The following is a 288358-nucleotide window of genomic DNA, read 5'->3' on the forward strand; positions in this document are numbered from 1 at the left end:
TATTTACAAAACACCAATACTACATGGTTGGTATGATTGTTAATACATCGCATGTCTCCCAGACGATGCAATACAGTCCGTACAACGCCTAGGCATACTGAGTATCAAATTATCGATCTCATCTTGGGAAATATTACACCACTCAAAAAGCAATGCTCTCCGAAGTTCCGGTAGACATGTAGGAGGAGGTTGAAGGGCTGCAACTCGTCGGCCAAGCATGTCCCACACATACTCTACTGCATTCAAGTCCGGTGAGAATGCTGGCCAGTCCATACGGGTGATATCCTCCGATTGAAGGCATTCACTTACGATGTTTGCACGGTGAGGACGGGTGTTGTCAGCCATAAACACAAATTGTGCGCCCATGGCGCCCCGAAACAAATGTACATGTTGTTCCAGAATGACTCCCCGATAGATTTGGCTTGTCATGGTTCCAATTTGAACATGCAGGTCAGTTCTGGAACCCAGAATAATTCCACCCCAAACGAGCACTCCTGCACCACCGTAACGGTGTCGTTCAATGATGTTTTCTTGGTGGTAACGGGTACCTGTAGCTCTCCATATGAAAGTCCGGCGAGAATCAGACTGCAAGCTAAACCTGGACTCGTCGGAAAACATCACACAAGCCCACTGTTGCGGTGTCCACAATGCATGCTCTCTACTCCAGGCTAACCGCAGGCGACAGTGAGTTGCAGTAAGTGGAACGCATCTGTCAGGTCTACGAGCATATAGACCACTCTGCCCTAAGCGTCTGTACACGGTCTGCTTTGAAATTGTCGTACCAGTGGCTGAAGAGAGCTGACGAGACAGGTCTGAGGCTGTGCTCCACCTGTTTCTTTTGGCAGTAACTGCCAAATACCGGTCCTCATTCGGCGTTGTAACTCTGGGGCGACCTGTGCTGTAACGTCTACTCACATTACCATCATCTTGGAATCGTTGCCAAAGCCTGGAGATGAGACTCTGGGCAAGTCCAAGTTCGTCTGAGACTTCCAGTTGAGTACTCCCACATTCCAAACGGCCTATAATTCTACCACGTAAAAAATCATCCAAATGCGTCCTTTGTGTCATAACTATTCGATTATTGCACTGAAATGCTTATAAAGCGCCTGCGAACAATTTTACTTCTTTGCCTGTATTCCTTATATATCACTCTCTTACACTCTCGTCATTGTGACGTACCATCGGTGTCATCTGGTTACTTCCTCAAATTTGCATATGATTCTTGAAGATGTGTGTAATGATTTTACAGGTCATATATATTTATTTTAGAGTTCGATTTCCGCGTGACTCCGAATTATCCTTAATTTATGGACATGAGTGTATTTTAAATATGAGGATCAGTTTTTGATACCAGTTGAAAAATTTTTCTGTGATGAAATAAAGAAGTTTGAGCTCCGTAAACGCTAGTACCAAAAATACGTGATGGAATACATACAGGAGTACCTACATTATAACTACAGTTGTTTTTACTCCTGATATCCTTAGTTCCATTTTTTTCATAGGTTTATGAAGCTTATTAATTATGCTTTACGATATTTTATGACATCAAAATAATGTAAATAATAACGCAAAAATGTTTATGAATATAATATAAATGATATTATATAAAAGATAATAGTACAGTATAGTACATACTAGTTAAAAAGGTATTAAAATAATTTAAATAAATGTTTATTGTACGTAATTGTTTTACGTTTTCGCCAATACATGTAAGCAATAAGCATTAATCGGAAAAACCTTACGTACCCTACAGTGGGCATATAAACGTCCCTACGCAGCCTTTGTTTTCGCAGCTATTGGTCGTGGACATATACTTTTAAATACTTTCAAATGACGCAAACATTTAATAGCATTACTAAAGATTTAATTTTGTTAAATCTATGAATTTTTACGTGGTCCCTCAATCCACGGACTTATATTTAGCAAACCTTTATACTAATTCTAAAAGTCTGTAGACATTAGGACTTTTTTAATGCTGGTGTATAGGAAAAATGGGCAATACCTTCGTCGAGACTCGAACCTGGACCTCTCGAATACGCTTCTGGTTACATTATGAATACAGGCTGCTAGGAGGGAGAAAATACCTTGTAAATTAAAACACAAAATGTTTCACATTTGTACAACGAAGATGTGATCCAGATATCTAACTTTAAAGTAATCAATTATCAGGTTTTTCACCTCAGTTTTGACATTCCTTGAGAAATCGGTCGAAAATTTAATTACAGTTCCAAAGAAATATCATTCAGTGATATTCTTTTGAGATTTATTGATGTGCAAGATTTGTTAATTTATAATTTTTTTACACTTGCCACGCAGAACGCATTTTTAAGTTTTCCATATGCTGAAATTATGTTAATAATATTCATATTGTGTAATATTTCTCGCAAAAAAATCCTATAAATGTAAAACTAAAATCCTATAAATGTAAAACTAAAATTCCGTTCTTTTCGTTGCAATAATTATGCAACTGACATGCATCAAAAGGGATTACTTATTAGTGTGAATTTTTGGAATATCTGTATGAGCTATAGTCTGGATGTTTGAAGTTCTGCTAAATTTACTCATGTTTTAACTTCGTATGAAAAGAAAAAGTAAACATCACGTTCTTGCCTTATAAGTGATGTTTTATAAGTACTCAGAATTTCCATTATAAATTTTATGTGATTATATTTTACCGTGGTTCATTATTCACAGGAGAATATAGAATATTTACAGACGCATATTATACATTCGTATAAAATGCGATAGATATATGCGTGAAGCGGAAGTAAAAATCTACGATTCTGTCAACTCTACGCAACTAAAAATGTTTCCACAAGTATTCGAATGATAAAATAATTAATCCTAATGTTAAAGCTATGGAAGCGTGAAAACGCCGGAGTCTGTTAATTGGATGCAATGGCTCCCCCTTTTCCGTCTACAAAGACAAAAGGAAATTTATTCTGTAAACATCGCCCGAGCAACGACGAAGGGGTTTCTTTTTGTTCTTTTTATCTGCTTTATTGTTTTGTCAGACCATGAACTGAGGAAATTTATCGATATTATAACAAAGAGATATATGAAACAGAGCAAAAGAATGAGGTTATCTCTATTATAAGAAATTCATTCAACCGTTCTGAGATAAATTCATAAACGCTTAAGATAAAATATAACTTTGAAACTCCTGAACGTCTGAAAACTTTAAAAGAAAACTTTTTTATATAAACAGACGGGCAGGGAATTGCCACAGGTAGAGCTCTAAGTTCAAAAAATAAATCATTATGCTTAATCAGTAATTTGCACTTGTTTGATAAAATGTGATCTTTTCTACCCTTCATGAGAACTATACTTTTTACTTATGTAAAAGATCTGTTCTTTTCTTTTGTTTAAAAAAATAGTCAGAATAAATTAGTTAAATTTAATATTCAGATATACAGATGGAGGGCAAAATAATACTGTTGCGTTTTTTCTTCTTCCTTCACGTTCGTACGGGGTTCGTAGATTTAAAGAGAATAACGACGACACTTGATGAAGTATCGAAACGCACTTTATTTACCAATATTAATCAGGACAGCTCCAATAACACTTTTTATAGTCGTCGAAGATCTACTATAAACACGCTGGAACAATCAGCGACACAGCCTTCACACTGTCAGGCAATAACGGTGGAGACAGCTTCCTGCAAAGCACCAGAGTACAGCTCCCGACTCTGCTGGGTCGCTCTCAGAACTCCACGTACTCTCGAGACTCTCCACGCTACAACTCGCGATGCACACGACGACACACGAGCACAGCTCCCGACTCTTCGGTTCAGTCGTTCCCGAAGCTCAACACGCTCTCTCGACGATGCACTAACCGCCATACACTAACATTCGGTGCACTCGACGACCCACTCGGCACTCGCTGCCCCGCTGTCAACTCGATCGACTCCGCACGGACTGACTCGCTAGACGAGACACACTCGATACTAACTTTCTCGCACTCCAGACGAGGGACTTTGACTCGTCTTCTCGACAAGGCTCACTCTCGATACTAACTGACTGCGGACCAGCTGGGTTTATATAGCTTTCGGCTTGTGTTCGAGAAATTCTGAGCTAAACCGGTAAGAATTCGTTCCAGAAGGTTCTCCATCCGTCCGTGGCATATCGCCAATTTTGTCGCCAACTGTCACCAAATGGGCGATTTCTCGCCAAATGTGGCAACGCTGCCCTCCCTTGCTATTTTATGGCAACCCTAAAACTGCTTTGCGGCGAAGCCATCTTACCGCGCCTGTACCTTTCCTAACAATATGAACATCTGTGAAATAATGGGAAATCTTTATTAAGATTTCATGCATCTATCTCACGTCGCATTCAACCTGTACTTCAGTCAAAGGGTGTTGAATGCGACGTGAGATAGATGCATAAAGGTCATGTACAATATTTAAAGGAATATTAAGGCATTCCTCTTGCAGAGCGGTCTCTAATTCTGAACGTCAGGATGGAGGTGGAAATCGGGAACGAAGTTTGGACTGCAAATATGTCCATAAATGTTCAATAATATTCAAGTCCGGAGACTGTGGGGGCCAAGCGAGATGTTTAATTGCATCATCACGCTCTTCAAACCATTATTAAATACACTTAGCGGTGTGGATAGTGGCGTTGTCGTCTTGAAAAAACGGTCGCTCCCCAGGGAATACAGTCTGGACAAAAGGATGGACATGATCCCCTAGAATGCGTAGATAGTGATTGGATTTGATCCTCCCATACAGAATAACAAGTGGCCCGAGACCGCGCCAAGATATCGCACCCCATACCATAATGGCGCCACCCCCATGCTTCACAGTCGGCAAGAGGCAGTCAGGATAAAACGCTTTTTTGGGCGTTCTATAGACATAAACGCTTCAGGTAGTCTGAAATTGTTTAATGCTTCAAACAGAACTTGTCAAGCGAAAAGTGTTTTGGAGTCTTAAACCAAGCTGATTAATGAGAGTGACAGTACATTTTTCGTTCAAATGACTGTTACTGAGACTTTAAACCGTTTTAAAGGTAATCTCATATTATTACAAAATTAATCTAATTAAAAAGTCTTATTAAATTCACTTCCTTTCCCGATATGCCTGTATGTACCGATCGTCCTGCATGTACCAAATTTACATAAATTCAAAAAGAAAGTAATAAAAAAATTACCAAAATATCATTCAGATAATGATTTTTAAGTAAGGATTCTAAAGTTACAAACTTCATCATCTGTATGAAATTTCATTCAGCATACCAAATATAAATATTATAAATTAAAAGCTGTAATAAATCACAAAAGAATACCACTAAATGGCATTTAAGAGGAAAAGCTCTTCCTCAAATTATTTTAATTAATTTATGAACCGAATCCTTAATATAAATTGAAAATGACATTAAAAATTACAGATTTTAAAATTAAATACCTAAATTAATTTTTGTCGTACGGGAGGCAAATTTCTTGTGTTTTATTTTTATGATGAGAATAACATTTTCTTAAATATAAGAAAAGAACCGAAGCAGCGGGTAAAAAATTAGATTTTGCATTAATTTTTACACTTGTTTTTTAAACTGATTTTTTTAATATGAAAATGCCAATGATTTTTGAGCTATTTAAAACACTTTGTAATAAATATATGTCTTCTACCAACGATTGCGAAAGTAAAGGAATGGGAAGAATTTTCGTTGGACTTTTGTATATAATAGTCATAAATATTGCAATTTCTTATAAAGGTATATTTAAATAATTTACAAATTATTACCTAACTACAATTTATTGCTGAACAAAATCTGAAGGCTTTCAGATTTCACATTACATCCAAAGGGGCGTTTTTTTAACGTTTTGTGTGTTACCTTTATTTATTAAATATCCCATTCTTCGCACTTAAACCATAAAATTCAGTTCAACAGCAATATCGCAAAATAGTTTTAAAATGAACGTATTTTTAGAATTTCCGATACACAGGCTCGCGCGCTAGAGATAAAAATGCTTATTTTTTTTTACATGTTGCCATTTCTCGCTTTGAAATCGCTGAGTTCCTTAATCAAAAATTCTTTAATGTCTGACAAATTGCAAATTAGGGCTTCCAGATGCCCATATTCGCTGGAGGATTACGTTATTCAAAATTTGATGGCTCTAGGTACCGTTGTTTTATCACAGTGCGAGAAACATACATACATTTATGCAGATTCTTCATTATTTAATTTCTTTAAATATAATACAAGGCTGTAATAGTTGGTGGCAACAGTTTGAAAAGTGAAACAAGACAGAAAGTGAATCGACGCCAAATGCCAAATCGAAATTAATAATAGCCCTTCTGGGCTAATGCCCTTTGGGTTAATATTACATAAAATTCGAAATATGCAAATGCTTACAGAGCGCATTTCTTACGTAATTTGGGGGAGTTATTGCTCATAATTTTCTATAACTTTAAATCGAAAGACAACTTTGAAAGAAATAAAAGGATGAACATAGATATTTGCAAAGATATGTTTCAATTTCATGAAATTTTGTATAAATATGATTTAAAGAACCGCAGCATTTTAGAAAATCTAAAACTTTACAATGTTGTTTAGCATATGAGAGAACGCCGAATATAATGTAACAGAATATGTTACTGTGTTTTTTATTATTATTTTGAGCATATAGTGAAACTTCACTAACTTAACCAACTGCAATGGCGACTTCAGTCTTCAGAGAAGGGGATAACTCTTAAAACAACATTACTAGCGATGATGGATTACAATCCTGATGCCAAGATGCTTGTTTATTTTCTCAAAAATATTGTTCACTTTCAGAAGTGGTCGCCTTAGGCAGCCTTCGTGAAAGATTTCATCACATTTCTATTCAGGAATTAATAAAAAATGTGAAATGTAAAAATGAGTGATTTAACAATTGATTTGAAACATCTGCAGAATGTGTGTGCATTTAATTGCATTTTAGATAAAATGTTCCTATAAAAGAGATGATGCTTTGTAATTAAAGTAAACTGTGAGTCAAAAATCGCAGTAATTGTAAATAAAAAAAACCGGTTCTCACAAGTGAGCATGAGAATGTGTTCCTCTTAACAATCTCTAAACAATAGGACGAAAACAGTCGGGTCGTTAATAGCCATTCAAAGAACGTATTACAGTTTCAGATCTAATCTTTGCTATTTTATTTCAGAAAGGCATTATAGAAGAAAGGCAAATACAAATGGATTTCATGTTTTACTGTACTTTTGAAAAATCACATACCTAAAATTTTACTGAAAAAAAAAATGAATATAAAAATATCTTTTTAATCTTTTTCCTTTGATTCCTCTTGATCTTACAGTAATAGATTAAAGAAAGAGAGTACATGATAATTGTTAACTGTTTATTTGATAATGTTACTAATAAAAATGTTTATAAATAATGTTCTAAATTATTCAGTTTTCAGATTTTTAGGAATAACTCATTTATTTTAATTTTTATTTGAGTGGAGTTGACTTTTTAAATTATTTGTGCTAGTAGATAAGGTTAAACACTCATTTTTTTTAGTTAAAATTTTTATTTTTTATTAAAACTTTTATTATTTTTTATTAATTATTTTTATTTTTTTATTATGTGCAAGTAAATAAGGTTAAACACTCACTCTATTCATTATAATTTTTATTTTTTATTAAACTTTTATTATTTTTTATTAACTATTATTTTTTGCTACTTTCTATTTCTTTCAAATTTCTTAAAATGGAACCCAGAAAATATTCTTACGATTAACCTGGAATAAAATTAGTCGGTAATTATTACAGTCATTAAAGTGATTACCTTCATAAATTTGCAGTAGAAATAAATTCATTTATGAAAGAATGTATCTAATAAGATGGAAATAGCATCAAAAATTGCTTTACAAATCTCCTGAATTATAAGTAGCAACTGAATTTTATAAAACACAACTATTTTGCACTAAATTTTGTTAACATGCATTGCATAAATCTTTGACAAATGAAGTATATTTCAAAGAATTATACCGCAGAGGCATTCTGAGAGTAAAAAACAGAAAAATAAAACTAATTAATGAATCAATGAAATATATCTTCAAATAATGATTCGGCACTATGATTGTGAAGTAGTTAAGTTATTTAAGCCGAAATGAATAATCAAAGTTTTCGTTTCGTTCTTTTATTAATTTTAGTGTGAAATGTATCAGTCGTGTATTTTAGAATTTGGATATTTTATTGACTTTTTCAGCTTGAGAACATGTTGCAAAACATAAAAATTTTTCAAGCAAATTTGATGCATGCGTTTAAAAAGACTTTACTGAAAATTAATTTTTACCAGGTAAATAAGACTTTAATAAACATACTGAATAAGCTTATAAACTGAATATAAGTGAATTGTACATATCAAGTTATTTGTGTAAAATAACGTATGTATCATTAAATGAGCTTAAGCAAAGAATTTTCTACAATTACTCAATTTTAAAACTTTAGAGAATAATTAAAAATTAGTAATTCCATTAAAATTTTTATGATTTATCATTAATAACACAACCATAATTTCCCAAAATTCCATTAATAGTACGACTATATATTGCTGCAGCTCTGATGTTATATTAGTATAAAAATATCAGATTAATATCAAGTCTTTAAAAAAGTAGACTCATACAATTAATAGAATGCTTTACGAAAATGTATAAAATGATTTTTTTAAATAAATTTCTTACTAATCCTGCCAGCAGTATCCATAGCATCATAAGTTAGCGTGCTGCTTCCTTTTAGTCTCTTGCGAGGTTTATCAAACATCGTTAATTTTTCTTTAAAGTTAGATTTTCAGTATTGTCTATCAAACTTTGACTGAAGAATTAAGGCGGCTAGCGATGAAACTCAAGTCTATTTAAAGTCTTTAAAGCTACACTTTAAGCTACACTTTAAAATAAACAGATGTTCGATGAGATAGCTTGTCATGCAAATTTTGACATGCATCGATTCCTCGGCATTTTACGTTGGTTTTGAAACGCAGAAGTCAGGATATAGATGTTTAATATGCTGCCAAGTTTTCATTGTAGCAAACAGCAGATCTAATTGTTCCTTACGTATACTCTTTGAAAATTATGGAATTTATAATGGATTGAGAGCAAAATGTTTATCTCTTTTTTAAAATTACGAATACATGATTTTCACATAGCGCTTGTTAAAATAGTGCTGTAAGTAATATAAGAAAAGTCTAACAATTTGAACTTTAAATTGTGTTTTATCTTTAAATTAAGGGTAATTTGACATAAATGTTCTATTCAGTTCAAAAATATCTGGAACGTATTTTCATTCTCTTCAAGAACGAAAATACTCTGCAGAAAGTTGATTTCGGCTTAACCTTGGTTTGGTTTATTTGATTACGGCAAAGCACTCGAGGGGTATTTGCCTAAAAGTAGGGATATCTCCGTGGAGGACTTTTTTAGGCAAAGTGGCTAGCACACGCATTACACATCGGGAAAACCACTAGCCTATGTAGCCAATCCGTTCGTCTCGATTCGAATTCTAGATGGAACTACCACTGTTCAGTAATTTTACAGCTCGATCTCTTTATAAAGTTTTACAGAATATAAAATAGATAATAAATAAAATTCAAAATTCGCGATTATACTCGGGCGGAGAACAATGTTATTCAAAATTTGATGTTTCTGGGTGGCGTTGTTTCTTCACAATGCGAGAAACATACGTATTTAGTGGCAACGATTGGAAAAGTCACTCAACGCTTTTAGTGATTCGTAGCAAAATTCCGTTTCGAGACTAACAGCTCTTCTAGGCTAACGTCCCTTTGGACTAATGAGTCATAAAACTCATAATAATAAATGAGACAAATAATAAGCAACTGCGAATATAATTTTAAAATCACAGAAAACTCTAAAGTAAAAATACGTTCTAACTATGAAGAAACATTTCATTCATTTATTGACTCTTTTTGTCGTAATAAAGAATGTGACAGGTAAAAGAGACAGTAAATAAGGTTATTAAGAGATTCACACTGCTGATTATTAGTAGTTATTACTTATCTTCATTTTTTATACAAAATATTAGATCCTTGTCGTATCTGGAGTATGTTGCTGTTGAATATACAATACTACAAAAAAATCTAAAGAGTCATTGGCAAAATTGTTAAATTCTTATATGTGTAAGCTATAAGATACTTCTCCCACCTTCTACCCACCTTCTTAACATACCTTCCTGGTCAGCACACTCAGCTTGTATTTGAGAGGTCAGAGGTTCGAGCCCCGACGAGGGCATTGCTCATTTTTCATCTCTCCTGCTTTCAAAAAATACATTATGTCTCTACAAGGTTTTATCTTTTTTCATAACAAAATTATGAGCATGGCTTATACACATACACACAAATGGTAAACATGCATGTACTGAAGAATTTTTTTTCGAGTGAGAGAAGATGGTCTTTTCCACTGTGGACTTTTCTGGCTCTTATTATAGACACTAGGTCTCTCCTTCCGTTATGATACATTTTGAGATTTGAGAAATTGTTGTTCTGTCTCGCAGGTTTCAGAAAATCTTCGCAGCAAGTTTTTTTGCTTCCTTTTTGATGTTCTGTCAAAATCCGAGGTATAAATCGAGCACAAACTTTCCTCATTTTCAGATTTTCAATTAAAATTAACCTACAGCTTTCTTTGCTTATCCCTACCATATCCGAAATCTGCTGAGTTGTTACACGCGCCCACATTTAAAGCGGTTGTAGCACTCATACAGTTGTATGGTGGATAACATAACGATGCATCTCCATATACTGTTCAAATCATTGTAACGTTTCGGTAGCAGTTTTACCTAATTTGAAACAAAAATAATAATAGTAATTTTAAAAAATAAATATAATCTGAAAGCTTTCAGATTTGTTATTACGTTCAAAAGGGCGTTTTTTTCATTTACAGACACATACACGTTTCGAGAGTGTTTGAGCTAAAAATATTTAAAAACAGCATATCTTTAGAATTTCCGATATATAGTCTCGTGCGCTGCAGATAATGTTTTTTTCGTACAGTATTGCCATTGCTGACTTTAAAATTCTTAAGTTTGTTAATCAAAAATTCGTTCAGGATTTACAAAATATGAAATAGACAATAAAATAAATTCCAAATTCGGGTTTCCAGGTGCCATGTTCGGGGGGAGGACAATGTTATTCAAAATTAGATTATTCTAGGTACCTTTGTTTTTTCACAATGTGAGAAATCTGCATACATTAATACAGATTCTTCATCATTTAGTTTCTTTAAATATGGTACAGGGTGATAATATTTGGTGGCAATAATTTGAAATGTGATACACCGCATTTAAGTGATTCAACGCAAAATGAGATTGCGAGACTAACAGCCCTTTTGGGCTAACGCCCTGTGGGCTAAAAATGTAATGTGATAACTCTTTTCCATATAGAAGAAAATGTTTTGTACTATAGCTTCTCAGTCGGAAAAAAAAAGTTACTCCGGCGCTTTGATATGCAAACGACAAACTATCAAGTTCAAGCTGCGTGTGTATTTAAGCTGCAAACTGGTTTTAACAAGAATTGGGATGGCAGTCTTTTTAAACATACATTTATTCTTTCACCTTTTTATTTTATCGTTTGGTCTTTGAAACTTGTCCGGTTATTTTGCTCCTCTCCTTGTATTTAATTCGTGTTCCACTGATGCTTTTATGAACATTTGTATTGCTAACATAATTAATAAAAGATGTTTCTAATTCGTATATTACGACTTCATAAAAAATTTCGTTTCGCCTTAAAATGTTAAGACATTAACCTAAAGTTACAATTAAAATTCCAACATAGTTCATAGTATAATTCTATGTCACTCAAAGATATCATCCTTGTTTTCATGGACTACAAGTTTCTCATCTATTTTTACAAAACTCAAGAGAAAGTTATCTTCATCTTATCTTTCAATATACTAATTAAACACTCATATACTAATGTAACCATCGATAATGGAGATTGGGGACCATGCAGAACTATAGCAATCTTAGCTCAGAGCCTCTAATACTGGAAGGAGAAAGTCGTTAATTCGACATTCCTAGTAGCTGTTTGAATCTAAGCATCAGTGATTATTTCAAAACATAGGCATATGATATAGAAAATTCTCGAAGAAAATGTCAAGGGATGCCTTTCAAAATGTCAACCTTGTCGACGAGAAAAAGATGATTGTTATGCTCCAGTAATGATATTCAGCACATGTTGAACATAATAGCACGCATATGTTCCTCATTCTATCGCCATTAATATGTCTGATCATTAAAAAAGTTTTTATTCTCTCTACATCTACATTGGACAAGTAAAAAACAATATATGAAGAGATCCAGTAAATTTATGAAAAATTATTACAGGAAGCTTACTTGCGCATTTGCATATCCTTAAAAAATCAACATTTAATAAATTTTGACTCTTTTATTGAATATGGTAACATTTATTTAAACATACCCTTTATATATTATTAGTTAATCAAATCAAAGATTATTTTTGAAACAACCTTGATTAACATTTTTCCTACTCGCGCTTAAAATACAAAAATTTTATTAAAAATACCATGCGTGTTTGCGTGCGTGCACGCGTATGGATGTACAAAACATACATAAAAATTTATTATTCAACATGCTTTCGAAAACAGAATGACTCATTTCTTGCAAACAAGTAAAACGCAAATTAATAAATAAAATAAAAATCGAAAATTATTTTATTTGCGACTTTTTCTTTAAAATGCACATATTTATTAAAATTATTTTCCTCATAGGTATTTTTCCGCCTGAACAAATTTTTCCATTGAATTCCATTCCATATATCTTTATGTGGGACTTAAAATTGCAGAAGTTTTTCTGTACAGAATTATTACATGGGCTGTGTCATGGGAGTAAATTTCATTTTATTAGGTCTGAAGTTGAAAATATATATTTACCGATTTTATTTTAAATCAAACTTCAGGTGAACTCCAAAGAAGTATTTTTTAAAAACTTTCTCCAGGAATGTCTAACAGCAGCTTCCTTTCAAACTCTTATTTTGAATAAGAAAAGCATTCATTCCTAAATAAAGGAAAATATTAACTGTTTTGTGTTTTATTAATATTACTTGATATAAATTACAAGTTTTCGGTACGCGAGTCCTGAAACAATTTTTGCAGTAATGAATATTCCTGATATATCAGCAATATTCCCTACATAGCTGAATGCATTAAATGTTGATACAATATTTTAATAGCTGCAATAGGTACTTCAATGTATCAGACATGGAAGTCAATGGATGTTTATGTTTCCGATTTCTCTTTTTGATGAATATATCCTTGCTCAGTAAAAGAAATAAATTTATAATTCTTTTCTCTATATAAAACAGTAACAGAAGAACAAAACACTGATGTTATGAATTTTTTATAATGTAAAGTGAAATGCCTCAAGACAACGAAGCTCTGCCGGGAAAATATGATTGCAGGAGCAAGTCCAAATTGCAGGAGTGGACCAAAATGCTGCCAAATAGTCGCCAAGTTTGGCGACTTTCGGCCAAATTTGGCGATAAAAATTAGTCGCCAAACCATCGCCAGTTTGTCGATAGCTTGCCAATTAGCCATTTACCTAAATATTAAATAGACTTGTCCCTGTAATCTTATTTTTCTAGCAGAGCTTCGCTCTCTTAAAGCATTTCGGGATTTATTGTACAAACTTTGTAAAATTACTCAATTTACTTATTTCTTCATATTTCTAGGATGAAAAATATAATATATAAGTGATACTAAATTCCTAATCTGTTTCTTACATTAACTATTATTAACTATTATTGCTCCACTGTTGTTACTTAGGTTACGAAACTCCGTAACTTAAATGCCTTATAGTTCAGAAAATTTAACTAGATAATTACTCCAAATTGAATAATTAGGGAACAAAGCAACCTGTAGTCTGAATTTTGCAGTTAGAAGTTACTGTTAGTTAATAAAAAGTGTCTTGATTTCTTGAGTTAGACTGAAATCCTTTCTGTTCCAGTTCTTAATCCTCGTCTTTAAATATTTATGTTTTTCGCTATTCCATTAAAAATGTCTGATCTTACATTTCAGAAATATTGTTTAAAAGATTTGAGTAACTAAATGCAAATTTATGTCTTTAATTTCAGGACCTACTATTATGTATTAGTAATACCAAACAGCTTTTCTTTGATATGATGACATGTCCGTGTAGCCAGACAGACGCTGAGGGTCGAATAGTTTCCTTTTCTTTAGAAAAGTACATGAATCTAATTTTCTATCCGATATTAAGAAAGTCATATATCTGGTCTTTGGTTATTCTTTTTTTACCGTTTTTGTTAAATTTGGTACTTTTCTGTTTTGCCGGCGCAAACGATAAAGTCGCCAATAATGGTACAACTGATGCCAAACGGAATATCTTCGCTGGTAACCGTTTACGCCTCATTTTCAAAACAAGGTGCAGCCATTTCTTACTAGATTGATTGTTTCTTTCAATACTGGCATACAATTACACAGAATATTTAAAAAGATAATTAAATTGCCCTAAGACCATTCGCGGTAATTAAGTCAATTAGGATGCAATCACACCGCTCACCCGAAGGCGAAAATATAGAAAAGGCAAAAATCAAGGGTTAAATTCATCAGTTCTAATGAGAACGTACTAGCGAAGCAAAGCACTGCAATTTTACATAATTTCCAAGTAAGCTATTCGTACGAATTGAATTAATTCTTGCATTTAAACTTGTATTACAAATTAAGATTTAACTTGAAATTAATGTAGATAATTCCTGAGAGAATTATATTTTTGTAGCGTACTTTATGTGAGACTAGATTACTTGGGGTCACGTGATACGAACCTCCGAATCAGGATGTTGAACCATGGCAGCATAGTAAATTCTTAAATTAATGCCTTTTTACAAATTTATTGTCTTTATTGGCTTTTACAAAATTTTAAACCGTATTAAAATGTTTATGCCTTCAAAATAAAAATTCTTAGAACTAACATTTGTTAACAATTTTATGGATACTGTGTGTTGTCCCCAATAAAGTCTGCTTGTCGAGATTTGCGCCGGCGAAACGGAAAAGTACCAATTTCAAATATTTTTTTTTTTTTTTTTTTTAATTCTTATCTAGACTTCTGATGGGAAAGACAACTGAAAATACCAAAAGATGGTTAATTTATCATTCTGCAAGGGAAAATCATATTTTCTTAACATGCGCAAACATATTTCTATATTTCGATAACTCTGGGGCAAACGACGTACATTTCATCGCTTGTTCCAAGAAGGAAAGCATTCTTATGTGATGCACTGAAGAATGAATGAATATCTGTGAGATTTTTTAATCCAAATTTGAACAACTAAAAACTCAAAGTCGTGCATTTTTGAAAAACTGTGTTTGATTTTTCTGTAGGAACCTGCATCATAAATTTCGCATAAGAGAATTTTTTTTTGGTTTATTAATGATATATGGAAAAGCACACAAGGGCCATTTGCCTGAGGAAAGGGTGGCCTTCGTGGAGAATTTTTTATAACGTTGCTTATGAGGAAAATTATAAGAACATCCATAGAGCCAAAATGGGTCTAAAAGGAAAATGCAATCAACTAAATTTCTTAAACCCTACTTAAGGTTAGAAGGTATTTCTCCTGCCTTCCTAGCATGCCTTCGTAGTGTGGTGGTCTGCACACTGGGAGTGTATTCCAGAGGTCCGTGGTTTGATTCCCGGCGAAGGCGCTGCTCATTTTTCAACCTCTCTTGCTTCTAATTAACCTAAGGTCTCTACAAGATAGTTAAGCGAATTAACGCTCCCTCTGGGAAATTAATTATTGAAACAGAAGAAGATTAAAATAATCTTTTCATTTAAAGCTTTCGACTGAACAAATGAACAACCTGTGCTTACAATTCAACTCTCCGCAGCTTGCGAGGTATCAATAACAGAAAAGAACATTTTAAATTTAAACTAATTTAATGTTTCAGACTACAAAGCATATTATATAACAAACATTGACTCGATTACTAAGCCAGCAATTTAACTTCTGCTAGCAAATTGTCTGAAGCCGAATAACTAATTCAAGAGCCCACCAGCGGCCCAGCGGTAGAGTCGCTGAATACTGGTAGTTCGCTCCGGGGTTCGAACGGCAAGGCTGCAAGGCCATTTTCGTGGTTTTCTTCGTGTGTAATGAGTACACGGGACCATTTTCCTTAGAAATTCCAGTTAGCCCTCGTCTTTGCCATAATTAAATAAACAGACCAAAACAAACAAACCTAGTTTACAGATCTGGGTGAAAGAATCTTACCATGGTCAGCGCTGCCGCCAAAAGCTCTCTGTGGAAACTTTCAAGAACTCTGACTTAAATACTCGTATCTCATTAACATCCTAGTCAGAGCTAACGAAAAGGAGAATTGACTGTATGGTTCCAAATCATGAGAAAATGTGTAAATTAGTATAAAATATACTTCACAAATTAATTACTGCATTCACTTTCAGATGATATACTACAGAATCATAATCAAATTTTTCGATTTATTCTTTCAAAACATTTAATGAACAAATTTACTTGAAAAATAAAAGAAATATAATATAACGAAAGCTATTGGTCGAACTCTTTGTATTTCTTCTGAGACATCCATATATTACCTCGGAGTAAGGACAGGGTAGATTACACGGAATTTAAGAAGTATATAAGTTGTTTGAAATTTTCAAGTCGATTTTGTTGCTTACGTCGTAGAGGCACAAGCTGAGCGTTTACAAATGCCAAGATCTCTTATAAGTTTTCGATCTCCCTCAAGCCTTATCGGTTTTGTGAAACTCATATATTTCTCTTCTTGAATAATGCAGCAAAATTTGTTTTAGATGGAAATAAGTCATATTAAGTTACTGCTCAAAAACACTTTCCCCAAAAGTCAATCAGTATTTAATGAAATGAGTTTAAATTATCATATTTATTATCTAGAAATGTGTTGAAAGATGAGACTTAGTTTGCAGGGAAAATGCAAATCTATTTAGCAGTAGTTAAAGCAAGTGACAGTTACCTGCTTAAACTGCTAAAAAAATTGTTTTTCTTTGACCCAAAAAAGCACAGCCGTGCTTTACATGTCTGAGATTCCAAAAATAATGAATCCTCAGACTTTTTTCCTTCATGCAATGTTTAAATAAAATCTTCTTTCAGCGGAATAAGTGAATTGATTCTAAATGCGTAAAACAAACGATATCAGAAACGATGATCAAGCTTGTGAAATAGAACTTATTTCGACATGTTACGTAAGCAGTTATAACATTACAACGGTTAACATTCTGAGAATATGCACTTTTTTTAATGCATGACCAGATATGGATTTGTTTCGTCTCTCCTCGTAATAGCGTCGATGACAGCTCAGCAGGAAAGAGTTCATTGTCCATTTGCGATACGCCAGGTACGTGATATCAATGTTTTAGCCATTAAAGTTGATCTCTCTTCGATAGATACTAATTGGGAGTCGACGGTTAGAAATAAGGAAAACAGAAAAACTTTAAACGTAACAAAACAAAACTGTCTGGAGAGCTCCAGCAACAGATAAAAGTTTTCTGTCTACACTAAAATTCCACTTAAACGTGACTTAGCAGAACGGTACACAAGAATAACATTTATTGAGTGATTCTGAAACCAGTCTTGTCCGCATTTTTTAAATCTATTGCTTATAATCGTGGTGTAACGGTAGTACACTCGGCGTGTTTTCGAGAGGGTCCAGGTTCGAGTCAAGACGAGGGGATTGTTCATTTCTCGTGCTTCCTACACTTAAAAAAATCCTAATGTATCTACAACAGAAAAAGAGAATTTGACTTTCCTTAGGAACATTTTGTAAGAATTCGTTATAAAACAGTTCATCAAATGAAATTATTTGCGTTTTTTGTTTTTTAAGTTCTTTTCATTTAGCAGAAGCACGAGATGCGTTTTATACCACGGAACGTAAATGATGTCCTTGATGGAAGAACAATGGAGGAAAGAAAGTTTGAGAAAAAATTTCCTGGAGAATTATTCAGAAACAAATTTTTTCCTGTAGTTCTTACAGTTTGCACTCAGTTTATCCGCTAAAATCCGCTAATGAAGGTCTTTTAAATCTTACATTTTTTAATTTCAAGGAGAGATGAAAATAAACAGTTCCTGGAACAAATCACCTATCTAATACGGGAAAGCATTAATTATCTAATGATCAAGCTCATAAATTATGATGCACAAATGTTAGATCACTTACATTTATAATAAAGAAAGTCTTCCCCGATGGTTACATTTCCTTCTAGATAAAAACAAACTAATGTTATTTGTTTCACAACTTACGTATATATTAGCAAATGACTTTCATTTCAGTATACAGCTCTTTTATACGAATTTTTTAACGATGATCAAAAACGATGTAATATTTGCTTTCCTTAATAATAAAAGTACTATTTGCTTTCCTTAAATATATACAACAGTATAACACATAGAATATCTGTAAAATATATTAATTGAAAAATTAATATATTTTAGAGATATTAATCATTAATCATAAAATAAAATTTTAAAATTAAGTCTGAAAACATCAGATTGCTCTCTAAAACCTAGAAAACAAATTTACCATGAATTGGTTTTTTAAAATAAAAAGTACTTGGAAACTTAAAAACCATAAAACATGAGAAAAATTATAATAAAATAATTTTCTACCAGTTATGTAACATAAGACCAGACGTTAATTAGAAATTTATTTTATTGTTAAAGCAAAATTTCAAATATTCATAAAAAGAATACATTTTATATAAAAAGAATACTTTTTTTAATATTCATAAAAAGATAACTCTATATACATGTAGAGTTATCATTTAAGTTCCTTAATCAGTTATTTTATGTTAATATTCTTTCCTATCAATCTCATTTTCTATCCCCTGTCGAATTTAAAATTTCTAGTTCATGCGATATTCAAATTAGGTAAAAAGAAGAGACTATTTAAAGGAAGATTTTAGAGGGTAGAATCAGAGCGTGTTCTGCCTGCTTGAAGACCACGTTGCTAAATTGACTCTCTTGCTATTAGTATTCTACGGCGTTGAGTTATTCTTGACATTAGACTATTTTACACCGGCCTTAGGTCAGAGCCAGCCTGCGCGTTATTCAATTGTAAAGCCGTTACACTAAGTTATTTTCATTAGCTTTCGCTCGTCAATTATCTTTAATCTGTGCGCGTCTGTTTGTTTGTGGTATCATCTCCTTCGAAACGGTGGGGAGTTGAGTTTCGAGAGAAGTTCCGCTGGATTCCAAAAATTCGTGGGAAGCCATTTCGACCATTCTCATCTTTTTACGGCTTTAATCAGCCGAGATATTAATTAAACACTGTGAAAACACTAATTTTCGCCCTGGTTTTTCCGAGTGCCAACAGTCTCACAAGCGGGAGATAAAAAAATCTGCTTTATTTCGAAAAGTGTTGCCACTACTCGCTGTCAAATCATAGAGTTTTTTAATAAAAAATTTGTAAGTTTTACAAGATATTAAATAAAAATAGCATTGAGAAACATTAAATATATTATTATTATATAAGACTGTAAGGTATTATCTCCCATCTTCCAGCATGCCTTCGTGGTGTAACGGTAGCACACTCGGAGCGTATTCGAGAGATCCAATTTCAAATCCCGGAGAGGGTACTGCTCATTTTTCACATCTCCTTTTTCAAAATAACCTAATGACTCTACACTACAGCGACGCCCGAACTAAGTGGGTGGTGGAGAATGATTTGTCACCACCAGGATTTGGCAATTGGATCCCCTAATCCCCAGTCACCTTTTGAAAAGGGGAGCGTATAAAGGAGTTACAATGAGCGCCCGAACGATTTAATTCATAAAGAATCATCACCTTTCATCACATTAGTCCATATGTGAAACTCCAGGAGATTTCGCAGTAACGCATTGAAAAGGTATATATGCAATACCGGTATGTATCGGTTTTTCACTGTTCTTATTTTTAATTTCCCACTAGTCCTACGACGTTATATCCGTTATTGAAACTTTCTTTGCGTTGACGGAACAAAGTCTGTACATTTTATGTTTAGTTTTCAAAACTAAATAGACCTTTTTTGTTGCAGTCATTTAGGTAAACCTATGCTTCATAAACGGTCACAATGTTATTTCCATTTATCTCCTGTTAAACAGTTTTCAGTCAGAATTCTACAAATTGTTCTACGTTAAGCTACATGCCTCGGAAAAGGTTGGTGAATATTATGCTTTTGGCTTTTTTAATTTGTAAATTTTGGTTGATGATTTTAGTTATTTTTGCTACAGATGTATTTAAAGACTTGGCAACATATTTCTTCTTTGGGGGGGGGGCATTCTATCTTGTTACCAACTATTTAACTTACTAAAAACTATCTAACTAAAAACGTTAGAAGTAAGTACGTACCTTTTCCGGTTATTCGCTTGAAGTCTTATTTGCATGTAGAATTAATGACTGCGGTTTTTCACCTTCCGATTTATAGTGTTGTCTATTTCTCCCTTAGAAATTTTAATACACTGTGTATATCACAGCATTTTTCAATTACCGAATAGGAATATTTCTCTTCGGAAAGTGCAAAACATATCCTTCGATCAGCAGCTTGTTTATGTTCGAAATTCTGAAAGAACAATAACTTTAAAAGTAGCAGACGATATTTTTTATTTCAGACAATAAGCTGTTGCCAGAAATTTTTATTCCAAAGCATTTTTGCTTTTTTTAATTCTCTATCGAAATCGTTCTAAAACTGGATAAACACCCTCAGCATATTGCACTCGCTTAATGCAATGTCGCTTGGTATTCATTAGTTGACGAATTAGTTTGCCGCATTAAGAAAGGTTTTCCTGTATTTTCTAGTCAGGAATTTTAAATTTAGAAATTCAAAATTTAGAATAAATATAATGGTAAAAGATTTTATTTTTATATAAATTAGTTTTGCATAGATTGTGTTACGAGAAGGCCGAAGAAGTTTTGACGCTTGAGCTAAAAATCTAGTTGCATTACTACTTTCGATTGAAACATCTCTTAGAAATACAATGTAAAATACCTCTATAATCTAATTTCACAAATCTCTAAAAATAAAATAACACCATATGATAAACACATAGAGGTTCAGAAAATCTGTCACAGATGGCTTTCAACAGAGTCCGGAATGTCTACTTACGTAATAGCAAACCGCTTCGTCCTGCGAAAACCCTCAACTGCCTTTTCCCCTGTGCCATCAAAGACTAATGGATGTCTTACGATTCATCTGCTTTCTTCCAAAACTTAAACATGTGAGTAATATTTCTGGAAGCTTTTCGGAAATTTGAAACGCGCCTAGCATTAAAGTATGAATGGATATTAAGTAATATCTCTTAGTTTAAAGTTAAAACTGCACCTGTTTTTATTGGATATGTACCTGTGGTACTGCAGATAAATGTGATAAATAAACAAAGAACTGAAATTAGAATGGCATAGTTTAAAATATTTTTAGTGACAATACTGATTCTAAAATTAAGAATACTAAGAGATAACAATAACTCATTTAATTAAATGTGGCCACTCCCCAATAATGTCAGCTAAAATCTGTTCAAATAGTTTTTCTCTTGAATCCAGCGTCTCCTTAAGAATTCACGTAAATAATTAAATGCAGTATATGGAATTCGATGATATTTTTATGTCGATAAAATACGTGCTAAGTACCGGACTTTTAGTCCAAGGTGGGGTTTAGGCAAAGCGACAGAAGGGCTAATAGTCTCGAAAAGGCATTTTGCTTCGAATCACTTTTCAAATTGTTTAACCACCAAATATTATCCCCTGTATTACATTTAAAGAAATTAAATAATAAAGAACGGGTATATGTTTATCGTATTGAGGAAAAGCAACGGTAGTTAGAGCCATCAAATTTTGAGTAACGTAGTCCTCTATCCAAATATTGGCACCTGGCAGCGCGAATTTTGAATTTTGAGTTTGTTTTATTTTTTATTTCACATTTTGTAAAACTTTAACAAATTTTTGATTAAAATACTCAAAGATTTCAAAGCGAGGAGTGGCAAAATTGTACGGAATAAAACACTTTTATCTCCAGCATGCGAGACTGCCTATCGTAAATTCTAAAGATATGCTGTTTTTAAGTATTTTGAACCCAAAGGGCCGTTAGCCCAATGCTGTCGAAACGTGTATGTGTGTGTATATGAAAAATATACCCCTTTGAGGGTAATATAAAATCTGAAACCTTTCAATTTTTTTTTTTTTATTATCTTTATTTTGTTATGTAGCTCCCTAATGTTTATGCCCTTTAAAACTTGCTTGCAACAGTCCTTAATAGAAAGGACTGAAAATGCACGTTTAACCAACTACCATTCTCGGAAATTTCTTAAAGAAAGAAATGACCTAAACTAAGAAAACTTTTTTTAATTAATTTAAAACTTCTCATACAGAAGGTTATACAATACTAGAGTAATAATTTTTGTAACTATAGGCCAATATAATATTAACCAATAAAACACTAGCATTGAGGAAGACTGTATGTTTCGAATACTGTAACCTAATAGGATGCTTATTTCTTATGAATTTATTCTTTTCTATACTAAATATTTATCAGTCAAGATGGAAACATTACGTTTGACTTATATATGTGAGGCTAAAGAGAAAATTTCAAAATAAAATTGTTAATTCATAGGAAAATAAATAAATAAAAAAATTTTTTTATTATTAAATTGACTAGTAGTTTTGTAGTAGTCTTAGTCGTCTTCTGTATTTTTGTTTCTTTTTTGAGGAAATGTTTTACGTTATTTGTCTTCGACCCCCGACATTTGCTTATTATTATTATTCTCTCAAATCGTTTATGTTGAATTTCTTTACCATGATTAGACATTTTACTTTTTGTATTTTAAACGCACTTAGCAATACTTTTGTTTGAAGCATTTTTCACTTTGTTTCGTCCTCTAGTTAGAAATAACCTTGAATTTGCGGAAATCCAACTTATTCTGTTAGATCTGCTTTTTACTTTCCCCCTCTTCACTCTTATTTTTTCTTTCCGTCTTCCCTGCGTTATTGTTTTCATTCTTTCACATCACATCTGGATCTCAAAAATCAGATCCAAGAAAAATATGAAGTAGCCTGTTGCCAGTCCACGTGACTTGAAATTTGCCATTTTTCTTCCAAATTATAATAGCACTACGTTGTTTGTCAAAGTAAATCTTGACAGTGAATTACTATCCAGGTAAATAAATTGAAACATTTAAAAGTGAAATATATTCTTCATTGATATTTTTCAGAAATTTGGTGCCATTTGTTATCTTCGTGCAATTCACAAATTATGAATTTAAAGACTGCCTGACAATGCTGTAAAACTCTGTAGCAAAATATTAGGATTACAGACATTTACATATTTGTTTCTTTTTGTGTAAAGTTTTCCTTATGTGTAATGCGAATACGAGCCAGTTTCCCTTAAAATGATAGTATCCCGTTAGTATAGTAGGCAGATAGCCCTTTAGTTGCTTTGCCTTAATCAATTAACCTAACCTAACTCTTAATCAATTAACCTAGTGAGATACGTTTTTCGTATACGTACTCTTCAGTGAGAAAATTTAAACATTGTGATTTTGTTTTAATAAATTATTAAGTTTTCTTTGCGGCTTGTGATCTGGTACTACGTTCTTATTTATGGCAATAAAATTCATAAAATAATTCAAAAAGATAGCGTGACACTGCAATGAAATTTACAGATGTTGTGCTATATTTTCTTGAATTAATAGGTAAACGGGTTTGAAAAAGCTTTAGAAAAATGAAGTGAATTGAAATTTTTTAGAGTGGTTAGAACGATTCAAGAGATTTCTAGAAGGATGTGTTTATTCGGTGGTATCAAATGCAGTTTAAAAAGCAGTTTTCTTTTGACGTAGAGATGAACGCGATTTAGGAGAAGAAAATGTCGCATTAGAATTTTTACTACAAATGTATTCTATTTGGCTATGTAAAATTACACGATTGTGAAAATTGTTAATATACAGATTACATAGTGCATGTTTTAAATTTCCTGAAGTAAGATGCTTAGTGGAATGAAATTATGTATATTTTAGACACGCTGTAGAAAATTCAATTTAAAGAGAACCCCGTTAGAAGGTAACACGTTTCAACTAGTGGGAGACTTCGCAATTACTTAAACCGAACGTTATTGAGATTTTCTGTGAATTCGCTTACAGATGTCAAAAAGCGAATGCGATAAAAGTGATAAATGTTAAATATCCAAGACATTTAAAGTAGTAGAGTTCATGCTTGATCTTCCAGTAAATCTCCAGTATCTTGCCAAAAGATTACATTCTATTATGTACAGTCAAGAGGAAGAGAAAATTGTGCTGAGGGTTCAGAAGACAAAAGTTATGCTAGTACCGAAACAAAACTATGATAAATCAAAAGTTATGCGATTCCCGAAACAAAGCTATGTCACAGAATGCGACAAGATTTATAGGAAGGCCGGAAGGACAAAAATTTTGCTATGCTAGAAAATTTCATCAGAGAAAATTTGATAGTAGAAATATGGTGGTACGCATTGTACTTTAACTGTTATGTGTGTTTAATGTAAATACTAGTCAGTTTTCCTTAGAAAGTCCTCCTCAAAAGAATCTCTCCTCTTTGCCGTATTAAAACAAAAAACAGATTTTTGTTTGGGTTCTCGTATTGAGGAACGACAGCAAGCTCCTTATAGTGTAACATTTCATTTAAGCGGGCGAGAGATGCCTCGCATCAGCCAATTTGCAAGAGAAACACATGACCTGTGTGCTTTTACGCCACAAACTTCTCCTTCCCTCCCTCCCCCCTCAGCAGTCTTTTCTGGCGGGAAAGCTGCGAAGGGAAGCTGCTACAGTGCTCTCGGTACGAATTACGTTTCTGTTTGTGGAATAAATTATATTTCTTATACTTAAAACTGTTCCATGGTGCTTCATTGAAAAGGGAAAGTCGGATCAAGTAACGCAACTCTTCAATATCATACAGCTTTTCTTTGCCACATTTTACTCTAGTCCTGTCCATACCGATGTCCCATTTTTGTACACAGAAATATAGCCAGACTAATTTAAACCTTTCACTACTGCTTGATTTAAAAAAATCCACACGATTTCAAGAAAGCTATTATCATATGATTTATAATGGTGTAATTTATAAACCATGAAATTGATAAACACGTTAACTCATGCACTAAACTTAAAATTTACACGTTTATAACAAAGTTGACTAATTTAGCAAAAAAAATTAAATTAGCATTTATGATTGTTTGAAAACATGTTTTGGCAAAATAGTTTCCGACTTTTTTTATTTAGTGAATAGCAGTACATCTTTACTAAAGGAAAAATTGTCTGTAGCGATTTTAGTTGAAATGTAATTTACTAAAATAAAGAACAAGTAATAGATGGTTAATTGGCAGAGATCTGTCAGTCCCATCGGCAGCAAATTTGGCAATATTTTGCCTTCAGTGGTAACCATAATATTTTGGCGAGATTTTGTTTCGTATGGCAATCCTTTTAACCAATTTAACCATTTCTTTATCTGAGTGACTTTTTAATCAATTACATCTCTCACGTGGATTTTGTTTGCTGGATCGTACAATCGTAGATCGTCTATCTAAATGAAGTCTCCGGCTGTATTTCAGCCTTTACTTCTATAAATCTCTTTCCACTAAGGCGATCACAAGAAGAAACGTAAAATCCGGGCAGGACATGAAGCTTGAAACAGGAGTCTCAGATGAGAAGTTGCAATTTGTACCGTTATCATATTTGTAGACAGCATGGGTAGAAATTTTCGGAATAGCAATATAAGCAATTAAATAGCATTTCACTAAGTATTTGCAGCACAAAATCCGGTAGAAACACGTTGTAAGGATTATGTTAATTTTATTAACAGTTAAATTTTAAGTTCCTTTCCTGTCAAATTCTTAACTTCAACTTACTACTTCCGGCACATAGTTTTAGAATCACGGCTTAACCGCGAAGTTCTACTGACTGAGTTAGAAAGAATCAGAGTTTCTGATTTGCGCCTTTTAGCTACTCTCTCTCAAAGCTGTTATTACGCTCGGTCGTACTCAGGCCCTTAATAAGCTTCGTAGTCAAATAGAGTTAAAGGGCCATTTCGATTAGAATCTTGATAGCTTCGGCTATATCTCTTTAGTTAATCTTAGTTTTAGTTTGTTTCTTAGTCTCTTAAGTTCAAGCCCAAGTGTCGGTTTTTATTGTACACTCCAAGACGGAGTTTTGTTAAATCTTATTGAAATAATAAAGGGTTAGTTACCCTTCCATCTTGTTGTCTCTTGTCACACGAACTTAAGCGATTATTCGCTAACTAGTTCTTAAGGTTACTCACTTTTGACTGCAATTACACAGTGATAAACCTCACAACGTAAAAGATGAGAAGTAAAATAAAATTAATATGTGCAAGTCCCACTAAGTATGAAGCTCACAGTGAAAGTGAACTTAATTCTTGAAAACTCTGAAATCTCACAGAAAACACTAGAATAAAATGAAATAAAAATAAAGATGAAAGTATTGTTACGGTTTTTTTAATTTAATTTGCTAATTTTTAGTAGAATTGTTATTAAATTGTTTTGTATCCCGTGCAATGCAGCCGAGAGACTTATTTGAAGAGAAAGCTACGCTGCAAAAGTTAAAATACAGGAGCACGCTCATTTAATAAATATATATCTGGGAAACATACTCTTTTAACATCCAGAAAATCGAGAAAATACGAAAAGTTTCTCGTGCTGATTAAAAAGCTTATAAAAACTGGAGGAAAACATCTCAATTCAATTGTTTACTTATTGCTGTTAACCCCCTTAAGGACCAGCGCCGGTAGAACGAAGCGTAGTCACGGGACCGGACCCGCTGAAATGGATCTTCGCCACCAACCGCGCATTTTCAGCACTTAAGCCTAATTTTACAAAAAAATAATAAAAAAAATCGTATAAAATCAGCATTTTGATATTATGACTTCAATTTTAGAAGTTTCGTGTTTAATGTACTTGTTTTTAATGTGTATTAATATAAAGAATCTCACATTAATAGAAATAAATTAAACAGGCAAAATACTAAAATCATAACTATACACACAGAAATAAATACTATAAACATGAAAAAAAAATTTCCAAATACGAAATTTAAAAAAAAATTGAACAAGAAGTACCTGTAGGTAATTAAAATCCAATTTAAAAATTCTGCTGTGGGCAAAATAATTCAAAACAAGGATCGACACACAGTCCTACATTGCATATTTCGAACTCAAAATACGTTCTTTGCTTTCGCTTTTCCTTGGTTTTAGCGCACACAACGCATCTTTCCTTACATTTATTACCTTTCCCGTCAATGTAAATTTTCTGAAACTGTTTACCAGTTAGACGTAAAGGTGGAGTGTCCGGTGATTTTGGACAAATTTTAAGTTTTTAATTAAGGTCTCTTAGCCATGGCTAATGGAATGAAACTGAATATAACCCCAACACATGTCCCAAAACTTCTTCAAAAGGTACTAAGAAATATTTCATCCTCAAATACTGTGTGACATCAAGTTTATATTAGAAAATTTTATGTTTTTCTAAATAGAAAACAGCGTCCGCGATGACCGGAAAGGGATCAAGGAAAGACCCCCACTGCGGGATATCCGTTACTGATCATGTCAATATATACATTATATACATTACATTATATGTAAATACCAAAATATAATGGCTGTGTCATTTTATATAATGACTATGGTAGAACAATTTTTTGAGACAGGTCGATAATAATAATAACACTAGAATAAATATTGTTACGAATTTGGTATTTAAAAAGCTAATGTTAGTTCAATTATAAATTAAATGGTTTTATTTCCCGCGCAGTGCAGCGCGTGACGAATATTAAAAGAAAGCTAAGCCCGAAAATTGAAAATACAAGAGTGCGTGCATTAAGCATTAAATAAATATATCTTTTTGATTTCGAGAAAGTACCAGAAAATTCTCGCACGCGATTTAAAAATCTTATAAAAGGAGGAAAACCTCTCAGTTCGTAGTTTCGGTAATTATGACCCTACGGTGGACAGCATGGTGAAGAGACCTCGGTCAATTCACCATAATGCGCGGTGGTGATGTAAGTATGTAAATAGTGTACATATGAAGTTGTGTTTTGTGCTCTATCTAACGTTATTTAACCAGTACTGTGTTTTGCCAAAATTGGCTATTTGCCTGGAAGCAGGCTAGAGACTCTGAATTAATTAATATGTGTTAAGGACTGTGTATTGTGTGATCTCACCACGCCCACTGCTGTGGTTCTACTCCTGATTCGCTGCTGGACTGCGCACCCTATCTCAGTAACCTTACGCTACTATCTTGACCGAATGCATCATGCATGGACTTGAATGCTGGATGATTTTGTTTTCCAAGTACTAATTTCCCAATTTTCGTATATTCAGCTTGACTTCGCCTTCGCCACGGAATGATTGCCCCTTGTTCTAATGTCACGCCCTCCCGGGCGAGGTGCAGTAGCACCTTAATGTACTAAAAACCGTGAATGGCCTTCATAGGCTGCGCAGATTGAACAGGTCAAAACTCAACATAGTTGTATACCTGCGGTGAATAAGAAAGAAATAAATAAAGTTCGTAGTTAGTTACTTAGTTTTTGTTGTTTAGAAAACTGCTCTTGACTGTAGCGAATTCGCGGATTAGCTTTCTTTAGCTGTTTTGAATTAAGTTCTATTGAACGTTTGAGTAGTTAGAAGATAACTACTGTGATATATTGTGATACTGCTCGATTATTTGAGGACATTTAATCATATTTGTTGTGATAATAATAAATTTTCTTCATTTTTCATCGGACTTGGGCATTCATTTCGTAACGAACCCGTACGCACGCAACAATATTATTTTGTTTTTGGTTGCTATGTGTTAACAGACTGGCAGCGTTGAGTTGTAGTAGGCAAGTCGCCACAATACAAGTCAAGGCATTATATATAATATGTGAGGAATGTGGCATTATATATAATGTCACATTCAAGGCATTACATATAATGACCTATTAAATCGAGTAAGAAAAAAAAAACAACGCTGGCTCTTTCCTGAGAAATTCGAGCAAGACGCATTACGCGTCCAGAAAGCTGATAGCTTTTTCCCTTCTGTAATAATGTTGTAATGTTACCTTTTAATTAACCAAGAAAGCTTATGTTAAGTTTCCAAATAAATAGAAAAACTTTTGAAAAAAAAAAAAAAAAAAAAAAAAAAAGAAATAAAGAAAATCCTAAAGAAATAAACAAAAATGCCTGTTACCCAGGCGCACTTTATAAAGAGGCATACTTATAAAGAGTGCACTTATAAACTCACAAGAGCACTTATAAAGAGCGGTGATTTCCAGTTTGTTTATTTCAATAAATCTCTCAAACCCAGAAGAATATTCACTCTGAGACCCAAATCAGAATGAAAGTAGAAGAATGGCTAGGTGCTCCCACGGTTCTAAATGCCGATGGTTTAACTAATCTAAGAAAACGGATATCTAAGTTACGGATATTATCTCCAAATTGAACCCCAAGAAAGCCCCAGGTATTGATGGAGTTACAAATTTAATGATAAGGAACCTCCTGCGCGGTGGAATCACAAGACTTTCCAGCATTTTTAATATATGCATTACGTTATGCTACTTCCCGGACTGCTGGAAGTACGCAAAAGTTTTCCTACTACCGAAGCCTGCAAAAGACATCACTAAGGCGGAGAATCACAGGCCATAAGCTTGCTCTCTAATATAGGCAAGATCTTTGAACGAATAATTTTAAAGAAATTCCAGCCTTATTTACAGGTACTTCCGGAAGATCAGTACGGATTTAGGAGCGAACTTTGCACATCTAAACAACTGATTAGGTTGTGAAATTTATTGGCTCTGCTCTGCATCATAAGAGTTGTACTGCAGTGCTCATGCTGGACGTGGTCAAAGCATTTGACCGTGTCTGGCATGAGGGCTTAATATATAAATTGATAATGATGAATTTGCCTAGAGAACTGATCTTACTCACCAGATCGTATATTGCAAATCGTTACTTTACTGTTAGCTGCAAGCAAAGTTATTCTGTATACAAAACTATCGCTGCAGGCGTCCCCCAGGGGTCCTGTCTTGGCCCAGTACTCTATTTTTTCTATGCGGCTGATTTCCCGCGGGATAAACTCAACAGAAATGCATTGCTGGCCTGCTATGCGGATGACACCGCTGTAGCGGTTAGATCTATTCAGCCTAACAGGGCAATTTTTGTTATGCAGGATATAATTATGGACATTGAGGAGTGGTGCTCCAGGTGGAAGATTTCCATCAATGCGACTAAATCACAGCTACTTCTTGTTAGAAAGAAGAAAATACTGGTCTCAGTTCAGCTACTTTACCTATTCGGCCAACGTGTCCCGATGGTAAACAAGGCCAAGTATTTAGGTGTTTACTTGAATCGAAGACTCACGTGGAGTACGCATGTCAATTACATTGCAAACAAGACCAGAGGAATTGCTCAACAATTACAAATGCTGCTAGGGCGCAGCTCGCAGTTAGATCTGAGAAGGAAAAGACAGATTTATATTTCCATTTTAAGACCAATTATGTGTTATGCGTCCCCTGTCTGGGCGACTGCTACGAGCTCAGATATCAACAAATTGCAGGTGACTCAAAACACAATCTTACGCACCATTACAGGAGCGCATTTTACATCCGTAACAAACTTCTGCACGATGATTTACAAGTTGAATATATTGACAAATATCTGCAAAAACTTAACAGCAAGTTCTTTGACAAAGGTTTGAATTGCAGTAAAGGAAACTTTAATGCTGTACTTATCTATGTCAGCATTCCTAAGGACTATAATATCAGGCCTTTCACGGCTCGCAGAATGAGGGATCACAATTTTGTCACTTAGCCCACTCGTTTTTAAATATGTAAATAACACATTTTTTATGCGTACATTACTTCACTTTCATTTGTTTATTACATGTTCAACACTGTATCCTATGCACATTTCATGTATTTTCATTTCTTTTGCATCTTCATAGCTCCATGCACGTGATTATTACTCTTGTCTCAGGGGTGAGAGTCAAGTTACTTTGATGATTGGACTTTGTCACTATGGCCGATGGGCCCTCTTTTCCTTACCCGCTCCGATTTCCCGGCTGGGAACTAGCTGATAGTTGACATTCTGATTGTCCTTAGGGAATTAGATCAATATAGCTTATTAAAGCCCAAATGAGCTAATATAAGCATAAGCAATTAGCATTTAAGCATTTAGGAACAGTACATTTTGATGGCTAGAAATCGCACAAAAATATAGGAACAGATGGATTTAAGCATTTATATGTTGATCATAGCGCTACCCCTCATATTTTTTACCTGTACCTGTTAATTTTGAAAGTACCATGTCAAACGTACCTTGCCTTCTTATAATCGTCAAGTTTTACATAACATATTTTATTTCAAAAGGTTGCTATGGTGACAAAATTTTTTTTTATTAGAATGCTAGTTTGATAGATAGTTTTAAAATATGTTAAAGTGCTCATAAAGTGTAAATATTTTGTTTAATGTAACTCCTCCGTGGAACGGTGTACACACCAGGGTGCACAGGTGCGAGACTTTACTTTTAATCGAATGGAATTGTACTTTCCTAAACAATACAAAAAACATAAGCTAAATTCAAAATAATAACTTTATAAAAAAATAAATTAGCAACAATAATATGTGAGCTGAAATAATGAGTAAAGCGAACTTTGAGAGAAACAGATGTAATAGAACTAGAAACCAGAAAATTGTGCTGAACCAGAAAACTGTCGAACTGGTGTGATTGCTGAAAACATGTAACAGTGTTTAATAAAACTGTTTCATTACTATCGACCTTGTTTTTTTTTTAGTCATCTTTATTTGGTGACTACAGAAGCATAAAAATCCATTTCAAAATTACAAAAACTTATTCAGTTATTCAGAATTAAAACTAATATGAAATATTTCTAACTTTCTTAATTATATTGCAAAATAGTTAAGTTTAAAAATATTCTTGAAAAAGTATATAAGGTTATTTCTATAAATTACAGTAAATGTACGTTTTGTAGTTAAATTATTTACGAAGGAATCATATTTCAAAATTTTAATCGTAGATGCCTTCACTTTTTTGTTTTGTGGTAATATAACTAGCGCTTTGAGCGGTTAAATTTCGGACTACACTGCATGCGAGATTGGCATTGTTATTTTATTATTTTGAATTTTCTATGCGCCTGCTTATCAGTACGTGAGATGTTAAAGAACCTTGCGTGAGATGATTGTGTACGCAATTGATTCGTCGACGATTTGAGGATATTAACGTAGAAAGACGTAGTGCTCTTGTTATTTTCTAACAAAGCTTGTAATGTACGTATGTTGATTATGTGAATTGTGTTATTTTAGGGCTGCGTGAGAGAGTGCTTTGGTGGTCATAGTTTATCTGAGCGAGAAAGATTGAATTCCTGAAGAATAGTGAGAATGGCCAATAATAGTAAGTTTTCTTCCGCTATTCGTTCATGAGTTGTAAAATTTAGAAACAATTTTACCGTCGACTTGTCTTCCTCCCTTCACTCCTATTATTGGAAGTACGCCAAGGGAGTTCGTAAATTCGTGTGCGAAATCTGGTGTTTTCTGTGTCGAACAGATTCTATCCGTATTACGAAATAGTGTTTCCTTAAGATAATTACGAAAATTTAATATCTTATCTAAAGTAAACTATAGCCTGCTTGTACCTAATTATCAATCGAATTTTATATCGTATGTGTGCTTTTCCTAAACTTAAATGATTTGGGAGTTTTCAAAATTCGTACTGAGTTAGAGTATTTCCATAATCGCCTCACTTTGTAAGGTGTCTTTATAAATTTAAAAATGCCTCTCGGCGGTAAGTGCTGAAACTTTTGTGTAGCGAATGGAAAAATTACCCCTGCATTTCAAGTAATATTTATTGCATATGAAATAAGTAGGTGATAAATGAGTAAAACGTATGAGTCAACACTTGCAGTTAATAAATTTTATGAATAAATTCGAGGAATGGAATGAAATACAAAGAATCCATCCTAATGTCTTGGTCTATGATTAATGTAATAAATTTAATGAATAAATTCAAGGAATGGAATAAAATACCTAATGTCTTGGGCTATGATTAATGTCTATTTGTTTAGTGTCTGAAAAATTCATGCCTAACATACAATTTTATTGCACAGCATGTTGATTTTCATTTTTTAACTGTTTTTATTGTTTATTTTAAATTATCTTCTGTATTCTTTACCATACAAATTGCACATTTTCAGGTTATTTCCACAAAGTTATATTCTTTTGCATAATACTAAACAAACCTGTATAGTCTGGAATTTGCTAAAATATCTGTAATTTAGATCATCAAAAGTGACTACATTCAGCATATGTGAAATGTATAAATAGAAAACTTGGATTTGTCCTCCTTTAAGTGTAATAAAATTTGGTATTGGTTATGGAATTTTTAAACTTGTTTTGCCGAATTATGTATAACTCTATAAAATCCAACCAGTAATATTCATAATTTTTAGCATTAAAAGTAAGTTAGGAATTTTTAGCATTAAAAGTAAAATTTTATAAGGAAAATTAAACTGCATTTGAGCCCACCAGCGGCCGAGCGGTAAAGTCGCTGAACACTGGTAGTTCGGTCCGATGTTCGACTCCCATGAACGTGCTAGCTGCATGGGTGTTTTCGTGGTTTTCCCCATGTGTAACATGTATACGAGCCAGTTTCCCTTAGAAAGTCCTCCACGAAGGCATTCCACCCCTTAGGCAGATAGCCCTTGAGGCTTTGCAATTAAATAACCTAACCTAACCTAAACTGCATTTGAAGTAATATTTTAAAATGGTATTAAATTTTAAAGGCAGGGGTGATTAAATGGTTTCTTAATTGTATGTTTCCGTCTACTTATTATTTCGTTTAATTCAGTGAATGAAGCTGATTTGACTTGAAACATAGATTTCAAGATTTTAAGGTAGAAGTTTACAATTGGGTGCCCTTTGTTTTTTTTCGCAATTCTTTTTTATGCCAAGATTGGCACCATCAAGGCACAATTTCAAGATGGCTGCTACACAACGCCAAAATAAGAAGTTGAAGAATTTCACAAACTTGGTGTCCACGTACACATCAATCCATTTTCACTTAACAACAGAATTGTACAAACTCTGCATTGCGCACTGCCTTTGTTCATGTACACATTGATCTATTTTCGCTTTAAAAAAAAGAGTCAGAAAGCTGAAATCAAGTTAAAACTATCATGGTAACCAGAAATGAGGATTCATCACCGAAATTGAACAAAATTTGTCGCCAATTGAAGGAGCACACTTTGCTTCACTAGAGCCGATTTCAAATTATTTCATTTGAAAATGAAAATTATTTAATTTGTTGAAAAGGTAGGTGGATTTAAGAGAATTTTTCCAATAAGAATTTTGATATCTGTGAAAATGAGCTTTTATTTAGCAATACTGAAATTTGTGAGACAATCTAATGCAAAACATGCCATGTAAAATATGTCATTTAAAACTGAATTGTAGTGTTACATATTCTAAATAAACAATAACTATTGAAAACTGAATATAATTGATTGAATTTGATTTTTTAATTGCTCTGATGAATTCTAAAACACAGTTATAAATAAAATGAAGGTTGATCTTTTAATGATGGGCTTGATGATTTCAATAAATTTTAATTGGTTTAAGAAATAAATATTTTCAATTGACACTGTAATATCAAATTAGTTTCAAAAAATAGTGTTCAGCCTTTTTTTCGGCTAGCTTGTTGATTTTATAAATATGAAGAAGTGCGATACTGAAAGACTCTGAACAAAGCAGCACTGAAAGTTCTCTAGCAATAATCTGGGCGAAAAGGGGTTGTAATTTCATTTTATTTTAGTTGCATTTAAAATCGTTGATTTAATTAACATTTTATGAGGGAAATATAAGCACATTTTTCATTTAATGAGAGCCCAATAACTTTCCATCTGGCAAAGGCATATATAAATGTTTACATATATAATTCAAAATAGCTTTTAATGCTTTTAAGAAAATACATATTCATGTATCTCTTGAATTTCTCCACACCGTTAATGTAAAATGTTAGAAGATAAAGAATGCAGGTGTGAACTGGTATGTGCATTCTTGACTTGTAGGCAAGAAAATATAGTTTCCTTGTGGCATTATGTACATAATGGTACTTCTTTAGCAGCCTCCAAGTCTGAATTGCTAATCAACTGAGATATCTCATCACATGTTCTTAACCTTGCTACATCTTGGTGTATTAGTGATTGAATTTGGGGGGGGGGAACATTATAATGAAATACCCAAATAATATATCGGAAAAGTTACCACAAGTTTTTTAAAATTTTATTTATAAAAATGCATTGAATTATTTTTTAAGTGGCTGTATTGATAATAATATTTTATAATTTATGTAATTAGGGTAATTAAACATACTGATTTAATTTACACATTACTGATTTTACAATGAATTTTTTAATTTAGTATGAAATGTAATCTATTAAAGCACGTGTTGATAGTTACCAATTTTCTAGTAAACTTGTATGCAAAGTTAGGAGAATTTGCATATTATATTGAAATATTAAAAAACTAATGCACAGATATTAAATTTAGTGTGAAAATTTATTTGTAACAGGAAAAGAGATGTACCATTCAGAAATCATTTTATGTATGCATGGTTATCATTAAAGTTCAGTAGTGCAGGGATATCCATAATCTGCATTGTGAAATCGAACTGAAAATGAGTGTAATGTGGTTCCACTCGCAGTCTCGCACTGCGAGACCCTACTGGACAGGAGGCAACTGAAGAGTCCCTGTAGCAATTGATTCCAACCCTGCAGCAGGCAGTTTTGAACTCCAAGATGGATCTCGGAGGGAATGCAAGAAGAAATTCCTGGGTTAGTTTATATCTTAGGGTGCCCCTTGGATTATCGCAAAGTTTTTGTTTCATTTATGGTAACCTGAGTAGTTGAATGTTATGGAAACCCTATTATGGCGTGATTGGTTGTGTGATTGTGATGAATTTGACTGATGGGAAATTATTTGTAAGGGTATGTTGAATGTTGGTTTGGAAGTATGTTGCTTATTTTGTGCTTTATACAGTAAAATGGCTGTGTGTAAGAAGATTAATTTGAAGTTTCTGTACGATTTGGTATGAAAGGGAAGAAAAGCATTAATTGACTGGTGTGTAAATGAAGGTTTACTTAGTAGCCATTATAAGTCTCCTGTTTGTACAAAGGAGATGTGTATGGTGAAACTTAAAGATCGTTCAGATGGCTTTGGGTTTGTTGCAATGCTCACCATATAAATAAAGGGGACATGGTTTGAGGAAAGTTTTTGGATGTTGTAAGGAATTTTTAATGCCACAGATTGAAAACAGAAACTTCTAAATAAAGTAAGTGGTTATTTCTTTTGTGTAGTGTGCGATAAGATGCATTGAGATTATATTTTTTGTTTGGCTTTTGTATAGAATTGTGTGCTTCTTTGATTTTTAACTGAAAATAGATCAAGGAGTACATAGACAAAGTCAATGTACGATGCCTAGCTTGTGTAATTCTCTGATCTTTTTTAAGTGAAAATAGATCGATGTGTACGTGGACACTGAGTTTGTGCAATTCTTGTTATTTTTGTTTTGTGTAGTGTTTATCTTGAAATTGTGCCCTGCTGGCCAGTTGCCAACATTCGCCAAGCTGAACCCTATGTCGACGAGTATTGTCATCCATTAAGGAACCCAAGACCAACTGCATGCCTAAAAAGTCAAACATAGGGCTCTAAGATCTCCTGTCTGTACCTCATGATAGTCTGGGTCTTTTATAAAGTTGCACATGCAGAGGTGTGCTGGTTTCCAACTTCATGCCTGCCCAAGCCATTGCACCTCAACCCCTGTAGTGCTCCTTTTCCTTGATGAGGGAGAGATGGTATCATGTATTAGGCTTTCTCCAGATACAGGTAGTGCCCAGGCTGAATCTGGACTCATCTGAAAAAAAAAAAGCATGGTGTTGCACTGATCTAAAGTGCTTGCTGTCTGCACCATGCTAACATGCTTTCTTGTGTAACATAGTGAGCAGGATACATATAGCAGATCTTTTGGCATGCAGCCCTATTTCATGCAGACTTCGGGCAACTGTAGACTGTGAAATTTGGGTTCCGGCAGCAGCATACAACTCATGTGAGATCTGTGAAACTGTTAACAGTTATATATTGCTATGCTTAAAGTGCCAAACGACGATCTTCATTCATTGTGGTGGATCATGATCAACATTGCCCAGTTATTCTTGATTATTGGTCCAGTATCTTGAAATAGTTTCCCTAATTTACAGATTACACTAGATGTTACATTGAGCTCTGTAGCTAACTGCACTTGTGGTTAGCCTGCCTCCAATCTACTGATAATTCTTCATCGAATTTTCACCATCCAGACATTTGTGGCTGCTCATTTTACCTGATTCCATATAAAATTTACCCAACCATTGCGAGAAACATGGTGAATGTTGTGGTATAAATATAGGTTGGCATGCTAGAGATTCAGTTGTGAATCAGTAGTGATTCTGTTGCGAGACTTGACGTTTAGCTGAATTACAAGTTTGTGTTTACCCTGAGAGTGATTTGAGGATCTTTACAATGTATTCCATATGTTAAGGAAGAATTGCTGAATATCTGCATTATCCTTGAGTTACTTGCAGTTATTGTGCTGTACGTACTGTTTATTGCATCTATTTTCCTAATAGATTAATTTCTTTTGCCTTATATGGACTTTTATTCAAAGAAACATCAATGATCCCATAACTCTCTAATATATTTAATCATCCAAAAAATTCTGCAGTTTTTCTAATTATTTTGTTGCTGCTAATAAGGAGTGACCTTTTTGAAGTAGACTTGTAGTCTTTTCTGCCCATTTTGTGTAATTCTAGTGTGTGTTGTGATGTAATTTTTTCTTTTCAGTGCAATGTTAAGACTGGGCACCTCAAAAATTCATTTTAATCTTAGGGAAAAATATATTTCAGTCCCCCTGAATGAAAATTGGCAACTTTTTGGCACCATTCATGCTTACGTGTAGTGTCCTCCCAGGTAAAATGGCCTCCAAAACATAATGCAATAAAACACAATTAAAACATAAAAAAATTATAATATCAATAATCTTCATTTTAAATCAAAATAAAACAAATAAATAAAATAAAAATGGAATTACCTGTATCAAATCTGCGCATTACAAAAAGACTTGCCTTATTTATTAAAAATTTGCATCTTCAGTGTGTAGCACATAGTAATGCTTTAACAACCTTCAAAAATTGTTTAAAATTGTCTGAACTAGAATCTGTATACTGCCATCACCACATAAATTCACAAAAGTAAGAGTCAAAAATATCCTCTGTAGTGCCGAAATGTCATTTCTTTTGGAAATCCTTTTTTATTACACCACACGTACCTCCAATAATGTTCATATGAGCTCCGGTTTTTGAATCCTTAAATGTTTATGCATAATTTACTGAGAGGTGAACGAAGCCATTATCAGAAAGACAATTGTACGACTTCCAGCAAGTGAATATGATCTTTGTTTCAGGTAAGATATTTTGGTGAATTACGATTAAACTTTCATTTACACACCAGTCAGTTATGTCAATCATCACTTTCTTTTTCATTTGTTTCAAATCATACAGAAACTTCAATTTAATTGTATCACCAGCAGCCACTTCATGGTGAAAAGCACAAAATAAGCAACGTATTTCCTAACTGACATCCTACGCAGGAATATGCCCTGAGAAATATTTTCCCAACAATTAAATTCAGTGCAATCACGCATTACAACTAATCATGTCATCATAGAGTTTCTAAAACATACATCGTAAAGTACTCAGGTTACCATAACTGAAAGAACAGCGATAATCCAAAGGGTACCCTAAAATATATACATTCCTAATCTTATGTTGTTTATTTCAAAAAAGAAAATGCTTGTCAGTTAATTGTAAAATTTTTGCTGTATATGAACAAAGTGCTGTTTCGGATGAAACAATTTGAAAGTTATTTGGGAAGCACAGAAATTTCAGACTTTAAAGATAATGCTTACACTGGATGATAATCCTCTGAAAACAAGGATATATTTAAAAAAGCTATATCTGAAAAACTATATCATATAGTTCTGGAATTCCAAAAAGTAGAGCACATGTTCATTTGAAGAAAACGGGGTATGTAAGCCTGTGATGTGTGGGTACCCCATACTTTAACAGAGTAGAGTATGCTTGCTCAGATTTCAGCATATGGTTCTTTACTGAAATTAAATAAAAAAGCTCCTTTCTTTTTAAATAGTTCATTACTGGAGATAAGAAATGTGGATACTACACAACAGTCATGAGGCCCTTGACTTATTTTTCTGTAGCTCTGTATTCACTCTGAGAAACTAATTAAATTATGAGTTCTAATATATAAATAAAAATTTGGAATTCCACTCCACAACAAGCGGTATATGTTACCTGGGGTGCTAAAATGGACTCTTGAGATGGTTAGTTTCCAAAAATATTTTCTCGACCGATATTGAGAAAGAGCCAGCCTGTTCATACAAATGGACATATTTACAAATGGAATTAACAGAAATTCAGTGTGACTCAACTATAAAGCAAAAATCCAGTGAAGTGGGTGTCCCCAAAGATTATAAATACATGCCTGTGTGGTTCCTCAAAAGTCAAAAATTTGCTTCGTGCGTAGTTTCAATGTTTGGTAGTACGTATCTTGTATAAATGACTTTTCTCACTTATGAAATCAGCAAGTTCTAAATGAGATCCAAGTTTAATATATGAGGGCAATCCCGAAAAAAGGTCTCCTATATTTTTAGATATACAAAGAACCGTTTATTTTCTATAATTGCTACATCACTTTAAAGATTGAAGAATGCTTTATTTTTCAACATAATCGCCATTTTGGTCGATGCATTTTTGTAGACGCTGTGGCAGTTTTACAATGCCCATGTCATACCAGCTTGCCGCGATGCCCTTTAGGAAGCATCAATCGAGTCCAAGAAGTTGTCCTTTTCGTCTCCACAGCGACGAAGAAATTCGTGGGAAGAATCAACCTGCTGCCGTTTGTGGTCTTCTGTCAGCATACACGGCACCCATCTTGCGCACGCCTTCCAATATTGCAACTTTTCCGTTAAAATCCTGTGGATGGTGCTTCTGGAAACCTCAGGAACCAAAATGCAGAGAGCATCCAGAGCGATCCTCCGATCTTTACGCATGAGTTCCTCAACTTTCGCGATTGTCTCGTCGGCAATTGACGGCCTCCTGCTCCTTTCTTCGTCATGAATTTCAGTACGACCGGCTGTGAACTCTCTACACCACTTGTAAACGTTTTTGACATCCATGCACGACTGTCCATACACTTCCATCAATAGGCGGTGAATTTCAACTGGTTTAACGCCTTTTGCATTCAAAAATCGAATAACTGCGCGCACTTCGCACTTGGCGGCAACATTTATCGGGAGCTCCATTTCGAATGGCTGCCAAGCCAAGACTGAGCATCCTAGCGAAGCGCCTGCGTGCTTATGTGGTAGCGGAGAAGGCACCACTCACAACAGTGTTGCCAACAACCGTATTAAAACTTTCTGTACGTCTCCCAAAAATAGGAGACCTTTTTTTTGGGATTGCCCTTGTACATTCATTTGACTTCTGAATATGCAGCATGTGTCCAGACATCTGAAAGCTAGTTATAGGAGAATGATGTTAAGTGTCTGGAAAGAAACAATAATACCAGGATTTATGTTCTGTATGTTTCTTAAAAAAATTTCTTAGATTATATGCATTTATTCACTTTTCAAATGCATGGTTAAGTATGAAAATAGCTTTTCTTTTCCTTGTTAGCTTCACTATTGTAAAATGATAACTATTTGGCCCACTTAAAAGACTGAGTTTGACAAGGTTGCTATACAAGCTATGTTACAAGATAAGGTAAATCAAACGAACCTCTTTTAGTAGCATCAAGAGAGGGACTGCATCTTAAAGGAGTAAAAAACACTGTATATATGGTGAGACTACAAAGGCTACATTATTAATACTATGTACTGAATTGTTCCTATGAAATCAGGCAATAAATTTGGAAACAATTCCTTCTCAAATGTAGGTTTTTAAAGCAGAAATCAAAGCAAATCATCCACAACTGATATTCATTGAGGTGTCAACCATCATGACAATGCTTGGCTTCATATTGCAATGGATGTCAGACAAAGGCTTATTTGAGTGTGACTGGGATGGATTATGCCTCCTCCTTATTCACCAAACCTCCCCCCCCCCAGATTTTCATCTTCTCAGGTCCGTTTGGAATCTGCTTCTTTGAAGTCTGCCAACAGTAACTTCTTCACAAATAAACCTAAAGACTCTTTTAAAAAGAGAATTTTCCAGAGCAAAAAATCAAATGGTGTGTATTTAATTCAGGGATTTTTTTTTTTATATTGCTTTATTTTTAATTATTAAAAACATTCAGGATGGTGCAGCATATTTCGAAAATTTTGGATTTTAACATTCTGTTCATGGATGTGAGAAATAGAAGAAAAAAATCTTGTCAGTTTGTTGGATCATTTTCTGGTTAGGCTGTATTGTTGAAAATAATGTCAAAAACAACTCAATAGACTATTTTAATGTAATAGAAAATTAAAAGCATTAGTTTTTAAAATTATAACTGTACTAATTGTTGACATTGATTCAAAATATTTCAACATGACTTTTTAAATAAAAATTTACATTTATTCCTTACTAAACAAATAAATAAAGTGTTTTATGAGTTAGCATAAGTTATTGATGAAAGAAAATGCAGTCAAATTTACCATTTACAAACACTTAAGCAACCATGACTTTTGTATGTTATCAAAAGAGTATCCATTAAATATGAGAGGAATGGTCACAAAAATAAAAGAATGCAGGAACTTCCATTAATGAAAAATGTTTATTAATGGAATACTGACTATAATCTTCTTTAAATATGGGATTTTAATATCTGTCTATATTTTTATTTATTAATTATATATTTATTTTGCAGCCAATCCATTTGACCGGCTATTAAAAACCATAGAAATTGATGGTGCAACTTACAAATATTATGATTTGATTGGATTGAATGATCCTAGATATGGTAAGATAACTATGGATTTCATTTTTGTTTATTATTTTGTATACTTTATAGTATCTTAAAATAAAAAGAAAAGCATTTTTATTTGTGGCAAAATTGATGACTTGTAAAAGCAAGTATTTTAATGGTGTTTGTTTTCTGTTATGCAGCGAATTGCAGAATTTTATGTCGATTAATACAAACTGTTTTCAGAGGATAAAGGTTAAACATGATCTGTGTCTTAATACAGTTAAATCTTTGTAAAATGTTGTAAGCAGAATGTAAAAATACCTTATTTGGCGGCTTATAAGACGTACCCCCTTTTTTATACACATTTTTGAAGGATGCAGTTTTATTATTGATCATTATAATGAAGTTACAGTAGATAAAGTACAGTCAAAAGTCTTTAATCCAGACTCGTCGGGACTTCGGCGATTCCGGATTATAGATCATCAGTTTAAATTTGGTAAGATGGCATGCAGAAATTATAAAATTAAAAATATGAAACCACAATTTATGAAATAAAGAGCAATTATGATCTAAGGGGTATCAAAATTTACAAAAAAAAGCTTAATATTTATTTGTTTACTTTACTAAAAAATTTTTTTCAACGCGCGCATGCGTAAAGCATACATTACGCATAGTCGAAATTAGAAAATTGCAACCAGAAAACTATTTGATGTGTATTCGTGATATTTATAATGACGAGGAATTTGATTTAAATCATATCAAAGACGGAATACATCGAGATGAAATACTACATTTAGTAATGAATTATAAGCCGAATAAAATAAAAATATCTGCCCTGAAGATAAGGATAGTGCTGACAGATCAACTTCCAGTTCATTGCGCTCCACGACGTTTCCCCCTTCCCCCCGCAGAGCAGCGTGAAATTGATAAATAGATTTCAGAATTGTTAGAGAAACAAAGGATATGCCTTTATCCATTTTTTGCAGCAATTCCACTTTTTGTTCGATGGACATCGAAGCATGCTTTCGCTTTGTAGATCCTTTGGCAGCTCCAGAATTGGAAATTCTTTTTGACATAATCGAAAGTTCAAGCTCATTTTTATAAAATTGCTCTAACAGTCTGCAAAAAATAATAATCCGGATCCAATTAGAAGATTAAGGAACAACGCAATCTGCAACATTAACTGAATTAGATAATTTTAGTTTAGCTTATACCATCCGTTTTACATTAAACGCGCATGCGTAAGAGTTCCGGATTATGGACGTCCGGATTAATGACTTTTGACTGTAATACAAATACAAAGTAATACTTTCTGCAAATACCCAGTCTATCTGAGAAAGAGCACTTTTTAATCTTTGTCGTCAAAACCCAGACACTTATCATCTCCAGAGCTAAATGCCGAGTCACTTGAAACTTCTAAATCAGCATCCGAGTCCTCATACAACAAATTGTCCTCTATACTATCCATTGCATTACTAATGCCATACTTCTTAAATGATTTAAACACTGTCTCTGTTTTCACAGCATCCATGAAGCTTTTGACCCATTCACAAACTTGCAAAATGCTAGTCCTCTTCCTTCTTCCTAATGGTGTAACCTTAAAATTTGAATACCGCATCCAGTTGTTCCACTTCTTCTTCATAAATTCCTTAAATGGTGTATCAATGCAGACATATAAAGGTTGAAGCTGACTATTTAGGTCTCCTGGAATTACAGCTAACTGAGTTTTCAATTCTTTGAGTTAATTTTTAACATCTTGTGTTCTGTGGGAATGAAAATGATCCCATACTAGTAGGGCAGGTTTCTTCAACAGTCTGCCAGGGCAATCTCAACCAAATTTTATCTGTTCATATCTTCATTCCTCCTCCATCCATCCAGCCTTTTGCGTGAACATGTATAAACACACCTTTAGGCAATTTTCCTTTGGTCTTCCTTTTAAAAATCAGTTGTGGGGGCAATTTTGTCCCATCAGCACAAGAGGATAAAACAACCGTGTAGTAAGTTTTTTTCATGCTCTGTAATTTTAAGAGTAACACTTTTTTTATTAATACTATTTTAAGAGTAATTTTAAGAATACCATTGGGAATCTACAGTTTTGTTTGAGGGCACATCAAAAGTCAAAGGAACCTCGTCCATGTTTCCTATTTGTGCAAGTTAAAAATTTTCTCATTTTCGTGCATTAATGATGAATCGATGAAGTTCAATAATTTTTCTTCATATTAGTCTGCCATCTTTTGTGATACTTTTGTTTTAGTTCGCATACATAGCTGGTTTCTCTTCATGAATCTTGAATGCCATGATGTTGATCCAGTAAAATCCGCAATATCTTTATCAGTCGCTATTGCTTTCGCTTGATGAATTATCACTTTTGTAGAGTCTGAAAGTTCCCTTTTTATGTGGTCTAAAATCCAAGTATTCAGCTCTGCCTCATGTGCAGGCCATTGTATAGTTCCTCTTTGTAAGTTATGTGTACTGCGAGTTGCTTTTTTTAGATCCTTTTCCTGATTCCACCAAGTTCTTATCATTTTCTCAGTTGGGGATGGTCCAAAATGCCTCTCTACAGCCCTGTTTCCATGTTCTTTAGCATATGCAATCACACGTAGCATGTGTGCTACATTATAACAATGTCAACGTTGTTTTCGAGCCATAGCTTGCCAACAAATTTAAGAAAGTTGAATGGTAAAAATTTCACACACTTAAAAGTCGTTCAGAAAAATTGAAAAGTTTAAATGAACCCAGGTGTGATCATAGATGGCAGCACATGCATATTTACTGAACTCTACGTAACTAATATTTCCACACTCTGCAAGGAAACAAGAAAAAAATCTCATAACTCCAAATAGAGGAAATTTCCAGAAATGAATGTAATCAAAAACTGAGCATCGACACAGTATCAACATATAAGATGTATCCCATTTTTTCAAATAAAAAGAGGTGCGTCTTATACGCCAGCAAATACAATACATATAACTAAACCAGTTTGCTGTAAAATGTCCTTCACAAAAGCATCCCTTTTTTTAGTCAGATAGCCCTTATTTTTGTTGCCATATTCAAAATAACTTGACCAAAATTATTGCAATTTTAATTTACTTTTGGCCTGCTTTCTCCTTTGACAAGCTTATCGTTTTTGTATTTAATGCTTACTAATGCCTCTTATTCAGAAAGAAGGGATACAAATTTCAGATATCAAATTAGATTTAAGTCAGAAAACATACATTCCAGTATAAATGCTGGATTTCTTCTGTAGAAGCATGTTGATAATTAACTTTTATAAAGCTTAATATTTTCTATGCAAAGGATGAATCAGGACGACTGCAATATATAGTCTGACACTTGGTCTATGCACCTTATCTCTGTATATGCTTGATCTGTCATGCAAATGACATAATAGCTCTATTTACATGTCTTTCAGACCATTAACTTATTCTAAAGTTTCCTACATAAAAGCTAGGTCATTTAATGTTCTGCATTTCTTTCATTTAAGAATTCTGATTTTCAAACTTTTGACATTACTCAGGAAAGAAGATTTGCCTTCAGTTGGATGCATTCCCAATGATATTTTCCTCATCCCAGTTTTTATGTTGCCATATCTAGTAGAAGGGGAATATAGTATTGATTGGTGTGTAGACAATTCGAGTTGATATTCTATTCTGCATGCTGTTGTGGAGAATTCTGAGTGTTATTTTAAATACTTTTGAGTTTTGTCTATTAGACTAAATTTTATTTCAGATAAAAGCATTAAGCACTTTTATGAAACAGTAACTTAAAATACAGGCTGAAATTTGAGAACTGTAATAAGTGTCTTTAGCCATATAAAAGAGGGAAATTGAATTTTTCAGAAATTCAAATTTTATCACTATTCATAAATACATCTTGAGGTGTAAAAAGCACAACTGATACATTTTTAAGTATATATGAAATGAACTGTTAGAAATGGATTCATTTCAAAGTGATCTTTAATAAGTAACTGTGTATGAACAGTATGCATCATTAAATATTCCTATTTTATGTAATAAAGAATTTTTAATGTTTTAGAAAAACTTCCATTTTCAATTCGTGTCTTATTGGAAGCATCAGTCCGCTGCTGTGACAACTTTCAAGTAAAAGAAACTGACATTGGAAACATCTTAAATTGGGAGAACTTGCAAAATAAAGAAGGTGGAATTGAAGTTGCATTTAATCCAGCTAGAGTGATACTTCAGGATTTTACGTGAGCAATGTGCTTTTTTTCTTTTGAAGCTTGGGTGCTATATTATTTAAATTTAAAAAAATTATATAAAGAACTAAATTTTTAATTAGAAAGAAAAAAATGTAGTTTTTATTGCATTGCTAAATCTAAAATTAGTGATAAAATTAGTGATAAATAATCAGAAGCAACTACTGTTGTGTGTCTGTAAATAAATGTATTGCAAAGATCTAAACAGGTGTTAATATTTTTGTAAAATATTACATATATATATTTTTTATGTCGGGCAATATTTTAGTAATTCTTGCTCTGAACATTATTGAATTTATCCTAATAAAAATTTTATAATCATTAGACAGTGTTGAAGATTAATTAAATTTCTTTTTTCTTCTTAAATTCAATTCCTTAGAAGTTTCCTTCTAATTTTTAATCCACTTGTGCTGTTATTGCCTTTTTATTTACTGCTTTCATTTCTACCTCAGGGATGAACAATATTAAAACTTTTATATTTGAATTTTTGTTTTCTCTGCAATTCCTGAACTAATCTGAAGAATTTTCACATGTAGTTGGTCCATTCAGCAAACAAAAGCAATAGTTTAGGTCTGTAAATAATATTAGCAAAGAAATACATGTAATTTTGGGGGGGGGGGCACAAAAGAAGATACATGCAACATTTCTTCTTTTAATCAGCTTATTTCTTTTAGCTTTTTACTTTGTGTTTGGAGGCAGGAATTGTAGAAATTTTATGCTTTTTCATATTGCATACTCTAATCTTGATTCCAGTGTGAATAGATTATTTGTACAGTTCGAATTCTGTATCACTGTATATACTGTACTTATAAGTTTTCTTTTCTCTAACATAAAAGTGTAAATTGGATTCACTTCCTTCAAAAATGTAGTTTTGCCGAGTTTTCATAATGCATGTTTTAAAATGTGTTATTTTTTAAAATTTCTATAGTAAATTTTATATGGATAATAGCTGAACTAATAAATATTTTCATTTGAGAAATGTATAATATAATGGCATTTAGAAACTTAACTTCGAAAAGGAATCTTATAAAATTGTTCTGTTATTCAACAGCAACTGTAATATGGATTAAAATACTTATCCATCATTTTTTCGTGTCTTTTATAAGCATATTTCTGAATCTGACTTTCTGTACTTGGCCATTATACAATATAACTTGATCAGTAATCATTTAATTAAAAATAAGACTTTTTATGCATACAAGTTTTTATTTCAACATTCCCGAAGTCCTGTAAACTTTGTAAGTATTGTGGAGAAAAGTTATTGATATATTGGATGTTAATTCAGAAGTCAAACAACAAAAATCAGCATTATGTTTTCAAATTTTCACAGGACTAATTTCGATGGTTTTACCAAACCACCATCATCAGCTGCAAAAGCGCAAATGCTTTTGTTGTTTGACTTCTGAATTAGTATTTGTTCGGCGTGTTATTGTGTCTTAATTATATTGGATGTTATTTGTATATTTTACGTATGGTATTATATTGCAGATGCTTTTTATTTGCAAGTTATATTGAAGTACCGTATATACCCGCGTATAAGTCGACCCCCCACTTCGACATAAAAAATTCGTAGAAAATAAGAAACCTGCGTATAAGTCGACCCCCCCACTTCCGAAATCGATCGAGAAACTTCGAAAATTTTTTTTTAAGTACTACATTTATTCAAAATCATCTGAGAAAAAAAAAAGTAAATATACGATAAAAAATACCTTGGTAAATAAACAAAATCAAAATCCTTCAACGTCAGATTCATGGTCGGATTCGCCAAACATTTCATAGAACTCTTCTGTCATCATTGGCTCATCATCATACATATTTTCAGTCTCAAACTGTGTCGTCATTTTCACTTTCCAAAACAGCATCATATCCAAAACGCAGGATAATTGGGGAAAAATGATCGTATATAGTAACTTTCTAGAATTTGTTCCGGAAAAGATTCGTGTACGTAAAATCTATCTGCATTTTCCCTTTTTAAAAGTTAAAAGAAATATTCAACACTGTTCAGTTAGTGCGTGGCTATTTTTTTAAATCTTAACGTGTACGCCTCTTAATTTAAGTCATGAAATTACTTCAAGTAAGTGACTTATTTGATAAGTCCTCCAATTTGAGTGCGGGAAGAAAACAACTGCATTATATAAAGAAATTTATGAACTTCCGATTCTTTTAATTTTTTATGGCCCTGCGTATAAGTCGACCCCCCCCCACTTTGAAGTCTTTTTTTGGTCCAAAATATCTTGACTTATACGCGGGTATATACGGTAATATGTTTTAATTCTTTAATTTTATTGTAGCTTTTGAGTTTAAAATTTATAAAAATTACTCTTGTGTGTCATTTAAAAAAATTTTTTTTTATTTTTGCCTATTAGAGGAATACCATGTGTGGCAGATTTTGCAGCTATGAGAGATGTGGTTCAGAAACTAGGTGGTGACCCTGAGAAAGTAAATCCCTTGTGTCCTGCTAATCTTGTGATTGACCACTCTGTTCAAGTAGACTTTTCTGAAAGGTATTTCGATTTTTACTGAGCATAATTATGATGGCCATCTACTTTTATCCGACAGTTATTACTATTTGAAGTACAGCTAATGTCATAATAATTAAATATTGAACTTTTAAATTTTAAGTGTTTTTATCTGCAGTGCTAGAATACTGCCCTTGTATTATGTTAAACAGAAAAGCATTTAGTGTTGCAGTATAATAAAAGCTGTGGTTTGATAAGATCCAAAGTTAAAAATCATAAAGGCACGTAAGAGTAGTTTTTAAAACATAAAGCAGTTGTGACAAACAGTTGGTGTTCTTTTGGCTTTGCTTATACTATTCTATCAACATAAAATTCCTGTTTACATAAAATTGTTGCATGGCTTTTTGCTTTTCCATTACTATCGAGTTTATGCTTCTATCTTATAATTAAGTATATATTTAGATATATGCAAACATTATAAGGATTTAATGAATTGACCTGAAAGTGGCTTGGCTTATTTCTTTTCCGAAAGACATTGTCTTATATGTAAAAGCTGTATCCTTTATTTGTGTCCAGGATTTAAAGTAGGCACGCACAACCCGCGGCTCGTGAGCGGTCAATTTGTGGCCTACCGAGACCTTTTCAAACTTTTGTTACAATTTGACATATTGGTTGTCTCTAGAAGGGGTTGCGAGCAAAAAAAATTTCATTACTCATTCTTCTCTGTCCGCTTGAAGTAAGATTTGGCACTGAGCCAAGTTTCTGGCATCAACCAAAGCATGCATCTGCTGCCTGAACATGAAAATATCTCCTAGCCTGTAGGACTGACACCTGTAGAAGATTGAGAAATAGTCTGTGGTATGACCTAGCATGAGTGTGTTTGAACGCATGCGCTAGTAAATTGGAAGAGAAAAATATTAGCTCGGATCCGAAGCAGTGCATTCATTTTCTTAGTGTCATTACACTTTTGGCTTCGTGACTATACATTGTTTTATCACGTTTGATGTTTATTTTTATTTTCCGATACCATTAAGAAGTTTCATGTTTTGAATATTTGACTTTTTTGTTTAAATATTTTTTTGAAAGTGAAACCAACATATAATTTTTCCAATTTTTGTTCCATGTGGTTTTGATAGTTGCCATGATGAATGGATGCAAAATGAAAAAGTTAGCAGATGATAACAGGAAATTTTCGGAGGTCTGGACTTTGAAATACTTTTTTGTCAAGCAAAATAATAGAATTATATGCTTGATATGCAATTTACAATTAGTGTTTGCAAAGAGACATTAAGCGACACGAAACGCTCAACATTTTGAAAGCTTGAGAGGGTTATGGGTTAATGGGTTATTCAATTCAATTTTGGTAAAGCACATGAGGGCTATCTGCCTAAAGGGAGCCTTCGGGGAAGACTTTCTAAGGGAAACTGGCTCCTATACACCAAAGCTTGAGAGGATCGAAATCATAAAATATTGAATCTCTTTGCCATTCTCTCATTGCTCAAAGGAATATATTTACAAAGGCATCTCCACAGTTAGATAACTGTGTTGAAATTACTTTGGGAATTGGAGCTTTTATTGCTAAAAGTGGCTGCAGATTTACTCATGGCGATTTTGCAAAGGAATGTATATTGTCGGCTTCTGAGATAGTATGCCCTGAAGCTACGCAGAAATTTAAAAATGTCTTTGCAGAATGACAATTTAAAGAATTGAAAATTTATCTGATGATGTTACTGAACAATTACAGAAGGTTGCCGCCAAATTAAAGTACTTTTCTCTAGCAGCTGGTGACTCAACAGATATTACTTAAGTAAGTAGCTCAGTTTCTTTTGTTTGTCAGAGGAATTTCTGAAAATTTTGAAGTAACTGAAGAACTTGTTGGAATGAGTTCGACGAAGGAGCGAATAACTGGAACTGATATTTTATCCTCAGTTTTAAATTTGTGTTCTGCACATAATTTTGATTATTAACAAATTTGTTAGTATCACTAATGATGGAGCTCCAGCCATGATTGGAATTCAGAATGACATGGTAAGTCTACTTAGAAACCATTTGTATGATAGAGGAAAAGATTTGCTTGGGTAATCATTGTATCATACACAAAGAACAGCTATGTGTGAAAGAACTAGGATTTGACCACCTAATGAAAGTAGTGAGCGATACAATCAATTTTATATGCTCACATGGTTTAAACCACAAGCAATTTAAGGAAATTCTTGAACACATAGTGATCTCATATATTACTCTGAAGTATAATGATTGAGCCGTGGAGAGGCTTTGAAGAGGTTTGCTGATTTCATTGATGAAATAATACCATTCCTTGAAGAAAATGGCAAGGAAACTAGGATGTTAAAGGAACCATCTTTCAAGTGTGACTTCGCATTTTTAGTTGATGGGACATCCATCTGAATGAAACAAAAAATTAACAAACAAAACAAAAAATTGATGTTAAAAAATCAATTCATCAATCACCTATGCAGGCCAATGCAGTATCTGCTTTAAAACTAAAACTCCAGTTATTCTCAAAGCAGCTTGTCTGTCAAAATTTTGTCAGTTTTGCTTACCTGAAGAAATGCAAAGAAATTTTTCCTGATAAACAACTGAATTATTCAGATCAAATAAAGAGGCTGCTTATTTCTTTTGAAAAGTGATTTGTAGACTTTGAGTTGTATAAGATTAAAATTAAATTGTTCGGGGATCCATTTTCTTCTGTTGTGGAAGAAGCTCCACAAGATGTTCAAATAGAACTTATCGATTTACAAACTTCTGACTTTGTAGAGTTGCGCGCCTCCAACTTGCATGCAACCAAGAGGTGACTGGAAAAATGACAGAGTCTTGATAAGGTCCCTTTTTATTCAACTTAAGAAGTTACAATTGCATGCTCTTGACGCTCACAATAACAAGACTCTAACTACGAGGCTCTCTAAAAGTAACTAACCTCACTGCGTTTTACAATACCACTGCTAATTCAGCAACCTTTGAATATCACGTTGAACGATTAACAATTCTCCAAGGCAAACACACAGGCCGAAACGTGGGGTTCTTCAATTTCTGGCTAACTACCTCCGCGCTCGTGAAGTAAGAACAGCACACTTCGAACTCGTTTCCTTTCTATTTAACTCGGAATACTTCCGCTGATAATTTGAATCCTTGCGCGTTCTACTAAAATTTACATACTCTGGCATTGGCAGTTCCAGGGAAAAGTAAGGCTTGACAGGAAAGATAGTTTAAACTTAAAATAAATGTTAGTTAAAATAAATATAAACCCTACAACTTATTAAAAAATAATGCTAGTAGTACCATGTTTGTTAGTACTTATATGTGAACAAGCATTTTCTCTTATGAATCTAAATAAGTCAAATAAATAAGTCAAGAAATAAACTGACAGATCAACACTTGCAATTTGTTTTAAGAATATCAACAACTAACTTTCAACCAAATATATAAAAAAATTGTTGATAAAATTCAGTCTTAACCATCACACTAATTTTAAATAACAGCAATATTTAACTATGGCTAACTTGTACGCATTTTTATTAAAATATTTGTATACAAGTATCAAATTATCATGCACAAGCATAAACTGTATTTTTTTTCAAGCTGAACTGGATGTTTTGGTCCCAGTAGCTCATGCAAGGGAAAACGGAAATCCCACCCCCCTTTGCTTGCATACATACATAATGGTCTCCAAATCAATTTAAATTGGATATGGTACATGTCTGAATTGCAAATTAAGTGAATTATTAACATAGAAAATTTTAGATATTAGCCCTTGGCAACCAAGTCGTTTTTGGATATGGTACATGTCTGAATTGCAAATTAAGTGAATTATTAACATAGAAAATTTTAGATATTAGCCCTCGGCAACCAAGTCGTTTCTATTAGTTAGAAAATTTATTAACAAATAAATTAATATTAGAATTAAGAAAATTTATTGGTGAGAAAAGTGCAGAAGGTTTTGAAACATCCAAGTAAAAAAAAAGTGTTCTTTTGATGCTATGTACAGAGAAAGGAAGAATACATACGAATGACAGCACTCACCTTTGATAAAAATGTTATTACAAGATAGCCACCTTCTAGTGTAAAACAACTTTAAACCCATGCTTTGTATAACATTATCCAGGAACTGTTGAAGCATTTGATCCCAACCTTCTGTTGGTGCACAGGTAAGGGTATTGTTTCGCACAGGCACTACACTATAATTCAATAAACTCAGGAACAATGGACTGTATTATATCTCACTTTTATTCTCATTAATTTACATCGTTCATGGCCACTCGAAGCCACGAATTCTCTCGCAAGCTCTTCGCTCACAATCTCATGTCACAAACTCCAAGAGCTCAAGGCGCATGCGCCGACGCTAGTAATGAAATGCGTGTGCAGGCGCAACATACCGCCCGCCTTGACATGATGTAATCATTCAAAATTAAATCTCACAATAAAAAATTACACAGTGACAATACGAAATACAGGTAAATAATTGTAAACATCAAATAATAACATCAACAAAATCAAACTACTATAATAAGAAAATACAATAATTAATTAGAAACATACTTTTTGTTTAATTTGGCATAGGTAAAAGACAAATTTTATTAATTGATCTCTTAAAAATACCTCCTTTCGTTTTCACTGAAAGTACTCTAACCTTATTGTCTTTACCTAAGAATATCTCTACGATTCTGCCAAGAGGCCAGTTACATACAGGAACATTATCAGTCTTTAAAATTACCATAGTTCCAACCTTGACATTGTCTTTTTCAAAGAACCATTTAGTTCTTCCTTGCTTTGCACTCAAATAGTTATTTCTCCAATACTTCCAAATTGTTTGTACTATTTTAGTCAATTTCTGCCAGCTCTTTAATCTATTATCGCTAACGTTTAAAATATTAGGTTCTGCAATAGCCGTGATAGGTCTGCCTATCAGGAAGTGGCCTGGTGTCAAGATATCAAAATCCTCTGGTTCAGATGATAAAGGATGCAAGGGCCTAGAATTCAAAATGTCTTCAATTTGAGCAATTACTGTAAGAAACTCCTCATAGGTTAGTTTCAAATTGCCTACTACGCGTTTCAATTGAAACTTAACAGATTTGACACCTGCCTCCCAAAGACCTCCGTGATTAGGAGCTCTAGGGGGAATGAACGACCAATCAATACTCTCACTCGATAAATAATTACCTAATTCATCATCTAGGTTGCTGACTAGCCTATTCAATTTCTTTAATTCTGCGTTACTACCAACAAAATTGGTTGCGTTATCTGAAAATATGCGTGCACACTTGCCTCTCCTGCTGAAAAAACGCTTTAAGGTTGCAATAAATGCTTGACTAGACAGGTCCGTTACCAACTCAAGATGCAAGCTTTGGTAACAAAACAAACGAAAATGCACACATACACCTTGTTAAGGCGACCTTTTCTCTGATGTTGGTATTTTATAAAATAAGGACCAAAAAAATCAACTCCAACACAATTGAATGGAAAATTCGGGCTGACTCTTTCTTGAGGAAGTTGACCAATAAGTTGTTGACAGGGCATTGGTTTTGTTTGAAACATACGACACACTCATGTACTATTTTTCTACAAGTGTTGTGCCCGCTTAAGGGCCAAAACCCATGTCTAACAATAGACAGTAAGCCTTGTGGACCAATATGCATGTATTTCTTATGAAACATCACAATGATTAGATTAGTTAGCTTATGATTCTTTGGTAAGATTGTAGGAAATTTTCTATCAAAATTCAACTTACAATTAGCTAATCTGCTTCCAACTCGTAAAATTCCATATTGATCTAAAAATGGAAAAACACTTCTTACCTTGCTATCTGGAGGTACCTTACCCTCCTTTTCAAGGCTTGAGATTTCTTTTTTAAATTCACTATCTTGAATTAGCTTAATCAGTTTAAGTTCAGCTAATTTTAATTCTGAGCTCTGAAGAGGACCTGAAACCTTGTCCTTTCCCTTGCAGTTGTTTACAAACCTAAAAATAAAACTTAAAACACAAATAATTTTAGTGTAATTGTTACTTAAATTTAAGAAATTCTCAATGAAAGGGTTAGCTTTCACATTAAGAAAAATATTAGAGTCACTAAGGATTTTAAGTTCGTCTGGAAAGTCCTTCACAATGACTTCCAACGAAATCTCTATTTGGGTAGTCGTATCTCAGGAACAGAGGGCCTTTCCACCACATATCATTTTGTAGAAGTTTACTGGGATCCAAACCTCGGGATATAAGATCACTCGGATTCTCCTTTGATGACACATGATGCCATTGATGACCATTAGTCAACTCTTGAATTGTTGCCACTCGATTTGCAACAAAGGTCTTCAATTGGTAAGGCTCCTTTTGTATCCACGAAAGCACGATCATGGAGGCACTCCACAGATAAACTTTGTTCACAGGAATCTCTAGTGCAGATATTACTCTAACCATCAACCTTGCAAGTAGGACTGCCGCACAAAGCTCCAGTCTCGGAATAGTAACTCGTTTAATAGGCGAGACTCTGGATTTACTCGTCACTAGTCTCGTGTTCACTTCTCCATCTCTCAAACGGCACTTGCAATATATGGTTGCTCTGTAAGCTACCTCAGAGGCATCTGCAAATCCATGAAGTTCCACATAGTCTACTTCTGCAATAAGAATAAACCTTTCAATTTCTATTTTACTTAAAATTTCGAGTTCAGTAGAGAACTTCTTCCATTCATCAGCTTCCTTTTTTGGTAGTGGTTCATCCCAATTCAACTTTAACAACCACAACCGTTGGAGGAATATTTTGGCTTTACTTATGATTGGCCCTAGTAAACCAATTGGGTCAAACAATCTTTCAGTTGTGGACAATATTTGTCGTTTGGTAACAACTATGTCATTATCGAGTTTCACTCTAAAACAGAAAGTCTCTTCTAGACCTCCAAGACACTCCAAGTGTTGTAGATTCTGCTTCATTAGGAAAAGAATAGGAGTGATCTTCCGCAAGTTCAGCATGATTACTGCACCACTTGTGCAGTGTCATTCCTGCACTCTTCAATATTGCAGTTAACTGAGATTTAAGCTCCTTAGCTGTACTCAAAGATTCCACTCTACTAAGCACATCATCCATATAAAAGTTTTTATGTAAGACTGGCGCAGCTAAAGGAAATTTTGGACCTTCATCAATCGGCAATTGTTTAAGAGTTCTCATAGATAAGTATGGAGCACTAACTGTACCATAAGTCACAGTATTAAGCTCGTAGATTTTCACAGGTGCATCATTTTCTTTTTTCCACAGGATTCGCTGCAAGCATCTCTGTTCAGGGTTAATTTTAATCATTCTATAACATTCTTCTAATATCCGCTGTAAATGCGAATGGGTACTTTCTAAATCTAAGCATGATTGAAAAGAGATCATCTTGAATAACCCCTCCATTACGTTGTAAAGAATTTAGCGAAATTCCATTTGATGTTAAACATGATGCATTAAACACTGTTCTCAATTTAGTTGTTGTTTTTTGAGGTCGGTATATCCCATGATGTGGCATATAGTACACTACCCTAGGCTCATTTTTCTCTTCAACCTCAGTCATATGCCCAAGCTCTTCATACTCCTTTAAAAAATCCTGATACAGACTCAAATATTCAGGGTCTTTAACTAATCTTTTCCGTAGGGAATTTAATCTCTCAAAGGCAAAATCTTTTGAATTTCCTAAGCAAATAGGATCTTCCTTTAGTGGTATTGTTACAATGTATCTCCCTTCTTCATTCCGCTTATGAGTTTGCGCATAATGTTCTTCACATATTGCTGTTTCTTTATTTTTTGGAATGGCTATTTCAAGATTCTCTATTTCCCAAAATTTTCTCATTGTTTTGTTCTAAGTCATTAGATGTTTTCATTAACCCACAATGTACGCGGCTCTGTTCTTCTGATGTAACGCTTCCTGACACTATAAACCCGAACACGCTGTTTTGTAAAATGAGACTCTAGTTTTCATATCGAATTTGTTCAGATTTTAATATCTCAAAGAAAACCTCAGCTCCTAAAAGCATATCTATACGTTCTGGAACATTAAAATTCTCATCAGCTAATTTTATGTTACAAAAGTCCTGCATTTTAATATCAATTTTCCTTGAAGGAATCAAGTCTTGCATGATTTTTGGTACTACTACTAAGTCTAAATGTCTCATGTAACTTTTATCTTTATTGCTAATGTATGCCGAAACTCTTTTCCGAATTGTAAACAAGGAATCATTTAATCGGAATTCGCAATGTTTACCTTCTCAGAATCAAAGTTGAATTTATTCGCACAGTCTCTGCTTATAAACGATGAAGTACTGCCACCATCAAGTAATGTTTTGACTGGATGTAGCTTACCCATACCATCACTAATAAAGCAAATAGCCGTGGTCAGAAGAACACTTTTTTTGGATCTGTTTACACTAGTCGCTGTAAGTAGAGTATTACCGCTGTTAGGCAGAAAGTCTGGCACTAGGGGGGGGAAAGCACACTCGAACTACTCGCTGTTTTGTTTTTATTTTTTTCCTTCTCTTTCGATGATTTATTTTCTACCGGAAAATGCACTGTCATGTGGTGTCTTTTCCCACAAACGAAACACAAAAACTTTGATTTGCAGTTTTTGACGGAATGGTTTAATGCTAGGCAATTAAAGCATAATTTATGACATTTGATGATTTCAACCTGATCATTCACCGGTTGTTTCAAGAAATTTGGGCATTTTGCCAAAAAATGATTTTCCTCACAAAGAACACACTTTAACCCCTTAACTGCTGCGGACGTATATATACGCCTTGCTCAGCCGATGCGTTAACTGCCCGAGATGCGCAGCCGATGCGTTAACTTTGCGAATAATTTTAGGTGTAGTAGCGCAAAGCAAATGATAGCAGTTTGGAAGGACGTTTATATACACCTGGGGCAGTTAACGCATCGGCTGAGCAAGGCGTATATATACGCCCGCGGCAGTTAAGGGGTTAAACCTTTTACATCGGCAAGGAATACCTTTGAAACATTTTTCAATGTTTTGTAATTGTTGTGAGATTTTTGAAAACTGTCCACACTTGCTGCAAGGGACTTTCCACGAGATGTGAAAAATAAATCTGCTTCCTTTGCCATTTGTTGAGGTGGAAACCAACTTTCAGCTTGCCTTACAGAAATATGGGCTGACGTTTCTCGATCTAATGTCTCAAACAATTTGTCTGATATTATTAACTGCTTCAGAGTTTCAAATTCAGACACTTTCCTCAATTTTAAGTCATGTTCAAAATTTGTGGTTAATCGCGACACGAACTGCACATGGGACTCATTTAGGCGTTGAGCCTTTTTAAAATTTTCTAAATCAATTTGTGGTGTAGGTTCGAATTCTTTTAGAATAATAGCTTTTACTTTTTCATAGTCACTTAGCTCCTCATCTCTAATATAAACGATAATGTTCGAAGCCCGTTCCCCTAACAAGTGTAACAATATTTCCGCTTTAGATTTCTCAGGCACATTTTTTGCCGCGAGAGCGTTTTCTAAAGACGAGAAAAAATAACTCCAGTTTTCAGGTTTACTCGGAACCTTCAATGTTAGTGTTCTTATACTTTTAATAAGGGAATCTAAGGAATCGGAACTTTCTCCTTTAGTTTCGTTTTGATCATTATTAACACTCTTGGTTTCAGCTCGCAATCGAGCAATTTCCAGTTCTGTTTTACATCTCTCTAATTTAATTTGTTCTGTAATACTTTAGCTTCTTCAGATTTATGATGCTCTACTATGGAATTACCCAATTCTATTACCGAATTTGGATCGGATTTAAAAGCTTCACTACTTTTAATCGCTAAATTTAAATCTGTAACAGTTATCTTTTCACTTAATTCTATATTCAGTTCTAAAGCTAATAGCTTTAAATCCTCTTTTAGTGCACCTTTTATCAACATTGTACTCTTAATGAAATAACACAAGATAATAAGTAATTCATCTCAATTACTTAAACACAGTATATAAATACTATAAATTTTCTCAAAACTCTTACACAGTATCTCAAAATAATAAAATGGCACTTTATTCTTAAATCGAAACTGCTGACTTACTTGTAAATAACTCATAATCCATAGATCTCTGGCCCATGACGGACCATGATGTTTTGCACAGGCACTACACTATAATTCAATAAACTCAGGAACAATAGACTGTATTATATCTCACTTTTATTCTCATTAATTTACATCATTCATGGCCACTCGAAGCCACAAATTCTCTCACACGCTCTTCGCTCACAATCTCATGTCACAAACTCCCAAGAGCTCAAGGCGCATGCGCCAACGCTAGTAATGAAATGCGTGCGCAGGCGCAACAGGTATTCTTCACCAGAAAGTATTTTATACCAGCAAGTTTATAAGGTATTTTTTCCGCTTTCCTAGCATGCCTTCGTGGTGTAGTTTTTCTGCACGCGGGGTGGGTATTCCAGAGGTCCGTGGTTCGATTTCCGGCAAAGGTGGTTGCTAATTTTTCATCTCTTGCTTCCAAGGAAATCCTAATGATTCTACAGTGGCGCCCGAAATAAAAGGGTGTTGGATGAGTTTTCTCTACACCCAGAATTTGGCAATTGGGTCCCCTAAAAATCCCAGTCGCCCTTTAAAAAGGGGAGTATATAAGGTATTTCTCCCACTTTTCTAGCATGCCTTCGTGGTGTAGTGGTTCTGCATGCTGGGCCGGTATTCCAGAGGTCTGTGGTTCGATTCCCTGCGAAGGCGGTTGCTAATTTTTCATCTCTCTTGCTTCCAAGGAAATCCTAATGTCTCTACAAGTTGTCTCTCCAGAGCATCCCAAACATTTCCAATGGAGTTTAGTTCTGGAGAATGTGTTGGCTATCTGAGGCATGGAATATTCTCAATGTTTAGACAATCCCGAACAGTGAATGTTTGATGACATGGTGTGTTATCATGCCTGGGGGGGATTATCACTGAAAGCTCCATGGAAAGCTGAACATAGGCAGTTGAACTTCATCAAAATCTTGTTACCTGGTAATGCCATTCTCATGCCAGGTCAATTGGTGTCTATAATCCTGTAACAGACTGAATGCACTTTTATCTAAGAATTGTTTCAAACGAATATTCAAATTTATATAAGAATAGTACTATTCTTATATACATAAGCCCAGTCCTGTTCATTCCAATTGTGATGCTTGCAGCATCATTGCAAATGAGCGATATGTTGCTGTCTGGATAATGGAATACATACAGTAGGTCTGTGGGTGTGCAGTCCTCCCTTTCACAAACATTTGGCTACAGTATTTTGGGAAATTTGTCGTTCTGTGGCAGCAGTAAACTTATTTGCCACCTGCTGAGCTGTGGGAGCAGTTTCTTTTTGCCGATAGAGTAAAATATCTGTCTCCTGTAGATGTATATCTAACATATCCTCCATAGCACTGGCTACACATTCCCGCTTCCACAGCCGTGAAAAAACAATGTTGGAGATATTAAAATCCCCTGCAGCATCTCTTATTTTTGTCCTTCTTTGATCTTTCTAGTGATATGGCCATATATAAAATCATGTAAGTGGTGTTTGGAAGACATACTGAAACTTTCAAGATCATCAATTAAATCTTCCCCATAAAACTTTCATTTGGTACAATAACTGACCCATACATCATATCCTATAACCTTTTATCAGTGTAAGGAAATGAACATTTGCGTACACACATCTCTTCTTACTGTATCCAGCACTTGTGATTTTCCACATTTTGCTTCCTTTTATTTTTTGGTTGTTGTGGGTGATAATGTTGTCAGTCCTCAGCAATTTAGCAGTGTACTTTTTTGCATAGGGTGGATACTGTTAAGCTGTTTTTAACTTAATTAATTTACTGCTGTTTTATCTAATTTTCAGTATTTCATTATGCATATTTCTTTTATATATACAACAGTTTCTTTTTCATTAGCAAGCAAATTCTACAGTGGCATTTTGATTCATTACAAGGAAAAAAAAAAAAAAAAAAAAAAAAAGCCCATACTAATCACAGCAACTAAGCTGCCACAAAGAGGACCTTCGAATTTCAAAAGCCAAATTCTGCACTGGTGTTAATGTATGTGCAACCATTCGTGGGCTGCCATATAAATATATTTTAGTAAAATTCTTGGTTGCCTGTTTTGATAACAGGGCTTATTGCCCAGTTATTTTGCTAATGTTTGGCCAGAGAATCAGAGAGTACTAATACATTTTTTACAGTTTTACAGACCTTGGTTGCTATCACTGACATTAGATTTGTTACTTTGCAGTATGTCATCCTGTGTACTGTCACTTACTCTTTATAAAAATTTTCACTCTTATTTTTGTCATTGAAGTCAGTTGGAAGACATTAGATAACTATTGTATTGTAGTATAAGCATAAATCACCCCTATAGGTAAAATAAGTATACCATCCTTTATTAGTTTAAAAATCTTGGCTTATCTCAGTTTTTGAAATTTTATCATAAAGATTATATAAACACTCCTGAAGTAGCTGTGCTTGTATTTTTTTTCTTTCATTTGAATGAGTCAATCATCCATATTTCTGTTCTCATCTTTTTTTTTTTTTTTTTTTTTTTTTACCCCAGGGTTTGGGGTATAAGTGACTTTTACTTGTAAGAATACAGTTATCCAAATGCATTTAATGCATTTGAAAAATGAAGCAGAAAGATTGGTGAATGCGAGAAATTGAACAGTCACTTTTTTATAAATGACTATGCCTTGAATTTGATTAAAACTGGATTTTTCAGTGATTTTTTTTTTAAGCAACTGCATATTTTGTTTTTATGAACTCGTTTATATAAAAAAGGGCTTTATGAACAAATTTATGCAATTTTTTTTCTGTGGAGAATACTTTAACTGTTTAGATTTTCTGTATTGAAAGAAGTTAATACTCAGAAGTTGACTGCTACTAGTGTTAAATTTTACTTAAAAATTAAATAGTAATTCATTCCTAGATTAGTAATGTTATTTGGAATGATGCAACATTTTCTGTAGCTGCTGTGTTAAAATAAAAAGGATTGTATTGGACTACTTATTTTTGCCAAACAAATAAGTATAGGATTTACTAATTCAGAAATCAAACAACAAAAATCAGCGTTATGTTTACAAAATTTTCACAGGAAACTAGTCCTGTGAAAATTTTGTAAATATAACGCTGATTTTTGTTGTTTGACTTCTGAATTAGTATTTATTCGGCGTGTTATTGTGTCTTAAGTATAGGATTTATTTGCATTTTAGGAAAATTTTAATGTGAATAGAATTAAAATATGTGATAGTTATGTGTAATGGGATTATTCACACTAAAATGTGAGTAATTTACAGCATAATTATAAAATTAAATTTGCTTTCTTGCGTTGAGAGATTCTCTGAAGGCTGAAAAAAAAATTATATTGGTGTTGCATCCTAATTTTTTTTTTTTCCCCCCAAGAAGTTCCTTACAGCTGGAAATGATACTTGATTAATGCTCCTTGTCAAATCACTGTTTTCAAGGTTCTTTATTCCATCTTGGTGAGATTTTATCCCTTCCTTAATTTTGAATTTATAATTCCCCCCCCCCACATTGATGTTACATAAATGGAGGGATGACAAAGGGAAAATTGTAGATGCTTTGTATTCTAATCTTTGATTCAGTTTTCTTTCTTGTACTGATTTTCCAGTTCATTTACTTGTTTATTTAATTATTATTTTCCTATTTCCTATGGAGAATTTTAAGGAAGATATAAGAATGAAAAAAAGATGTGAATAACATGTAAATAATTACAACCATGCAAGTTATATTGCCCCCCCCCAAATATTGTTGATATATGCTTCTATTTGCTGTAACAGAGAATTTATCTGAGTTCTTTAATCTACAGTAGACTTTCTTTTTATTTAAATTTACAGATAGCATAAAAGTTTGTTGAGGATGGTTGTTCATAACTTAATAATACCACAATTGAAAAAACTTGCATGAGCAGTGAGCATATCAGATATTTTTGCTAGTAATCTGGAGTCGGTCATCATATGTGTCATTCTTATTCTTCATAACCAGACTTCAAATTGAATCAACTTGTCATATGATTAACTGTAGTATTCAATAAATATTTTTTAATTAATGCATTTCTTATTCAAACCTTGCTGCCATTTTTCCTTTGATTTCATTCAAGTCATTTCTTCTTTCCAAGCATCGTCTGTGTCCTTCAGCGGTTGTTAGTATCTTATAAAATCTTCCTTATAAGATGCTTGAGTACTTTGTGTTTATTAGATCTGGGAAGAATTTCCATGGTTATCAAATTTATTAAAGGAAGATTGCACAGACTTTTCTAATGAATAACATGTTCCCTTTTTTCCCCTTATTTTTGAAATTTAAATGGGGTTAGGCAACATAAATATTAACATTAACAATATGACTTGAATTTGGTTTAGATAATGCAGTTTTTTTTTAACTTAATTAAGCTACGGGGATAGGATTATATAATTCATTACAGTTGAATTTACTGTTCAATAAATTAAAATAAACAAATTTTGAATGATTTTGATTGTATAATCAATCAGTAAGAGTATGCTTTTGCAATTAAAAAAATTTAGACTTTAAATTATGTAAGTGCTGAGTATGTTATTTATTTGTGTAAATTTAAAAAAAAGTTTGAATTTTATTTTAATATCTACTTGGAACATTTGAGATTGTTTTAACTATAATGGTATACATTTGCATTCATATTAATATATTATTGTAATAAACAGAATTTAATTTTTGTAGTTTAAATTGAAATGTAACTAAGTAATTGAACTGTAAAAGAATAATGAAAGTTTTGCTGTAGTTTATGTGTCATATTTTGAATGCAATAAACAAACTCGTTCTCTGGATTTTTTTAGGAGGAGGGGATTATTCATCTTTGTATTGGAAATTAGTTGTTTTGTATCTGTATTAGAAATGTTTATATTTTCTGTTTAATTTTGTCCATAATGATCTGCTGATGTATAGTTTAAAGTATAAAAACTTTGCCTTATCTCTATTTTAAGTTCTATGCAGGAGAATTTTATATGAAGGTATGAAAGTTGGTGTTCATATCTTATCTGTGAATTCTATGTATAATCCATTTTTAAAATCTAGTCTGAGATATCTATCTTTCTAAGTGCTTTAATATGATTTCTTAACAATATTAGTTGGCCTGTGAAATGTACAGAGTGCAATTTTATATTAAGTCCGAGAGCTCAAGAAATAAATTGTTTTCTCAAAACATGATAGCAGGTGCAATTAAATATTTTTTCACAAATCTCAGAAAACAAATCTATAAGTCCTGCTCCCTTTTCCCCCGCTTTATTTCCATTTTCTCTGTCTTTTTGTTTTAATTTTTGTTTTAAACTTTTTGTTTTCTTTAATACCTTCTAATTATCTGTGTCTTAATCTTCACAAAGAGTCACCAGTTTATTGGCAAGAAACATGTGTTAGGTTGTTTATATTTCATAAAACTAAACTCAGACATAACAGCCCTAATGGGCCAAGGCCTGCAGTGTCTGAAATCTGCTTTCTTGACCGTGGGCCCTGGGTTGCGTAAGCATATACCCTGAACAAGTGGTCAGCTTGTTGCAGGACCCCCCAGTGTTTAGTCCCCAAGCGAACTTGGTTCACTTGGGTCATTTTATCGACCCAAGAGATGGAAATCAAGGGATGAAAGGCTGAGTCGACCTTGCCCAGCCTGGGAATCGAACCCCGGACCTGTAGTGCTGCTGCAAGATGCTCTAGCCGCTGTGCCACCAGGCTTTGTTTTGGTTCATAAATAATGACAAAAAGAATTGTTTTTTTAGAAATAAGAAATTTTGTGGCAATAAAATTCTGTTTGGCCAATGTTTAAATTTTCACTGCTAATGGATACTGCTGAGTGAAATGAAGGTTAAACACAGAATGTGTAAATCCATGCATACATAAACATGTGTCAGATATGTGCATGCACGACTTGACTATTGTCATATGCACTCAAAAAATTTTCCCCAAACTAGGAGTGTGGTTAATCAGGAAGTATCCTTTCTTTTCCTAATTTAAGTGAAAGCATTATATTCATTTCATGGTTTAGCTATTTCTTTCATTATTTATTAAAGCCGGAAGTCTTACATTATGAAACGTAATTTTTACTCTTGAATGAAGTCTTCATTTTAATACTAAACTATAGAAATGGGAATAAAACTTCCAGCTCAGATTTCCTTTCCTCTTGTTTCCACATCTTGCTCTATTATATGTATTTGCACGCATCTGCATGTTGGGTAGGTATATTTCATATGAATCTGCTTTAATGATAAGTATAATGGCATGAGGTATCTTGTACCAACATTGTGAATCATCAGTTTACTTTTTAAATGTGTATTATTCAAAATGTGAGTTTCATTGTTATAGCTGTGCTTACTAAAGGATTTTGCTTGCTAAATAGCTTTTGCTAAGAATTTTATTTAAAAGTTGATGTAACAGAAGTGTATCAAATTTCTCTTTAGAACTAAAGTGTTACAATAAAATTCTTCATTGCTGCTTATGTGTAAACAACTGCTTTCTGTGAAAGTTGCTCTTACTACACTTGGAACTTTTCTCCCCCCTTTGCAGCACTCTCCGTGACAGCCCTAACCCTGGTGGCGGGAGTCGAGTTACCTCCGGAAATGAGAAATATCACTTTGGATCTTCCATAAAGCAAGAAAGCAACTCATTTTCTCCCAAGTTTAATTGTTGCTCAAAATATACAAATGGCGAAAGTCCCGCAAAGCCTTTATTTGCATTTAAAAGTGAACATACTTCCAGTGAGCGCACAAGAATTTGGAGGAAAAACAGTAATAATGTCACTGTTTGTAATAAAATGGCTCATATAAAAAAAGAACTTCCTAATCCAATAGTTTCACCTCATCCTAATTTTCCTCTTCAATATGGAACCTGTCCTATGCATAAAGCAAGATCTATAGGGTTAGTGAGTCCTTATTGATGTAAACTGTGCTTTTAATGCATTTTTTTACTATTTTTTTATAGTATTAAGTACTTTAATTAAAAATTCAAATATTTTATTGTATATTACGTAAGGTAATTTACATTTTAACATGTTTTAAACTTATTTTTTGCTACTTTTTAATCCTAATAAATATTTTTCAGATTTTTAGTTTTCATTTTTACATTAATAATTGATAAATTTTGAATAATCAACGTACTTTAGTATACTAGTTTTCATATGTAAATCATTAAGAAATATGTAAATTTGACTAATATTTTAAAATTTTTTTATTTTATACATTTAAATATACTTTTCTGTAAAATCTTCATGCTGATTTTGTTCATTTTTTAACTTTTTCCCTTCATTTGAAAAGTTATTTCTTTCACTTTATGAGAAACTGTTACAGTGATGGCAAACATTTTTAGACTCAGCATTGAAAAATTTTAAGAGTTGATAAATCTCCCTAAATGAAAGGAAAAAGAGTTCTTGGCATAGCCTTTGATCTAAAAAAGATATAGTGTAGCCTTGTATGATGTGATATATTATATATTGAAACATCAAATAATTAACAGAAATGAAATGTGAGTAAAATACATATGTAAAGATTCATTAGTAAAGGGGTTGTGCATAATATGCAGCATTTGAAATATCTTTTATTAAGAATACAATTGGTAAAATATTTATAGGTAGACTATAAGTTAATCAAAAAGAAATATTATTGAGATAAAACATAGCTGAAATGTGAGAAAGTTCATGTATTTTTAAATTTGTGTATTACACTGAGATTGGAAAAAATAGAAACGCAGATGTAATGTTATAGTTCCTACATCTTCACTTTGCAAAATTGGCCACAATAGTCACTTTGTGATTTGCTTATCAGTATAGTTAATATCAAGATACTGTAGTAGTGTAATGTTATTTGAAAAATGAAAAAAAATATACTGAAGTTGTTTTTAGCACTAAAATAATTAAATGATGACAGAAATTAATATGCACATTAATAATTCAGTTTGAGGTATATTATTTTCCTTCTATAATTAACTGAATTTTCAAAAATTAACGATTTTATTTATATTGGTATTTATTGGCTGCTGATGAATGCTGTTTATCACAAGTTTGCCATCGTTTGTCTATTATAGTTGTTAGTCGAAGAATTTTCTTATTATAGTTTTTGTGAAGTTTTAAAGTTGTTTTAGAATTTTTACTATTTAATGTTAATTCTGCGTGCATGAAGATTTTACTTAAATCAGAAAAAAATGTTACTTAAAAACAGCTTCTAAAGCTTGGTATTCTTCGGACATTTTAACAATTTTTTGTAAATATTTTACACTGATTTGATACTTTTAGTGATCATCCAAACATGCATTAAAACATTTTTAACTAATAATTTTTGTTTATTTTTGTTTTTATTGTTTGGTCATCCTAATTATGCTCAATTTTTTTTATTTGGTTTCTATATTTTCATTTATTCTATATTTTTTTATTTGGTTTCATTCATATGTAACACTAAAAGGAGTTATGCATGCAATTATGGTCAGGCCATTTTTCTAAGTAAACTGTATGCATTTATTGATTGTGTTGCTCTCTCTTGTCCAACATACACACCAGTACATTTACACACACATACCATCCCAATAACCACAAAAAATACATCAATATTTTCTGCATGCTGGAACACTTCAAACCAGTCTTTACTGCAATTTTTTGGATGAATTTCCTTGAATTTTGCTGAATAATAGATACAGTTACGACATTTTCAGGAGTAACTACAATTTGCCTGTGACCCAAACTCCCTGTTAGATCATTGGCTATGCTGCTTGTCCGTTGGACTTTTAACGAAGAGAGACTTCAAGAGTTGTGAATGGTTTTCATATAGAGTCCTTTAGGGAAAACTGTGCCAAAACTGTGTTGGTTGTTATTTTAATCTTTTTTCCCCTTCATCAGTGTATCATACGTTGCAGTTTACAGTGTATCGTACGTTGCAGTTTACAAGCAGCATTTTAGTAGTGCCTAATAAATAAATAACTAAAAGTGGTAGATTTCATGCTACATGATGACCATTAGATCTTTTAAAGTTGTTATCACAACAAAGAGAAAAATAGGATTTTTCCCTTCTACAAAAAGAATAAAACAATGAATAGAAGCAATTAAGTTAGCTGCATGCATGATTTGGTGTTCGAAAAAATTTGGAGCATTTAAATAGTGCAAATTTAGATTTGTGGGTAGGAGTTTGGAAATCAAACTTTGGATGAAATTTACATTGAATTAAAAATAGTATCAGAATTAAAAAAAAGGGGGGCAGTTTTGAAGCAATGATCTAGAATAAGTAAAAAATATCATGTGTGATATTTGGCATGATTGAGATTGTCTTTAATGAATTCTTTATTGTTGATAAAACAATGACCAATACTATTTTTAAATGTGAAACAAATTGGAGCAGCATAAAAGTGTTTAACACGTTGACTGCCAAGGCACTTTTTGAATTCCGGTCCGAGAAGCCAAACTGATTTAATCATATCATATTATATTATTAAAAATACTAATTATGATTTGTAACAATCATTAAAAAGTTTACAGGATTTTTTTATAGAAAAAAGTGTCCTACGAATTATCTCATAGTTGGCTTTTTTTAGACAAAGCTCTTTGCAGAAGCCCACTACGAGTTGATTCTTACAGACATGCCTTGACTTGTCGCGTCAATACAGCTAAAACAAGTGCTAAGCGAGTAAGTAACTCTTAGCTGCGCAAAAGTGGCAATGGGCAGTGAACATGTTAAAAAAAGTTTTAGCAATACTTCACTGCTATACACGCAAATGAACGTTGATTACCACTTGATAGAGAAAGAGATGTATTAAGAAAAGAATAGCCCTAGTGTGCTTTGCCATAATTAAATACACCACACCACACTTTCTAGTCATAAATTATACTGAAGCATTGGATTATAAATAATTTTAGAAATCCAGTTTTCAGTATAAGATTTGCTGTGTTTTCTTAGTTTTATTTTTAAACTATTAAAAAAACTGTGCACATTGGTTTACTTATGCATTCATTATTTTGTAGCATTATGTATTTTTATGTCATATATTTTTTAATGTGTGTTGATTTTTAAATGTCATATTTTTGTCTTTAGTTCTGATGCTTTAGAAAAGAACCTTGATCTAGAATTTGAAAGAAATAAAGAAAGATTTGCCTTCCTAAAGGTAAAATTTATTATTTAGAATATGTGAGGTATAAGAATTTTGCATGTACAATGAAACCTTTCATGATGATGACCTTTTTAAAGTGACTAATATTGTTAAGAACATGATTGTGTTATGCATGAATTTATACACATTGATCGTGAATGTCTGTGCTAGTCATATTACCGAAGAAAACCATCTGTGCAGAAGACGGATTGGTGGAAACCATGGATGATGAAGAGCTTAGTTTAATAGTAGTTAAATGAAACTTATATTTCCTTGGTGAAGCAAAATGTAAAAATTTGTGTGTGAGGCTGCCATAAGTTTGTTCTTGATTTTATATTTTCTTACTTTCCCAAAGATTAAAATGTAAATTTGGGATTTAAAAGTGTACAATTTCTTATTTTAGTATTGTTCCTAAATCCATAATTTGTTATAAATTCAAGAAAAAATTAAGGAAGGCTATTTTACATATCATTTGCAGTAATTTAATTTGATTTTGAAGAAATTTTTAGCAGATTTTTTAGTTACATTATTAAATTAGCTTGCATCCTAAATGGAATATAGTGAAATTTACCATTCTAATATTTAGAAAGTATGTATCATCAAGTACATCATTACTTAAATTTCAAGAATTATAGGAATAATGGTATTATTATACTTCATGATAATCTACAATGTGGACTGCAGGTTAAAATATACTAGTAAAATAGCATATGATTTGTTGATTCTATGGATTTAGAGTAAATTTCTTTGCAGTTGAATAATTTCATGCATTATAATGTATGTATTCTTTGCTTACATTATGGTAGATACATAGAGAATATAAATTAAATGGAATAGTCTGGAATGAATATGTTACGAGGAAAATGTAATCTGATATGAATTATTTCCCAACAAAATTCTTCCTATTTCACATTTCTATTGTTTATCTTGTGATTTTTGGCCTGCTTCATCAGTGTATTTCCAAAATTTTGCTTATGCCTGTATCTTATTATGCAAAATTTATCAATATTATTACGTTTCTGGAAGATAAATTATATTTATTTAGGTATTAAGGAAAATAAAGTTTTGAATAAGAGGTGTTTACAGAAGCGTAATAGCAATAATATGTGGAATGTATAAGATATCTAATTTAAAAAAGTAGATTTTATATGAATAATCACTTGAATAAAAAGGAAATAATAAATAATGTGTAAGTTAGAAAATATTTCATATTAATATTGCTTATTTTACTCGTACATGAAGACGAGTTTAGTTTCTTTATTGAAAAAAATTGCATGTGTAACATGTGTTTCCAATTATGTTCCCTCATCTTTGATAGCATAAAATATTCTTTATGTAAAACATGATATCATTTGTTTCAGGTATTTAATTTTTTGAATCTATGAATGTGACCATCAAATGGCCAAAGTCATGAAACAATAGTAATTCAACATAAGTTTAGTGTCTAGTGGTTGGATAAGTAGGTTGTATGGGGATTTTTATGACTATTGCCATGTGTATTTAGATTTTAGGTTAGCATATATAAAACAATTCTGAGAAAGCCTTTCAATCACTTCTTTTAAGGAAGATAAGGTTTAAATAATTGGTATAACTAATTATCCAAATCAAACTGTATATATCATTGTAATTCATAAGTATTGCAAATGATGTTTATAATAGTACACAATTACCTGTAGCCCGTTTCCTTTCATTACTATGTCAGAGCTGCCAACTCTCCCGATTGAGGCGGGAGACTCCCGATTTTCGACCGCTCACCCGCCAACCCGATTTACAACATATTTCTCCCGACTTTTTCTTATTCTTAAAATTTCTCACGATTTTTATGCAACTTGGCTTAATACTTTGTAATATGAACAACAAAAAGAAAAAAGTGCTTTTGGATGTCTGAAAGCAATTGAATTTTCTCTAGATTATATCTAAAACAAAACCTTGCGAATGAGATAACTTCTGCTTTGTGAGTGAGAGCATTATACGTATCCAGAAACGTCGTTCTCTAGTTCTCTAATGGGTATCAAGCTCCACTGCGTGTCAGCTGGCATATATTAGCCAATGAGGACAAAGCAAGGTATTATTTGGATGTTCTTTGGTTATTTCATTCATTTTGTCCTGAGTTGTGTGAGTACACGTGCCTTCGGGAAATAGTTTTAGAAATTATCATCTTTTGTTATGTCTGCAAGAAAGGTGAAATACTCGTGTACGTTTCAAAAATCGTACACAGTTGACTTTCCTACCATAATTTCCTCAAGGAAATGTAATAAATTTGCGATGTGTACTGCCTGTCGTTGCGATTTTTTGATTTCGCATGGTGGAAGGGCGGATGTTCTCATACATGTGCGTACACAAAAGCACAAGGATAACATGAGTTGTTTTTAAAAAATGAAACATTAAATTTTTCTTTGGAAACAGAGGACCAACAAGTTATTAATGTAGAATGTCTGTTCTCTGCCTTTTTACTGGAGCACAACCTGCCACTGAATGCACCAGATCACGCTGCAGCTTTATTTAGAAAAATGTTTCCCGATAGTGAAATCGCTAAGAAATACTCAAGTGCAAGAACCAAAACAGGTGCAATTGTTAAAGAAATGGGTTTGAAAAATAAATCCTCAGTTATTGATTGCATTAAAACAGCTCCGTTCTGCCTCTCTATGGATGGAAGCAATAATACCGATTCAAAACTGTATCCAGTTGTTTCTTTTTTTTTAATCCAGAGTCTTCAGAAATTGAGAGCAGTTTACTTTCTGTTCCCACTTTAGAAGGACATTTGACAGCCTTTAATATAGCACAGCTAATTATTAAAACTTTAAAAGAAAATGCAGGCCCTCTGGATAATTGCTTAGCACTTGGTGCCGATAATGCACCAGTATTGGTAGGCTTGGGAAGACTGGTGTTGCAGGCATCTTAAGAAAGGAAAATTCAGATTTGCAGATTATGAGGTGCACCTGTCACCTCTTAAATTTAGCAGCTGAAAAAGAAGCAGCTTCTTTACCAATAAATGTGGATGAACACATTGTTGATATTTATTATCTTAAAAGGAGTTTTAAAAGGAAGGAAAAATTGAAACAGTTCCAACAGCTGCATAACAGCAGTTTACAATTAGAAAACTTGAATGAAGTTATAAAATCAGCTAGGATTGACACCCAGTGGAGTTTAATTGGAAAACTGAAAGGTGCTGATGGAATTTTAAAATATAGTGAACTGTCCAGAATTGTGTTGGCCATATTGACAGTTCCCCATAGTAATGCAGAGTGTGAGAGGATTCTCAGTGTTGTTGCGAAAACAAGGACTAAATTTAGATCTAATATTAGTGATGACACATTAGAAAAACTTTTATTAGTGAAAGCAGGCCTATGTGGCAATTGCTGTGAACAAAATTATGAAGTTTCTTTCTTAAAGAAAGCAAAATCTGCCACTGTTTATAACATTTGTACAAAACTAATTAAAGTTTCTTTTTTTTTTTTTTCTTAAATGATGCAAATAATAAAAATGTTTTTTATGTGTAAGATATTTTTGTGTTACTTGCATTTAAGAATTAGTTACTATTTAAAGTTAATTCATTATTAAAAACTATATTTTTATCATTTAAAAGTCTTTTTAACATTGTGAAAAATCTCCTGATTTCTTAAAAAAAATCTCCTGATTTTTGAGTGTCATAGGTTGGCAAGTATGCTATGTGTTTTTCTACAGTATAGAAATACTATGCTGTAGAAAAGTACATCATACAGTATAGAAATACTATAACTGTATGATGTATCAAAGCTTGATAAATGTAAACTTTGTTAAATCATTGTAGCATTATATTCATTTATTATTCGTAAACTAGTTGTCTTACCATATGTATTATTGTTGTTCATGTGCTGTTTGCTGTAACTGTGAATATTTGTTTCTTTTAGTGGGGATCTAAAGCTTTCAAAAATATGACAATAGTTCCACCAGGCTCCGGTATATGCCATCAGGTCAACCTTGAATATCTTGCACGTGTTGTGTTCAATAACAATGGACTTCTTTATCCTGATAGTTTAGTGGGAGCTGATTCTCATACAACCATGATCAATGGTTTAGGCATAGTTGGATGGGGTAAGGAATTTTGTTTTATGGCCATATAAGATTATAAAATATGTGGGTTTTATTCTCTTTTTTCAAAGGAATATCAAAAAACCTTCGTACTCTAAGCATTTATTTAAGAGTATATCTTTTAAAAGAAAAAATAATTGGAACCAACAACTATGAAATTTTGCATATTATGAAAGGTACTCTGTTGATTTTACATTACTATTTGAGTATAGTAAAAGTGAGTTGACTGCCATTTTAACTGCCTCAAATGATACTCAAGTGTGAATGCTGTGCTAAAGTGACTGAAAAAGCACTGATGAGCTAAATATGGAGTCAGTTTATGGCCTAGTGCCATACTACTGCACAAAGTTAAGTACTGCCAGTTTGGTTCCAGATCAAATTTTAACACTGGTTATCTATAAAAACCAAATTTTAACACATGGGTAGATCAGACTAGGAAAAGAAAAATGTTGTCTCTATCTTCAGATTTATGTCAGAATGAGGATTAAAAAAACTTTTCAGCCTTCAGCCATATACATTTTTTAAGTGTTAATTTAACAATACTATAGTACAAAACACTACTCTTTATTTTAAAACTGTAGAAAAAACTTATATATATATATATTATGAAAATATTTTTGTTCATTGCGATTAATTTAATATTAAATGAGTGCTTCTTTAGTGAAGACTCCAACTATTCTGAAGTTGCGAGTGGTTTGAAGTTAGAAGATCACTTGAAATTTTGATTACTTAGTAGAAGGTGCAGGGAAGTTTTGAATCACAAAATCAGGTGATAGTCCAAACATAGCTTTATTTCTTGTTAATTACTGTCATGGCACATCACATTGGGGATAATCCCCACACTGCAATTTTGATCATGATGCACTATATTTTTAATAGAATCAGTGAAGCAAGAAACATCCCTTAGGTAGCAAGTGTAGGCAGAGCACATAGTTAGATTATCACAGTACTTATAGTAAGATTTTTCATTAAGCTGATTGCTTAAGAACTGTATGGAGTGCAAAAGGGTAAGATGAGCAGTTTTGAAAAAATTATAACCACTTTTATGGTAGAGGGGGGGAGGGCCGAAACCAAAAGGGGGGATTAAGGGGCTATTGCTAATTTAAAGTACAATTCAGAATTGCATATGTTTTATCTTGAATATATAAATAGAGAGAGGGGGAAGAGTAGTGATAAAGCATGTTTAATTTATTGATTAAACCTGATTTTTTAAATCTGATAATTTAAAAAAAAAAAAAAAAAAAAAAAAAATCTTGTATTTCTTCACTGAAATTTATTTATTTTGATTTTAGATTCAGGAACTTGTACTGGATTGGTATAATTATTATAAGAACTATAAAAGATAATATAGTAAAAAATAATAAAACTTAATTTAGAGCTCCATATTGAGCGTACTTGATAAACAAATATTTTTGTTATTTGGCATGTTCTTCTAAACAAGTTTCATCATATAAAAATATGCAGTATTTAATTGAAATTCAACTGGTTGAATGTTTATTAATTGAAAAAAATTGTTAAGCAGGTGGGGCTTTCATGATCTTCTCATTGTATAATATTAATGCAAACTTGTTTCTATTGGAAAGTTGTCTGTATGAAGGTTTCCCTTCCATGACGTATGTATATTTTGAAGGTTTTAATCATTAAAATATTTGAAAAAAATTGTAAAAGTTGATCAGATATTTTAAAAATCTTTAAATACTTTATATTTAAAGAAACTTTAAATTCAAAGAAAAACTTGTTGTATCTAAAGTGTTTGTTTTTGGTTTGCAGATTTTGCCACTTGGAGGTAAGTATTTGTAGTAGTTTCACACGCATGTAATGCAATGAAACAAATGCTTTACTGTGTTCGGGATAATTAAGTCTTTCTTCATTAAATAAGTGTTGGTTTACATAAATTTAAGGTATTCATATGAATGACATCTAATGATAAAATAAGATATCAAATATTTTGGCCCTATTTGTTATTACTATTTTTAACATCTTGTTTTAAATGCAAGATTTTATATTTTGTGGTTTTGAAATTTCTTGGAATTTAACTCCTAAACTTTGTCATTTGTAATCACTTAGATTTTTTTAGGTCTTATATTTTTGAGGCATATAAAGATTTAATTGCATTTTTTTAAATGTTCCTTATTTATGTATTTAAAAAATGTTTTAGGTTAGTAGCTGTTTGAAGTGTTAGACTGTTATATAAAATTTTTAGGTTGAATTTTTTAAATTTATTTGTAATTCATTGCAGCTGTTAAAATAAAAATTTGTGCCTGATTGTAATTAGTACTATGTAAACCATTCTACTAAAATTATTTATGACAAAGATTTCTAAAATTATTCTGTAGGAATCTTGATTTTTCCATTTGGAAATATTTACTGTTTGCAATTATCTGTTTATAGTGATTAAAATTTTATGGAATCATTCCAGAATTTTATGGTTTGATAATTAAGATAGCTAAAATATGAAACTTTTTAAAAAAATAATTGAGGCAGAAATTTACATAATTAAATTTCAGTGATGATTGCTTTGAAATGTTCACTCTAGAATATATTAGATATGATTATTATGTTCCAGACTTTTATGAAATCATTTCAATAGTATAATGTCAAAGGAGTGTTTTCAAAATTACATGTGTTTACTTTTAGGTGTTGGTGGTATAGAAGCAGAGGCTGTAATGCTAGGGCAAGCTATTAGTATGGTTCTACCTCAAGTGGTTGGATATAAGCTAGTGGGCAAAGTAAATCCTATGGTGACATCAACTGATGTTGTTCTTACTATCACTAAGGTAATTATAAATAAGAATTTAAGTCAGTTATTCACTCACGAGTGCATATTGTTGCAATATAGGTAGTGGTGAAAAATGTCTCATGAGTATTCTTTAAAGATTTTCATTATTTGTTTTATGTTAGTTAACTGCTCTTATTTGTGTTACATATAATGAAAATATGATGAACTATGCTATTCAATTATTTTAAATAAGCTTTCTTAAAAAGGGAGCAGGATTTTTCCATTGGTTGAGTTGCTTATAGTCTGCAGTATCAATCTGATTAAATTTTTTAAATAATTTAAGTATTTCTTTTCTATAAACATTTTGTTATTGACTTTGATAATTATTGAGTTGCGTGTAATTTTTTAGAATATTTGTGTGACGTTAAATAATGAACTTAGCATGCTTGTCTAATTTTATTATGCATTTCTGTGCACAGTTCTTTCATTGTATCAGTATTCACTTGAAGTCCACAACTCTGCTGTAGCATTTTTCTGTAGAGAAATAAAGATATTCCATAAAGAAATCTCATTAAGACTATTATGTTGATGTATATGCTTTTTGTTAATCAGCTAAAATCTCAGAACTTTGTAATGTATAATTGTAATGTTTATTTTCCTGTGTAATGGTCGTAAGAAATAGTCATATAATTTCAATTGCATTTTTTTCTCTAAAGTTTAGTAGTAACTTTTTAAAAACCCATATTTAATGTATAACTTCTTTATGCATAAGAGGTTTCTTGTTGAAGATGACATAATTATTTGTAAAATTCTAAAGGAATTATTTATATACTGTTTTCAGCATCTCAGACAAGTTGGTGTTGTGGGGAAGTTTGTAGAATTTTTTGGTCCTGGAGTAGCAGAGTTATCAATTGCTGACAGAGCTACTATTTCAAATATGTGCCCTGAATATGGAGCTACTGTTGGCTTCTTTCCTGTTGATGACAAAAGTATACTTTATTTGAAACAGACAGGTAAGAATTAATAAGTTCATTTCACACATTTCCCTAACAAAATAAATTTTTTTATATCTAATGTAGATTTGAGGCTACACCTTTGTGTTAAAATGGCTGTTGTATTTAAAATGTGAATAATGATAAAATGTGTATTTTTGTGCCTGCTCATTTTTTTCTTTGTATGAAGATTTTCTTTATAGTAACATATGCATAAAGTTTAATTTAAATTATTTTATACAATATAGGTCGTGAAGAAAAGCATTTGAAATATGTGAAAAGTTACTTAGAAGCTGTACATATGTATAGAGATTATAATAAACCAGATCAGGATCCAGTATTTTCTGAAGTGGGTATATTATTCCAATCCATAACATAAAATTTTCTTTTTTTCCACCTCTTTTAATTGGGTTAGGTTAAGTGTGGCAGAAATCTCGTTTTTTTTTTTTTTTTTTTTTTTTTTTTTTTTTTTTTTTTTTTAATTTGGAAAAAAAGAAATTTGGTTTTCTTGATAACTATCATAAATGGAGTAGCAGGTTTGAATTTTTTCCAAGGCAGTTGGAAAAAAGGAAAGAATTGAGCAGTGAAGCTCTCATAGGGTTGCTGAAGGGGATAAATTAACAAAAATCTAACTTATTTGAAAATGTTTTATTTTCTAAAATAACATGCAAAATAATTTAACTTAAAAAAATCTGGCAAAAAGTGTTGTAGAACTCATACGTGCTTACATCATGTGAGTGATAATGTAGATAGTTTTTTAATAATTAATTCAATTTATTTCCTTCTCGTATTGGATAAATATATTACTTATTAAAACTCAGTTTCAAAATCCATTCAAGCTTATGGATTTAACATCCATTTCGTAGCAGATTTCATAGCAAATACAAACGCATGCACATGTATAATGCATGTGCATCTGATTATCCACATCCTACTGAACTTGTTACGAACTTGTAAGCTGACTTTGGAGAGCATTCATGAACGTATTGCTGATTAATTTGTCCATGAAGAATTTGCCAAATAAGTCCATGAAGGGCAACAGCCATTTCATAATGGTAGCATACTAAGAATTCCATACAGGAGCAATCTATCAGTAAAATAAAGAAAGCAAGAAACAGTGGTTATAAAACCCTTTTTCTAAAGAAATTTTTTCTCCCATTGTTCTCCCGTGTCTATAGAGCAATCTGTTTTTCCTTAAGAAGGTGTTGGAGAATTGTACAAACTTGGCACTTCTACATTTTCAAACTTGGCACTTCTACTTTTAGCACAGCACATCGGTCAAAAGAAACATACTCTGTGCGTGCTTGGGTTGCCACACAAGTATTTTTGAGTGGCATTGTAAAATGCCATGTCACTATTTTGGACACATGAAACTTTGCCTCATTACATTTTCATTACTTCTTGGCAGGTGTGGAACAATAGCTTTGTCATATGTATATTCAGCAATTATTAGCTGAATATACATATAACAAAGCTATTTAAATTAATTAGTGACATAGTAACATAACATATAAATAAAATACAAATATTACTATTAAATAAGCTCCCCCCCCCCAAAAAAAAGGTCAGTTTCTTCCAGTTGATTTTTCTCTCTCACATAGGAAACTTGCTGAACCTGCTGAAAATACATGATTTTTAATGCTTTATTTTATCTTAATGGACCTGAAGGATTCTGATATAAAATTTTACATATTTGCAGTACATAAAATCTCATATGGTAGAAATGAATATATGATATTCTTTTTCAAATTTCATTATGAAATGTAGTTAAGATTAAAGTTCAGTAGGATAAGAGCTAATTTTTTCTTCTTTATCTAGTCATCACCAAAATTTCAAAATATGTTATTGCAGCTGATAGCAAAAAAAAAAAAAAAAAAAAAAAAAAAAAAAAAAAAAAATTCTGTTGTTTTTTACTGCTTTTATGATATACCTGTAGATTCAATTTTATTAACCCGAAGGGCATTAGCCCAGAAGGGCTATTAATTTTGTTTTGGCATTTTGCGTTGGTTCACTGTAAATGTGGGTTCACTTTTCGAATTGTTTCCACCAAATATTAGAGCTTTGTGTTATATTTATAGGAATTAAATAATGAAGAATCTACATAAATGTATATATGTTTCTCACATTGCGATAAAACAACGGTACCTAGAGCCATCAAAATTTGAATAATGGCACAGAATATGGGCATCTGGAACCCCTAATTTGAAATTTGTTTTATTATCTATTTCATATTTTGTAATGCTTTTATGAATTTTTTATTAACAAACTTGACGATTTCAAAGCGAGCAATGGCAATACTGTATGGGAAAAAAAAAACATTTTTATCTCCAGTATGCGAGACTGTGTATCAGAAATTCTAAAGATATGCTCATTTTAAAATTATATTGCGGTATTCCTATTGAATTGAAATTCATTGTTTAAGTGCAAAGAACATGATATTTAATAAATAAAGGTGGCACACAAAATGCGTGGGGCGTAATGTAAAATCTGTTTTCTTTTTAATTTAATTTTCTTTTTTTGTTTTAATTTTGTTTTCTATGAATTGTAACCTTTCAAAGTATTATAAAAATGCAGTTGGTCTTCACTTCATCACTTTTGCTAAAGTCCTAACTTTTTTCTTACTGGTTCTCAAACTTTTCTTTTGCATTTTCTGCGATACTTTGAAAGGTTATAACATTAGTATTTAATATAATTGCAAATATAAATTAACAAAAAATCAGAACTACTTTTATATGCGCCTTCAGGTTGCCAAATTGTTGAGTGGAGTTTCAAACATTTTTGGCAAGAAACTACACACCGCCATATTACTATCTAAATTTTTTGTCTACATTTCGAATTTTAAGCCTAAAATGTCTCCAAAAACGGGGTTTCCGAACATGCAAAAACCATGTTTTGAAGACACAATTTAAGCTAAAAATCCGAAACAAAAACAAAAAATTTAGATAGCAAAAACGTAAAGTTTCTAGCCAAAAATATTTGACAAGAATCCATGTACACAGCGATATGTTTTAACTTCAAAAAACATGTACGAATTGCACTTTCTAGGCAGCGAAGGAATCTACATACTATGCACATCTCGCATCAATAAATTAACATAACAACAATAACTTTCAAAGAATACCATGTACACAGCATTCTCTTTAAACTTTAAAAAAATCTACGAAGTGCACAATCTAGGCATTGCACACAAATCAACCAAATAAACTAAACTAAATTACATAACAATTCAAAAAACAACAATAAAGTCAGAAATTCAGTAAAAAAACATTCTACAAAATAAAAACAGCAAAATAAAAGCACTTACCATAATGCATTCCTGAATAAAATTTCACCAGTTACACAACGTCTCTGAACAAAAGTACCATGATTTTGCTATATCACATGTCTTTCTGAGATTCAAAATTTTGAAAGTAACGATTAAAATCTTCCTCCAAAGTTCACTTACTACACACAAACCACAATCCAAATCTTAAACTCCGCTCACAGCCACATACGTTACCAGCAACCATTTGACTGCAAATACATGCAAGAACTATCAGTCATTCTTTGTCCGAGTTCTCATAGCAGCTCTGCATTTCGAACTCTGTTTTAAAAGTCTCACAGAAATTCCAAAAATACACTTCAATCCTCATAATCACACCTTTGAACAAAAGACTCATTATCAACTCAAACGTTGTACCTATTAATACTAAATTTATTTTCCGCACGATCTAAAATACGTGACTGAAATCTTGCCACCATGTCTATCATTGCAACTCGGGCCATTTCAAAACGCGCACGACACGAACCAACGAGCAATTAAACCACTCCAGCAAAAGATTTTTCAACGTCAACAGGGTTGCCATTCAACACGAGATTGAGCCAAAAACCAGTGCAGAACACATATCGCCACATTTGATGATATTAGGGCGCATATAAGAGTAGAGCCGAAAAATCCATGCAAACATAAAAATAAGGCTTCTTAAACTATGCAAAAAATTAAAATACTAAATTAATAGCATAATAACTAATATGTTGATAAAATATGGATAAAATAATATGAACATGAAATATAGGTAAATAAATTTCTTCTGGAAGTTTTTTATGGGGTTCTTCCTACAATTTTTTCCTGTTCTAAAGAAGCTTTCCAACACCATGAAGTAGCCACGTATAGTTGCAAAATAGTGAATTTTGTGATGCACTAAATTTTTTAAAGAAGAAAAATTTAAATGTAAAAACTGTGAAATAATTCATTTGTTAAAATGCACATCTATTACAAGGATTTAGTCACTGTTTTAGGGCCTATTTTCATCACGTTCTGCAATAGCATGAAGTGAAATTTAGCAGTGTGTGTTTATATAGTGCCAGGATTGCTTAAATAGATATTATTGATGTTATTGTCACTGATATTGATCATTACTGACTGATACTGACTGATTATTAATTTTAAGACAGGTACTGGATGTTAAATTAATCAGTAGAGTTGTTATAAGTAAAATGGCCAATGTGTTTTCATTTGAAAACTGAATAATTTTTTTCAGAGCTTTTTGAAACATTTTTTTAAGTAATCAGACTCTCAAGATATGTATTCAATCTATTAAAAGACAAGAATTTGCATATTTTTATAAGTGTAAGTATTTTGTAAGCAAGTAACACTTGTTACAAGTTGAAGCATTTCTTTGTTGATACAACGTGCTCTGATTGATCGCCTAGCTTTTAGTCATATTCTGTACTAGTATTTCAGAGTTTTTAGTTTAATTCATTTAATTGAGAAACATCTCCCCTTTAGTATGGTCATTAAAAAAAATATATGGTTTTTAACATTTGTTTTTAAATCATTTTGGTCTACTGCAAATATGATAGTTGTGTTCTCTCTGTATTTTGTAATTTGGCATATATTTTACCTTCATCAGCTCATCATTTTATCAGTGAATTTTTCCTATTACATCTGTGTATTTTATCATGTTTCCTCTGTGTCTTCTGAAAATATCATTTGTATAATTATTGTTTTAATATTTTGTTTCAATTTTGTGTGTCAAATATATTGTGGTGTGTTCTTACTATGCATTTAACACATGATGCCCTTTTCTTGTTAGTCATAAAAAATAACATTAGTACAACTAATAACTTTATTCATGCATTTAAGTAGGATGTACAAATATTCAGAACTAGGAAATACTACATAAGTAAATTTAATAATCTATTTAATTTGTATAGGAAATCAGATTGCTTTACTTTTTTGAAAAACAAAAAAGTAAGCTCTAGCTTTTGAAGATGATAGATACAGTGCTAATTTACAGAAAAATTTAATCAAAATTTTATTTCTTTTTGAAATAATAATAATAATAAAAAAAAAGATAACTGTAGACTATGTAAATAAATTTTTTTACTGTTCTGTTACACTCTGAAGTTAATTTTGTAAAATTAGAAAAGCTTGATATATTGGATCACTTTTTTAAGTTTTATGTTTTTGATGATAAATACAAAAAACAGTTCAAAAAACATAAGCAAATTTCTCTGAAGCACACAAGAATTATTTTTTCTGTGACTTTTTGTCATTTTTCTGGCCATTGGAAAATTCCTTTTTTAAAAACGTTGTTAGGTTGTTTTTCTTTTTTGTAAAGAAATTATTGAGGTGCTGTTTGACACTGTTCAAGGAAGTGAACTGTAGGACATTCAGATAATTTTGAACTTGAATATACTTTCAGTCTTAATATGACAAAAACACATTTATTAATTTAAGTTATCTCTTGAAAATTTTGCTGAATTGGTAAGTTTTAGAAATTTTTCACTGTTTACATTGAGTTGTATTTAAAGAGAGCAGCATTAAGTGTAGGAGGAAAAAATGGAATTTAAGCACAACCTTTTGGATTTAAAGGGTTTGTTAAATTTTCAGAACATTTACTATAAGATGATTGAATATTATGCGCTAGTATAGAATTTGATACTGCTTAATATCTCACTTATTCTAAAATTCTGCAGTATCAGGGAGAGAAATGTATTCTTTAAATAAGTATTTATTGTGAGGTATATGTATGTTTAATTTGAATTAAAAAATTGCAGAAATTTACCAACATATTTAATTATATGTAGTTTCTGTATTTTATATTTTAAATGTGTTTTCAATGTACGTTGATAAATTCTTCCAATAAACATCTTAAAATATCTATGATGGATAAAATGTACTTTTTAAGGTAAATATCATAAAAGCTTAAGTTTTAAAACATTGAGAATATCAAAGATAGAATACATCTGTTCTTTTTAGGTCACTTTGTTAAGCGACTTTCCATCTGGAGATAGCTATATGCTTTTTTAGCTATCACTATATCACTAATGTATTATACACTGAAGAAATAAAGGATTAGTTTTGGTGTTATTTAGTTTAAATTATGAATGAATATAATGCTTTATAATTATTTTTACTTTCAGGTTGTAGAATTAGATCTAGGCTCTGTTGTTTCTTCTGTAAGTGGGCCAAAACGGCCACATGATCGGGTACCTGTACAAGAAATGAAGAAAGACTTCCAGAGTTGTCTTGTAAATAAGGTACTTGATAAGCCTTCAGTAGTCATAGTATGTCTCTGAAATACCAGTTCATTTGTGATACATTTAGGTATTAAAATTCACCATGAAATTACAGCGCGAATTTAAAATGAACTTTGTGTTGGTACACTGAAACTTTTTTAAAAAAAGAAATAACTCCATTATTATTAATATGATGGTGAAAAAGTGAAAGCTAGGAAGCAAACTCTCTCTCTCTCTATATATATATATAGAAACAAAAAAGTTTAGAAATTTCAATCTGAATTACATCTGGAAGATTATAAATTCTTGAAATAATTCAAAAGAAAGTGCCAAATAAAGGTACAAGATTTTATCCAATTTAAAAGAATAATTTTTAAGAAACATTTTTTATTTTATTTTATCATCAAGGTATTATTTGCTTCTATGTGACTGTAAAACAAATAATACTTTAAAAGAAAACAGTATGAAATAAGAATTCCCAAAATTAAAACAAGAAAACCATTAGGTAAATTAAAAGCAACAGGCTAAATAAATATTTAAAATATATTTTAAACCAGAGAAAGTGCAAAAATGCTAAAAAAGCATTGGAAATTAAAAGTAATTATTGAAGTTAAAAATTAAATGTATTTTAGAAGTTAGAATTGTGATGAAATGAAATTCATTTATTGTAGAAGAAAATTTGCTTAAAAGTAAAATGATTGAGAAGCTTTAAAAGTAGTTTATGCACATACACATACACCCCCCCCAAAAGTGAGAATTGAGAGGGGGCCATACAAAAGAATGGAAGGCATGTAGCATATTCCCAATTTTTGGTATATTGCCTTTATAACAATTCCTGTTTTAGGGTTAGAATTTTAACTCTACAATCTATTTACTTTTGATTTGAAATACCTTTTGATTTATTACACTTTTTTGCATTTTCATTGGTTTAAATTTTACTGAAAATATTTATTTACCCCATTGCTTTTAATTTACCTAGTGGTTTTTTCTGTTTCTAATTTTGAGAATTCTTATTTTGTACTGCTTATTTTTACAGTATTGTTTGTTTTGGGTCTATTTAACGTATTTTTAAAATGTTTTGTTTTGTACTTTATTGCATTCTTTTTCAGTTAAAAAAAAAGCCCTTAAGTTATTATTTTAATTTCATTTTTAATCTTTATTTGGTGTTTTCTTTTGACTTATTTTAAAAATTTATAATCATTGAGATACAGTGATCAGATTTTAAATATATGTGATCCTCCATTCAAACATTTGCAACTTGAAATCTGAATTTTAAGCTTCTTTTGAATTTATTTCATATTTTGGGCAAATTAAATGAGATTTTGATTAACTAACTCAACAATTTAAAAGCAATTTGTTGACTAGTCAGGAAAATATTCCTTTCAGATTTAATATGCCTTTAAAACTAAGTGATTTGAAAACAATAAATACAATATTTTTCATCTAATTATTAACTTGTAAAACTCATAATTCGGAATGATCTATAATCCAGACCTCAAAGCTACAAACTTTCTGCGCATGCGCATATCCGTTTACGCATGCGTGTTTAATGTATAACGGACGGTATAAGCTAAGCTAAAATTATCTAATTACCTATTTCAGTTAATGTTGCTGATTGCGTTGTTCCTTAATCTTCGAATTCGATCCGGCTTATTATTTTTTGCAGACTGTTGGAGCAATTTTATAAAAGTAAGCTTGAACTTTCGATTATGTCGAAAAGAATTTCCGATTCTGGAGCTGCCAAAGGATCTAGAAAGCGAAAGTAGGTTTTGACGTCCATCAAACAAAAAGTGTAATTGCTGCAAAAAAAAAAAAAAAAAAAAAAAAAAAAAATGGGTAAAGGCATATCCTTTTTTTCTAACCGTTTCGAAATCTGTTTATCAATTTCAAGCTGCTCTGTGGGGGTGGGGGGAAACGTCGCGGCGCTCAATGGACTGGAAGTTGATCTGTCAGCACTATCCTTATCTTCAGGGCAGATGTTTTTATTCTATTCGGCTTATAGTTCTTTACTAAATGTAGTATTTCATCTCGATGTACTCAGTCTTTGATATGGTTTAAATCAAATTCCTCATTAGTATAAATATCACGAATACACATCAAATAGTTTTCTGGTTGCAATTTTCTAATTTCGACTATGCATAATGTATGCTTTACGCATACGTACATTGAATGAAATGTTTAATAAAGTAAACAAATAAATATTAAGCTTTTTTTTTTTTTTTTTTTTTTTGTAAATTTTGATACCCTTTAGATCATAATTGCTCTTTATTTCATAAGTTATGGTTTCATTTTTGTAATTTTATAATTTCTGCATATCTTACCAGATTTAAATTGATGATATATAATCCGGAAAAACAGATAATCCAGAATCGCTGAAGTCCCGACGAGTCCAGATTAAAGACTTTTGACAGTATCTTACACTGAAGTGACAAAAGTCATGGCATAGCAATATGAAAATATATAGATGGCAGTAGTATCAAGTAGAAAATGTATAAATGTGAAGTGCTTTAGCAGAGCTTTCATTTGTGTTCAAGTTATTCATGTGAAGAGGCTTTGACGTGATTATGGCCATACGGCGAGAATTAACAGACTTTGAACGCGGAAGGGTCCACAGTGTCAAGAGTGTGCCGAGAGTATCTAATTTCAGGCATAACATCCCACCATGGACAGTGCAGTGGCCGACCACCTGCACTTAACGACCAAGACCAGCACCATCTGCATAGAGTTGTCAATGTTCACAGACAAGAAACACTGCATCAAATAACCGCAGAAATCAATGTGGGATGTACGAGGGACATGTCCGATAAGACAGTGCGGCGAAATTTGTCTTCCCTGGGCTATGCCAGCAGAAGACCAACTCGAGTGCCCTTACTGACAGCACGACATCGCCTGCAGAGACTCTCGTGGACTCGTGAGCATATCGGTTGGTCCCTAAACGAATGGAAAACCGTGGCTTGGTCAGATGAGTCACGATTTCAGTTGGTAAGAGCTGATGGTAGGGTTCGAGTGTGGCGCAGACCCCACAAAGCCATGGACCCAAGTTGTCAACAAGGCACTGTGCAAGCTGGTGGTGGTTCCATAATGGTCTGGACTGTTTTTACATAGTGTGGACTCGGTCCTCTGGTGCAACTGAACCGATCATTGACTGGAAATGGATACCTTCAGCTACTTGGAGATCACTTACAGCCATTCATGGACTTCATATACTCAAACAAATGGGATTTTTATGGATGACAATGCGCCATGTCACCGGGCCACAATTGTTCGCGATTGGTTAGAAATACATTCTGGACAAATCCAGCAAATGATCTGGCCACCTAGATTGCCCGACATGAATCCCATCGAACATTTATGGGACATCATCGAGGTGTCAATTCGTGCCCAAAACCCTGCACCGTCAACACTTTCACAATTATGGACGTCTATAGAGGCAGCATGGCTCAATATTCCTGCAGGGGACTTCCAATGACTTGTTGAGTCCATGCCACGTCGAGTTGCTGCACTTCGCCGGGCAAAAGGAGGACGGACAAAATATTAGGAGGTATCCCATGACTTTTGTCACTTCAGTGTATGTTTCATCAGTTGACAAAATCATATTCTCATACTTCTGCTTATTAATAATGGGCATGATTTTGTATCTAATTGAAAACAATAATACTTGAGCTGTTATTAACTCAAATTCTAATTGCACTTCAAATAAGTGTAATATTTTTAACTATGTTTTACATTTGGTATAAAATTGTATTGTAGGTAGGATTCAAAGGCTTTGGTTTAGATCCAGAAAAATTATCTACCACTGTGCCACTCATTTACAATGAGAAGGAATATCTTCTTCGTCATGGTTCTGTGGTCATTGCTGCCATTACTAGCTGTACAAATACAAGTAATCCATCTGTAATGTTAGGAGCAGGTAACAACAGTTAATTGATTTTTTGGGGTTTTATGTTTCAGTCTTTTTTAATGAAAAATTATTAAAAAGAACTCATAGCTATAATAATTGTTCATGCTTTTCAGTAGTTTTAACAACTGCTTTTACCCTTTCAACTTATCATGAAAATATTATGATCTGAAAAAAGGATTTACCATAATTTTTTTTAAGTAATAAATTAGAAAAAATGTAAAGGAAATGTTTTTTAGTTCATTTTAATGTCAAAGTTTAAAATTTTAAAACATAACTGTTACTTTGTAAAATTTTCTAATTTATGAAATGTATATTTTAACTAATGTAAAATGTATTGGTTTGCAATTATTGCCAACTTTAATGAATGTAATCCCTACTCTAATAATAGCTACACAGAATTCTAGAGATCTTGCATAGCTGCAATTTGTCTGAAATATGTTACCTCCTCCCATTTCTCCCTTGGAGTGGGTGGGAGCTTGAAAGTTTAGTTCTAATAGTAATAAAGACATTCAAAATAGGTAAATTTCTGAAGAAAGAATGTATGTAAATTCACATTTTATCTGTTTTCATTCATAAATGGTTGCAAAAGTTTAATTAGAACATGTTATTATCATTTAAAAAATTTAATGTCTCTGGTATAAGTTAAATATATGATCAATTTTGTTTGTATCAAAGTGATATTCACAGGATTATTATTTTATGCTCAAGTTATCTCACTTAAATTGGATAATTTGAATTATTTCAATCATTTTTAGTCTTTTGTTATTTAATTACATATAATCAATTCATCAAGTTTTATTAATCTATTTATCCATGCCACTTAATTAATCATTGTTCTTCTGATTTCAAGGCATTTTGGCTAAAAAGGCTGTAGAAAAGGGTCTGAGTGTTTTACCGTATATTAAAACAAGCATGTCCCCTGGAAGTGGTGTAGTTACTTATTATTTACAAGAAAGTGGAGTTATTAAATACTTAGAAAAATTAGGGTAAGTGTATGTATTACTTGAAATATTTTAAGGTTCATTTTCTCCCCTGTGCTATATGGCTTCAGAAATGTGTAAATATTTACATCTCGCATAAGTTTTATAAATATCTTTGAAATACATGTTTTGTTTCAGTTGCACTCTGTAGGTAAAAGGAAATTTAAATGAATTGGAAGATTTCATTTTTAGAGCTTAATAGTATACTTGGATACTTTTTGAAGGTTGCTAGATTCTCACAGTATTGAGAGGGCTTAGTCTGGATGTATTTTTTCCCCTAAATTAGCCTTTTTACTAGATCTAGATTCATGCTATGACCTCAGTTATGTAAGAATTTCAAACGAGGCCTTGTTAGTGTAACTTAACTGAATTCATTTGATCAAGATATGCAACAAAATCCTGGCTTAAGTCAATAAAGATTTCAAACAAGTCAATTTTTCAAGTTTTGATAACATGAGATTTGAATCATTTGCATTTTTAAATATATTCAAAGAGCCTTAAGCTGAAATCCCTTGGAAAATTTTCCATCTGAAAACTTTCCCTGAAAACTTTCCAAGAGCTTTGATAGTTTTGTTGTGATATTTGGAATAATAGTAACTTAAATTAATAGCAAAATTGTAATGTTTACGAGTTCAAAATTTCATATATTTTCACAAATTTACAGAAATATTTTTTGTGAAGTATTAAATTATTTTAACCTTGTAACAATTTTTCTTTTAGTAATTAAACCTTTAACCTTTAAGTCAAGTTCATGTAAAATTTTTTTGAATTTTTATGAGCTACTTTTAACAATTTGGTTTAATATTTCATGGTCTCAGCTTGGAGCATGGTATTTATTCCTATAAATGTGCAGGTTATTTCAACCTTAATTAACGAATATTTTTGTAATTAAATTTTTATTTAAAAAAATGCAGAAGGTCAGCATATAAAAATTCATAGAACATATATTTTCTTTGTTAGTGTGTTAATTTATGTAAAAATTATATTCTTTTGATTCAACCATAAATGTTATTTCTTCTTTCCAAATTTAACGTATCAAATAAATAAATGATGCTGAGGTAATTCTCTGTTCCATATCAGTCATTTATCAGTAATAAAAATTAGCAAGAATAATAAATACGAATACTGTTGCAGAACATAGTAAATTCAATCTAACAAATTTAGGGTAAAAAGGCCTAGCAAATAGCACTGTTGCCATAGCAGTCGGGAATGATTGTCTTAATGGTGGGGCCATAAGCTAAATAAATAATAAAAATATTTTTATGCATAACAATGCCTTATACTTATTTTCAGATGCAATGGCATCAATTTAGTTGGTTGTCAGACTACTACTCTTTTTCCTATTTAATAACAATACTTTCAGCTGGCTAGTTTTTATTCTATGAGGTTCATTTAACTGCAGAATGAGGCAAAAAGCTGGACGTTGACTTGCCAATATTTGAGTTGCTGTTACAGTTAATTCCTGTCTGTCAAGCGTCTCTTGAAATGAAGTGGAAAGGGCAATTGATGCATATGAAATAAGCTCCTTCCAACTCAGCACTACTTAGAATCGTTGTTATAGAGGCATAAACTAATTATTATTCTGTAGAATATAATTTTAGAAGCTTGAAGTGTACCTGCATAGACAAATTTAAGAGGTTTTAATGGCTAAGGAAGGTTGAAAAGCATTAGGCTGTTTTTTCCAAATAAAGTAATGGAAAAAAAAATCTAAGTAATAATGATACATAAATCTTATTGTGAATAAAGTGTAATTATTTTATCTTTTTATAGTTTTCTTATTGTTGGTTATGGCTGCATGACATGTATTGGAAATAGTGGGCCTCTTCCAGAGAGTGTTGTTCAAGCTATAGATATGGTATTTATTTAATCTAATTATTAATTTTTTTATGCTGTAGTACCTTAAGTTACTGAATATTTTTCTTCTTTATATACTGTTTCATTATGAAAGTGATTTGGGAAAATATGTTTTTCTCACATTCTAATTTGTTATTTTCCTTGTAGTTTTGCATAAAGTCCTGTGGAATGAAATTAAAGCAATATATTCCAGTGATGAAAATTTTTTTAACTGGGATTATATTTGACAGAATGTTTTGATAAAATCCCTTGTACATTGCAACTTGTGTACTAAAACCACCCTTTGAAATTTTGTAATTTATGCATTTTTGTAGTTATTATAAAACAATATGTAGATGTCTGTGATTGGTTTGACTTTGTTAGATTGAACAACAAATTGGCCTTTGAAACCCAAGCTGCAAACTTCCATGAAAAGAGCACTTAATCCAAATACACTGCTGGCCATTAAAATTGCAACAATAAGAAGGCATGATCTGACAAATGTCAAAATCACATGAAAGGAAGAAGTTGTTGGGATATGCAAATGATTAGTATTTCAGCACATTTAGACAACGGAGGAGGAAGAAGCGACATCTGGAGCACTGCATAAAAGAACAGTTGTGTAGTGGATTTCACATTCTTAAAGTGCTTTGTGAGGTTGGAGTTTGCTCAGAATATTGTTATGCCTCGAATAAGAAGAGGAAATGCTTACTAGCAAGTTTCGACATTCGGTAGAAGCAGAACTGTTGCTTATCGAAAGTGTAGATTATCGTTCCCTGATATTGCCACTGGTCGTCATCCAACCGCTCTCGTGCGAATATGGAATCAATGGATTGCTGAGGGTCATACTAAACATCATGCAGTATCTCATCGACCTCTCATTGGTAATGCCAGAAAGGACAGACATATTGTGACGTCAGCCCTGCAAAACCATATGACCACGTCACAGACCACTAGTCAGGAAATGGGCATGCTTGCAGCACAGAATCAGCTCAAAAGGTGCGTGGACTATCATTAGTAGGGTGACCATTACTTCGGCTTCCCTTGACAGTGCAGCATAGAGAAAGATGGTGCCAAATGACAAAGCTGGGTACAGGAGTGGCACAATGTTGGCTTTTCAAACAAGTCCTGGTTCTACGTTCTGATGGCCATATACATGTCTGGAGTGTCCGAGGAGATCGCACATGCATTTGATATTGGCATAGGGACCCTGCACCTGATGTGATGGTTTGGGCAGCCATTGGCTACACAACACGCACATCTCTAGTTTGGATCAACATTGATTTGAACGCAGATGGGTACATTTCTGGTATCTTACGTCCAATGGTTCTGCCCTATCTTCGAAGCCACCAAACACCATATTCCAACAAGATAATGCAAGACCACATATTGCATGTCATGTTCTGACCTTCCTCGATATACAGAGTATTCGATTGCTGTCCTGGCCTGCACAGTCTCCAGATCTGTCACCCATTGAAAACATCTGGTCACGAAAGACTGGCCCGCAACCCCTCTACAGCTAACACAGTTGTTGAAGTATGGCATAGACTTGAAGCAGCATGGAATGAGTTGCCCATTTCTGTCATTCAAGCCCAGTTAACTCCATGCCTAGCCATTTTAGCTGCCAGGGCTGTCAGCTGTTCCACACCCTTGTAAATCTCCAAAACGTGTACAAATTTAATCATTTTGTCTTCAATGCCATACTGTTTACATGCAATAAATATCTTTTTTGTATTTGCTTTTCTTCATGGTGTTGCAATTGTAATGGCCAGTAGTGTACAAAAGTTAGTTCCTACTAGTAGTATTTTTGTGGAAACTTCAGTTATTGCTTAAGCACTTTAGCAAGTAAAGGCAGCAGTTTAGTTACACATGAACGACTTTTGAAAAATTTACATAAATAATGTTTCATATTTTCATCACTGTACATCTCAGTCATTTGCTTTTGTCCTTCTTTCAATCAGATTCATATTATAATATTGAGTTCTTGTCTAAAGTCCTTAATATAAATTTTAATTATTAACCTCTTCAAGAATATGAGTACTTCAGAATCTGATACATAGATGTAATTTAATTAAGGGTAAAAACTTTATCTCCCAATTGGAAATGGGCAGGTGCTTGCATTTATTCATGGAACTTTACAAAAGGATGAAGTGATGAGCTCCTTTCTGTTGGAAAAATATTTCTTTCAGCTTAAAGCTTTTGGGTAATAATTTTCGTATAGTTATACATTAAAATATTTTTTTTTATCTTCAAGAAAGAATAAATGTTTTTGTTTGCAGAGCATTTAATTTTGGTGTTTGTGTATACTTTGCAAAAAATAAGTGTTCTGTGATTTATCTAAAAAGCTTTACTTTCTTCTGTACTTTTCTAATAACTTATTTATAGATTTTCAATAGCATTGGAAAAGCAACGTGATTAAGAGGATTTTAACTAATGAAATATTCTTTATTAAAAAGAAATAATATACTGGCATACAGGATGAGCGCAAAAGTAGTAGTTTTCTGTTTTTGTGATGGTTGCAGAAACTCATAAAGTTCTGATGGCATTAATTTCAATCACAAACATCTGATGTGCACATCACTTGTTATGCAGGAAACATGGATACAACAAACAACACCATCCATGAGTTGTGAAGCATATTAGATATGATGGATTTCAAGGTATTGTTGTGTTCTTGGAGCTCATCAGTATTACAGATAATGGATGTGCATACCCTTGGTCCTTCACAAACCCCATCAGAAAAGGTCTTAAATAATCATGTTCTTCAATCGACAATTTTCTCCAAGATGAAGCGCCCGCCAGTGGCCGAGCGGTAAAGTCGTTGAACACTGGTAGTTCCGTCCGAGGTTCGAATCTCGCGAACGGGCTGGCTGCATGGGTGTTTTCATGGTTTTCCCCATATGTAACGTGTATACGAGCCAGTTTCCCTTAGAAAGTGCTCCACGAAGGCATCCCTCCTGTTAGGCAGATAGCTCTAGTGTGCTTTGCCATAATATCAATAACCATATCTCTAAGATGAAAGGTTGCACAAATTGTCCTTTTTTATCACATATTTAGTCTGTTTGACTAAATGTGTTTTGCCACTTCAGAACAGATTTGTGTCCAAGCAGATCAATAGCAAAACTTTGTTTTGAGTGCACATTGCACACTGTCAGCATTGCTTGTTTTTTCAAATTAGAGTATGCTCAAGCATTGTTGCTGTGGGGTAAATGTCATTTTCAGTGTCATTGCCTTATAGCAGTGGAAATTATACCTATCAATTATGAAAACGATATGGAAAAAATTTGTGTTAACTTGGCCATGGATATCGTATTTAATTAACTTATTCACGTAACCTTTTATTTTATGACATCTTGAAACCATGGATTGCTGTGTTCATTTTGTATTTAAAATTTTTAACAAAAGATCTTTAATTGCTAATTTTCATTTTATGTTCTACTGTTCTTTGACAATTTATATAAAGTACAAGTTGTCATGATTATAAACTGATTATGTAGCAGTTTATATGAATATAAATGCATATAGTTAATATTTTGTGTATTTCAGTGTCACTATTCTAGCATAATCGAGGCATTTTGAAGTATTAGAAAATCAAGTAAAATTCTTCTTTTCTTGGAATTAACATATTTAACTGATTATAATTTTGTGAATTGGCCAAAAGTTCTAATTACATTCTGTTAGAATACTTATTACTTTCCAATGCCATTTGTTTCTTAATTTTACTTTCAACAACAACTTAGGAATAAATTTAAATAATTTATTCCTGCAGTAATTTTAAAGATTGGAATAAGTGTGATCAGACATAGCATGTTTTAGAATGATTTCAGTAACGGATTAAAAAGAATTAAAATATTTTAGAACAAAAATTTCTGGCAGCAGCATATAACTTAAAATGAGATGTATTATTTGCTACTTTTAAATTTAAAAGTCGAAAGTGTAAAATGTCACAAGTTAACAAACTCTGGATCAATGTTTTTTGCTGTTTCTGAAGAGAAATATTGTTACTTTACAGTTCACAACTATTGTGAAAGATATGTTGTTGAAATTTCTCAAAGCAAAATTAGTAATCTTTCTAAATGGAAAGAAAAAATCATCAGCTAGTTTTGCATGGAAAGAAGACTCTACTTGAATATGTAGGAAAGTTGAACTGTCTAATGTTTCTGAAATCAAGCCTCTGGTAGCGTCTGAAAATCCATTTGTACAGAAATCAGTTACAAAGCCTTCAAATATACCTATAGGTATAATAAAGATATCATAGATTTATGACTAATAAATCTAAAAAACAAAATGTTCACTTTTATTTTTGCTAATGCATGTGATTAAATGCAGAAAATATTGCTAAGCCCTCTGTGAATGTCATTGAGCCAGACAAAAATGGAAATGCATTGTGCTTTTAATAAAACAGGCTTATTTAAATGGGTGCAAAAAAAAAAAAATCTATTTGTTGTCGAAAACAAGAAGAAAAGGCTATACAAAATCTTGTTCTGTAAATGCAAAAACAGTTTCAGTAAGGGGATCATGACAGTTAGGTCCCAATCACATTATATTTCGGCTACGCGGGACTTGACGTCGAAAGGGACAATTCTAAGAACCCGCACAATTCCAGGAAACCCACGTAGTTAGGTTACCATTCTCACTTACTGCAAAGACTTGAACGCCAAACAGTAATCGATTATCGCTCAAATCGGGATCACATCATCCTTCAGAAGCAGAACTTTTGTCTGATTGGTTGTCTCTACCCGGTACCCGAGACATTTTCGGTCAGGTTTGAAAAAATCCCACGTAACCGCAACATTTCTTCCATAGCTAGATGGGACTTTGCTTCAATCGGTCCTCTTTTTTCTAGGAATCCTCCTGTTTAAACCAATTCTATCAGAATCTCGTTTCTCGGAAAAGTGCCGTCTAGCAGGAACTGTATCCATGTGTGATAACCTCTTTACAGGTTTTCATGTAGTGGAAATTAATAAAAAATGTGGGTAAGAATGTTAAAATCAACTCATCATACATACTTTCTGAAATACATTTTACTGCCAGCATATACAGAATTTCTGTTTCTTTATTTCATTGGTTTTTTCCGCTAAGGCAAAACTACCAGTCATGCTTCAAAAGCTAACACTGCATTTTATGAAAAGATTGATACAATGGAAATTGCGTGTATAAACTTTTCAGTGTACTCTTGTGAAGTTCTCCTTCATTTCACCTATGGACTGTTGTATCGTAGTTTTCTGAAAACAGCCCTTTTAAACGCAGACCTACTACTATTGATGAACTGAGAAAAGTAGTAAAAAAGGAGTGGGCAGAAATATGTACATGAAAATTCTATAAAGAGATTTTCTATCATGGAAAACTGTATGGGAAAAAAAAAAAAAAAAAAAAAAAGGCCACTAGACTGAACATTTAAATAAGTTCTTACACCTTAAACATTAATGAAATGGCCTTAAACTTATTCTGTATGTTAACACACTCTGTAATTCAGACTGTGACTTCTGTAAATACTAATCTAAAATCTAAACTAAATTAGCTAATTTTCTAGCAAAAAAATTGTATATTTTTAAGAAATATATTAAAGCTTAAGACTAATTTATTTTGATAATCACCATAAGAGAAATATTTATATTTATCTATTTACAAGTAACAGTAAAGAACTATTAAAATGTTTTATAAAATTTATCTTTGTATCAAATAATATAGAGAATTCTATAACAGTGAGAAAATTGTGAATGTGAAAAATATGAATTATGCAATTTCTTTTGTCATATGTCTTTTATCTTAATTGTCTTTTGTCATATGTTTTAATTTTAGGGTGAACTTGTCGCTTGTGGTGTTCTGTCTGGAAACAGAAATTTTGAAGGAAGAATTCATCCTCATACTAGAGCTAATTATCTTGCTTCTCCTCTTCTTGTTGTAGCATATGCTTTAGCAGGAAGGGTTGATATTGATTTTGAAAATGAGCCGATTGGTATGCATTTCATTACATTTGTATACTTTATTGACATTTAATAGATTTTAATTTCTGTTTTTAACTGGCAAATTATTTTGATATACGTATGTTTACTCAAGGATATTTATAAGTTTTAATTATTGAGTTCATAAATCGGAAAATATATATACATGTTTGTTTTTATAAAACTATTTTAAATACATAGAAATTACTATGCTTTAGTTCTTTAAATATTGTAAATGTAGTGTTATTATTCTTCCACTAACTATTCTAAATTGAACTTAAGAATGTGTGTTCTACTAATTTGTTACAAAAAAAATGGGATGCTGCAGATTTTCAGTAGCATGTTTTTCATTATGAAATTACTATCTTGATCATATGCATGGTAATTGTGTATGAAAGTATGATTGTCAAAATAGCATAGAAATTCTTTTTTCCTGTTTTTTTTAATAGAAATAAATTTTTACTACAAAATATGCATAGTTCCAGATTTATACTATTCTTGAAACTTTTTCTAAATTAGAAGTGAAATTTAATAGCATCTTTGTTCTTATCACTGTAGAAGCCAATTTAATTCAGTTTCACATTGAACCTTTATAATAACCCTTTTTAGAAGGTATTAATAGATGATATCTTAAATTGAAATAAAGCTCTAAATTATGGGTTCAATGCAGATCTAGATTAGATGTAAATACTTTTCTGTCAGAAAAGTCTATTTTTGTTGCTAAACTACTTTGTGTTTTTTACCTTTCTTGTTAGATACAAGTGTGCAGTATTGAAATCATTATAGCTTAGTTTATGTTAATCATGTTTTTTGCATAAGTATTGATAAAAGAAGGTTTATTTTAAAACTGATATTAATTTGCATTCCATCCTTTTTGATGAAAACTGATATGCATTCCATCATCTTCAATAAAAAAAAAAATGTCTGCCCATAATTATGTGTTTGATTATCATATAATTGAAGGACATTTTTCTCCTTTGGTTTCACTTAACCGATTTTCGTTTTATGTAATTTTCATGTAAATTGTATTTTGTATACTTTTTAGATCAATAAGCAATTTGTTTTTCTGGCATTGGATTAGTCTTCTGTAACCAGTTAACTGAAAATCTACCACATTCTCTTTTGCACTTTTTATCTCTTATAAAGTAAAATCTAATTGGATTGTTTATAATAAATGTAAATTTGACTTAATATTTTGCAGATTGACATGTTCTAGTACTATAATGACTATTATGTTGTATGAAAAAATTTAATTCTTTAATGAATATTTTAAACAAATTTTGGTGCTTTTGAAGTGATTCTACTGACAGAGGATGTTAAATGAGTATAAAGTGCATAATAAAATCTTATTTTTAAAGGTAAAGGACAGGATGGACAAAATGTATATCTGAGAGATATATGGCCTTCTAGGGAGGAAATTCAGGTAACTATATATAACTGGTATTTATGTTGAATTCACCATGGCATGAAAATGGTTTTATCTTATTATTCTGGAATTTATTTATTTTGTAGGAAGTTGAAGCTAAACATGTTCTTCCAGCTATGTTCAAAGAAGTGTATTCAAAAATAGAGGTATTTTTTTTTTTTTTTTTTTTATTTTTCTTTTGTCAACTTGTGTATATTTGACAATGCAAACAATTTTAGTTGTTTCCCCAAATAATGTATTTATCTACTTTATGCCTTTTTTAGCATGGAAATAAGCGTTGGAATTCATTACATGTGCCAGAGACTAATATATATCCTTGGGATCAGAAATCTATTTACATAAAACCTCCACCATTTTTTAAAGATATGGTAAGATATATACAGTTTTTCAGAATTTTAAAAGTTTAATTTGTATTTGGTATATGCCCTCAGGAGCTTACTCATTTTGAGTATGACAATCTAGAGGTATCCTAGCTCCTCAAGAGATCACCCTCTTCAAGGGTCACGATCCTGGAGCCTTAGTGTTCTTTCCTTTTCAGCTCTCCTTACCTGTTCCTTTTTCATGTTTTCCTTTTTGAAGGCTGGGGCCAAAAGAGAGGTGCTGTTATACTTCTTTGTTTCTAGTTCCTCATGAGGAGCAAACCACCTACACGTTTTCTGTGTATCGTGATCTATAAGGCTTAAAAGAAGGGTCCTGGTAGTTGAGGCATAAGATACTATGCCCAACATACTGCTTTGGCCTCTGCTTCAGATTGAAATGGGAGGCTTTTAACTGCCCTAATTAGTTTCACTTGACTGGTCAATTGTCCTTCATGTCAGGGGCTTGAAGCTAAGCTAATGAGGAGGTCCCAGCTTTCAGGAAAGTTGACTGTGAGGTTTCAGATTGTGTGTAGACCCAGCTCGACATGAAGTAGGTATCTGCATCCCCTTGTTGGATTATGTAGTGGGTTAGCCTGCTGAGTCTGAATGTTTTTCTTTATGGATACTTTAAATGACTCTTATACGTACAAAAATGCAATGAATGTAAATAAAGAGATTAAAACATGTGTAAATGTCAGTGCAGACGAAAGAAAATTACTGTCTCGTTTTGTTATTATCAGAAGTGCAACAGACAAAATTTAGAAAAGTTATCATTTTTTGTATAAAACTTTATACAGTCCAACCCAAGTGAACCTAAAACATCAAATGGCTTCACTCAGGTGACCTACTGATAGAAACTAATTTAGTCAATCTGCTATGCTTCCTGCTGTAAATAAACTAGGACAGGTGTAAGTATCTCTGCTCACAGAAGATTAAACTGCAGTCATGGAGTAATCTCTGAATTAGGTTTGCTCTACAATTCAGAGGGAAAATTCGTGATTGAGCTCATGACTAAAATGTCTGTGCTGCTAGGTAAGTCAAGATACATAAAGAGGGTCAGTTGTTCAATACCAGACATGTTATCCTGATCTTCCATGTGCTTGATTTGCTGAAAGTGTAAAAGACGGATATCTTCACTGCTGTGTGAGATTGTACATCTTCAATCAATTGTGTGATTTTCAATGTCAGTGCTTTTGCCACTCAAAAATTTCTTATCAGTGTGAGCTCACGTATGTGCACTGCTCCATGGAGGGCCACGACAGTGATAATTGCAAAGCTGTGCCACTATATGTCAATTAGAAGGGGGAGCACTTAGCATTTTCTCATTCATGTCCTAGTTGGAATGCTGAGAAAGAAGTGCAGGTCTTAAAAGGATTGAAAACATATGCAGAATCTAGGAGAATTATAGTTAGTTATACAGCCACATTTGAAAGTCTTGTATGCTGATGCTGCTGCAAAGTCTGTTAAATCAGTAGAAGTGTAAACAATATGATCATTTAATGCAGAAAAGGAACTAATAATTCAGAAGACACAAATAAAAGCAAACCAACAGAAACTACTGCAACTAATAATAGATTAGTAAATACTAATTCAGAAATCAAACAACAAAAATCAGCATTATATTTACAAAGTTTTCACAGGACTAGTTTCGATGGTTTTACCGAACCACCATCTTCAGCTGCAAAACCGCAAATGAACAAGATAGGAAATAATGTTTTTGTTGTTTGATTTCTGAATTAGTATTTATTCGGCGTGTTATTGTGTCTTAAGATTAGTAAATATTAACAATACAACCAAGGAAAACCAGTTATTATAACAAAAAAGACTAGTTGTTAGAATGTTAAACCCTGAAGTCAAAGAAAGTCACAGCTCTCTGGAAAATATTGGCTGAGTGTGTTGCTATGAAGTTTGAAGTTGAAGGGAGACTGGAACTTCCAGAGTGTTCCTTTCCGTGGCTGACAAAGAAGCAGTATGAGTGAAATAAACATTCATAATAGCCTCCCTTATTTTATGGAATTGTTGTGGTTCCCACGAGAGTCTTGAATATCAAGAGCATGATCAATGTCTGTTGATCAGTAGGCTTCACTTTGCAGGTAATGTTTGTCAGAGCCGATTGCAAAGCTGGGCTTAGGATTTCTATGAGAAAGGACAATATTGTTGATGCACATGTCTGTAGGGAAGTAGACCTTCTCATCTCCCATAACTATCTGTTGACTGTCCTTCTGTTAGCAACATCCCTTCAAGCCATTGCTATACAGGCTAATATAAAATATTAGTTTCTGTTTATTCCATATATCTGAAGTTAGCAATCAGAGAGACTTGAATGACTTGATGGAGCAGCTGCCAGTGCCTTTATTATTATTGAAGGCTTTAACAGATGTAGTTGACTTTGGGAAAGTAGTGATAAGAATCCTCTAGATAGACAAATTGAACAAATGATTGACAATCATTGTCTTTGTCTCATCAATAAAGGACAAGGTACCTGTTTCCACAGGCCTTATAAGGACCTTTCATGCTATTTATCTTACCATTTCTATTCTCTTCTGCACACCTAGTGGTGAAAATTATCCTTACAACAGTGATCATTTTCATATATTTGTATCTTTTCTAAGAGAAGGAATGAATCTTGTCTTTAAGACTCTCACATGTTATATTTGATAAAGCAGGCTGAGAACTTTTCGCCTTTCTTACGGATCTTGTAGAAGAATATATGAACAGTGTGCCTGTTGATGAATTAGCGAAAGTCATTACTGAGATATTATTGAAGCAGCTACAGCTTCTATATCGAGATCCGTGCCAAGCCTAATCGGCGCCGTCATGCAAATGTCTAGCGAGCGCCTTTATGCAGTGACAATATTAAAGGGACATTGCTATGGTTAACATTTAAAATGAAGCATTATTAACATAATAATATAAAAAAACCCCAAAAATTACATTTTATCTTTTAATTTGTCTTAATATGCAAACATTTTGTGCAAAATTGTGTCTAAATATGCAAACCCACACTCAAACAAACATATTTATTGGAGAATTATACATACATTTATGTTATAAAAAGCTGCCCAACTGGTAGAATGTTTAGCGTTGCTGATTGCAGTGCCGAAGGGCCTGGGTTCGAATCTCGGAGAAGGCATGGATGTTTGTAAATGTTTAGTGTCCATGTGGCATGGAGGCATTCTAAATATGCGAAGCGAAAGTCCTCTCGCAAGGTTGATGGTAGGGGAAGAGGGGTGGGATACGCTCAGACCCATTATCCTAGGATGCTCTCCATCAATATTGAGGACGATCTGAGTTAAATCACACTGGCAAAATATGCCTGCCAACGAAGGTGTATCTTGCACTCCTTGCCATGAGGAGACAAGTGAGCATTAATCAACAACTACATATTATAAAAACGTGACACTGCAGGTGAAGCGTAATAATATACTAAATGCATTAGCTACCAAATATACTTATTATGTTAAAATTAAAAACAAATTAATTTAGATATCTAAAAAGTTTGCACAGAATAAATTGTTATTCGCAGCATAGTTTACAACAAGGTTCAAACTGGTATTACAAAGGGACAAAAAATGGTGTGGGCCTGATATCTAGGGAGATAAATTTTTGCACACCGCTGTGTTGTTGACAATGATATAGCTTAGAATTTCAACTGGCAGTAATGTTGAAATTCCTCTAGAAATTTGCAAAAACTGCAGTTCATTCATAAAATCTATACTATTTATATTGCTTTGATTTTTATCAGTTAATGCTTTTACAGTTTTTGACATAAGTTGAGTTGATCTCATAAATATATGTAAACGAAAATACGTGATGCAGATGCGTATGTAAGGGTACAAGCCGGCGCCTTGGACATGATCGACAAATTGCTTAGTCCTTATTTTGTGTCTACTTTTGCAATGGTACTAATTTATGCAACATTTATCTTTTGTGATTGCCTGTTGTTGTTGTTTTTCTACATAAAAAAGGAAGGTGCAATTACATATTATGTTAAACTTAGGTTAAATTTTTAATTCAGAAAAGCAACGATTTGAGCTTAATTATTCGAAAACTGTTTACCTCTCATATTTGACCTATTGCCGTGTTCTTGGCCACGTAAATTACTAATATCTAAACTTATTTTCCCCTAAAGTCTTTACTAAGAATGTTGTTTTTCCTTCACCGGTGGTATCTGTTAAAACACAAAATACTAGAAACCGTTCTTCAATACTCACGTCTGTATTTTTTAAATTAAGATACCTCATACAAATTAATATCTGCTCTTGGTGGCTGACATCTGGGGTTACAATCAAGTAAAATAGAAATGACCTTACTTAAAATAATTTGCTTTATATTATCCCCTAATAAGTTAGTTGTTTTATTTTGAATTTTATCTTCAAGGTTAATGAAGCAGATTTTTTTTTAGTTTGAATTTTATTAATATATCTTTATATACGAGGGCTATCCAGAAAGTAGATTACGTTTTGGAATAAAAAAATAAACAAAGTATAGGAAACAAATTTTATTATATACAGATGAAAGCCACACTCAAATACTACTTTTCTACATAGTCACAATACAAATTAAGGCATTTATCGTAGCGATGTACGAGCTTGGAAATTCCTTCGTCGAAAAATTCGGCCGCCTGCGCCTTCAACCACTTCGTTACCTCTTCTTGCAGCTGTGCGTCGTCATCAAAACGCTGCATAGCCAGCCACTTCTTCATTGCTGGGAATAGGTGGAAGTCGCTCGGTGCCAGGTCGGGACTGTACGGCGGATGAGGAAACAACTCCCACTTAAAAGATTCAAGAACTTTACGAGTGACATTTGCCGTGTGGGGCCGGGCGTTGTCGTGAATCAACAAGATCTTAGAGCTCAACATTCCTCTGCGCTTGTTTTGAATTGCTCTTCTGAGTTTTTGGAGAGTTTGGCAATACCTTTGAGAGTTTATTGTAGTGCCTCTTTCCAGGAAGTCCACCAAAATTACACCTTTTCTGTCCCAAAAAACAGTCGCCATCATCTTCCTTGCCGACATTGTTTGCATGCATTTCTTGGGTTTTTGGGGAGAACTTGTGTGCCCCCACTGCATTGATTGCAATTTCGTTTCACAGTTCACATGTTTCACCCATGTTTCGTCACCAGTAACGATGCGATCGAGTAAAGAGTCACCATCCTTATGGTAAGCGTCCAAAAAGTTCAACGCTGCAGCCATTCGCTGATTTTTGTGGTCCTCTGTCAAGATTTTTGGAATCCATCTTGCACAAAACTTGTGGTAACCAAGCTTTTCGCTGATGATTTCGTGCAACAAACTTCGCGAAATTTGTGGAAAACTCAAAGAAAGTTCCGTTATTGTGAAATTTCGATTTTCACGGACTTTAGCATCGACTTTTTCGAGAAGTTCGGCGGTCACTATGCTGGGTCTCCCACTTCGATCTTCGTCATGAACATTGGTTCGGCCATTTTGAAATCTTATGACCCACTGACGCACTCCACCTTCAGTGATAATGTTGTCCCCATACACTTCACGAAGCTGCCGATAGATTTCTATCGGTTTACAGTTTTTTGCAGTCAGAAACATTATTACTGAGCGCACCTCGCAGCTCGCGGGATTTTCAATTAACGCAGACATTTCAAACCGTCACAGTATCTGAACGGAGCACAGCACGAACCTCTCACTAGCACGGCTAGATGCAGACTGAGCTGCGCAACGCTCTGACCCCAAGATGGCCGCGCTAGCCCCGCCCCTAGCGGACACAGACGGAAACGTAATCTACTTCCTGGATGGCCCTCGTATTAATAAAATTCAAACTAAAAAAAAAATCTGCCTCATTATATAATCATTCATGATAGGGTCAAATTTTGTGATTAATTCTATACAATTTGAAAAATTATTATTTCTTTTGAATAACTTGTTACTGGACCCATGCAAGGCAAAATTTTGTTTGGCTAAAAACTGAATGGCATATAGATAATTCTTTCAATAACATTGCACCAATGCTTAGTTTTTTTTTTTTTTTTTTTTTTTTTTTTTTTTTTTTAGTAAATTTTGAAATTCTGAATCAACAGGTTGATTCTTTCATAATCGTTCTAAGAAATTGGACCAAAAATGTAAATTCCAGAAATGCATTTTATTTTTTTCATGAAGTATAAAGTGCTCATTTAAGTGGTTCCAGTTGTTAAATTCAGAACTACTTAATTTTACATTGCTGAAACTGTTAAAAATTTTGCAACAAAAACAATAAACAGAAGATTTTTAGCAGAATTTAGCAACTAATCCCTTTTAACTCTTTCGTTTTTGATGATGTTGATGGACAACTAGTGCTAGTAGCATCAGCTTGGGTATTCCCTGGGTTTTGAGAAAAGAGAGTAATGTAAAATTTCTGGTTTATTAAGTCTTCCTCTCACTTTCTTTTTCTTCATTGCATTCTGATGCTCTGAGTTTTTCTGTTTTTGTTCCAACATGTGGGGAAAGATGAAAACAGAAAAAGCGGAAGTAAAAATAAAAGTAAAAAAATAACTATTATAAGAACTATTGAGTTAAACACTTCTTAAAAACACTCGGAAAGTTACTGTTTGAAATATTTTACCTTTTGAAAAACTAAGTATATCTTAAACCATTGCTTGGAAAATATATGAACTAGTAGATCAAAACCAAATAATTCAAAGAAGTAGTAGTATTCTTTTGTTCATTAAAGTAAATAAATCAAATTTAAAGTATGTATTTACGACATAATGAAATAACAAAACATTTTCCTTTGGTTTTCCATATAAGCTAAAAATCAGAAAATGGCCAATTTTTGATTTCAGAATACTTTGTATATTTTTACTTCTTCAAATCTCAAATAGGTATATTTTAAATTCAGTGGTACCCCATAAATATGTTAATCCTTTCTTTTCGAAAGCTAGTAATTTTTAGTTTAATAAACAAATGGTTCATGTAAAAATTTTTTTCACATAATTATGCTCAAATGACCACCCACTTTTCTGAATTAAAAAGCTAACCTAAGTTTGATATAATATGTAACTACACATACCTTTTTTATGTAGAATAAAATAACAACAAGCAGTCTAAAAAAAACACAAAAAAGACAGTAGACACAAAATAAGAATTAAGCAACTTGTTGAATACATCTACCCTTACATACAAATCAGCATCACGTATTTTCACGTTCAAATAAAACAGAAGGGAACACCAGAGATGAACTCCTGCCCTGGTTATAACTTTCGGTCAGATAAGACAGTGCGCTAGGAGGAAGGGGCATTCAGATCTGGCAAGCTTGAGTCTGCCTTAAGACAGTTAAATGCTCCAACCCCTAGAGGCGATGCAAGAGGCCACTAACCTGTCTGTCGAGCCGACGAGCTAAGCTGAGTCGACAGGAATACTTAGCAACTCACATTCCACGTACGTCCCTGTTCTAGAGAGATGGTAAAAACATCTGCCATCATCAGAGGCCCCAAACCCGCCGGACAGCAGAACTTAATACTGTCATACAGACTGGGCCCTCAATCCAGCTTGTTAACACTTCATCGTGGTATACAGATGTTGGCTTTAGGCTTCTCCAGGAGGAAATCAAGGAAGGATATGAATATGGCTGCAGGCCCCCACTGGAAACCTCAAGTGGTTTTAAAGGTTTGCTGAATTCGCCTCTCCACCGACGGGGGTGTTTCGCCCTGGACAACCATGAATATCTGACTATATAGCCCAATCACAACCAACGAAATGGACATGAACGCCATATGGTCCCTGCCAGGCTTGAAACAACCATCACTAACAATGACTCCAGTCCTGTGGAAACAACACCCGTGGCCGATTTTAAACACCCATGGCTGAGAGTGCCTAGGTACAGTTGCTTAGTGATTAATCAGTAGCTTCCCAAGTCTTACCTGAGTTAACTCCCAGAGGAGCATTCAAACAAGACAAGAATTTTCCTGAGTGAGACGAATTGCTTGTTTTAATGATTGTCCGGCACCTTTTTGACTTGGCACTGTCATGCGCCGCACGACCTTGCACCTATTGTCATCAGGGGCCTGTCTATACCTTTAACATCAGCCAAGAAACCCTAAGAGAGTAGAGAAAAACATGGGAATGTTTTGGAAGATATTCCTTTATGTCAACCATTATAACCAAAGCAAATACAACTTCAAAAATGCCAAAGAAAATGCAAGAAAAATACAATGGCAGAGTAAGAAGGATTCCTGTATCCTGTGTGTCTGGAATAAAATCTTCAGTGCCCATTGAGTATGGGAAAGTGTTAGAAAAGCACGTGGAATGTACAAAGACCACCCACTTTTCATCCTGGAAAAGATGGCCATGCATTCAGTACTGTGAAAGAAATTGCAAATCTTCTTGGGGAAACATTTGCAGCTATTTTTAATTGCCACAGTTACTTGCCATCATTTCTTTCTGCTAAGCGACGTGCTGAAAAAATTGCCACTAAGTTCACCTCTGCCAGCTGAGCTTTATAATAGCAGATTCACCCTGCTTGAATTAAGGAGAGCTTTGTTACAGATGCATAGGTCTTTCCTGGTCCAGATGGCATCAGTTACAAAATAGGGAAAACTCTCCTGTAAGTCACTGATTGCCCCTTTTCATTTTGTATAATCAAGTGTGGAAAGAGTATAACTTTCCTAGTGTATGGAAGAAAGCTTTTGTCAGTTATGTAACCTAAGCCAGGGAAAGATTTGAAAAATCCATCAAACTGCAGGCCCATGGCCCTTATTCCGCATATCAAAATAATTTCTTTAAAGGTAGAGCAACTATTGATAATATGCTCCTTTTGCAAACTTCCATCTATAAACAAAGACTTTGCAAAAGAAACAATCTACCCTCAGTGTTTTTTGATGGAGAAAAGGCCTACAATAAGGCATGGAGATGGCAGATTCTCCAAGGTCTTCACATCAATAGCTTATGTTGGTATGCCTCAAAGGCTATGTACTAAGCGTTACTTTGTTCAGCATTAAAATGCCTGAGACATCAGGCAAGTCATAGAAAAGTTGTGAAAGAAGAAAATTCAGAGGTAGAAAAGACAGATTTTCATAAGAGTATGCTTTTTCAGATTTTTCTTGATTTTATAAGGCTATTTTTGTTAAAAATCAAAGCTAAATAAAAAACATTATAGGATCTTATAGATCATAGATCGGATAATTAAATGGTTTTACGTATAAGTAAGCAGCACCATTACATTTCAGTGTTTTGCATAAAAAAGCTTCAGTGTTTGTAATGAAAAATCTTTAAAATAACATAAGTTATCTTCTGTTTAATTCTTGTTCTGTTTGAAATGTAGCAAATTTGTTTCCTAATCTTTAAAAAGCCCAGTATTACTACAAAAAGTTCATTGTAAAATTAAAAATATTGGTTTAAAAAACTGACCTAATATTTTTTTTTATTTTTTTTTATTTTTTATTTCTCAAAAATCATTTGAAAAATCCACTGACAAAGTTAATGAAAAGGCGGAGGAATGCTTTTACAAAATAATATCTCTCTCTTTGACAAGTTTTATAAAATAGAACACTGCAAAGCAAAATGCTTTATTTTGCCTCCCGGGGGGGGGACTTATGGCTATATAAATGCTTATTTTCATATGTGTTATGTTTTCTTACACTGACAAATTTAGAAAGAATGAATGCTTATCATTTTATATTCTCATTTGCAGAAACAGGTGAAAGGGACTCATCATTATGCAGACTAGTGAAAAAATAACAAAATTGAAATTTAATTAAAATAGTTAAACTTTCATTCTTTCATACATATTCCTTGATTATGAAAGTAAATTTTAATTCCTGACTGTACTAAATTTCTAAAGTAATTTTAATTTCTGACTGTACAGTTATACTTAATTCTATTATATCAGATGTCAGTGTAGAAATATTTGAGATCCAAGTCTTTTAGAGCATTTTTATTGAAATTCCATTCTTTACTGTTGTTATCTGCAGTGATACTACCTGTAGAGCATTTTTACTTAAAAGCAAGTTTCCAAACATAATACTTATATTTTATTCATATAGCATATTGTTAAATTATTCATGTTAATTAGCATGTTTCATGATAAGATATGCACTGAAAACATACAAAGCTTTAAGAAATGTTTTTGTTTTGACAGATCTTATAGGTAGGATTGTTGATTAAATCTCATTGAAAATATATAATCAGCTAAGAGTTATTTTGTGTTATTGAATCAGTTGATTCACAGTGTATGTGTATTTTTATTTTGTTATTATTATATTTTGGGGAGAATACGTCATATTTAAAATAATCAATGTAGATTTAAAATTTTCTAGACTCTAGAGCTTCCACAAATAAGAAGTATTAAGAATGCTCATGTTCTTCTGTACCTTGGAGATTCTGTTACTACTGACCACATATCACCAGCAGGGAGCATATCCCGAAGCAGTCCAGCTGCACGTTATCTTGCCAGCCATGGGTAAGAATGCTTGTTTTGCCTCATTTTCATATTTATAAGCATGAATAAAATAATAATTATCGCTTAAAAATTCTCCCTTTGTAGTTTCATCTCATAAAAAGTTATATTCAGATTATCAGACATTTTCAATTGAAAACTTACAAATCTCATGTTTTTGATTTTCAAAGAAATTGTTTTCTTTTCATCATCTGAGCAAAATTTATTTTTTCCCGTCATAGTAAGCAGTCCATGTGGAAGTGCATGAAGGATATTCATTGTTTTAGCTCAATTCATTACCACTGTGAGCTTCACTATCATAGTGGTATTTGCTGTTTTTATATTTCATTTATAAATTTGCATTATAAGAATTCATTATAAATATGGTGCAGATTTATGTAAGAAGTCAAAATTGAAGAAACATCCTTGCCGTGTGAATTTTATTAGGCTTTTTCAAAGAATAAATAGGGAATAGACAATAGAATATTTATGCATTTAAAATTTATTAATTTTATGTACTTTGATAACCAACAATTAATTGGGATTATTGACATATATATAATGGGTTTGTTTTTAGCTTAACACCCAGGGAATTCAATTCATATGGTGCTCGAAGAGGTAATGATGAAGTTATGGCCCGTGGAACGTTTGCTAACATTCGCCTCCATAACAAGTTCCTTGATAAGGCTGCTCCTAAAACTGTTCACATAGATAGCAAAACTGAGGTATTTATTGCATGCTTTTAATTTCGCAATTTTTATTAATGTATGTTAAATTTGTTTAATTATGATGAGCTGCTCTCTTTATAGCTATTAGATGTATGTCAAAGTTTAAAGTTATGTATAAATGTTCAGGTAATAACTAAAAAATTAGAAATAATAATAGCAAAGAATTTTACTAATTTGATAAAACTTTTTAAAAATTATTTAAACTTATTATTAATTTAAACTTTTTTTCATTTATAAAAAGAATAATAATAAAATTGTTAAAGTAAAATTCTCTTCAGCATGTCTGGTATCAGCATTACATTCCATCTTCCCCCCCTAAGGTACCTTAAAAAATAAAAAGTTAAATTTCATCAATGTTCAAATAACAGCTTTACTTTCCATGAAAAAAATCTCTTCGTTTTGTTTACTGTTTTCATTTCATGAATTCATTCTTTTCAAAATAGAAAGCTATGAAGAGAAATATTTATTGTAAACCTCATTCATAAGCGATCCAGTGAAATAAATGCACAGTAATGTTTTAAATATTTTTTTAATTAAGTTTATAAATCTTCAGATGGTGATAACTTAGTATGAAATAATGCATTGGCAAGCGCTTGCCCCCCCCCAATCAGTTGGCATTTTTAAAAATTGTAATTGTTAATTTTAATAGCTACTTTTAAGTGTATGATTTTATATCTGAAATTGCTCATTATTTCTTAAACATGTAGACTAATTATCAATGTTTAACCTGCGAGGATTAGGTCTTACAGGCCCGGGCAAGCATTCAAGGGGTTGCGAAACCTCTTCCCTTTTGTGAAAATGGTTGAGTCTACCAGTACCTGCTTCCAAGGTCACCCTCTATCCATTGTATAGGAAGTCATATTTCTTTAGCCGTCTTTAGCTAACTGCATCTCCGAGCCTGAAAGACCCAACGCGCATTCTCACATTTGTTTTTTTTTTTTTTTTTTAATAACACTTGTATAAGAATTTATTGGGTTGGAGGGAAAGTTCTGTCGTATTTTAAAGAAAATATTTGAATTCATTTATAAAAATATGTGTTTAATATTAATCAATTATATATGCTCTGTTATTTGTTACAACCTGTTGCCATCTTCCAGGTAACCTGTAAATTCCTGTTTTGTAGAAGTTCTCATGCATGGAGTTAAAATAGTCAGCAACTGCCTTAGAAACACTTTCAAAAGACTTGAATTTTTTTCCCGTTAGATAATTTTGCAGAGATCTGAACAGGTAATAATCAGAGGGTGCAATGTCAGGTGAATACAGGGGGTGACTAAGGATTTCCCATCCTAACGCATTCAGTTTTTGTAGTGTCACCACTGCAGTATGCGGGCGACCATTATCGTGATGGAACACTATTCCTTTTCTGGACGCTAATACTGGCCTTTTTTCTTTGATAGCTGCATTCAATTTATCCAGCTGATTGCAGTACAGATCCGCGTTGATGTTTTTTCCCTGTTTCAGCAACTCGTAATACACTGGACCTTTCCTGTCCCACCACAAACAAAGCAGTACTTTTCATTGATGGATACTTGGTTTTGGAACTGTTGCTGATGATGTTCCTGGTTTGCAGTAAGATTTTTTTCTTTTAATATTCTCGTAAAGAATCCACTTTTCATCTCCAGTAACCAGCCTGTCCAAAAACGGCTCCACATTGTGTCTAATCAGATGTGATGAACATATTCTTACACGATCAGACAAATTCTTTTCCGTTAATTCATGTGGAACCCAAACACTTTGCTTTAACACAAACCCAAGAGATTTAATGTGATCTCCAACAGTTGTATGATGAATGCCAAACTCTTCTGCAATTTCTCGACTTGTTAAATGTGGATTATTTTCCAACATGGATCGCAAAACATCATTATTGATCTTGGATGGTCATCCAGATCGAACACTTTCTTTGAGGCTCAGGTCCCCGGAACGAAATTTGCTAAACCATCTTTGATAAGTACGAACATTTACAATATCTTTTCCAAATACCGCACATAAATTTTTACATGCAACAGATGCATTGCTTCCTTTTTGGAATTCATATAAAATGCAGTGTTGTAAATGCACTTTATCTACAGACATGCTTTTCCCTTTAAATATTACAAGTAAATAATGAACCGTAAAAAAGGGCATCTTTTATATTATACAGCAGCTAAAAAAACAAAAAAAAAAAAAAACAAAAAAAAAAAAAAAATATGATTGACTCACTAGCCAGATTTTTTTTTTATTTACAAGAAAAATCACCTGCCTATTTAAAATAGGACAGAACTTTCCCTGCAACCCGATAAAAGATGCATGAAACAGCTTCCGCAAACTTGCCTAAATATCAACAGGTGAAGAATTAATAAATGGAGATGATGATGAAGAAAGTATGGATGAAGAGCAGTTTAGTGCTCATGAAACTTCATCGGAAGAAGAGTTTGATTCAGATGAGAAATAGATGCATCCAGTTTAGGCGAATTTTATACTGGGAAAGATGGGATTACAAAATGTAATAACAAAAGCCAAAACTAAATATAAGAATACTTTTGCATAATATTATCACTAAATCGCCAGTAAATGTTGGTGATGTGAGAACTATATCGTGCCCTACGGGCTCTTGGTTATTACTGTTTGACAATACCATATTAGAGTACATTGTTGATTGCACGAACATTTACATGGACAAGATTGCAGATAATTTTCAAAGATACCGTGACTGAAAAAAAAAAAACTAATTTAATAAAAATAAAAGCCTTAATATGTCTTCTTTACCTCTGTGGATTACATAAATCTTCCCACATTAATGTGAAAGATATTTGGGCCACTGATGGCACAGGACTGGAAATATTCCACTAGACTATGTCTTATAAGAGATTTCTGTTACGTTGTCTAATATTCAATGATGTTAGGGATTGTATGAAAAGGAAAGAACTTGATAAATTTGCTCTTGTAAGATCTGTGTTTGATTTATTTGTAAATAACTGTAAGAAGTTATACAGGCTTGGTGAGTACGTCGCCCTCGATGAAAAATTAGAACCTTTTAGAGGCAGATGTCCTTTCAGGCAATATATTCCCAGTAAGCCTGCAAAGTACGAAACTAAAATGTTTGCTCTAGTGGATTCACGGACCTTTTATACCTGGAATTTAGAAATATATGCAGAGATACAACCTGAAGGTCTCTACAAACTGGAAAACAGTGTGAACAAAGATGTTATGAGACTTGTTGCACCTATTTTCAACACGGGAAGAAACCTCACTGTTGACAACTGGTGTACAATTGTTGGTCTAGCTAAAGACTTTCTAGGTTAAAAAAATTACTCTTATTGGAACAGTAAGGAAAAATAAAAGAGAAATACCGAAAGAATTCACTTGCTGCAGAAAACGAGAATTGCATTCAATTTTTTTCGAATTTCAGAAACATATGGCTTTAATGTCATATACTCCAAAAAAGAATAAATGTGTGCTTTTATTATCAACTACGCATAATGCTATAGGTCCTTCATCTGCTGATGCCAAAAAACCTGAAATTATTACTTTTTATAACCTGACGAAAGGTGCAGTGGATGTAGTAGACAAAATATTGTCTTTATATTCTATAGCTAGGATTAGCAGCAAATGGCCAATGGTTGTATTTTTTAGTATGTTAAATACAGCTGTTATCAACGCTCGAGTCCTGTTACTGTCAACCAATAAACCTGAAGGCAAGTACCTTAAAAGGAGGCTTTTTTTGTAATGATCTTGTGTTAGAACTTCTAAAGGAGCACTCTGAAAACAAAAGAAACCAACATAATATTTCCAGGAGTTTGCGAATGGAATTAAACAGAACACAGCCTGAATAAGTTGAGGACTCTTGTAAAAAATTAAAAGCTGCTGCAAGGAAAAGATGCCGTTATGTCCCGCTGTGAAGGACAGAAAATCTAAAACTTCATGCTCAAAATGAAAAAAAAAAAAAATGTTTGCCGTGAGCATAGCTTATTATTTTTTATATCGTTATCATTACTTCTAACTAATTAATCAAGGTAAAACAAAACTGCTTACCTTGTTCTAATGGGTTCTGCCAGGGCCATAGGGCTGAAGTTCCTGTGCGAATATCTGCAAAATCTTGAAGGGGATAATCCACAAATGATAAATACTTTCTTTACACAAACCCATTTAATAAAGACGCAAATGGTTACAGAATATTTACATAATGAAAAACTTCTCAGTTCCGAGTTCTCGTGATCTCTAACTGAGAGAGTTCAGAGTTCAAGATGATGTCACTCAGCCATTGGATCAGCAAGAGTTGAGTTGCAGCATCCTCCCGCCCGGAAGGACAATTGCTGTAATTGTCCTTATTACATTCCAGCTCCACTGGATATAGTAGTTGCACTGGTCTTTTAATCGTATGTCCATTGGGCAAGTGGACAGCACAGGCTATCACCTTGCCATCTCTTCCAGGAAAGACTTCCATTATGATGCCCATCTTCCACATCAGCCGTGGAATTTTATCTTCATGCACTAATACAATAGTTCCTTTCTTCAAACAGGTTCCTGTTTTCTCACCAGTTTGGAATGATGAGCAGATTTTAAATTAATCAAATAATCTTGCCTCCATTTTCGCCAGATTCTTTCTACCAGTATCTGTTGATCGACCTGCAAGACTGACTCTCCTTTGTTGAAGTTAATTTAGAACTTCCTTGTGGCAATGATAGTAATCGTCTTCCTATTAAGAAGTGACCAGGGGTCAAAGATTCTGGCTTTCCTGGATCCGAGTACGTAAATGTTAAAGGTCTGGAGTTCAATATAGCTTCCACTTCTGTTATGACTGTCTCTAATTCCCTGAATGTCAAGAAGGATTTGCCTAAGATTCTCTTGAGAACAGCTTTCAGAGACTGAACCATACGCTCCCAAAAGCCTCCCCACCATGCCGCCCTCTCAACTATAAATTTCCATTTGATTCCTTGTTTAGAGAACTCATCTTGAACTTTATTGCTTTTCATCACCTCGTTAAATAGCTGTAATTCTTTTTTCGCTCTTTTAAAGGTTTTGACGTTATCGGTATACACTATTCGGCACAAACCTCTTCTTGCTATGAACCGTCTAAATGCAAGCAAAAAGTTTTCTGTGGAAAGGTCAGCTGTAAGTTCTAAATGCACGGCTCTAGTTACAGCACAAGTAAACAGTAAAACATATGTCTTGGATAATTCTCTTCCACTTTTGACATATACTGGACTCGCGTAATCTATCCAGGAGTTTTCAAACGGAAAAGCTTCTCGGCATCTGTCTGGTGGGAGAGGTGCCATATCTTGCATGACAGATTTAGTTTGAAATATTTTACAGACATTGCAATTGTACAGAACACTTTTAATTTTTCGACGAGCCTTCAGCAACCAAAATTTATCTCTTATCTGATTTAAAGTATGTGCTATTCCTCCGTGCCCTACCACCTGATGACTGTGAAGAATAATTAGATCAGTCAAATGATCTTTGTTGGGCAACACCATTGGATGTGCTTGTGTGTAATCCAAATTTGAATTTTCTAATTGTCCTCCAACACGAATTACATCACTTTCGTCTAAAAATGGACTGAGGGACTTCAGTTTTGATTCTGAACTTAAATCCTCGTTGTTCTTCAATGCCGTATTTCATTTGTGAAATTTCGTTCCTGAACACGTTTGATCCAATAAGTTTCTGCCATTTCCAATTCGGTAACCTACAAACATCCTGATAATTTCGAGGTATTTTTAACATTGTTGATGAACCTAAAGCAACACGCAGTAATTCGGTAAATTCGGTGTAAATTGCTGTAATTTTGGGTTTTAAATAAGTCTTCGGAAGGTTTGGTAACACACAAATTTACGAAAACTTCCTTAGATGTTTTTCTTAGTTCCTTGTTGGAATCTTCAATGTTCTTTGTGGGACATAAATTCGGTTTTGGCCAGTGTTCCATTTCTTCTTTCAACCATGTGGGCCCTTCCCACCATATGCTATTCTGCTTCAGATATTTGACATTTTCACCTCTAGTTAGCAAATCAGCTGGATTATGTTCACCAGGCATATATCTCCAGTTCAAGACATCTGAATTCTTCTGTATTTCCTTCACTCTGTTTTGAACGAATGCCTTCCACCTTTTTACATCATTTCGAATCCAGTGTAACGTTATACTAGAATCAGTCCACATATATACAATTAAATCAATGTCTCAAAGTTTCTTTAGGATATATTTTGACAAGTGGGAGCCTATCAAAGCACCCATCAATTCCAATCTGGGAAGTGATAATTTTTTCAAAGGTTCTATTCGTGATTTTGATGTAATGAAACTTATATGAATGACTCCATTTTTCGAATAACGAAAATGCAAAACAGCCCCATAGGCCTTCTGACTCGAATCTGTGAAACAGTGTAACTGTAGACCATCCTTTATATCCCTTTTCCCAGCACCTGCAAACTGATATCTTGGTATTTCCAAACTAGAAATATGAGCTAATTCATCACACCAGTTTTGCCAATTCTTTCTGAGATTTTCTGGTATTTCAGTGACCCATGCTATCTTTTGTTCCCATAAATCTTGCAATAAAATCCTAGCTCGAATGGTGTATGGATTTAAAAACCCCAGTGGATCAAAGAAACATCCTACAAATCTCAAGATTTCCCTTTTAGTGGGTATGTTATCTATCCTTTTGGCATCTTTTACCAAATCTTCAATTTCTATCAAAAATGTATCATTTGACCTATTCCATATGTATCTCTGTGAAAAAGCCTCTTCATTCCATACCCTTTGTAAAATTGTTTCGTTCGTTTTCCACTTCCGCATGTTAAATCCACCTTCTTTCAGTATGCGTTTAATATGTTCCAATTCCTCGAATGCTTCTGATTCTCCAGCGATTAAGTCATCAACATACATATTTTCAGTTAGCATGGAAAATACGTTTGGATACTGCGACTTGTATTTGTCAGCGTGTACATTAAGAGTTGCTCTGAGAAGAAACTTACTAGATGTTGCTCCAAAAATTACCCTTGTCATACGAAGAGCTTTTGTTTTGGTTCCATTTAATTCACCATCGTTTCATAGAAACTTGACTGTGTTTCTGTTTTCCTTAGCAAGAGAAATCTGCAAGAATGCTTGTTCGATGTCAGCTGTAAATGCAATTCGATTTTGATGGAACTTAAGGAGCAATTCCAGTATGTCTAGACACATCTTGGGACCCGAATGTAAACAGTCATTTAATGACAAACAATTCTCTGCATGTGATGAAGCGTCAAAAACCACACGGAGTTTTGTAGTTTCCTTTTCTCTTATAATGGCTTGATGTGGCATAAAATACTTTTTAGGTCCAATTTCAGTGTTAGTCTCTTCGGCGATATCTTCTTTTAAGTACTTATTACTTTGCGATATCTGTCATAGAACTGTTGATTATTCTGAAATCTACAACTTAAACTCTTAAATCTAATTTTAGTAATCTCCAGATTATCTCCAAGCTCATTTGAATTATGATTCCAGGGAAGGCGAACAATATAACGATTGTTTTCAAATTTAACAGATCTTTTAAAATTATCGAAAACTAAATTATCTTCTAATTCGAGTTCCTTATCCAAATCGTAATTTATCCCCATAGAATCGTGCTCCCAGAGATTCTTCAGCAAACTAGACAGTGATTCCTTCTGTGTATCTTTATTATTATGAACCACAACCTTCATAGTATTCACATTACTTGATAAAATTCCGTTAGCCTTTTTTGTTCCATTAATGGTCCAACCCAATTTTGTTTCAACCGCTATTAGGAATTAGACAGTCTGTGAACCTTACCCGTAACTATTTTCCAATAAAAATTCGCTCCTATTAGCAAAGAAATTTTCGACGGTTTGTCCCCATTATGTTTTTTAATAAGATTAACTATTTCATTTTAGGGGAATGAATATGTGATCCATTAATGACAGGAATAATTAAAGCTTCTGTTTTGATTTCATATCGATTCTTTGATATGACGCAAAATTCTTCGATATTACGCAAAATGAGCCTGGTTTTTTAACGTTCTGCGCTTCAGACGTCATGCAACCGAAAAAGAATATTTTTATTTTTTCTTCTCCAATAACGGGAAGTTTAAATTTCTTACAGATGTCTTCTCTAATAAATGTTCACTGCAATCCTAAATCAAACAACAAGCGAACGCTTTGCTGGCGCCAATTGCCTGTGTTTATAATTTCAGCTCGTGCTGGCAGAAGAAATGAGTTATTTGCTGTTGCGCAATCGGAAACAGAAGAGACTACTGACCCTTGAACGGGACTCTCATCTGACGCATTCGTTTCGTCAGAGTGTATCAATGTATGATGCCGCCGATTGCAAATACCACAAGTTAGTTTCGATTTGCACGTCCTCGCTAAATGGTATCTTTTGAAACACACAAAACAAATTCCACTTCACTTTAATGCTTCCTTTTCTCTGGCACAGTTTTTTGACATGATTCTGACGTATGATTTTCAGAACAGAATAAACAGCTATTAGATAGTGATAACGCTGCCGCTGAAGGAATTCTACCCTTATTATAATCCCGATTTCTTTCGCTGTCTCGAAAACGTTCTCGAAACTGCCGCTTATTTTCAAAATGGGATTTCTTTTCAGTGACTTCAGAATCTGTTGGCTTAACTAAAAATCCTGTACGTTCTCGACTTTCTATTTCTTTTCTTAGAAAATTGAGCAAATTCGTAATTTTTGTCTGATTATCATCTTCATATTTCCTATTAAATTCTAGTGCTAAATCATTCGGAATTACCTTTATTAATATCGGATACAATAAGGTACTGTACGAATCCGGTAAAATATTACATGATTCTAATCCTCTAATTTGTACTTCACAATGATCATATAATTTTCGAAGTGCTGTCACATCGCAAGACCTTTTAACCGGAGTCAGAGTTAATAAATTGTTCATGTGGGTATCTATTATTAGTTCTTTGCGTCCGAAGCGATCTTTTAATATTTTCACAGTCTTTTCGTAATTCTCTGCGGTTAACGTTAACCCTTGTATTGCAGTTTCTGCATCGGAAGTAAGAATTGACTTTAAATAGTTAAATTTATCTACCGCATGTAGGCTTTCGTTTTTGTGTACAGCTGTCTCAAATCGTGCCTAAAACCTGGGCCAACTGCACACATCCTTTCCTGAAAATGTTTCCAGTGCCAATTTTGGGAGTTGAATTTTGTTCTGCGATTCAGTGACATTTTCACATGAAGTAGAATTAGCGCTATGTGAATTAGTATCTAAATATCTTTTCGCGCATAATTTCCAAATAATAATTTTACTTTTATACTCTTCTCTAAACATTATTTCATCTTGTAAATTTGTTACATCAATTAAAGCTTCAATATCATTATCCGCTAAGATTAATTCTTCTTCTTTACTAATTAACTGAGCAACCGTTTCTTCAGTTACATTTTTATCCCCCCTCATTAGCAATTTCTGTTTCTATCTTATTTATCAGCCTCGTAACTACTGCTCTTATAGCAGATCGTTTCTTTTTTAATTTTTCTAAATCCATGTTTTTGCTTTAAGCAAAATCTATTAAACTTCAGTTCAAATTCAACCCAATGGCCCCACGTTATGGCGCCACAATAATTATATTTATATCTTTATTGTTACTTCTAATTAATCAAGGTAAAACAAAACTGCTTACCTTGTTCTAATGGGTTCTGCCATAGGGCTGAAGTTCCTCTGTGAATATCTGCAAAATCTTGAAAGGGATAATCCACAAATGATAAATACTTTCTTTACACAAACCTATTTAATGAAGATGCAAACAGTTACAGAATATTTACATGACGAAAAGTTTAAATGTTCGCACGACGCAGTGTGCGACCTCTCAGTTCCGAGTTCTCGTGATCTCTAAGCGAGAGTTCAGAGTTCGAAATGACTTCACTCAGCCATCGGATCTCAGCAAGAGTCGAGTTGCAACATAGCTCCGTATTGTGTGCAAATAAATTTATACCAGTGTTATGTTTGTAGCTTCATATCCAAGTATTTTTTCAGTATTGAAAATTTAAATGCATTAATTCATTAATTTAGTTACCTCATTCAATTATCTTACCTTATTCTGTTATCTTATTCAACGTTATATGCAATGTAAGGATTTAACAAGATTTTTCTAAATATTAATTCATTATATTCAAATATATAACTTCTTAATTTTTCTGAATTGTAGTATAAAAAATATATTACTGGTTCAATAATAAGTTGCATGAATTTAAAAAAGTGCACACGGGCCTATTCGACCCAACGCGCGTTCTCGCGCTAATATTAGGATGTGCGTGCTGCCGGTTTAACTTAAAGTTGTTTTAGGCATTTAATTGGAACCAGCATATAAAAATTAAGTTACAACTTTTAAATTTTATATTTTGTAAATATTTAAAGATTTTGCCAAGTATTCAAAAATTTAATAGTTATTTTTTTTACTAATTTTCCAGAGCATTTTTTAGTTTTTTCCAGATTGCAATCTGAAAATTTCATATTTTTTTTTAAATTGGTGAGAGTGATTCATTTGAATTTGGTAATCTGAAATTGCAGTTAAAAATTATTTTTCAGTAATTTGTGTACATTATATGGATTTTTATGGGGGGATGGCAAAGTAATAAGTAATGCCACTTGAAAATATTTATTGCTACACAAATGAACAAGTGAAATAAATACATAGCTGTGTTTTTAGTAATGAAAAGGGTAACTTTTATGTGTACCACTTTGAAAGCTAATTTTAAAGTTTTTATGATCTAGATATATATTTTAAGGAATATTTCTTAAAACTAATGACCATCTTAGTTTAAAAATCTTTCAAAGGCTTTAAACTGAAATCTACGTATCGAGATCGGATTGCAGTTTCTTTTTAACTAATATTTATAATATTAACTTTAAACTTTTTTAAACATTAGACTGTAATTTTAGTTTTTAAATACTTTATTTATGTTGTGTATGAATGGAAATTTCTTTCTATCCCTGATAATTATACATAGAACATCGTGGGATCTCTTTGCAATCTAATGGGAGACTTCAGATCTAAGAAAAAGGATATGCATTTCTAGACGAGACATTTAGCAACAATATATTTCTTGCCTTTGATTTAAAATTGCTTACGTATTTACTTTTTTACATGAAAATAATTCTAATCTGTATTTAGTTCAAATGATATTTTTCACTAAACTCAGCTGAATTACTGTGCCGTAATTATAAGCAAAGAAAAGGGAGGGAGATATTGTTAAGACTTGCTCTAGGATTACAGGGGAAAAAAAGCCAAAAATTTCATTATCTGCACAAATTAATTGATTGTATAATTTTCTCTTTCGCATTCTATTAAATTTATAACCCATTTTCTTTAAACATAGTTTATTGCCAATGTTACCAATCTTAAAATTTCTGATGAAGTAAATTAACAAACACATAGAAGGAAGTATATTGTAAGATTTGGAGAGAAGATTGTTGATTTTAAATACAGTCAAAAGTCTTTAATCCAGACTCGTCGGGACTTCGGCAATTCCGGATTATCGGCGTTTCCAGATTATAGATCATCAGTTTAAATCTGGTAAGATGGCATGCAGAAATTATAAAATTAAAAATATGAAATCGTAACTTATGAAATAAAGAGCAATTATGATCTAAAGGGTATCAAAATTTACAAAAAAAAGCTTAATATTTATTTGTTTTATTTATTAAACATTTCTTTTAATGCGCGCATGCGTAAAGCAGACATTACGCATTGTCAAAATTAGAAAATTGGAATCAGAAAACTATTTGATGTGTATTTGTGATATTTATAATGACGAGGAATTTGATTTAAATCATATCAAAGACTGAGTACAACGAGATGAAATACTACATTTAGTAAGGAATTATAAGCCGAATAAAATAAAAACATGTGCCCTGAAGATAAGGATAGTGCTGACAGATCAACTTCCAGTTCATTGCGCGTCGCAACGTCCCCCCCCCCCACACACAGAGCAGCCTTAAATTGATAAATAGGTTTCGGAATGGTTAGAGAAACAAATCACCCCTCTGTCACTTTCTTCATGCCTTTATCCATTTTTTGCAGCAATTCCACTTTTTGTTTGATGGACATCGAAATATGCTTTCGCTTTGTAGATTCTTCGGCAGCACCAGAATTGGAAATTCTTTTTGACATAATCAAAAGTTCAAGCTTACTTTTGTAAAATTGCTCTAACAGTCTGCAAAAAATAATAAGCTGCATCCAATTAGAAGATTAAGGAACAACACAATCTGTAACATTAACTGAAATAGAAAATTTTAGCTTAGCTTATACCGTCCGTTATACATTAAATGCGCATGCGTAAAGGTATTATGCGTTTATGCATGTGCAGAAAGTTTGTAGCTTTGAGGTCAGGATTATAGATCATTCCAGATTATGGACGTCCGGATTAAAGACTTTTGACTGTATAATCTTTCCTTTGCATAATTAATTGTTAATTGTATAAAATTGTATAAATTTTTTACATGTGTATAATTGTAATTTTGAACTTCTAGATGGATGTATTTGATGCAGCGGAGAAGTATCGCAGTGAAGGAAGGCAGTTAATTATACTTGCAGGCAAAGATTATGGTTGTGGGTCATCCCGTGATTGGGCTGCAAAGGGTCCATATCTGTTGGTTTGTGTTATGTTTTATCTTCTATACAACTAATCAATTATTCCTTCATCTTATGACATGAATTATGGCTAATTATTAATTAAGCAGAGTAGTAAATTCTAGAAGTAATTGTTATTTATCCATCTGTTAGTATGTAAATTTGAAAAAAATCATCAATTGATAAAAACCAGTAGCCTTCCCGTCCTCCATTTTTTAAGTGAGCATGCTTTGATTCTAGTTTTATTTGAATGTTGCAAAAAAGAGAATTATACCATTTATTAAAATCTGTAGTATTTAACAAATATTAATTCATAAAGCCAAAATTGATATTCAACATAACATTTTAACATTTGATTGAAAGATAGTCAGTGATTGAAGCTTAAACAATATTTTCTTCAGTGCAAGAGCTATTTTTTTAAATGTGCTTTAATAATTTACTAGATTTAAAACAAATATATCCATACTTAGATACAATAAAAATTCCATGTAGCATAAAAAAAAAAAAAAAAAAAAAACTCATTGGCTAATCAGTCACTTTTATAATGCGATAAATAGCGTCATTTCACTTATTCCTGTTAACTGATGATGTCATATATCAGCTTCGTGTCAAGTGCTCCTTCTTGTAGTGTGTTTATAATGAACAGTGAAGTTCCTTTTCTGTTTAATAATTTTCTGTAGTTTCTAAATGTCTTGTTTTTATTTTATTTTTATTTATTTATTTATTATTATTTTTTTTAATTTAAAATAGTTTTTCTGATCTTAGGGCATGCAAAATTAAGAATGGTAAGGCTGGGAAAATTATGCTTCGTTTTAATACTGTTGTAGTATTTTTATTATGTTTTTCTTTACAGTAACTATATGGTGGTAGTTTTTAAATAATATGCATTTAAATATTTATATCTGAACGTTTTTTAATTTAGCTATATGTAATAATTTAGAAGAGAAATATGAGATACTTGAAATAATGGGCAGTTGAGCAGTTCTTGCATTTCTTAATAAAACAATGATTTAATTGTTGATCAGTACTTTTGATACATCACTGGTAAACTGGTGCACCCATTAAAAAAATGTGCAACAGGAGAGAGCTAGCAGGTTAGCTGAAGTAAAGTGGAGATGAGAATGTGACATCACTTGATTCAAAATGATTTAATTTCAAGTTAGCTTTATTTTGTTATGTTAAATATTAAAAGCTGGTTCTCAGATTTACATTAGCCATTACTTGCTAAAGCATTATGTTCATATCTGCACAGTGGGCATTAGGCAAGAAAATTATGATGTAGATTTATTTTGAAATCACTCATTTTAGAGTGATTTACTAGCGGGCTAGCCCGCCAGCTGAGCGGGCTGAAGCCCGCTTATCATTGTTCGTTTTTAAAAGAATTTCCATGTTAAATTTCACCTACATTCGAAAGTTGGACCGAACTACCAGTTTCCGGCGATTTTAACCGGTTTTTTCCCGTATGCATCCATACGGTACTGCATACACCTTACACATCCGGAAAATCATGTAAACACCCATTCAGCCAGCCCGTTCCCCGGGATCGAAATTCGAACCGAATTACCAGTATTCATCGGTCTTGAGCGGTCTGTGCTCGCTTTATTCACATATACATCCAGAAGACACTGCATACATGATACACATGCGGATAATAACGAAAACACCCCTGCAGCCAGCCTGCTCGCCAGGACTTGTAAGTTGGACCGAACTACCAGTATTCAGCTTTCTTGCGCGGGCTGCGCCCGCTTTGTTAACATATTCATGGAGGAGATACTGCATAAACGATAACATGCGTAAGATCAAGAAAACACCTATGGAGCCAGCCCGTACACCGAGATCGATAGCTGGACCGAACTACCGGTGTTAATCGGTTTTGCGCGAGCCCGCTTTATTCACATATTCATCCAGAAGCATCCACTGCATACACGATACACATGTGGAAAATCGCGAAAACACCCATGCAGACAGCCTGCTCACCAGGACTCGTAAGTTCGAGCGAACTACCAGTGTTCAGCTTTCTTGCGAAGCCTGCGCCCGCTTTATTCATTTATGCATCCAGAAGACACTGCATAAACGATACACATGCGTAAAATCACAAACACACCCGCATAGCCTGCCTGCTCGCCTGAATTCGAAAGTTGGACCGAACTACCAGTGTTCAGTGTCTTTACAACTCAGCCACTAATGGGCCGTTGCAGAAAGAGTAATCGCAAAAATATTCGCATTTGTTATTCAAAGAATAGATTCGTTATTAAAATTCCTTTTTTTTAAATAAATTTCAACATAATCACACACAAAATTGTATCAGTATATATGTTATTAATGTAATTAATAATTCATAATTATTTATAATAAGAAAACTTTCCATATACCATGTGCAAGGATCACATATTCAATTTAAAACATTAAAAGAAAAAAATGTTTGATCAAACTTTAAATTAATATTTTAAATAGTAATTTCAACTTCTTGTTTACATATCGGCATAAAAAATCTTTAATCTGAAAAAAAAAATCAAAGGTAAATTCTAAATGTTGAAAAAAAAATGTAGCTATTGTCATTGGTTGCAGTTTAATTCACTTACCAATGGGATAAACCAATTTAAATTTAATGTAATATAACAACTTTTACTCAACATCAATTAAAGAATTAACATGGCAATAACATATCGTAGAAATTATCTAACCTAAAATTAAAAAATTGCAAAAAGCAGCTGTGTATTTAAAATATCTACATTAACGAAATAGTTTTAACATACAGTGAGGTAACATGCAATCGCGTGCTTTATTCAACTTCAGAATATAACCTTGATTTTTTATCTCCGGGGATTCAAGAAACTGTAGCCACTCGGAAAAAGGAGCGCGAAAATTAGCGATTCATAGTTTTTAATTAATATCTCAGCTGATTAACGTCGTACGAAGATGAGAATGGTATCAATGCATTCCCAGAATTTTTTAGAATCCGGAGATACCATTCTCGAATTCCAACTCAGCGCCATTCTATAGATATTTAAGAAAAACGAAATTGACACGTGACCTTTTCCCCAGCACAAATCTCGAGCGGAAGCAATTCCCCCCGCCCCCCCCGGCGCTTTGGATAAAGCAATTTTAACTCAGCTAATTCCGAGAATGTTGCCACTCCGAAAAATGAAATAACGTTTTCGCAGTTTTTAATTAATAACTCCGCCGATTTTTGTCGCACAAAGATGGGACCGGTATCGTTGGATTTGTTGATTTTTTTGGCGTCCGGGGATATGCGTTTTGAATCGCAACTCGGCGCCGTTCCCAAGATATTCGAGAAAAACGAATTTGGCACTCAGCCAAATCCCTAAAACAGGGAAATCCGTGAAAGAAAGTGCAAAACGTAGGGAAACGTAGGGGAAAAATTAGTTTTTAATTAATATCTCGGCTAATTAAAGTCGCACGAAGATGCCGATAGTCAAAATGGCTTCCCATGGACATTCCCAATCCAACGGTACCTTCCGTTAAGCTCTGCACCCAGCCGTTCCCGAGGAGATGATGTTACACCCAAACAAACACACAGACAGAGGCACACAGATTTTAATAGTATAGACTAGCGGGCAGGCCCGCCAACTGAGCGGGCTGAAGCCCGCTATATATTGCTCGTGTGTAAAAGAGTTCCCGTGTTAAATTTCCCCGGTATACGAAAGTTGGACCGAAATACCAGTGTTCACCTGTTTTACCCGGGCTGCGCTCGCTTAATTCACGTATGCATCGAGAAGATACTGCATACACGTTACACATGCGTAAAATCACGAAAACAACTTGCACCCAGCCCGCTTGCCGAAAGTCGGAACGAACTACCAGTGTCTAGCGGTTTTGGGCGGGCTGCGCCCGCTTTATTAAAATTATTCATCCAGAATATACTGCATACACGACACACATGCGGAAACTCACGAAAACTCCCATTGAGCCAGCCCGTTGGCCTTTATTCGAAAGTTCCAGTGTTCAGCGATTTTACCCGGGCTGCGCCCGCTTTACTCGCGTATGCATCCAAAAGATACTGCATACACGTTACACATGCGGAAAATCATGAAACATACATGGAGGCAGCCCGTTCGCCGAGATTCGAAAGTTGGATCGAACTACCAGTGATCAGCAGATTTGCGCGGGCTTCGCCCGCTCTATTCTCGTATGCATCCAGAAGATACTGCATACACGATACACGTGCGTGAAATCACGAAAATACCCATACAGACAGCTCTTTAACGGCTATTCGAAAGTTGGACCGAACTACCAGTGTTCAGCGGTTTTGAGCGGGCTGCACCCGCTTTATTCACATATGTGTCCAGAAGATACTGCGTCCACGATACACATGCGTTAAATCACGAAGGTATGCATGCAGACAGCCCGCTCGCTGGAATTCGAAAGATGAACCTAACTACCAGTGTTCAGCGCGGACTGCGCCCGATTTATTCGCATATAAGTCCAGAAAATACTGCATACACGATAAACATACCTAAAATCACGAAAATACCCATGCAGCCAGCCAGACAGCCTTTATTCGAAAGCTGGACCGAACTACCAGTGTTCAGCGGTTTCCGCGGGCTGCGCCCGCTTTATTTACGTATGCATTCACAATATACTGCATACACATTACACATACTCAAAATTACGAATACACTTATGGAGCCAACCCGTTTGCCGGGATTCGAAATTTGGACTGAACTACCAGTGTTCAGCGATTTTACTGCTCAGGCTTTTTGCCAAGTATAACCGCAAAACTTTTGAGGTTTAATATTCAAACAGTAGATTCGTTATTAAAACTCCTTTTGATAAACTTCAACATAATCACACACAAAAGTGCATCAATATATATATTAATGTAATTAATCAACAATAATTATTTATATTAAGAAAACTTTCCATATACCATGTTCAAGCAACAATAATTTAATTTAAAATTCTGAACGAAAAAATAATTAGTCGGAATTTAAATAAATAGTTTATTTATATTTATATTTATTTTTTTGCAATTAAAATTATATTTAATATTAGTTTATGCGAACAGAAACATTTGTTACCAAAAATACGACAGTATATATAATAATGAACTTATATATAATAACAAAAGCAGTGAATGATTACGTAGCTCAGTAACACAAATGAGCACGCTGATTTAAGCTATTAGAAATATTAATTTGTATTATTCAAAGTTGCTTTTCTTATTCAGATCCAAAAATCAGGAATTGTTCGAAAAACGCACAAAAAATACATATCTCTGCAACTAACAGGCCCATCGGCTCGAAATTTACAATCTTATAATTGCCAGATTTTGAAAAGAGGTTTTGTGTTTGTTCCAAACAGATTGGCAAATTAGAAGATTAATTAGCATAATGAACAAAAATCCTCCACTACTTTAATTTCGTCCATGGCGAATGGCTTTGACGATTCCAACAGTCCTGCGGAAACCATCTTCCCTTCAGCGACTCCCGTCGCTTTCGAGTCGAAGGCCGTCAACCAAGAGTTAGGAAGAGGAGATAAGGTAGTAGCGCTTTTTTAATGAAACTTCTAATTAGGCTCCTAATTAGCAAAACAGTTTACAATGAACGCTAACCTTTATTTGATCATCCGGGAAGTGCAAAATTCAAAATTTGAACGAAATCGGTTATTTCTTTGAAAAGTTACGTATTTTTGTGCATTTTTCCGGCTCAATTTCTCTAATTAAGAAAAATGCACTAAATATTCGTATCTCCGGAACCAATCATGCGATTGGCTCCAAATTTAGAAATTTACAACCGATGGATGGTCATATGAAGGATGCTCTTTGTTCTAGATGGATTAGCAAATTAGATGATTAATTAGCATAATGAATAAAAAAGCTCAACTACGCTAATTTCATCCCCGGCGAATGGCCTTGACGATTCCAACAGTCGAGCGGATACCATCTCCCCCCCCCGACACCCGTCGCTTTCCGAGTGCAAGGCCCTCAACCACGAGTTAGGAAGGGGAGATAAACGTAGTAGCGCTTTTTTAATGAACCTGCTAATTAGGCTCCTAATTAGCAAAACAGTTTACAATCAACGCCAATTTTCATTTCAGCATCCGGGAAGTGCAAAATTCAAAATTTGAATGAAATCCGTTAATTCTTTAAAAAGTTACGTATTTTTGTGCATTTTTCCGCCTCAATTTCTGTAATTAAGAAAAATTCAGTAAAATTTTGTATCTCGGGAACCAATCATGCGATCAGCTCCAAATTTAGAAATTTACAACTGATAGATGGTCAGATGAAAGATGCTCTTTGTTCTAGATTGATTGGAAAATTAGATCATTAATTAGGATAATGAATAAAAAAGCGCCACTACGCTAATTTCATTCCCGGCGAATGGCCTTGACGATTCCAACAGTCGAGCGGATACCATTTACCCCCCTCCCGACACCTGTCGCTTTCCGAGTCGAAGGCCCTCAACCAAGAGTTAGGAAGGGGTGATAGAGGTAGTAGCGCTTTTTTAATGAACCTACTAATTAGGCTCCTAATTAGCAAAACAGTTTACAATCAACGCTAACGTTCATTTGAGCATCCGGGAAGTGCAAAATTGAAAATTTGAAAAAAATCCGTCTGTTAGATCGGGAGATACGTATTTTTTGTGCTTTTTTCCGACTCATTTAGTTTAATTAAGGAAAATTCGTAATTTGGGAACCAATCATCCAATTTTCTTGAAATTTCGAAATTTTCAGGTGTTCAGCGGTTTTACCCGGTATCCGCGCGCTGTATTCACGTATGCATCCAAATTTTATATACAGTACCCCGGAATTCGAAAGTAGGACCGAAATACCAGTGTTCAGCGATTTCGTGGAGCGGGCTGCGCCCGCTTTATACACATAAGCATGGAGATGATACTGCATAAACGATACACATGAGTTAAAGCAAGAAAACACCCGGGGAGCAAGCTCGTTCGCCGACACCGAAAGTTGGATCGAACTACCAGCGTTAAGAGGTTTTGAGCAGGCTGCGCCCACTTTTATCACATATGCATCCAGAAATCACTTTATACACTATACACATGCGGAAAATCAGGAAAACACCCATGCAGCCAGCCCGCTCGCAGAGATTCGAATGTTTGACCGAACTACCAGTGTTCAGCGGTTTTACCCGGTATCCGCGCGCTGTATTCACGTATGCGACCAAATTTTATGTACAGTACCCCGGAATTCGAAAGTTGGACCGAACTACCAGTGTTCTGTAGTTTTGCGCGGGCTGCTCCCGCTTTATTTAAGTATGCATGCAGAAGATACCGCATACACGTTACACATGCGAAAAATCCCGAAAACACACATTGAGCCAACACGGTCGCTTGGATTCGAAAGTTGGACCGAACTACCAGTAATCAGAGGTTTTGAGCGAATTTCGGCCGCTTTATTCACTTATGCATCCAGAAGATGCTGCGTACACGAGGCACATGCGTAAAATCACGCAAACACCCATGGACCCAGCCTGTTCGCCGGGATTCGAAATTAGGACCGAACTACCAGAGTTCAGCTTTATTCATTTATGCATCCAGAAGACACTGCATACACAACAGATATGCGTAAAATCACAAAAAACATGAGTGTAGCCTGCCTGCTCACCGGGATTCGAAAGTTACCGTATACCATCTCAAAGGAGCAAAGAAAAATCTTTAATCTAAAAAAAAAAAAAAGTGTGAATTTAATTTTTATTGGTGCGAACTTATTTAAAATATCATTTGCATTAAAAGATAATATCTAAATTAAGTGCACGTATCTAATAACATAAAAAAATATATTATTCCAAAAAATCAAATTTATTATTAAAAAAATAACAACATATTTTTAAAAAATAGCTTTTTCAGATTTTTTAATTAATATCCCAGCTGATTAAAGTTGTACAACTTCAAGAACGTCATCATTTAAATTCAATGTAATATAATAACTTTTATTCAATATAATTGAAAGAATTAACGTGACAATCATCCTAACCTGAAATTAAAAAAAAATTGTGAAAAGCAGCTGTTTATTTAAAATGCCTACATTAACGAAATATTTTTAAAATACAGTTAGGTAACATGCAATCGCGTGCTTTATTCAACTTTAGAATATAACCTTGATTTGTATCTGCGGCGATTCAAGAAACTGTTGCAATCGGAAAAATGAGCCCGAAAATTAGCGTTTTCACAGTTTTTAATTAATATCTCAGCTGATTAACGTCCTACGAAGATGAGAATGGTATCATTGGATTCGTAGAATTTTTTGGAATCCGCAGACACCTGCCTCGAATTCCAACTCAGCGCCGTTCCATAGATATTTAAGAAAAAAGAAATTGACACGTGACCTTTCGCCAGCACAAATCTCGAGCGGAAGCAATAGTCATCCCCCCGGCGCTTTCGAAAAAGCAATTTTATCTCAGCTAATTCCGAGACGGTTGCCACTCCGAAAAATGAAATAACGTTTTCGCAGTTTTTAATTAATAACTCCGCCGATTATTGTCGTACGAAGATGGGACCGGTATCGATGGATTCGTTGATTTTTTTCGAATACGGGGATATGCGTTTCGAATCGCAACTCGGAGCCGTTCCGCAGATATTCGAGAAAAACGAATTTGGCACTCGGCCAAATCCCTAAAATAGGGGAAACCCGTAAAAGAAAGTGCAAAACGTAGGGAAACGTAGGGGAAAAAGCAGTTTTTAATTAATATCTCGGCTAATTAAAGTCGCACGAAGATGCCGAAATGTCAATCCGGCGAGCCACGGGCATTCTGAATCCAACGGTACCTTCCGCTAAGCTCTACACCCAGCCGTTCTTGAGAAGATGATGTTACAAACACACAAACAGACAGAGGCACACAGATTTTAATTGTATAGACTAGCGGGCAAGCCCGCCAGCTGAGCGGGCTGAAGCCCGCTTATCATTGTTCGTTTTTAAAAGATATCCTATGTTAAATTTGGCCGGTATTGAAAAGTTGAACCGAACTACCATTTTTTAGCGGCATTCCGCGGGCTTCCCCCGCTTTTTTCACCTATGCATCCAGAAGTTACCGCATACACTATACATATGCGGAAAATCACGAAAACACCCATGCTTCCAGCCCTTTCGCGGGTATTCCAAATTTGGACCGAAATACCAGTGTTCAGCGCTTTTGGGCGGGAGCCCGCCCAAAACAGTGTTCACGTGTGCATGCAAAAGATACTGCGTACACCGTACACATGCGTAAAATCACGAAAACACCCCTCCAGCCAGCCCGCTGCCGATTCGAAAGTTGGACCGAAATACAATTTTTCAGCGATTTTGCGCGTGCTGTGCCCGCTTTATTCACGTATGCATGCTGAAGATGGTGCATAAACGATACACATGCGTAAAATCACGAAAACAAACATGGAGCCTGCCTGTTCGCCGGTATTCGAAAGTTGGACCGAATTACCAGTGTTATGTGGCTTTGCGCGGGCTCTGCCCGCTTTATTCACATATACACCCAGAAGATACTCCATACACTATACACATGCGTAAAATCACGAAAACACCCATGGAGCCAGCCAGTTCGTCGGGATTCGAAATTACCGCATTACCAGAACCGCATTACCAGTATTCTGTGCCCGCTTTATTCACGTATACATCCATGAGATACTTTATAAACGATACACATGCGAACAATCACGAAAACACCCATGCAGCCAGCCCGCTCGCCGAGATTCGAAAGTTTGAGCGAACTACCAGTGTTCAGCGGTTTTACCCGGTATCCGCGCGCTGTATTCACGTATGCATCCAAATTTTATATACAGTACCCCGGAATTCGAAAGTAGGACCGAAATACCAGTGTTCAGCGATTTTGTGGAGCGGGCTGCGCCCGCTTTATACACATAAGCATGGAGAGGATACTGCATAAACGATACACATGAGTTAAAGCAAGAAAACACCCGGGGAGCCAGCTGGTTCGCCGACACCGAAAGTTGGATCGAACTACCAGCGTTAAGAGGTTTTGAGCAGGCTGCGCCCACTTTTATCACATATGCATCCAGAAATCACTTTATACACTATACACATGCGGAAAATCAGGAAAACACCCATGCAGCCAGCCCGCTCGCAGAGATTCGAATGTTTGAGCGAACTACCAGTGTTCAGCGGTTTTACCCGGTATCCGCGCGCTGTATTCACGTATGCGACCAAATTTTATGTACAGTACCCCGGAATTCGAAAGTTGGACCGAACTACCAGTGTTCTGTAGTTTTGCGCGGGCTGCTCCCGCTTTATTCAAGTATGCATGCAGAAGATACCGCATACACGTTACACATGCGAAAAATTCCGAAAACACACATTGAGCCAACACGGTCGCTTGGATTCGAAAGTTGGACCGAACTACCAGTAATCAGAGGTGTTGAGCGAATTTCGGCCGCTTTATTCACTTATGCATCCAGAAGATGCTGCGTACACGAGGCACATGCGTAAAATCACGCAAACACCCATGGACCCAGCCCGTTCGCCGGGATTCGAAATTAGGACCGAACTACCAGAGTTCAGCTTTATTCATTTATGCATCCAGAAGACACTGCATACACAACAGATATGCGTAAAATCACAAAAAACATGAGTGTAGCCTGCCTGCTCACCGGGATTCGAAAGTTACCGTATACCATCTCAAAGGAGCAAAGAAAAATCTTTAATCTAAAAAAAAAAAAAAAAAGTGTGAATTTAATTTTTATTGGTGCGAACTTATTTAAAATATCATTTGCATTAAAAGATAATATCTAAATTAAGTGCACGTATCTAATAACATAAAAAAATATATTATTCCAAAAAATCAAATTTATTATTAAAAAAATAACAACATATTTTTAAGAAATAGCTTTTTCAGATTTTTTAATTAATATCCCAGCTGATTAAAGTTGTACAACTTCAAGAACGTCATCATTTAAATTTAATGTAATATAATAACTTTTATTCAATATCAATAAAAGAATTAACGTGACAATCATCCTAACCTGAAATTAAAAAAAAATTGTGAAAAGCAGCTGTTTATTTAAAATGCCTACATTAACGAAATATTTTTAAAATACAGTTAGGTAACATGCAATGGCGTGCTTTATTCGACTTTAGAATATAACCTTGATTTGTATCTGCGGCGATTCAAGAAACTGTTGCAATCGGAAAAATGAGCCCGAAAATTAGCGTTTTCACAGTTTTTAATTAATATCTCAGCTGATTAACGTCCTACGAAGATGAGAATGGTATCGTTGGATTCGTAGAATTTTTTGGAATCCGCAGACACCTGCCTCGAATTCCAACTCAGCGCCGTTCCATAGATATTTAAGAAAAAAGAAATTGACACGTGACCTTTCGCCAGCACAAATCTCGAGCGGAAGCAATTGTCTTCCCCCCCGGCGCTTTCGAAAAAGCAATTTTATCTCAGCTAATTCCGAGACGGTTGCCACTCCGAAAAATGAAATAACGTTTTCGCAGTTTTTAATTAATAACTCCGTCGATTATTGTCGTACGAAGATGGGACCGGTATCGATGGATTCGTTGATTTTTTTTCGAATACGGGGATATGCGTTTCGAATCGCAACTCGGAGCCGTTCCGCAGATATTCGAGAAAAACGAATTTGGCACTCGGCCAAATCCCTAAAATAGGGGAAACCCGTGAAAGAAAGTGCAAAACGTAGGGAAATGTAGGGAGAAAATCAGTTTTTAATTAATATCTCGGCTAATTAAAGTCGCACGAAGATGCCGATGGTCAATCCGGCGAGCCACAGGCATTCTGAATCCAACAGTACCTTCCGCTAAGCTCTACACCCAGCCGTTCCCGAGGAGATGATGTTACAAACACACAAACAGACAGAGGCACACAGATTTTAATAGTATAGACTAGCGGGCAAGCCCGCCAGCTGAGCGGGCTGAAGCCCGCTTATCATTGTTCGTTTTTAAAAGATATCCTATGTTAAATTTGGCCGGTATTGAAAAGTTGAACCGAACTACCATTTTTTAGCGGCATTCCGCGGGCTTCCCCCGCTTTTTTCACCTATGCATCCAGAAGTTACCGCATACACTATACATATGCGGAAAATCACGAAAACACCCATGCTTCCAGCCCTTTCGCGGGTATTCCAAATTTGGACCGAAATACCAGTGTTCAGCGCTTTTGGGCGGGAGCCCGCCCAAAACAGTGTTCACGTGTGCATGCAAAAGATACTGCGTACACCGTACACATGCGTAAAATCACGAAAACACCCCTCCAGCTAGCCCGCTGCCGATTCGAAAGTTGGACCGAAATACAATTTTTCAGCGATTTTGCGCGTGCTGTGCCCGCTTTATTCACGTATGCATGCTGAAGATGGTGCATAAACGATACACATGCGTAAAATCACGAAAACAAACATGGAGCCTGCCTGTTCGCCGGTATTCGAAAGTTGGACCGAATTACCAGTGTTATGTGGCTTTGCGCGGGCTCTGCCCGCTTTATTCACATATACACCCAGAAGATACTCCATACACTATACACATGCGTAAAATCACGAAAACACCCATGGAGCCAGCCAGTTCGTCGGGATTCGAAATTACCGCATTACCAGAACCGCATTACCAGTATTCTGTGCCCGCTTTATTCACGTATGCATCCATGAGATACTTTATAAACGATACACATGCGAACAATCACGAAAACACCCATGCAGCCAGCCCGCTCGCCGAGATTCGAAAGTTTGAGCGAACTACCAGTGTTCAGCGGTTTTACCCGGTATCCGCGCGCTGTATTCACGTATGCATCCAAATTTTATATACAGTACCCCGGAATTCGAAAGTAGGACCGAAATACCAGTGTTCAGCGATTTTGTGGAGCGGGCTGCGCCCGCTTTATACACATAAGCATGGAGAGGATACTGCATAAACGATACACATGAGTTAAAGCAAGAAAACACCCGGGGAGCCAGCTGGTTCGCCGACACCGAAAGTTGGATCGAACTACCAGCGTTAAGAGGTTTTGAGCAGGCTGCGCCCACTTTTATCACATATGCATCCAGAAATCACTTTATACACTATACACATGCGGAAAATCAGGAAAACACCCATGCAGCCAGCCCGCTCGCAGAGATTCGAATGTTTGACCGAACTACCAGTGTTCAGCGGTTTTACCCGGTATCCGCGCGCTGTATTCACGTATGCGACCAAATTTTATGTACAGTACCCCGGAATTCGAAAGTTGGACCGAACTACCAGTGTTCTGTAGTTTTGCGCGGGCTGCTCCCGCTTTATTCAAGTATGCATGCAGAAGATACCGCATACACGTTACACATGCGAAAAATTCCGAAAACACACATTGAGCCAACACGGTCGCTTGGATTCGAAAGTTGGACCGAACTACCAGTAATCAGAGGTTTTGAGCGAATTTCGGCCGCTTTATTCACTTATGCATCCAGAAGATGCTGCGTACACGAGGCACATGCGTAAAATCACGCAAACACCCATGGACCCAGCCCGTTCGCCGGGATTCGAAATTAGGACCGAACTACCAGAGTTCAGCTTTATTCATTTATGCATCCAGAAGACACTGCATACACAACAGATATGCGTAAAATCACAAAAAACATGAGTGTAGCCTGCCTGCTCACCGGGATTCGAAAGTTACCGTATACCATCTCAAAGGAGCAAAGAAAAATCTTTAATCTAAAAAAAAAAAAAAAAAGTGTGAATTTAATTTTTATTGGTGCGAACTTATTTAAAATATCATTTGCATTAAAAGATAATATCTAAATTAAGTGCACGTATCTAATAACATAAAAAAATATATTATTCCAAAAAATCAAATTTATTATTAAAAAAATAACAACATATTTTTAAAAAATAGCTTTTTCAGATTTTTTAATTAATATCCCAGCTGATTAAAGTTGTACAACTTCAAGAACGTCATCATTTAAATTTAATGTAATATAATAACTTTTATTCAATATCAATAAAAGAATTAACGTGACAATCATCCTAACCTGAAATTAAAAAAAAATTGTGAAAAGCAGCTGTTTATTTAAAATGCCTACATTAACGAAATATTTTTAAAATACAGTTAGGTAACATGCAATGGCGTGCTTTATTCAACTTTAGAATATAACCTTGATTTGTATCTGCGGCGATTCAAGAAACTGTTGCAATCGGAAAAATGAGCCCGAAAATTAGCGTTTTCACAGTTTTTAATTAATATCTCAGCTGATTAACGTCCTACGAAGATGAGAATGGTATCGTTGGATTCGTAGAATTTTTTGGAATCCGCAGACACCTGCCTCGAATTCCAACTCAGCGCCGTTCCATAGATATTTAAGAAAAAAGAAATTGACACGTGACCTTTCGCCAGCACAAATCTCGAGCGGAAGCAATTGTCTTCCCCCCCGGCGCTTTCGAAAAAGCAATTTTATCTCAGCTAATTCCGAGACGGTTGCCACTCCGAAAAATGAAATAACGTTTTCGCAGTTTTTAATTAATAACTCCGTCGATTATTGTCGTACGAAGATGGGACCGGTATCGATGGATTCGTTGATTTTTTTTCGAATACGGGGATATGCGTTTCGAATCGCAACTCGGAGCCGTTCCGCAGATATTCGAGAAAAACGAATTTGGCACTCGGCCGAATCCCTAAAATAGGGGAAACCCGTGAAAGAAAGTGCAAAACGTAGGGAAATGTAGGGAGAAAATCAGTTTTTAATTAATATCTCGGCTAATTAAAGTCGCACGAAGATGCCGATGGTCAATCCGGCGAGCCACAGGCATTCTGAATCCAACAGTACCTTCCGCTAAGCTCTACACCCAGCCGTTCCCGAGGAGATGATGTTACAAACACACAAACAGACAGAGGCACACAGATTTTAATAGTATAGACTAGCGGGCAAGCCCGCCAGCTGAGCGGGCTGATGCCCGCTTATCATTGTTCGTTTTTAAAAGATATCCTATGTTAAATTTGGCCGGTATTGAAAAGTTGAACCGAACTACCATTTTTTAGCGGCATTCCGCGGGCTTCCCCCGCTTTTTTCACCTATGCATCCAGAAGTTACCGCATACGCTATACATATGCGGAAAATCACGAAAACACCCATGCTTCCAGCCCTTTCGCGGGTATTCGAAATTTGGACCGAAATACCAGTGTTCAGCGCTTTTGGGCGGGAGCCCGCCCAAAACAGTGTTCAGGTGTGCATGCAAAAGATACTGCGTACACCGTACACATGCGTAAAATGACGAAAACACCCCTCCAGCCAGCCCGCTGCCGATTCGAAAGTTGGACCGAAATACAATTTTTCAGCGATTTTGCGCGTGCTGTGCCCGCTTTATTCACGTATGCATGCTGAAGATGGTGCATAAACGATACACATGCGTAAAATCACGAAAACAAACATGGAGCCTGCCTGTTCGCCGGTATTCGAAAGTTGGACCGAATTACCAGTGTTATGTGGCTTTGCGCGGGCTCTGCCCGCTTTATTCACATATACACGCAGAAGATACTCCATACACTATACACATGCGTAAAATCACGAAAACACCCATGGAGCCAGCCAGTTCGTCGGGATTCGAAATTACCGCATTACCAGAACCGCATTACCAGTATTCTGTACCCGCTTTATTCACGTATGCATCCATGAGATACTTTATAAACGATACACATGCGAACAATCACGAAAACACCCATGCAGCCAGCTCGCTCGCCGAGATTCGAAAGTTTGAGCGAACTACCAGTATTCAGCGATTTTACTCGGTATCCGAGCGCTGTATTCACGTATGCATCCAAATTTTATATACAGTACCCCGGAATTCGAAAGTAGGACCGAAATACCAGTGTTCAGCGATTTTGTGGAGCGGGCTGCGCCCGCTTTATACACATAAGCATGGAGAGGATACTGCATAAACGATACACATGAGTTAAAGCAAGAAAACACCCGGGGAGCCAGCTCGTTCGCCGACACCGAAAGTTGGATCGAACTACCAGCGTTAAGAGGTTTTGAGCAGGCTGCGCCCACTTTTATTACATATGCATCCAGAAATTACTTTATACACTATACACATGCGGAAAATCAGGAAAACACGCATGCAGCCAGCCCGCTCGCAGAGATTCGAATGTTTGACCGAACTACCAGTGTTCAGCGGTTTTACCCGGTATCCGCGCGCTGTATTCACGTATGCGACCAAATTTTATGTACAGTACCCCGGAATTCGAAAGTTGGACCGAACTACCAGTGTTCTGTAGTTTTGCGCGGGCTGCTCCCGCTTTATTCAAGTATGCATGCAGAAGATAGCGCATACACGTTACACATGCGAAAAATCCCGAAAACACACATTGAGCCAACACGGTCGCTTGGATTCGAAAGTTGGACCGAACAACCAGTAATCAGAGGTTTTTAGCGAATTTCGGCCGCTTTATTCACTTATGCATCCAGAAGATGCTGCGTACACGAGGCACATGCGTAAAATCACGCAAACACCCATGGACCCAGCCCGTTCGCCGGGATTCGAAATTAGGACCGAACTACCAGAGTTCAGCTTTATTCATTTATGCATCCAGAAGACACTGCATACACAACAGATATGCGTAAAATCACAAAAAACATGAGTGTAGCCTGCCTGCTCACCGGGATTCGAAAGTTACCGTATACCATCTCAAAGGAGCAAAGAAAAATCTTTAATCTAAAAAAAAAAAAAATTGTGAATTTAATTTTTATTGGTGCGAACTTATTTAAAATATCATTTGCATTAAAAGATAATATCTAAATTAAGTGCACGTATCTAATAACATAAAAAAATATATTATTCCAAAAAATCAAATTTATTATTAAAAAAATAACAACATATTTTTAAAAAATAGCTTTTTCAGATTTTTTAATTAATATCCCAGCTGATTAAAGTTGTACAACTTCAAGAACGTCATCATTTAAATTTAATGTAATATAATAACTTTTATTCAATATCAATAAAAGAATTAACGTGACAATCATCCTAACCTGAAATTAAAAAAAAATTGTGAAAAGCAGCTGTTTATTTAAAATGCCTACATTAACGAAATATTTTTAAAATACAGTTAGGTAACATGCAATGGCGTGCTTTATTCAACTTTAGAATATAACCTTGATTTGTATCTGCGGCGATTCAAGAAACTGTTGCAATCGGAAAAATGAGCCCGAAAATTAGCGTTTTCACAGTTTTTAATTAATATCTCAGCTGATTAACGTCCTACGAAGATGAGAATGGTATCGTTGGATTCGTAGAATTTTTTGGAATCCGCAGACACCTGCCTCGAATTCCAACTCAGCGCCGTTCCATAGATATTTAAGAAAAAAGAAATTGACACGTGACCTTTCGCCAGCACAAATCTCGAGCGGAAGCAATTGTCTTCCCCCCCGGCGCTTTCGAAAAAGCAATTTTATCTCAGCTAATTCCGAGACGGTTGCCACTCCGAAAAATGAAATAACGTTTTCGCAGTTTTTAATTAATAACTCCGTCGATTATTGTCGTACGAAGATGGGACCGGTATCGATGGATTCGTTGATTTTTTTTCGAATACGGGGATATGCGTTTCGAATCGCAACTCGGAGCCGTTCCGCAGATATTCGAGAAAAACGAATTTGGCACTCGGCCAAATCCCTAAAATAGGGGAAACCCGTGAAAGAAAGTGCAAAACGTAGGGAAATGTAGGGAGAAAATCAGTTTTTAATTAATATCTCGGCTAATTAAAGTCGCACGAAGATGCCGATGGTCAATCCGGCGAGCCACAGGCATTCTGAATCCAACAGTACCTTCCGCTAAGCTCTACACCCAGCCGTTCCCGAGGAGATGATGTTACAAACACACAAACAGACAGAGGCACACAGATTTTAATAGTATACACATGCGGAAAATCAGGAAAACACCCATGCAGCCAGCCCGCTCGCAGAGATTCGAATGTTTGACCGAACTACCAGTGTTCAGCGGTTTTACCCGGTATCCGCGCGCTGTATTCACGTATGCGACCAAATTTTATGTACAGTACCCCGGAATTCGAAAGTTGGACCGAACTACCAGTGTTCTGTAGTTTTGCGCGGGCTGCTCCCGCTTTATTCAAGTATGCATGCAGAAGATACCGCATACACGTTACACATGCGAAAAATTCCGAAAACACACATTGAGCCAACACGGTCGCTTGGATTCGAAAGTTGGACCGAACTACCAGTAATCAGAGGTGTTGAGCGAATTTCGGCCGCTTTATTCACTTATGCATCCAGAAGATGCTGCGTACACGAGGCACATGCGTAAAATCACGCAAACACCCATGGACCCAGCCCGTTCGCCGGGATTCGAAATTAGGACCGAACTACCAGAGTTCAGCTTTATTCATTTATGCATCCAGAAGACACTGCATACACAACAGATATGCGTAAAATCACAAAAAACATGAGTGTAGCCTGCCTGCTCACCGGGATTCGAAAGTTACCGTATACCATCTCAAAGGAGCAAAGAAAAATCTTTAATCTAAAAAAAAAAAAAAAAAGTGTGAATTTAATTTTAATTGGTGCGAACTTATTTAAAATATCATTTGCATTAAAAGATAATATCTAAATTAAGTGCACGTATCTAATAACATAAAAAAATATATTATTCCAAAAAATCAAATTTATTATTAAAAAAATAACAACATATTTTTAAAAAATAGCTTTTTCAGATTTTTTAATTAATATCCCAGCTGATTAAAGTTGTACAACTTCAAGAACGTCATCATTTAAATTTAATGTAATATAATAACTTTTATTCAATATCAATAAAAGAATTAACGTGACAATCATCCTAACCTGAAATTAAAAAAAAATTGTGAAAAGCAGCTGTTTATTTAAAATGCCTACATTAACGAAATATTTTTAAAATACAGTTAGGTAACATGCAATGGCGTGCTTTATTCAACTTTAGAATATAACCTTGATTTGTATCTGCGGCGATTCAAGAAACTGTTGCAATCGGAAAAATGAGCCCGAAAATTAGCGTTTTCACAGTTTTTAATTAATATCTCAGCTGATTAACGTCCTACGAAGATGAGAATGGTATCGTTGGATTCGTAGAATTTTTTGGAATCCGCAGACACCTGCCTCGAATTCCAACTCAGCGCCGTTCCATAGATATTTAAGAAAAAAGAAATTGACACGTGACCTTTCGCCAGCACAAATCTCGAGCGGAAGCAATTGTCTTCCCCCCCGGCGCTTTCGAAAAAGCAATTTTATCTCAGCTAATTCCGAGACGGTTGCCACTCCGAAAAATGAAATAACGTTTTCGCAGTTTTTAATTAATAACTCCGTCGATTATTGTCGTACGAAGATGGGACCGGTATCGATGGATTCGTTGATTTTTTTTCGAATACGGGGATATGCGTTTCGAATCGCAACTCGGAGCCGTTCCGCAGATATTCGAGAAAAACGAATTTGGCACTCGGCCGAATCCCTAAAATAGGGGAAACCCGTGAAAGAAAGTGCAAAACGTAGGGAAATGTAGGGAGAAAATCAGTTTTTAATTAATATCTCGGCTAATTAAAGTCGCACGAAGATGCCGATGGTCAATCCGGCGAGCCACAGGCATTCTGAATCCAACAGTACCTTCCGCTAAGCTCTACACCCAGCCGTTCCCGAGGAGATGATGTTACAAACACACAAACAGACAGAGGCACACAGATTTTAATAGTATAGACTAGCGGGCAAGCCCGCCAGCTGAGCGGGCTGATGCCCGCTTATCATTGTTCGTTTTTAAAAGATATCCTATGTTAAATTTGGCCGGTATTGAATAGTTGAACCGAACTACCATTTTTTAGCGGCATTCCGCGGGCTTCCCCCGCTTTTTTCACCTATGCATCCAGAAGTTACCGCATACACGATACACATGCGGAAAATCACGAAAACACCCATGCCGCCTGCACCTTTCGCGGGTATTCGAAATTTGGACCGAAATACCAGTGTTCAGCGCTTTTGGGCGGGAGCCCGCCCAAAACAGTGTTCACGTGTGCATGCAAAAGATACTGCGTACACCGTACACATGCGTAAAATCACGAAAACACCCCTCCAGCCAGCCCGCTGCCGATTCGAAAGTTGGACCGAAATACAATTTTTCAGCGATTTTGCGCGTGCTGTGCCCCCTTTATTCACGTATGCATGCTGAAGATGGTGCATAAACGATACACATGCGTAAAATCACGAAAACAAACATGGAGCCTGCCTGTTCGCCGGTATTCGAAAGTTGGACCGAATTACCAGTGTTATGTGGCTTTGCGCGGGCTCTGCCCGCTTTATTCACATATACACCCAGAAGATACTCCATACACTATACACATGCGTAAAATCACGAAAACACCCATGGAGCCAGCCAGTTCGTCGGGATTCGAAATTACCGCATTACCAGAACCGCATTACCAGTATTCTGTGCCCGCTTTATTCACGTATGCATCCATGAGATACTTTATAAACGATACACATGCGAACAATCACGAAAACACCCATGCAGGCAGCCCGCTCGCCGAGATTCGAAAGTTTGAGCGAACTACCAGTGTTCAGCGGTTTTACCCGGTATCCGCGCGCTGTATTCACGTATGCATCCAAATTTTATATACGGTATCCCGGAATTCGAAAGCAGGACCGAAATACCAGTGTTCAGCGATTTTGTGGAGCGGGCTGCGCCCGCTTTATACACATAAGCATGGAGAGGATACTGCATAAACGATACACATGAGTTAAAGCAAGAAAACACCCGGGGAGCCAGCTCGTTCGCCGACACCGAAAGTTGGATCGAACTACCAGCGTTAAGAGGTTTTGAGCAGGCTGCGCCCACTTTTATCACATATGCATCCAGAAATCACTTTATACACTATACACATGCGGAAAATCAGGAAAACACCCATGCAGCCAGCCCGCTCGCAGAGATTCGAATGTTTGACCGAACTACCAGTGTTCAGCGGTTTTACCCGGTATCCGCGCGCTGTATTCACGTATGCGACCAAATTTTATGTACAGTACCCCGGAATTCGAAAGTTGGACCGAACTACCAGTGTTCTGTAATTTTGCGCGGGCTGCTCCCGCTTTATTCAAGTATGCATGCAGAAGATACCGCATACACGTTACACATGCGAAAAATCCCGAAAACACACATTGAGCCAACACGGTCGCTTGGATTCGAAAGTTGGACCGAACTACCAGTAATCAGAGGTTTGGAGCGAATTTCGGCCGCTTTATTCACTTATGCATCCAGAAGATGCTGCGTACACGAGGCACATGCGTAAAATCACGCAAACACCCATGGACCCAGCCCGTTCGCCGGGATTCGAAATTAGGACCGAACTACCAGAGTTCAGCTTTATTCATTTATGCATCCAGAAGACACTGCATACACAACAGATATGCGTAAAATCACAAAAAACATGAGTGTAGCCTGCCTGCTCACCGGGATTCGAAAGTTACCGTATACCATCTCAAAGGAGCAAAGAAATATCTTTAATCTAAAAAAAAAAAAAAAAAAAAAAAAAGTGTGAATTTAATTTTTATTGGTGCGAACTTATTTAAAATATCATTTGCATTAAAAGATAATATCTAAATTAAGTGCACGTATCTAATAACATAAAAAAATATATTATTCCAAAAAATCAAATTTATTATTAAAAAAATAACAACATATTTTTAAAAAATAGCTTTTTCAGATTTTTTAATTAATATCCCAGCTGATTAAAGTTGTACAACTTCAAGAACGTCATCATTTAAATTTAATGTAATATAATAACTTTTATTCAATATCAATAAAAGAATTAACGTGACAATCATCCTAACCTGAAATTAAAAAAAAAATTGTGAAAAGCAGCTGTTTATTTAAAATGCCTACATTAACGAAATATTTTTAAAATACAGTTAGGTAACATGCAATCGCGTGCTTTATTCAACTTTAGAATATAACCTTGATTTGTATCTGCGGCGATTCAAGAAACTGTTGCAATCGGAAAAATGAGCCCGAAAATTAGCGTTTTCACAGTTTTTAATTAATATCTCAGCTGATTAACGTCCTACGAAGATGAGAATGGTATCATTGGATTCGTAGAATTTTTTGGAATCCGCAGACACCTGCCTCGAATTCCAACTCAGCGCCGTTCCATAGATATTTAAGAAAAAAGAAATTGACACGTGACCTTTCGCCAGCACAAATCTCGAGCGGAAGCAATTGTCTTCCCCCCCGGCGCTTTCGAAAAAGCAATTTTATCTCAGCTAATTCCGAGACGGTTGCCACTCCGAAAAATGAAATAACGTTTTCGCAGTTTTTAATTAATAACTCCGTCGATTATTGTCGTACGAAGATGGGACCGGTATCGATGGATTCGTTGATTTTTTTTCGAATACGGGGATATGCGTTTCGAATCGCAACTCGGAGCCGTTCCGCAGATATTCGAGAAAAACGAATTTGGCACTCGGCCAAATCCCTAAAATAGGGGAAACCCGTGAAAGAAAGTGCAAAACGTAGGGAAACGTAGGTGAAAAGGCAGTTTTTAATTAATATCTCGGCTAATTAAAGTCGCACGAAGATGCCGATGGTCAATCCGGCGAGCCACGGGCATTCTCAATCCAACGGTACCTTCCGCTAAGCTCTACACCCAGCCGTTCCCGAGGAGATGATGTTACAAACACACAAACAGACAGAGGCACACAGATTTTAATAGTATAGACTAGCGGGCAAGCCCGCCAGCTGAGCGGGCTGAAGCCCGCTTATCATTGTTCGTTTTTAAAAGATATCCTATGTTAAATTTGGCCGGTATTGAAAAGTTGAACCGAACTACCATTTTTTAGCGGCATTCCGCGGGCTTCCCCCGCTTTTTTCACCTATGCATCCAGAAGTTACCGCATACACTATACATATGCGGAAAATCACGAAAACACCCATGCTTCCAGCCCTTTCGCGGGTATTCCAAATTTGGACCGAAATACCAGTGTTCAGCGCTTTTGGGCGGGAGCCCGCCCAAAACAGTGTTCACGTGTGCATGCAAAAGATACTGCGTACACCGTACACATGCGTAAAATCACGAAAACACCCCTCCAGCCAGCCCGCTGCCGATTCGAAAGTTGGACCGAAATACAATTTTTCAGCGATTTTGCGCGTGCTGTGCCCGCTTTATTCACGTATGCATGCTGAAGATGGTGCATAAACGATACACATGCGTAAAATCACGAAAACAAACATGGAGCCTGCCTGTTCGCCGGTATTCGAAAGTTGGACCGAATTACCAGTGTTATGTGGCTTTGCGCGGGCTCTGCCCGCTTTATTCACATATACACCCAGAAGATACTCCATACACTATACACATGCGTAAAATCACGAAAACAAACATGGAGCCTGCCTGTTCGCCGGTATTCGAAAGTTGGACCGAATTACCAGAACAGCATTAGCAGTATTCTGTGCCCGCTTTATTCACGTATGCATCCATGAGATACTTTATAAACGATACACATGCGAACAATCACGAAAACACCCATGCAGCCAGCCCGCTCGCCGAGATTCGAAAGTTTGAGCGAACTACCAGTGTTCAGCGGTTTTACCCGGTATCCGCGCGCTGTATTCACGTATGCATCCAAATTTTATATACAGTACTCCGGAATTCGAAAGTAGGACCGAAATACCAGTGTTCAGCGATTTTGTGGAGCGGGCTGCGCCCGCTTTATACACATAAGCATGGAGAGGATACTGCATAAACGATACACATGAGTTAAAGCAAGAAAACACCCGGGGAGCCAGCTGGTTCGCCGACACCGAAAGTTGGATCGAACTACCAGCGTTAAGAGGTTTTGAGCAGGCTGCGCCCACTTTTATCACATATGCATCCAGAAATCACTTTATACACTATACACATGCGGAAAATCAGGAAAACACCCATGCAGCCAGCCCGCTCGCAGAGATTCGAATGTTTGACCGAACTACCAGTGTTCAGCGGTTTTACCCGGTATCCGCGCGCTGTATTCACGTATGCGACCAAATTTTATGTACAGTACCCCGGAATTCGAAAGTTGGACCGAACTACCAGTGTTCTGTAGTTTTGCGCGGGCTGCTCCCGCTTTATTCAAGTATGCATGCAGAAGATACCGCATACACGTTACACATGCGAAAAATTCCGAAAACACACATTGAGCCAACACGGTCGCTTGGATTCGAAAGTTGGACCGAACTACCAGTAATCAGAGGTTTTGAGCGAATTTCGGCCGCTTTATTCACTTATGCATCCAGAAGATGCTGCGTACACGAGGCACATGCGTAAAATCACGCAAACACCCATGGACCCAGCCCGTTCGCCGGGATTCGAAATTAGGACCGAACTACCAGAGTTCAGCTTTATTCATTTATGCATCCAGAAGACACTGCATACACAACAGATATGCGTAAAATCACAAAAAACATGAGTGTAGCCTGCCTGCTCACCGGGATTCGAAAGTTACCGTATACCATCTCAAAGGAGCAAAGAAAAATCTTTAATCTAAAAAAAAAAAAAAAAAAAAGTGTGAATTTAATTTTTATTGGTGCGAACTTATTTAAAATATCATTTGCATTAAAAGATAATATCTAAATTAAGTGCACGTATCTAATAACATAAAAAAATATATTATTCCAAAAAATCAAATTTATTATTAAAAAAATAACAACATATTTTTAAAAAATAGCTTTTTCAGATTTTTTAATTAATATCCCAGCTGATTAAAGTTGTACAACTTCAAGAACGTCATCATTTAAATTTAATGTAATATAATAACTTTTATTCAATATCAATAAAAGAATTAACGTGACAATCATCCTAACCTGAAATTTAAAAAAAATTGTGAAAAGCAGCTGTTTATTTAAAATGCCTACATTAACGAAATATTTTTAAAATACAGTTAGGTAACATGCAATGGCGTGCTTTATTCAACTTTAGAATATAACCTTGATTTGTATCTGCGGCGATTCAAGAAACTGTTGCAATCGGAAAAATGAGCCCGAAAATTAGCGTTTTCACAGTTTTTAATTAATATCTCAGCTGATTAACGTCCTACGAAGATGAGAATGGTATCATTGGATTCGTAGAATTTTTTGGAATCCGCAGACACCTGCCTCGAATTCCAACTCAGCGCCGTTCCATAGATATTTAAGAAAAAAGAAATTGACACGTGACCTTTCGCCAGCACAAATCTCGAGCGGAAGCAATTGTAATCCCCCCGGCGCTTTCGAAAAAGCAATTTTATCTCAGCTAATTCCGAGACGGTTGCCACTCCGAAAAATGAAATAACGTTTTCGCAGTTTTTAATTAATAACTCCGTCGATTATTGTCGTACGAAGATGGGACCGGTATCGATGGATTCGTTGATTTTTTTTCGAATACGGGGATATGCGTTTCGAATCGCAACTCGGAGCCGTTCCGCAGATATTCGAGAAAAACGAATTTGGCACTCGGCCAAATCCCTAAAATAGGGGAAACCCGTGAAAGAAAGTGCAAAACGTAGGGAAACGTAGGTGAAAAGGCAGTTTTTAATTAATATCTCGGCTAATTAAAGTCGCACGAAGATGCCGATGGTCAATCCGGCGAGCCACGGGCATTCTCAATCCAACGGTACCTTCCGCTAAGCTCTACACCCAGCCGTTCCCGAGGAGATGATGTTACAAACACACAAACAGACAGAGGCACACAGATTTTAATAGTATAGACTAGCGGGCAAGCCCGCCAGCTGAGCGGGCTGAAGCCCGCTTATCATTGTTCGTTTTTAAAAGATATCCTATGTTAAATTTGGCCGGTATTGAAAAGTTGAACCGAACTACCATTTTTTAGCGGCATTCCGCGGGCTTCCCCCGCTTTTTTCACCTATGCATCCAGAAGTTACCGCATACACTATACATATGCGGAAAATCACGAAAACACCCATGCTTCCAGCCCTTTCGCGGGTATTCCAAATTTGGACCGAAATACCAGTGTTCAGCGCTTTTGGGCGGGAGCCCGCCCAAAACAGTGTTCACGTGTGCATGCAAAAGATACTGCGTACACCGTACACATGCGTAAAATCACGAAAACACCCCTCCAGCTAGCCCGCTGCCGATTCGAAAGTTGGACCGAAATACAATTTTTCAGCGATTTTGCGCGTGCTGTGCCCGCTTTATTCACGTATGCATGCTGAAGATGGTGCATAAACGATACACATGCGTAAAATCACGAAAACAAACATGGAGCCTGCCTGTTCGCCGGTATTCGAAAGTTGGACCGAATACCGCCGGTATTCGAAAGTTGGACCGAATTATGTGGCTTTGCGCGGGCTCTGCCCGCTTTATTCACATATACACCCAGAAGATACTCCATACACTATACACATGCGTAAAATCACGAAAACACCCATGGAGCCAGCCAGTTCGTCGGGATTCGAAATTACCGCATTACCAGAACCGCATTACCAGTATTCTGTGCCCGCTTTATTCACGTATGCATCCATGAGATACTTTATAAACGATACACATGCGAACAATCACGAGAACACCCATGCAGCCAGCCCGCTCGCCGAGATTCGAAAGTTTGAGCGAACTACCAGTGTTCAGCGGTTTTACCCGGTATCCGCGCGCTGTATTCACGTATGCATCCAAATTTTATATACAGTACCCCGGAATTCGAAAGTAGGACCGAAATACCAGTGTTCAGCGATTTTGTGGAGCGGGCTGCGCCCGCTTTATACACATAAGCATGGAGAGGATACTGCATAAACGATACACATGAGTTAAAGCAAGAAAACACCCGGGGAGCCAGCTGGTTCGCCGACACCGAAAGTTGGATCGAACTACCAGCGTTAAGAGGTTTTGAGCAGGCTGCGCCCACTTTTATCACATATGCATCCAGAAATCACTTTATACACTATACACATGCGGAAAATCAGGAAAACACCCATGCAGCCAGCCCGCTCGCAGAGATTCGAATGTTTGACCGAACTACCAGTGTTCAGCGGTTTTACCCGGTATCCGCGCGCTGTATTCACGTATGCGACCAAATTTTATGTACAGTACCCCGGAATTCGAAAGTTGGACCGAACTACCAGTGTTCTGTAGTTTTGCGCGGGCTGCTCCCGCTTTATTCAAGTATGCATGCAGAAGATACCGCATACACGTTACACATGCGAAAAATTCCGAAAACACACATTGAGCCAACACGGTCGCTTGGATTCGAAAGTTGGACCGAACTACCAGTAATCAGAGGTTTTGAGCGAATTTCGGCCGCTTTATTCACTTATGCATCCAGAAGATGCTGCGTACACGAGGCACATGCGTAAAATCACGCAAACACCCATGGACCCAGCCCGTTCGCCGGGATTCGAAATTAGGACCGAACTACCAGAGTTCAGCTTTATTCATTTATGCATCCAGAAGACACTGCATACACAACAGATATGCGTAAAATCACAAAAAACATGAGTGTAGCCTGCCTGCTCACCGGGATTCGAAAGTTACCGTATACCATCTCAAAGGAGCAAAGAAAAATCTTTAATCTAAAAAAAAAAAAAAAAAAGTGTGAATTTAATTTTTATTGGTGCGAACTTATTTAAAATATCATTTGCATTAAAAGATAATATCTAAATTAAGTGCACGTATCTAATAACATAAAAAATATATTATTCCAAAAAATCAAATTTATTATTAAAAAAATAACAACATATTTTTAAAAAATAGCTTTTTCAGATTTTTTAATTAATATCCCAGCTGATTAAAGTTGTACAACTTCAAGAACGTCATCATTTAAATTTAATGTAATATAATAACTTTTATTCAATATCAATAAAAGAATTAACGTGACAATCATCCTAACCTGAAATTAAAAAAAAATTGTGAAAAGCAGCTGTTTATTTAAAATGCCTACATTAACGAAATATTTTTAAAATACAGTTAGGTAACATGCAATGGCGTGCTTTATTCAACTTTAGAATATAACCTTGATTTGTATCTGCGGCGATTCAAGAAACTGTTGCAATCGGAAAAATGAGCCCGAAAATTAGCGTTTTCACAGTTTTTAATTAATATCTCAGCTGATTAACGTCCTACGAAGATGAGAATGGTATCGTTGGATTCGTAGAATTTTTTGGAATCCGCAGACACCTGCCTCGAATTCCAACTCAGCGCCGTTCCATAGATATTTAAGAAAAAAGAAATTGACACGTGACCTTTCGCCAGCACAAATCTCGAGCGGAAGCAATTGTCTTCCCCCCCGGCGCTTTCGAAAAAGCAATTTTATCTCAGCTAATTCCGAGACGGTTGCCACTCCGAAAAATGAAATAACGTTTTCGCAGTTTTTAATTAATAACTCCGTCGATTATTGTCGTACGAAGATGGGACCGGTATCGATGGATTCGTTGATTTTTTTTCGAATACGGGGATATGCGTTTCGAATCGCAACTCGGAGCCGTTCCGCAGATATTCGAGAAAAACGAATTTGGCACTCGGCCAAATCCCTAAAATAGGGGAAACCCGTGAAAGAAAGTGCAAAACGTAGGGAAATGTAGGGAGAAAATCAGTTTTTAATTAATATCTCGGCTAATTAAAGTCGCACGAAGATGCCGATGGTCAATCCGGCGAGCCACAGGCATTCTGAATCCAACAGTACCTTCCGCTAAGCTCTACACCCAGCCGTTCCCGAGGAGATGATGTTACAAACACACAAACAGACAGAGGCACACAGATTTTAATAGTATAGACTAGCGGGCAAGCCCGCCAGCTGAGCGGGCTGAAGCCCGCTTATCATTGTTCGTTTTTAAAAGATATCCTATGTTAAATTTGGCCGGTATTGAAAAGTTGAACCGAACTACCATTTTTTAGCGGCATTCCGCGGGCTTCCCCCGCTTTTTTCACCTATGCATCCAGAAGTTACCGCATACACTATACATATGCGGAAAATCACGAAAACACCCATGCTTCCAGCCCTTTCGCGGGTATTCGAAATTTGGACCGAAATACCAGTGTTCAGCGCTTTTGGGCGGGAGCCCGCCCAAAACAGTGTTCACGTGTGCATGCAAAAGATACTGCGTACACCGTACACATGCGTAAAATCACGAAAACACCCCTCCAGCTAGCCCGCTGCCGATTCGAAAGTTGGACCGAAATACAATTTTTCAGCGATTTTGCGCGTGCTGTGCCCGCTTTATTCACGTATGCATGCTGAAGATGGTGCATAAACGATACACATGCGTAAAATCACGAAAACAAACATGGAGCCTGCCTGTTCGCCGGTATTCGAAAGTTGGACCGAATTACCAGTGTTATGTGGCTTTGCGCGGGCTCTGCCCGCTTTATTCACATATACACCCAGAAGATACTCCATACACTATACACATGCGTAAAATCACGAAAACAAACATGGAGCCTGCCTGTTCGCCGGTATTCGAAAGTTGGACCGAATTACCAGAACAGCATTAGCAGTATTCTGTGCCCGCTTTATTCACGTATGCATCCATGAGATACTTTATAAACGATACACATGCGAACAATCACGAAAACACCCATGCAGCCAGCCCGCTCGCCGAGATTCGAAAGTTTGAGCGAACTACCAGTGTTCAGCGGTTTTACCCGGTATCCGCGCGCTGTATTCACGTATGCATCCAAATTTTATATACAGTACTCCGGAATTCGAAAGTAGGACCGAAATACCAGTGTTCAGCGATTTTGTGGACCGGGCTGCGCCCGCTTTATACACATAAGCATGGAGAGGATACTGCATAAACGATACACATGAGTTAAAGCAAGAAAACACCCGGGGAGCCAGCTCGTTCGCCGACACCGAAAGTTGGATCGAACTACCAGCGTTAAGAGGTTTTGAGCAGGCTGCGCCCACTTTTATCACATATGCATCCAGAAATCACTTTATACACTATACACATGCGGAAAATCAGGAAAACACCCATGCAGCCAGCCCGCTCGCAGAGATTCGAATGTTTGACCGAACTACCAGTGTTCAGCGGTTTTACCCGGTATCCGCGCGCTGTATTCACGTATGCGACCAAATTTTATGTACAGTACCCCGGAATTCGAAAGTTGGACCGAACTACCAGTGTTCTGTAGTTTTGTGCGGGCTGCTCCCGCTTTATTCAAGTATGCATGCAGAAGATACCGCATACACGTTACACATGCGAAAAATCCCGAAAACGCACATTGAGCCAACACGGTCGCTTGGATTCGAAAGTTGGACCGAACTACCAGTAATCAGAGGTTTTCAGCGAATTTCGGCCGCTTTATTCACTTATGCATCCAGAAGATGCTGCGTACATGAGGCACATGCGTAAAATCACGCAAACACCCATGGACCCAGCCCGTTCGCCGGGATTCGAAATTAGGACCGAACTACCAGAGTTCAGCTTTATTCATTTATGCATCCAGAAGACACTGCATACACAACAGATATGCGTAAAATCACAAAAAACATGAGTGTAGCCTGCCTGCTCACCGGGATTCGAAAGTTACCGTATACCATCTCAAAGGAGCAAAGAAAAATCTTTAATCTAAAAAAAAAAAAAAAAAAAAAAGTGTGAATTTAATTTTTATTGGTGCGAACTTATTTAAAATATCATTTGCATTAAAAGATAATATCTAAATTAAGTGCACGTATCTAATAACATAAAAAAATATATTATTCCAAAAAATCAAATTTATTATTAAAAAAATAACAACATATTTTTAAAAAATAGCTTTTTCAGATTTTTTAATTAATATCCCAGCTGATTAAAGTTGTACAACTTCAAGAACGTCATCATTTAAATTTAATGTAATATAATAACTTTTATTCAATATCAATAAAAGAATTAACGTGACAATCATCCTAACCTGAAATTAAAAAAAAATTGTGAAAAGCAGCTGTTTATTTAAAATGCCTACATTAACGAAATATTTTTAAAATACAGTTAGGTAACATGCAATCGCGTGCTTTATTCAACTTTAGAATATAACCTTGATTTGTATCTGCGGCGATTCAAGAAACTGTTGCAATCGGAAAAATGAGCCCGAAAATTAGCGTTTTCACAGTTTTTAATTAATATCTCAGCTGATTAACGTCCTACGAAGATGAGAATGGTATCATTGGATTCGTAGAATTTTTTGGAATCCGCAGACACCTGCCTCGAATTCCAACTCAGCGCCGTTCCATAGATATTTAAGAAAAAAGAAATTGACACGTGACCTTTCGCCAGCACAAATCTCGAGCGGAAGCAATTGTAATCCCCCCGGAGCTTTCGAAAAAGCAATTTTATCTCAGCTAATTCCGAGACGGTTGCCACTCCGAAAAACGAAATAACGTTTTCGCAGTTTTTAATTAATAACTCCGCCGATTATTGTCGTACGAAGATGGGACCGGTATCGATGGATTCGTTGATTTTTTTCGAATACGGGGATATGGGTTTCGAATCGCAACTCGGAGCCGTTCCGCAGATATTCGAGAAAAACGAATTTGGCACTCGGCCAAATCCCTAAAACAGGGAAAACGGGTGAAAGAAAGTGCAAAACGTAGGGGAAAAAGCAGTTTTTAATTAATATCTCGGCTAATTAAAGTCGCACGAAGATGCCGATGGTCAATCCGGCGAGCCACGGGCATTCTGAATCCAACGGTACCTTCCGCTAAGCTCTACACCCAGCCGTTCCCGAGGAGATGATGTTACAAACACACAAACAGACAGAGGCACACAGATTTTAATAGTATAGACTAGCGGGCAAGCCCGCCAGCTGAGCGGGCTGAAGCCCGCTTATCATTGTTCGTTTTTAAAAGATATCCTATGTTAAATTTGGCCGGTATTGAAAAGTTGAACCGAACTACCATTTTTTAGCGGCATTCCGCGGGCTTCCCCCGCTTTTTTCACCTATGCATCCAGAAGTTACCGCATACACTATACATATGCGGAAAATCACGAAAACACCCATGCTTCCAGCCCTTTCGCGGGTATTCCAAATTTGGACCGAAATACCAGTGTTCAGCGCTTTTGGGCGGGAGCCCGCCCAAAACAGTGTTCACGTGTGCATGCAAAAGATACTGCGTACACCGTACACATGCGTAAAATCACGAAAACACCCCTCCAGCTAGCCCGCTGCCGATTCGAAAGTTGGACCGAAATACAATTTTTCAGCGATTTTGCGCGTGCTGTGCCCGCTTTATTCACGTATGCATGCTGAAGATGGTGCATAAACGATACACATGCGTAAAATCACGAAAACAAACATGGAGCCTGCCTGTTCGCCGGTATTCGAAAGTTGGACCGAATTACCAGTGTTATGTGGCTTTGCGGGGGCTCTGCCCGCTTTATTCACATATACACCCAGAAGATACTCCATACACTATACACATGCGTAAAATCACGAAAACACCCATGGAGCCAGCCAGTTCGTCGGGATTCGAAATTACCGCATTACCAGAACCGCATTACCAGTATTCTGTGCCCGCTTTATTCACGTATGCATCCATGAGATACTTTATAAACGATACACATGCGAACAATCACGAAAACACCCATGCAGCCAGCCCGCTCGCCGAGATTCGAAAGTTTGAGCGAACTACCAGTGTTCAGCGGTTTTACCCGGTATCCGCGCGCTGTATTCACGTATGCATCCAAATTTTATATACAGTACCCCGGAATTCGAAAGTAGGACCGAAATACCAGTGTTCAGCGATTTTGTGGAGCGGGCTGCGCCCGCTTTATACACATAAGCATGGAGAGGATACTGCATAAACGATACACATGAGTTAAAGCAAGAAAACACCCGGGGAGCCAGCTGGTTCGCCGACACCGAAAGTTGGATCGAACTACCAGCGTTAAGAGGTTTTGAGCAGGCTGCGCCCACTTTTATCACATATGCATCCAGAAATCACTTTATACACTATACACATGCGGAAAATCAGGAAAACACCCATGCAGCCAGCCCGCTCGCAGAGATTCGAATGTTTGACCGAACTACCAGTGTTCAGCGGTTTTACCCGGTATCCGCGCGCTGTATTCACGTATGCGACCAAATTTTATGTACAGTACCCCGGAATTCGAAAGTTGGACCGAACTACCAGTGTTCTGTAGTTTTGCGCGGGCTGCTCCCGCTTTATTCAAGTATGCATGCAGAAGATACCGCATACACGTTACACATGCGAAAAATCCCGAAAACACACATTGAGCCAACACGGTCGCTTGGATTCGAAAGTTGGACCGAACTACCAGTAATCAGAGGTTTTGAGCGAATTTCGGCCGCTTTATTCACTTATGCATCCAGAAGATGCTGCGTACACGAGGCACATGCGTAAAATCACGCAAACACCCATGGACCCAGCCCGTTCGCCGGGATTCGAAATTAGGACCGAACTACCAGAGTTCAGCTTTATTCATTTATGCATCCAGAAGATGCTGCGTACACGAGGCACATGCGTAAAATCACGCAAACACCCATGGACCCAGCCCGTTCGCCGGGATTCGAAATTAGGACCGAACTACCAGAGTTCAGCTTTATTCATTTATGCATCCAGAAGACACTGCATACACAACAGATATGCGTAAAATCACAAAAAACATGAGTGTAGCCTGCCTGCTCACCGGGATTCGAAAGTTACCGTATACCATCTCAAAGGAGCAAAGAAAAATCTTTAATCTAAAAAAAAAAAAAAAAAGTGTGAATTTAATTTTTATTGGTGCGAACTTATTTAAAATATCATTTGCATTAAAAGATAATATCTAAATTAAGTGCACGTATCTAATAACATAAAAAAATATATTATTCCAAAAAATCAAATTTATTATTAAAAAAATAACAACATATTTTTAAAAAATAGCTTTTTCAGATTTTTTAATTAATATCCCAGCTGATTAAAGTTGTACAACTTCAAGAACGTCATCATTTAAATTTAATGTAATATAATAACTTTTATTCAATATCAATAAAAGAATTAACGTGACAATCATCCTAACCTGAAATTAAAAAAAAATTGTGAAAAGCAGCTGTTTATTTAAAATGCCTACATTAACGAAATATTTTTAAAATACAGTTAGGTAACATGCAATGGCGTGCTTTATTCAACTTTAGAATATAACCTTGATTTGTATCTGCGGCGATTCAAGAAACTGTTGCAATCGGAAAAATGAGCCCGAAAATTAGCGTTTTCACAGTTTTTAATTAATATCTCAGCTGATTAACGTCCTACGAAGATGAGAATGGTATCGTTGGATTCGTAGAATTTTTTGGAATCCGCAGACACCTGCCTCGAATTCCAACTCAGCGCCGTTCCATAGATATTTAAGAAAAAAGAAATTAACACGTGACCTTTCGCCAGCACAAATCTCGAGCGGAAGCAATTGTCTTCCCCCCCGGCGCTTTCGAAAAAGCAATTTTATCTCAGCTAATTCCGAGACGGTTGCCACTCCGAAAAATGAAATAACGTTTTCGCAGTTTTTAATTAATAACTCCGTCGATTATTGTCGTACGAAGATGGGACCGGTATCGATGGATTCGTTGATTTTTTTTCGAATACGGGGATATGCGTTTCGAATCGCAACTCGGAGCCGTTCCGCAGATATTCGAGAAAAACGAATTTGGCACTCGGCCAAATCCCTAAAATAGGGGAAACCCGTGAAAGAAAGTGCAAAACGTAGGGAAATGTAGGGAGAAAATCAGTTTTTAATTAATATCTCGGCTAATTAAAGTCGCACGAAGATGCCGATGGTCAATCCGGCGAGCCACAGGCATTCTGAATCCAACAGTACCTTCCGCTAAGCTCTACACCCAGCCGTTCCCGAGGAGATGATGTTACAAACACACAAACAGACAGAGGCACACAGATTTTAATAGTATAGACTAGCGGGCAAGCCCGCCAGCTGAGCGGGCTGAAGCCCGCTTATCATTGTTCGTTTTTAAAAGATATCCTATGTTAAATTTGGCCGGTATTGAAAAGTTGAACCGAACTACCATTTTTAGCGGCATTCCGCGGGCTTTCCCCGCTTTTTTCACCTATGCATCCAGAAGTTACCGCATACACTATACATATGCGGAAAATCACGAAAACACCCATGCTTCCAGCCCTTTCGCGGGTATTCGAAATTTGGACCGAAATACCAGTGTTCAGCGCTTTTGGGCGGGAGCCCGCCCAAAACAGTGTTCACGTGTGCATGCAAAAGATACTGCGTACACCGTACACATGCGTAAAATCACGAAAACACCCCTCCAGCCAACCCGCTGCCGATTCGAAAGTTGGACCGAAATACAATTTTTCAGCGATTTTGCGCGTGCTGTGCCCGCTTTATTCACGTATGCATGCTGAAAATTGTGCATAAACGATACACATGCGTAAAATCACGAAAACAAACATGGAGCCTGCCTGTTCGCCGGTATTCGAAAGTTGGACCGAATTACCAGTGTTATGTGGCTTTGCGCGGGCTCTGCCCGCTTTATTCACATATACACCCAGAAGATACTCCATACACTATACACATGCGTAAAATCACGAAAACACCCATGGAGCCAGCCAGTTCGTCGGGATTCGAAATTACCGCATTACCAGTATTCTGTGCCCGCTTTTTTCACGTATGCATACATGAGATACTTTATAAACGATACACATGCGAACAATCACGAAAACACCCATGCAGCCAGCCCGCTCGCCGAGATTCGAAAGTTTGAGCGAACTACCAGTGTTCAGCGGTTTTACCCGGTATCCGCGCGCTGTATTCACGTATGCATCCAAATTTTATATACAGTACCCCGGAATTCGAAAGTAGGACCGAAATACGAGTGTTCAGCGATTTTGTTGAGCGGGCTGCGCCCGCTTTATACACATAAGCATGGAGAGGATACTGCATAAACGATACACATGAGTTAAAGCAAGAAAACACCCGGGGAGCCAGCTCGTTCGCCGACACCGAAAGTTGGATCGAACTACCAGCGTTAAGAGGTTTTGAGCAGGGTGCGCCCACTTTTATCACATATGCATCCAGAAATCACTTTATACACTATACACATGCGGAAAATCAGGAAAACACCCATGCAGCCAGCCCGCTCGCAGAGATTCGAATGTTTGACCGAACTACCAGTGTTCAGCGGTTTTACCCGGTATCCGCGCGCTGTATTCACGTATGCGACCAAATTTTATGTACAGTACCCCGGAATTCGAAAGTTGGACCGAACTACCAGTGTTCTGTAGTTTTGCGCGGGCTGCTCCCGCTTTATTCAAGTATGCATGCAGAAGATACCGCATACACGTTACACATGCGAAAAATCCCGAAAACGCACATTGAGCCAACACGGTCGCTTGGATTCGAAAGTTGGACCGAACTACCAGTAATCAGAGGTTTTCAGCGAATTTCGGCCGCTTTATTCACTTATGCATCCAGAAGATGCTGCGTACATGAGGCACATGCGTAAAATCACGCAAACACCCATGGACCCAGCCCGTTCGCCGGGATTCGAAATTAGGACCGAACTACCAGAGTTCAGCTTTATTCATTTATGCATCCAGAAGACACTGCATACACAACAGATATGCGTAAAATCACAAAAAACATGAGTGTAGCCTGCCTGCTCACCGGGATTCGAAAGTTACCGTATACCATCTCAAAGGAGCAAAGAAAAATCTTTAATCTAAAAAAAAAAAAAAAGTGTGAATTTAATTTTTATTGGTGCGAACTTATTTAAAATATCATTTGCATTAAAAGATAATATCTAAATTAAGTGCACGTATCTAATAACATAAAAAAATATATTAGTCCAAAAAATCAAATTTATTATTAAAAAAATAACAACATATTTTTAAAAAATAGCTTTTTCAGATTTTTTAATTAATATCCCAGCTGATTAAAGTTGTACAACTTCAAGAACGTCATCATTTAAATTTAATGTAATATAATAACTTTTATTCAATATCAATAAAAGAATTAACGTGACAATCATCCTAACCTGAAATTAAAAAAAAAATTGTGAAAAGCAGCTGTTTATTTAAAATGCCTACATTAACGAAATATTTTTAAAATACAGTTAGGTAACATGCAATCGCGTGCTTTATTCAACTTTAGAATATAACCTTGATTTGTATCTGCGGCGATTCAAGAAACTGTTGCAATCGGAAAAATGAGCCCGAAAATTAGCGTTTTCACAGTTTTTAATTAATATCTCAGCTGATTAACGTCCTACGAAGATGAGAATGGTATCATTGGATTCGTAGAATTTTTTGGAATCCGCAGACACCTGCCTCGAATTCCAACTCAGCGCCGTTCCATAGATATTTAAGAAAAAAGAAATTGACACGTGACCTTTCGCCAGCACAAATCTCGAGCGGAAGCAATTGTCATCCCCCCGGCGCTTTCGAAAAAGCAATTTTATCTCAGCTAATTCCGAGACGGTTGCCACTCCGAAAAACGAAATAACGTTTTCGCAGTTTTTAATTAATAACTCCGCCGATTATTGTCGTACGAAGATGGGACCGGTATCGATGGATTCGTTGATTTTTTTCGAATACGGGGATATGGGTTTCGAATCGCAACTCGGAGCCGTTCCGCAGATATTCGAGAAAAACGAATTTGGCACTCGGCCAAATCCCTAAAACAGGGAAAACGGGTGAAAGAAAGTGCAAAACGTAGGGAAACGTAGGGAGAAAATCAGTTTTTAATTAATATCTCGGCTAATTAAAGTCGCACGAAGATGCCGATGGTCAATCCGGCGAGCCACGGGCATTCTGAATCCAACGGTACCTTCCGCTAAGCTCTACACCCAGCCGTTCCCGAGGAGATGATGTTACAAACACACAAACAGACAGAGGCACACAGATTTTAATAGTATAGACTAGCGGGCAAGCCCGCCAGCTGAGCGGGCTGATGCCCGCTTATCATTGTTCGTTTTTAAAAGATATCCTATGTTAAATTTGGCCGGTATTGAAAAGTTGAACCGAACTACCATTTTTTAGCGGCATTCCGCGGGCTTCCCCCGCTTTTTTCACCTATGCATCCAGAAGTTACCGCATACGCTATACATATGCGGAAAATCACGAAAACACCCATGCTTCCAGCCCTTTCGCGGGTATTCGAAATTTGGACCGAAATACCAGTGTTCAGCGCTTTTGGGCGGGAGCCCGCCCAAAACAGTGTTCAGGTGTGCATGCAAAAGATACTGCGTACACCGTACACATGCGTAAAATGACGAAAACACCCCTCCAGCCAGCCCGCTGCCGATTCGAAAGTTGGACCGAAATACAATTTTTCAGCGATTTTGCGCGTGCTGTGCCCGCTTTATTCACGTATGCATGCTGAAGATGGTGCATAAACGATACACATGCGTAAAATCACGAAAACAAACATGGAGCCTGCCTGTTCGCCGGTATTCGAAAGTTGGACCGAATTACCAGTGTTATGTGGCTTTGCGCGGGCTCTGCCCGCTTTATTCACATATACACGCAGAAGATACTCCATACACTATACACATGCGTAAAATCACGAAAACACCCATGGAGCCAGCCAGTTCGTCGGGATTCGAAATTACCGCATTACCAGAACCGCATTACCAGTATTCTGTACCCGCTTTATTCACGTATGCATCCATGAGATACTTTATAAACGATACACATGCGAACAATCACGAAAACACCCATGCAGCCAGCTCGCTCGCCGAGATTCGAAAGTTTGAGCGAACTACCAGTATTCAGCGGTTTTACTCGGTATCCGCGCGCTGTATTCACGTATGCATCCAAATTTTATATACAGTACCCCGGAATTCGAAAGTAGGACCGAAATACCAGTGTTCAGCGATTTTGTGGAGCGGGCTGCGCCCGCTTTATACACATAAGCATGGAGAGGATACTGCATAAACGATACACATGAGTTAAAGCAAGAAAACACCCGGGAAGCCAGCTCGTTCGCCGACACCGAAAGCTGGATCGAACTACCAGCGTTAAGAGGTTTTGAGCAGGCTGCGCCCACTTTTATCACATATGCATCCAGAAATCACTTTATACACTATACACATGCGGAAAATCATGAAAACACCCATGCAGCCAGCCCGCTCGCAGAGATTCGAATGTTTGACCGAACTACCAGTGTTCAGCGGTTTTACCCGGTATCCGCGCGCTGTATTCACGTATGCGACCAAATTTTATGTACAGTACCCCGGAATTCGAAAGTTGGACCGAACTACCAGTGTTCTGTAGTTTTGCGCGGGCTGCTCCCGCTTTATTCAAGTATGCATGCAGAAGATAGCGCATACACGTTACACATGCGAAAAATCCCGAAAACACACATTGAGCCAACACGGTCGCTTGGATTCGAAAGTTGGACCGAACTACCAGTAATCAGAGGTTTTGAGCGAATTTCGGCCGCTTTATTCACTTATGCATCCAGAAGATGCTGCGTACACGAGGCACATGCGTAAAATCACGCAAACACCCATGGACCCAGCCCGTTCGCCGGGATTCGAAATTAGGACCGAACTACCATAGTTCAGCTTTATTCATTTATGCATCCAGAAGACACTGCATACACAACAGATATACGTAAAATCACAAAAAACATGAGTGTAGCCTGCCTGCTCACCGGGATTCGAAAGTTACCGTATACCATCTCAAAGGAGCAAAGAAAAATCTTTAATCTAAAAAAAAAAAAATTGTGAATTTAATTTTTATTGGTGCGAACTTATTTAAAATATCATTTGCATTAAAAGATAATATCTAAATTAAGTGCACGTATCTAATAACATAAAAAAATATATTATTCCAAAAAATCAAATTTATTATTAAAAAAATAACAACATATTTTTAAAAAATAGCTTTTTCAGATTTTTTAATTAATATCCCAGCTGATTAAAGTTGTACAACTTCAAGAACGTCATCATTTAAATTTAATGTAATATAATAACTTTTATTCAATATCAATAAAAGAATTAACGTGACAATCATCCTAACCTGAAATTAAAAAAAAAATTGTGAAAAGCAGCTGTTTATTTAAAATGCCTACATTAACGAAATATTTTTAAAATACAGTTAGGTAACATGCAATCGCGTGCTTTATTCAACTTTAGAATATAACCTTGATTTGCATCTGCGGCGATTCAAGAAACTGTTGCAATCGGAAAAATGAGCCCGAAAATTAGCGTTTTCACAGTTTTTAATTAATATCTCAGCTGATTAACGTCCTACGAAGATGAGAATGGTATCGTTGGATTCGTAGAATTTTTTGGAATCCGCAGACACCTGCCTCGAATTCCAACTCAGCGCCGTTCCATAGATATTTAAGAAAAAAGAAATTGACACGTGACCTTTCGCCAGCACAAATCTCGAGCGGAAGCAATTGTCATCCCCCCGGCGCTTTCGAAAAAGCAATTTTATCTCAGCTAATTCCGAGACGGTTGCCACTCCGAAAAATGAAATAACGTTTTCGCAGTTTTTAATTAATAACTCCGTCGATTATTGTCGTACGAAGATGGGACCGGTATCGATGGATTCGTTGATTTTTTTTCGAATACGGGGATATGGGTTTCGAATCGCAACTCGGAGCCGTTCCGCAGATATTCGAGAAAAACGAATTTGGCACTCGGCCAAATCCCTAAAACAGGGAAAACGGGTGAAAGAAAGTGCAAAACGTAGGGAAACGTAGGGGGAAAAGCAGTTTTTAATTAATATCTCGGCTAATTAAAGTCGCACGAAGATGCCGATGGTCAATCCGGCGAGCCACGGGCATTCTCAATCCAACAGTACCTTCCGCTAAGCTCTACACCCAGCCGTTCCCGAGGAGATGATGTTACAAACACACAAACAGACAGAGGCACACAGATTTTAATAGTATAGACTAGCGGGCAAGCCCGCCAGCTGAGCGGGCTGATGCCCGCTTATCATTGTTCGTTTTTAAAAGATATCCTATGTTAAATTTGGCCGGTATTGAAAAGTTGAACCGAACTACCATTTTTTAGCGGCATTCCGCGGGCTTCCCCCGCTTTTTTCACCTATGCATCCAGAAGTTACCGCATACGCTATACATATGCGGAAAATCACGAAAACACCCATGCTTCCAGCCCTTTCGCGGGTATTCGAAATTTGGACCGAAATACCAGTGTTCAGCGCTTTTGGGCGGGAGCCCGCCCAAAACAGTGTTCAGGTGTGCATGCAAAAGATACTGCGTACACCGTACACATGCGTAAAATGACGAAAACACCCCTCCAGCCAGCCCGCTGCCGATTCGAAAGTTGGACCGAAATACAATTTTTCAGCGATTTTGCGCGTGCTGTGCCCGCTTTATTCACGTATGCATGCTGAAGATGGTGCATAAACGATACACATGCGTAAAATCACGAAAACAAACATGGAGCCTGCCTGTTCGCCGGTATTCGAAAGTTGGACCGAATTACCAGTGTTATGTGGCTTTGCGCGGGCTCTGCCCGCTTTATTCACATATACACGCAGAAGATACTCCATACACTATACACATGCGTAAAATCACGAAAACACCCATGGAGCCAGCCAGTTCGTCGGGATTCGAAATTACCGCATTACCAGAACCGCATTACCAGTATTCTGTACCCGCTTTATTCACGTATGCATCCATGAGATACTTTATAAACGATACACATGCGAACAATCACGAAAACACCCATGCAGCCAGCTCGCTCGCCGAGATTCGAAAGTTTGAGCGAACTACCAGTGTTCAGCGGTTTTACCCGGTATCCGCGCGCTGTATTCACGTATGCATCCAAATTTTATATACAGTACTCCGGAATTCGAAAGTAGGACCGAAATACCAGTGTTCAGCGATTTTGTGGACCGGGCTGCGCCCGCTTTATACACATAAGCATGGAGAGGATACTGCATAAACGATACACATGAGTTAAAGCAAGAAAACACCCGGGGAGCCAGCTCGTTCGCCGACACCGAAAGTTGGATCGAACTACCAGCGTTAAGAGGTTTTGAGCAGGCTGCGCCCACTTTTATCACATATGCATCCAGAAATCACTTTATACACTATACACATGCGGAAAATCAGGAAAACACCCATGCAGCCAGCCCGCTCGCAGAGATTCGAATGTTTGACCGAACTACCAGTGTTCAGCGGTTTTACCCGGTATCCGCGCGCTGTATTCACGTATGCGACCAAATTTTATGTACAGTACCCCGGAATTCGAAAGTTGGACCGAACTACCAGTGTTCTGTAGTTTTGCGCGGGCTGCTCCCGCTTTATTCAAGTATGGATGCAGAAGATACCGCATACACGTTACACATGCGAAAAATCCCGAAAACGCACATTGAGCCAACACGGTCGCTTGGATTCGAAAGTTGGACCGAACTACCAGTAATCAGAGGTTTTCAGCGAATTTCGGCCGCTTTATTCACTTATGCATCCAGAAGATGCTGCGTACATGAGGCACATGCGTAAAATCACGCAAACACCCATGGACCCAGCCCGTTCGCCGGGATTCGAAATTAGGACCGAACTACCAGAGTTCAGCTTTATTCATTTATGCATCCAGAAGACACTGCATACACAACAGATATGCGTAAAATCACAAAAAACATGAGTGTAGCCTGCCTGCTCACCGGGATTCGAAAGTTACCGTATACCATCTCAAAGGAGCAAAGAAAAATCTTTAATCTAAAAAAAAAAAAAAAAAAAAAAGTGTGAATTTAATTTTTATTGGTGCGAACTTATTTAAAATATCATTTGCATTAAAAGATAATATCTAAATTAAGTGCACGTATCTAATAACATAAAAAAATATATTATTCCAAAAAATCAAATTTATTATTAAAAAAATAACAACATATTTTTAAAAAATAGCTTTTTCAGATTTTTTAATTAATATCCCAGCTGATTAAAGTTGTACAACTTCAAGAACGTCATCATTTAAATTTAATGTAATATAATAACTTTTATTCAATATCAATAAAAGAATTAACGTGACAATCATCCTAACCTGAAATTAAAAAAAAATTGTGAAAAGCAGCTGTTTATTTAAAATGCCTACATTAACGAAATATTTTTAAAATACAGTTAGGTAACATGCAATCGCGTGCTTTATTCAACTTTAGAATATAACCTTGATTTGTATCTGCGGCGATTCAAGAAACTGTTGCAATCGGAAAAATGAGCCCGAAAATTAGCGTTTTCACAGTTTTTAATTAATATCTCAGCTGATTAACGTCCTACGAAGATGAGAATGGTATCATTGGATTCGTAGAATTTTTTGGAATCCGCAGACACCTGCCTCGAATTCCAACTCAGCGCCGTTCCATAGATATTTAAGAAAAAAGAAATTGACACGTGACCTTTCGCCAGCACAAATCTCGAGCGGAAGCAATTGTAATCCCCCCGGAGCTTTCGAAAAAGCAATTTTATCTCAGCTAATTCCGAGACGGTTGCCACTCCGAAAAACGAAATAACGTTTTCGCAGTTTTTAATTAATAACTCCGCCGATTATTGTCGTACGAAGATGGGACCGGTATCGATGGATTCGTTGATTTTTTTCGAATACGGGGATATGGGTTTCGAATCGCAACTCGGAGCCGTTCCGCAGATATTCGAGAAAAACGAATTTGGCACTCGGCCAAATCCCTAAAACAGGGAAAACGGGTGAAAGAAAGTGCAAAACGTAGGGGAAAAAGCAGTTTTTAATTAATATCTCGGCTAATTAAAGTCGCACGAAGATGCCGATGGTCAATCCGGCGAGCCACGGGCATTCTGAATCCAACGGTACCTTCCGCTAAGCTCTACACCCAGCCGTTCCCGAGGAGATGATGTTACAAACACACAAACAGACAGAGGCACACAGATTTTAATAGTATAGACTAGCGGGCAAGCCCGCCAGCTGAGCGGGCTGAAGCCCGCTTATCATTGTTCGTTTTTAAAAGATATCCTATGTTAAATTTGGCCGGTATTGAAAAGTTGAACCGAACTACCATTTTTTAGCGGCATTCCGCGGGCTTCCCCCGCTTTTTTCACCTATGCATCCAGAAGTTACCGCATACACTATACATATGCGGAAAATCACGAAAACACCCATGCTTCCAGCCCTTTCGCGGGTATTCCAAATTTGGACCGAAATACCAGTGTTCAGCGCTTTTGGGCGGGAGCCCGCCCAAAACAGTGTTCACGTGTGCATGCAAAAGATACTGCGTACACCGTACACATGCGTAAAATCACGAAAACACCCCTCCAGCTAGCCCGCTGCCGATTCGAAAGTTGGACCGAAATACAATTTTTCAGCGATTTTGCGCGTGCTGTGCCCGCTTTATTCACGTATGCATGCTGAAGATGGTGCATAAACGATACACATGCGTAAAATCACGAAAACAAACATGGAGCCTGCCTGTTCGCCGGTATTCGAAAGTTGGACCGAATTACCAGTGTTATGTGGCTTTGCGGGGGCTCTGCCCGCTTTATTCACATATACACCCAGAAGATACTCCATACACTATACACATGCGTAAAATCACGAAAACACCCATGGAGCCAGCCAGTTCGTCGGGATTCGAAATTACCGCATTACCAGAACCGCATTACCAGTATTCTGTGCCCGCTTTATTCACGTATGCATCCATGAGATACTTTATAAACGATACACATGCGAACAATCACGAAAACACCCATGCAGCCAGCCCGCTCGCCGAGATTCGAAAGTTTGAGCGAACTACCAGTGTTCAGCGGTTTTACCCGGTATCCGCGCGCTGTATTCACGTATGCATCCAAATTTTATATACAGTACCCCGGAATTCGAAAGTAGGACCGAAATACCAGTGTTCAGCGATTTTGTGGAGCGGGCTGCGCCCGCTTTATACACATAAGCATGGAGAGGATACTGCATAAACGATACACATGAGTTAAAGCAAGAAAACACCCGGGGAGCCAGCTGGTTCGCCGACACCGAAAGTTGGATCGAACTACCAGCGTTAAGAGGTTTTGAGCAGGCTGCGCCCACTTTTATCACATATGCATCCAGAAATCACTTTATACACTATACACATGCGGAAAATCAGGAAAACACCCATGCAGCCAGCCCGCTCGCAGAGATTCGAATGTTTGACCGAACTACCAGTGTTCAGCGGTTTTACCCGGTATCCGCGCGCTGTATTCACGTATGCGACCAAATTTTATGTACAGTACCCCGGAATTCGAAAGTTGGACCGAACTACCAGTGTTCTGTAGTTTTGCGCGGGCTGCTCCCGCTTTATTCAAGTATGCATGCAGAAGATACCGCATACACGTTACACATGCGAAAAATTCCGAAAACACACATTGAGCCAACACGGTCGCTTGGATTCGAAAGTTGGACCGAACTACCAGTAATCAGAGGTTTTGAGCGAATTTCGGCCGCTTTATTCACTTATGCATCCAGAAGATGCTGCGTACACGAGGCACATGCGTAAAATCACGCAAACACCCATGGACCCAGCCCGTTCGCCGGGATTCGAAATTAGGACCGAACTACCAGAGTTCAGCTTTATTCATTTATGCATCCAGAAGATGCTGCGTACACGAGGCACATGCGTAAAATCACGCAAACACCCATGGACCCAGCCCGTTCGCCGGGATTCGAAATTAGGACCGAACTACCAGAGTTCAGCTTTATTCATTTATGCATCCAGAAGACACTGCATACACAACAGATATGCGTAAAATCACAAAAAACATGAGTGTAGCCTGCCTGCTCACCGGGATTCGAAAGTTACCGTATACCATCTCAAAGGAGCAAAGAAAAATCTTTAATCTAAAAAAAAAAAAAAAAAGTGTGAATTTAATTTTTATTGGTGCGAACTTATTTAAAATATCATTTGCATTAAAAGATAATATCTAAATTAAGTGCACGTATCTAATAACATAAAAAAATATATTATTCCAAAAAATCAAATTTATTATTAAAAAAATAACAACATATTTTTAAAAAATAGCTTTTTCAGATTTTTTAATTAATATCCCAGCTGATTAAAGTTGTACAACTTCAAGAACGTCATCATTTAAATTTAATGTAATATAATAACTTTTATTCAATATCAATAAAAGAATTAACGTGACAATCATCCTAACCTGAAATTAAAAAAAAAATTGTGAAAAGCAGCTGTTTATTTAAAATGCCTACATTAACGAAATATTTTTAAAATACAGTTAGGTAACATGCAATCGCGTGCTTTATTCAACTTTAGAATATAACCTTGATTTGTATCTGCGGCGATTCAAGAAACTGTTGCAATCGGAAAAATGAGCCCGAAAATTAGCGTTTTCACAGTTTTTAATTAATATCTCAGCTGATTAACGTCCTACGAAGATGAGAATGGTATCATTGGATTCGTAGAATTTTTTGGAATCCGCAGACACCTGCCTCGAATTCCAACTCATCGCCGTTCCATAGATATTTAAGAAAAAAGAAATTGACACGTGACCTTTCGCCAGCACAAATCTCGAGCGGAAGCAATTGTCATCCCCCCGGCGCTTTCGAAAAAGCAATTTTATCTCAGCTAATTCCGAGACGGTTGCCACTCCGAAAAATGAAATAACGTTTTCGCAGTTTTTAATTAATAACTCCGCCGATTATTGTCGTACGAAGATGGGACCGGTATCGATGGATTCGTTGATTTTTTTCGAATACGGGGATATGCGTTTCGAATCGCAACTCGGAGCCGTTCCGCAGATATTCGAGAAAAACGAATTTGGCACTCGGCCAAATCCCTAAAATAGGGGAAACGGGTGAAAGAAAGTGCAAAACGTAGGGAAATGTAGGGAGAAAATCAGTTTTTAATTAATATCTCGGCTAATTAAAGTCGCACGAAGATGCCGATGGTCAATCCGGCGAGCCACGGGCATTCTGAATCCAACGGTACCTTCCGCTAAGCTCTACACCCAGCCGTTCCCGAGGAGATGATGTTACAAACACACAAACAGACAGAGGCACACAGATTTTAATAGTATAGACTAGCGGGCAAGCCCGCCAGCTGAGCGGGCTGATGCCCGCTTATCATTGTTCGTTTTTAAAAGATATCCTATGTTAAATTTGGCCGGTATTGAAAAGTTGAACCGAACTACCATTTTTTAGCGGCATTCCGCGGGCTTCCCCCGCTTTTTTCACCTATGCATCCAGAAGTTACCGCATACGCTATACATATGCGGAAAATCACGAAAACACCCATGCTTCCAGCCCTTTCGCGGGTATTCGAAATTTGGACCGAAATACCAGTGTTCAGCGCTTTTGGGCGGGAGCCCGCCCAAAACAGTGTTCAGGTGTGCATGCAAAAGATACTGCGTACACCGTACACATGCGTAAAATGACGAAAACACCCCTCCAGCCAGCCCGCTGCCGATTCGAAAGTTGGACCGAAATACAATTTTTCAGCGATTTTGCGCGTGCTGTGCCCGCTTTATTCACGTATGCATGCTGAAGATGGTGCATAAACGATACACATGCGTAAAATCACGAAAACAAACATGGAGCCTGCCTGTTCGCCGGTATTCGAAAGTTGGACCGAATTACCAGTGTTATGTGGCTTTGCGCGGGCTCTGCCCGCTTTATTCACATATACACGCAGAAGATACTCCATACACTATACACATGCGTAAAATCACGAAAACACCCATGGAGCCAGCCAGTTCGTCGGGATTCGAAATTACCGCATTACCAGAACCGCATTACCAGTATTCTGTACCCGCTTTATTCACGTATGCATCCATGAGATACTTTATAAACGATACACATGCGAACAATCACGAAAACACCCATGCAGCCAGCTCGCTCGCCGAGATTCGAAAGTTTGAGCGAACTACCAGTATTCAGCGGTTTTACTCGGTATCCGAGCGCTGTATTCACGTATGCATCCAAATTTTATATACAGTACCCCGGAATTCGAAAGTAGGACCGAAATACCAGTGTTCAGCGATTTTGTGGAGCGGGCTGCGCCCGCTTTATACACATAAGCATGGAGAGGATACTGCATAAACGATACACATGAGTTAAAGCAAGAAAACACCCGGGGAGCCAGCTCGTTCGCCGACACCGAAAGTTGGATCGAACTACCAGCGTTAAGAGGTTTTGAGCAGGCTGCGCCCACTTTTATTACATATGCATCCAGAAATTACTTTATACACTATACACATGCGGAAAATCAGGAAAACACGCATGCAGCCAGCCCGCTCGCAGAGATTCGAATGTTTGACCGAACTACCAGTGTTCAGCGGTTTTACCCGGTATCCGCGCGCTGTATTCACGTATGCGACCAAATTTTATGTACAGTACCCCGGAATTCGAAAGTTGGACCGAACTACCAGTGTTCTGTAGTTTTGCGCGGGCTGCTCCCGCTTTATTCAAGTATGCATGCAGAAGATAGCGCATACACGTTACACATGCGAAAAATCCCGAAAACACACATTGAGCCAACACGGTCGCTTGGATTCGAAAGTTGGACCGAACAACCAGTAATCAGAGGTTTTTAGCGAATTTCGGCCGCTTTATTCACTTATGCATCCAGAAGATGCTGCGTACACGAGGCACATGCGTAAAATCACGCAAACACCCATGGACCCAGCCCGTTCGCCGGGATTCGAAATTAGGACCGAACTACCAGAGTTCAGCTTTATTCATTTATGCATCCAGAAGACACTGCATACACAACAGATATGCGTAAAATCACAAAAAACATGAGTGTAGCCTGCCTGCTCACCGGGATTCGAAAGTTACCGTATACCATCTCAAAGGAGCAAAGAAAAATCTTTAATCTAAAAAAAAAAAAAATTGTGAATTTAATTTTTATTGGTGCGAACTTATTTAAAATATCATTTGCATTAAAAGATAATATCTAAATTAAGTGCACGTATCTAATAACATAAAAAAATATATTATTCCAAAAAATCAAATTTATTATTAAAAAAATAACAACATATTTTTAAAAAATAGCTTTTTCAGATTTTTTAATTAATATCCCAGCTGATTAAAGTTGTACAACTTCAAGAACGTCATCATTTAAATTTAATGTAATATAATAACTTTTATTCAATATCAATAAAAGAATTAACGTGACAATCATCCTAACCTGAAATTAAAAAAAAATTGTGAAAAGCAGCTGTTTATTTAAAATGCCTACATTAACGAAATATTTTTAAAATACAGTTAGGTAACATGCAATGGCGTGCTTTATTCAACTTTAGAATATAACCTTGATTTGTATCTGCGGCGATTCAAGAAACTGTTGCAATCGGAAAAATGAGCCCGAAAATTAGCGTTTTCACAGTTTTTAATTAATATCTCAGCTGATTAACGTCCTACGAAGATGAGAATGGTATCGTTGGATTCGTAGAATTTTTTGGAATCCGCAGACACCTGCCTCGAATTCCAACTCAGCGCCGTTCCATAGATATTTAAGAAAAAAGAAATTGACACGTGACCTTTCGCCAGCACAAATCTCGAGCGGAAGCAATTGTCTTCCCCCCCGGCGCTTTCGAAAAAGCAATTTTATCTCAGCTAATTCCGAGAGGGTTGCCACTCCGAAAAATGAAATAACGTTTTCGCAGTTTTTAATTAATAACTCCGTCGATTATTGTCGTACGAAGATGGGACCGGTATCGATGGATTCGTTGATTTTTTTTCGAATACGGGGATATGCGTTTCGAATCGCAACTCGGAGCCGTTCCGCAGATATTCGAGAAAAACGAATTTGGCACTCGGCCAAATCCCTAAAATAGGGGAAACCCGTGAAAGAAAGTGCAAAACGTAGGGAAATGTAGGGAGAAAATCAGTTTTTAATTAATATCTCGGCTAATTAAAGTCGCACGAAGATGCCGATGGTCAATCCGGCGAGCCACAGGCATTCTGAATCCAACAGTACCTTCCGCTAAGCTCTACACCCAGCCGTTCCCGAGGAGATGATGTTACAAACACACAAACAGACAGAGGCACACAGATTTTAATAGTATAGACTAGCGGGCAAGCCCGCCAGCTGAGCGGGCTGATGCCCGCTTATCATTGTTCGTTTTTAAAAGATATCCTATGTTAAATTTGGCCGGTATTGAAAAGTTGAACCGAACTACCATTTTTTAGCGGCATTCCGCGGGCTTCCCCCGCTTTTTTCACCTATGCATCCAGAAGTTACCGCATACGCTATACATATGCGGAAAATCACGAAAACACCCATGCTTCCAGCCCTTTCGCGGGTATTCGAAATTTGGACCGAAATACCAGTGTTCAGCGCTTTTGGGCGGGAGCCCGCCCAAAACAGTGTTCACGTGTGCATGCAAAAGATACTGCGTACACCGTACACATGCGTAAAATGACGAAAACACCCCTCCAGCCAGCCCGCTGCCGATTCGAAAGTTGGACCGAAATACAATTTTTCAGCGATTTTGCGCGTGCTGTGCCCGCTTTATTCACGTATGCATGCTGAAGATGGTGCATAAACGATACACATGCGTAAAATCACGAAAACAAACATGGAGCCTGCCTGTTCGCCGGTATTCGAAAGTTGGACCGAATTACCAGTGTTATGTGGCTTTGCGCGGGCTCTGCCCGCTTTATTCACATATACACGCAGAAGATACTCCATACACTATACACATGCGTAAAATCACGAAAACACCCATGGAGCCAGCCAGTTCGTCGGGATTCGAAATTACCGCATTACCAGAACCGCATTACCAGTATTCTGTACCCGCTTTATTCACGTATGCATCCATGAGATACTTTATAAACGATACACATGCGAACAATCACGAAAACACCCATGCAGCCAGCTCGCTCGCCGAGATTCGAAAGTTTGAGCGAACTACCAGTATTCAGCGGTTTTACTCGGTATCCGAGCGCTGTATTCACGTATGCATCCAAATTTTATATACAGTACCCCGGAATTCGAAAGTAGGACCGAAATACCAGTGTTCAGCGATTTTGTGGAGCGGGCTGCGCCCGCTTTATACACATAAGCATGGAGAGGATACTGCATAAACGATACACATGAGTTAAAGCAAGAAAACACCCGGGGAGCCAGCTCGTTCGCCGACACCGAAAGTTGGATCGAACTACCAGCGTTAAGAGGTTTTGAGCAGGCTGCGCCCACTTTTATTACATATGCATCCAGAAATTACTTTATACACTATACACATGCGGAAAATCAGGAAAACACGCATGCAGCCAGCCCGCTCGCAGAGATTCGAATGTTTGACCGAACTACCAGTGTTCAGCGGTTTTACCCGGTATCCGCGCGCTGTATTCACGTATGCGACCAAATTTTATGTACAGTACCCCGGAATTCGAAAGTTGGACCGAACTACCAGTGTTCTGTAGTTTTGCGCGGGCTGCTCCCGCTTTATTCAAGTATGCATGCAGAAGATACCGCATACACGTTACACATGCGAAAAATCCCGAAAACACACATTGAGCCAACACGGTCGCTTGGATTCGAAAGTAGGACCGAACTACCAGTAATCAGAGGTTTTGAGCGAATTTCGGCCGCTTTATTCACTTATGCATCCAGAAGATGCTGCGTACACGAGGCACATGCGTAAAATCACGCAAACACCCATGGACCCAGCCCGTTCGCCGGGATTCGAAATTAGGACCGAACTACCAGAGTTCAGCTTTATTCATTTATGCATCCAGAAGACACTGCATACACAACAGATATGCGTAAAATCACAAAAAACATGAGTGTAGCCTGCCTGCTCACCGGGATTCGAAAGTTACCGTATACCATCTCAAAGGAGCAAAGAAAAATCTTTAATCTAAAAAAAAAAAAAATTGTGAATTTAATTTTTATTGGTGCGAACTTATTTAAAATATCATTTGCATTAAAAATAATATCTTAATTAAGTGCACGTATCTAATAACATAAAAAAATATATTATTCCAAAAAATCAAATTTATTATTAAAAAAATAACAACATATTTTTAAAAAATAGCTTTTTCAGATTTTTTAATTAATATCCCAGCTGATTAAAGTTGTACAACTTCAAGAACGTCATCATTTAAATTTAATGTAATATAATAACTTTTATTCAATATCAATAAAAGAATTAACGTGACAATCATCCTAACCTGAAATTAAAAAAAAAATTGTGAAAAGCAGCTATTTATTTAAAATGCCTACATTAACGAAATATTTTTAAAATACAGTTAGGTAACATGCAATCGCGTGCTTTATTCAACTTTAGAATATAACCTTGATTTGTATCTGCGGCGATTCAAGAAACTGTTGCAATCGGAAAAATGAGCCCGAAAATTAGCGTTTTCACAGTTTTTAATTAATATCTCAGCTGATTAACGTCCTACGAAGATGAGAATGGTATCGTTGGATTCGTAGAATTTTTTGGAATCCGCAGACACCTGCCTCGAATTCCAACTCAGCGCCGTTCCATAGATATTTAAGAAAAAAGAAATTGACACGTGACCTTTCGCCAGCACAAATCTCGAGCGGAAGCAATTGTCTTCCCCCCCGGCGCTTTCGAAAAAGCAATTTTATCTCAGCTAATTCCGAGACGGTTGCCACTCCGAAAAATGAAATAACGTTTTCGCAGTTTTTAATTAATAACTCCGTCGATTATTGTCGTACGAAGATGGGACCGGTATCGATGGATTCGTTGATTTTTTTTCGAATACGGGGATATGCGTTTCGAATCGGAACTCGGAGCCGTTCCGCAGATATTCGAGAAAAACGAATTTGGCACTCGGCCAAATCCCTAAAATAGGGGAAACCCGTGAAAGAAAGTGCAAAACGTAGGGAAATGTAGGGAGAAAATCAGTTTTTAATTAATATCTCGGCTAATTAAAGTCGCACGAAGATGCCGATGGTCAATCCGGCGAGCCACGGGAATTCCGAATCCAACGGTACCTTCCGCTAAGCTCTACACCCAGCCGTTCCCGAGGAGATGATGTTACAAACACACAAACAAACAGACAGAGGTACACAGATTTTAATAGTATAGACTAGCGGGCAAGCCCGCCAGCTGAGCGGGCTGAAGCCCGCTTATCATTGTTCGTTTTTAAAAGATATCCTATGTTAAATTTGGCCGGTATTGAAAAGTTGAACCGAACTACCATTTTTTAGCGGCATTCCGCGGGCTTCCCCCGCTTTTTTCACCTATGCATCCAGAAGTTACCGCATACGCTATACATATGCGGAAAATCACGAAAACACCCATGCTTCCAGCCCTTTCGCGGGTATTCGAAATTTGGACCGAAATACCAGTGTTCAGCGCTTTTGGGCGGGAGCCCGCCCAAAACAGTGTTCACGTGTGCATGCAAAAGATACTGCGTACACCGTACACATGCGTAAAATGACGAAAACACCCCTCCAGCCAGCCCGCTGCCGATTCGAAAGTTGGACCGAAATACAATTTTTCAGCGATTTTGCGCGTGCTGTGCCCGCTTTATTCACGTATGCATGCTGAAGATGGTGCATAAACGATACACATGCATAAAATCACGAAAACAAACATGGAGCCTGCCTGTTCGCCGGTATTCGAAAGTTGGACCGAATTACCAGTGTTATGTGGCTTTGCGCGGGCTCTGCCCGCTTTATTCACATATACACCCAGAAGATACTCCATACACTATACACATGCGTAAAATCACGAAAACACCCATGGAGCCAGCCAGTTCGTCGGGATTCGAAATTACCGCATTACCAGAACCGCATTACCAGTATTCTGTGCCCGCTTTATTCACGTATGCATCCATGAGATACTTTATAAACGATACACATGCGAACAATCACGAAAACACCCATGCAGCCAGCCCGCTCGCCGAGATTCGAAAGTTTGAGCGAACTACCAGTGTTCAGCGGTTTTACCCGGTATCCGCGCGCTGTATTCACGTATGCATCCAAATTTTATATACAGTACCCCGGAATTCGAAAGTAGGACCGAAATACCAGTGTTCAGCGATTTTGTGGAGCGGGCTGCGCCCGCTTTATACACATAAGCATGGAGAGGATACTGCGTAAACGATACACATGAGTTAAAGCAAGAAAACACCCGGGGAGCCAGCTCGTTCGCCGACACCGAAAGTTGGATCGAACTACCAGCGTTAAGAGGTTTTGAGCAGGCTGCGCCCACTTTTATCACATATGCATCCAGAAATCACTTTATACACTATACACATGCGGAAAATCAGGAAAACACCCATGCAGCCAGCCCGCTCGCAGAGATTCGAATGTTTGACCGAACTACCAGTGTTCAGCGGTTTTACCCGGTATCCGCGCGCTGTATTCACGTATGCGACCAAATTTTATGTACAGTACCCCGGAATTCGAAAGTTGGACCGAACTACCAGTGTTCTGTAGTTTTGCGCGGGCTGCTCCCGCTTTATTCAAGTATGCATGCAGAAGATACCGCATACACGTTACACATGCGAAAAATCCCGAAAACACACATTGAGCCAACACGGTCGCTTGGATTCGAAAGTAGGACCGAACTACCAGTAATCAGAGGTTTTGAGCGAATTTCGGCCGCTTTATTCACTTATGCATCCAGAAGATGCTGCGTACACGAGGCACATGCGTAAAATCACGCAAACACCCATGGACCCAGCCCGTTCGCCGGGATTCGAAATTAGGACCGAACTACCAGAGTTCAGCTTTATTCATTTATGCATCCAGAAGACACTGCATACACAACAGATATGCGTAAAATCACAAAAAACATGAGTGTAGCCTGCCTGCTCACCGGGATTCGAAAGTTACCGTATACCATCTCAAAGGAACAAAGAAAAATCTTTAATCTAAAAAAAAAAAAAAAAAAAAAAAAAAGTGTGAATTTAATTTTTATTGGTGCGAACTTATTTAAAATATCATTTGCATTAAAAGATAATATCTAAATTAAGTGCACGTATCTAATAACATAAAAAAATATATTATTCCAAAAAATCAAATTTATTATTAAAAAAATAACAACATATTTTTAAAAAATAGCTTTTTCAGATTTTTTAATTAATATCCCAGCTGATTAAAGTTGTACAACTTCAAGAACGTCATCATTTAAATTTAATGTAATATAATAACTTTTATTCAATATCAATAAAAGAATTAACGTGACAATCATCCTAACCTGAAATTAAAAAAAATTGTGAAAAGCAGCTGTTTATTTAAAATGCCTACATTAACGAAATATTTTTAAAATACAGTTAGGTAACATGCAATGGCGTGCTTTATTCAACTTTAGAATATAACCTTGATTTGTATCTGCGGCGATTCAAGAAACTGTTGCAATCGGAAAAATGAGCCCGAAAATTAGCGTTTTCACAGTTTTTAATTAATATCTCAGCTGATTAACGTCCTACGAAGATGAGAATGGTATCGTTGGATTCGTAGAATTTTTTGGAATCCGCAGACACCTGCCTCGAATTCCAACTCAGCGCCGTTCCATAGATATTTAAGAAAAAAGAAATTGACACGTGACCTTTCGCCAGCACAAATCTCGAGCGGAAGCAATTGTCTTCCCCCCCGGCGCTTTCGAAAAAGCAATTTTATCTCAGCTAATTCCGAGACGGTTGCCACTCCGAAAAATGAAATAACGTTTTCGCAGTTTTTAATTAATAACTCCGTCGATTATTGTCGTACGAAGATGGGACCGGTATCGATGGATTCGTTGATTTTTTTTCGAATACGGGGATATGCGTTTCGAATCGCAACTCGGAGCCGTTCCACAGATATTCGAGAAAAACGAATTTGGCACTCGGCCAAATCCCTAAAATAGGGGAAACCCGTGAAAGAAAGTGCAAAACGTAGGGAAATGTAGGGAGAAAATCAGTTTTTAATTAATATCTCGGCTAATTAAAGTTGCACGAAGATGCCGATGGTCAATCCGGCGAGCCACGGGCATTCTCAATCCAACGGTACCTTCCGCTAAGCTCTACACCCAGCCGTTCCCGAGGAGATGATGTTACAAACACACAAACAGACAGAGGCACACAGATTTTAATAGTATAGACTAGCGGGCAAGCCCGCCAGCTGAGCGGGCTGAAGCCCGCTTATCATTGTTCGTTTTTAAAAGATATCCTATGTTAAATTTGGCCGGTATTGAAAAGTTGAACCGAACTACCATTTTTAGCGGCATTCCGCGGGCTTCCCCCGCTTTTTTCACCTATGCATCCAGAAGTTACCGCATACACTATACATATGCGGAAAATCACGAAAACACCCATGCTTCCAGCCCTTTCGCGGGTATTCGAAATTTGGACCGAAATACCAGTGTTCAGCGCTTTTGGGCGGGAGCCCGCCCAAAACAGTGTTCACGTGTGCATGCAAAAGATACTGCGTACACCGTACACATGCGTAAAATCACGAAAACACCCCTCCAGCCAGCCCGCTGCCGATTCGAAAGTTGGACCGAAATACAATTTTTCAGCGATTTTGCGCGTGCTGTGCCCGCTTTATTCACGTATGCATGCTGAAGATGGTGCATAAACGATACACATGCGTAAAATCACGAAAACAAACATGGAGCCTGCCTGTTCGCCGGTATTCGAAAGTTGGACCGAATTACCAGTGTTATGTGGCTTTGCGCGGGCTCTGCCCGCTTTATTCACATATACACCCAGAAGATACTCCATACACTATACACATGCGTAAAATCACGAAAACACCCATGGAGCCAGCCAGTTCGTCGGGATTCGAAATTACCGCATTACCAGAACCGCATTACCAGTATTCTGCGCCCGCTTTATTCACGTATGCATCCATGAGATACTTTATAAACGATACACATGCGAACAATCACGAAAACACCCATGCAGCCAGCCCGCTCGCCGAGATTCGAAAGTTTGAGCGAACTACCAGTGTTCAGCGGTTTTACCCGGTATCCGCGCGCTGTATTCACGTATGCATCCAAATTTTATATACAGTACTCCGGAATTCGAAAGTAGGACCGAAATACCAGTGTTCAGCGATTTTGTGGAGCGGGCTGCGCCCGCTTTATACACATAAGCATGGAGAGGATACTGCATAAACGATACACATGAGTTAAAGCAAGAAAACACCCGGGGAGCCAGCTCGTTCGCCGACACCGAAAGTTGGATCGAACTACCAGCGTTAAGAGGTTTTGAGCAGGCTGCGCCCACTTTTATCACATATGCATCCAGAAATCACTTTATACACTATACACATGCGGAAAATCATGAAAACACCCATGCAGCCAGCCCGCTCGCAGAGATTCGAATGTTTGACCGAACTACCAGTGTTCAGCGGTTTTACCCGGTATCCGCGCGCTGTATTCACGTATGCGACCAAATTTTATGTACAGTACCCCGGAATTCGAAAGTTGGACCGAACTACCAGTGTTCTGTAGTTTTGCGCGGGCTGCTCCCGCTTTATTCAAGTATGCATGCAGAAGATACCGCATACACGTTACACATGCGAAAAATCCCGAAAACACACATTGAGCCAACACGGTCGCTTGGATTCGAAAGTTGGACCGAACTACCAGTAATCAGAGGTTTTGAGCGAATTTCGGCCGCTTTATTCACTTATGCATCCAGAAGATGCTGCGTACACGAGGCACATGCGTAAAATCACGCAAACACCCATGGACCCAGCCCGTTCGCCGGGATTCGAAATTAGGACCGAACTACCATAGTTCAGCTTTATTCATTTATGCATCCAGAAGACACTGCATACACAACAGATATACGTAAAATCACAAAAAACATGAGTGTAGCCTGCCTGCTCACCGGGATTCGAAAGTTACCGTATACCATCTCAAAGGAGCAAAGAAAAATCTTTAATCTAAAAAAAAAAAAAGTGTGAATTTAATTTTTATTGGTGCGAACTTATTTAAAATATCATTTGCATTAAAAGATAATATCTAAATTAAGTGCACGTATCTAATAACATAAAAAAATATATTATTCCAAAAAATCAAATTTATTATTAAAAAAATAACAACATATTTTTAAAAAATAGCTTTTTCAGATTTTTTAATTAATATCCCAGCTGATTAAAGTTGTACAACTTCAAGAACGTCATCATTTAAATTTAATGTAATATAATAACTTTTATTCAATATCAATAAAAGAATTAACGTGACAATCATCCTAACCTGAAATTAAAAAAAAAATTGTGAAAAGCAGCTGTTTATTTAAAATGCCTACATTAACGAAATATTTTTAAAATACAGTTAGGTAACATGCAATCGCGTGCTTTATTCAACTTTAGAATATAACCTTGATTTGCATCTGCGGCGATTCAAGAAACTGTTGCAATCGGAAAAATGAGCCCGAAAATTAGCGTTTTCACAGTTTTTAATTAATATCTCAGCTGATTAACGTCCTACGAAGATGAGAATGGTATCATTGGATTCGTAGAATTTTTTGGAATCCGCAGACACCTGCCTCGAATTCCAACTCAGCGCCGTTCCATAGATATTTAAGAAAAAAGAAATTGACACGTGACCTTTCGCCAGCACAAATCTCGAGCGGAAGCAATTGTCATCCCCCCGGCGCTTTCGAAAAAGCAATTTTATCTCAGCTAATTCCGAGACGGTTGCCACTCCGAAAAACGAAATAACGTTTTCGCAGTTTTTAATTAATAACTCCGCCGATTATTGTCGTACGAAGATGGGACCGGTATCGATGGATTCGTTGATTTTTTTCGAATACGGGGATATGGGTTTCGAATCGCAACTCGGAGCCGTTCCGCAGATATTCGAGAAAAACGAATTTGGCACTCGGCCAAATCCCTAAAACAGGGAAAACGGGTGAAAGAAAGTGCAAAACGTAGGGAAACGTAGGGGGAAAATCAGTTTTTAATTAATATCTCGGCTAATTAAAGTCGCACGAAGATGCCGATGGTCAATCCGGCGAGCCACGGGCATTCTCAATCCAACGGTACCTTCCGCTAAGCTCTACACCCAGCCGTTCCCGAGGAGATGATGTTACAAACACACAAACAGACAGAGGCACACAGATTTTAATAGTATAGATTATAAGCAGTTAGTATTTTTTTAAATTTAGACATATATATATATAAAATTAGATATTTATGTATTTAATTTCGATATTAATTTATATATATAAATTTAGACATGTTTAATTCTTGTTAATGTTTAATTCTTAATATTTAGTTTTACTGTTCATGTATTACTTTGTTTGTTGATTAATTAAAAAAATTTTTTACTCCAAATGTATTAAGACATGCAAATATGTTGGGAAAAGGGGCAGATCTATGGAGACTATTGTTATTTTTAGTTTGAAAAGAAAATAGATAATGATTAATACCGTTTTGAGTCTCGATGTATTTGCTCGACGAAACTTGTTTGCATGCTCTTTGTTAATCAACTTGGTTGAAGGCTTCAAGCACTTTTCCCTTGATAATTTCTCGTTGAAGCTTTGAACAGGACATATTGATTTTGTTTTTTCTATGTGCGCATTTTTCATCTTTATGTAGATTAGATAGGATCTATCGCAATTTTTAAATTTGATATGTCACTATTTTACATTGTTTTTCTGGAATTTTGATAGGATACACAAATGTTTTTATGACCTTTGCTAGGTTTCATACCTCCTTTCTTATTTAAATTAATTTTTAAAAATCAGCAACTATTAGCGCTATTTTTCATCTACTAGGTCACTCGATTTTTAATACCATTTTCTACTTTTTACTATAAATTTAGACATATATATATATGTGTGTGTGTGTGTATTTTATATAAAATGCTTTTTATATATTTTGAGTTTCAAACTTTAGAATTAATAAGAAATTAATTAAATACTGTTGTTTTCCTGCATTTGAGTGCCAAATGAAGATATTAATGTACTTCCAGCATTTGGCTTTTCTAATTGTAATTCTTATATTAAATAATATTTTAAAAAGCATTTTGCTTACCATTTTATTATAGCAGAATATGTTTAAATGTAGTGACCTAAAAAAATCACCATCACCTACAAAATCATGGAAAATCAGAGAAATGAAAAATGGTCAGGGAATGTGGGAAATTTCATAGAACTTAAACGAAAAATAAAATCTATTCCTTCAAATTAATTCTACAAATAGCAGATGTTCCATTTTTTATATAGTAATCATCTTTTAAAAAGAAAGCAAGTGTAATAATATTTTTCCTTTCAGGAAATATTTTACTCATTATCATTTTTCATCTTGTATGTGATATGATTTTACCTATATATTTCTTTGCATCTGTTAGATGGAAAAGAAATCAATCTTTTTCTATAGTGTAACTGTCAATCAAAAATAAATATTTTTAGTCATTATGTGTTATGAACATAACTATATAAATTATTAAACTCTTTTTATGAACCATTGTAATTCTTACCAACTCAGGCCCTGCTAAGTGGATTAAATACTGAACACTAGTAGTTTAACTATAATTTGTATTCCAGGGGACTGATTAGCTACCCTAGTGTTTTTAGGATTTTTTCCATGTAAATGAACTAGTTTCATTTTGGGAAGTGCTGCATAAAAGTATTCCTTTCTTTTGGCATATAAACTGTCCTGTGCTTGGTTTTTAATCTGTTAACATATTAAGGAACAGTATCTCTATTTTGCTTTTGAAACAGCATAGGGTTAAAATGTATTATAAATGATATGTGTTACTCCCATTTTCCCCAGTATGAACAATTTTTTCCAGAATTTGGTATTTCTAACTAAAAACTTATGTGCCTTTTTCTACCTGGGGATTTAACTGTATTTGAAGAAAGTTATGTCAGCCGTTTAATTTATAGCTTTAAAATTTAGATTTCTTGGGTAAGCTTCTTTTGTTGGAATTTGTGTGAGTTTTATTCAGTTTTCTATATTGTATAAATTTACTTTCTCAGAATTCCAGGGGACTGACTTTTTCTAAATTTATTTCCTCAATTTTTGAAACATTAACATGTTAATTTTTTGTTTATAAAAATTCTCAAAAACATATCCTATTCCAGGGTGTTCGAGCTGTCATTGCTGAGAGTTTTGAGCGTATTCATCGAAGCAACTTGGTTGGAATGGGTTTAATACCTTTACAGTATCTTCCAGGTCAAAATGCAGAAAGTCTAGGACTGACTGGATATGAACAGTATACCATAAGCATACCAGATACTATAATGCCTGGCCAAAAGACTACTGTTCAGGTAATCATTTGTAAAATGTTAAGGATTAGGCAGATGAGGCCAAATATGTTGTTTTCATATTTTTCCCAAATAGAATGTTTTCTTAGAAACTGATTCTTGAAATATGATTCCCTGACATAATAATGATAACCCAATATCATGAGTTAGAACCTTTTTAGAGTTTCTTCTTTTGCATAATTAAAGATAGCAAAATAATTGTAATATATTGTAAAAAATGAGAATATATGCCTTATTAAAATGTTTGTGTTAAATTTCATTTTTTTAAACTGATGTTGACACTTTTCAAAAATTCAATAATTAGAAATTTCATGCTTGAGTTGCCCATCTTGCTTTTGTCACTGTAAAAGTGCATTGCATTATTGTATATCTATGTGTTTATATATATATGCAGTCAAAAGTTGTTAATCCGGACTCGTCGGGATCTTTTTCTATAGTTTGGCGATTCCGGATTATAGATCATCAGTTTAATTCTCGTAAGATGGCATGCAGAAATTCTAAAATTAAAAATATGAAACCGTAATTTATGAAATAAAGAACAATTATAATCTAAAGGGTATCAAAATTTACAAAAAAAAAAAAAAAAAAAAGCTTAATATTTATTTGTTTACTTTATTAACATTTCTAACATTATAAACATTTCTTTCAATGTAAGTTGTTTAAGTTGCTTCGTTTTATGTGATAATACTTTCTCTTTAATTCTATAAACAGACATGATTTCTTGTTCAGTTACAAAGTTCCGCTGTTCAAGTCCCGTTTATTGCTGTGCCGAGAATACCGACTAACTTGTCAATCGAAATTTTTTTGTTTTCACTAACCTCTCTGTCACATTCTTCATGTCTTTATCCATTTTTTGCAGCAATTCCACTTTTTGTTTGATGGACATCGAAACATACTTTCGTTTTGTACGATCCTTTGGGAGCTCCAGAATCGGAAATTCTATTTGACATAATCGAAAGTTCAAGTTTACTTTTATAAAATTGCTCTTACAGTCTGCAAAAAATAATAAGCCGGATTCAATTCGAAGATTAAGGAACAACGCAATCATCAACATTAACTGAAATAGATAATTAGATAATTTTAGCTTATACCGTCCGTTATACATAAAACGCGCACGCGAAAGCGTTTTCTGCACTTGCGCACACGCATATGCGCAGTGGTAAAAGGTCTTACGTGCACGCATAAACGCCTATGCGCATGTGTCAACGCGGCACATGCGCAGAAAGTTTTTAGCTTTGAGGTCCGAATTAACGACTTTTGACTGTATATTGCAGTGAATTTGTGTTTTCATTGTAGTTAAATGAACAAACAAAACAGTAGCTGTATTTTGAATAATATCTGTTACATCTTAATACATAAATATTTCCTCAAGTATTTAGAAGTATTTTGCAAAAAAATAAGATTTTCCTTCATAGTTTTTCAAATTTAAATTAAAGCATATTGTTGATGGAAAAACATGCAAAGGACTGCAGAAGAATATTTTGAATAATTTCTTCCATTTTTCAGGGAACATTAAAATGTAATCTGTTCTCTAGAACATGATAGAATTTTTTCACACGAACAGCTTGATTGCTGTTTGTATAATTAGAAATTTAAAAAAAAAAAAAAAAAATCCTTTTTTTTTTTAATGTTTAATAAGCTGCATAAAGTTTAAAGGTACTCAGAAACTATTATTTAAATGTTTGTTACCCAACTGATATAGGAATTTCAGACATCTCTAAATTAAGAATGGGGGAAGATCACTTTCATTTTCAGGTTGTAAAAATGTTTTTGAATTGTCCAATTTAAACATTTTGTATTAAAAATTTGGCCATAAAATTGAATTTTCTAGATATGATATTAAATAAGATTTTTCTTAAGTATATTTTAATTCACAAAGAATATTTCTACAATTAAATTGTCTGAATTAATTTTTAAAAAGTTTTTTTTTTGGTAGATAAAATGATATTGTTTGGGTATTTGCTATTAAATTATTGTGTATTTTGCAACATTTCATATGTTAATATATGAAATGTTATATAATTGAAGTTTCAGCTAAAAAAGTCACAGCTCGTATGAGATTTTTAAATACAAATTATTCTTTGTGATTATGAATTTCCAACTTCAGGTGGCAACAAATTTTTCTGTTGGAGCATTACATTTTTTTTTTCTTTCTAATTTAGCATGTGATTATGCATTGTAATCCATCTACTGATTTATATTTTTTTCTTTGGCAAGGGCTAGAGCTTCCTTCTTTCACTGATTTATATGTAGAGAAATGCTGTCAGTACTATACTGACCATAAACTTTAATATTATCTCTAATATTGCTTGATGCATTCTTTTGACATTAACTATCATATTACATCAGACTATTGGTACATGTAATTAACAAATACCTCAAAATGAAGAAGGAGTTTATGGTCTACTAAACAGGAACAGATATTATTAATATAAATAATCCTAATCGGTATTTGTAAAATATTTCAATTTTATGTATCTTCACATTAATTGGGCTTGCAGAATGCTGTCTGTGATGTCAACCATTCTTGTAAATGCCTTCTCTAGTATTAGTCTCATCATCTAAAAAAAAAAAAAGAGAAAAATCTTTCATTGTTTTACATGTGCATCAGTTATGTGCACTGTTATAATAAATTTCCCTTCTTATTGTATAGCAGAAGAACAAATGAATATGTGACGTTCCTTTTTTCAGTATTTTAAATTCTTGAAAATTAAATATTAAGAAACAAAACACAACTTACTGCAGAATAATTTTGTTCATGTGTATAAAGTTAGAAAAATCCCTCTGCAGCTTAATCTTAATTATGTGCTGTAATAAAATAATTATCAAAGGAATTATTTTCAGGTGGATGATGGACGAGCCTTTGAAGTTATCATCAGGTTTGACACTGAGGTTGAGTTGACTTATTTCCGTCATGGTGGCATCTTGCAGTATATGGTGCGTCAGATGTTGAAGACTCAGTAATTCTTCCAAAACATAGGATGGAGTGATTAACATTTATTTGTGGCATTTGAATTGTTTAGATTAAGGTGTGGGCTGTTTGCACAATATACATGTACACAACATTTATTTTACATGCCAAACATAATTTTGATTTGCATCAGTAAGAAAACCTATACTAAAATCAAAGATGGTTTTTAAAATTATATGGAAATTAAATTGACCTAAATGCTGCGTTAATTTTGCTTAAATTTGTAATATATTTGAAGCTAGTTATGTTAAACCTTCTGTATAGTAAAATAATTAATTTAAATACAATTTTATGATTTTTGCTGAACTGTTCTGCAGCAATTTATATTTTTTTTCAGTAGCTGTATAATCTCAATTTTAATTTCCTTTCGGTGATGAAAGAAATCTCAAGTATTTTAACCACAGATGCATAAATACTTACTTTCATCTTGGACAAAGTTTTGCGTATGCTTAAAAGTATACTTACAGTATGGTTTAATTCAAATTATTTTTAAATCAGTGGTTATAGATTTAACTTTGCTTGTAATATGAAGATTTCTTTTGAGTGACTTTTATGTTTTATTAAGTATTGTAAAACTTATTTAAGGAAGAATGAAATAAAAAGTATGAGACTTCCCATATTTTTTCTGGAATTATGTTTTTCCCTCCTTAATTTAGCAAATACTTAAAATTGATTTTATGTGACTCACAGCTGCCACTGTCTTAAATTGCATATATCTGGTTAGTATATAATCTTAAATTTCATTATCAGGGATCAAACCACAGTTTGTAGTAGTACTCATTTTGAGACAAAACAGCATGTGTAATATCTTATATAAAAAATAGAATTATATAAATGTATTAATTGTACTTTATAATATAATTGTTAAGAATGGTTTAAAAGCTACTTTGTGTATTTCATTTGAATTCAAACAAAAGTTTTAAAATAGTTTGACTGATTATATATAAAATGTTTGTATCTTTTTTTAATATGTTCTGACAGTGATTATTTCCTCATTGTTATTCAACTACTCATTTATTTTTGTCAAAAATAAGTGTGACAGTACAGTGTAACAGTGGTGATTGGTCATATTTTGTATCTGCTGCTACATCGTATGCTGTAAAATATGTCAATGAATTAAATATGATTTTCTATATTTTGTTTGATTTTTTATTTAGTATTAATTTCAATTTGCTAAGGGCAAATGAAATTTAATTAAGGAGGAATGATTGCCACTCAATGCAAAATTACACTTTGGAGTTTGTTTTTAAAGGAATAAATTTGTTTAATACATTTAAGTATTTATTTAAATTATATATATATATATATATATATATATATATACTTAAATGTAAATAATATTTAATAATTCAGTCATTAAAATACTGAACTGTATTAGAAAAGAGTTTCTTACTTTGCTACTTTTCCTTGTTTTTCTGTATCCATTGAGAAAAAAATCCTTATTAAAATCTCCCAGTTTATGACACTATCATTTTATGTCTCCAGAATGGAAACATAAAATCTTAATTGTGTTTAGAACACTAGTTTTCAGTTGGCTTTGCAAACTAAGAACCTCATAAAAGCAGTAAGTTTGAAGGTAACATCCTCCCCCCTTAAATATTAAAAAGACATACATAATTACATTAACTAGGGAGAAGAGGCAGAAAAGCTGCAGGATATAGATGCATGTAAAAATACACAAAAATATGCACTTCAGAGATCTTGACCATTGCTTCTTTATCTGTTAGTCATAAAACATGATTGACAGAACATATATTATTCAAATTATTGTTTATTTTCATCCTTTTTGAAATAAATTTACAACAATTTTTATGAAATTTAATGGCAATTCTTAGTTATCAATTTATAAGATACTGTGCCATATTTCTGAAGCATTTTGAATATGTTTGAGTTGTTATAATTGAAAATTTCAACACTTTTACAAAGATTTGCTCTTATTATGTACTTTTAAGTTAGTTTCATTCAGATAGTATACAAAGAAAACAAAACTGAGCTCTTAAATCAAATTATCTGGAGTTGCACTGAAGTATCTATTGGCCCATCAGTCCAAATGACATTTTATAAGAGAGCAGTTGATATATGAATGAGAAAACTGGTGTACAGCCAAATTCTTCAGTTATATATCAAATTATAGTTGATAGAAAGCTGAAATGTAAATGCTATAAGATTTCTATACTTTGTGTCAAGCTAACTCGATAACACTTGCAAGGCTAGACAATCTGTTTATAGTTCTGAGCTGTGTTAAGTTTCCATACACACTTATTGTACATTGGTGCCAGATTTCTTCAGTTTACTCATGCATTTAATGATTGCTCTTCATAACTGGTATATTTTATCTACAATAGTTTTTCATCGATGTACAGCCAACTCTCCCAATTTTCCATCACATTTCCCAGTAGATTAGCTCCTGGGAATTTGCACCATCATTTACTGCTGTGAAATTTTGGGCAGCTGAATTTAAATGGGGCCATACCAGCTTGGATGACGATGAACATTCAGGAGTGCCAAAAATGCAAACACTGTCGAAAACATCACCAAATTCCACTAAATGGTGCTGACGACCATCGAATCAAGGTTAGAGCAATGGCAGAGGCTATTAGCATAACCAAAGAATGTGTTTGGCACATATTGAACCAAGATTTGGATATGCACAAACTGGCTGCGTGTTGGTTGCCACATTTGCTCACCGAAAACGTGTCTGAATAAACATTTGCACCGTTTTTTTTTTTGGTGCAGGAGTTTCTTCAACTATTAATCACTGTGGATGAAACCAGGATTCATCATTACTGCCCAGGAACAAAACACAAAGGGAGAATCAGCTCCAAAAATGGCAAAAACTGTTCCTTCTGCTGGGAAAGTGATGGCAACAGTTTTCTGGGAAGCCATGGAATTGTCTCAATATATTATCTTGAAAAGGGAAAACCATTACTGGAGCATACTATACAAGTTACTTGACAAGGGAAAGGCAGAAATTGCAAAAAAAAAAAGCCACTTTTTCAAAAGAAAAAAAATGTTTCACCAAGACAATGCTTCATCTCGCACCACAGCGGTTGCGATGGCGAAAATACATAATTTATGATTTGAACTGCTTGACAACCCGTTCCCTTTTGCCAGATGCGGTAGCAAGTGACAGTTTTGTTCCCTAAGCTAAAAAAAAGCTTGGAAGACAAAAGATTTTTGTCAAATTAAGAGTCTTCACAGAGAAAGGTTCATCATATTATTTGGGCAGTTTAAAAGAATGGCAGCATAGCTGAAAGAAATGTAAAGTTTTACAAGGAGACTGTGTTGAAAAATAAAGGTATTTTTAGAGAAAAAGTTTTTTTCCGGGGGGGGGGGGGGTTAGGTCGGAAACTTTTCAGACTGCGTACGTAATTTTGTTTCACATCAATATATAACAAATTACCAAGTTTATGTGCCGAATAATAAACAAGATTTATAATTAATAGTTTTATTTTCTTCATATTTAAAAGTTTATTTTTTTTTTTTTTTTAATATAAATGAGAGCTTTTTTCCTTCTCTTTTGAGAATAAATAAATAAAAATAGTCTAATAACATAGGAATAGTTCAGTATCTTGAATCATTCATTATGAAGTGAATTTAAGACAGTTTGGAGTTCTTTGAAATGATGTTGTCATGCAACATGAAAACGTCCTGGAAATCCAGGTTTTTTTTTCATGCGAATATCTCCCCATTTTTATATTTCAAAGTTGGCATGTTCCTTGGATATATTTTAAACAAAATAATACAAATGCTATATGTACAGATTTGAGGGTGTTAAAAAATTGAATTGTTTCTTGAATATTTAATTACTGACTGAGACTTTGGTTTTTTTAAATATTGAATTAAAAATAAGCTAGATGAATTTATAAGCAAATTAATATATGGTAAGTTTAGCAAACCAAAGCGAAGTTTTTGTCCACTTTTCAAAGCCATTAATTAGATTTTAATTTGCCATTTTTTAACAAACTTGAATTGATTTAATATTAGGCATCAAAATTACATTATTTATGTTATTTGATCTTAATTATTGAAAAAATTTAAATATCAAGCATAGTATACATGAAAATTGTGTTAATTTTGATTATTTAAGTCAATTTTTCCAGGACTATTTTATTGCGAAAAATAATGGTAATTTTGGGATGGGTTAAAAAAAAGTCCATTTTAATTTGAATTGCCATAATTAATAAAAAGTAACAAATTCGAATGTTCTGAAAATGTCCAAGATTTTCAAAAAAATTTCTTATAAAATTTCTATTCTGTACATTACTGATATTAAAATTAGCAAAATTCAATTGTACATCCTTGTTAATCTTAAAACTAATTTATGTATAGGCCTAGGTCTTTTAGAAGAAACATAATCCTACACTATTGCCTCCCTTTAAATATAAATAAATATATCTAACATTCTAAATCATGTAAAATCAATGCATGCAAAACGAGCAGAGGAATTGTGTGTTTTTATTCTATAACAAAATAGTGCCATTTTTTAGTAAAATATGAGAAAAAACTGGAGAGATTTGTATGTGTGCTTTGAAACTGCTCACTATTGGCTGAAAATGTCGGTATGCATTCTCACAAGGTTTATTGTCTGTTATGAGTTTTTTAGAGAGGTGTAATTCTAAACGTGTGAAATGAATGGTCTACATGCCAAATTATTGTGCTTTTGCAAAAGCTGGCATGAACTTTTGCATTCTAAGTGGTAATATCAAGATTTTTTCTTATGTCACTCAGATAGTAATGTAGTCATAGATGTCAGCATGCCATGATAAGCTAATCATTTTAAATGCATGATCATCAAAACATGTGGTAGTCTTCATGTGTTACCAAATATGGGCATCCCCACAACAACCTGAATTATAATATTACTGGAGGCAAAACAGAGTAGTAGATAACTCTTCATGTTGTGAGCCATTCAAAAGTAAAGTTTGCAGAACTTGACTACCATATTGTGCAGTAGCAAATGTGACCTGTAAATGAAAGGTTGGATGTCATCTCAACAAACTGGAGATTATAGATGGCAGGCAATTGTTTGTTCTGTAGGTCATTCTAAAATTTCTGCAACAAAACTTTTTTAACATTTTATGTTGTCTATACACTACATGAGGTAGATAAATAATCTGCTATTAAAATGCTAATCAAATAAATCCAATGCCAAAATCCTTACATGCTGAGAGATAAAACTGGTATCCATCCTTGATGTAAGGCACCGAACATACAATTGTTTGTTAGCCCCTGAACAAAAAATTTATCATTGAAGATAACTGGGATCCATTAGTGATTCGAATTTGTATGCCTTTTCTCCAAACCAGATTGATTATAATGACCTCATTTTACATGATACAAATGTATTTTAACTAAATAGCTTTAAAATTCACTTTTACATATTTTCTACTTTATTGCATCCTTTAGTGTAAATTGCAAGATTTTTCTGAAATATAACTTCTTTTTCTATAAGGATTGTTAAATAAACTATAGATAAATATTTTAATTGTTCATAGTTCTTTACATTTTATTATTTGTTCCAACTTAATGATAAAAAGCATTTTTAAAGATTTAAATTTTTTAAACATTGCAACAGAGGTATATATTATTGATTACATGTATTTGGCTGATTTCCTTTTGACAATATAACAATTTAAATGCGTTATGAATTTACATTTTGGAGTTTGTTTTGCAAATAGATTGTTATCTACTTTCCCGTGACTGAAAGAAAAAATCGTGTCTAGGCATCCTACCTGACAATAAACTCACTTTTTGATTTCAATTTGATAAAGTTGGAACTAAATTTAATATTTCCATAATAAACTTAAGACATCTCAGTAAATACAGCAATCTTTCTCTGCGAAGGAAAATATTATGTGCAACCAAAAAAAAAAAAAAACTCTGAAAACCTTCAGATTTTATATAATACCCAGAGGCATTTTTTAATGTCTTGTGTGTTACCTTTATTTATTAGATATCGTGTTCTTTGCACTTAAACATTAAAATTCAATTCAACAGCATATCTTTAGAATTTCCAATACACTGTCTCGTGCGCTGAATGTAAAAATGTCCCCACCATACAGTGTTGCCATTGCTCGCTTTGAAATAGTTGAGTTTGTTAATCAAAAACTCGTTAAAGTTTTGCAAAATATGAGATGAGTGAAAAACAAATTCCAAATTTCAGCTTCCAGATGGCCATATTCGAGTGGTGGACTACATTTTTCAAAATTTGATATCTCTAGGTATCAATGGTTTTTTACAATGCAAGAAACATACATTCATGCAAGATTCTTGATTATTTAATTTCTTTAAATATAAGGCAGGCTCTAATATTTGGTGGCAACAATTTGAAATGTGAAACATTGTTTTATAGTGGACAATGCAAAATGCCAAAACGAAATTAATAGCCCTTCTGGACAAATTGACCTTTTGGGCTAATAATCTGTCCAGGCTTATACTTTATGTGTTCACATGTAATCCATTAAAAAAAAAAAAAAAAAAAAAAAAAAAAAAAAAGCTTTTTGGAGACATCCCACTGCTAATTAATTCGGTTTGGTCATCATCCGCCAGAAAAATGAAGGGAAAAAAAAAAAGTTCCTATCCGCAAAATAGTGATAAATTGACCTGTATTATCCTGAGATCATGTCATGCGTGGACGAGAGAAATTTTAATATTTCTGGTTCAGTTATTGCCTTGCGAGAAAAAACAAGGATGACTATCTTTATATCCAACGGGTACCAATTCTAGAACAAACCAATGGAGATGTACTTCCTTGCAGCTGCATATTTGTAGCTGCGCTAACTGAACTAGTTTTTACCGAAGCCATAGCGTATCAGTAAATCGTTGAGCATTTTAAATAAACGTATGGAAATCTCAGCCCAAATATTGGAAACATTTTAAAATTGTGTATAGACAATGGCAGTTTAAAATATTTGCTTCTGTTCCTTATTAAGACGTCTGGGGCCCCTGCCTAATAGCCGCATTCATCGTTTCCAGGAAGAGCAAATGCGAATTATTAAGAATTATATAACAGAAAAACTCTACGACTTGGGCCTTTTGGTATGTTCTGAAGTTGTCCTGAAATGAGCAAAACTAATCTCCCATTTTTATTGGAATAGAATATATTTGCAAAAATTGGCTCTACGATTAAAAAAAGTATCATTTTATCAAAAGCTGAAAATAAATAAATATGAAATAAAAATGGTGCATGATGTAAACAAAAGATAACATCGCTCAAAGCCTGAAACAACTGAAATATACTATGCACTCGTATATAATAAAAGCTAAGGGATGGTTTTCCAAGCACTAAATATTTTGGAAATTAACCATTTCATGCGTTTATCCCTCAATGTCCAAAGAGCCTTATGACTTTTCTTTAGGGGAACATTGCTGATTAATTAAAATTGTTTTTGAATTGTTAAATTATCATTTAGATCGAAGTTATGCCTATAATTTTGTAAAGTATTATTTATAAAAAAAAACAATAAATAATCAGGTTTAACAGTACTGTATGTGTCATAGTACACTGTGAAGTCTGGCTAACGAAAAAATACATAATTTGCGTTTTATGTGCATAAACACACAATCAATCCGCTATTATTTCGTCTAAAATAAAGTAACGAAACAAACGCAAGCCCTAAAACTGTGTAGCGAACAATAAATTCTGTGAATAAAACATAGGTGCCTTCCATTAATCTTTGCAAAATAGTTATTTAATAAATACAGAGCGTTGGCCTACGAAACGTATGTATTCGTTTAAATTTTAAAAAAATAATGCAGTATTTTTTTTAATATACTTTATCACGCATGACATGATCTCAGGATAATACAGGTCAATAATTTTTTTAATATATTTATGTACTACGTTGCATTAGCTTTTTATACATTTTAAATTGAGAAACAACTATTTTTAATTTTGCTTGTCTTAAAAAGAACAACAGTCGATATATAAATAACTGTAGTTCTACTGTATTTTTGCCTATATTCAATAAATGCGGATTGCTTTAAGTATACTTTTTTTTTCTTATGTTACAAAATTCCCTTTGCTTAATTTCGTAATTTTATTAGGTTTTTCATTTTTATCCGTCGATAAATCATCACTTGTATACGTAATCCTTCCACCGACTAAACTTGCTTTCAAAATGACCGCTAACATGGTTATGGCCCTCTCAATTGTGACGACCCTCGGAAGGGGCTGTGAGGGTTGGAGAAACGATTTTCGAAGAGTTTGTTCCATTACCCGATTAAATTTGTTACCCCCCGTATTCCGGAACTCCATCATTCCCTGCCCCCCCTTCCATAACTGCGGCATATCCCCGTTTTTGTTCTGTGTCTGAGGGTGAGGAAGAGGTCCTCGAAATGTATGACAAATATGGAGATGAAAAAGAATTGCGAGCATGAGGGTTACTCCAATGTCATTGTCATGACTGGAAGTTGAATGTTTTAGGCATTGACGCTTTTTATGAAGGGTGGGAATGAAGACTGGGCGATTCAGTGCTGGGTATCATTTTTATTGGTAGCAAATAAATTTAAACTACTCCAATTATATATTTAAATATTCTACCAGTCACAAAAATATGAGTACATAGAAAGCTGTAAATTGATTGACTGACCTATAGCTTTTCACTTTCACTTTTCACTTTTTTAATATATAAAAGTTAATGTTAATTGTAAAACAATGCTTATTTGACAATGAAATTAAGTCATGCATAATTTTGCCAATCACAATAAGTGCAGGAATAAATCTTAAAATTTCTTACCAGTAATTGTTCTATGAAATCTGATAGTTAAGTTTCAAGAATAGGAATACAAAATTTACAATAGTTTAGTCTTCGAATGAATTTGTCTTACAACATCTAAATATACATCTTTCACATAGAATTCTTTCTGTATTTCTCTTTGAATCATGAGTAATATAAATTTTCTAAACTGAAATTTAAATCTTAACATGGAAGAATTTTATATTCCTGAGCGAAATGTTTGCTTTAAGATATTTCAATGCATGAAAATAAATGAATTTATTTTAGATTTAGGAAATAATTCAAGTAAGCGTGATGGACGCTAGTGCTTTCTAAATTGCTATTCGCATGTATCAAAAACTCCGTTTCCTCTCCTATTCTGTTACCGACGAATATTGCATCATTTCCAGAATGTGTCAGGAGCTTTAAATCAGAATAAATATTTAGTTATTTATGCACGCTAACGTAAAGATATATATTATTATGATAGTTTTATTGATAAAAATGTTTTCAAGATTAGGCTATATAAACATGTCACAGCATGCGAAGGCCATCTGCCTAAAAGAAAGGTTGCTTTCGTGGAGGATTTTATGAGGAAAACCGACTGGAATTTGCTTCACATATGGGGACAATCACGAAAATCAACCATACAGCTAGGCCGTTCGTCTGGATTCGAACCCGAGTCGAACTACTAGTGTTCAGTGGGCGTAAATTTTCTGCCACTGAAAGAAGCCTACTATTTTTAATCAGTATTAGTTAAAGTCCTCAGTCGTAGTATTAATTTTATTATCATTAATTAAAATTTTGTTTTCTGTTTAGAATCTCATCCCACAAGTGTTTTTAAAATGTTGAATGTATTTTAAATCGATATTACGAACTAATATATTTACAAAAATAGTGCATTGCCCTTATTCATAATTTAATCCATGTAAGTAATGTAATAGGTTTGATGTTAATTTTCTGTAAATTTTGAATCCTGCTTCTTGCAGTAGTAACAATACTTTACTCTTAACAAATTATCAAAAAGGGTGTGAAATTTTAGAATTGTTTATCCAAATAAACCGATCAGATTTGATTCGAAGAAGACCGAGTAATTTTTCCAATTTCTTGAAAGTATAAATTTTTCTAAGATTTGATCGAAAAATGACCTTCCATTTAAAAGTCAGAGATGCTCAGAATACGACGCCTATGAACCGAATAACATGGTTATAAATTACGATAACGGTCGCAGTCTCAGTCTACCTCGCTGAAACATGTTCAGTCATTAAAAGACCAAATAGGGGCCGCCCCTTCCAACACTGAAACCAAACAAGAATACGATGGTGGACAATCTCTGGGTCCTCCTGATGTAACCACACACACATCCAACAAACAAAAGAAAATGTAAATAAAAACTGGTGTTAATTGAGCAAAATTAAATAAAATTAGAATTCACGTCTAAATCCACAGGATGTATCAGTACAGAGGTGACAAACTTTCAGGAGAGAAAGAGTACACATAGACGATGGGAAATCACATAGCAATGCATGGTCGGAAATGCTTTCTTGGCGCAGTAGTGACGACACAAAACGCAAAAAAGGAAGGACATAAACAGTGATATAAAACGTGTTTTATTATGTTGCAGACCTCACTTCTCCAGCTCATAGAAGATCTGCATCACGAATGGAAGATGCATGACGCACGGTTCCTGCATCACGGTCCGGGGTGTAATATGGGATACCTTCTTTTGATGACGATCGTTTTTCTTTATGTTGGTTTTCTCTGTTTTTGCTGTACTCGGAATAATAAACATGCTTTCTCATCCCGTTCGTGTCCTTTCTTTCTTGATTTTTGTGTTATCACTACCGCGCCAGGAAAGCGTTTCCGACCATGCTCTACTGTGTGATTTCCCATACTCTCAATGTGTACTCTTTCTCTCCTGAAAGTTTGTCACTGCTGTACTGATACACCTCGGGTAAATTATGTAAGCATAAAATAAGTATGTCACAGTAATGTAAATATAGCCATGTAAATTATAGTATAGTGTAAGCAGCAGTTCGGTGTAGTATCATGTAAAGTACAATGTTTAACATGCAAATCGGTAAATGCAAACAGTCAGATCTATGCATAAAATTGCGTGGATTCCCTTAAATAGCATTGACAGTATTTCTCTGCATTCAACAGTCCAAACATAGTTTGAAAATGTTGCAAATTATAAATTATCATGCATTACCATGCATGAAATTATCATGTGCATGTATCATGTTCTCAGTTAAGCGCAATATGTTACTATTATATAGATGCATTTTCATATCTCAACAGTGTGTTATCGTTCTAAATGCAAATGCTAATTTTTATTTTATTCTATTTTATTTGTGCTTATGTTCCTCGTGTTTTTATTGTATTCACTTCATTTTATTTGACTTTGTTATCATGATTGTCATACAAAGCTAATTGTTCTACGCATAAAATCAGCGTATGCTTTTGTATGGCCATGTATGTTGTGATTTTTCACTTAATAAACACTGGGCCCGGGCAGTCGGATGAGAGTGAATTCCCGGGGGGCATTTTGGTCAGTTCGACTGCCTTCCGTATGAATTAGGCGCTGGGTCTGGGCGTCTCGTGTGAGGCCCTCGTGTGGCCTCAACTGGTCAAACTCTAGATAATGGTGGACGTGGCGTTAAACCAATTAACCACTATGGTAAAGGAATGGGGCCCACGTCCACCATCACTTGTACTGATACATCCTGTATGTGTCTGAAGGGCCTGAAGTGCCGACAAGGCATAACAATATACCATGTTGATATCAAGGGCAGGGCTTTGCCACCGAACTCCAAATTTTTTAAGACTAGATGTTTATAAGAGTGAAATATAACGATTTTCTTTGTAGTGGATACTGATTTATCCAGGTATTTCCCAGGATTCAATACCTAATCTTACGCTGCTCTTCTTATTTATTGCAGGCTTAGAAGGGGAAGTTAATTCTAATTGATATGTGAGTTTGTATGCTGATGAAATTGTTATTTAAAATAGCAATACACGTATTTTGTCTGCGCAGGGAGATTTAATTTATCTCCCAGCAACTTTCAGAATTTTTATAAAAATCACAAAATAGCTTTTTTCAAAGTCTGTCGACAGTATTTTTACTACTAATAGACGTATGTACAACATGGAGCCGAATATCTTCCTCTTGGAAAAGAGATTTAACTGTAATAGACATACTAAAATATCTTGGATTTACGCCGGTCCAGAAATTCTGAGACATGCTCACACTGCTAATTTGATTTGGCTCTAGTGTAGAATTGGGTGACCTTTCGATTACCGACAATTTTGTTTAATTTAGCGATGAAACCCCATTTCTGTTTACCGAGATAATTTTAATTTTGTTTTACCTTCCTGATTTTTTTTAAAGTGAAAATAGACTGATGTGTACATGGACAAAATCAAGGGAGTGCGCAGTGCCTAGTTTGTACAATTCTCTGATGTTTTTTTAACTGAAAACAGATCAATGTGTACATGGATACCGAGTTTGTGCAATTCTTTGATTTCTTATTTTGGTTTTGTGTAGCGGCCATCTTGAAATTGTGCCTTCCTGGTGCCAATCTTGGCGTCATAGAGCCAAAAAAAAAAAACAATGGGCCACCCAATTGTAAACTTTTATTTTTGATTTTTATATTCAAACAGAGGCTTAGGATTTTAAAGCTTATCTCTGGCAGGGATTGTGGTGCTTACGCCTTTAAGGCCTATGCGCACTACTCTCATCCGTCTAACACTGAAATAAGTTATTCAAATTTACCAGGCTGCCTTGGTCAATAACTTTGAAAAACTGGAACAGTTCAGCTCAGCGCTGCCAGAATTATCAATCACCTGCGTAATAGCTGTCCAAATGATACGGAATGGGACTATTTTCCTGCCATCGAGCTATTTCGCCGTCGAGACATATTTTTATTTAAATGCTTATACTATATCGTGCCATATCATATTAAGTTTATTTAGTTTAATATTTTGTTTTGCCTATTTTATAGCCGAGATATATTTTTCTTGGCATGCTTATATTATTTCTTACCATATTATATTATTGTTACAGATTTTCTATTTAGTTAACAATTTTTAGTAGAATTGTAATTAAAATTGTTTTATTTTCCCCTGGCAATGCAGTGCGTTGCGAGTTTTAAGAGAAAGCTACTCCGAAAAAGTAAATATACAAGAGCACGCGCATTTAATATTTAATAACTAGATACCTCGTAATTTATACTTAAATTGAATAAATGTAATCGACTACTATGTTAGATGTAACTGTAAGTCTACTCTTTTGCTTTCCAGAAATCTCGAGATGAAAAGAGAAATTACCAGAACGTTCTCGTGCTCGATTAAAAAGCTCTAAAAAGCCGGAGAGAAACATCTCAGTTCAGTTGCTTTAGTAAGCTGTTATGGCTTACTTAGCTGCTGTAAATTTTGATTAGATTAGCTTTCTCTGCGCTTTGGATTGTGTTCTATTTAACGTTATAGTAGTTTAAGATATAGCTACTAATTAAATTGGGTGATATTGTGATATTATACTAATATCTTTGAGGGAAAAAATCCCACGTTTTGTTATTTATTCTTGTGATAAGAATAAATTTTATTAACTTTTTATCAGACTTGTGCATTCAATCTACGCAGCAACATTATTAAGCTTATTTAGTTAAATCATTCTGTTTACTCAATGTATATATCTAACTGTTTCAAATTTTAAATGGGAAAAGCTTTTGCAATGCAGTCATCTTCTAGAACTACTAAAACATTATCTAGAATGTTTTAGAATTGATGAGTTTTCCCTAGGTAATATATTTAAATTGAATTTATATTTAATGGATATTAATGTAGTTACCCTAATCATGTTACCATATGAGCTGGGGAAAACGAAAAAACGCACCTACATATATAATTTCATAGTCGAATGGGAAGATAAGTATTTTTTCATTAATTTTAAGAGCAAATGTATTGTGCAAATGCTTCTGTTGAAAAAAAAAAGCAACATAGAACGACATTTTGCAACAGTTCATAAAAATATGATATTGAATACCCTTCTAACAGTAATCTAAGAGAATGTAAAGTGAAAGAACCGGAAATCACATTCGTTCAGCAATGTGTTTGTGAAGTTCGCAAATAAAATTAAGGTTGCTACGATTTAATCATATACGCTTGCAATTTACAAAACACAATCCTTTGATGATGTCAATGTAATTAATGAAGCAATACTTGCTAAGAAATTTATTTCAAGAAGTTAAAAATAAGAATGAAATCACGTCAGCTATTTAAGATGTCCAATTATCCATAAACTTCATCACTCGTAGAATGGAAGCTATGTCTAAATATGTCAGGGGGAAAATAAAAAAAAATATTAAAAAATTGCATTTTTAAAATGCAAGTTTGCAGTGCGATGAATCAACATATATCTAAAATGTAGCTCAAGAAAATATTTTTATAAGGAATGTCTTTAACGACTGTGCGAAGAAGGAAGATTTAGTCTCAGTTTTGCTATTAAAAACAGTACACGGAGGTTAGAGATTATGACATGATTAGAGCTATTAAAAACTGTATAACCGAAGTTAATCTTCCGCTTCAAAACCTTGTTCCCATAACAACAGACGCCACATCTGTTATGGTTTGTTTTGCTGTTGGTTTCATCCCATTATCTAAGAACGATGCTGACTTACCAAACTTTTTAACTATTACTGCATCACACATCAGCAGGCATTATGTGCAAAAATTTGTCTTAATGAACATATAATGAAAGTTGTTCTAAAAACTAAATTCTATTCGTGCCATATTACTTCAGAACAAATTCTTTCAAAGTACTCAATGATGAACTTGATACTAAGAACGGAACTTTAATCTTACAATGTGAAATTAGATGTCTTCTTAAGAGAAATGTCCTATATTTATTTTCGGAGTTTAGTTTTTTAGATTCCAGAAACGAAACTTTGAAGAACTTAATGATTATATGATTATCTGATTTAGCCTTTCTTACAGACAAAACAACCAAAATGAATAAACTAAATCTTGAACTTCAGGGCAAAGAAAAGACTATTTTTGAGTTAATAGGAAGCACAAAGGCATTTAAGTCAAAATTTAATTTGTGGATATGTTACTACTAAAGTGCAGAAATCAGTTACCTAAATTATCTAGGTAATGCGAGAATTAAATGGGGTGATCCACTAAAGTGCCGAACACTGTATCATTTCTCAAATTACCTAGGTAATCTAAAAATTACCTTGATAATCTACACATTACTTACTAGGCACTCGTTGTTAAAGTGAAAATAAGATCTTTACTGGAACAACAGTAACGTTTCTGAAATTAAAATATTAGTTATTTACTTATTTTTCAAAAGAAGTTTCCTAAAGAATCAAGTAATACAATCAAACAGTCAACAGATTAGTTGATAGAATCAATCATCAATTAATTAAAAAATAATCAGAAAGAATCAAACGGTTTAAAATATTATTAAAATTAATGAAATGGATTTGAAAAATATGTCATAAAATTATAATCACTTATCAGTGCAATCTAAAGACAAATGACACTTTGAATTACATAGCAAATGGTTCAAGCACACCTATTTGTGGTATATTTAGATTTTCAATCACATTTTCTGACATCGACATTTGAGTCCCTTGCATTAGAAACCGCTAACATTTTCTTGGTTACTTTTCTAAATCTTTCATGATTTCATTACGCTCTATTATCTGATTCATATTCTTTTTAGAGGTGTTGTACGATTCCTCTTTTCACTATAAATTACGTGAACGAATTTATCACACGATTTATGCTTGTGAGCACATGCTGCTGCTTTTGATCAAACAATGTAGATCATGTCTTGTATAGTCCTCAGATTCTGTACAAAACTGTGATGGCGATTCTGCTGAAGTTGGGAGTAACTCAGTGATGACGTCTTCAGCCTGCAGAGGTGATTCTTGGAGGTGCAGGGTAACTGAATATTCTTCATAACGGTATCCTCAATAAACGGTGTAGAAGGCAGTTTAAGATTACCATCGATAAATTCTTGTATTTCTGTAGGTGAATTGTAGAAGCAGAGGATAATGGAATGTCTTCGTGATTTGAATATGATCCCATAATCACAGTCTTTTGTAAATTTTTTAATATTTCAAGTTTTGTTTTAATAGTTATCGAATGTAATACACTTTGTGGTGTAATAGAAGGTAATCTCACTTTTATGAGACAAACGAACATGGATTTCGTATGGACTTCTTTTAATTGCAGAATGATAGGCATGATTCTTTATGAATTGTACAAATTGTACGCTCACTCCTCTTGTTAGTTTGGTTATCAGCCATCCAAATACTGAGCATGTTTTCAATGTCTTGATTTGCTTTTTTGATACTTCTTTGGCTGTGGCTAGGTTTGCCATTAACGATTTTTATTTCTGGCCATAATTGTGTTGCAATTATAAGATTTTATTACAATATTGGCGCCCGTTATCAGAATGCAAAGTACTTGCACCAGAAAGGAGAAAAATATCAAGCAAGTTATGGACTACTTCATCCGCCGTTTTGATGTGAGTAGCTTCAATGCATGAAATTTTGTAAATAGGTCTTGGTATACGAGAAGAAACTTAAACTTTCCATCTGGTTGAGTCTGGCAATCGAAGAGATCCACCTGGCATCTGCAATTGAAACATGATGAAATAATCGGCTTTACAACATTTCTTTTTTTCGTACTTTATTTTGTTGACAAGGGTTCGCATAAATCCAGACACACGTTTATGTGGGCTTGAGTTATGTTTTATAAAGTGATTATAATTGCTTGATCATTTTGTCTCTTACATTCTAACCAACTGACAAATGAGCAGAATACAATATGTCAAACTATCCTTCGGCATAGGCAAACTTTTTAACTCTTTCTCTCGCATTTGACAACGGCTCAATGAGTTTTTCACATCCTTGTACAATCAACACCTCATACCTTAAAATTTCGATAATCTCGAGATGATTCTTTCTCCTTGGAAACTTTTAATCGTTTTACATCTTCAATTGTTGAGTAATGCTTTCGTTTTGTCATTAAAACTGAATTAATTAAAACTGAATTTGTCATTAATTCTGAATCTTCGGTAAAGAGGTTTGCGAAGAATGTTTTCTTCGTTCTATTTAACCAATTCGGTACTTGCTTGCATATTTGGTACTATATTTTCTATCTTAAAAATCACGACACAAATTCACATGCTAACAGGCAGAATTTGCAAAAGAAAAAAAATAGCTTTTGCTACACAGGCAACTACTGAACTTCTTGATTGTGTTTTTACAATTCTTATAGTTGTGAGATTTCCCACAGTTAGAGAAGCAGGGAAGAGTTTTGCAGTTACTGATAACATTGGTAATTGAAGCAGCGCGATAAAGAGATATAGTGTCGACTATATCAGATTTAAGTGCCATGAATGCCGTTGGTGGTAGCATTACTAAATGTTTTGCGTTTTCGGAATTGTTCTTGGAACGACTTCCACAAAGCAATCCGATGTGGAGGAAAGAATGACGCGTTTAACGTCTGCTTCAGTTGCAAGGGCGGAGACTTCTAAAATAATAAGATGCTGGCATTTTGGTATTGGAACACGCAGTTTCACTGAAGCTTGATGGTCTCCGATATCCACCACATTTTGCTTTAAAGAATTTATATTCTTCTTATTTTTGCAGCTAATTAGGACTTCTTCTATCTTTGTCATTCTTACTTGGTTTATTTTAATACCCAGCTGGGGCAAACGAATTGCAGTGCTTAGCTGTATTTATATTTGTTCTGTGAGTCTTGTTTCGGTTTTCTGCGTGAACAGAAATGTATTTTGAGGAGGTGAAGTGGCCTGGCGTAAAGATGCAGACTGTATGGGGAAAAATAATTACAGCGACGTATAACTAAAGAGAGTTTTTTTTTTCGAAGTAAAGAAAGAGAAATGGAAAGAATAGATTAAAATAACTGAAATTGAAAAGAGAAATTATTAAAAAAAGAAATTTTCGTTTTTTTTTTCTTTTGCTGTGTGAGTGGTTGTATATACTGCAAAAAATTCTCGGATTACAGCAATTACTTTTGAAAAATCTTCTTTCGATTTGTTTTCAGCAAGTTGTTCATAAGTTGAGCGATGACGAGTTCCTGATAAATTAAAATATTACAAATATGGGAGAAGAAATGCTTTAATTTGTCCCAAGCTTCTGAATTTAATTTGCCTTTGGCGTTGTTCCTAAAAGGTTGGTTTACATAGCCTAAGTTTGCTGAATTGGAGACACTGTACAAGTTAAAAAAAAAAAAAATACCTGGAGATAGGGAGCAAATTAAAGAAAAAGAAGTTGACATTGCGGTAGATTGCTTTTTTTTTTATCAGACCTTGTCCTTATCAAAAATTTTAGTTTTTAAAATGGAAGAGAATTTAGGTTGCTAAATATCCATAATAAGCAATAGCAGATATACAAATGCATATAAATCCTAATATGAAGGAATACAAATACCAACTTTTTCTAAAATTACGTAATAAACATATAAATTTAAATCACAATATCCATAAAACAAGAGAAATGTTGAGAGGTTCAATAATATATCTATATTAAAAACCAACGCTTGTATTTTTACGTATATAAAGCAAAAGCTTTATTGGAAGATTTTGTGTAATGTTGGTTTCCCCGCAAACACAGTCACTTTACTTGGTAATATTTTTACAGGGTTGGTTGGTTTATTTGAATATGGCAAAGCATTCGAAGGCTATCTTCCAAAGCGATGCCTTCGTGGCGGACTTCCTGAGATAAACTGTCTCGTATCAACGTTACACATGGGTAAAACCACAAAAATATCTATGCAGCCAGTCCATCCACCTGGAGTCGAATTCAGATCGAACTACCAATGTTCAACGCAGGTACCAACAATCTGACAATCCAGTTCAACTACCAATGTTCCTCTTGGTCGCTAGTGGGCCCTACTTGGCATTGAAGGCATTGAAGACAATCAAACAGCTATGATAGATATTCTGAATGAAACAGTTAGAAGCTTAAAAGTCCCGGAGATAGTTTAATGGAGAAAGATTATTAAAAGTCCCGGAGAGAGCTTAATGGAGAAAGATTAGTAAATATGGTATCAAACTGCGCGAAATGACGAATTAAAATGACTTACAAAAGGGAAACTGAAGCTAAATTAAAACTTCATTTAGAGCGAAATTATGGGAAATAAATGCAAAAGTCATGTAACGACAACCAAGAAAAATTAATGTAAATCAAGAAAACACATTATTAATGATTTCAATAATAATAATATTGAAATGAAGCATACAACTACATATAATTATCGGAAACAGTTCAAATGCTTTGTAGATCAAGGTACCAAATTCAAACTGCATCGGGGCCCAGTGTGCAATCTTAAAGGAGAGGACGGACAGGAATGTTTGGTAGCAAAATAAGATCTTTTTAGAAAAAAAAATGTAAATAAATTTAAATTTCACTTACGAAATATTTATCAAAACATACATAAACAACTATATTAAAAGCGTCAAAGAAAAAAATCAATTATAAATGCATATTTTTTAATCTAAAGGTTAACCTGTAAGAAATTTCTGTTAGTTACACTCTGTAATTCAAATGAATTTACAGCTGTACATTAAATTTTCACTGATTTGTACTGATTGATTTCAGACTGTATTTGAAATAATAATAATATGTTCAATTAACGACTAAATAACTTAACAAATTATGAAAATTTTCAGAGTGGCGATAAATATGAGAATAAAGAACCTACTCTTTTATCTATAAAAGTTTTCTTGACACATACAGATAGAATATATACGATTGTATGGAAATAATTATCTATTTCTTTATTTCTCAGTACAACTTAACATTCGATGACGTTTCAATTCTGACAGAATTCCTAATCCTGGAGAATCACTATCACTAAACACTATCTTCATCATAGTTTTCATATGATCAAAGTTTACCTTCCAACATTTACAAAAAAAATTTCTTTATGATTGGATTAATAATGGGGAAGCAAACTGTATGCTTTTGGAATTAATATTCCTTTATTCTAAATAAAACATGCAATTTTACGCAAATTACAAAAGTACATAATTTTAATTTTTACTGAATCAACTTTTCTTTTCGGACACTTGTATTTTTTAACTAATTTAAATAAATCTTGTACTAAATACTGAAACAGGTGTCAAATTATTTTCTAATACATCACGTGTTTTCTGTTTTAAAGCTTCGCTTGTTGTAGTATAAATAATATGAAAATATTCTTTGTAATAAAATAATTTATTCAAAATGCGTTAATGAATGAGTAACTTGCATGATAATTCGGAGATCGCAAGTTGAAATATGTCGGAAAATGTATCACAAGATTATCGCCTGCCTTTGGAAATTTTCAATTGTTCAGAAAAACTTATTTTTAGTTCGATATCTAAAGCGAACACGGAGAGACGCTACAAATTAATGATACGTTATGTTAGAAATTTAATAATCCATCTCTTTAAAGATGGTAAAAGCATTGATTAATAAATCCTTTATATAAAGCTTGTAACAATCTTTGATATAATAAAACGATGAAAATTTCTTGGAATAGAAAATAAATGCTTTGAAATCAGAACCACATTCCAAGCTAACACCACGAAATCGCAGATTTATTCTACGAAAAATTAAACAAGGTCCAGATATTAGTATTATAAAATATTCAGGAAATTTTGAAAATCAATTTGTATTAAAAATTAACTTTCAAGCTTTTAGAAAAGTCATTTAAGACACTTGGATAGATTGGGCGATCTGCAAGAAAGAAATATTTTTCCAATAGGAAAACGAGGAAAACACGCCTGGTGTTCTCAACATCTAAAAAAAACAGGCAGAGTTCCATCATATTAAATAATGTTATTTATGGTTGCAGAGACTCCAAAATTTAAAAATTTGAGTCATATAAATGAATTAATAAGTGGCAAAATCCAAACTAAAAATTGAATTCTAAAATTTATTGCCTCATGTTCCACGCGGTGTAGAGGCATAATAGTTTGGGGTTGTTTCGCTGCTTTTAGACTTTGAAATTTAGTGTTTAGCGAAGATGATATGAATTAGTGAATTAGATGATATGAATTAGTGAATTAGATGATATGAATTAGTGAATTAGATGATATGAATATTAGTGAATTAGATGATATGAATTAGTGAATTAGATGATATGAATTAGTGAATTAGATGATATGAATTAGTGAATTAGATGATATGAATATTAGTGAATTAGATGATATGAATTAGTGAATTAGATGATATGAATTAGTGAATTAGATGATATGAATTAGTGAATTAGATGATATGAATTAGTGAATTAGATGATATGAATTAATGAAAACCTGAAAGCATCTGCAAGAAAGTATTTAATGCAAAATACATTCAATCTCTTTATAGGCTAAAGATCTTAAGCATATAGCTTTAGATGTTTGCTTGTGGTTATTGTAAAATTATTCTGAAGTTGTCGAAACTTCTCCATATTTACCGGTCTTAAAATCCTATGGAACATGTATGGAGTGATTTTGGAGAAATGAATAAACAAACAGGAAATTTCTTCAAATGTTCTACTAAAAGCAGTTCTTACAGAAGAATGAAACAAAATTTAAGATTCATAAACGAAACCATTAGATGAATCCATGTCAAAGGGCAGGAAATGTTTAATTTTAGTAAAGGCTACCAAATGAAATATCGAATATACAAATATATTCATGCTTTATTAAATATAAACTGTTTGTTTATTCATAGTGTCCGAATACATATGGACGTTCATTTTCAGAACTTATTACTTTCAATAAATTATTATTTTATCAAAAACGTTTCGAATAACGTTTTTTAAAGCTGACAGGTTTTAAAATATATGAATTATACTACATGCAAAAGGAAAATAATGTGATTTTGCTAATATTTAATAACTGATATTAACAAATCAAACTGAGAAACACAGGTGTTCGAAAACAAATGCTAGCCACTGTATCATAAATAACATGCTTTTCACTGGCCACTTTTATTTTACTCTATGTTAGAGACATGGATTGCAATTTTAATCGCTTAACTAAGATAAATATTATAATTTTATTCATATTTTTGATTCAACAAGATAAAGTTTCGAATAAAAGTAACACTTATATACAGAAGGATATTAAAGCATTTTTAGAACAATTTCGATAAAGAGTTAAAAAAAGCAAATGTTTTGGAGCAAAAATTTCTGGCAACAGCTTGAAACTGAAATGAGAATATATTATTATTATTTCAAATAAGAAATATCATCTAAAATTTATTCGAAATTTGGACAGCAACAAGCTATGGATGTAAACAAGTAGTGAGTTGAAGGATATGTTTTTTCGCTTTTCGAAGAGAAATATTCCTATTTCATGATTAAACAAAGTTGTGAAATGTATGACATTAAAATTTTTAAGTTCAAAATAAGCAATATTATTAATCGAAAAGTAAAAAAACCGTCAGTCATTGCTTCTGCATGGAAAGAAGACTCTAAACGATTACCCGAAAAATGTACGTACTGTTTCTAATGTTTTTAAAATTAAAACATTGGTAAAAAGAGAAAAATTACCGACACCAATATCCATTTCAAAGTCTTTAAATATATCTGTAGCAACAGTAAATAAAATAATAAACCAAGATTTGCAACTTAAAAATGCTAAAAAATATAATGTTCTTCAGTTTTTTGTCCGAGGCATGTGCTCAATGAAGAACAGTTTGTAGAGCCCGAATGAAAAATGTTTAACTGGAGATAAAATGAAATGCATTGTGGCCCATGATGAACTATGGGTTTGCCTAAATCGTTACAAAGAAAAACATTCGATTTATTATCTAATACAAGAGAAAAATGTTAAAATCAACTCAATGTACTATCAAGAGAAAGTTTACGTATGATATTTGCAGAAGAAACTCCATTTCTTTGTCTCAGTGACTTTCCAGTGATTATCCGAATGACTTTCAAGGAATGAAAATTCATCAAGGTAAAGGAACAAGTCATTCTTCGGAAAGTATCACTGAATTCCTTGGAATTTGGCCTCTTGAAAAGAACTCTTTCTAAGCGCAAATCCAGAACGACTGATGGACTCTGGAAAGTAGTGGAGATCAATATCTCTGTAAAATTTGCGGGAAGCACTTCTGACGAAAATATAAAGAGAGTTAGAAGAGACCGAAGTAGAAAATTTTTATAATGGAATATGTGTTCCCATATTGCAGACAGAGGTGATAGAGGATGCTATTGAGTGGAAGAAAAAAGCGTTCTACTGACAATTATCCTTTTCTGTGCGGATTTCGAGTGCTAAGCATCGTTACTTGAAAGCAGATCTCGCTGACATGTACTTTAGCTGTAGGGTTTCAGATAGAAACGAAGGAGCTGTTTAAAAGAGATGCATGGGAATCATTCACTGCAACTGTTTTTAACACTTGATCAGCAGCCCTTTAGACAAAATGTATGTCGGAGATTTCGTGTTCGTGTAGTGACGCATACCGCTCGAAATCAGCAAAGGAAAAGCAATTTATGCCACCTGAACGCTTTTAGCTTCAGCTCAACAGCGTATATGCCACTTCAATGCAACATTTGGAACCGCGTATTCCATTCTATACTTGTTTCAGTCTCCTCTATCTGCCTTTAGATTTTCGTTAAATGTTTTCCGACCACTCCGTATATATGTACGATATAAATATTAAAGAAAATTACAAACAAATTACTAACTTAATTTGGCAATAGATCTTTTAATTCCTGATTTTATTTTGGCTATGCTTCCCTTCAAAGAATTTGTAATGCGTCATTTACATCTGCAATGATCCGCAATGCTATAGAACTCTTGTCCAATAATCCTTTAAAACTGAACAAAGAAACAGTTTATAAATATCCGGCTGCACTGGCACTTTTCCCTAAGCCGAGAAAAGATGTTTTAAAACATGCCCAAGAAATTATTCGTGAAAAAAATAAATTAATGTCCTATCTATCAAGCTTGTACATTAACATACCCAGTTGATATTGTTCAGAATAACTTCTTATATCCAAGTTACCCCTGACTTCTATAGTCAACAGTCGTTGTAAACACAGAATCACAATGCATAAAACATTGCTAAAACCCTCATTCAGCGCAGTCAAAGTCTTGGCAGGGTCTCTTTAATAACCACAGGTCACAAATATCCATATTCTTAAGTAACATTATAAATTCCACTACCAATTTTAATATTTTATAGAGATTTTTGGCTAGACCTAGCGATAATAAAAATGCTACACCAATTGAGTACAAAATGCTGACAGTCCTATAACAGGCGTTATATCAACTCAGCTGGTGGTAAGGAAATAAGCTAGTTGTGCTTTCCGATGTTCCAGTCATCGCAATCTTTCAGCTACATCTGTTACCATGCCAGCCTCAACTGCAAAACAATTGGTGCCTTCTCTAGTCAGTTCTCTAATCAACAACTAAATCATCATCATCATTATATATATATATACAACACACACATATAGAGAGAGAGAATGTATGTCCCGTAAATGTTGCGATAAACTTCTGGGGGAGGTAAGGATTAAGAATTGGATAGGAAGCCATGCACGGAAATGTCGGGGTAACTGTTAGCAGAGATAGAAGCTAGGAAAGGAAACAAGAGAGTGATTAATTTGAAACATTTATTTGATATGAATATAAATGGTGTACGACAGCTTGCAAATTACAACAGATGCTCGACGTTTGCACCATCAAACGCCAAACATGCCTAACACCGACGGACCATTGATTGCCGGACATGTTCAAGCATACCTGGAGTTTTTGTTTTATTGTAACAGTTGCGCAGGGGAGTCTTGCCTCGAGATTCATTTCAGATACAACAGGATCGTGATACACGACACTTTTGATGGCTCCCCACAAAACGAAATCAAGACTCGATAAATCTATGAGCGTAAAGGCCAAGGAACCGGTCCATCACGCACAATCCAACGTTGCGAGAATGATCTGCCCAAATAGCTACGAACATTCAGTCCAAAACGAGCAGGCACACCATCATGTCGGAACCACATGTTCACAAGTTCACCGTTGGTATAGCATTCCATGGTCTTCGTATGGTGCCTACCGCTAGAACGAGGCAATCCTCATTTTCCACTAGCACTCTCCTGTACAACACCCTCTGTCGGCGCATAATGACGTTTTTGGGCAAGGGTTCCTATGCAATTCTTAATCCTTATGATGTGCCCTACCTCCGCCAGAAGTTTGTCGCAACGTTTACGGGACACCCTGTATAAATACATAAAGAAACATAATAAGAAGCTGAAAATTATAAGAAAATGTTTATACTCGTCCTGCGCTATAGCTGCACAATTTGAGTAAAATAAACTTAAAGCATCTAAAGTTAAAAGTAAATTTGAGTCAAAAGAAGGCAATTCCTCAACAATATTAATAATTGCAACCGTGTATAAGAGGTTTAACATAATATCAAAAACTAATCAAAATTATAACAATTCAAAGTATATAAGTATATATACATACATACATACATATATATATATAATTTCTGAAATGTTACAAATTTATAAGTTTGGCGCTCTAAAATTAGCCATCTTCCCAATTATATTTTGGGGACATTTTTTGCGTTTTAAGCAATGCCTTTTTTAAGATCAATTTTCAACTGATAAGATAAAACTTCAATTGATAGTTGCGCAGGCTAGTTAGTTACTATTGTCCTTGCAGAGCATCATGTTAATTTAGAATTGTTTTGCAGTACACAAGAACATTTGATATTTTTTCCAGATTTATTACATCAAGGGTTCGGAAAATAATTTGCAGATCCATGGTAGAATAATTTAAGAAATAATTTCAGAAATAAACAAACAAAACAAAATATATTCTAAATTGAGAAGACATGACTATTTACAGAATTTTAAGAAGAAAGAAAAAATAGTTTAAAAAGAGATAAAGTAATTACAAATAAATCCCAAAAAAGTTTTAGCCTTATGATTAAGCTAAAGAATCCGGATTATATTTCGATATATGATTCTATTTTGATACATGAAATTCTAAAACTAATTATATATATTACTAATTTTTGAAGTTGGAATATTACTATATATTTAAGAAAGTATCAAAATCCTGTCTAAAACTGCATAATTTTCTTGTGCTATATGCATATATGTCTAAGAGTATTACTATTATCCATGTATTTTCTTCCTTCAGTTAAAAATAGACGTCGCTAAAAAAGTAATTTAATAACGTTGTATAGATTGTCAGTAATCACGAAGTAGAAATTATTTTGTTTGGTAGTTAAGTTTATTGATTTTTATTCGCATTCCTTTCTTTATAATAAAAACAATTGTGGTGAGCTTCCATCCGGCGCCGGGAAGATATGACTTTTGTCGGAAGGTCGTGAAAATCTTTTACATTCTCCACTTTATGTCAATGAATCAACAAGCATTGTTGACACAGTAAGAAATAAGAAATGAAATACGCATTTTCTTATCACTAAGTTCTTTTCCTCTTTTTATATGGGAAAGAAAATGGCGTCGCTCTATTAACGCTGAAAGTTCTTTAGTGTGTTGCTGCTTTTATTTAAAACTTTGATTTCGTAATGGAAGATAAATTTACTGTCAGAAATTAAGTTTTATGTCATATTTAGTTTTCTTATAGTTTGAGATTTATTAAGACGAAATAAAATCACGAATGATTTTCAGCAGACATTTTTAGAATTTCTATGTCAAAAGATTCCCAAATTCAACGCTATGGAAGGTATCATATTGAATACAAATGAACTAAAAATCTCTTTTCGCGAGTGCTTTTATACATGTAGCCTAAATGAAAATCAATAATAATTTGGTCTGTTCAATAGTTATTAGTACTGGTAGTAGCAGATAAGTCCCCCCCCCCCCCGGGGTCGACGTAGAGAACTCTGCGAAGCTACTGGCTAGGATCTGTACCTAGGCAGTCTCGGCCACGGGGGTATAAAATTTATGAACTTGGTGGTTCTGAAGGCTCTGGGAAAGGTCACTTATTGGCCGGCCTCGGAGTCTGGCACGTCCTAGCGCGGCGTGGTTCTAGTAACCCGGGGGTCTCACCCGGGGTCGCTGGGTAATGTCCCGCTGCGACGGGCTCGCCCAAGCGACTGGTAGGAGCATTAGACGACCGGTGCTGCCTGGTGTTTATCTCCAGGTGGTGCGCTGCTCTCCTGGAGGGTAATAGTGGAGGTTGAACCTCCACGATGTGCCCAAAGGGGCAGTAGACCTGTAGTGGGCTTAAGTTCCCGGGGCAGGGAAGCCAAAATCCTCTAGTAGCAGATAAGTTATAAACAGTATTCCAGACAATAATTAAGCGGTAGCAATGATGAGAAAATCTCTTTATATAGTTGCTTCTATTCATAAAATTCAAATGAAAATTATTAGTTAAGGCGCAACCTAATGAGTTTCTATTGGTACGGATTATATTATATTGCAAATATTAAAAGTGTCTTCTTAAAGTGTCGAGCGGTAAAATCGCTAACTTCCAGTCATTCAATTCAGACTCAAATCGTGGCGAATAGGCTGGCTATATTTCAGTTCTTGTGGTTTTCCCTATGTGTAATAGGAATAGAAACTTGTTTCCCTTATAATTTTACCCACAAAGACATTCTTAATTTAGGCAGATAATTCTAGATTGTGTTGCCATAATTATAGTAAAATTAGTGAATATTAGTTGTTCAGCAGACATTTTTAGAATTTCTATGATTTGGTCTGTTGAATGAATCTTGGCGAATGAGCTCGTTGCATTGGGAGTTTTCGGCATTTTCCCCAGTTAAAGGAATACGAATCCTTTAAAACTTCTTAGCTGTAGCTTCTGATAATGACGGTCCCTTGCTGTATTCAAACGAGCAAACATAAATTCACTATCGTGGCAGTCATTGTGGTTAATTTCTAATCCATTAATTTATAAAAAATATCAAATTTAAATAAAATCCAACTTAATTTATTTGGTTATAGTTATAACACGTATTTAAAACTTGAAATCGACTCTGGCATAACAATAACACTTACACAGATTTAAATCTTCTGAAATGGTAGCATAACTATTTATGTCGTAACTATAAGCGTTTATGAGCAGCAATATGATTATTTATAAAAAGCAATTTCTATAGGAAAATCATTATTTACAGGAATCAGAAGCTATCACGTTATTAACTTTTTGAACCAATGAGGGGAAGTTTATGAGCTAGAGTTTTAATATGTCGGCTATTGAGCTCCATGCTGAATTCATGATCATTACTTCCTCTTGTGTCAACTCCTAAGGATTGTACTTAGACGAACCTAATAGAAAAAATTCTAGTTTGAATGCTTGGTGCTTGTTTGAAAAGTACATGACTGTTACAAGGGAAATTCTATTTCTTTTGACAAAATATAATGGATAAACAAAATATGTATGCATGCTCTATACTTTTCAAGGAATTAAGCTCCCGTTCCAGCAGACTTTTAAAAGTTTGTGTAAACAGCTGAAGCAATTCGATGTTCTAATGAGCTAGGGCGAAGATGCGCTTTTCAAAGTGCTTTACTGAATGAATGCGATTTTGTTTCTTCGCGTTAGTGAATGTCACTCAGCAAAAGGAAAAAACTTTTATATTTAATATGAAGATCGAAAAGAAAATGCATTTTAATTCACAGCTCTGGGAAAGATATTAAATGCGGCAAAGCAATTTAAGAAACAGCTATGAAACAGGTTAAAACCATGACAAGAGAATGAAACATTTTCGATTCAAGAATAACTAGGCTAATTAATTCCTGCTGGCAAATACAAAATGAATGCAGTTCTTGGCTAAATTATTGGCTGAACACATTATTTTTACAAGTAATAACGTTCTTGAAGGAAGACATTAAAACGTATGACATATCTCCCACCCCTAAAGTAAAAGCAAATTGCCGCAATGCCGTTATAATGATCGTAAAAATCTCCAGACTCTTATTAACGTCAATGATGCCCAAAACAGTGATGGTAATCTTATTGCAAGGAAAGGAGCACAGTAGTAAATAACTTTCTAAAAATATCATTTTAATTTAAATCAAAGATTAATTTCATATATTATATATTTTATTTTAGCCATAAAAATAATAAAACGACTAAGTATAACTGAAATTAAACGGAGACATAAAGTTTTTATCTCTTCCAACAGTACAGAGAAAGATTCAAGTTTTTCTTTCCTTTTCTTTCTTTCATTTTTTTTCGGGGTGTGTGTGTGTATGTGTGTGTAAATTTCTAAACGCTGATTTGGAAAAATATGAGTCGAGGCGCTATCGAGGAGCGCCCCGATGACGTTTATTACGTCATTTAGCAATTGTTTGTGGATGGCATCCACTTCCGTGGTCTACAAATTATACTTGTGGTTAATAGCAAAGTGTTCAAAGCTGGCATCTCCCAATTCAGATGAATTATATCATTTCCAACAATCAGTATAAATAATGATTACATCTGCGATATTTTCCTTCATGACGTTCAATAAATTTTTCTTCGATCGATTTGGGACGGCTACCAAAAAAAAAAAAAAAAAAGTTCATTTAATTCTCTGCACAGTCTACCAAAAGCCCAATATGGTTGAAGAATAAGCCCAATGCTGTTCTTATTTCGAGTGAAAAGGCTCTTGTTTACTTTAATAACTTTGTCATCACCCCCAGTTTTGAACGCAGACCGAGCAATTAAATCTGTAACTCACACCCTACGCTTGTAACTGTTGTAGTCTGCAGTTGTATTGTGGTTCATCTTCAGCTGAAGTTCACAGAATTCCATAGATGGCATCTTCTTACACCCAAAATATGAATCTCACGTCTATAAGAAAGGGAGTTGCTATCCTTCAAGGCAATTTCGTTTTCTTAATCCTTTCTTCTCATAAGAGGATTTTTTTTTCTGCAGCGCCATTTCTCTGCTGAGTTATTGATAAGTGTATAAGGTATTTCTCCTACCTTCTTAGCGTGTCTTCGTAGTGTAGTGGTTCTGCACGCTGGACCGGTATTCCAGAGGTCCGTGGTTCGATTCCCGGCAAAGGCGGTTGCTAAGTTTTCTTTTCTCCGGCTTTTCCAATTAACATAATGTCTCTACAGTGACGCCCGAACTAAAAGGGTGGTGGATGATGATTTCTCCTTACCCAGAATTTGGTGATTGGGTCCTCTAAAAAAACCCCAATCGCCCTTTAAAACGGGGAGTATATGAGGTATTTCTCTCACCTTCTTGGCGTGCCTTCGTGGGGTAATGGTTCTGCACGCTGGGCTGGTATTCCAGAGATCCGTGGTTCGATTCCCGGCGAAGGCGGTTGCTAATTTTTCATCTCTCCAGCTTTTCCTTTCTTCTCGTGATTCTTCAAACATAATTTTTATAATAAATGATACCTTTTCTTTGAAACAATTTTATTGCATACTTTTCATCCTTGGACAATTTTCAAAATATTAGATACATAGCGTTATCAAAGAAAAAAAACATAAACCAACATTTCTCTGCAGAATTAAAAAATTAGAATTATCAAAAATTCACTAGCAATTTGTGATTAACTAGGCGCCTTTATAAGATTTCCCTCTTTTGCGGATATATTTTCCATGCAGTATCGTACGTTACTGTTAACGGAATTTTACCAATATATTTGACTGAAAGTTAATAGAGGCAATAAAAATACGTGGCGAACAGGCGACTTCTGTTATTTCATACATACATGTGACACAAGAAAAACTATATACTTACTTTTACCAAACTCATTTTGGTTTGGGGTAAGAATCTTAAGCAATGAAACTCCAGAAATACAGTTTTAAAGGCGAAAGCCAGCTCATGAAAAACTCAAAAAGATGACCAATCAAGAAATTGGTTGTTCCAAGAATAAAGAAATTGATTGTTGAAGGAGCATGCTTGGATACTAGCATTCAGCACCTTCATCTGAATAGCTCTTTCTAGTTATCTCAATTTATCCCAAATAGGGGCTCGAAAATGCAAGTTCCTGAATTAATCTTGTTTGGAGGATCTGAAATTAGAAATAAAGTGAGATAGGTCCTTTGCCCTCTGAGTTTGTAGTGCATCATTTGAGATTAATAATCAGAAAATCATAAAAAGCTGAGTTTTCTGCGGTATCTGATCTGCTGGAAAAAACGTCAGATACATCTTAAGTTGGTTTCAATCTTGACATGGGGATCGTCAGTGACCAATAAAATTGTGATGGCCAGTTCACTTCTGACGAATCATCGCTTTGGATTGAACTAGTTAAAATTCGTTCAATTCCGCAATTACACAACGGAATGGGCAATTTTTAACTTTTATAGTGAAGAGATAGACATTTTGCTCTTGCTGTAAGGGTATTAATGTCTCTAAGAAGGTTTCCACTCCAGAAACTGCAAGCAATTTTTTGACGCCTTCGACACGCAGTTCAATCGGGTCGTACGCTGTCATATCCTGCTTGTGGAATTTCTTTCTATGGACAGAAATGGCACCGTCACTTACCGTAGTTGAAGCAAAGTTCTTCGTCAGACTTTTAATTTTAATCTTGGGATACACTGGATAGGAATTTGAGGAAGCTAAGTGATCAAAGTCCCATCTCACACACTTTAGCTTTTCATCCTTGGAAAGTTTAAAAGGTGTAATTCAGATGATCTTGCCCACACTTGGAACATGTGACATCGAAAGCGCATCACCTTTCTGATTTGTACTTCTGAATACTGATGTTAGGTCTAGACAGAGTTTTGAGATGGTAAATGTGCCTTCCCACACGGAACGCTGCAATTTCGAGAAATTGACGGATTTCTTCTTAGAGATACGGACAGCTTATTGGCTAGGAAAATCCTTTTCTTTTACGATTTCCTTGGGATGGGTGTCAGCACAAAATCCTGCGTTAACCACTTTCATCGCGGATTTAGTTTTCTTCCTATAGGAATTGGAACCAATATTCGCTTTCACGAGGCGAACTAACGCTTTCCCTCACAGAGTCTTCGAGGAAATCTTTAGTCTGAAATCATATTTCGTGAGGGTACCAAGGTAACATTCTATGTTTTGCTGGATCAAGAGACTTCAAATTTCTTTCCACATCACTTGGGGTGTGGGCAGATGATTGGAAACAACCGCTTTTTAGTAGGCTGAATAGTCATATCAGAATCGGCTGCTGTATCTACTTCTATGTGGTCTTTATTTTCTTTCATAGCGGAGAGAGAGTTTTGGTGAAGAACATTTGAATCATTAGCTCCCAAAGAATCAAATTCGTTTGAGATCGAGGGATCCAAAACCAGAATATTACCTGGGAGGGAAATTAGCTTGGTTGGTTTCTTAAAAGAAGTCCAGCTGCTTTCCTCATCCGTCGACGATATTTCGTGATTGATGTTATTCTGAAGGACCTAAAGTTTAGTCTATTTCTTTTTCGTTTTGCCCATTTTAACCTCGCCAGCAGAATTATCAGTTTTAACAGTCTGCGCAGGATCATCAATTTTAATACCCTTAACAGCTTGAATAGCCTAAACAGTCGTAGTTGCCTTGCGCTCAGGAACAATCAAGTTCTTGATTGGCCATTTTCTTAAGTTTTGCATGAGTTGGCTTTCGCCTTCGAGCTTAGGCTTGTAGACTCTTTATTTCCGCAAGCATGAGCCACTTACAGTGTTTAGGTTCCATCTTCGCCTTCTGAAAACACGTGCATCTTCGTGTTTTTTTGTAACTTTGAAATACTTGTGATTGACTGACAGGGAGGGCTCAATGTAATTAATTAATCATTTAAAAAGTTAGTTAAATTTCTTCTCTAAAATTTTCACATGCAGATGTACAGACATTTTGTACTAAAAGAGATTTTAATGCTTTAAAAATTTCTAATCTACCTGAAATGTTTAATTAAGGATTAATTAAGCGACCATAAATTCACCTAAAACTATAGGTGTAACCTAACGGTAAATAGCAACAGTCAGAAAAGTTTTAAAAGAATGACAAATTCAGATATTTAAAAAATTCATTTTCTTACATGGGTTTTATCAAGCGGCACTGTTTCAGCAAGGTAATTTATTGTTAGGTATAAGGTTTATTAGGTGTACAATGCCTTGAGATATTTTAGGTATATTTTGATAGATATATTTAGATAAAAGCAAGAATGAATCATGGGTACAAAAACTGCTTTAAATAAAAGTTTCATGTATAGAAACAAGATATCATATCACACATAAATGAAGGAATCATCTAATTATAAATGATCAATTGTAATCAAATTATAAATGATAATCAATTATACCTGAATGAAATCTTCCTCAAGAATGTACGTCAGTAAAATAAACATGTATGGTAAAATAGAAAACTTTGACATTCTATTAAATCTTGAATCTATAGAAGCAGGCTGGATATTAATGATATTTACTTAATTTACTTTATTGGTGAATAATAACGAATTAATTTATAAACCCACTTGACCAGCTACATTATAGAACACCATTTATTATTATTGAACGTACGATTTTCTTAGATATCTCAATAAGCAATTAATAAATGTTATCTGGATAAGCCTTCTCAACAAAGAATGCCTGTGAGAAAAACGGGAAAATGAGTTTTATCAGAGCAGAGAAATGAATGACGTTTCCAACTACCACCCTCTACTATAACTTCCTGAGTGGATATACAAATGGGAGAGGAGCAGTAAGCACAACAATATAGATTATTCTCTTCCTGCGCTTTTATTACGATCACTCCATAAGTAAAGATGGGAGGCACCGTATTTGTCAACCATGAAGTTTTAATCAGAGATACTCACTCTATCTGTCAGGGAATGGGCAATGCTGGAGACCCCAACTAAAGGAACAATTTTAATGGGTTCATTATTCATATCCAAAATGATAGTTAGACGATCCATGTCGTTTTATACATATAAATGCTTTGATTTATTTAGTGAATTTAAAGAATTGCAATATGTATTATTTTAGCGGTATTATCTTTAGTAATAAAAATTCACGACAGTTTTTTACTTCTTTGTACAAAGTAAAAAAGAAGTATTGTAATCGCGAAAAGTTTTAGACAGCGTACTTGAAAGAAAATATCAAGACTCGTTTCCTCCAAAAAAATTATGAAACTGCTTTAAAATGAATTCTGAAGAGAATTTTTCGTGGCGTCTGTACGAACGTATGTACGTACGTACGTATCTCGCATAACTCAAAAACGAGTAGCTTCAGAACGTTGAAATTTTGTATATAGGACTGCTATAACATGTAGATGTGCACCTCGTATTTTGGTTGCAATCGGCCGCACCAAACGTATATAAATATATTTATATATATATCCACTCTGTTACCCGGCTCAGTGATCTCAGTTTCTTTACTTTTATATGTTTGTAATTTGTACATTTTTTGCTTTAAAAATGATTGAATTATGTTGTTTTTATCTTCCGGTTAAGGTTTTTATGCCTGTAGTAAATCTGTATGCAATATTTTTAGAATTATTAACAATTTTAAAGTTGTTTAAGTGCTGCTAAGCCTAATAATTTTTTTGATACCGGCCATTGCTTGATTACATTTGAAACAGCAGACTAGTGGATTTGTTGCCAGTCTAGATAAACTTAGCTTGGCAGCAACAAAGATAACGCCTTCATTTATTATTGCGAATTACATCATGCTTAATCCTTTCTGGATTTTTTTCGAGGAAATGAGTGTTTAAGATTTGCTTCGTAATTTTTAATATAGACATTTTGAGTTTTTATGTATTTTTGCCTTCTCGCGAAGTGAGAACTGAATTAATTGAATGAGAAATACTCAATCATCTGTGAAAAACTGTTTCTTTTTTGTTTTGTTTGCTTAATTTCTTTTATACATCATTCTAGCTTTATTATAGTATTTGAATAGAACATGTGGCAATGATTAGATAATTCTATTCTTTAAATTATATAAATTTTGTGCATTATGAATTATAATATGAAGAAATATAATACTGTTAACTGAATCTAGCGCCAGAGTGTCGCTATGGTAAACATATAATAGAGTGAATTTTAAAGAATGCATTTATTCTGTTTGGTTTATGCGGTGTCGGCGAAGTAGATTTAATTCAATCCAATAAGTTTAAATGAAATGCGAGAAAAAATGCGTATAATTTAATATTCCGTACAAGGAAGTCATGTGGTGTACACATCAGATTTTTTTAAATAATAGATAAGGATAACATTTGGTGGCAACATTCGTTTATTTGAAAAGTTTCGTTATTGTTTAATAATGAGTTTATTCTCGTTGCATTTAGCGTAATTCCAAGAATATATTTAATACTGATAAATGTAATCTTTCGTTTTCAATCGCATACCTATTTTAAATACCATATCTTAGAAGTTTTGAATTATCTCATAAAATACTTTTTAAGAAGCCTGTTCAGAACTTCAAGTAAAGTATCACTTCCGGTTTATCAATTTTAGGCCGAATCTGATATTTTATTCCTGTCGATATAAAATTCTTAAATACTAATGTTGAAAAGTGTTGGATTGTATTTTAATGCAGTTTTTCATTATAAACTGTTATGGGATTCAAAGTACCACTTTCGGTTTTCTATTAAAGACTGTTATGGGCTTTCTGTAAATTGACACTGTCGATTGTCTAATTTTATCCAAAATCTAATCAACTCTTTATATACTAGGTTAGAAGGAGCTAAAAATATCACATTGGTGTATAAAAATCAAGAAATTTGTAATGCAAAGAAACAAAGCACATACGAAAATAGCTGTGTTGCTTGCTAAAACTGAAGAACTATTATTTGTATATTTGACTGAAGAACTCGGCTGATTCTCAAAATCTGGAGTCTTCTATTAAGGTAACGCTAACATCTAAGTGGTGTAAAATTTCATGTTTTCATATAACGTGTATTCCATTTTTACTTTTCAGTATAAAAAAAAAAGAAGTAAAATCTTCATTGTATTACATAAGCTAAAAATGTGAGTTTTTACTTTTACCGTACAAGTGTTATATGAAGAAATTTTAAAGGAAATTATTAAAATAAGAAACATTATTTAGCAAAATGCAGCCTGCAGCATTCATTCTATTAATTAATTTAAAGAACTTTCCCTTTTTCTTCGTTTTCGATGAAAACTTAGAGGCGGCAGATCAAATTTCAGTGGCTGCATATCCTGTCACAGCTCAATCCTCCTGTAAACAATTCTTCCCCAGCCCAACTTGAGTTTGTGTATACGCTGTACACTTCCTCCCTCGACAACTAATTCATTTATGTTCCCTCTCCTGTCGTTGTTAAAGAGAGTGTTGAATTCACGGTCCGTCCGTCCGACGGTTCATCCGCGTCTTTCTGGAGGAAATATCTTCCCCCTGGTTAAACAAGAGTCCCCTCATCGTAAAACATGATCTATTAAGCTTGGGGATTGGTCTCACTCGAATGACTCTTGGGCAAGCTATCATGGTCACTGGAGTGAGAGAGTTGTTCCAAACCATGGACAGAGATTTAAACTAGGGAATTACTTGTCTCTTTAAAATTAATTGTAGCTTGTCTCTGAAACTGACTTATCGTAGATCAAGGGGCGTTTTAAAAGAGGAAGGTAATGAAAAGGCTTATAGCACTTTATTTGAGCTTCGTTGCCATGAATGAGTTATATCAAGCAGTAAATTTCTTAAGAATTGTTTTATCTAATTGATAAGCATTAAAAGATAGCAGCAGTAATAAAGGTTATTTTTCATTATTCCCACAAGTTAATAAATTTGTGTTGAATCGGTGGTAAAGCAAAATTTTTCTTCTGTTTATTTCAGATTATTTCTAATCATTATTATTTAAACCTTGGTACCAAATCTTTGCTTTTCTGAGTTCACATCACCGCTCCCAAAGTTAATTTGCCTGTAGCTGATATACTTAACCTCTGTTTCAAGCGGTATTTTGATTACTGTAGGCTTACATTTCAAATTCGAAATACCATGCATAGCTTCACTTTATTGCAGGAAATTTGCTATTTAGTGGATAAATTTTTTGAAAAATCACTGAAAAGTAAATTAGTATGAGACAATAAATAAATAAATATGATATAGTAAATAATTCTTTAAATAAGCTGAGTTTACACTTCACATATATAATTACTCTGCATTTGGGTATAATACCTCTAAGTAAACAACGTTTGAAAAAAAATATATTTTTATTTAACAATTAATATTTAGTACAATATAAACACTAATTCTAAATTTTACTTCTTGCCTTTAATCTAAATAAAATCAAGAGCAAAAATAACTTATTTCATACATCAAATATTTCTTATAAATTTTCACAGCCTCAAAACTGTCACGCCCTTTTATTTAAAGCTTGCGAATGTTTCGAAGTCATCCTTTCTAGGGCATTTTCGTGATGACGTGACTGCGCGCATGATCTTCAGATACTTCTTTATAAAGAAACGGTGAAGGAACCAGCTGTCTACAGTGATGAATAATTTCTAGATAACCTAAAGTAACTTAAAGTAACTAATACCTAAAGTAAAACGTCTAGTGTTTTACTTTTTAAAATTACCGAAATTTACGAAATATAACTATAGAGTACAAAGAATCGAATTAAAAAATAAATTTCATAATTTCTAAAGATTTGATATCTTTAAATTTCAAAATGTCATAATATGAAAATTTTCCTTAGTTAAAATGCTTTTATAATTAGAAGTATATATTTGTGACCAATACTTTCGAAAATAAAATCCATAAAAGAATCTTTAAGAATACACTGTACATTAATGGATTTGAAATATATTGAAGCATTTCATTATCTTGTCATTAGATGTCCCTTTCAGAACTCTTTACTTACATCAAACGGCCCAATTCGCCCATTATTGTCCTTAGTTATCCCTTTATGAATATCTATTAAGGGAAAATTGCGGAAATAAATTCAAGTAGACTAAGAATTTTCATACATTTTCTGATTGTCATTCACGGATCACTTAAAATACTTCTTTATAATTATTTATATATTTTTCTAATTTTTTCCTTTATGATTTTTCGTTTATCAATTATTTAAGTCTTAAAATCTGCAAGTATTCTTCTTCGCTTCTATCCATTACCCGATTTCTTTCAAGTTCTTCCATATAAAAGCAGCAATTAAAGTGAAGAATGATTCTGAATATAAATTTCGGATTTTTCTAATTAATGCTATTACGCATATACTATATGTCTTGCTTATACTTCACATAATCATCCCTTCGTAATACTTAATGTAAAGAATTTGCTGTATTTTAGTCAGTTTCTAAAAGTCATGGATATTTCTAGTGACATTCCCAATTGTAATTGCAGACCTTCTCAGCCTATTGAGAAGTTAAGAAAGAAAATTAAAGCTCACGGTGTCGATAAAATCAGAGAAAATCTCAAAGGCGTTACTCTGAGTGTTTTTGATTCTAATGACTTCTGCACCGTGACTAAAATGTTTCAAGAAGAGACCATTTCCTTCCATAATTTTCTCATAAAACCAATAAGTTGATTAAAGGGGTAATAAGGAAATTACCTGGACATTACAATACAATCAAACTCGTTTATAATGAACGTGAAGGGACCGCGATGATTGCTTATTAGAATCGAGTGCTTGTCTAAAATGGGTTCGTGAAAAATCATAAAACTCATACATACTTACTACATTACATACACTTACATCACTTATTTTTTATTTCTGTACGGTACAAAAGAAGTTTATTAATTTGCTTTAAGCTGTATTATTATTTTTTTTGTTGTGTTATTGTTCTTCGAAGAAGATTCGTGGCCCGAAAAACATAGTCATTTGCACCCCTGACTTCGAAAAATTTGAATTTTTTCTGTGAACTCTCTAACTAAATAAACTCATTACTACCTAAATGACGCATTACTAACTTTCGGTTGACTTCAGAATGTTAAAGGAATTTTTTTCAAGAAAGGATTAGCTGAGCTGGAGAGGTGGAAGCCGGTAGAAATTTTATGAATCAAAAAAATATTGCTTGCTATAACCGGGTTTGCTCGTTAACAGCGATTTATACTCTTATAAACTTAACATTGTATCAACCAAGTATTACCGATATCCTTGTTAAATCTGTGTTCTTGTTAAATAAGAGCTCGTTATAAGCGAGTTGTACTGTATTTATCTTATAAAATTAGAAATGTTGGAATTGAATATGCCAATCATTCATGTTAGACAGCTTAATAAAAATAAAACTATCACTATCATTCTATCACCTCCTTTTCTTGCTGAGGCAAACCAAACTGTGAATGGCAAAAATATATATAAGATCAAATATTTACGACACATAGATGTTCACTCGAGGCCCGGTGGCGCAGTGGCTATCGCATCGCGCAGCAGCACCTTAGGTCCGGGGTTCGAACCCCGGGTTGGGCAAGGTCGACTCAGCCCTTCATCCCTTTATTTCCATCCCATGGGTCGATAAAATGAATACCAAGTTCGCTTGAGGGACACTGGAATAAACCACTGGGGATCCTGCGACAAGCTGTCTACTTGTTCAGGGTATATGCTTACGCACCCCGGGGTCCACGGACAAAAAAGCAGACTTCGGGGCTTTGCAGGTCTTGGCCCATTAGGTTTAGTTAGGTTTTCACGCAGAGCTTTGAAAATCAAAAGCCTTCCAGACTCAATGTCATAAATGTCAATTGTATGGACACATTGCAACATGTGTTTTAATAAAAAGTCAGTTTCCATGCAAATAGGATTAAGAAACCTTTCACATGCAAATAGAATGAAAACGGCTAACCCTCTGTGCCTTGTTCCTCATGTTGCATCCTATAACGGTTGCAAAAAATACGCTAAAAGTTGCAGAAAAGAACAAACTTGCAAAGATAGAAGTAAGCTCAAATAATTTAATCTCTCAAGGATTTTCCTTCATGTCCCGGCTCCGAGCAGAAACAGCCACCCGTGGCAAAACCACAAGGTACGAATGCAGATTGGAGAGCTAATCAGAGAGGGAGGATGAACATTCCTTTTTCGATTGGCCTTTAAGTCACAAAGGTGGAAGTCAAAGGATTCTTTTAGCGCTTCAAAGCATTTACATCAATTATAGAAAAGACTGAAATAGACATAAGTAAATTTAATTATTACTAAAATCTTGATTATGCATTTTAGTGCAAATCATCGAACGACTGAAGGTAAAACGATTGAAGATATTAGAAACAATATCAAAACTATACATGCAATATCACAATTTTTTACTTCAGTTCCAGTGGGTTGCGAAGACAACAAAATGAAGTTACCAACTACCTCGATAAAAATAACACTGATATCATGCTTGCGTGTGAAATATATCTTCATACAAGCAACGGCCGTAAAATTTAGGACTTTAATTGTCATTTGAAATAACCACTCACATGATAGCGGAAATGGTTCCGCACTCATCTCTAAAAGAGAGGCTATTTTTTTTTATTTATAACTTTCTACCTACTGCATGTACTGACGCTTTGATATCTCTTTTGCAATTACTTGTAATACAACTAGAAAAGAATAATTTTTATCGTAGATTATAATTGCTTATAACTCTAGGGAAAAATTTATGCGAGAACAAGGCCTGCAAATCTGACCATCTCAAATTTTCCCACGACAATTAAAGCGGATTAATGCACAGTGAACGGTCCTTAAGGTTTTTAATGCATCTCCTGTTTGTAGAAGATCAAACGAAAGACCTAAGAAAATATAAATAGACTGTCTGGATGAGGATTTTGCCAGTATAAAAATATAAAACTCGAGGTCAGTTGTTGAAAAAAAGGGTGGAATGGGAAAGGCCAGAGCACACAAAGGGCTGTCGGGGAAATGCTGGTAGGGGATTTCAACATCAAACATTCTGAAGGGAAAGAAATGGGAATGAAAAGTATGTGTTCAACACATAACAATACAACGATTACTGGATAATTTTACATTTAACAAAGGTCTAAGAATTCATGGTCCTAAATGCCTAGCTGAATTATCATTATAATGAAGCTGGTGATACTCTTAAAATCCTTATAGTGAAGTATATTAATTAGATTCCTTTCCTGGAAGTAACCGATAAGAGCTGTCTTCTGATCCTTATCCAGTGAATTTTCATGAGTTCTATCGTCCGTTACAGACCTTAGAAATAAAATCAATTGCCAACAATTCCGGAATATAACGGCAGAAGTAAATAGCACTGCTTTGCAGCAGAACAGTGCAGTAATAGGGAATACTATAGTTATAGTCTAAATACAAAACTTCAAACTGCAATCAATAGATTCACCGCTTCAATTTCAATTCTATTCCTCTTCTAGAATTCTATTCCTCTTCACAGCCTCAACAAGATAGGAAAAGATGGAAAATCACCAGAGATTCACTCAAGAAATTTAAGAATATTTAAGAAATAAGTCAAGTAGTTGAGCAGGTTATCAGAAAATCTTTATATATGTCCCATTTATGACACCTAGTTTTAAAATCTCTATAAATGAAGTTTTAAAATATCTATAAATGAAATGGACTAATCGTATTCGTCCAATCTAGCACATGCAAAACATTTTTCACTCTGAGGAAAATACTGCTAATATTGCGACCAAAGAGCTATCCTTCACATCGAACCCGATCTTTCTTCACATCATGAAAATGAAATTAATGGCCCTGTAAACATTATTTTGAACCGCAAAATTGCTATATGTGTAAATCTCATCTCTCTTAGAGACATCAGTAAAATTATCATAAACTAGACATCAAGAGGGGAAAAGCATTCGATATTGCCGCAAATAGAACTCTTAAATTTTGCTAAGAAGATGCGTATTTTTTTTAACTCAACTTGCAGACATCTAGCATATTTCCTACAACAGTGGATATATACCATAATTATAATCATTCCCAAAATTAGAAAAATCTTGAATTTATTTCCAGCTATAGACTAACTAGTATACTACACAATATTTGCAAAAATTTTAAGCAACTCAAGATTTGCCGAAAATCTCGGAAAATATAATCCGCTAAATTCTGTTCAACTCGGCTTTCGCAAGGAGCGTAGTAAAATCCATCAAATACTCGATGTAGTGAAAAACACTGGGGATGCCTACAATAAAAAATTAGCATTCGACCATGTTTGGCATAAAAGACTGATTGTCATGTTCTTTACTTTTTATCGTTTAGTCAGTTTTATCAAACTTTTGAATTCTTACTTACGAGAGTCCTATGAGCTTAGGTGTGGATATATTCTCTCATCCATACTCATCTCTCTTTCAGTCTTTGTCTTCAGTCAAAACTTCATTGTTACAATTACATCACAAATTGGCGTGAAACGAATCTATTATGCAATGTAATTAGAAGATAATTCCCTATCATTTAAAAAATATATACTCTTAACTCACATATATTCTTTTAAGCTTAACTATTTTTATATTCTTCTTACTCTCACCAGCGTAGCTGGGGGGAATATCCATTTGATGATGAAGAGAGAACCTGTACTGATCTGAATCATCATCATATGTAGTGCAACATGTAAACCTCATTGCTTTTCAGAAGATGAAATGAGCGTATTTTGTAGCTCATTAAATAATCATAAGGAATTTAATGATAAAAAAATTAAACTGCTTCGTTCAAATCTCGTCTAAGAAAGTCATTTTTTCCCAGTCATTGCCACTTGTGCTTCACTAATCGATAACATATACAAGGGAATTTAATATTTTCTTGGTCATTTGCTTTCATTACCTCAGTATTGACTTTCATTACTATGTTCTTTGAATGCTTAGTTGTTTTCAAGATATTTCTCTCATTTCTAACCTAATTTTCTAACCATTGCAAATCTGAATCATAGTAAGCTGAACTGTACCAGAATTGCCTGTATGTTCTGCTTTTCCGTATCTACAAAGATCTTCATTTCTATCATATTAAGAATAAATATAGATCAAGTACTAAATAAAGTATGTAGGTCTGGAAGTTAATTTTATAAAATAATATTTTGTCTAATGAAAGTTTCATTTTTGGAAGACGGTGATTAATGAATACGAAATTAAACTCGTGCGTTAAATTTACAAAGATTTGTCAGATTTTTTTAAATAATTGCTGAATGATTCGCCCGAAAGATCTTTCGATTCTAAATGAACCATGACATAAAGTCTGGAAAACTACTCTATAGAAAAATAGCTCCTTTGTTGAATGTTCTGAAGATGAGGAACTCCAGAGCGTGACGAACGGGAAAAGTAGGGAGAACTTCCCGCCGTACATGACCACGGCTTAGATGCGGAAGTCATTTCCGGCTTTTGTACGGTTACTCAGCCGGGGAACTTTCTGACTTCTGGCCCAGAAACATATGAAGCATTAACTTCTGCCATGAGCACTTCTAAAAAAAATGTGGTGGAAGAAACAATTTAAAAAATAAACATATTGCCTTAAAAAGGCCACTAGTGGTAACCAAAGTTCAGATTAAAATTAAAACATTTTGAGGAATTTTAGATCTAATGCTGTACTTTCTGGGATATAAAGATCATAAAGACAGAGCTTGATATTAAATTACAGTTTTAAAACTTATTGTTAGAGATGCAACAAGAATCAGCATAATATTCATACATTTGCAGGTCTATTTTCTAAGGTTCTATACCTTCGAATTTAATCCTGCAAATAGACAAGTATTGGATTGATTCTCGCTGTTTTAGCACCTCGGTTAATTGTTATTCGGCATGTTATTTTAGCTTGGTTTTAAAACTGTTGTCTGCTGTTAAGATCTCTTATTCTACACGACGTACGTATGAAATAGCTTGTTAAATTCGTATAAATGGGAAATTATCAAGCTAACGCAAATCAAATTAATGTTAGTGTTTATTGAATCTAACAGTCATTGTTTCAAATAAACTGATGCTATTTTGAATAGTCCCAATAGTACCATTCCTACAATCAGTGAACAATATAGATCACAAATACCTGCGCATTTGATAGGTTCCACAAAATATCTATTAGAATGTGAAAAATGAGAAGCTTTCAAGGCAGCATGCATTCGTAAATTGAAAGAGAAAATATGCGCAATTTACGAATGGCCCTTCTTATAAAAACGTAAAGCGTGAACACAAAAATATCATAAAAATGTTCCCGGGTAAAATATTAGATATTTAAGTTTTACTTTAAATACATAAGTTATACGTAAAATTTAGGTACTGCACTCATTCGAATGGTTGCTCTTTAATCATAGCTTTTAGGTATAATATGCGGATATTTTGAGGATTTACGTATATGTTTGGTGGAAATTCAAGCATATTTTATCCGTTAATTTGAAAGGGTAATAGATTATAATTATTTAGATTAAAACAAGGCATCAGATGCATATCTACGTAGGAAGAGGTGGACCTTCGGGGAGAACGTTTTAAAGGAAACTGTCTTGTGTTCGCATTACACATGAAGAAAACATGAAATCTGCCAAGCAGCCAGCCTTTTCTCTAAGATTCGGGTTACCAACATTCAGCGATTCTGCTTTTTGGCTGGTGGTGAACCTGACTGCAGTCAGAGATGGATATGACTATAAATACGTAATCAAAGATCGGAATAGAAAAATAATGTGAATGGCTCATTGTTCTATTGCTGGATCGTTATTTCTTGTAGAATAAACAAAGAACTGGCATGCAGCGATTCTACCGCTCGGCAGCAAAGGATTGGACTTCAGCCCAGGTTACCAGCTTTCAGCTATTCTATCACTCGGCCGCTGGTAAACCAAACTGCAGTCAAAGATGGGTATGACTATTATAAAGACGTAATTAAAGATCGAAGCAGAAAATAAATGTCGTTATTTCTTGTAGAATAAACAAAGGACTAACCAATCAAAAATTCTGTCCTCGTTTAGAATAATTTTTATTCTATGCATATATAAAAGGACATATTTGTAAAATATAATTAGTTTTACAAGTCTCTTAACAATACGATTAGTTTTTTTTATGCTCTAGCCGTTTGTTGATAGTACAGATTTGTCACTTAACAAATGATGGTGAACACTTCTGAAAGATCGACAGATAATTGGATTCAGGTCACAATTATTAATTAATATGCTAATTATTGTAATGAAACATAATTTTTTCTCGTTTTACAAAGTAAAAAATGGCAATTATTTATATACAGCAAATTTATGTACTGTAAGACTTCTTGTGATTTAAAATTTCTCTTTAATCATTAGGATAGAAACAGACTCGTAGTCATGTTACACATGGAGAAAACCACGAAAGCATTTCCGCAGCTAGCAATTTTTATTAAATCCTAATACATTGTCAAGCTACGTGCGCTCCCCGGCCTAATATGTTCGACCACTAGTGGAGTGTGTGATTTTTACAATTAATTCAATGAAAAATTTAAATAAGTTTTAATATAAATGCTCAAAACAGTGCTTACAATGAAAGATAACCGGCCCCTCAATTGAAAATTAAAAATAAGTTGCTATTTGTCATTTTCGAAAATAATTGCATTCTGAGTTTTAATATAGACCTTTCTCTTTTAAATAGTTAGTTAAATATATTACAAAAGGTTATGACTGCAAATATATGTTATCTGGGCTTATGTATATGTAATGAATAAATAGTATATGTGCTAGTTAATTACATAAACATCTAAAATTTCTTAAACTTATGAAGCATTACTTTTTAATTAACGCATTACTTTTTAATTTGCAAAAACTTTTCCAAGCAGTTGTGATGCTGTGTTCCGTCGTTTCGAACTCTTATGATGAATAGGAATTTTAATCATTTAAAAAATTGATATTTAAAACTAATATAAGAATACATACAAACACACCTACTACTTCACATCCACATAAACGAACAGATGTTCTTTTGTGTTATACAAATCACCCCTCGAAATCTATATGCTCAGAAAAATAGTACATTTCAGGAATATTCCAGATAAAAAATAGAACACTGTGTTGATTTCTCCTCCCTTACCACGTTCCTTCGTAGTGCATTTGGAAGCACGACTGGTAAATAAGCGGGAGGGTGTCCACCGAAAACATCGTGAACGAAAACGTCGCTCAGAAAACAACGCAAAGCAAAAACGTCGTAGTATATATCGTGGGAGAGAAAAGAAAGCAAAATGAAAACATCGCAGTTCTAAAAAAATCGTGGTCGAAAATAAAGCAGTTTAAAAACATCGTCGTCAAAAATAGTGGTAAAAATTAAAGTACCTACAAATCATCGCATGACGATAACATCGTACACATGCCTTTTTCAGTTTTAAAAGTAACTGCATTTTCGCATAATGATTTGGGAACGTAAGAAGAAAAGAGGGATATTTTTACTTCTATATTTCATATTTTTGAATATACTAATAACATTTTACTAAGAAAGTAAGAAGGAAACTTCAGCATTTAAAAACTGAAAACAAAAAGAAAATTAATGCAACTTACAGCATTTAATTTTAAATTTACATACTTAATAACAAATTTTTAATAACGTTTTTCTGATAATTTTTCATGAAAAATACATTCTAAAAATGTTTAGAAAAAGGAAGATAAATAACTGCTTTAGGTTACCTCTATACAAATTGCAAAATTAATTATCAAATTATTTTCTTTCACATTTGTTAATCTAAGACACAATAACACGCCGAATAAATACTAATTCAGAAGTCAAACAACAAAAATCAGCGTTATTTTTACAAAATTTTCACAGGACTAGTTTCGATGGTTTTACCGAACCACCATCTTCAGCTACAAACCGCAATGATCATTTGCGGTTTTGTAGCTGAAGATGGTGGTTTGGTAAAACCATCGAAACTAGTCCTGTGAAAATTTTGTAAAAATAACGCTGATTTTTGTTGTTTGACTTCTGAATTAGTATTTGTTAATCTGTTATTATTTTAGTGAAAATTATACCTTTTTTTGTTTCTGTTTATTCCTCAAGTATCTTTAACATTGTAAACCTTCTTCCTCCTTGAGCTATTAACTCATTATGCGAAAATGTATTTACAACTTTTAAAACCCCCTAAAAACGCACGTGTGCGATGTTAGCGTCGTCACGCAATCATTTGTAGATGTACTGCGAAAAAAAATAATTATGGGACAGTTCTATATCTTCCATTCAAATGGGCCGAATGACGAAATTCAAATTGCGCTTTTCATGTCTCGGAAGCGCGACTTAGGATATATATTAGATTTACATATAGCATTGTTCTAGTATAAGTATTTTGACACAAAATTGGACTTTTTCTTAAATGGCATACCAATTGTTTTCCATATTTCGATTCTACGACTCAAATTATGCCTAAATTTAAAATTTCGCACGAAATTTACGAGGAAAGTAAAAAATTTACCTTGGCGCATTTTTCTCAGTTTGCGCCAAGAATAATTCTCTTGGTGCACTTTTTAATTTATAGCAATCTATTTTCCTTTCCTTTTTTTTCACTGTAGACGAGAGGAAAAAAGTCGTCCTTCTTACTTTCAAATAATTTTAACAAAGTGCGTAAACCACATTTGGAGTTAGTATTGCTTATAACAAATATGCCAGATTTCAAAACGTGCTCGGGTACATCTTAGATATTTTGAATAAAATATTCTAAATTTTTGCAGGTGTGCCCAGAAATACATCTACTTTAAGATGATGTTAAAAACTTTATAGGTTATAGTTCAAAAATGTTTTTTGAAACATTTATAAAAATTATTTAAAAATATAAATTTTAAAAATTAATCATAAAAAATGGACTAATTGTATTAGAATGAACTCAAATTCCAAAATGGGAAAGAAAGAATCAAATAAATTTAATAAAAAAAAAGAGTAACAAATATATACCAAATTCAATTAACATTGAGGAGCTAAAAGTTTTACAGCTAATATTTTAAAATTTATTCGTGCGGGTTTTACAAAACTTGGCATTTTGGCATTATTTGAGTCGTAGAATCGAAATCTGGAAAACATTGTCATGTTATTTCACAAAAAGTCCTATTTCGTGTAAAAATACCTATGTTAGAGCAATGCTATACATAAATCTAATACATATCCTAAGTCGCGCTTTCGGGACATGAAAAACGCAATTTGTATTTCGTCAATCGGCCCAGTAGAACGGAAGATATAGAACTGTCCTTTTTCCCCCGCAGTGTACTTTATTTTTTACCACTATGTTTTCGACGACGATGTTTTTAAACTACGAAGTTTTTGAATCGTTTTATTTTTGAACACGATATTTTGTACCATTTTTTAGAACTGCGATGTTTTCCTTTTGCTTTTTTTATTCTCACGAAGTTTTGTACCACGATGTTTTCGCCTTGCGTTGTTTTCTCCGCGACGTTTTCGTCTGCGATGTTTTTGCTGCGATGTTTTCTGTTGTAGACAGCGGAAGGCATGGTGTTTGAATCCCGGTGAGGGCATTACACATATTCCTCCCTCGAAATAAACCGAATATTTCTATAGTGGCCCCCGCATTAAGGCGTTTTATCCATTTTTTTCTGTGCCTTCATGGTGTAATTGGTTACATGTCCGGCTGGCTTTCGCAGGTCAAATTCTGGGGGCAGCATTGCTCGTTTTTTATGTTTCCTGCTTCGACAAAACTAATAACTCTAAGAAATAAAATAAATATTATTTGCAATACACTTACACATCCATTTTCTAAAAAAATTCCAAATCAAAAATCCTAAATAGATCACAGTCACTTTTTACATTAGATGGCATGTAAGAATTGATCAAATTAAAATCTAGACGCAAGACGCTATTATGAATGCCAGAAGATATTATAAACTTTATCTAAAGCCGCTAACATCCATATGTATACGTCTATGGTTCCATAATGCACAGTAAAAACACCAACTTTTTTCTGTTTTTTATTTTTAGTTAATAAGCGCAATATTCATGTCACATAGCGTACCCATTACTAGAATACCCTCATTTAATTCCGGACCTATATGATTATTATTCGTTTTAGAAAAATCATTTATTTATTTTCATTATATTTCCTTCTGAATGGTAAATTTAAGTGATTACATTTTTTGACATTGTTTTGAAAACAAGAAGATAAGAAGGAAATTAGAATAGCTTTCATTTCAGCATTTTATGCAAGCCTTTTTTAACTTACATCAACCAGCATGCGCATATTTATTTATTTATACAAATTAATGCCAGATATTTGGCCACTAAAGCCATTAGTCTTGATCTTGCTTCCCAGTACTTAAGAACAATAGAATTAGCATTCGTCAATATGCTCCTTATCCATGGACTGCCCAGAGTTACAAGCAGTATAGATTGAAGAGTTTTTAAGTCGAACTTTAAAATGATGGTCATTCAAACAATCATGCCCAGTCAAAAGACGAAATAACGCCACGGTTACAGGAGGAGGAAAATCTGGAATAACTGGCTTTGAACTAGTGAGACACTCCCAGGCCTTTCCAAATAAAGTGATATGAGCAACATGTTCATATCACTTTAGTTTTATCTCTTCAACTTCCTATAACAGTAATTATATTAAGAGAATAAAAATTAGATAAATCTGGCCAACAAATTTTTATTTTGAATCATTTTGCTTAATAAAATAGTTTAGATTCTTTTTTGATACTCTCTGAAATACTAATAAGCATGTATGTGCAAACAAATCAAAAGAAAAATTCAAATACAATCAAAATGTATGTGCAAACCAATCAAAAGAAAAATAGCTTTTGTGTTCCTCGAAAAATATCATAACGAATTTTTAAAGTAAAATAATTAAAATTTATTTATACAGGCAAATATTATGATTCACCTCCCTGATCAGCATAGTTGTTAGCGCTGCTGGTTGTCGTGTATTTGGGCTCGGACTCGAATCCTGGAGAGGGCTTGAATACATATGAGTGCACATGTTTGTGCAACATGAGGAACTTAAAAACCTGGCGAGCGGAAATTTTTACCGAGAGGGTCAGTGGAAGACGAAGAGGGCTGGGATATCCTTGGTTCACTCCCTCAGGGTATTCCATCAAATCTGGGATGGACTTTTCTCTTTGTCATGAGTGTAATTTGGTAACATCCTGTGGTGCACCTTGGACATGATATCGGTGATGAGACGCATAAATGTTCCGACCGACCAATGCCGTAAGTTGCAAAGTTGCAGGGGCGCGAAGATTTGAAACAACAACATCATATTATGATGCACAGTAGATATCTCCTTCCCCGCAGTTAGGATGCATATATATACTGCAGTAATTTTTATTACTTTAGCGGTTATACCGGTATACCAGAAACTACTGCGGGTGGAAATTTTATGAAGAAAGCGATAAAATTTGTTTTTTCATGTTTATCATAGTAGAAACAAGTTTTTGAAAACTTGTTTATCATAGTATGAAAGAAAACGTTAGTGAAACCAGTGTTAAACATAGTGTTACGTTATTTTTCTTCCTTTACGTTCGTACAGATTTGGAATGAATAATGATGACAGCTGTCGATGAAGTATCGAAACACACTTTATTGGCCAGTATTATTCAAAATAGCTCCAATGACACGTTTTTTGCCTTCGTCGAAGAACTACTATAAACACGTTGTAACAATCAGCGACACAGCCTTTAGAAAATCAGGCTATAACGGTGAAGACAGCTTCACGGCAAAGCATCAGGGAACAGCTCCCGACTCTGCTCGGCCGTTCTCGGAACTTCATGTACTTTCGAAACTCTCCACGGTACAACTCGCGATGCACTTGACGATATACTAGAGTACAGCTCTCGGGAGCTCAACACACTCTCTCAACGATGCACTAACCGCGATACACTAAGAGACTCTTTCAGTGCACTCGACGAAAAACTCGGCACTCACTGACTATCAATTCGATGAACGCTGCACGGACTACTGCACTGACTCGATACTAACTGACTTTCCGCGTACCAACAGAGTTTATATAGCTTTTGGCTTGTGTTCGAGAATATTCTGGTCTAAACCAGTAAGAATTCGTTCCAGAAGGTTCTCCTTCCGTCTATGGCATATCGCCAATTTTGTCGCGAAATGAGCGACTTCTTTCCTAATGTGGCAACCCTGCCTTCTCTTGACATTTTATGGCAACCTTAAATTTATTTGCTTTGTGGGGAAGCTATCTTACGGAAACATTTTGTAACAATATTCTCATATGTCGCAATAAGGGAAGAAAAGTGAACAAGAGCAAATTAAGAAATTTTAAAATAATTCATTATAAAGACAGGGCGGTTAAAAAACGTTCCAGTGAAATATCACGTGATAAAAATACTACAGAAGTACGCATTTTGTTCACGTAAAAATTTCAAAAATTTTCTTGGAGAGTTTAATTATTAGAAATAAGTTGAAGAGATTTTTTTCCTTTGGATTTCAGTTATTGTTTACATAATATAATACTCAAATTTATTCCGTAATTTTTTTGACTAGTATGTTAATTTATGAGCAATGAGATTTCAAATTTATTTTCCTATTGTTGGTTTACGTGGATCAAAATTAAATATTAATTAATCAATCAAATTAAAATTTTTACCTTAATCAAAATTGAATGATTATAGAAATCAAAATTTTAAACTAATAATTGTAAAATATTATGAGATTTTAAAATAAAAATGGTAAAAACTTATTAGCAATTATATAGTACGAAATGGGCTGAAACCGATGCAAAACGAACTCGTCTAAAGTTATTTAACGAATCAAAAATACAAGTATCCGACACAAAGAGAAAACACTTATTTTGCTTGAATCTTAGCAAAAAGAAGTAATTCATAAAAGATATTTTAGAGTTTAACAGATGTACAAGATTACCGAGATATTAATAGCTTCTTATGAAAACTTTCTTTTCGATCATTTACATTATTCAATGAAATAAGTCATATTTATGTTTACAAAATCCTTAAGTGAAAAGCAATAATAGTGATCCTATATCTTAATGAAGAATCAAATTGTCTCTAATTTTATTGTTTTGACACTCAACTATGTAAAAGATTTGCCTTCCGGGATAGAGTAATACTGCTTCAGAAGCTTCCACAGGGAGTTACAGTTTTCGATAAGATCCATTTCCCTCTCTGCTCCAGAATAATTGCATAAGGGACGAATTTGTTCCCTTGTCGCTTCTGATGAACTAACCTTCCAAGTGATGCATGATTAACAGCCCCCTCTACTGAAAGAAGCAATTTTTTGTTTGATGCGTTCTAAGCGAATGTTTAAATGAGTTTGTAAAAGAAAGCTAAGTGAAGTTCGCATTAACTGAAATAAATATTGTAAAATTCCCCTGATACCTTTGAGCATTATTTCGTTGCTACAGTAATCGAAAATACAAGTAAGGGCAGCCTGAGAATTTTCATCTCATTCTTAACCGGAGAAAAAAACAGCACCCCGCAGCCACTGCTAGAATCCAAAATTTTCACCTGACTTTAAAATACAGACTTTTTTAAACTATGATATACTATGATATTAAAAACTAAAAGGATTTAGTAAATGTTCTAGTAGTTATTACCCTCGTCTTCAACTTTATTTTATCTTAAAGTTTAATTTTACAGTTCTTCTCTATCAGTACTTGCACACACAAAGCAGAAGCTTTATTGAATTGTACACTACATCACAAATGACCTAGTTTACATCTCAAGTCTCTCATGCAGATTCGATGCTTCAAGCTTTTCAAGTAGAATATATATTGATTTTCAAAGTCAGGTTTCGATATAAATATTTCAAGAAAATCCATCTGTTCAAAAATATACTTAAAAAGGAATTATTTTTAATGAAAATAAAATTTTTAATTTGGGCTGCAATCAAAGCTTTGACTTTCGCAAGTTTGTGTTGAAAGTTATCAAAAGAAATCTGGAAATTAAAACAGAAGTTATCATTTATTGAAATCGTTTTTATAACTCATTACTGAAAGAATTCATATCATATTCAAACGTCTAAGCATGTTTAGGATATTTAGTAAATCATTCGGTCTCAAGATTTAGTTTAGAAAAGCACCTTGTAAAGCATTTGAATTTCAAATGTTACAACTGTAAAAATTTGAATTTGAAACAAGACAGTGGTAGTTTAGGAATTTTAAGCAAGTGAAAAGTCCAAAGACAGGAAAAATTAAAATCAGTTATATTTTGTTTCAGTCAATAAGAAAATAAATTTGACATTAAATATCGAGAATTTTGTTTATTTCTAACATGTCGTACATTTAACACAATTAAGGCATTTAAGTACACTATCCTCTATTAAGTATAGTTTTATAAAAGAATCGTAAGTTAGAATAACTATGAAATCTTTAATTAATAAGGTAGTTTGCTTAGCTCAGATAAAACACAAATAGAATACAAATCAAAGTTAACAGTCTTTACAAACACTTAAATCGAAGTGTTGAAATAAAGAACTTACAAGATACTCATTTATAAGCTTAATATATCTTTCAGGCTTAGTTATTAGGCAATATTATCAGGACTATGTAGCATAAATAAAAGAAGGTAATATGCTGAAACGAATGAGGCACAAGTACAATGCAAGCACGAAATTTTTTTAAGACTTCTGCATCTGAACTAAATATAGTAGTATAAAGTATAATCCCTTTTTCGCCAATATACGTATATCGTTTGGCGTTCGTTTGTTTTTGGAGGTTCGGGTTTTTTTTTTTTTTTTTTAAAGTTTTATTATGCAAAAGCGACACTAATTTATTCTAAAAATTTCTCATTTATAAGATAAATCATTAATAAATCGCTTAAAATAATAATAACAGTAACAAATTTACCACCTAATAAAGCGTTTTGATTTTACAAAAATTTAAAATGCGTTCGCATCAAACTTCTTTAACGCATATATTTTTATATATATTGTTTCAATATTGCTCGAAATATACTTATATATAAGTATATTTTGAGCTCTTGAAATTTGTTTTACAATTCCTGAATAAACATTTAAAACTTTTAAAAAAATCTAAAAGTTTTCAGATTTTATATCAAATGGGCGTTCTTTTAACGTTTTGTGTGTTATCTTTATTTATTAAATATCATGTTTTCCGTATTTAAACCATAAAATTCAATTCAACAACAATATCACAAAATATTTAAAAGATCATTTCTTTAAAATTTCCGATACACAGTCTCGCTCGCTGGAGATAAAAATTTTTTTTTTTCGTACAGTGTTGCTATTGCTCGCTTTGAAATCGTTGAGTTTCTTAATAAAAATTCATAAATGCTTTACAAAACAGATAATAAAGCAGATTCCAAATTCCAAATTTGGGCTATCAGATGCCCATATTCGAGTGGAGACGTACTTTATTCAAAATTTTATTGCTCTAGGTACCGTTGTTTTATCAAAATGTTGGAAATATACATACATTTAGGCAGATTCTTCATTATATAATTTTTTTAAAATATAATACAGGGCTCTAATATTTGGTGGCATATTATTTAAAACACATTCGTCTGTTTATAGTATATCAACGCAAAGTGCCAAAAAGAAATTAACAGCTTTTCTGGCCAAATTGTCCCTTTGGGCTAAAAATTAGCGAAATAATGAAGTTATTACTAAATGCCTTTTGCTCACGTACCGTTTTAATATATACTTAAAGCAAATACTTCAACACTTTTTATCTCAAAATTTCTTATGATCCATTGATTTCAAGGATTTTATTTCAGCCCTGTGCGTTACACGGATGCGTAATAAATGCCATTCCGATCAAAAAAAGTGTATTTTCTTGAATATTATGCACTAAAAAATAAACCGACTTCAATTTGCAACAATAAATTATCAAATTCTGTATTATTTGCTTTACATGAAATTAACATGATATCCAGTTTTCTACAAATGTGTGTATATAAGAATTATTCTTTTAAATATAGTTATAATGCTATGCAAAATTAAAACATAATCTGGTCATCAAATATTATGCCATGATAATATCATGAATTTTCAGCACACTTGCAAACCCGACATTCGGTGAAAATGCTTTAATTATCATCTGCTTATAAACTGTGTTCGATACACGCAGAAATTTTATCCATTTATTACACAATATTGTAATTTTTTGTATTCGCATTGGTGAATTTATACTACGCTATTTCTTAAAACCATACCCAATCATGTATAGCCTAAATTTCTAAATTGTTGAAAAAAAAAGGTTTTATTGCTAAATGTCGTCATGAAGACCTTTCTGTAATATTTCTGAGTCATTTAGATCACAGCATAAATGCCAAAACAAATTAAGTGGACTTGCAAAAATCTACGATTTCATTTGATCCATTTATGCTAAAGAATGTAAAGTGTTAAGGGGAAATATATTTTTGTTCTTTTGGCATTGAGAAGATATTACAAGGGAAGAGCAGTGAAGATGATTTGCATCTTCTTCCTTCTACATTTTCTAAAATGGGTTTTCTGTACTTTATAAAAATATACACAAAATATCTTCATAAATCAATATCTTCTGACGAATTCTTGCATCAATATTCATTTCCTGAAAGTTTATATATCAGTTTCATAGTCTGCCCATATGAGAGATAATCTCTTTGCATGATTGAAAATCGAACGATACCTATCTCAGTTTTCAGTTAACTGGAAATCATCTATTCTGTTTATCTCTCTCTATATATATATGTGTGTGTATAAAGAAGAACGTCTGTTCGTTTGTTCGCTAATAACTCAGTCACTATTATAGCTATCGTCACTAAACTTTCTACAATTCTTTCCTGGAAAAGTTTGGCATCCCCCTTTTTTTTTAAACAAAATAGCTAAAATCAGAGATATTAATTAAAAACTCGAAAAACAATAATTTTTGCCCTCATTTTTACAAGTGAAAACAGTCTCGTAAGCTGAAGATGCAAATCTGCTATATTTCGAACGTTGTTGCCACTGCTGGCTTTCAAATCGTAGAATTTGGTTTATAAAAAATTTCTAAGTTTTACAATGAAATAAAAATAGCATTGCCAAACATTAAATACATTATTTCCTATTCAAAAAATTCGTGGGAAGCCATTTCGACTGCGGGCGTCTTTAATCAGCCGAGATATTAATTAAAAACTCCGAAAACATTAATTTTCGCACTCATTTTTCCAAGTGGCAACAGTCTCGCGCGTTGGAGATAAAAATGCTTTATTTCGAAAAGCGTTACTACTGCTCGCTTTCAAATCGTAGATTTTGTTAATAAAAATTTGTAAGTGTTATAAAATCTATACACACGAAAAGCAATGTTTGTTTGTGTGTTTGTTTCTTTGTTTGCGTTATTGATTTCAGATTAATTATGATCAAATTTTTGCCGCATTTAATTGACTAAAACTGAATGCAAGTGAAATATTGGATGTAACTTCAGCTTTTACGACCGTTTGATAAGAAAGACAAAAATTAATAAAAATTGCGTGCCATTGTTGCTGATATAATGAGAAAGAATTAGCTTATTTTTCTATCGAAATGTTTTATGTGTGTTCCATATCGCATCAGACTGAAAAATGTATGACTATGAATCGTATTTTTTACATCGTTATTAGAAAAGGAATCGGTATCGTTCCCTCTGTTGTTAGGTGTATTACTCTCAATCTTACTTAATTGGCATCGGGTATTTACGCTAGTAATATATAACATTCAAAGTAAATAAGTCAGTAAATAATGGCATTCAGAAAACGAATTAAATAAACAACTGCTTGACAATTCAAAGAAAAATTTAAACATGCTTCTTAAGAAGTCTTTGAGACCATTTCGTTTCCCTTATTGGTCTTTCTTATAAAATACTTATGATAAAGAGAGATTTAGATTATGTCGCATTTTGATTCGCATTTAATATTAGCTAAATTATTTATAATGAAAAACTGAAAACCTTATTTAAAAAAAAATAATAGGTTTTTCCTGCCTTCTTATCAGCAATGATCTACTACGATAATTTTAGGCATATTTCTCATAAAAAAATTATTTTTCAGTTTCAATGAATTTTGTTTGAGGAATGATTTTAAATATACATGAGAAGTGCAAATTTACGAAAGTTAATTTTAGAAAACAAAGATGATTCTGGCTACGAAGCATGTTTTTGAGAATCACAGCAAACACGGCTTAAAAAGTTTAGCGTTTATACATGAAGAATAAAGAAAACAGTTTTCATAAAAACTAATGAATATTTGTCGTCTGCTTTTAGGTATTTCCATATTATATTATTTTTTGTTTTAACTCGATTCTGAAAAGAATTGCTTCAAATAAAAATAAAATAGTAAAATTATGAAATATTAATATGTTGATAACCTGCAAAATCTTCGAAAACAGTTAACTCTATGACTAAAGTTTATGTTTTACACATTTTTGATATCACGTTTAAAAATAAAAATCTGATGTGTACACCACATGACTTCCTTGTACGGAATATTAAATTATATGCATTTTTCTTGCATTTCATTTAAACTTATTGGAATGAATTATATCTACTTCGTCGACAGCGCATAAACCACAATAGAATAAATGCACTCTAAAATTCACTATATTTGTTTACCATACCGACACTCTGGCTAGGTTCAGTTAACAGTATTATGTTTCGTTCAAAATTATATAATTCAGAATGTACAAAATTTATATCATTTAAAGAATTATCTAATCGTTGCCACATGTTCTATTCAAATACTATAATAAAGCTAGAACGATGTATAAAAGAAATTAGGCAAACAAAACAAAAAAAAAAAAAAAACAGTTTTTCACAGACGATTGAGTATTTCTCATTCAATTAATTCAAACATTTCGCGACAAGGCAAAAATACGTAAAAACTCAAAATATATGTATTATAAATTACGAAGTAAATCTTAAACACTTATTTCCTCGAAAAAATTCCAAAAAGAATTAAGCATGATTTAATTCGCAATAATAAATGAAGGAGTTATCCTTGTTGAAGCTAAGTTTCTCTAGATTGGCAACAAATTCACTATCTTGCTGTTTCAAATGTAAACAAGCAATGGCCGCTATCAAAAAATTATTAGGCTTAGCGTCACTTAAACAACTTTAAAATTGTTGATAATTCTAAAAACATTGCATACAGATTTACTAAAGGCATAAAAACCTTAACCGGAAGATAAGAACAACATAATTCAATCATTTTTAAGGCAAAAAATGTACAATTTACAAATATATATAAGAGTAAAGAAACTGAGATTACTGAACCGGGTAACAGAGTGGATATATATATAAATATATTTATATGCGTTTGGTGCGGCTCATTGCAACCAAAATACGAGGTGCACATCTACATGTTATAGCAGTTCCATATACAAAATTTCAACGTTCTGAGGCTACTCGTTTTTGAGTTATGCGAGATACGTATGTACGCACGTACATACGTACATACGTTCGTACAGACGCCACGAAAGATTCGCTTCAGAATTCCTTTTAAAGCAGTTATATATATATATATATATATATATATATATATATATTGGAGGAAAAGAGTATTTTATTCTGTCCTTACGTACAGATATCACGCAAAAACATTGTTAAATTGCATTCGATAACGGTCAAAATGGATATGTTCGTTGAAATATGCTGCCTGAAACTTTTTGCGATTACAATACTTCCTTTTTACTTCGTACAAAGAAGTAAAAATCACTTGGAAACAATATTTTGAAAACTAGAACTAAGTTATTCTTTTCCCCTGGCAAATGTTCAAGATAACAGGTAAAATTTTCTAATATTAAAGAGATTAAGAGTTTATATTACTACCATTAGTTAAATTATCTCAGATTTTTTCACCTTAATTTTCTCCATTTTCTCATTGGTACAAGTATTTCGAACTGGTAATATACAGCTAATTATTTTTATAAATGTGCTACGTAAGAAATAAAAATGAAAAGTTTTCTCAGAGTAAATAAAAGTAAATCTAAATGAGAAAGATTCTAAAGAGCCAGCAACAATAATTTACTATATTAGATTTATCCAATATATTATTTTTAATGAATAGAATACATCACACCAATGATTTTCAGAAGTACTTTTAAACTCTTTACAAAATTCTAAGTTACTTATAAAATACACTTATGTTTCCAATATTATGTATGTTCTTTGTATTCAATATTGACAAATATAATTTTTATTTATTTATTACGTGCAGTATACGGAAAGGGCAGTATAAGGAAAGGGAGGGATGCTCCGTGGAGGATGTTTTAAGGGAATATGGCCCATTACTAATCGGGAAAACCACGAAAAAGCTCATGCCGTTCGTCGGAACTGAAACCCCGAACCTAACTACCAATTTTCAGCAGCTTTAACCGCTTCGCAGTTCGTGGACTAGGAAAATATAATATAATACATTTTCTGCCGCTCCAGTATTGGGCAATTATAGCTGTAATTATAAGCTACATTTGGTACCTTTGATTCGTGTACATTATGAATGGCTATTTTCTATATTCCAGTTTTCTCTTCAATCATTTTCTGAATAAACGAATCTGAATTTAATATTATTCTGAAATTGTGTTTAAAGACTTTTGTTGCGCTTTCTTATAAATATATCTTAATTTAGGTGAAAATGTCTAAATAATTTAAACTTTCTATTTTCAATGCACGATAACTCTAACTGTTCCGGTGTTTTAGTTAATTTCCTTATTGTTGACTAACAGATATGTTTATTAGTTTGTTAGTTCTGTACATAAAATAAATAAAATGTTTTAAAAAGTTATAAATAACAAATTATCCTTGCTTATGTATTGCTGCTAGAAATAATTATTAAAGATTTCATTCAAGAGGATATTCGGGACAATTAATGTATCAGTTGTTTATTTTTGTAAGTAAATTAAAAATAAATATACTTTTCAATGCAATTTTCATGCATTTTTCAAAATATACTACCATTTGTTAATATACTACCATTATTTGCTGACGCCCTAGAATCGATCTCTTTTAGTTTATTTAATATGCAATCACTTACTGACGAATATTTATCACATCAGTGAATATAACAAATCTTTCTTTCATTTTATTGTCATTCTTTATGAAAGAGGGGGTTTGGATTTTAGCTTTTATTAATATGTGTGACATTCATAACATCATAGGGTACATTTAATAAGATCTTGCCATGCTATATCTAATATTTCATTTTTTCCACACGCAAATGGTGTTCATTCATTTCCTTCACACATTCTGGAAATGAAAATCCTCAGAATTTTTATTGGATAATTATTCAAAAAGTGGGGGAAAAATTGTGTAATTTTTTTCCTGAGCGTAATTAGCCGAAATGCGATATTGGAAGAAGTTTTTCCTTGCATTTAAACAATGCGAAATAATAAAATTAGTATCTCACATTCTTATAAAAATCCCCAAGAAAATGACTCATCCCTTTCTGACACATCTGCTGACTCATCTTCCCTATTTGGTAGGGACATAAAAAAATCAGAGAAAATATATTTCTAAAAATGGAATAACAAAAACACCCCCTTTCAAAACATCTTCTGCTATGTGGACTTCGGAACAAGTTTCCGAATTTTTCTTCCCTCCCTTCTGAAACTTGTATCATTCCTTCTCCCCCACCACAGCCACCCTGATGAAAAGATGCGGAAGAGCAGTAGGGGAGATCGTAAGAGGCAGATGAGGGGGGGAAGATAGCAAAGTTCCCAATCCGGTCCGCAGCCTCCGCAAAGCGGCAATTTGTCTTCCTCTGAATGGCGCGGGGCAATCCGGCGCCTGTTTGCCGCTGTGCCAAAGGGGGTGGAACTTAATGGGGGAATGTTTCGGATTGGATGCGGAAGAAGTCCATAGGGGGAAGATGGTGCAGAGATCGTGGGCGCCGAGTTGGCGCGACAGCTAGCACTGATTTGCTTTTAATGGGGATGACGATTTTATATTTCTGATGCATTCCTTTGTTGGGCTGTGCTGTGACCTATGGAATGATGGAAGACAGCGGCGCCTGAGATTTTAGGGAATTTGTGTTTTTCTTTATTATTTGTTTTCCCTTACGGGAAAATATGATTCCCTATCACTTCACCAGTGCTTTAGGGGTGTAAGTTAAGCATCCCAAAAATGCTGCAAACCAAGAAATTAAGAAGCTTTGCTTATTGTAATAGCTCTAAATTTGAGTACTTGTAGAAGTTAGCGTTATTTTTAGAATTAGTACAAATCGATATGAGGTAGATAAATGACATTCAGTTGGTATTTTAAAGAAGTACTGTCATTCTTAGGAATGAAAATTAGAAAACGAGTAGAAAATGAAGGGCAAATGTCACTTTTAGAATTTGAAAATTTCCATATAAATATAATGATATTTCTAGCAATTAGGTAATATTAGAAGCCATCCTGAATTTAAGAAAATATTGTTTCAGAATGCAGATATTAATCAATCACATATAAAAGAAAATACAAGCTCAACTGGAGGATAAAATAACATCGCGCTAATGTTCCAAGTACGAGAATACAGAAATTTGAAACACTATCGAAAAAACTTTAGACTAGATTCTAGCATATTACCCTGTAGCTCTCAGGGATTTAATTCGTTTTTATTCTTGTGTCCAGGATTTAGCTCGTGAAGTGATTTAACCGGCTCAACAACCCACAAAGCCTTTACTTAGTCTCAGAATTTTCTAATACCCCTTTCGAATCTTGAAACATTTACTTCAGATTTTTTATTTCATTTAAAAGTAGAAATTAAATAGTAGTTAAAGTAGAAACTTTAAGATAAAAAGTATAAGATAAGACCACATAAGATAAGATAAAGTAAGGTAAGAAAAGTTTAAAGGTAGAGAGAGATGAATACGTAAAGGGTCTTAAACCTTGCGAATATGAAACAACTAAAAAGCAAATATTTTTCGTGGCTAATGTACAAACTTTAAACTCCTGAATTTTAACTCAAAATTTTTTTCTCAGTTACTCAGGGTTCTTTGCTTTCATTACGATTTATATTTTTCTTCAATAAAAACAGTTGAAACTTTTAACTCTGTTAAAGCACTAACTTCTATCCATTTTCGCTGTTCCTTTTCATATGCCATTCATGTAGACCCGAAATTTGCATATATTTGTAATAAAAACTGAAATTTTAAAATGCATGAATCTAAGAATTTGAAAAATCCTTTTAAAAGTCGGAAGAATTTGTATTCATGTATCTCATGCTTCATGGTGATATTAATAAAATCAATCATTCCTTAGTTCGAGAAATATTAATAGTGCAATATATTTTCAATATCAAATAAAATATAGCAAATTATTCAAAGCTCCTAGATGTTATTTAACAGAAAAACTATTTGTAAGGATTTCTCGATATATAGAGCTGACCTAATTTCAAAGAGTAAAAATACCAGTGGTTATCGTTATAAACGATTTAAAGATTTTTTACGAGCCCTATTTTTATACGAATTTAGTCTGGTTTCTTTATAAATGCAATTATATAAGCATGTATATGCATATGATTCTATATGTATTTGAAGTTTTAAATCTTATTTTCAGGAATACATTTTTAAGAGTGTAAACGAAAAAAATTTACTTGTGTTTCCCATGTGTTTTTAAAAACACATTCAAAAACGAATTTAAAAAAAAATGCACTTTAAATATTTCTTAAACTGAATTCTTTTTTAAAAATTTTATAAGAAAAACTTTTGAATAAATAAAGGAGCTAAACATCAATATTTTGCTTCTTAAAATTACCTGAAAAAAATATAATTTAGAAATCATAAAATTCATCAAACTTGAGACCATTTGACGACATTTTAGTCTGTTTCCTGTATAACCGTAATGGAACTTACAATTGAATAATTGTAATTCGTGTTATATATAGCTGTAACCGTATCCGACTCTCAAACGCCTTCCAGTACTTTTGAGAAGTGGTGGAAAAGATCTTAATCCGTATATAAAAATGTAGTCCGTATAAACAATTAAACACAACTTCAAATCTTTAGAACAACCATTTTTCTATTTATTTTTAACAATAACAATGGTAAAGAAGAAACTGGTAACCGTCTTAAAACTTTGCGACTGCGCAGATAGTCTCACAAACGATGTGTTAACTCATATGCTTCGAAATTGCACTTGTTAAAACAGAATTATTTTCAACACATATCAATTAAGAAAACATCGCTCCGAAGACATATTATTCATTTTAAGGTAGGTAGCATGTCAGCTTTTCTGAACTGGAAAATTCCAACTTAATTTCCTTCGTTTTATTCTCACAGACAAAGCTAAGTAGAGAAACACTCCCTGTCCCTTACTAAGCTTTCATAAATTAAATTAAAGAGAGTCCCCACTCTCCCTTGATGGCTGCCAATTAAGAAGCAAGATGCTTCGTCATAGAGTCTTCAAAATACCATTTGCTCTCTAATGTTCCTGCCGTGAGGGAAATCTGAGTTTGGATTTGCTTTTCATTTGGGTACTTCTTTACATGACTATCCTACATAAGGGTGACAAATAAGCGTGAATTTATTTTTTGTCCTTTTAATGTAATAGTGATGTGTCACAAACACAAATTGATTGCAAGAATACATTAAAAAAATTTCCTATTCTCAAAATTATATTGAGTTTTAAACAAGAATAATTGAAAATTTAAATACTAAAAATTCCTCATTTTGAATTCTCTTTCAATTTGATTTAAACATAAATTAGTAGATGAATGTGTATCACAGTATTCATAATAGATATATTTGAGGGAAGGATTTAATTACTTAAAAAATGAACTTGAACCAATGGTGCAAATGTGGTAAAAAGTTTGGTAAAGGCATTTTGCACACGAATTAGATATACGTTTTAATATTAAATGAAAGCACTGTATGGAAACAACTGCCATTAAAATTAAACTATGCCATTAAATCTCAAATTAGGCTAAAGTCAGCCTTAGACTGGAGCTTATCTTATAGAATATCTCTATCGGTTTCAAAATCAATGAGTGTGGCCCTCCTCTTCAACAAGTAAACATATTTTCTTACAATTATTCTTAACTAAGAGTGATCTTAGTACTCCTTTTAATCAATAGAATCTTTTTGATAACGCAATGTCAAACAAAATCTAAATATCGCAAATAAAATTTTGTTTTTTCTTGGACAAAACAAGGTGTTAAAAATGCGTCTTGTGAGCCGTACTTTCTTTGTGATTTATTGGTGTTATGACTTATCCCATTTCTCTGCCAGTAGCATTTGTTTGCTCAATTTCTTTCATACATAGTTCTAGCTTTATTATAGTATTTGAATAGAACATGTGGCAACGATTAGATAATTCTTTAAATGATATAAATTTTGTGCATTCAGAGTTATAATATGAATGAAATATAATACTTTTAAGTAAACCTAGCGCCAGATTGTCGCTATGGTAAACAAAGTGAATTTTAAAGAATGTATTTATTCTATTGTAGTTTATGTGCTGTCGGCGAAGTAGGTTTAATTCAATCTAATAAGTTTAAATAAAATGCAAGAAAAAATGCGTATAATTTAATATTCCGTACAAGGAAGTCATGTGGTGTACACATCAGATTTTTTATTTTTATATGTCAGTAATCTATGCCTTTTTTGCTTTAAAGGGGTTTGAAATTTCATGTTTTTATGTTTCGGTTGAAGGTTTTATGACGTAAGTTAATCTGTTGTTGTTAATCAATAGCTGTCGCTAATCAAATAAATGTACAATAATCAGCAATTTAAAAGTATAAGCAGCGCTCATCTAAAGTGGTGGCTATTTGCTACTTTAAATTTTTGTGCATCGAAAATGTTGTTTTTGTGCACGTTAGCCGAATTTCTTGCTTTCGAGTACAAATTCTACTGTAATTTTTAACTGTAATTCTTTTTTTGCCGTGTAAGTTTTTTTGTATCTTAACTTTTAATGAAGGTGTTTCGAGACATTATGTATTTTTCCCTTGCCACGAAGCGAGAATTGATTGAATGAGAAATATATCTCTAATGCATATTTGAGGAAATAAGTTTAAATGCAGTCCAGCAAAGAAATGTGCATAATTTAATAGCTGCATAATGAAGTTATGTGGTGTCCACATCAGATTTTGTTTTGATGTAGTACTTTTTGGAATTTTGGGGGTCCATTTACACATCCATATTAAGTATCTGACATTCATAGGTACGGGCTCATAATGAGTTAAAGTACACAGAGCCGATAATAGCTTGATAGAATTTATTTTTCTAAACGAAACACTTTACAGTTCTAGAACTTTTCACAAAAGTCCTCGAGCAGCTTACCTCAGTAAGGCAGAGCACAATCAGTAGTTATCGCTTCAGACTACTAAGAATGTTAAATACTCAGTAATGCGAAGCACATGTAAACAGTGAAACTCGCACACATATCTCTCAATACTCTGTAGTCTATTCTTAACAGAAAAACTAAGAACTGAAGCTCTTTTCGGTCTTCTAATATTCCTCTAGCCGGTGTTAAATCTCCAGTAAATCCAGTATGCAGTAATCCAGAAATGCATGGAAGGTACATACGGATAAAGTTGCATATAAGGATCAAATACTGTTAAAGTTACATATAGGGATCGATTACAGTTATTCAATTACAGAACCAATTACAGTTATACAAGGACCGGACGAAAATGTCACCAAATGGTCGCTACGTTTGTCAACTTTGGACGATTTCTTGCCAAATCTGGCGATAAACATTCATTCCCAAAACCATTGCCAGCTTGGCGATATCTCGCCAATTTAGTGAGATTAGTCATTTATCTTAATGTTAAACAGATTTCCTCCTGTAATTTTGTTTCTCTGGCAAAACTTCAGGTTGAGGTCTTTCATGTTACATTATACAAGAGATACCACAATCTTACGCAAAATTTGTCTACAGTGATTTATATAGGTACAAAATTTGTAACAATTTATATTAATTTAATTCCAAAAAATTGATGGCACCATGTTTTAAGATGCAATATGTGGATGAAACGTGCACGTCGCCTTTCTTCAAATTAGATTCATTTATTTAATAAACTGAACAGAGTAGCAATATTGTTCTATGCAACTTAAATTCATATTGATTTAAAACAAAAGAAAACAGACTTTCAAAAATTAAAAAAAAAGAAGTAAACACACACACAAAAAATAAATAAATAAAATAATATTAAGACATTAAAAAAAAAGCCTTCAGATTTTACATTACACCCAATCGAGCGTTTTTTAACGTTTTGTGTGTTACCTCTATTTATTAAATATCATGTTCTTCGCACTTAAACCATAAAATTCAATTCAACAGCAGTATTTCAAAATAATTTTTAAACGAGCATATCTTTAGAATTTCCGATACACTATATCGCGGGCTGGAATTTCCGAGACACAGTTTCGCACGCTGGAGATAAAAATGTTTTTGTTTTATTTCGTACAGTGTTGCTTGCCATTACTCTCTTTGAAATCGGTGAGTTTTTTAATCGAAAACTTATAAAGACTTTACAAAATATTAAATAGATAAAAAAAGTATATTCTAAATTCGGGCTTCCAGATGCCCATATTCGGGAGGAGACGTACATTTCTCAAAACTGAATGGCTCTAGGTAACGTTGTTTTATCACAATGCGAGAAACATACATACATTTATGCAGATTCTTCATTATTTAACTTTTTTAATATAAAACAGAGCTCTAATATTTATCGGCGACAATTTAAAAAGTGATTCGCCGTTTATAGTGAATTAACGCAAAATGCCAAAACGAAATTAATAGCCTTTCTGAGAAAATTGCCCCTTTAGGTTAATTAGTACACAGGAAAAACAAGATTACGATGCACTAAATATAAAAACATGATAACGATGCATTAATATATCTTAAGTCAATTTAAAAATATTATTCATATTAGTTCACAACCCATTTAAGTTTTATGCAGAGAGTTTTTTTTTTTTTTTTTTGTTTTTTGTTTTTGTTTTTTGTTAAATAAAGCAACGTAGCATGAAACATTTAACAAAACCATACGGCAATAAAGGCGTTTTGAGATGAAAAATCGTCTGCTTTGAAGAATTTTCTTTATCTTTGTCAACTAAAAAACATAAAAAATAGCCTAAAATAACTGACTAAAACTAAAATAACTGACATGATTCACTATTAAATTAGAATGTGCTGACTTAAGTACTTTGAGCATTATCTGTCTCTTTGGATCAACCTCAAACTGGGAAAAAATATATATTGTTAAAAGAATGTCTTTCATCGCCTCAAAACTTTAAATTACACTTTAAATAGGCACTTTTCTTCAAAGTTATCAAAAAAAGAATCAAAATAATTAGATAAAAGAAGAAAGAAATTCATAGTTTCATTTAAAAGAAAAAATTTCTCAAACGGGAAGTTTATTTAGGAAAAAAAATGTTCCAATTTCAAAAGCTTCTTTCAAAACATATTTCAGCTTAAAAGAAACCTTGAATTTCAAGTAACCAAGGCGACTGACTGACGACGTAAAAGGAAACGTCTAGTCTTATTGAACCATTCAGATAACGTTGAGAATACCTCTCTCCTTGCTGTAACCAAAAAGCTAAAAGAAAGTGTGGCAGTTCAATATCTTCCGTTCTACTTGGCCTACAAAATTAAATTCCATTTTTCATGTCTCAAAATGATGACTTAAGCTTTATATTTCTTTCTTACTGCATAACGCTACGTTAAGATGAATTTTACAAGACATTTTTAACAGATTATTTCTACAACCGTAGTTATGACTAAGTATGAAATTCTTTAAAATTCGTATGTAAACTTTTGGATTAACACATTTAAAATCTGGCTTTTCATTACGACTTTGCATCTAACGTAGTTCAATTTAGCATATTTCTAATTTGAATTAATTATTTTTTGGTTATTCTTTTCCAATGTATAAGCGTTAAGGAAATGCATATTGTCACAGTGTCAATTAGTTCAACAATATCTAAAGACATAAAGACAATAGTTTTGCTTCTACTGAAAGATTATTACCAAATTATTTTAATTCGTACATCTTAAACATATGGAGTATTTTCTAACAAAAAATTCGTTTAAAGCTTTTTTTTTTTTTTTTTTACGAATAGTATTGTTTTGTTTTTAAAAGTTTCTCAATCCCTTTCCGAAATTTTTGGATCGTTATGTTAACGCTAATATACAGGGTGGTTATAATTAAAGTTCTACTTTGAAATAGTCAAAAAAGCAAAACTACTGGATCAAATGTTATCAAACTTGGTAATCGTGTAAAGGAGGTGATGGGAATTTATTTTCCGTGAAAACAAAGTTCAAAAACTCACCACGGGGGGGGGATGGCCCTGTATGCAATATTGATAAACGAAATAAGGGGCAGAATCTAACTTAACCTTTTGTCACATGGGTTTAACATGTTGTACACTTTTAAGAAACATTGACCTAAACAAAACTACCATTTAAAGGCGATAGAAGTCCAGTGCGCCATCCGCGTAAGGGAGAAATCCGGCTGTGAAAACCGCAAATTAGAGACTGTGATCTCTGGCAAAAGTGTGCGCATTCCGGAAATCGGTTTCTTACAAATCTCTCATGTTATATACCCAGTTCTATTGCATTCTCTTAAAGTCACCATTTGATATGGTATGACAGCTAGTTTCATAATTGTTTCATAATTGGACCATTTTTCTTTGAAAAGCAGTCGATAGCTGAACCTTTTACATGCACAGTGACTGCAGCTCGCTTAGTGGCAATGTTGAGATGTTTCGTGATACCTGAACTGCAGCAACGTGGCATTTTAGACACCACGATTTTATGACGGGGCCTCACCGTACAGGTACATGTATCACACAGTTATTTAGGCAACATTTCACGAATGAACGGATTATCGACCAACACCTCCCCATTTCTTGGTCACCCCACTCACCAGACCTCAACCTCTATGACTTTTGGCTATGGGGTTATCTCAAAAGCACTGTTTATGGTGATAATCTAAACAATTTTGCTGAATTGAAAGATGCGATACACCAACATGTCCGTTGCTGTTGAGAATACAGTAATACGATTTAACTTGCTTTCGAAAAATGGTGGACGCCACACTGAACATTCTTTGCAACATGTTTCAGAAACGATTAAACACGTGATTCAGAAACGGTTTAAACCGATGTCTTCATTTCTTATTTCGTTTAACAGTATTGCATATAGCGCCATTTCCCCCCTGGTGGGGAGTTTTTGAACTTTTGTTTTCGCAGAAAATAAAATTTCCATGACCTAATTTGCACTATTACCAAGTTTGATAACTATTTGGTCCAGTAATTTTCTTTTTATGAACATTTCAAAATGGAACTTTAATTATAATCACCCTGTTTATTTATCAGTGTTATCTGGAAAACTTTGCTATTGAGCGGAACATAAAATTTATGAGATCAATGATTTATCTCGTGATCTTGTATTTTAAACGTTTTGGCATAGCGCTAATTCCATTTTTCAGAGTTTTGAAGCTGTAATTACTCAACAATACAATAATTGAAAGGAATAAATGTATTTATTGATAATTTCCACTTCCAATATTCTTTAATTTTAATAGTACTAAATGATATGACACATCTTTAATTATATTATATTTAATTCAGAATTATATAGATTTTCAGCATTGATTAGCTTTCGGTTATGAGAAATAATGTTTTGATATGTGAGAGCTTGTCAGGGAAAATTTTGGCATTTTAAACAAGTGTGAAAACATCACGTTCGTGAAAAGATATACACATAACTTTGATTATATTAAATGAAATTTAAGAGACACATACCAATGTAAAATTTAAAATTAAACAAGGAAGAAAAATTTCTTCCATAAATGGCACTATAAAAATAAGTGAAGAACAAAATGTTTAATTCATTAGTTTTATAAAGGGTGTTATTTGCAGGTGAAAATGAAGGATGAACAGACGTATATAAACATATGATTATGGGACCATCAGAAATAAGTAGTAATGCTGAATATGTTGACCTTGCTCCATCATGGGACACAAGGCAACGGAGAATAGCTTGGTAGCCTTGTAAGATGTATTTTACTTTTTTTACAACAGTTATTTTTAATTTCGAAACCCTTTCCTTTCAATTCTTATTTTCTACTTACAACTCCCTATCAATTAAATGTCATCTCTACCAGTTGAATGTTAATGAGGTAGAAGGAGTATTGAAGGAAGGTTCAGCTTACTTCAGTAGAAGAGCTTAGGAATCTTTAGAGGGGTGTGTTTGCCGTCAGGCTATTTTTATAAAGCCGAATCTAATCTAAATAAAAGCCGAATCTCTTACTAATACTATACTCGGCCGTACTGTACGTATACACTGCGCAAAAAAATAAATGGGCCAGTTCTATATCTCCCGTTCTACTTCGTCGATTGACAAAATTCAAATTGCGTTTTTCGTGTCTCGAAAGCGCGACTTAGGATATATATTAGATTTATATATAGCATCGTTCTAACATAGGTATTTTGACACAAAAACCAGACTTTTTCTGAAATAACATACCAATTTTTTTTTCCATATTTCGATTCTACGACTCAAATTATGCCTAGACATTAGATTTTGTAAAATTTGGTGCGAAATCTGTGGAGAAATTCAAAAATTTATCTTTGCGAAATTTTTTTCAGGCGAACTTAACATGTGTCAAGCAATTTTCCTTTACTTTCCCTTCCATTATACCGGAGAGGGAAAAAAAAGCACCTCGTTCCTACCCTTTTTACATTGTGCATGAGCGGAAAAAAAAGTCACTTCGTTTCTACTTCCAAATAATTTTAGCAAAGTGTCTAAGCCACATTTGATGTTTTATCGCTTTTAACAAATATACCAAATTTCAAAATGGGCCAATATATAAATACACGTATATCTTCGGAAATTTTGAATAACAAACTGTAATTTTTTGCAAGTATGCTTATAAATACGTCTACTTTAAGATGATGGTAAAATTTTCATAGATTATAATACAAAAATGTTTTTGAAAAATTTATAAAAATTATTTAAAAATACAAATTTTAAAAATAAATCATAAAAAATGGGTTAATTTTGTTTGGAATGACCCTAAATTTCTAAATGTGGAAGGAAGAATCAAATAAGTTTAATAAAAGAAAGAGAGATTAATAAATATATACCAAACTCAATTAACATTGAGGAGCTAAAATTTTGAGAGCTAATTTTTTAAAAACTACTCGCACGATTCTTACAAAACTTGGTAGTTTGGCGTAATTTGAGTCGTAGAATTGAAATATGGAAAAAATTGGTATGTTATTTCAGAAAAAGTCCGATTATGTACCAAAATACCTATATTAGAACGATGTTATATATAAATCTAATACATATTATAAGTCGCGCTTTCGAGACATTAAAAACGCAAGCTGAATTTTGTTAATCGGGCCAGCAGAACGGAAGATATAGAACTGCCCCCCCTTTTTTTTGCGCAGTGTACCTTTGATAATTGCCGACTAACTTAATTAAGAGCCAATTACGTTAGGTATTTGTGTCTAGCTTCGGCTAAAACTCTTTAGTTTAGTATTAGATTAGTTTCTTATTTTTCCTAACTTGATTTGAAGCCCGAGTGGAGGATTCCTTGCACGCCCAAGAAGGGGCCGATTTCTTTGAGTTAATATAAGGGTATTTTAACCCTTTTCTGGATTTTGTCGTTACACTTTAACTCAGCGATATGTCGCTACACAGTCCAGTAGGTTCCCCTTATTTAACATAGATGAAGTAGTTAGGAACATTATAACCTACCATTAGCTTCCATCCGTAGACACTTGGGATCTATAGAGCTATGATTCAACGCCTTGTTGCGTCATGGAAAGTGATTGTTACCCCTCTCCAGACAGTCTCTACTCCCTCTCCCGTAATCATTTCCCACATCCACATCCACTGCACATTAAACTTCGTTTTTTAAAACTGCGCAAAAGTATAGAGATCGCAGATTTTCGTAAACATTAATAAGGAATAGCCATAAAAAGTATTATTTTACAATTTTTTAAAGTTAAGAGTACGAGGTATTTTCTCTATCCTTCCAGCATTCTTTCGTGGTGTGACGGTAGCACAATCGGCGCGTATTCGAGAGGTCTAAGTTCGAGTCCCGGCGAAAGTATTGCTCGTTTTTCCCGTCTCCAGCATCGAAACAAATCCTTATGACTCTACAAGAGAACTGAGAAAGATAATTGAATTTTTGAAATTTTTTCTTGCTACTCTGACCAGTTCATTGCCTGTTTAACAATTAGTGTAAGTTTTCCTTAAGAATAGTTTAAAATCATTATGTAAGCTATAAGTAGATAGAAAATGGGCGTTCTTCATCAGGAGGGTCAGAGGGTCAGGGGGCGTGGCCAATGACATCACAGAGGGCGGGGCCAAAGGCAACGTCATCACACTAGGAGGCGCGGTCACGAGTGGAGTTGAGGTGTTGGTAGATTGCTGACTGAGTTGTAGACCTCCTGCTTTTCATTTAAAGTTAGTTTTTTAAATTGGCAACGGGAAATATTTAATGCATCTTAATTTTGATGATATAGCGATGCTGCCCTCTATTAATGAAAAAGTGAATTATATGTTTTAGAAATATATTTTTTAAGTCTGATGTTAAATTATTCAATGCGCGACTCTGAAAACAATGTAAAAGAAACAAATATAAAAAAGACTTTCCTTTAATGATAGTTCATCATGTTATGAAAATGTAACTACAAGATAATTTGTTTTTATTACTCAATTTTATTCTGATACTTTTATCCTTTCTAGTTTTTCCATGAAACTTTAACTTATTTCTCAGGTTTTCTGTTCATAATAACATATTCATTTACTGTCATATTTTTTAATACTTAACGTTTCTAATTTGTAATATTTTATTTAATTTCACCATACTATTTTTTTTTCATACCTTTCATAAATTTTAGCATACCCTGATTTTTAACTTATATGTTATATTTCACAAACGTTCCCGCACATGCTGTTTATTTGTTACATTACTTAATTTTAGATGCAATTTCACACTTTTTTTTAACGTTATAATGTTCAATATATTCTGAATTTTAACTTCATTTACTTTTTTAAAACATTCTAGTATTTTATACACACTTTAACTTAGTGGTTTGAAATTCTATTTAAAAAGAAACGTTTATTTTTCGTGATCTTAGTTCTTTTACTAAATTTTCTACAAAATTTCTAATTTCTTTCACATGTTCAACAATATCTTCCTTACATTACCGAATATTTTTTTAAAAAACTTAAGTCTATAACTGTTAATTACTTCTCTTACGTTCATGATTTCCCTTCTGTGTTTATATTTCTTAATTCTAGATTAACTTATTTATTATAATGTTTTTATTTCTGTCTCATCACTCGTAATTCCAACATTTTATCCCTTTTTATTCATTTTAACGATATGGATTGTTTTCATTTACTCCATATTGAAACATTTCCTTGCAATTTTTAAAATACTTGTTTTATTCTCCTATCATAATAGATCATCTACAGGTTTTACTCAGTAATGTCCATTCACAACTTTACAGTATAAAACCATTTATATCTAACTGTATTTCTTTCTCATATAGTTTTACGATCTTCAAAGTTTCTAACATCATGTTTAGTTTTAAATCCCTATTACCTTTAAGTGTGTTGATAATTTTCATTTCTAATTATACATCCACATTCAGTGTTTCATCCACACATACCAAAATATTTCTTACATCTTCTGATATTTAGTCTATGTCATATTTCAGTACATCAAATGAATTTACACTGCTCACATTATTATTTTTTCATGTTTTAGAGACACTGAATATACTAATTTTACTATTTTTCCTACACTAATTGCATCTATGTCAGCACTCATGATAAACTAGCAATTGTTTTGCATCACATGCATAAAGAAATTCTTAAAACCAACTTTTTCAATATCTTACTCAAATTACTGTTTTCCAGATGGGAAATACCAGTATTCTTTGATTTTACTCTGTTACATCTTTTTAAATTTTAACATCTTACTTTTAATTCTAACATACATCTTTTGAACATTTTTTTCTTTTAATGCTAGCCTTAACTTTTTTGTTCAAATTAATTCTTTCATTCACCTTCTTTACAACCTTTCAGTACATTCATAATTCACTATGCAAACGCAATGTCTTTCACTGACATTCTGTTTAATAATACTACAAGTTTCGTTAATTGTCAAAAAGCGAATTATTTCTCAGTTCAAAATAGAACTACTATATTTTTGCACAAACATTACCTTTATCCATTCAAGACACCCCTTAACCTGTAACTGACGTAGCGATAGGAAAGGAGACACTTATCATATGCTCTTTCGACATTTGAAGTTTCTAGAACTTCTTTGACAAGTATATCAATACCATCAGAAAATATACTTAACATTTTTTACCCAGTTTAAAGGCAAAATACTGTTATAAGAATGGTTTTAGTTAAATTTATAAGACAAATAAACACATTTTGTGCTAAATAGGCATAAACATTTAGATTCAGAATATTTCTTTTAAATCCGATGTAAGACTTGAATTTCATTCATGATACGGATTGTCTCTTGATTTTCTTTTTGTTTACCTTACACTAATAGAAAATTTTTATTTTACAAGTTCAGCTTTTAACGAAATAAAAACTACGATACACTTGCTGTTTTTAAGAAAAGGAACTTTGATATATTTCTGGAAATGTAAATGCTTTTAGAGTTTTCTTTCAATAACGTTGGTTTTCATTACTTTACTAACTTCAATAATTCTCTTATTAGCTAATATGAATGAAAGAAGATTGTCAAAAATGTGACACAGTATAATTCTTACGAACATACGTACCTTTAACAGCATACAGATATTACCGATTGAAATGAAGAAAGATACAGATATTTTACTCCAATCTACATTAAATAAAAAAATATTTAAACTTTCATACATTCCAAAGAATAAACGAAAACTCAATAGATATTGTCATGTTTGTATATATGAGATAAAAGTTTTATGAATGGTATTTAAAGTAATGCTTAGAACTTCATAAAAGCGAACATTCACTATGTTAATACACATATCATCAGTTATTTACATTAATCATTACATGTACTATATGCATATATATTTAAAGTTTAATTGTCTTACAATCGAATAATTAACTGTTGAGAGAAAGAGGTTCATATCTTACACTATTTAATTCGCATGGAACAAATTTTTCCATCAACCACATTGAACCACGTTTATTAAATTCGCCAAAGCTCTTTTATTTCTGCATTTTCACACTCACGACACATTTTAAATGTAACTATTGATTACCATTTCAAACACCGATATCATAACTCAGTGTAAAACTACATCATAATTCATTTTTTCCCTACTAACTACAATTTTATATATTCAAGAAGTACATCTAAGACATGATCATTTTCTATGTTCTAGCAAATCGATTCAATTGCGAACATACTATTAAGACTTGCGATTTTAGAAGACTTGCATGTATTAACGATGTCAACGTTTCTTCATTTTTGTAAGATTCGCATCAAACCATGTCGCATTCGAATGTGGTGTAAGAGATCACTTTTTCTTTTAAACACTTGTAAACAATGGATGCAATTTATAAGAAGAGATGTATCATGCTGTTTCAAAACATCATCATCAGCATATTTCTGTTTCTTTTGACACCAGCAAAATTAAAAAAAAAAAAAAAAGGTTCGTGAGATTTTCTTCAAATTCTGTTTTACTTGAAAAAATGTCCGAACTTTCAATACGATGTAAAGATTCATATTGTTTTAAATTATTATGCTCACTAAATATTTTTTATCATGATTTACTCTTAAAAGAAACTTTATAAGTTTTCATATCCTTTATACATGAAAAGAACTTGTGATTATTCACTACAAAATTCTAAGACGAGAAGCTTCGCGACTTTTCAAACTACAAACTTAAATTTCTTAGGACATACACTACATCTGATGTTTCTTTCATGAGATTTCAAATATCTCTTCAGATTACTCGTATTCAAGAAACCTTACAAATATATCACATACGTTCAGCGAATAATCGCTTCATAAACTCTTAAATTTTCAACACGAGTGAATCACTTGAAGCATATACTGCACTGTAAACATACAATACTTAAAAAAATTGTTATAAAAAATAAAAATACATTCATTTCAGTAAGAAGCTTTTCTATTTAAATACATTTATTTATTTCCAAAGAACAAGTTTCTGTATTACATATAAAATATACTTAGAATTTTCTTACATCAATTAACATCAAATTAACAGCAATATCCATTTACTGACATTTGATATACATGTTTTCTTTAAAATTAAAACTAAAATTTCAATATATTTCTATTAAAAAAACATAAGGAAAAAAATAGTCATAACATCAAACAAACACAGAAATTTAAATAGAATAGCTGTACTTATATTAATGCATTTTTATAATCTTTATAACATTTCAATTCAAAAACACTATCACAAAATAAATGAAAAATTTTTTTCTGCCTTAAAGAATCTCTTATATTTTTAAAATTAATACATAAAAATATATCTTCACCAATATATTTAATTCTATTATCAACACTTATTATAATGCAATCATGTCTTGTTTGTGAAGGATGATTTACAATGCAACCTTCGCATTTAAATAGTTTTTTAATCACTGAATTTAATTCAGTTTTGATAGAGTTTATGAGTTCTTTAAAAAGTTCATCATCATCACTTGCCATATCCGAACAATTGTTTTTACATTTGATTTGCAACGGTAAAATAATTTCAAAAATACTTTTATGTAAAGTATTAGATACATCAGGAATAATTTCTTTCATTTTTTTTAATATATCACAGTTTACTTTTAGGTATGTAGGTTTTAGTTTAAAAGAATTTTCATCTTGTTTAAAAACTTGTTGAAAAATACACTCACCTTCTTTGTTGAAAACTACCAACTCATTATTGCAAATGATGCTGGCACTCGTATAGACAAGATAAAATTCATATATTTTTGAGGAAAATTCTTGCTATGTTGCAGGAGTTATAACAACACCGCGTGTAGTAGGGTATAATATTTTATTTTGTTCCACACATTCACGTAGATGAAGGTTCATTCTGTTTTCAAACTGATTTATGGACACAAAATATCCCCAACCAAGAGTCCACTGTGCAATCAACTTCGAACTTTCTTTTTTCTGTTCTCCATTATTCGGCATGAAGATATTTTCAGGAACAGATTTCATATAGTGGGCAAACCAGTCATCCTCTGGAAGTTCATCCTCATTATCTTCCAAGCGTCGTTTTTTAATTTTCGAAATTTTTATGTTTCGAAATGTGATACTAATTCTAGGATCTTTAGCGTCAGGTTGAGAGGGTATTCCATGCATCCAAAATTGATTCGTTGGGGGTTTCATTACAAGGAGAGTTCCATGAGTTAAGTCCACGCTTCGAGATGTGAAATTTCGCCTGGTAAATACCATTTCACGTTTTGCACCTAAACTGATGATAGGTATATCACTTTCAGGTTCGAGACAAGTTTCATTGTCTTTATGCGTTGAAATTTTCGCCACGCCGTCAGGATAATAGTTCCATAAAGCAAAATTATATTTTTTGCCAGTTATCGTTTCAACATAATCTTTTACATTTAGAAGAGTTTGAGTCCGTGGTTCTGCACAAATGCTCGTTCCAGAGAATTCGTAACTAAGTCCTTCATCACCAAAACCGAGTACGTTTCTTCGTGGAACATACTGAGTCCCATTAATTTCAAAACTAATATTTTTAAAATCATAATTTGATAGTTCATCTAGCAAAATATCAGCTTCATTTCGTGAATACAATTCTTCGTATAATTCCACATTTAACTCTGTATCACATATATTCCTTATATTCGCTTCTGAATCTAACGACAATTCTGAATGATATAGAAATACGTAGCATTCTTAAATAGCAAAAATTATCTAAAAAATACATTAACGAAATGATTTCATCAACACTTATCGTAATACATTCTTGTCATGTCTTGTTTGTGAAGCTAGTCTTTCCGGCGTCATATGTGTAAAAATAATCATGATAGGATAGTGGGAAAAGGTTATAGTGTCCTAATGTTGTTATTCTGAACCTCGATATTACATATGTGCATAAGGAGAATCTTAAAAGCATCATCCACTTATCATGATAGAGTAATGGAAAATTTCTAAAACTCTGATAATCATACGCGAAAGAATATATTATCTTAAGGTTGTTGTTGCTATTCCAAGTTTGACAGTACATACAGAAGTGAAGGAAGATCCTTAATAAGCGCTGTAGACTTCACATTATCATGATAACGTGCATATTTACAAAATTTCACAAGACTAGTTTCGATGGTTTTACCGAAACACCATCCTCAGTTGCAAAACCGCAAAATGCGGTTTTGCAGTTTTGCATTTTGCGGTTTTGCAACTGAGAATGGTGGTTCGGTAAAACCATCGAAACTAGTCCTGTGAAATTTTGTAAATATAACGCTGATTTTTGTTGTCTGTCTTCTGAATTAGTATTTATTCGGCGTGTTATTGTGTCTTAATTATTATGTTAGAAACTTTGAAGATCGTAAAATTATATGAGAAAGAAATACAGTTAGATATAAATGGTTTTAAACTGTAAAGTTGTGAATGTAAATTTCTGAGTAAAACCTGTAGATGATCTATTATGATCGGAGAATAAAACAAGTATTTTAAAAATTGCAAGGAAATGTTTCAATATGGAGTAAATGAAAACAATCCATATCGTTAAAATGAATAAAAAGGGATAAAATGTTGGAATTACGAGTGATGAGACAGAAATAAAAACATTATAATAAATAAGTTAATCTAGAATTAAGAAATATAAACACAGAAGGGAAATCATGAACGTAAGAGAAGTAATTAACAGTTATAGACTTAAGTTTTTTAAAAAAATATTCGGTAATGTAAGGAAGATATTGTTGAACATGTGAAAGAAATTAGAAATTTTGTAGAAAATTTAGTAAAAGAACTAAGATCACGAAAAATAAACGTTTCTTTTTAAATAGAATTTCAAACCACTAAGTTAAAGTGTGTATAAAATACTAGAATGTTTTAAAAAAGTAAATGAAGTTAAAATTCAGAATATATTGAACATTATAACGTTAAAAAAAAAGTGTGAAATTGCATCTAAAATTAAGTAATGTAACAAATAAACAGCATGTGCGGGAACGTTTGTGAAATATAACATATAAGTTAAAATTCAGGGTATGCTGAAATTTATGAAAGGTATGAAAAAAAAATAGTATGTGGAAATTAAATAAAATATTACAAATTAGAAACGTTAAGTATTAAAAAATATGACAGTAAATGAATATGTTATTATGAACAGAAAACCTGAGAAATAAGTTAAAGTTTCATGGAAAAACTAGAAAGGATAAAAGTATCAGAATAAAATTGAGTAATAAAAACAAATTATCTTGTAGTTACATTTTCATAACATGATGAACTATCATTAAAGGAAAGTCTTTTTTATATTTGTTTATTTTACATTGTTTTCAGAGTCGCGCATTGAATAATTTAACATCAGACTTAAAAAATATATTTCTAAAACATATAATTCACTTTTTCATTAATAGAGGGCAGCATCGCTATATCATCAAAATTAAGATGCATAAAATATTTCCCGTTGCCAATTTAAAAAACTAACTTTAAATGAAAAGCAGGAGGTCTACAATTCAATCAGAAATCTATCAACACCTCAACTCCACTCGTGACCACGCCTCCTAGTGTGATGACGTTGCCTTTGGCCCCGCCCTCTGTGATGTCATTGGCCACGCCCCCTGACCCTCTGACCCTCCTGATGCAGAACGCCCATTTTCTATCTACTGCTATAATAGAAGCATACATGCTAAAAAAGGTTAGGAAGGAATTTTAAGCAAAGTGCACTCAATACACACTGCATATATTAACATAATATTTTGTTAATTCTAATTACGCAGTTTATTTCCTGAACTAAACATTTTAAATAATTTTTAAAGTGTACTTAAACAAACTTACAAATTTAAATTTATTCTTTGTTAAAAATCTAATTTTAGTTAAGGAAATCAGTTTAAAGCTCTGTATGGCTTCATTAATTAATAATTGAAGAATTCAAAGTATCTGTTACTACTATCGTGTTATTACTAATACAAATGCTGTAGAGACATTAGGTATTTTTTGTAAGCAGGCAAGGTGAAAAACGGAGAAACGCCTTCGCCGGGAATCGAACCACGGACCTCTGGATACCGGCCCAGCGTGCAGAACCACTACACCACGAAGGCAAGCCAGGAAGTCGGGAGAAATACCTTATATACTCCCCCCTTTTAAATGGCGACAGGGGGTTTTAGGGGACCCAATCGACAAATCCTCCTCACCCAACACACGTTTTTGGTTCGGGCGCCACTGTAGAGACATTAGGTATTTTTTTGGAAGCTGGCAAGGTGAAAAATTAGCAACCGCCTTCGCCGGGAATCGAACCACGGACCTCTGGAAATACCGGCCCAGCGTGCAGAACCACTACACCACAAACGCACGCTAGGAATGCTATCTGTCATTACTGTTACAAATGCAGTATACACTCGCCATTCAATTTAAGTGATTTCATTCATTAAAGTACTGTTAAGTACTTTAAAATGAGTACCGAGAGTATTTACTGAGAGCACTCTGAGAGTCGAGAGAGTGTTACTTGCAATAAAGCACAGTAGAAATACGTCTTCATGCAGGCTTTATATTTTTCTGCAATGGCAAAGTTTCGTATAAATAGTTACACTAATAGGCAATAACTGTTAAAATTTAATGTAGTTTGAGATTAAGATTTTCAAGCCTATAGTTTCCAGTTAGTGAAACAAAACTTACATATCAGATTAAAAAAAAATTAAGAAAACCTTCTGTAGACATAAATGCACAAGTGCTTTTGCATAACAATTTAAAGGAAAACTGAGTTATGTTCTGTGAGTGATATAAAGTGTTAATTTTCACGAGAACGCTAGGAAGCCTTCGAATCTTTAACGAATCAAATAATGCTTTTAATTAAAATGATCAGCCAACGTACCAATATCCTTTCCAGCATTCAATCCTTGTTTTCATTATCCAATAATCTGACTCGAATAATTTCTTGAATGTACTGATACCATATACTGTAATATACCGATTGTTAATTATTTATTTATTTTAATTCAAACGCGTTTTCACTTTATTGTTGTTCTAAAACATTCATTATTTTAGAATTACCTGCAGAAATGTATGTTGTAATTTGGAATCGTTGATGTTTAATGTTTCTTTATTAAAAGAACTGTTTTAGTGGAGCCTGGGTTTCTAGAATAGATAGTTAAGCAGCAAGAAATTCGGTGAATTTTCGGATTATATCTTACACTTTGCGTCCATCACACAACTTTGTAAAAATAACCTAAATTTATAAACTAAGGTTTAAATAATGTTTTCATGAAAGGAATATTTTACAAAATAAGATTTAAAACTTCTGGAGAAGAAATCGGTGAAGTAAATGCCACTATCAGAAAAAACCGATTTAAACAACTCAGCAATATCCTTTACATATTAGTTTAGGAGCAAGCTGGTAAACTAATTTATTAGCAAACTCCAATTTTAGGAATATTCTTCTGAAGTGTAATAAAGATAAAAGTGGCCGAGATTTTGTTCAAGATTTTTGGGGAGTATTGTTGATGTTAGAACGAAGAAATGAAATAAAAAATTTGAGTTAGGGAAAATTAAACTTAAAAAAACGAAGAGGAATTGTCAAGAATACAAGCTCAAACTAAAAACGAAGATTTCTCAGCCAATTTTAGAACTTAATATTTCAAAAAAAAAAAAAAAAAAAGGTTTACTTTGCCTAAATAATATTTCAAACAAATTAGTGGTGATAAAAAATATAGCTGCAGTTTTGTTTGAACATATTAATAGAGATGATGATATTGTTTTATCATTCGTATGAACAACAATATCATCATCTTTATTAATATTTGCTTGCGTACGGGTTCGTAATAAACTGAATGCACAAGTCGATAAGAAGTTAATAAAAGTTATTATTATCTCAAGAAATAAAAGAAAATGCTGAAATTTCCTCAGATATATTCGCACAATATTGCTATATCTCACAGTAGTTATATTTTAAACTACTAGAACGTTTTACAGAACACGATTCAAAACCAGAGAAAACTGATCCGATCTCATCGCGAACTCGCTACATTCAACAACAGTATTAAATAAACAACTGAACTGAGTTGTTTTCCTCCAGCTTTTATAAGCTTTTTAATCATGCACGAGAATATTCTCGTATTTTCTCGATTTTTCTGGACAGCAAAAGAGTACAATTACGAGATATCTATTTATTAAAATGTTAAATGCTCCTGCATTTAAATTTTCCGGCGCAGCTTTCTCTTCAAATAAGTCTCGTGTTGCATTGCACGTGAATATAAAACAATTTTAATCACAAATTCTGCTAAAAGTAACTAAATATATACAAAAACCGTAGCAATATGCTCAAACAAAACAGTAGCCATTCATCCGTACATTTTTGCATGATATGGATTATTTAAATATAGTATCATTTGTACGATTAATAAAGATGATGATATTATTGCATCGTATTGTCATATCTTTGTTTAAACATTTCAATAAAGATAGTAATTTGTTTGAATACATATTAATAAAGATGATACCTCCTGAAAACAAATTCTAATATTTAGTGCAAGCAACTGTCATTGGTTCCGGAGCTAGACAGGGAGTGGAAAGCTTACCATCAACTAGAGCGAATTATGCAAAGGCTGTAAATTATTTACAAAAGGGCTTCGGTAGCGAAGAAATTTTGATAGATATACACGTCAAGGAGTTGTTGAAATTAAAAATCTGTACAATTCAATCGAAAAATTATTACCGGCATACCTCTACGACAAACTTGAATGTTATTTACGAACTTTTGAAACTCTGGGAGATACAACGAATGAATGTGCATGTCTTCTTTGCGATGCTTTGACGAAGAATTTTTGAATGGTTGGAATAGAAGCCTTTCTTCCAGTTTTTAAAAGGATTCAAAGAAATGCCTGAAAAATTTCATGTCATTATACTCAATAATGAATTGGAGGAAGAAGAAAATATCTTTGGTGATGTCGGGTTTTGGTTTGACTAAAAAGGATACTAAGATGCCCAGGAAAAAAGTCGAGCCTCGGCAAAATTTCCATAGACATCCATGCTGCGGAAATTCACTAAAGAACATCTTTTTATCCTACACCCGTCCGCGGCACTTCTGCCATTAAGCGACGAACAGCCCTGGAAAATGAAGAAGAATGAAAATAAGAATTAAAACTAGCGTCAAAAGACCTGTCATTAAAAAATTTTAAAACAATGGGGCAGTTCTTGAGATGGTCAACATCCATGTCACCCTGATGACATAAAAGGCAACAATTTGAATCCTTGATTCCAATACGACATAAATACCTTTTTAAATAATCATGACCAATTAGCAATCGAACACAAGCAACTCCAACTGATCGAAGCAAAGAATTGGGAATTTTATTCTTTTTGTTAAGCAGGATGTCCCACCTCTTATCCCCAACATCTCTTATAGCCGCATCTCTGTATAACGACATTCTATTATTATTATTTTTATTATTCAGTCCTTTTTATGTTACGTAAAGGCAGAGAAGAATCAGGCTGGGTCATTAGAGAACCAGTTTTAGCAAGTCTATCAGCCTGCTTATTACCAAACATGCCCAAATGGCTCGGAATCCATTGGAGAGCGATGTTTTCTCTAGAATTCCCAAGTTCAAAAAACCTTGCTGTACAAGTATATTATGTGCATTTTGATTCAATTTTGAATTCAGAAGCGATAATATAGCAGCTTGAGAATCAATGAGAAAAGCAATATTGGGATCCGGACTGTCTTTTAGTCGTTTATCAGTTGCAAATGATATTGCCGCTATCTCTCCATCAAAATTGTCACAGTATTTCCAAACAGGATAGCTAATACTGAAAGTATTTTAATATGCTCCAGCACCGGCGTTTATATAGAGCTTTCTGCCGAGCTATCAGTATACACATGGAGCCAATAATCAGGAGTGTATCTACTGTATACAGTAGCCAGAACGGCACTTTTAATTTCCTTTTGTATGTACAGCTGTTTGTTGACATTCCAAACAAGATCCAGGTGGCCCTCCAACATGGTTTGATCTAGAACAGGATTTAATTCCTGATGTGTAGGAATATCATAGATATAATAAAGATCGTGAACAGCAGAAAGGAAGGAATTGTGTTTTTTTATTCTTTCATTTGCTGGTCTGTAATAATTTAGAAAGTTATTTTTTCTTCTTCAGATTTTTTCAACGAGTTTTATGCCCCCCTTTGGCACCTATCACTTAACAGTTCTAGTTCAGTCTGAAGTTCCGTAGCAACTATTGGGGTTGATTTAGCGCCACCAATGATCAATCGCAGTATGTTGTTTTGGAAGAGGCCAAGCTTGCTTTTAACTGAGTCTGAGGTGGTTGTCAAAGTCTCGTTTCCATATTCAACAACAGGACGAACATAAATTTTATGCACACAAGACATCTTGGGTTGAGCTCCAAATGACACCAGCTAAACGTTTCAATAGTCTTGATCTAGCGTATCCTTTATCAATGGCTGAATCAACATGTTTCTACCAAGTTAATTTTGGGTCTAAGTGAATACCCAAGTACACAGTATAAAACGTTCTACTCAAGTCTTTGTCATTAAACTGAAGGCGGATGTCGTGATGTTTTGTACTGAGGGAAAACAATTGAAAGTTGGTTCTATCAATATTTACGACCATATTATTATCATAAGTCCAGGTGTATCTAAGGCCTGTTTTAGGACACTCTCCAGGCCACCAAAGTCAGATCCTGTAGTACTCATCACCAATCATCAGCAACTAGTAAAACATTCACGCCTGGGACAGAACTGGAAATAGTGTCTATAGTGTCTACTGATCATTATATTAAAACGAATCGGGCTCAGATAAGCTCTTTGGAGTAAACCCTGTTTGGGTTAAAACATGAAAGAACATGAAAGGATGAACGCTTTCATGTTCTTTCATGTTTCAGGAAAATATGTCAGTGCTCATTTAGAGCTCAAATGCTAATACTAAAGACAAAAGAAAGTAGTAAACTATACGAAGTTCTGTTCTGCTTGTCTTGTTTCTGTTCATTCAGTTAGAAAGTGCTGCATGCTTTTACAATGTCTTTTTCATACAAAATAACATAGTTCCTTGATTTGTGATAAAATGCGAACTTGAAATAAGCCTTATCAAAGGAAAACATATTAACATGCCAAATATAAATTCAAATCCAAAGGTATTCTTTCAGACTTTTAACGCCAACCTCATCTATGGTGATAAAAGAAAATAGTTTCGCGTGCTATGTGATACTGACTCACAAAGGTCGTATATTTTAAGGGATACTGCAGAAGAAATGAAATATCCTACAAGTTGCCAAAAAGATTTAGCACTCATTGTTAGGCAATCTTTCTATTAAGGAAGATTCCATTAAATGGAATACAAAAGATGACTGTTTTCATTTCGCAGTTTCACCAATGGAAGACAAATTTGCGCCATATTTATGAAAAACCTTTCTTCAGGAACTGTGAAAAAACAACTTAACTTGGGATCAGTCTATCCCAAAAAACATGAAAAAAACATAGATATCCTTTCGCAAAGGATTTTCTCTCATCTAATAAATAAAAATACCTAGATGTGTATTGAAAACACAAATTGTTGAACTAGAAATTCATTCATTCTGTGATGCTTCTGAAAAGCAGCGTGATTTAAGTGAGATGTAATTCAGAAGATTCAGATACAAGCGTTTCTTTACTTACCTCTAAAACAAAGGTTTCACCTCTTAAAACCCAATCTCTGCCACGCCTAGACTTATGTTCGGCTTTATTGCTAACAAATTTGTTGAATGCAGTCTTTAGAGATTTCCTTTACCATTTAAACGCATCATAGCTCTGACAAATTCAACCATAACGCTGGCGTGGCTATCTTCTGAACCTTATCGCTGACAGTCATTTGTAAAAAATCGAGTGTCCAAGATTCAGACGATGATTTCTAAAGCGAAATGGTATCATATTTCAGGAATCGATAATTGAGCGGACCTAGGTACGAAAGGTATCTTACTTTCTCAAGTAACACATTGTAAAAAATGGTTCAAAGGTTCTGTGACAGGTTAAGCAAATCTATAGTTGAAATAAAGAATTTTCCGTTTCTAGAGATACTCTCTCTTCCTGAAATTGCCTTGAAAGAAGAAAAGAAGTTTTTTAGGAGTTGAAGAACCTGCTGTTATTTCAAAATATTCTTCGTTGTTCAAATTACTTCGAGTCTTGGCCTACAGTCTAGGATTTGTGAATAACTGGTCTCATCTTGAGAAGAAATCGTTTCCTAACTACAGAAGAGATCAAGAAAGCAAAAATCAAAATTCTAAAAAACGCATCGTGTATGTATACAAATATCTCATGCACTAATTCGTAAATAAATTTCAGAAACGTTAGGGTGCAAAACAGTCTTTCAGCAGTACACGTTATTATTGGTTATATTATTAAGATTTTCAGAAGTTTCTAAATGCTAGGAAAGACCCTTAATGCAAGTTTCTACTACTGATAAATATTTTGCTCTTGATGTACGTTTATTTGAAGTTGATATTCAGGATTTAAAATATCTATGTTTGCCACTGGAGAGTATAGTGGTTAAAGGAGCCTGCGGCAATACTGAAGGGCCGGGGGCTTGAACCCTTGAAGAAAGCATGGATGTAAATTCTCTGTCCTCTCATAGAACGTAACGGTGGACGTCTATTAGATGCCTCCATAATAAAATGACCACAACTTTTGGCCTTAGTTAGTGGCGAAAGGCTAACAATGGCTAGTGCCCACCATAAAAAATAAACATATATATTACAATCCCATAAATAAGAACAATAAACATTTAAAATAATTTCGGTTTTTCTTCGTATTCAAATTGGAGAGGGAATATATTCATTTTTGGAATTAAAATATTAAAAGAATTTAATATATCATTATGTTTAAAAAATTTTCTTTTAAGTGCATGATCACGCCATCCAAAAATTCATGTTCAAAAACATGATTCGGCTAATTAATTCGGTCGTAATATTGAAACGATATGTTTACTTTCTAGACTATCACGGAAAAGAAATTTCAAATTCTTCTTTATTTATTTTCTTTATTATTTATTTAATACTTCTGAACTGCGGCTGACACTGAATAAACTGTGAAATAACAAAATAAGTTACGTTTCTTGCGAATTTAGCTTGCATAAAAATTTCAATAACATTAGAAACGTAATCAAAAAAGAAATGGTTTGCTAAATGTGCATGAAAAAGAAAACAAAAATGCTCAGTTTTGAAAACGCATGTAGAAAACTGGGAGGCGATAGTCTCTTAATCCTTATGGAACGAACTTAAATTTCTTCTCTTTATTGTTTCAATTTCCGTTAAATGAAATAGCGTTTTTTTTAATTTATTTGAATTTAAAATTTTTAATTTATTTTGTAGAGCCTCACACTTCTTCGTAGCATACACTAAATCAAGACCCTCGAATATACGTAGCGACTTATTGCTATGCCTATTTAATCAAGCAGAAACATAAGAAGGATGTAAAAGACCCTTTAGTTTGAACTTATAATTGAAAGAAGGAACTGAATTACAGTACAAAGTCTTTAATCCGGACGTCCATAATCCGGAATGATTTATAATCCGGACCTCAAAGCTACAAACTTTCTGCGCATGCGCATATGCGTTTACGCATGCGCGTTTAATGTATAACGGACGGTATAAGCTAGGCTAAAATTATCTAATTACCTGTTTCAGTTAATGTTGCAGATTGCGTTGTTCCTTAATCTTCTAATTGGATCCGGCTTATTATTTTTTGCAGACTGTTAGAGCAATTTTATAAAAAGTAAGCTTGAACTTTCGATTATGTCAAAAAAAGTCTCCGACTCTGGAGCTGCCAAAGGATCTACAAAGGGAAAGCATGTTTCGATGTCCATCAAACAAAAAGTGGAATTGCTGCAAAAAATGGATAAAAGCATGAAAAAAGTTACAGAGAGGTTAGTGAAAAAGAAAAAATTTCGATTGACAAGGTAGTTGACATTCTCGCACAGCAATTACAGGACTTGAACAGCGGAACTTTGTAACTGAACAAGAAATTATGTCTGTTTATAGAATTAAAGAGAAAGTATTAGCACATAAAACGAAGCAATTTAAACAACTTATATTGAAAGAAATGTTTAATAAAGTAAAGAAATAAATAATAATCTTTTTTTGTAAACTTTGATACCCTTTAGATCATAGTTGCTCTTTATTTCATAAATTACGGTTTCAGATTTTTAATTTTATAATTTCTGCATGCCATCTTACCAGATTTAAATTGATGATCTATAATCTGGAAAACCCCCTAATCCGGAATCGCCAAAGTCCCGACGAGTCCGGATTAAAGACTTTGTACTGTAATTGAAAATCATTCATTAGGCTTGAAAGGAACAGCAACGCTCCTGGTGCTTTTATGGCAGCCAGCTTTTATGGCGTAAACTCAACAGTAAAAAAAATTCAAATTTAAATTAAAGCCAAAGGCTGTATATAAATATTTAACACGTAAGTTGGCTCAAACCTATACTGGCGTAACAGCACTACTGATAAGATTAAAGCAACGCCGTAGACAGAATGCTGACGTAGAATTTCAATAGTAACGTGGACTTCAGCAGGCAAAACACGCTCTGACTAAACAGTCTAGAACCTTCCTTTAAATACTACCTCATTTGAACTCTTTTTACCTCATTAAAATTCAGGCGAGCTAAAATTTGCATTCTGGCAGGAAAACAGAAAGGAAGAAGTGGGGGTATAGATTTTGAACAAAAAATAAGCGGTTAATTCAAATAAATACCTTACCATATAGCAAAATGTTAGAGTAACTTTATAGATAGAATCGGAAGAAACTTGGAATAGATACATATGAAGAACAGCAAACGCATCTTCAATGAGTCAATTTTCATCAAAACTCTAGTTCTGACTGTCTTCCTTGGTGCCGATTCTCAGTTCAGATGATAAAAACAGGCTATCAGCATTATTCGTAGGCGAGGAGGGCTCTAGATTCAAATCTCACTGCAAATCATACCCTTGCTTATTAACGTCAATTTATTCTGCCTAGCCCTCTTTCATATTAAATCTAAAAATATTTGCGGCTTCTACTGATATTAGAAAAAATATTAGGAGCTATTCATTCTCTACAAATGCACAAATGAATTAAATATCACAAAGCTTCACATTTATTCTTTGTGTGAATCATCACAACGCTCGAATATGAGATATGAAAATTGTCATGCAAAATTAACCAGAAACGGATTTCACCAAGGCTAAACGTTTTCTTCTCCCTTTCTCAAACAAATGTGTGTGTGGGTACTTCTACATTTGAAAACACTTTGACGACTATATTATATTTTGATATCTTGCAATTACAGTTATTTTCCCAGTAATAGACGATTCAGAAAATTTCCTATTCTAGCAAGATAGAATTTCACCGCATTCGCCCATGAAATATATAGCAATCTGAAAATGAGCTCCCGTGTTATTGGACTGATCGATACGGGTAAGGTGGCTTACATTGCTCAGGTGGACTACAAGGTCTCCCAACCTTATACTCAGCAATGTTTAAGACTGAAGATACGCTAAAGGCTTCTTGTGCCCGCCTGCCAGCATCATTAAAGGAGTTCCAGGACTGCAATACAGATGCTTTGATATAGCCATTAGCGGGAAAATGTTATAACACAGGCAGAGTTGAAGTACCACTTGGACATATGTGGTGTGACAAGAGGAGAATACATTAAATATTTACAGTGTTGTGATTAAATTTTAAAAGATCTTAATTTCACATGATATGTTATTATTCTTTTTATTAGAGTATTTTACAAAATATAGTGTTTTAAAACCAATCAGTCTCTGGGTATTAAGGATTAATCCTTTTGTCTAATAAATTTTCTCAGGAGAAAAAAGAAAATTATCATGTTTCGTTACATTTTATTTTTTATTTTGCATTGTTTCGAATAAATAAAAATATTTTAGTTAATCATGAAGTAATTTACTTCAAAACTGCTTTCCTAACATTTTGTATTAAGTAAGTATTACGTATTTATAATAGAGGGACCTTAAAGTACTGTCTTTTCTGCGCATGTCGATATTTGATTGTCATTTGTCAGCTCATTGTGTATCTCGAAACATTTTAAGGTTATTGTGACTTACTCACTTCTAAATAATTCAATATAAAATTTTGTTTTACAATTTGGGGTGAAATGGCCAGCCAAATACCAGAAGAGCATATCCGGCATTGTATACGTTTTGAGTTTCGCAAGGGTAGTAACGCAACAGTTGCGACCAAAAAAATTTGCGATGTTTATCCACGTGCATTAGATGTTCGTAAATGCCAAAGATGGTTTTTCAAGTTCAAATCCGGTAATTGTGATCTCTCTGACTCCTATCCATCAGGAAACCAACAACATTAGACAAAGATATGCTAAGGGTAGAAGTGGAAGCAAATCCATGTAAAACAATCGACTAACCGTCAGACACCTTATGTTCTTGGATGGTCCACCTAAATGTTCTTGAATGGTCGACAGGTCGACCATCCAAGAACATTTAAAGCAGATTGAAAAAATAAGCAGAGCAGGTGTTTGAGTCCCCCATAATCTGTCCGAAGATAACAAAGCCAACCGACCCATCACAAGCAAAAATAATAAAAAATGGGTCCTATATGATAATCCAAAACGCAAAAGGCAGTTTTAATAGGCGTTACAAACGGTTTACATCCCAAAAAAGCGCTTCTGTATTTTTGGTGGAGTATTTGCGGAATTGTTCATTTTAATTGCCGAAACCTGCACAAACTGTTAATGCAGACCTTTATTGTGAATAACTGGATGAAGTGAACCAATCTTTAATCGAAAACTAGCAATTGTCAACATAAAAGACGTCACTCTGCAACACGACAATGCAAAACCGCACTGTGCAAGACGAACACTAGAAAAACTGAATGAATTGGGGTAAGAGGTATCGCACTATTGGATTTGCATTTATTCGGATCCCTACAACATTTTCTTAGTGGCAAAAAATTTGAAAATTTTGGATGATGTCCAAAATGTCCTCTCGAGATATTTTACTCAAAAACCAATTGATTTTTATCGGTCTGGGATTGAAAATCTGCACACTAGATGGCGAAAGGTTGTTGATAACGAGGGTGATTATTCGTTTGAATTTAATGTAAGAAATTTAATGTAAATTAAATGTTTGAATTTAATGTAAGAAAGCGACATTACTTTTCAGTCTTCCTATTATTACGTAAATATTACGTACTTTTTGTACTTGAATTTAAAGAACTTTAAGAATATAGCTTTAATGTAAGAAACATAGCTACTAATTTGCCTTTTATAATCTTAATATTATTTCCACCAGAAACTTCTTATGAAAACGCTTTTCTGACAAAAAAAAAAAAAAAAAAAACAACTTTTCAAGCATGTAGGGATGAATTAATGGCATTTCATATAAAATTTAAAATTATTATTTCTAATTTTGATCTAAATGTTCAAGTCAGAAAAGCATTTTCATTTGATCTTTTTCAACAGATTTCTAAATTTAGCGACAAAATGGGCTTACCTTGTCATTAGTATTTCATAATGTTACAAATTATTTACTAATTACTTTTCAAAATTGCTATTATCCATTTGGCTAAACCTCTCATGCAATGCATTACATCCAGCTGTTCTCAGCATTGCTATACATCTCCCATTTCCATTCGTGAATGACATGTGTATCAATAGAGAGATGAATAACAGAATGAGTCACTGAAGTGCGGTACCCGTTCTTGGAAGGGATTTGGTGTTTAATATTCATAGCTTTTACTGATATTTTCGTCCCCATGACGAAGCGTTTATGAAGAAACTGTAACCCTGTGACTCAAAATGCTGCATAACTATATTTTTGATTCTAGGCGATAGGAAAATTTCCTATGAACGTGTTGTTACATCGCATCATATTCAGTAATAACATATCTCAACATCGAAAATTTGGAGAAAGTGCATTTCGCAAACTTCTCAATTTTTTTCATTAAATAAATTTCCTTTTATAGATGACATACAATGTTTCGAAGCAGATGTATCAGAGAAATACTTATTAGCCCAAAATGGGCGTTAGTCAAGAAAGCCTATTAGTCTCAAAACAGCCTTTTGTGTCTAATCACTTTAAATGTCTGAATCAATTTTAAAATTCTTTGCACCAAATATTATCGCCTTGCATTATATTTAAAGAAACTAAATTAGGAAGAATCTACATGAATGTATGAATGTTCCTTGCATTGTGAAAAAGAAACGATACCTTTACCTTGAGTCATAAAATTTTGAACAATATTGTCCTCCACCCAAACATGGGCATCTGGAAGACCGAATGTATATTTTTTTTTACTATCTGTTTCATATCCTATAAAATTTTAACGAATGTTTGATTAAAAACTCAACAGTTTCAAAGCGAGCAGTGGCAACACTGTTGAAAATAAAGCATTTTTATCTCCAGCGCACGACACTGTCTATCGAAACTTATAAAGATAATGCTGTTTTTAAATATTTTAGCACAATGTGGTGTTAGCCTAAATGCCCTTGAAAAGTGTATGTGTCTGTAAATGAAAAAAAAAAAAAAAAGAAAGAAAAAAATCTGAAAGGTTTCGGATGTTAAATTACGTCCAAAGAGGCAGTTTTTTAACGTTTTGTGTGTTAACTTTATTTATTAAATATCATGTTCTTCGCACTTGAACCATAAATTTAAGTTCAATAGCAATGTCGCAAAATAATTTTAAAATGAGCCTATCTTTAGAATTTCCGATACACAGTTCCGCACGCTGAAGATAAGAAGGTTCCCCCCCCTCCGTAGATTCTTGCCATTGCTCGCTTTTAAATCGTTGAGTTTGTTACTCAAAAATCGTTAAAGATTTACAAAATGTGAAATCGATAATAAAACGAATTCCAAATTTCAAATTTGGTCTTCCACATGTCCATATTCGCAGTAGGATTACGTCATTCAAAATTCGATGGCTCTATGTACCGTTGTTTTATCACAATGCGAGAAATATACATACATTTATTCAGATTTTTTCATTATTTAATTTCTTCAAATATAAAACAGGACTCTAACACTTGGTGGCAACAGTTTGAAAAGTGAAACGAACATTTATAGTGATTCAACGCAAAATCGCAAAACAAAAACAATAATCCTTCAGGGGCAAAGCCTCTTTGGACTAATAAAAAAACCGCTCGTTTGCAACATAAAATCTGAAAGCTTTCAGATTTTTTTTAATTGCTTTATTATTTTATTATTTACTAGCCCAAAGGGGCGTTAGCCTAAAAGAGCTACTAGTCTCAAAACGACATTTTGCGTCGGTTCACTACACACGGTGTATCACTTCTTAATATGTTGCCACCAAATATTATCGCACTCTATTATATTTAAAGGTATTAAATAATGAAGAATCTGCATGAATGTACATATGTTTCTCGCACTGTGGAAAAAAAAAAAAAAAAAAAAAAAAAAAAAAAAAAAAAAAACAACAACAACAACAACAACAACAACAACAACAACGGTGCTTAGAGATATCAAAATTTGAATAACGTAGTACTGTACTCGAATATGGGCATCAGGCAGCCCGAATTTCGAATTTCTTTTATTGTGTATTTTATATTTTGTAAAACTTTAAGGAATTTTTTATTAAAAAAACTCTACGATTTCAAATCGAGCAGTGATAATTTAGATATTTCTTAATTAAATTTAGATAAGAATTTTCGAGATATTGCATCTATGACCCCTTTGATTTTGTCTTTGGGAGCAGCTCTGATACAGAGAATTCTGGAATATACTTCAAAAACATACAGATTTACTAGATTCGAAGAATTCCAAAAAATATGTTGAGATAAATAAATATAAAATAGTGAGATTCATTTTAAAATTTTGCTAATTCTTGAAAGTAATTTTATTAAATTGAGTAAAAAATAATAATACGTTGAATTTCACGAGCACGTAAATATTTTTAATGAACATTCTGTTTGCAACTATATATTAAAGGCAAGGATCAAATTTAAAAATTGTTATCAGGGATTTATATGTCTTTTTTGAATATGAATCTCTCCCTTGCAACCATAAATCACTTCTTATGTACCCAACAAGCCGATAAAAAAAATCCCCCAGAACCAATAAAAAACTAAAATGCAACTTTCAATTCACAAATCATAAAATTGAGACAAGGGGAAAAAAAGAAAAAAAATCTTGATGTATTAAGGTAGTTCCAGCCTCAAACGAATAAGACATTTTAGGGACTTTTAAGTGAAAAAAATTTATTCTAAATCAACTTTACCACTCAAATGAAACGTGTTAGATTGAGCAAAGCATCATGGGAAGATTTTCTTTGATTAGAAGGACACAGTCTTGAGCTAATCAGCTGTGGCTTTTATTAGAAAACTCCTCCCCATAGAGAAATTGTATCCAGTTGTAGATGAGACTCCTCCTTTTGCACTTCTAACTGGCGAAGGTGGATGACGTAATAGCAAAAGGCGTGGTCGATATGCTCTGCGGCTGTGGAATGAGTCATCTTCAGCGACTTCCAGACGCCAGAAAGTTTGTTAAAACTTTGACTCCATGAGATTTTCGGGACACGCTCTTGGATTTTATTTTCCAGTTCTTTAACTTACCAGTTAAGTTAGGCGAGAAATGCCAACATGAATCTTTCTCTAATGCCGAAAATCATCATAGTTTCTTAGTGACAATGATAATCTTGCCTTTAAGAGAACTGCGACGATTTCTAGGAACGTTCTCAGTAATCTTTAGCCATGTTAAACGTTAACTAAGGGAAACCGTTTTTTCCTTTAGGACATGTTTTTTTCGAACGCGTATTAAAACTCTTCATAATATTTAAATTATTTGCATTCTAGTTACCAAAACATACATGGAAATTATACATTATTTAATCTAATTCCAATTTAATGATATCGCATCCAAAGAATGATCGAATTCAATTTAATCCTTTTAAAACATACACTTATTTTCAGTTGCTGAAGAATATGCATTGAAATTCGTCCACAGATCAGAAAACGTAGAATTTCGCTTGATGATCAATGTCAGAAAGTTAAATTTAGTTCGAAAATTTTAAATGAATGTTAATTTTATAACATTTATTTCAAACTCTTAATTCGATTTTAAAAACATACAGAGCATTAATTATAAGAAGACAGCAAAAAGTAAAATTCCAGCTTTTGACAGTCTAGTGAGAATTTGTTGCAAATTAATAAATCAGGAGTTTCAGATTTATCATCATCGTTATTATTATTATTAAATGCGAAAGCTTCCATACGGCCTTAATTTATAATGAAATAATATTACACCAGATTTTTCTCTGCCATTTGGCTTTGATACTTTGAACAGCTCATTATAAGCGCAAAATTTCGTGTTTAATATTTTTAACTTATGGAACACTGGTTCCCTGATTCTCACATTAACAGAGCTATTGCAAATACTTAGATTAGAATTGTTTTAAGTATTAAACTGTGACCTTCATAATAAGAAGAGATTGAAATTTTTTCTTCTTAAGATCCTTATATTTAATCGCTTAAATATTTTTTTTATCTTCTTGAAACTCTAAACTGTTCAGAGTGTTTAACTTGTATAGTCATTAGGTTTTATCAGTGCAGGAGTGTAAAAAGTATGCAGTGCCCTCACCCGGATTTGAACTCAAGATCTCTCTGATATGTGTTGAGCGTGCTTTCAGTTACATAATGAAGGCATGCGGAAAGAAGGAAAAAAATACCTTATATAATCCCCCTTTTAAAAGGCGACAAGGGATCCAATCCCAATCCTGGTCGTGACAGTTGCCACCTCTCAATTCGGGTGCCATATTTGTGTCATTTAGAATTTTTCGATGTCAGGAAATTGGAAAAATCTGCAAAGCCCTCCCTGCGATTCGAACACCGGACCTCCCGAATCCGCGTCGAGTATGCTTCCAATTACACTGCGAAGGCATGTGGAAAGGAGGGGGGGGAATACCTTATAAACTGTAATCTGAAGAATTTCCAAATTATGATTTTTTTTATTTCGAAGAAATTTTATCTAGTTACTTAGGCTATAAAATGCAATGTTCATTTTAAAATGCATTTTTATTCTTTCCATATTAGCTCCGTTTTTATATTTGTCAATAATGATCAATTAATTATTTATGGTTGGCTTAAATTATTTTTACATTTTTTGCCTTTATGATTAATATTAATTAAATATAATATTTGTGAAAGACTAATTAAATTTTCCGCTTTTCTATTTCCTCGTATTAATTATGCAATGCACTAAAGTATTAGCTGTAGTGTTTAACTTAGGGGAACCTGAGCGTAAAGAAAGGCAAAGAGACAAGAATTATTAGTAAAAGGTTCTACTTTAAAGACATTGTACAGAACTGCTAAATTAACTTTTAAGCAAATTGCAAAACTTCTCTTTATTTCAAATGAATCTTAGTATTTTCAACGAAATGTGACACATAAGAGTCTCACTTAATATGTAAAATGAATATTTTGTATATATATAAGATATGTTTAAAAAGAAAATATTCAAAAAAGAAATAATGTACAGTTTCGCATAATTTACAAATGAACAAAGATATAATTTACGATGTATCATAAATTATAAAAATTATGTAAGGAGGAGATACATGCATGCCAAAAATAAAATTAGATCAGACGGAATCAGGCAAGAAAAGACCTCTTTCTTCGAGGAGAAAAAAAAAATTTAAGGGTAGAATACTTGTAGTCATTGTAAAGACAGACTTTTTCGTTACCTTATTCCTCCGAAATCAACATAGTTTTCTGATAAACCAATGCATACCTAATTTACATTTCTGCCTAATTTAAATTCTTTTCACTTAAAAATTGTATTATCAAGTTACATAAATAAACAGTCCTTAGCTTCCGTATGTATACATATATAAAGCAGGATAATAGAAAAATAGGTTTATAAGGAAAGAAGAAAAAGCATTGCTTTATTGAACTCTTTATTTTTAGTTACTTCACATTCACATAAGCAAATTCAGAGAGACCGCTAATGGACAAAGGTGTTAATCAAGTAATTAAAAGCAATTCGCGCCATAAATCCATTACGACGCTTTGTTGACTTCAGATGATAACGTATCTTTTTTTTTTTTTTTTTTTTTTTTTTTTTTTTACCATTTCAGACTTACAATTTTGAATTCATGATCAAGAATATCTTCCAAATATTTAACAATGGAAATGACTTCTTTCCCGCAACAGAAAAATTCTCGTTATTTTTGAAATAATATTTCCTGTTTTCACTATGCATTTCTCACATTCGCCATCCTCTTTCAGTATTCCTTAGAGCCCTGATCGGTAAAGTCGCTGAATACTGGTACATTGATCTGGGTTCGATTTCAGGAATTTTCGTCATTTTTCCATGTGTATCCTAGGCATAAGCCAGTTTTCCTTAGAAAGACCGTCACGAAGGCATCTCTCCCCCTAAAGAGATGGCCTTTGGGTGATTTGCTATAATCTAATAAACTTTCAGTATTCTGAATGAGCTTACTTACATGAGAATGTTACTCCTAACAGTTAAACTGGTTAACAGAAATGCGAATAATAAAATTTTTTGACTCAGGTTCTCTTGTTATAACTATCAAAAAAGTTTTTTTTTTCCCCTTTCTAATTACAGGCTAATCGACTTTTCGAACATTTCTTAAAAACTTCTATTTATAAATTCAACGTTAGAGTAAGCAGATTTTTTTGTTTTCTCCTTACTGAAAGGTAGGAATACCTTATAAATTTTTAAATTAAATGAGTCTTTCAAGTCCGCAGTAAAAAAATATAAAATTGTTAAATGCCACAAAATAGGTGCTACCTGTTATAAAAGCACTGAAAATAAGCTGCGTATAGTAAACGTTTGGTTTTTAACTATACCTGTGAACTCTGCTTCATTGCCGAATATATAATATCGCAAAAAAGCAAACGTTCAAGAAGCACTTGTAAACAGTTTTAAATTAAAATTTGATCTGACTATGTGAAATTTTGCTTCTACTGCCATTTTCACAAATCTGTTACACTGTTCCCAAGTCATATTTTTAAATGTGTAATTATCCTATAAAGTATTTTCTCCCTTCTTTCCGCATACCTTTGTGATGTATCTAGAAGGACACTCAACTCGTATTCGGAAGTTCCGGCATTCGAAATCCGGGGATAGCACTGCACATTTTTTACGTTCCAGCAACGATATAACCTAACGACCCATAAGTTATGAACACACTGAAATTCTGCTAACCTTCGCCCCTTTCTGTAGAAGACACATTAGCATTCTTTTTTATAGACAGCCACATTTTAAATTTTTATTTCTGTAGCTCCCCCCTTCTGAGATGATTAATTATTCTAAATTAAGTTTTAATTCTTCTTCATAAGAAATCAGATTCCATAAAAATGGTATCAAAGATTTTATTTCTTGTGCATTAAGCAAATAAATATGTTAACATTTTAAACTATGAAACGAATCTCGTTGTACGGGTTGACAAAACCTAATACCAGAGATAACGAAAGAGAATTATTGAGATTAAAACCCAAATAATTAATCAGATAATTTTCTTTTTTTCTCTTTGTTTGTTAGATGAAACAGTTTATAAAAATGAATGAAAATGTTTATTAAATATAAGCTATGTTATCAGCATCCATTAGAGGGAAACAGGAACTTTGCTGGCTCAACATATGAATTCTATATGCATCAAGTTTTAGTTAATGAAATTTCATGTTTTAGAACGTTTATGAGTATACGTGCTCTGAATTATCTCATATCCATACTCATTCTAATCAATGTTTACGAGTGTGTGTCAATAAACATTGGCAGTCACTATCACGCATTCAAAATTTCTTTAGTGAAGTAAATAATCCTTTTGCCTTAATTAAAGTATAACTTTAACTCTGTGGGATTTTCATGCAAGATATATTGCAAAAGAAATGAAAGGATGTTCTTGTAGTCATTTATTAAAAATGATAAATGAAATGAATTAGAGTAGGCTTACCTAGTTTTGGATTTTTGGCGATGAAGGCTGGTCAGCACGCTAAAGTTTTTTTAATTTTAAATTTTGACTCACAAACTACAATAACTACACTCACTTAATGTTAAATTGTTACACTGACGTTTCATTGAAAAATTTTTAGTTGTTTTTAATTGTTTAATTGTTAAGAAGTAAGAAATTAATTTCATTTTAAAATTAAGTTTTATGATTGGATTTATTTGGCTAGAATCATATTTTACAAGAAACCACAAACTCAAATAGCCGCCCAGTGGGGTAGTAATTAGTGACTCTGAATACTATACCGAAAGACACGGGTTGGAATCTCGGAGAAGGTATATGTATTTAAATGTATTTAGTGTATTAAGTGTTTTTGCGGCATGGGGGCACTCTAAATGTAATGAGAAACGAAAGTCCTCTCGGTTGATTTAGTGATAAGGGAAAGAGGGGTGGAAGACCCTCGTACCCATTCCCCCGGATACTCTCTCAAAAGTGGGGTGGAATTGGCAAAATCGTACTATCACCTAAATGCTGCCGAAAGCTATTGACTGACGCAGTCTTGTATTTGCCACAATAAATTTCGTGGTCTTGTTATAAGATTTAAGGGGTCAGATTTAAGATATAAGAGATCAGACAAGAGAGATTAGTCACAACAACAAAATTTCAGCTTTCTTTAATGTCCTTTCACCATTCACTAGAAAATATTTACCAGGTTTAGCCTCTTGAAAGCTTTGTATAATTGGAAAGCCATTATTATTCGTCGAGTTATGTTTCTTATATTGTTATTGCATGATCTATGTTAATTATTTATCATGCTAATAAACCTTTAAGTTTGATTCTTCCAGAAAATACACTACACATTCCAGGATCGTATTTTTTTAGCATAATTAACGGGGTGATTATAGATAAAACCAACAAGACAAAAGAATTTTATCAACAAGATAAAAGAATTTTGGCTTCAAATAGACAGAACTAACTACTGTCAGAAATATAGAAAAGTTATAAAATATAGCAAATACACCTGCAGTAACATTACATCCAAGAAAATATTTAAGAGTTTATTTTTTAAAATTACACACTTTACTCAATACACATTTAATGAACACAAAAAGAAGTTACTTTTGACTTAATCTAGTCTTATAAGTATCTGTTTATATATTAATCTTAGAATCGAATGTGTCTTTTAAATACATTACAAAGATCGTATGTATTTAAAATGCTAAGAATAGAAAACTTTTTTATTTTATGGAATAATTTAATTAAAATTAAAAAATTTAACTTACATGTAAACGTATTCAATAAACTTTTTCCTACTTTGATAACTACTAAAAGAAAAAGTAGAAATGATGACAGTCTTATTCACAACGAGTTGAGTAGGCAAAATATCCTAAAGCGTTTAAAATAAACTTCTGCAATCATTCAAAAAAACCGGATGTATCCTGACATAAGCATATTCCATTGAGAATAAGTTGTATGAAGAATAAAAGCATATTTAAATTTCCATGAGGAATAAAATATGAAAGGATGGCATTTTTCCAAAAACTGCTGGCTCCGAAATAACCCTGTTCGGAATATCGGGTCATCTCTGGGAAATAACTCCAGTAATTGATGGAATTTGTTTCCTGAAATATGATCTCTACGCATATTCCTTTAATCCCCATTTTACTGCTTTGTATTTTCTAAAATGAAAATCAGCATAGTTAGATAAAAATAGTAAAATAATATTTCTTTCTTCCAGAAATAAATTCATTAGAAGAATATTTCACAGTTAGTAAATTTTTTCTTGTATTATAATCGATATGCAAATTTGATATAGCAATGTATTGTTATTGCAGGTCCATCAAATAGCTAAATATTATTTGCATGAGAAATCCTCTACTGCTATCTTCAGTAAATTCTTCCAATCTGAAGGAGTTTGCCCCCGTGCTAGAATACTAGTCTTTAGCTTCAATGGACATTAACTTTGTTAAATAAATGAATCAGAAGTAGGAAGAGAAATTATAATTAAAAAAGCAAATCTTAATTTCTAAAATTAAAAGGACCAGAACCGTACGAAAAACTACCGGGGAAAAAAATGAGTAAAATAATAGGAAAAAAAGCAATGAAGAATTAGTACTCTAGGCTAAAAAATATTAAGATACCTGTACATAAATAATTTTAATTTAAATCCATTCTAAACAACTTATAAATTAAATAAAAAGAAATATATCCTGAAAAATAGCATACAATCATATAATTTATCTTTACGTAATATTTCATTTTTTAAAATACATTTGACGAAAGTTCAGTAAAATTCTTTAACGAAGTATGTCAAATAATGCGTTGTAAATGTACTTTTATTAGTTATATCAATTATATACTCTTTAAGGATATTATTAAAAAAGTGTAGATTGGATGGGTATATCTTACAGAACTGGAATTACAGTTAATGAAATGTAACATGGCTCTCAAAATTGAAAGTTTCGACTATGAATGTTTCTAACGTCAAACTAATGAAGTAATGTAGTAAATGGAAGTCAGTAAATTAATGATAGTAAGGCATATGATGACAATGATAAAATAATACTAAGTATTAATGAGAACTAATAATAATACTAAATATAGTTCTTTTTATGCAAACTACTTCTCTAGTCGTTCTTTATGCAAATTTATACAAGATAATATATCTGTATATTTTCTCTAAATAATATGTCTTGAAAAAAAAAAAAAAACAGCCTGTTTCATTTTAGCAAAACTCTTTGTTATATTTCTACCAAAGGATTATTTTGTACTTAGAGCGTAACATGCAGCATTAAAAGCATCCTTTATTAGTTACAATAGGCCCACCAGTGGACGAGCGGTAAAGGTAGTTTTACCTGGGTTCAATTTCAGGAGAACGGCTAGTATGTGGAGGTTTATATGGTCTTCCTCACGTATAACGTGGATACGAGCTAGTTTCCCTTAGAACGCCTTCCACGAAGGCGATCCCTTCCCTTAGGTATATAGCCCTCATGTACTTTGCTATAGTCAAATAAACCAAACCAAACTATTAGTTACAATATTGACATAAATGACAATGCAAAATTATCATTTAAGTGCTTAATCCAATAAAATTACGTTCGTTTCAGTCATGTTCAGTGAACTGTATGAATCACAAAATACATCATGAACTTTCATACATGTAACAAAAAACAAGTCAAACTTGATATATTTTTCGCTTTTTCAGTGGTCTGCAAACTCTATCAGTAATTTGAAAGGTAGCTTAAAAATTGTTGAAAGTCTGTCATTTTAGGAAATTTTATCTTGAAGTATATTAAAATTGATTCACTCTTGTCAGCCATTTCTATCAATGTCGGAAAACATTTTGAATTCCCTTAAGTGAACAATAAGGACCAGAGAAGAGACGAGAATTAAGAAAAAAATTCATCAAGACAAATACATCATGTATTGTCTATGGTAATAGTATATGCTCCAGAATGTCCAAGAATTTTAGTATATTTTTCAACATTTTCCAGTTTAGCATATGTGAAAGCAAAACGAAAAGAACTACTCCATTTTTTGAGATTTTTTTTTTCAAATACATTTACCCTTTCCAGCAGATAAACAGAGCTTTTCTGCGTTAAAAAAAACTATTTAGTAACAGCTCTCAGTAATTCTAAAACAAATGCATTTTTCAGTATAATTAAAAGATAAAATAAAAAATGCCTAACAACTTAATGTTTTCTATTTTAATTTTTTCCTTATTTTGATTTTTCATTCCTCTCTAAAACTTTCTTTTCTTTAAAATCTAGATCTTTTCAGTGCCGGAGGTGCTATTAATCTCGATCTTCATTTTTGTGCCCGTAGCACTTTTCAAATGTGTTGCAACTTGGCAAAACGTAAGATATTTGTCTTTCAAGCTTATTAAAAGAAATGAAATCAAAGATTTAAAAGATATAAAGGTATAAAACATTTGTAACTTCAGGGGCCAGTCTGCTGCCATTAGGCGAAGCATGAGATACTTAATTTTTCTTCTAACAAACTAAAGGATTTAAAAGCAAGAAACTCGTTTCTTTATTTATTATTTTGGGGACATTTGCATTCCTCCACTTCTTCTACACTGAGAAGAAAAAGGTAAAACATATAATCTCTCAGTAGAATCCACAAACGATGAAGGTGAAGACTGTGTACCCTTCCAATGGTGGTGAAGACTCTGTCTCCTCCAACAACCGTGAATAATTCCGTGGCAAAGAGATCTCAAGACATGGAAACCTGCAGTGGAATATAGCTGTGGAAGAATAGATTGTAAAAGGAATCTAACACGGTATCCCAAATTTACTACGCCGTCACGTGCCTGCCTAACTAAATGAACAGTCAAGAAGACCCAACTCATGTTGTACCAGTCAAGTACATTCATCATATGGTTTCACTAACGTGCCGTGCTCTGTCATGATATGTTCATCGGTTCTGTTAACCTCACGGAAAGCGACCATTAAATCTTATGTTTTCAATTTACAGCAAGTGCACTTACTCCTTTAGTAGGGAACCACGTTTTACACTACTGCGTATCACTCTCAAGAACCCCAAAATTCAAAATAATAATTATTAATTACTAGCTGGAATCTTTAAATTATACTAATTGGATTTCTTAAAAGCATTATATATTTTTTCGTATTTTATAGCAATTATTTTAGGAAGCTGGGTGCGCCAGCGGCTATTCATTTGAAAAGTGATACGGTAAACAGAAGTGATTCGACGCAGAAGTGAGGTTCGATAATAATAGCTTTTCTGGATTAAAAAAAGGTATGGCAACACTTAATACTGTTGCGGGAATTCAAAGATATCACTTTTTTAACATTTTATTATATTGCTATGTTATATATCATGTGGCGTTAAGTGCGAAGAAAGTGATGTTTGGCGATAAAGTTAACAAAAAAAAAAAAAAAAAAAAAAAAAAAATTGCATCAGCAGGAGTGTGCCCAAGAGCAGAATAATAAACTATGAGCTAAATTATC

The 288358-nt window shown here is 34.2% G+C and overlaps 1 protein-coding gene across 3 annotated transcripts; it reads left to right on the forward strand.

Moving 5' to 3' along the window:
- The first annotated feature begins 21121 nt into the window (after positions 1–21121).
- LOC118190728 (cytoplasmic aconitate hydratase-like) lies at positions 21122–186218 on the forward strand. Of its 3 annotated transcripts, XM_035361492.2 has the most exons (24): positions 21122–21190; positions 32306–32393; positions 41951–42043; positions 46025–46199; positions 48572–48709; positions 65203–65553; positions 68706–68775; positions 72651–72834; positions 75469–75608; positions 76392–76563; positions 76791–76891; positions 82951–83067; positions 86797–86956; positions 87798–87933; positions 89698–89782; positions 95563–95719; positions 97064–97128; positions 97218–97277; positions 97395–97499; positions 107748–107890; positions 108444–108591; positions 121065–121187; positions 181930–182115; positions 184957–186218. In XM_035361492.2, the coding sequence occupies exons 2-24, from the start codon at positions 32381–32383 to the stop codon at positions 185074–185076; spliced, it is 3042 nt and encodes a 1013-aa protein (XP_035217383.1). In that variant the 5' UTR covers positions 21122–21190; positions 32306–32380; the 3' UTR covers positions 185077–186218. The 3 variants fall into 3 exon arrangements, with proteins under 3 accessions (XP_035217383.1, XP_035217382.1, XP_035217384.1); XM_035361491.2 differs by lacking the exon at positions 21122–21190 and having other exon boundaries at positions 32157–32393; XM_035361493.2 differs by lacking the exons at positions 21122–21190; positions 65203–65553 and having other exon boundaries at positions 32158–32393.
- The last annotated feature ends 102140 nt before the right edge of the window (positions 186219–288358 follow it).

This window comes from Stegodyphus dumicola, chromosome 12 (assembly GCF_044657685.1).
Source record: "Stegodyphus dumicola isolate Sdum_Otavi_A_Nest chromosome 12, ASM4465768v1".
NCBI classification, from domain to species: domain Eukaryota; kingdom Metazoa; phylum Arthropoda; class Arachnida; order Araneae; family Eresidae; genus Stegodyphus; species Stegodyphus dumicola.

Coding starts and splice junctions, on each gene's coding strand:
- LOC118190728 (XM_035361492.2), top strand. Junction 42,044..46,024: donor ATTGAATGATCCTAGATATG/GTAAGATAACTA, acceptor TTAATGTTTTAG/AAAAACTTCCATTTTCAATT. Junction 97,500..107,747: donor CACCATTTTTTAAAGATATG/GTAAGATATATA, acceptor AAAATTTTCTAG/ACTCTAGAGCTTCCACAAAT.